General features: G+C 39.2%; 5 protein-coding genes, 2 long non-coding RNA genes and 2 pseudogenes across 12 annotated transcripts; 4 read left to right on the forward strand and 5 right to left on the reverse strand.

The window, feature by feature from the left end:
- Window positions 1–16,285: 16,285 nt before the first annotated feature.
- On the reverse strand, window positions 16,286–17,797 carry LOC145801611 (homeobox-leucine zipper protein ATHB-15-like). Its single transcript, XM_082893361.1, has 3 exons — window positions 17,651–17,797; window positions 17,050–17,199; window positions 16,286–16,585 (listed from the first exon to the last, which is right to left on the reverse strand). Exons 1-3 carry the CDS (start codon window positions 17,780–17,782, stop codon window positions 16,394–16,396), a joined length of 474 nt encoding a protein of 157 aa, XP_082749487.1. The 5' UTR covers window positions 17,783–17,797; the 3' UTR covers window positions 16,286–16,393.
- A 203-nt stretch (window positions 17,798–18,000) lies between these two features.
- LOC145800329 (homeobox-leucine zipper protein ATHB-15-like) lies at window positions 18,001–23,667 on the reverse strand. Its single transcript, XM_082889988.1, has 8 exons — window positions 23,539–23,667; window positions 22,708–22,815; window positions 19,572–19,667; window positions 19,398–19,482; window positions 18,940–19,125; window positions 18,758–18,838; window positions 18,293–18,427; window positions 18,001–18,174 (listed from the first exon to the last, which is right to left on the reverse strand). Exons 4-8 carry the CDS (start codon window positions 19,416–19,418, stop codon window positions 18,001–18,003), a joined length of 597 nt encoding a protein of 198 aa, XP_082746114.1. The 5' UTR covers window positions 19,419–19,482; window positions 19,572–19,667; window positions 22,708–22,815; window positions 23,539–23,667.
- A 22,877-nt stretch (window positions 23,668–46,544) lies between these two features.
- Window positions 46,545–51,094, forward strand: LOC145800330 (mitochondrial arginine transporter BAC1-like; annotated as a pseudogene).
- Window positions 51,095–80,575: 29,481 nt separating this feature from the next.
- LOC145800331 (uncharacterized) lies at window positions 80,576–81,782 on the forward strand. The gene is made up of 2 exons (XM_082889990.1): window positions 80,576–80,786; window positions 80,998–81,782. The coding sequence occupies exons 1-2, from the start codon at window positions 80,576–80,578 to the stop codon at window positions 81,780–81,782; spliced, it is 996 nt and encodes a 331-aa protein (XP_082746116.1).
- A 7,290-nt stretch (window positions 81,783–89,072) lies between these two features.
- LOC145800332 (galactinol synthase 1-like) lies at window positions 89,073–191,073 on the reverse strand (annotated as a pseudogene).
- On the reverse strand, window positions 113,116–126,190 carry LOC114281869 (uncharacterized). 6 transcript variants are annotated; one of them, XR_014341969.1, is made up of 8 exons: window positions 125,763–126,190; window positions 117,524–117,615; window positions 116,019–116,101; window positions 115,582–115,603; window positions 114,889–115,015; window positions 114,180–114,269; window positions 113,490–113,616; window positions 113,116–113,381 (listed from the first exon to the last, which is right to left on the reverse strand). It is a non-coding gene; the product is annotated as an uncharacterized LOC114281869 (long non-coding RNA). The 6 variants fall into 6 exon arrangements; XR_014341968.1 differs by having other exon boundaries at window positions 115,175–115,603; XR_014341971.1 differs by having other exon boundaries at window positions 113,116–113,616.
- A 12,284-nt stretch (window positions 191,074–203,357) lies between the features above and the next one.
- On the forward strand, window positions 203,358–208,167 carry LOC145801079 (uncharacterized). Its single transcript, XR_014341972.1, has 4 exons — window positions 203,358–203,807; window positions 205,428–207,198; window positions 207,576–207,807; window positions 207,902–208,167. It is a non-coding gene; the product is annotated as an uncharacterized LOC145801079 (long non-coding RNA).
- Window positions 208,168–248,424: 40,257 nt separating this feature from the next.
- Window positions 248,425–249,210, reverse strand: LOC145800333 (uncharacterized). Its single transcript, XM_082889991.1, has one exon. The coding sequence runs from the start codon at window positions 249,208–249,210 to the stop codon at window positions 248,425–248,427; it is 786 nt and encodes a 261-aa protein (XP_082746117.1).
- An 8,885-nt stretch (window positions 249,211–258,095) lies between these two features.
- On the forward strand, window positions 258,096–273,478 carry LOC145801612 (UPF0481 protein At3g47200-like). The gene is made up of 2 exons (XM_082893362.1): window positions 258,096–258,330; window positions 271,884–273,478. The coding sequence occupies exon 2, from the start codon at window positions 271,898–271,900 to the stop codon at window positions 273,356–273,358; it is 1,461 nt and encodes a 486-aa protein (XP_082749488.1). The 5' UTR covers window positions 258,096–258,330; window positions 271,884–271,897; the 3' UTR covers window positions 273,359–273,478.
- The last annotated feature ends 14,880 nt before the right edge of the window (window positions 273,479–288,358 follow it).

Genomic DNA, 288,358 nt, shown 5'->3' on the forward strand with positions numbered 1-288,358 from the left:
CACAGAAAGAACTGAACATGAGACAGCAGAGATGGCTAGAACTGATTAAAGACTATGACCTACAGATTTTGTACCATCCGAGAAAAGCCAACACCGTTGCCGATGCACTGAGCCGAAAATCGATTGGAAATTTAGCCTGTTTGCTTACCGGGCAGAAAGAATTACTTTGTGACCTTGAAAAATCGAAAACTGAAATTGTTTTACGAGAACAAGGTGGAACAATAGTTGCTATTTCTGCTCAACCAGCACTGATTGAAGAGATTAAAGAGAAACAGCAACTGGATGACTTCTTGAAGAAGATTATCGAAGAAAGGGAAACTAAACCAAGACCGGGTTTCAAATTTGAAAGTAATGTACTGAAATTCCAAGAAAGACTGTGTGTACCAAATGATACTGAATTAAAAAGAAGAGTTCTGCAAGAGGGCCACAATTCAAAATTTTCTATCCATCCAGGGAATACGAAAATGTACCAAGACCTGAAACTAAATTTCTGGTGGCCGGGAATGAAGAAAGAAATTACTTATTTTGTATCGAAATGTCTTCATTGCCAACAAGTCAAAGCCGAACATCAACGACCCGCAGGCTTATTGCAGCCCTTACCCATACCGGAGTGGAAATGGAAACATATTACCATGGATTTTATTGTAGGATTGCCTCGCTCCAGTAAAGGTATGGACTCAATTTGGGTTATTGTTGATAGACTGACTAAATCTGCTCACTTCTTACCTGTTAAGACAATTTATAATGCGGACAAATTGGCTATACTCTATATTGATGAAATTGTTAGACTGCATGGAGTGCCTGTGTCCATTGTTTCTAACAGGGATTCGAAGTTTACATCGAGATTTTGGCAAAGTTTACAGACTGCATTGGATACCGAATTGAGACTGAGTAGTGCTTATCATCCTCAGACCGATGGCCAGTCAGAAAGGACCATCCAAACTCTGGAGGATTTACTGAGAATGTGTGTCCTTGATTTTCAGGGAAACTGGGAAAGTCATTTGCCCTTAGCTGAATTCGCCTACAACAACAGCTATCATTTAAGTATTGGTATGGCGCCTTTCGAGACATTGTATGGCAGAAAATGTAGATCTCCGATTTGCTGGGCAGAAGTTGGAGATGGGCCTTTGCTTGGGCCCGAGATTGTATACGAAACGACTGAGAAAGTGAAACTGATACAACAGAGACTGAAAACTGCACAGAGCAGACAGAAAAGTTATGCTGATGTCAGAAGACGAGATAGAGAATATGAAGTAGGTGATCACGTTTTTGTGAAAGTGACACCGATGAAAGGCCAGACTCGTTTCGGAGTCAAAGGCAAGTTAGCACCGAGGTACGTCGGACCATATGAGATTATTGAGAAAATCAATCTGGTGGCGTATCAAGTTGCGCTTCCTCCTGAAATGAAGCATATGCACAATGTCTTCCACATTTCTATGTTAAGGGACTACCTCCGGGATCCTTTCCATGTGATAGAGCCTACTCGTGTAGTGCTGAGTGATGACTACACTTATGAGGAACGGCCTATTCAGATTGTAAACAGACAGATCAAGAAGTTGAGAAACAAAGAGATCCCGTTAGTGAAAGTTGATTGGCAAAACCATGGTGGCGTGTATGCCACTTGGGAGAGGGAAGATGACATGGCTAAAAGATATCCTGAACTGTTTCCACTAAGTCCTGTTTTCTTCCAAAACGAAGGTAACTCGAGTTTAGAGGACTAAACTCTTTTTAAGGAAGAGAGACTGTAACAACCCTCGTCACTATTTACCGATTAACCACTAATTACTGCTAAATTGAGACTGATTATGATTGGTAACTGAATTCATTGAAGTACTGAACTGATTGACTGAAATCTGGAACTGAATTGATTAAGTATATCTGTTTAATTGTATGTCTATCTGTTGACTGTTTGATTATCTGTTTATGCCCTTGTGGTTAAATTACAAATTGAAGGCTTCTCGGCGGCCGAATCTGAAACTGATTAATGTTCTGTGTTCGTTAGAATTTATAGGATTTTATGGCATATTTAGTTAAAATGTGATTTGGTATGATTAAATTAGGTTAATTATTGATAAATTGCATTGTTGACTTAATTACTATTTTGCCATTGTGAGTGGCCACTATCTAAGACCACCTTTGAGCCTCATTACACCTAGATCAAACATTTGCTCAGCTCATTTCCCTTGTTATTGCCGACTAGAGAGTGAGAATAGGGAGATTGGGTGATTTCATCTAGAATTGCTTGGAAATTGGAGGGATTGAAAGGAGTTCTTGCTAGATTGAACCTCAAGACTAGTAATTAAGGAACCTAGGTATGAATTTCATCCTCTTGATTGTGTCTTTAAGTTGATTCATGCATGGTTCATGTCTAATTGAGGAGCTAAGTCATAATTTAGTTCTAACATGTTGAACTATAGCTTAATTCATGCATGCATGTTTGGATTGTTGAGTTTGAGTTGTTTTCATGGCAAAATGTTACATGCATGCTCATAATATGTTAAGTCCATGATTTCATCTTGTTTTGAAAAGAATTGGCTCATTGGAATATGTTTTGGAAGCTTAGAAGCTAGCTAAACTCATGCATGTCATGCTTGGATTATGTTCTTGAAAGATGGTTTGAAATTGTGTTTAATTGATCTTCCCTTGGGCTTTGATTTTACAAATTGAGCTTTGAATCATGTTAAACAATGAGTTTTGAGGAGTTTTTTGGAAAATTAGCCCAAGAGGATTGGTTTTGATGCGTTTGAACTTGGTTTTGAGCTTGAAGTTCAAATCTAGAATTTCCAGAATTTGGACTCACGCTCGAGCGGGGTGACTGGCGTTCGAGCGTGTAATTCGTGCTCCGAACATTTTGTTTTGTTTTGAAGTCCGCTCGAGCAGAATAATTGACGCTCGAGCGGGACATTGTGTCTCATGCTCGAGCGGGTGTCGAGCGCCCAATCGAGCGTGATTTTCACCTATCCAGCACTTTTGACTGTTTTTCAGAACGTTCGAGCGGGTAATTCTACGCTCGAGCGGAGACCTTTGTCTGCATGCCTGCTCGAGCGGAGTAAACTAAGCTCGAGCGTGACCCCTGTTTTTTGAAAATTCTGAAAATACTTTTAAAGTGCATCTTTTCATCCTCATCCCATCCTAGGCATTCTTAGGCCTAGTTTAAGACATCTTAATGAGGATATAGATGTAGAACCACACCGAGGCAAATTAGGGATTAAGTTATTATCTTTCCCAACTGTGTAGCCTAGTGTGTGTTCAATCTGTAACTATGTAGGGTTGGCGATTGGGGACGCGCTCTAGCTTTACTGTAGCCCAGAACTCTATGAGTAACAACTGTGTAAAGATATGTTCAAAATGATTATCTTCTGAGCAATTGAACTGTACTGCTTTCTGAACTGATACTGTTAATTGAATGAATGTATGTCCTATATTCTGAACTGTATTGTGGCATCCTTAGCAACTACTGTTTACTGTTACTGTTACAGAGATCTCTGTCGGTTCCCTTGTTGGAACCACTACTGTTTACTGATTGATGGCCATCATTTACTGTTCGGTCTTTTAAGACCTACTGTTTACTGTACTGTTATGCTAATGGATGTACCACATATGACTGTTATGACTGAATGACTGATATACTGAATCAACTAACTGTTTTCAATACTGAAAGGACATTTATTCTTAACCTCTTTACGCATTACGTTATTCACTGGGCTGTAGCTCACTGCTCATATATATATATATGTAGGTGTACAGGCACTAGACCGCAGCTAGAAGCGTCGGGGTAAACTCCAGTTTTGTCAAGCCAACCTATGTGCCTCACTGCGAGGTTCCGAGCCCGTCAAGTTATGGCTAAGGAGTGTTTTAGTTTTCCCCCTCCTGTTCTGTCTTGTGAACTGTAAACTGTTACCGTACTGTTTAATAGGGATTAGGTCCCTGAACTGAATGATTGTATATATGTACATACTGTTTTGTCTGACTGTATATATTTCAATGAAAAGTCTTTTTGCATATAGACTGTCACAGCTCATTGGACATTGTTTAATTACTGTATTGGCTTCCGCCAGCCCCTGTACTCTGTATTACTGTATTACTGTTAAGCATGCCTTCGGTAATCTCAGATTATTGGCCGGTTACGGTGCTAAACCCATAGGGGCGGGTTTGGGTCATGACAGACGGTGTGAACATTCACATTAGAGGTATTTTGGTAATTATGTCATCCATAGGACTTATTGAAACATAAGAAAATAATGTGGACTATATAGAATATTAGCAGATGAAAAGGGTATTTTGGTCTTCTTACCTCAAATAAGACCTAATGGAATAGTCAAAAAGAATGTGGACTTCCCGAAGCTTGCCCGCGGCCCAAGGCAGGCTAGTTTGGGCCTGGGCATGAGCCCAGTCCAAGACCCTAGGCTAGGGCTTGGGCCATCACTTTGAAGCCCGGCCTGGTCCATCGGTCTGCTTAAGGCCTATTCAAGGCTCGGTCCGAGGCCCGGCCCACCCGAGGCCTAGTGTCTTTTTTGGTGAAAAATAATAAAATTTTGCTAGAAAAAATTAAAAAGAATTAAAAAAAAATGGCCAAGCCCGCCCAAGCCCGAGGTTAGGCCCAGGCCCACCGGTCCGACCCAAGGCTCGACCCACCGGCCCACCCAAAGTCCGAATAACCCTGTGCCAGGGCTAGGGCCTGGGCCTAAGTTTTTGGCTCGTGGGCCAGCCCGGCCTGACTCGAATTTTTCTAGGCACCCACGAGGATCGACATGGGTCGGGCCCCTACACATTGACGAAATGAACATTCACATTGACGATGTGAACATTCACATTATGAGTATTTTGGTAATTATGTCACCCATAGAACTTATTGAAACATGAGAAAATAATGTGAACTAAATGGAACATAAGTAGATGAAAATGGTATTTTGGTCTTCTTATTTCAAATAGGACCTAATGGAATAGTAAAAAAGAATATGGGTTGGATGGAATAAAACTCTTAGAAAATAAATTTATCAAAAAAACTCCCTTTTTAAACCTAGAATGAGTGAATTTATATAATTTGAAAATAGTTAATAATTAATACTATTATATAATGGCTGTTTTTGTTTTTGTTTTTGTTGTGTGTGTGTGTACGCGCGCGTCTGTGTTTTTAAAAGGAAATGAGGGGTGACCTCTTGTCCCTTTCGAAGTCAACTCTTGATCAAAATCTGCACTGTCCCTAACCTCTGTTTTGTAGAACGGCTAGCCATAGTTGTCTACATGAATTGGACTCATAGAAGAGCATCACAAGTTGTGTTTAAAATTAGGAAATAATGTCTCGAGTTGAAATCAACTGGATTTAATAGTTGGCTCTTACCGGTAAGAGTTAATCACTTTTATCAGTAAAAGATTTTGTTCATTAACTTTTACCGGTAAGAAATTTCAATTGTCTAATCCAATTGAATTTTCAACTGAAGACAAATCAAACTGTTTGAATAATTAATTACTACATTAATGTTACTTTATCTACTCGTGTTTGATCAGTAGATAATGTAAGATTAGAGATATATGAAAATCTATATAGATTAGATAATGTGTAATGCTAGAGATTCATATTTGAGAATCTCGCATACACCTCTAATGATGTAGTAAGAAAGTAGAATCCTACATAATGAAATATGTGACAAATGAAAAGTTGAAATCTATCCTTCCACATTATTATGGGTGAAATTATAAGAAGATGTCAAATATTTTCCTTACATTATAGATATCCGAACACACATGGACATCCGTAGATGAAGTTAATAATAAATAATAAAATAAAATAAAATAAAGGAGAAGAGATTAATTTACATATATAGAATCAAGATTCTTTCCTTCATCTCTCTCCTTAACTCCCTCCTTATTAAGTCATTGGGCCCGTTTTTGGGTTCAATTTCAATGATCCGAATAATTCACATTTTAAAATTTGTTGAGTATATCATACCTATAAAAAATCAAGTTGATCGGATATCAGAAACTACGTGTTCGGATCATCAAACTATAAACCATTTTTTTTTAAAATTTAATAAATAGTTTTCTGAACACATGCTTTCTGATATCCGATCAACTTGATTTTTTACAGGTATGATATACTCGATAAATCTTAAAATGTGAATGGTTCGGATCACTGAAATTGGATTCAAAAGTGGGCCCAATGGCCTAGCAAGGAAGGAGTTAAGATCCTCTCCTTTGAATCAAGATCCTCTCCTTCATCTCTTTCCTTAACTCCCTCCTTGCTAGGCCATTGGGCCCACTTTTGGATCCATTTGTGATGATCTGAACCGTTCACATTTTAAGATTTGTTAAGTATATCATACTTGTAAAAAATCAAGTTGATCGGATATTAGAAAGTATGTGTTCGGAAAATTGTTTATTAATTTTTTTAAAAAAATGGTTTGTAGTTCGATGATCCGAACATGTAGTTTCTAATATCCGATCAACTTGATTTTTTACAAGTATGATATACTCAACAAATCTTAAATTGTGAACAATTCGGATCATCGAAATTGGACCCAAAAGTAGGCCTAATGGCTTAACAAGGAGGGAGTTAAGAAAAGAGATGAAGGAGCCATTGGGCCCAATTTGGGTCTAATTTCGATGATCCGAATCGTTTACATTTTAAGATTTGTTGAGTATGTCATATTTGTAAAAAATCAAGCTGATCGGATATCAGAAATTACGTATTCAGATCAACCTGTCACAATGAATGCTGTCATACATAATGACAAGTTATTCAAGTTGTGTTTACTTATGAATTTGAAAAGAAATTTAAAAAAGAAAAGTGAAAAAGTGTATAAAATATATGTAAAATGTAATTATATTTCATATATATTTCACTTATATTTTGTTATTTTATTTTTCAAATCTCTTTCTAAATTCATGAATTAAATATAGCGTTAGTGGTAAATTGATATGAAGGAAATTTCTTAAGGAGTAGGTTATTTTGAGTTCACACCGTATTGATTGTTCAATATGGGTTTTATTTTGATGACTTGTGATGGCAAGTAATTTAACATTAAAATGGATGATCTATTTTTAAATTATACTTATTATCGATGTTTTTCAAAACAATTTAATAAAATTATATGGCTACGATTATTAGATTAATTTGATTTTGTGCATTTGTAGATAATCTATAAAAAGAAAGTTACAAAATAAACGAAATGGATTACTAAAATGGAATCTATACTTAGTCCTATTGGCCTAAATAATACAGTCTAGTCCAGAACCTATTGTCATTTCTTATAATATCTCTAAGAAAGAGGTTCTTAGAAGATTCGGATGTGTTTTGAATTTTGAAACACAAACATAGTTTTCAACCAAATGCCAAAATGGAATCTATAGTTAGTCCCATTGGCCTAAATCGTATGGTTCAATTTAGAGCTTACTGTCATTTTTTATAATGGTTCCAAAAAAAAAAATTTGTTACACGATTCAAACAAGCTTTGAATTCAAATAAGATTACAAAATAAAAGAAATGGATCACTAAAATGGAATTTATAGTTAGTCTCACTGATGTAAATAGTATCATCCAGTCTAGAATCAATTGTCATTTCTTATAATAATTTCAAGAAAGAGATTGTTAGATGATTCGGACTTGTGTTGAACTTTGAAAGACAAACGTAGTTTTCAACTAAATGCTAAAATGAAATTTATAGTTAGTACCATTCGTCTGAATAGTATGATCCAATCTATGAGACTAGTGATCACGTGCTAATCACTCAATTCGTGGGGAATTGGGAGAACGTGGCTATGGACTGACCAAAAAAATTTAAAAAAAATCTTTTTCATTTTAAATATTTAGTTTGTATTTTTAGTGGTTTAAACAATTTTTTTTAAATACACCTAATTTAAATAAATTTGTGAAACATCTCTCTCAAATTTTTGATAGTAGAAGAGATTCAATATATTTTTCTTATTAGTTAAGATCACTCAATAATATTATTAGAGAAATTCAGTTCGTCACAGAATTTCTCTTTGAAGAGCTAAAATTTCTCTGTGAAGGCAAATTTCGCTGTGTTGAAATTTCTCTATGTTGAAATCTCTCTGTAAAAATATCGAGGGATCTCAATTACTATGAAAATGTTGCATTTTTTTTTTAATCTTATAAATCTTAATAGCAGGGATTATAAACTAAAAATCCCATTTAAATATTACATTAAAAAAAATCATTTTGAAGCCTTTCAATTTTAAAAAAAAATAATAATAATTTAACATGTCCCAAACCAGTCATGTGGATACCAACCAAAAAAAAAAACAAAAAAAAACAAAACACCAAAAACACCGACACTACAAGAATAATACCACAGTTAGAGGTGTTTGGGCAACTTTAATTTTAGTCAAAAAGTTTTTTTTTTTAAAAAAAATCATTCATCTTGCCTGTTTTGAGTTTTTAGAAAACACTTTTTAAAAAATTCTACATTCTTATTTTCCGTATTTTTTTGTTTTTACTGAATTTTTTTAATATTTTAAATAATTTTTTTATTTTTTAGACACACCTAACATAAATATACCTAAAAAGTAAAAAAATTGTAAAAAAAATCTTTTAAAAATTCACTAAATACCAAAAATACAAAAAAAAATACAAGAATTCAGTACACTTTTTATATTTTTATGTATTTATTAATTTTTTAAAATATTTTTTTACAAAATTTTTACTTTCTAGATACATCTAACTAAGATGCATCTAAAAAATTAAAAAAAAATGTTTAAAATTTAAAAAATATTCACTAAAAACAAAAGAATACGAAAACCAAAAAATTCAGTTTTCAAAAAACTTAATCCAGAAAACTCAAACCAAACACGCTGATTAGAATTTAGGGAAATAACATCAATGTCACTGGGGTAAAAAAAAAAAAAAAAAAAAATATAGAATCATGAAAAAGTATAATATTTTAATTATTAAAATGTATAAATTTTAACACAAAATCGCATAACTTAAACACACAAATTCACATAAGTTAACCCCTAAAAATTTGAGAATTGACAATTTGACATAAGTTCTCACAAATATACATAAATTGCCTTATAAAATTGCATAACTTAAACACAAATTCACGTAAATTAACTTATAAAAATTTGAGAAATCACAACTTGATATAAGTTCTCACAAACATATGCAACTCACCTGACAAAATTGTATAACTTAAACACAAATTTACGTAAGTTAACCCATAAAAATTTAAAAAATTACAACTTTACATAAATTCTTACAAATACGTAAGTCACCTCACAAAATCGCATAACTTAAATACAAATTCATGTAAGTTAACTCAAAAAACTTATCGTAAGTTCTCACAAAAGTGTGTAACTTAAGTCACAAAAATACATAAATAAATGGTATACCGTATGACTTGCACACTCAAGATTTTCCAATATTATTATTAGAATTTTTCTTAAGGTCACTGATATTACAATTTTATAAGATAAAGAACATAGAATATTTTCATAATAGTTGGGATCTTTCAACATTTTCACAGAGAAAATTTGACATAGTGATTTCGCCCTGACACAAAAAAATTTCAATTTTCATAGAGAAATTTTCTTTGGTATAATTATAGAAAAATTTCATCGAGAGACCTTAACTAATAAAAAAATATATTGGATCTCTCCTACTATCGAAAGTTGGAGAGGGATATTGATAAAATGATCAAACACCAATAGTTGCATTTTTTTTTAATTCAAAAATAAAATAAAATGTAACAATGCAATGAGACTTCGAACTCTAAAGACTTACCAACATTTTTACACCTTACACCTTATACCTTACACTTACACCTTACACTTACACCTACACCTTTTGTAAAAAATTAAACCTTACACTTACACCTTTTTTGAGGTTGCACACCATGTACAACTCACTTACACCTTACACCTTACACTTACACCTTATACTTATACTTACACCTTACACTTACACTTTTTGTGTAAGTGGCACATGGTGTGCACTTGCACACTTAAGAAAACTCCTTTTTTATATTATAATGCAAATTTCCGTCAACGAGGGGGTGACTCTACATGGCAGTTGGTGACTGAATAGTTTCCTTTGTGGTTCACTTATTTTTGGTGAAATTTTCAATTTATAACCATTAAATGTGAATATAAATAAATTTTATTAACTTTAAAACTCATAATGATGTGATAGTCTTGGACTGTTAATTTTGTAATATAACTGTGAAATAAAAAAAAATAAGTCTCCATTCTACTTATGAAGTGGAAATGATCTTATTGTTTTCCAATGTACCCAAAAAAATGAAACATATTCTTGTACATTGAGCAATTATTCAGTATTATAAAAATACCATGTTTCCAATGTATCTGTGCAATAGATGTGTGCCCAAGCTTGGCCTCCAGGTCATCTAAGCCTATAAATAGTGCATCAAATGTAATGTTATACACCTCGCACTACAAAATAATATACTACAAGAAAGAATCTTGAGAGCACTAAGAAGCAAACCAAGCCATACTCTCTCCATCATTTCACCATCCAACCAGCCTTCGACAACCTTATTCAACTGCACTCCATAAAATTTCCAAACTTCTTGAAGTTTTGTGATCAAACGAGATACTTGGATGCTAAACTGAAAGAAAGAAGGCCACTTCATACCGAGGATTGAAGGTATGTTTATGTTTTTGTTTACTTCATTTCCTTGTTTTAAGGATTTCTTGCAACAATATTCCTTGATTCATAGCATGCCTTTTGAGTTCATGAACTGAATTTTTATATTTCATTTTTGCCAACTTGATATTATCAGTTATCATTAACTTCTTGATATAAATCTAGTATTGCGTTGTTGGAAGTACTCAAAAGATTTGAATTCTGTCCATTACTTGAATGGAATGTGTTGGCTACACATTTTGTACTAAGCCAGTGACAATTCGACGCGTGGCAAAGTGAGGGTAATATGGGGAGACCAGGTAAGTCTTCTATCCTGATCATACACGTGGCAATTAATATTGGTTGTTATAAGATCTGAGTAGTAGCGGATCAACAAAGAGACGTATAGTGACGTGGCTTCAACGGTTGCTCACATTCAAATTCGAATATAAGGGGGAAGCCTAACTGCAAGTGAAGGCGTAGTGGAGCTACTTATAAGGTAGCATGATCAGCGATTACGGAGGAGCAGTTCGACGGTTTGAAGTACAATTCGATGGTTATCTTCGGAAAGTATAAATAGCAGGAAGGACTTCAGAGAAAAAGGGGGAAAAAGAGCTAAAGAATTACTTTACATATTCCAGTGTTATTTCCTGTCCTTTATATTTCTCTACTTTAAGTTCCTGCGCTGCACTTCATTTGTAGGAGTAGTTTTCGAGTATATTGTCGCTGTAATTCTCTACGGAACTAAGATCATTGTAAGTTTTTTTATACTAATGAAATACTTCAGTTTATTTAACTGTTCTTATGCTCAAGTTTTCTGAAGTCCAATTACCAGTAAGCCACCAGTAAAAGTCCTCTTTATTGAGGCCGAAAGAACCATAACACAATCGTCTGAATAATTGTTTGGCAATTACAATTCTGTAAGGACTGATTGATCCTTGCTGGCACGCTCATAATTACGAAAGTAACCTTCGAAAGCCAAAAAGCCCAACAGAATGGAAATATTCCTTTCAAGATTAGTAGTTGTGAAATAACAATAACAACATATTTTTAAGGGAGACACTATGGTAGGCACATTTAACAACATATTTTTAAGAAAATAACATAACTTTATATTTTTTTGAGTTATAACTATAAAATATATATATATATATATATATATCATAACCAAACACAACATGGGATATAACTAAAGAATTCAAAAGTCATGATTAAAATAATGTCATAACTAAATAAGAAAATAACATAAGTAGGGATGCATATGATGCACCCCTTTGAAGGGTGTGTATGATAGAATTTCCCTATTTTTAATTCAAATTCTAAATCACTTAAGAAAAAAGGAAAATAGTATTTCAGCGTTGACTTTAGCAAAATAATCTCAATTTATTATAAAAAAAAAAAATTATAAATTTGGCGGACCTCCAGTCCAAAATCTGGACTAGAAGGGGTTGTCTGGGCCCGTGGGGTTCACCACGGGCCTCATTTCGATAATTCGAATTGTTCATTTTGTTGGACATTTAGTGTATTTCATCTACAAAAAAAATTATGTCGATCCAATAACCGTAACTTGTTCAATTTACCGTATTTTTTACTAAAAAAATAAACGACAACTGTGTTTTTAAACAATGAACCATACATATTTTTTATGACAAAACTAATAAATTGAACATGTTATAGTTATCAAATCAACCTAATTTTTTTATGAATGAAATACACGATGCACCCGACAAAAAAACGATTTAAATTATCAAAACAAGACTCATAGTAGGCCCCATGGGCCCAAACAGTCCCTTCCATTCTAGATTTTGAACCGGAGGAAATCCTCCTATAAATTTATCCTTTAATATTGAAAAATTTTCTACTAATATGCAAATACTTTTTTCAAATTTCATTGAAATGATATTTTCCTTAGAAAAATGATAAGATTTAAATTTACTTATTAATTGAAGAAGGTTAAAATGAACTGAAAATACTTCACATCTGGATGCCAAGCTCCATTAGGGAACATGAAACTAAATAAAAAGGAGACAAAATCATTTCCACGAGCAACTTTTTCCACATCATAAAAAGGTAAGAAAAAAAACTAAAACGCCTCTTTCCAAACGACACCACAGTGAGATTCAGTTCCCACAATTGACGCACAAAAGGGACAAACAGTCATCCTTGGTAGGTCAATAAATCCAGTCTTCTGTTAAGCCATCCATGACACTAATTTAGAACTATTATTACATACATCACAAAACAATTCATAATTATATTACCTTTATTACTTATAAAATTAAACCATATTCTTAAATCCAATCTCATAGAAACAAATAGAAAGGTGTTTCACTGTATAACTTAATCTCCATTCTTTGGTTTCCGATATGGCAACTATTTCTTATAGCCAATCCCCTGTACATGTCTCAAAAGACACATAGCACTTGTACTTGTCACTAATTGACAACAACTGAAAGCACATAACAGCCACTCAGGATATTAGATGTACTCAATATTTTGTTAAGTAATACTAGAGATTTCAAAAGTTTTATCAAATTTTCTACCAAATATCTCACATGAGTATGAGACTCACACCATGTGGGTCTCATGTGAGGCCCACACCTATGTGAGACATTTGATAGAAAATTTAATAAAACTTTTGGAGTCTACATTTTTCTATTTTGTTTGGCAACTCTATAACATTATTTAAAAACTACCTCAAAGAAATAAAAGCACGTAAAAATTATTTGAACTACCTGGGCAGATTTCAGAACCTCTCCAAACGGCCTCATCATGCAGTTTGTGCTGGGCATGTTTAGGGAGTGCTTCGAACTCTGCCTCAATCTGATGAGGTTTCGGAATTCCTTTACCATTTCTTTCAATCCTACAAAAAAACACCAACAAAACAAAACAAAACACATATTATATAATAAGCTTTTTTAGTAGTCTCTGTTTCGATCACATTATCTAAACAGATCAAATCAAACGTACTTTGAGAGAAGCAACGAGAGTTCATTGCGATGAGTAGAGAGTGTTCCATCAATATGATCACAAAGGCTGTGAACTCTAGTCAGAACATGAGATGCCATGTCTTCATCTCTACGAAACTCAGGGGATTCTAATCGTACCCTATTCAACGTTAAAATAAAAATAAAAATAAAAATAAAAGATATATATTGCCAACAGTCCCATGAAAATAGGGAAAAACAGAGTACTCTAGTCAGAACATGAGATGCCATGTCTTCATCTCTACGAAACTCAGGGGACTGTAATCGTGCCCTATTCAACGTTAAAAAAAAGAAAAAAAAAAAGAAAAAAAGAAGAAGATATATATTGCCAACAGTCCCATGAAAATAGGGAAAAACAGAGTTTTTAAAAACTATTGCCAACAGCCCCATCAAGGTTGATAGTGTCTATGTATGTTGTTTTTAACCCCAAGTTGTAAAACCAATCATAATAGGGGGGAAATGCAATAGGAAAATGTGGTCCATGTATTTTTCGGTTAAGTAATGATAGCATATAAGTTAAAACCAAAGAAAAAATTTAGCAGTAGGAAAAAATTGTCATTATTTTAAGCTTAAGAGTTGTTACTTAAAATTTTGCAATTTCAAAACAGATCGTCAATCACTCAAAAATTGATTGTTCCTTGCCAATTCAGATAATGCTCACAGAAATTAATACCACTCAATCAAAGGGAGACTTACGTGTAAATCCTAATAAGCGGATTTATGATCCAATAGGTCCCGTAAGAATTTTTTTTTTTGATCAACAACAAAAGCTTTATTGATAAAACAAAAAAAGGAAGAGAGGATGAGGCATCCTCTAACAACAAGATAATGAAAATACAAACACACAAAAAAAAAAAAAAAAAAAAACCCCTAACCAACTAAAAACATGCAAAAGCTTACATAGCACACACCACCAACCAATCTCTAGCTAACAAAAAAAGTGGAACTCCCTTAAATAAAGAGTTCCCCGACGTCCAAAAAGAAGATAAGTGACAAACATGATCTCACAAACAACCCACCTTCCGGAACTTATCTTCAAACAACCTTTGATTTCGTTCCATCCATAGAACCCAAAAAGTTGCAAAGACGGCACAAGTCCATAGAATTTTGGCTCTCTTCGATCATCCAAATGTGTGAAAATCAACTAAGAACATATGCACACTCCTTTTTGGGGTCACCCACATAATATTACCAAAACAAAACAATTTATGCCATAAATTCAAAGCTATTGGACAATGCAAGAATAAATGATCCACGGATTCCCCGCTCTTACAACACAGAATGCACCACTGAGGATTTAGAAAACGATTGGGTCTCCTTTTTTGCAATGTATCATTTGTCAAAATTCCTCCATGAACCAAGACCCACATGAACACCTTTACCTTTAAGGGAGCACAAGCCTTCAAACTTTTTTGCAAAAAGGAAACTGAGGAACTTGAGGATTATCGATTATGTAATCAAAAAAAGACTTACAAGAAAATATTCCGGACGAATGAAGTGTCCAAACCCTCTTGTCCTCCAAAAGAGGAAATAAAAAATAGGTCCTGTAAGAATTAATGACGCTTTTCATCAAACACTATTAAAAAATGTCACTAATTGTTCATTTTCAACAACAGTTTGAAAATTTTATCACAAAAAATGTCACTAATTATTAGTTTTAGCGATAGTTTAAAAAAAATCGTCACAAAAAAAAATGTCATTAATTTTCAACCTTTAGCGGCAGTTTGAAAAATTCGTCATAGAAAAACGTCACTAATTGTAAGTTTTAATGACAATTTATAAAAATTATGACAAAAAGAAAGTCACTAAATGTCAATTTTTTAGCGACATGCAAAAAATCGTTATAAAAAATTATTTTTAGTAACGATTTTACTAAGACTTATTTTTAATAGGACTTGATGGAAATTAAGTCTAACTATTGGGACCTATTGGTAGTTTATCCCAATCAAATCTGTAATAACATTGCATCAATACACGACTACAAAATCATAGATAGAACGGATTTTAAGTGTGATGTATGTTATTTAATCAAGGATTTTTATTTTGTCAAAGCGTGATATTTGAGAGTATGGTTGTTAATGGTTATTTTCTATCACACTTTTTGACCATCATTAAAAGAAAATTCCATCACTTGTTTCGACCATGATAATAAACATTTAAATAACGGATTTTAAGTATGATCAATAACCAATAAAACTTAAGATTGAATTTAAATAGCCATGATTAATAATGAGATAAGATCACAATTATCACTGCTGGAAAATTCACTTTTAGCGGCGTTTAAAAAACGCCGCTAAAAGTACTAAAAACGTCGCCAATTCTTTTTATGACGTTTAGTACCAAACGCCGATGACGCGGCCGTCGCTATAACTTTATGACGTTTGAAAAACGTCGTTATATTAGTATAAGCGGCGTTTTTAAAACGCCGCCAAATGTCTTACCTAGCTGTACTATGACGTCACTATGACATTTAGCGACGTTTTTGAAAACGCCGTCATAGACATTTATACATTTTTAAAATCTAGCCATTGAGGTGGGATATAGTGACGTTTTTTAAACGCCGCCATAGTCTTTTTTTTAATTTTTTAATTTTTTTAATTTTGTTAATTTTACATGGTTGAACAAAAAAAAATACCTGTCAAACTAATAATTGATGTTTATTAAAATAATAAATAAACTAAGCTTGAAAACAAGATTAAAAATAAAAAACAATACATTGCATACCTAAGAATAGCAACAATTTAGACTTTAAATACATCAATTAAAATCAAAATGGTCAAGAAGTGTAATTTGCCCAAAAAAATTAAAAAGGAATAAAAAGCACACTAATATGGCTTATAATATTAAAAACATCGGAAATTAGATAATCATTTAGCTCTTCACTTGCATCATTCAGCAAAACATCAGCTATATCTTTTGCAACTTCTGATCTGCCTCTGTTCTTCCTTTTCGCTTTGATGATTTTATGTACTAATTCAACCATTTTCTTCTTTGCCTGAAACAACCCATCAAAATATTTTCCATCAAAACAAATGGGGCAAAGTTTACTCGAGACAGAACAAATGGGAAACTCTAAATGTATATGGCATACAATTATTATTATTTTTTTAATATTTAGGACATACTAAAGTGAACTGGGATTAAAATTTACACCTACCACTCTCTTGGCAGAGGCAAAGTTAATAGGTGATTGTGTTTGACATGTGGTGAATGCCTCATTAAGTTTCTATGAAAAGTAGCATGGTTCATCCTTTTAGTATCAACAACAATTTGTCGCAATGAATCATTCTTTATGGATGCAGAAACAAATAGAGATGTTGGTTGTTTGGTTGCTTTCAAATACTACTGAAGTCTGAAATCAATGTTATCTCAATAGCAGATCCTAGTTCAGTTAGCCATCATCTGCTTGATCTCAGTTATTATTTATCCAATTTATTAATTCAAGAGAAAATTGCAAACCTGTTGCATAATTTGTGGAAACTCAGAGCAGAGAGTTTTTCTTCCATGATCATCAAATATCTTCTCCAAAGTAATGTCTTGAAGGGCGACCAAGGTTGTCTCAAGCATGTCAAGACCAGCCTGGTTAGCAAAGGTGAAAACTGGCAATGCCTGCATGTACAGTTAATTGTAAAGATAATGAGCTTGTAGAAGCAGCGTAATTAAAAGCTATCTAATTTTTGTATTTTAGGGGTCTAAACTAACTGGGATTTTTAACTGTGACATATCACCCTCTATTCTGTATTAACTGAGTGTTTTTTTGACAATCAACACAAGGGGAATAGGGGAAGCAAAGCTGCACTCGTGGCAGTAAGACTTAAACCCAAACATTACACCTACTAAGGGAGTGCCTCATCCATTAGGCCAACCCCTTCGTCCTTAGCTTAACTGGTTATTTACACTCTGGCAAAATACAAATCTTTCAGCTTTTTGGAAGTCCAATTACCTTTTAAATTTGAAGCTGTGAATAATAAACAATTAAAAATAATAGCATAGGAAGACAATTCAAGACCCATGTCACAGAGAGAGAGAGAGACAGAGCTGAAAATTTTAAGGCACATACCTTTAAAGAGCAGCACATAATAGCATTTGGGTGATGCCAAAGGGTTTTGAGGGTGGTTTCACTTCCTTCACTGCCAGACTTGAGAAGCTCTACTCCCAAATAACACCTGTCAAGAAAGAAAGAACACACCATGGACCAGTGAGAGCAAAAAAATTTATTTTAAGCCCCCAAAAAGACCAATTGCTACACTTCGGGACAACGGAATTCAAAAACTAGATTTTTAAAACTCCTCTTGATTTGACCTATTAAATAGAGTATGCAAAGTTCAGAAATTTTGTGTTCATTAGCATCCATCTACGAACACACTATTACAATCTAATCCAATAATGCCACAAGGAAGATATAAAACTTCAAACATCAAAGTCATGCTCCACTGTACCTTCAAATGCAAATTCAAATGCTATTGTCATCACAGATCTTGTACCGCCACCTTTAGAAGTATAATCATTAGATGCTTTATTTCCAGCCGGTCCAATCTCGAGAGCAGAAGCAAGGTCAAGGGTAAGATTTGGACTGGAAGCTTCCTACAAAATGTCCCAGTTCATCAAATAAATGGAAGTCCAAAGAAGAGTTTAAAGTAGAGAAAAAAGAGAAAGAATGATAGCCGAATACAGCAACTATAACGTAATTCTAGATGCTGACCTTGCCAGAATCGAGAGGAATGATGCGAAAACCAGAAGGCAAAAGAGGTGCATCATCAGCAAAAGAGGCATCAATAGGAGCAAATATAAATTCAGCACAGGTGCCAACAGCATTCTCATCCATTCCGCTCCATAGCTGTTAGGAAAGTATAAACAACGACATTAAGCAAGAAGGTTGGGGCCATAAAAAGTAATGGATAAAAAAAAGAACGAGGACTTTGTAAAAATGAACTAGTAGTAACATTTAAAAATATCCCCATTACAAAAAAAAATTCTGTGAAGATATGAACCAAAACTTTAGGCTTGTTGGGGGGAACATGCCCACAGACCGTGATAATTCATGCATTAAATATATGACAAAAGATACGAAGAACCAAAACTTTAGGCTTGTTAGGGCAACATGCCTACAGACCGTGATAATTCAAGCATTAAATATATGACAAAGATATGAAGAACCAAAACTTACTTGCAAGAGAAACATGTCTCTAGGCATTATTGCATCTTCAGGACAATGTCCAACACCTTCCAGCTTAATGACCTCCAATAACTAATATCCATGAAATGAAATGTACAATCTATGTCAAAATTCCAAGTAAATATTCAAAATTTTGGAATAGATAATGAAGAAATCAAGATGAAATTACTTGCCTCTTCATGCTCAATAGTATGAGCCAGTGGCAGAATAACTTGACCTGAAAAGCTTCCAACTCTAGACCCTGGTAAGCTACAGGGACCAACTTTAACAGCTGCAGCTGAGTAAGCATTGATACTATTGTCTGCCCATTCTGACCTGTGCTCCCGCAGGAATCTAAGTAGTATTGCAGGGGGCACATTCTGAAATATAGGAAAAGTGTACAGCAAGATCAGATAAAGAAATGTTAAGCTCGAAATGAGAACATGAATACAGAGAACTAGTAGAAAAGGATTGGGCAAGACTTGCGTTAATAGACCTATATACAACAATTATCTTAATTTACTTCACTTGCTAATATGTGAAATTTCATAACAATTGCTCTCCAGAACAAAGTGGAAAGCATTTGTTATCTTGGGATGCTTAATTTAACAATCTATTAATGGGCAAATTAATTATAGAACGAGCACTCTACATTTTTTTTAGAACAGCACATTTAGAACATCCACAGCTCGGCAATCGCAATACCACGAAGGCCGATCCTTAAGGATTTCTGCAACCTGGAAGTAGTGAAGCATAACCCATAAATGCTTCACATAAACTCCACAACTACTACAAAAAAGAAGAAAGAAAGGGGAGACTATCGTACCCTTGTAGGCTCTAAACCCACCAGGCCGCAAGCACGTGCTGCCACACCAGTGCAACCATGAGAAATAGCAACGATTCCAATGGAATCCAGACCAGGCTAAGCATAAAAGAAAGCAGTTAGTTCAGAAAGAGACCGATCATCAACTCGGTTTTTAACATAACAAATGAAACAAATACTATAATTAATCGGATCATGTCCCGCATGTATCATAACATTCAGTAAACTTTTATAATTCATTAGTTTAACAGCCGCATAAATTATGTCACCATAAGCACAGCACAACACAGTTTGATAAGAAGCAATACATCGACACTGACACTACATAGCCACTCATACGTAATAGCATAGCTTGCTACAAAAAGCTTAACAAGCCATCTGTCATCGCATGAACAAAAGAAAAAACTAGCAAAATAAATTTCAAGCCCACTAAAAGAAAAGATCACACATTTCTGAAGTGTACCAGCAGGTTCTACAGACATCTACTGCAATTAAATAGACAACACCTTTTGAACACTAGTTACCTCACTTAAGGTCTTAACAGATATATTTATTTACATACATCAAAGATCAAAGATTGGCTTTTGAACACTAGTTACCTCAATTAAATAGACAACACCTTTTGAACACTAGTTACCTCACTTAAGGTCTTAACAGATATATTTATTTACATGACAATGCAGGGATGATTGGCTTGAAACATCAAAGATCCCCCAATCCTTTGTTTCACAAATGACTTGTAATGAGCTTCAATGGAAATAATGTGCAGCAATGCCCATCTAAATGTGCATTAACTTACATGCATTAAATTACCTGCGTTTATATTGTTTATTTGATTTTCACCGGCAATTATTTAACTGCTAATCAGACACCGCTGTCAGTTGTACTTCTGAAAATTTCAGTCTTTCTCCTGAATTCTCATCTGATAAAAAATGGTGACAATTTCAGTCATAGATACTATCATATAGTGTTACCAACTCTTCTATAACATAAAGCATAATATTAACAACAAAGCCAAGAATATTAAATGTGTAGAAGCATAATCTATTATAATTAACTTCAAATGGAAAGAATATTATTTCGCATCTATAATTTGCGATGTAGAAGTGAGTACTGTAAAATCCATATATTTTTTCTATCACACATGGCCTCTATGCTGGAGGCAGAGTTGTCAAACCTGACAGTTGGCATTACAATAGATAAATAGAAAGAAATTTGCTTATAGAAATTTTTATTGAAGGATTCATAGTAGAAGACCTTGAGAAATTTTTATTGAAGGATTCTGTTGAAAAATGTTTTGTACTTGGAAAAACAATTTAAACAAATCAGTCATTTCTAAGGCTTTGAAACAGCAGAAAAAGGCAGAAAAATAACTTATATCTAGTCATTAACTAGAAATAAGCCATCAACCAATTCATTGTATTCCTGAGCATATACTTCTGAAGCCATGAACTCTGGTGTCCCTAATTAACCTCAAAAAATAGATAAAAACTAACTCAATGATTTCCCTTAATTATGTCAATCAACCAATCACTCACACAGAAAGTTACATATCATCACAAAGTCATGTTACAACAGATACGTACTGTTTCATGGTACGTACACTATGAGTTTGTGGTAGTGAATACGAGATTATGTCGAATTAACAATAAAGTTCGAATTAGAAGTAATGAAAGCACTTTTAAAACAAAATAAAAAATTTTCAATCATATAGCCACTATTGTATTGGGTCCATTCAACATTGGAAATGCAACAAATTTTCAATTCATAAACCAATAACAATCTGTAGCAATTTTCCAGTATTGATCACAGGGTTCAGAATTTCACCAATATAACGATAAACAACAATTCCATTTCTACCCATCAAATCCTAGACCGTAAAAGGAAAATAGAAACTAAGCTCTAGCTTTGCCAATGGCTGACTGATTGCAAGCATGAACAATCTCTTGTGGTATATATATACAGAGTAATGTTACAGTGACCTACTAAATTTTGAATACCATATATGGTATGTCCATCAAATTACTACCTTGTTGACCCATCATGGGTACCCAAATTTACCCCAAAAACTATCCAAAAAATGAAATGTGTGGACCAGATTTATTCTTAGCCTGACCCATACCACACTAAGTTTGAATTGACACCATACACTTCATTTCTAAGTAGTAAGTACTGACCCAAATTTGGTCCTCATAGCATAATTGATGATTTTTTGAGAGGTTATCTCTATCAGCAAGTAATATATATATACACATATTAGCTAAAAAAAGAAAGGTGCCAAACTACTTTATCAAGGGTGATCATTAATTTTGTACTTTACACCCAAAAAGTGATTATTTTCCTCATAGCAAGGATGAATTATCACTTAGAATTTCACACAAGGTTATAACTTATAATAGACCATAATGCTGGAACAATAGTCACATTTTGGATTTATTCCAATTCAGATTAATAGTCCTTTCCATCAACATAATATACCTTATAGTGATACATATTATCACCTAAGAATAGCATATAGCATTATACATATAAAAATTTCACTGGAAGTACCAGTCAAAATGCACAGGTTTGGAGTTCATGTGCATGTGCCTATGAATTGTACAACATTCGTGCGCCGAATTTTCCTGCAAGAACCAAAATAAGTTGTAAAAAAAGAAGAACAGGCAGAATTTTCTTAATGTCAGCTTCTTCCAACCAGAACAATCTCCATGAAAGTACGAACAATCCAATTTTAGCTGTACAAACCCAAAACTTCAAATCTATCTCAGGTTGTCTAGAAAATCACCACATTTCAATCCAGATTGAAGGCATGCCAAAAAACAGTAAGCAGCCTCTTCAGCTGGACCCAGATGAACTTTATACATAATTGATTACATAATTGAATACCCCTGCAACAAAGAAGCCAAAAAAATTTGAAAAAATTGACCTGGACAATGAAGAATCCAGCGAAGTGACTGCCTCTATGCAATCCTCAGGAAGATATACTGGAAAAATTTTACTACATTCTGGCACAACCTCTAGAAGCATAAAAGAGCACTCCTTTCACTATCAATTTTAGAAAAGGATGAACTAACTCATGCTAGATAAAAATAAAAATAAATAGTGCCTGCCACACCTACAAGGGTTTAATCTAACAGACCTCATAATGAACACTTCCTGGGCAAACTCTCTCAGCATATCTTTATTCACAAGATCAGGCTTGAGGACTTTGATAGCCACCTCCTGACTGCAGTATGTGCCTTTATACCTGAAAAAGACAAATGATACGATATACTGACAGCTCAAACACAATCAGAAATAGGTTGAGAGTGACAAAACTCACAGATCACCAAACTCACAAGATCAGGCTTGAGGACTTATTTTTTTTAAATGCAAATTTAATTAAATATAAAAAATAAATCATATTAAAATAATTTAAATTCAAACTCTGATTACTATGTTCATTTTCTTTTGATTAGTTTTAATTCAAATAATTTTATATTAGACAATTGGCATGTTCAACAAATTCTAAAATTACTATGTCCCTTTCACTCCTCCATAATTATGTGAATCATAATCACCATAATTCTCCAGATTTCAGAAATTCAAGTAAAATGTAGAGGGGGAAAAAAAAATCACAACCACCAAAAAGAAAATCAAGTGATTGCTTTGATCAAAACGAAATCACACACATATTTTATACATCATATAATTCATAAATAGACAAATTAAATTGTATGTATATATGCAGATCTAAAAAGCAAAGAAAGAAAAAATCAAATAGAGACAAACTGAAGTGAATCATCGATCATCACCTAATAGTGATTTGAACAGAACAATAAGTAAAACTAGAAACGAAGAAGAAAATGATTTAAGCAAAAAGTGAAAACAGAGCACAGAAGAAGAGATTCACGGAGCTGAAGAAACATCTAAGAAAGAAACATCTAAGAAGACGAAGATTTCCGAACAGAGCACAGAAGAAACATCTAACCTCTGATCGAAGAAGACGAAGATCACGGATCTGAAGAAGAGTTCCAAATCACGGTGCTCAAAATCGAACTTCGAAATCGCAATCGCTCTGTGCTCAAGAAGAAGAATCACCGAGTTGAAGAAGAATCACCGAATTGAGAGAGAGAACTTCATATTGATTCGATCCTCTGAGAGAAAGAGAGAGATGAGGAAGAGATTCGAATATGTAGACGGCGGTGCTCAAAATAGGGTTTGAAGATAAAGGTTTGGAGAGACAGGATAGGGCTTGAGGAGAGACGGATTTGGAGGCGCTTTTCAAACGTCTTCTGATCACAAAACGGCACCGTTTTAATTAATAACAATTGTGACGTTTAAAAAACGTCGTTAATTTTAAAAAAAAAGTGACGTTTAATAAAACGCCATTAATTAAACGCCGTTAAATCTCCAAATTCCTGTAGTGTATATGTATTTCTCATCGCGGTTAGTTCGTGTCAAGAAAAAATGGTTCGACCACAAAATGTGAGTATCAATCACAGCATATAAATCATGATTAAAATTTGAATAGAACTAATATCTAGTGGCTATTGGATATTAATGTGTTTTGTTTTGGTTCCATTGAATTTAGAACTAGAAAACAGAAACTGATAGAAATTGAAACCAAAGTTTAAAATAGGGGACTGAATCCTTAGTGCCCCTCATTATGGGTAGTTGAACTGCTTTTCTATTGCTACATGCTAGATGTTATCGTAATTGAGAAATCTTGAATCTCTGAAATTCTCTCTTTGAAATAGAGCAACAAAGTTTTTAGGCCAAGCCACATCTCACTATAGAGTGGTGAAACAACAAAAGCAAAATCACAGCAAAATAGGAAACACATATCAAGCTAGATTAATATTTGCTCATCCTTTTTAGAGTCAAATTGTTTCCAAACACTATTCTTGGATAAATTTCTGTTTAGGTTGCTCTGTTTCAAAAAAATTAATTTGTCAAACCTATAAAATTAATTGGTATTTTGATGGATCAACTGCACGCATGCCAATGAATCAAAATGTTTGGGTTTACGGATCAACCTAAAATTTGCCTACATTAATAAAAGAAAAATAAACAGGATTGTAATTTATCCAACTAATAGGAATAATCAAAACTTACATCCAACTTCAAATAGAAACCAAGAAATTTATAGGCACATTCAAACTAAAGTAACAAATTCAGCAAAATAAACACAAAAAGAACTTGCAAACTCATTGAATGCAGGGGAAACATCAATGATGTCCCATAAAATGCAGAGGAAACATCAATGATGTCCTCATAAAAATTGTCGGGAGAAAGAACACCATCTCCATCATGTTGCTAAAATGGGAGAGAAGAGCAACAATAATGTTCTTCTGCAATGTTCTGAATTCCCATGTTTCGTATTATCACTAGATTTCCTTAATCTGAATCCTTTTTATTCTAAACTTCAACTAGACATAACAAATAGCATTTTCACACACTCCAAGAAACTAAACCTTAGCAATGAAAATATTTTTGTGAGAGCTTTAAGCAATGAAAATATTTTTACAAAATATTTTTTAATCAAAACAATAATTTTTATATTTTTACAAGACTTGTGATTTTCATACACAAAATGCAACGACAATCAATAGTTCTTGGTTAGAATAGCAAAAAAGTTTCTAACTTACCCAATCTATCTGGGAGCTCACATTATAACCTCCACTATTAATAAAAGCCACACTAGCATCCTCCCACCATGGCACTAGGCAATGTAGAAGACCCAGAGATGCACTAAGTAATTGAGAGGGTAATTTATATGAAAATTGGGCCGAGCTGGCTAATGGGCCGTTATGGGTCACAGTACTAAGAGCTGAGTAAAAGGGCCGTAAAGTTACTCCGATCCGAGAGAGGTATAAAAGTTACTCCGGCCCGAGAAAGATGTAAAGTTACTCCGGTCCGGAAGCGGCTTGGAGTTAGGCCGGTTTGAAGACGCTTTGAAGTTAGACCGGTCTCAGAGTTAGCCCGGTCATGACGTATTGTGGTTAGACTGGTCAGAACCTTGCTACTCGGTAGCTCGGTCTAACCACACCATTCTTTGTACATGAGGAACTGAGATAAGGAGTAGTGAAAATGAGAACCGAACTAAAGATGGTTCGGCCTACTCTACGGCTCAGCATAGCCATGATTACCTTGGTCCTGTTAGAACTCGACCATGGTAAAACCATCTCACTTGGTTTAAGCAGTGAGGGGGGTGTTGAAGGATAAACATTATCCTTCAGGAGTAAGAATCCTAGGAGGACTCTACATGGAGGAGTAAGAGTCCTACTTGGATTGTGCTTCACGAAACCTATAAAAGCTCACAAACATCACCTATGGAGAGGTAACACACAACTTTGGTTCTTTGACATACAGAGCTTTTTGCCTACTTGTCTATTTTGCTGACTTAAGCATCGGAGGGGCTTCCGACACACACCCGCCGGCTAGCTCATGTTTGTGTTTTCAGGGAGTAAAGCGACGTCGTACGGAGGAGCACAGACTTAATCAACAGGATTATATGAGAAGGTTTATTTCTTTCCCGTACAATTGGCGCCGTCTGTGGGAAAAACAGACAGGACAAAACCTCTTGATCAAGCTTTACCTCTTTAGGAAAAATGGCGCACAATGAAGATTTACCACAGTCCGCCATCGACAGGCAAACACCAGATGGGGGTGCAAGGCGCGAAGGACTACCTTCTATCCCTCTTATGGCGGACTTGGAACCCCAACGACATAACTCCAGGAGAGATACTAGGGGGAGGCGAACTAACAACCCTCGTCACTCTCATTCACAAAGTCCTGACAGGCAAAGGCGGAGGATTGATCCTCAAGTTCTGGAGGATCGCGTGAAGGAGCAAGACGAATTAATAAGGAAGATGGCGGCGGACATGGTGGCCTTGAAGCGCCAGATGAAGGGAAAAGGAGTGGTGACAGGAGAGGGGCGCAAAAACAAGACGCCCCCTCGCCACTCAGAAGACCATGGAAGGCATTCCACACCATCACAAGCAGAGAGTAGAAGCCTCAGGACAGGCGATACTCAATCTAGAACCTCCAGAACTCGTTACTCCAGGTCTGAGAGAACGAGATCATTGAGGTCTTACACAAAGAGAAGTACCTACCGACCCTCACACTCGCGCCAAACATTATCCAAACAGACGGAGTTGCCCAGATCATCCGATTTACGGATCATGCTGGAAGAAAAGGCACGATGGAATGAGGACACCAGGGCGCGCGACCCTCGCAGAGTTTCTGCCCTTCAACGATTGGTTCCTCATGGAAGCGTCGAGGTTGGAATGCCATTACCACGCCCTGCCTACGAACCGACGGACAAAGCATTAGCTAGGCTACAGACCTCGCCGTTCGTTCCGGCAATTGAAAACGCTCCCCTACCTACAGGCTTCCTTCAGCCCAAATTCACTACGTACGAGGGGAAAACGGACCCCTACATTCACCTAAGCCACTTCCGCCAGGTTATGGCGGTATATCGACGAAACGAGGCTCTAATGTGCATCATCTTCCCGTCAAGCCTTGGCGATCTAGGGTTGACTTGGTTTGAAAAACTTCCAGAAGGCAGCATAGCCTCCTAGGCGCAATTGGCGGAGGCGTTTGTCACAAGGTTCAGAACAAACACCAAAACCCCGGTGGAGATTGACTAATTACTCACCATCGACATGGGTGAAAAAGAGACGCTAAGATCCTACAATAGTTGATACTGGGAGACATTCAACCAGATTGGGGACTGCCCCACCAATCTCGCCATTGCACAATACAAAAGAGGCCTACCAGTTGGGAATAGACTAAGGGACTCAATCACCATGACGCCGCCCCTCACCATGGAAGCCCTGATGGAAAGAGTGCATCAGCATATCAAGGGTGGAGGAAGATGGCGCACGTGCCAAAGCAAAATCTGGCGCGACCACAGCACCAGAAAAGAAGACCTCAGCAAAGGTCAACGCGGTAGATCGTCCGAACAGAAATGGACGTGGCAGACGAGACAACGGAGAGGACCAGGATAAAAGATGGTTGAGGGTCTGCACGGCCATAACCACGGTATTCAAGAAACCGATCTACCGAATTCTAAGTGAAATAAGAGATGAGCCTTTCGTCAGATGGCCAGCCAAACTAGGGGAAGCGTAGAAGGACTATGACGAAAGATCACGGTGCACCTTCCACAAAGAAAAGGGGCACCGCACTGAAAATTGCACGCCATTGAGACAGCACCTGGAGGAGTTGGTGGCAGTAGGACACTTGGATAAATACATTGAAGGAGGGACGCAACCAGCCCCCCAGGACCATAATAACCCCAACGGGATGCCAGTCGATGCCCCACCTCAAGGCATTATCAATGTGATACATGGAGTCTTTGAACCTGAGCGTGTATGCGAGCTCAGGGGATCAATCAAAAAGGCTGAACACTTAAGAGAGGTGCTAAGTGCCCAACCTGCCATCAAGAAGGGGAAGACAGAGGCCACAAACGTCATGTCTTTTTCGGATAAAGACTTGGAACGGATATATTGCCCTCACAATGATGCCCTGGTCGTCACTCTCCGAGTCAAGGATTTTGACGTCAAGCGGATTCTGATTGACCAGGGTAGTTCATGTGAAATCATGTACTACGAAACATTTAAACAATTGAAGCTGCAAGACAAAGACTTGGCGCCTGCCGTATCTCCCCTAATTGGATTCAACTCCATGCCAGAATGGCCCATCGGCAAAATAATTCTTCCAGTCAGAGCAGGAAGCGTGACGAAACAAGTGGAGTTCTGAGTATTGAAGGTCCCCTCCACTTACAACATCATCTTGGGCAGAACATAGCTGCATGCCATGCGATCGGTGGCGTCATCCTACCACCAAGTAATGCGGTTCCCCAACGATTCCGGGGTAATTGAAGAAGTCTATGGAGATCAGATCATGTCGAAGCAATGCTTCGTGACGGTGAATGGCAGCCGCGCTGCCAAAGGATACGTTCATTCGGTGGAAGAACCTGAGAGCAATGAGCTATTCGCAGATGTCGGCAAAGCGGCTGATCAGAAAGCGGTGGAGGACTTGGTAGAGGTAAGAATAGATGAAAAGAACTCGGATAAGTTCTTTTTGCTCGGTTCTTTTTGCGCGGCTGATCAGAAAGCGGTGGAGGTGTTGAAATTTTTGACCTCTAACATTGAAGTGTTCGCCTGGACACCATACGACATGTCAGGTATTGATCCCAACTTCATCTGTCACCAACTCAATGTCCACCTATCCGCCAGACCAATCATCCAACGCACACGTAGATCGGCACTCCACCATGCCGAGATAGTGGCAGAAGAAGTAGGTAACCTGCTGGAGGCAGGAGCAATTAGGAAAGTGCACTACCCAAGATGGATCTCCAACACAGTTGTAGTGCCAAAGAAGAATGGCAAGTGGCGTGTCTGCGTCGACTATAAAACAGTCAACAAGGCGTGCCCAAAAGACAGCTTTCCTCTACCACGGATAGATCAACTGGTAGACCTAACGGCGGGGCACAACCGAACTAATGGTCTATAGCGACTCACAGCTGGTGGAAACCAAATTTCTGGCGACTATGAAGCAAAGGATGATAGAATGGCCAAGTACCAAGAATTGGTCAGAATAGAGATCAAGAAATTTGAAGTAGTGAGGATAGAACAGATTGGCAGGGAGGAAAACAGCAGAGCAGACGAACTAGCAGGCTTCGCTTCAATGGTAGATACTTCCATCCCTCATCCGTTGCTCATCGACTACTTACCAAGACCAAGCATTGAAGACCCCGAAGCAGAAGAGGTATGTTGCGCCGAGCTAGGCCCCTCATGGATGGATCCCATCATACTGTTCCTAAAAGATGGCGTCTTACCGGAAGAAAAGAAAGAAGCCAACAAAATTAGAGCAAAGTCGCAGCGATTTTGGCTCTCCCCATCTATGGCATTGTACAAAAAGTCATTCTCAGGACCTTATCTAAAGTGTGTCCACCCCAGCAAAGTAGAAGCATTCTTGTTCGAAATACACGAAGGGGTGTGCGAAAGCCACCAAGGAGGAAGATCGTTAGCCTACAGAGCCATTTCGCAAGAATACTGGTGGCCATACATGCAAGCAGACTCAGAGAAGTATGTGAAAAAGTGTGAGAAATGTCAGAAGTTCGCACATCAAATACATTAGCCGGCCAGAGAACTCCTACCATTGACCAGCCTATGGCCCTTTGCAATGTGGGGCTTGGACATAGTAGGACCACTTCCAACAGCGCCCGGAAACAGGAAATTCTTTCTCGCAGCAACAGACTACTTCACAAAGTGGGTGGAGGCAGAAGCATTGGCATCAATCAAGGAAAAAGATGTGAAGAAGTTCGTCTGGCAAAATATCATTACTCGATTTGGCATACCTAAAGCCCTCATATCAGACAACGGCACCCAGTTTGATGGCAAAATCTTTAGAAGCTTTTGTGAAAAATACAAGATAGAGTTCTACAATTCTACACCAGCATATCCTCAAGCAAATGGCCAAGCAGAAGCATCAAACAAGGTTGTCTTGGATGGACTGAAGAAAAGGTTAGAGAAGGCAAAAGGCAAGTGGGCGGAAGAACTTCCTCATGTTTTATGGGCTTACCGCACCACACCTCGACGATCAACAGGAGAAACACCATTCTCCTTAGCCTACGGAATGGAAGCAGTAATCCCACTGGAAGTTGGCCTCCCCACAATTCGAAGCAAAAATTTTGATCCCGACTTGAATGGAGAAGCTATAGCATTGGAGCTCGACCTCGCCGAAGAGAGAAGAGAAAGAGCACTAGTCCACATTGCCTCATATCAACAAGAGTTATCCAGGAAATACAACAAAACAGTATATCCAAGACAATTCAAGATCAGAGATTGGGTGCTGCGCAAAGTGATGGGAAACACCCTCATGCTAGGAGATGGCAAGCTAGGGCCTAATTGGGAAGGTCCTTACAAAGTGGTTGGGTTAGCAGGCAAAGGGGCATACCACCTAGAAGACAAGGACGGCAAAGCAATCCCTAGGCCATGGAACACCGCCAATCTCAAGTTATTTTATTTTTAGCTTTCCTCTTTCAAACATGTGTAATTTTTTCTTTCCTCAATAAAAAAAATCGATTCTTTTCAGCATAGTTGTTCTCTGTAAAAGTTAGTTTTAGTGAAGTTAGGAACATTGCAAACATTTTATTCTAAGCTGGCTGGAAAAACCAACTTAGAGGTTGGTTGGATTAAACCAACACCCTTCCTAAGCACAGGATAAGGATCCAGGCTGCAGGACGTTTGGTCAGAATAACCAAACACTTTACTTTAGGTTGGCTGGAAAAACCAACACCCTTCCTAAGCCCAGGATAAGGATCCAGGTTGCAGGACGTTTGGTCGGAATAACCAAACACTTTACTTTAGGTTGGCTGGAAAAACCAATCTAAAGGTTGGCTGGATGAAACCAACACTTGGTACTCTTTAGCCGAAGTAAGAACATCGGCTAAAAGAGTGATTGGCTGGATTAAACCAACACTTGGTACTCTTTAGCCGAAGTAATGACATCGGCTAAAGAGTGGTTGGCTGGATGAAACCAACACTTGGTACTCTTCAGCCAAAGTAAGGGTATGGCTGAAGAGTGGTTGGCAGGATTAAACCAACTCTTGTTACTCCTCAGCCGAAGTAAGGGTATGGCTGAAGAGTGGTTGGTTGGATTAAACCAACTCTTATTACTCTTCAGCCAAAGTAAGGGTATGGCTGAAGAGTGGTTGGCTGGATTAAACCAACTCTTAGTACTCTTTAGCCGATGTAAGGACATCGGCTAAAAGAGTGGTTGGCTGGATTAAACCAACTCTTAGTACTCTTTAGTCGACGTAAGGACATCGGCTAAAAGAATGGTTGACTGGATTAAACCACTCTTGGTACTCTTCAGCCGAAGTATGCATATCGGCTAAAGAGTGGTTGGCTAGTAAGGTCAGTCAGTTGGCACAGGTAAGACCGAAATAAAGTATCTCGGCCGAAAAATAGTATGCTTCAAGTTACAGTTAGAAAGCATGCTCAAACAGGAAAGTAAACCAAGATTACAGTTGGAGCAATAGAAGTCATTAAAAAGTCATTACAGACACAAGCATACAGATCAAACCGGAATAACAGTTAGCACAAAAGAAGATCATTCTCATTAATCAAGTTCAAAGCGATTACAAAGGGGGGGCCATAGCCCGGTTACAAGTCGAAGCAAAAAGGAGAAAGAAAAAATACAAAATCAACTAAAAAGGTCATCTATTTCGGCATCCAGCTCGGCATCAACCCGAATTCCGGTTTCAGACGGAATTACAGTCTGAGTTGGGAGCTCGGTCTCGGCCTGGAGCTCGATTTCAGCTGGTTGCTCAATGGTCAGATCTTCTACCGCAGGCTCCGCCCGAACTGATTGGTTAGCTGGAATAATGTCAACCGGAGTGTCAGTTGGCTCATTCTCTTCATCATCATCAGACGCTTCAAGAAATTGCTTTTGAAGGTCGGCAGCGTACTCCGCCAGTGAGGCCGGAATGAAATACTGAGGAGCATTGTAGACCTCGGTTTCGGGCCCACAGCTGAGCTGCTCCACAGCACTTCTCCAGCCGCACTTGAAGAACAAATCCTTGGCTGCTTCACATTGCTGGACGTAAGCAGCTTCGCCTTCCTTAAAACCTTTAAGCTCGGCGTCATCAGCCTTCCTTTTCAATTTCTCTATTTCGGCGTTCTTTGTACCCTCAAGTTTCGCCAATTCCCGCAAATACTTGTCTTTCATCTCGGTTAGGGCTCTCTGTCTGTCAGCATCGGCCGAAGCAACTAGGCTGGTCAGACGAGTCACCTCGGCCTCCAGCTCGGCCGTCCTCACTTGTTCTTGTTTGAGCTCGGCGGTTTTGGCTTCGGCCTCTGCCATGGCCTCCCTTGATGTTCTCCTGAGCTCCAACACCCACTTGTGTGCAATGTGGTTCTTCTGAATGGCCTGCAATAGAATAGAAACTTTCCTTTTTAGCCGAACTGAAAGTAAGGAAGAATTAGAAAGGTACAAAAGCAAAAGAGAGTGCTACCTACCAGGATCATGGATTTTGTTGAAGATCGGATGGCCTTCAGCTCGGTGTTTAGCTGATTGTGGTGCTCTATGTCCTTTGGAAGGCACACACTTTTGGCAAGATTGAAGGCCAGTATGTGATCCTTCTTAGCAACCACCGAATCAGTTTCCTCAATATCTCGGTTCTGATAAGTGAGCTTCGATGCCCACTTGGAGGTAGCTCGGTCAGATGGCTCTGGTTGCGGACTTGGTGGGTGGCTCGGTGGGAGGGTGGTTTCGTCTTCATCAACTAACCGTTGTTCGGTCTGGGTAGTCCGGGCGCGTTTAGTTCGGCGTGATGAAGAAGGCTGTTGAGAAGGAAGGGCCACCATGGTCTCTTGAGTTTGGTTTGGTAGTGGTACATCGGCCCTGTTTGTCTCGGTCAAGAGGGCCCTGACTCTGTTTCTCTTGGCCATTTCTTCTTCAGCGGTCAGTGGGATTACTCTAATTTGTGGCAAGGTTGGGTCTGGTTCGGGGGCCTCCTCTAGCAGAAAGTTGGTCACTCTCGCTTTTCGGCGGCCGCTATATCTGTATGTCGGTTCAAAACTTAACAGCTTGGCCCAACTCCGTTCTGGATACCGTAGTGCGGCGCGGAGAGTGCCTAGATTGGGGTAGCTGTAAAGTGATTGAAGATGGGCTGAATCTGCAAAAAAAGACACTGTTAGCTCGGCTGCAGAATAGGAAACCGAAATAAAACGAAGTAGACAAGGAAACCGAAGTAATTATACCAGGTGTTCCTTTTTTCCAATTAATACTTCGGCCAGGAATCTGGGCTTGGTGATCCTCAAAGTTCCCAGACACCCAAAAAAAATCGTCATCATTCAAGTCTTTATCCGGTGTGTTTTTGATTATTTTCTCACGTCGACGGCGTATTCTAAGATAGTACACCCATCCGTCTTCCTTCGAACCTATGGAATACTAGTGGAAGATTTCGGCTAGACCGAGGTTAATGCCTGTTTGGCGGTTTAGTTCGGCTATACCCATTATTATACGGTAGGAGTTGGTGGAAAGCTGGGTTGGGCATAGTCTGGTTTGCTTAAGGAATTCACAAATTAGGGGTTAGACTGGAAATCTTAGCCCGATTTCTATTATTGAAAAAAGGGTAAAGGGTAAAAAGCCCTGGTTTCCCCAAGGTATAACGTCTTTTTCGGCTAATGTTAGGTGGACGTCGTCGGGTATATTGTAATCTTTTCGGAATTCGGCTAGACCGCCCGGAGTATTTACTAAAAATCTATACTTCCCCATTTATTTTATAAGTTATGAATAAATTAGATCGGTGGCAAAATTGTGCTCAGTAGCTCGGCTGAGCGCTCAGAGTGCTTGGGTAACCTAAGTCTGCAAAGTGGAAAACAGAGGTGTTAAGCACAAATTGTTGGACCGTGCTACAAAGAAAAAAAAAGAAGCAGAGAAAATAAAAGACCTACTTCGGCTATATAGGATGTTACAGGATCTATCTCGGTTCCAACAAGGTGATTGATATCTCGGTTGAGGGGAGGTTCTGTTAGACCGGTTGAGCTCCTAGGGGCAGCTTTTGGAGTTCGGTCTAAAAACTTAGAAAGCTGGTTTAGCCCCAAAGCCGTAGTTCAGTCGAAATTGAGGTTTTGCCAGTACACTGATTGCAGAATTAGTTCGATTTCTTATCTCGGCTATGGTAAAACAAAAGGTTTGACTTATTGAAACTACTGGTACGAGTGTTAGTTCGGTTGTATAGTCTGGTCTCACTGGCATCAAACTACAAACAGTTTACTAGTTCGGTTATGTGTAATTTTGGATCAAAAGCAGTGTTCTACAGGTTATTTCATGAATACCTAAGGATTATACTAACATAGTGTTTTCAGAAGAAGCAAAGCAAATGGAAAAAAATGTGTTTTGCAAAAACACACAAAACAAAGTACGAAAAACAAGGAAAGCAAGATAGAGGTACAATGCTTACCAGACGAAGAGGCAAGAACTGGAGATGAGAGCAGCAGCAATGGAGAACACGAGCTCAGAAGTTGAAGAGCAATGGAGGTTCAGAGAGAGAAGTTGAATAGTATGGTGAGTGATTTTGAAATACAAAAGAGTTTTTGTTGGTGAAAGAGCTGGAGGCGGGAACTGTTCGAATATTGTGAAGTACGAGGGCGGCGTTACAGCTGTGGATGGCCAATAGGCACCTGCCACGTGTCGTTAGAATGGGAATCGATTCCGATGTTGTGATTGAAGAGACATTTTGACCGGACAAGCGGAGCCCGGTGTGTAATTAGCTCGGCTGGATAGGCTGGAAGATTTTAGCTCGGCTGGAAAAACTAAAGGGCTTGAGCTCGGTTGGAAAAGCTAAAGGGTTTTAAGCTCGGCTGAAAAGGCTTAAAAACCTTAGCTCGGCTGGGAAAACAGGTAATCCCAATCATGTTACGCAAATGGAATTAAGGGGCAATTGAGAGGGTAATTTATATGAAAATTGGGCCGAGCTGGCTAATGGGCCGTTATGGGCCACAGTACTAAGAGCTGAGTAAAAGGGCCGTAAAGTTACTCCGGCCTGAGAGAGGTATAAAAGTTATTCCGGCCTAAGAGAGATGTGAAGTTACTCCAGTCCGGAAGCGACTTGGAGTTAGGTCGGTTTGAAGACGCTTTGAAGTTAGACCGGTCTCAGAGTTAGCCCGGTCATGACGTATTGTGGTTAGACTAGTCAGAACCTTGCTACTCGGTAGCTCGGTCTAACCACACCATTCTTTGTACATGAGGAACCGAGATAAGGAGTAGTGAAAAGGAGAACCGAACTAAAGATGGTTTGGCCTACTCTACGGCTCAGCATAGCCATGGTTACCTCGGTCCTGTTAGAACTCGACCATGGTAAAACCATCTCACTTGGTTTAAGCAGTGAGGGGGGTGTTGAAGGATAAGCATTATCCTTTAGGAGTAAGAATCCTAGGAGGACTCTACATGGAGGAGTAAGAGTCCTACTTGGATTGTGCCTCACGAAACCTATAAAAGCTCACAAACATCACCTATGGAGAGGTAACACACAACTTTGGTTCTTTGACATACAGAGCTTTTTGCCTACTTGTCTATTTTGCTGACTTAAGCATCGGAGGGGCTTCCGACACACACCCGCCGGCTAGCTCATGTTTGTGTTTTCAGGGAGTAAAGCGACGTCGTACGGAGGAGCGCAGACTTGATCAACAGGATTATACGAGAAGGTTTATTTCTTTCCCGTACAGTAATAATAAAGGCAGCATTCTCTTTTATGCTCAAATAGACCAGAAATGCAAAATGTAAAAGTTCCCGTTGGTTGTTGTATGGTGTGACATATTTACAGTTGAAGGCGAGAAATCTAACGATATAGGATCTATTTTGTATCACCTGGTCTCACCATAAAACCAAGGAGTACAAAAATTCGAAAATTCTATTTTTAAGGATGAAACCTAAAGTAAATGGCTCAAAACGATTGCTCTGGTGAATCACTAGGGGGTCTGGGAGTAGGAGGAAGTCATTCGGATGTTGAGAGGGAGTTTTATGTGCATTAGAGCCGAGCTACGCCCAGGTATAGTAAGGGGCTGCTTTATGGGTCGGGGTAAAATGGGCTTAGTGAAGTGGACCATAGTGTTAGCTCGACCCAAGAGGTTACAGTCACCACGGTCGAAATGGGGTAATTATCTCGGTCAAAGTATTTGGAGCCGAGATATTTGGGCTTCTTGTAGTGAACCTTGCTCTTCTTAGCTCGGTCAAGACTTGCTATGGTTAGCTCGGTCTCAATAGCCAAAACCGAAGTACAAGTGAACAATAGCCGAGCTATGCAATACATGGGAAGGCACTTTATTGAGTATGACAAAGGGCTAGTATTAGTTCGGTCATACTGTTATCCAACCGGGGTAAAACCATCTCATTTGGTTTAAGCAATGAGGGGGGTGTTGAAGGATAAGCATTATCTTTCAGGAGTGATTCCTAGGAGGACTCTACATGGAGGAATAAGAGTCCTACTAGGATTGTGTTAGGCGGAAGTTATAAAAGCTCACAACAGAACCTATGTAGAGATAACACAACTTTGATTCCCGAATACGCAAAGCTTTTATCTATTTGTCTATTTTGCTGACTTAGGCATCGGAGAGGTATCCGGCACACACCCGCCGGCTAACTCACGTTTGTGTTTTTAGGGAGTAAAGTGACGACGTTTGGAGGAGTGCAAACTTGATCAACAAGATTATACGAGAAGATTGAGAGTTCCATAAAGAACAAAACCTATTAATCGAGGTTTTCCTCTCTAATTGGAAGCAATGGCGCACAATGAAGATTTGCCGCAATTCGTTATCGACGGACAAGCTCCAGAGGAGAGTAGGAGGCGCGAAGGTTTGCCTTCTATCCCTCCCATGGCGGATTTAGAACCCCAGCGACAGAACCCCCAGAGGGATGCAAGGGAGAGGAGGGCTGACAGCCCCCGTCGCTCTCAAAGTTCTGAAAGACAGAGGCGGAGGATGGACCCTCAAGTTCTGGAGGATCGCGTGAAGGAACAGGACAAGTTAATAAGGAAGATGGCGGCAGACATGGAGTGAATGAAGCGCTAGATAAAAGGAAAAGGGGTGGCGATATGAGAGGGACGCAAAGGCAACACGCCTCCTCGCCATTCGGAGGATCGTGATAGGCATACCACACCATCACAGGCAGAGAGTAGGAGCCTCAGAACAGGCGACACTCAATCAAGGACTTCCAGGACTTGCTACTCCAGGTCTGAGAGAACAAGAAATGAAAGGTTATATACTGAGGGAAGCACTTATCGACCCTCGCACATGCACCAGACGTCATCTAGGCACATGGAGTTACCTAGATCATTTCACTTACGAACTGTGCAGGAAGAAAAGGCATGGTGAAAGGAGGATACCAGGGCATGCGACCCGCGCAGAGTTTCATCCCTTCAGCGGTTGGCACCTCAGACGCATTGGAGTGTCGGGTATGAATGCCAACGCCGCGCCTTGCTTACGAACCAACAGACAAAGCATTAGCAAGGTTACAGAGCTCACTGTTCGTTTTGGCAATTGAGAATGCGCCACTACCTTCAGGCTTCCACCAGCCCAAATTCACCACTTATGAGGAGAAAACAGACCCCTACATGCACTTAAGCCGCTTTCGCCAGGTTATGTATCATGTTCCCATCCAACCTTGGCGACCTAGGTCTAACCTGGTTCGAAAGGCTACCAGAAGGCAGCATCGCCTCCTGGACACAATTGGCAGAGGCGTTCGTGACTAGATTCAGGACGAACACCAAAACACCAGTGGAGATCGACCAGCTACTCTTCATTGACATGGGCGAAAAAGAGACGTTGAGGCCCTACAACAGTTGTTACTGGAAAATCTTCAACCAGATTGGGGATTGCCCTACGAACCTCGCTATTGCACAATACAAACGGGGCCTACCAGTCAGCAACAAATTGAGGGATTCAATTACTATGATGCCACCCTTCACGATGGAGGCCTTAATAGAGAGAGTGCATCAACACATTCGTGTGGAGGAGGATAGCGCCCGTGCTAAAGCGAAATCTGGCACAATAACAATGCCAGATAAAAGAACTACAGCAAAAGTCAACACGGTAGAGCAACCTAACAGGAATGGGCGAGGCAGGCGGGCTAATAGAGAGGACCCAGAAAAAGGAAGTTAAGAGTTCGCACTGCCATAACCACAGTGTTCAAAAAACCAATCTACCGAATTCTCAATGAGATACGCAACGAACCTTTCGTCCGATGGCCAGCTAAGTTGGGAGAAGCACAAAAAGACTATGACGAGAGGTCCCGGTGCACCTTTCATGATGAAAAGGGACACCGCACTGAAAATTGCACGCCGTTGAGGCAGCATTTGAAGGAGTTAGTGGCAGCTAGGCACCTGGACCAGTACATAGAAGGAGGGACATAGCCAGCCCCCAGAACCACAACAACCCAAACGGGATGCCGGTGGACGCTCCACCGCAAGGCGTAATTAACGTAATATATGGGATATTCGAACCTGGGCGGGTATGTGAACTCAGGGGGATGATTAAAAAGGCTGAGCACTTAAGGGAGGTACTAAGCGCACAACCCACCATAAAAAAGGGGAGAACAGAGGCCATAAATGTCATATCTTTTTCGGACAAAGATTTAGCAAGGATATACTGCCCTCACAATGATGCACTGGTTGTCACTCTACGCGTCAAGAATTTCGACATCAAGCGGATTTTGATTGACCAAGGAAGCTCATGTGAGATAATGTATTACAAAACCTTCAAACAACTGAAACTGGAGGACAAAGACCTGGCACCCGCAACATCTCCCCTAATTGGATTCAACTCAATGCTGGAGTGGCCAGTGGGCAAGATAATCCTCCCAGTCAAGGCAGGAACCATGACGAAACAAGTGGAATTTTGGGTATTGAAAGTCCCTTCCACTTACAACATAATCTTGGGGAGGACATGGTTGCATGCCATGCGATCAATAGTGTCAACCTACCATCAAGTATTGCGGTTCCCCAACGAAGCCGGAGTAATTGAAGAGGTCTTTGGAGACCAAATTATGTCAAAACAATGCTTCGTCACAGTAAATGACAACCGCACTGCAAAAGGGTATGTACAGATGGTGGAGGAGCCTGAGAGCAATGAATTATTTGCGGATGTGGGCAAGGCAGCTAAACAGAATGTAGTGGAAGACTTGGTACAGGCAAGGATAGATGAAAAAGACCCAAAAAAGTTTTTTTTGCTCGGCTCGTCTTTGTCCAGCACTGAGAGAATAAAGGTCGTGGAATTCTTAACCTCTAACATCGAAGTGTTTACCTAGACACCGTATGACATGCCTGGTATTGACCCAAACTTCATCTGTCACCAACTGAACGTCTACCCAACTGCCAGACCAATTATACAGCACACTCGTAGATCAGCACTCCACCATGACGAGATAGTGGTAGAAGAAGTAGGAAACTTGCTGGAGGCAAGAGCTATCAGAGAAGTGCACTATCCCAAATGGATCTCCAATACCGTAGTAGTGCCAAAGAAGAATGGAAAATGGCGTGTTTGCATGCAATACAAAACAGTCAACAAGACATGACCAAAGGATAGCTTTCCCTTACCCAGAATAGATCAACTGGTAGATCTGACGGCAGGACACAATCGACTTAGCTTCCTTGATGTTTACAGCGGTTACCATCAGATCGCTATGTATGAACCAGATCAGGAGGTCACATCCTTTACAACGCCTAAAGGATTGTATTGTTATAAGGTCATGCCTTTTGAACTAAAAAACGCAGGGGCAACATTCCAACGGATGGTCACCAAGATGTTTGAATCGTTGTTAGGCAGAACAATGGAGGCTTACATAGACGACATGGTGGTCAAAAGCAAGGATAAGAAGGACCATCTCAGGGACCTAGGTGAAATGTTCCAGATTCTGAAGAAGAACAAGTTGCACCTAAATGCATCCAAGTGTGCATTCGGTGTAGGGTCAGGCAAACTCCTAGGCTTTCTGGTGACCAACCGAGGTATAGAAGCAGACCCTTCTCAGATCAAAGCAATCCAGGACCTGGAGAGGGCCAACACAGTAAAAGAGGTGCAGCATCTCATTGGCCTAGCTGCCGCACTCAATCGGTTTATAAGTCGGTCATCAGACAGATGTTGACTATTTTTCCAAGCTTTAAAGGCCAAATTTGAGTGGGGTGAAGAATGCGATCGCGCCCTAGAAAGCCTGAAAGAGTACATGTCTTCTCCCCCATTGCTAGTAACCCCGGTACCTGGAGAAGAGCTCTTTTTGTACTTAGCAGTATCACAGCACGCAGTCAGTGCAGTGTTGGTCAGAGCAGAAGGAATCCAACACCTGCCCATCTTTTATGTTAGCAAGGTTGCTAGGCGTAGAAACCAGGTACCTACCATTGGAAAAACTGGCCTTAGCCTTGATGATGGCCTCAAGGAAGCTGTCGCATTACTTCCACACCCACACCATAATGGTCCTAACTACTTTTCCCTTAAAAGCCTTGTTTGAGAGGGCGAACTTTTCTAGGTGAATCTTGAAATGGGCGGTGGAACTGGGACAGTTCGACATCAAGTTTCAACCTAGAACCGCAATAAAAGCCCAAACTTTGGCAGACTTTGTGGCAGAGTTCACACCAGGAAGTCATCATATCTGCCCAGTTGACTTGACTGGTACGACAGGAATGGGGACGGAAAGTGCCGCAGGAAATGCGCAACCCCTAATTTAGGATACCCAGCCACATTGCAAACCACATAGGCTTGAAGATCAATAGGGAGGAATAAACCTTGCCATTCCCAGTAAGGACTCATCGACAAGTGAAGACTTGGGGCAGTCAGATAATAAAAAGCAAACCCCAACAGCAGCTAGGGACTTGGAAGAAAACAACACTCACGACCCCAAGACATCATCCGACCCCTCCACTTGCTAGAAGCTATTCGTTGAAGAGATGTGGAAGCTCTTCGTGGATGGAGCATCCAATAGGCATGGTGCAGGACTAGGCATAGTCCTCATCTCACCAGATGGCCTAATAGTGGAACAAGTAGTCAACCTTGCTTCCCAGCATCAAACAATGAGACGGAGTATGAAGCACTCTTAGCAGACCTAAAATCAGCACTCTTCATGCAGGCCATCGAGCTAATGGTTTACAGTGACTCCCAGTTGGTAGTAAATTAGATTTCAGGCGACTACGAAGCAAAAGATGAGAGGATGGCAAAGTATCAAGAGTTAGTCAGAAGGGAATTCATGAAATTCGAAGTTGTGCGAATAGAGCAAATCGGCCAGGAAGAAAATAGTAGAGCAGACGGACTAGCAGGCTTTGTTTCGATGGCAGATACATCCATCCCGCATCCACTACTGATCGACTTCCTACCAAAACCAAGCATTGAAGAACCCGAAGTAACTGAGGTATGTTGCGTCGAACTAGGCCCTTCATGGATGGATCCCATTATAGTATTCTTAAAAGACGACATCTTACCCAAAGAGAAGAAAGAAGCCAACAAGATCAGAGCAAAGTCACAGCGATTTTGGCTCTCCCCATCAATGGCCTTGTATAAAAAATCCTTGACAGGACCTTACTTGAAATGTGTCCATCCCAGCAAGGTCGAGGCATTCTTGTTCGAGACACACGAAGGCGTATGCGGAAGCCAGCAAGGGGGAATATCATTGGTCTACAGAGCAATTTCACAAGGATATTGGTGGCCTTACATGCAAACAGATTCAGAGAAGTATGTCAAGAAGTGCGAGAAATGTCAGAAGTTCGCATACCAAATACATTAACCAGCTAGAGAGCTTCTACCATTAACTAGCCCATGGCCCTTCGCAATGTGGGGCTTGGACATAGTAGGACCACTTCCAATGGCGCCCGGCGACAGAAAGTTCTTTCTAGCAACAACAGACTACTTAACAAAATGGGTGGAAGTAGAAGCACTCGCCTCAATAAAAGAGAAAGATGTGAAGAAGTTCGTCTGGCAGAATATCATCACTCGGTTCGGCATACCTAAGGCTCTAATATCAGACAACGGCACTCAGTTCGATGGCAAAATTTTTAGAGGCTTTTGTGAGGAGTACATGATAGAATTCTACAACTCTACACCAGTATACCCCCAAGCAAATGGCCAGGCGGAAGCATCAAACAAAGTCGTCTTAGATGGATTGAAGAAAAGGCTGGAGAAAGCAAAAGGCAAGTGGGCTGAGAAGCTCCCTAATGTTTTATGGGCTTACCGTACCACACCTCAGCTGTCAACTGGAGAAACACCTTTTTCCTTAGCCTTCCCACTATTAGAAGTGAAAATTTTGACCCAGATTTAAATGGAGAAGCAATAGCCTTGGAACTCGACCTTGCAGAAAAGAGAAGAGAAAGAGCACTGGTTCACATTGCCTCATCTCAGCAAGAGTTATCCAGAAAATATAACAAGACAATACATTCGAGGCAATTCAAGATTAGAGATTGGGTGCTGCACAAAGTAATGGGAAACACTCTGGTACCCGGAGATGGCAAGTTAGGGCCTAATTGGGAAGGACCTTACAAAGTGGTTGGATTAGTAGGAAAATGAGCATACCACTTGGAAGATAGAGACAGCAAGGCCATTCCCAGGCCATGGAACACTGCCAACCTCAAACTATTTTATTTTTAGCTTTTCTTTAATGTACTTGTAGTTTTTCTTTTTTCAATAAAACAAGTAGTTTCCTTTTCAGTATAATTGTTTTCTTCTGTAGAAGTAGTTTTAGTGAGCTAGGGGCAATGAAATTAGAGTTAGCCGAAATAACCAATATTGAGCTCTCTTCAGCCGAGATCAGGATCTAGGCTCTAGGTTGAAGAGGTTGGCTGAAAAAACCAACACTTACTTCTCTTCAGCCGAGATCAGGATCTAGGCTGAAGAGGTTTGGCAGGAATAACCAAACACTTGGCTCTAGGTTGGTAGGAATAACCAACATTGAGCTCTCTTTAGCCAAGATCAGGATCTAGGCTGAAGAGGTTGGCTGGAAAAACTAACACTTCTCTTCAGCTGAGATCAGGATCTAGGCTGACGAGGTTTGACAGGAATAACCAAACACTTGGCTCTAGGTTGACAGGAATAACCAACACTGAGCTCTCTTCAGCCAAGATTAGGATCTAGGCTGAAGAGGTTGGCTGGAAAAACCAACACTTACTTCTCTTCAGCCGAGATCAGGATCTAGGCTGAAGAGGTTGGCTAGAATAACCAACTTTAAGTACTATTCAGCCGAGATCAGGATCTAGGCTGTAGAGTGGTTGGCTGGAATAACCAACTTTAAGTACTCTTCAGTCGAGATAAGGATCTAGGCTGAAGAGTGGTTGGATGAAATAACCAACTTTAAGTACTCTTAGCCGAGATAAGGATTTAGGCTGAAGAGTGGTTGGCTGGAATAACCAACTTTAAGTACTCTTCAGTCGAGATAAGGATCTAAGCTGAAGAGTGGTTGGCTGGAAAAACCAACTTTAAGTACTCTTCAGTCGAGATAAGGATTTAGGCTGAAGAGTGGTTGGCTGGAATAACTAACTTTGGGTACCTTTCAGCCAAAATAAGGATCTTGGCTGAAGAAACACGGCAGGTCTGAACAAACAGATTATAATGTTCCAAGACCGAGATAATAATCTCGGCGAGAACAGAAAAAGGTAAAATTGAATACAAATTACAGTTGAAAAATAAGTACATGTATGGAACAGACCGAACAAAAAGAATAAGATTTTCATTCGAAATTCAAGTCAAAGTTACAAGAAGTGGGACTTTAGCTCGGTTACACATTCTTTCCAAGAGTAAAAAGAAGAAAATACAGGATCAAGCAAAAAGGTCGTCGAGATCCACATCCAGATCAACTCGAAGCCCGGTTTCAGCAGGTTGCTCGGTCACATTTTCAACCAAGTCTTCCACCGGTGGCTCCACTCGAGCTGACTGAACAACGGGATCATTGGCGACGACCGGGGCATTATTGGGTTCTAGGGACTCCTCTTCTTCTTCCTTAACTTGAAGAAATTTTTTCTGAATAGCGTTGGCATACTCCGCCATATAGCTCGGGATGAAGTGAGAAGGGGGATTCTAGAATACCTCAGTTTCTTCCCCTTGATCGAGCTTAAGGACGGCTGCCTTCCACCTACACTTGAAGAAAATGTCTTTGGCAGCTTCACACTGCAAGACGTATGTGGCTTCACCTTCCTTGTAACCGCGGTCTTCCACGTCCTCTATCTTCTTCTCAAGCTCGATTATCTCGGCGTTCTTCTTCCTCTCGACCTTAGCCAGCTCACGCAAATAGCGGTCCTTCAGCTCTGCCAATGCCTTTTGTTTATCCGCCTCTGCCGTATTTACTAGCCCGGTAAGTCAGGCGACTTCAGACTCAAGCCCGATCATTTTTTCCTTTGCCTCTTGTAGCTCGGCTGTCCTGGCGTTGGCATCTGCCATGGCCAACCGAGCTGTCTTACGAAGCTCCAAAACTCACTTGTGAGGGAGGTGGTTCTTTTTAAGGTCTACAAAGCAGGGAGAACAGTTATTAGTAAAACCGCGCTAATAGATGTACAAATTAGAAAGACAAGCAAAAAGAGAACTTACCAGCACCATTGGTTTTGTTGCCAAGAGAATGGCCTTCAGCTCAGTGAGATGGTCATGATGCTCCATATCAGCTGGAGGCATACGCTCTTGGCGAGGTTAAAAGCCAGCGAATGGTCTTTTTCTACGACAACTGAATCTGTGTTCGTTATGGCTCGGTTCTTATAGGTCACCTTTGGCACCCACTCTGAAGAGCCAGCCCGGTCAGAATGCTCTGGTTCTGGGCTCGGTCGGGTGGATTAGGGGAGCTTGGTATCGTCTTCATCAACAAGACGTTGCTCGATCACGGAGGTGCGAGCGTGCTTATTGGGCCGAGATGATGACAGTCGGGCTGTTGGAAGCGCTACCACGGCCTCTTGTGTTTGGCCAGTTTGTTGTACCACGGTTTGGTCCCCAACGGCTGATGCAGTTGTTTCGGTAATAAGGGCCCTAACTACTCTCTTCTTGGCCATTTCTTATTCCGCTGTTAATGGGATCAGATTGATTTGAGATAGTGTTGGATTTGGTTCTGGAGAGGGTTCTAGAAGGAAATCTATCACCCTGGTCTTCCTTCTACTACTGTATCTATATGTCGGTTCAAAGTTGAGTAGCTCGGCCCAACCTCGATCGCGGTACCGTAGTGCGGCGCGGAGTGCGTCTAGATTGTGGTAACTGTACTGCGACTTTAGATGGTCCAAGTCTGCATAAGGAAAAAAGCAACGGTTAGCACGGTGCGAAACTAATAAACAGAGTAAAAAACGCACGAAGCTAAAACCGCGGTATTCATACCAGCTACTCCCTTATTCCAGTTAATTCGGTCGCCTGGGATCTGGGCCTCCTGGTCTTCAAAGTTGCCTGAGACGCAGAAAAAATCATCATCATTTACATCTTTGTCTAGTGTATTTTAATTATTTTCTCTCGGCGGCGTCTTATTCTTAAGTAATACACCCAGCCGTCTTCATTCTGGCCGAGGGAGTATTGGTGAAATAGCTCGGCTAAACCGAGGTTGAGGCCAAGCCGGCGGTTTAGCTCGACGATGCCATTTATTATTCTGTACAAATTTGTAGAAAGCTGGGTAGGGCAAAGTCTTGTTTGTCTAAGGAATTCACAAAGAAGAGGCTGAACGGGAAAACGGAGACTAGCCTCTACAATGGATATGACGGAGAAAGGGACGAAGCCCGGTTTTCCCCAGGGAGTGGTGTCTAGTTCGGCTAAACTAAGATGAACATCATCAGGGATGTTGTAGTCCCTTCGGAACTCGGCTATAGCCCCTGGAGAGTTTACTAAAAATCTATATTTGCCCATGTGGACTTAAATTATGTATAATTTAGCCTGAAGTGCTAGCTCAGTGCTGAGATAACGTTGAGTATCTCGGTTGAACATACAAGGGAGTGCCTAGCCAACCTAGTCAGAGTCTGCAAAGTGGAGATGAGAAGTGTTAAGCCCAAATCGTTGGGTCGCGCTAAGTATAAAGGCAAAAATGATTGTAAAGCCTAGCTCGGTTATGTGGGATACTATCCATTCTTAGTTCGGTTGGAGCGAAGAATGTTAGCTCAGCAAAATGAAATGGAAGGTTCTTAGACTAATTGAAACCAAGGAGTGGCGTGAAGTTTTAGTTCAGTTATTGGGGAAGTTATCTAGTTTGGCTGGGTGCACACCTAAAAAGTTCCCTAGTTTGGTTGTACCTAAGCCTTGAGTTGCCCAAACAAGTTTTTAGCTTGGTCACACCACGATTCTAGATTCAAACTTCCTGTGTTTTTGAATCCAAAGGGTGTGTTCTTAAGCACGAACCTATGGTTTGGGGGTCTGGTTTTTGGTACTATCTGTTCTTACCCATTTCATCAAAACTACAGAGTGTGTTTGGTAGAATATATGAGTATATGCATCTATATTATATATATTCGAAAAGTGAACGAAGGAAAGAGAAGAGATTTGATCCACGTACCAGTTCTAGATGGAGGGCCTGAAGATTGAAACAGTACCAATAGAAAACACGAGCTTTGCAGATGCAGTGTTGAGAAAAAATGGAGGCTCAGAGGGTAGAGAGAGAAGATTGTGAATAGTGGTATGTTTGGTTCGAAGAGTAGGGTTTTTTGTGAAGAGCGTGAATTTGGATGGGACTATTCAAATTTTGCGAAGTATGTAGGCGGCGTGGCAGCTGTATTTGACCAATAAAAGCTAGCCACGTGTCCAAGAGAATCGTAAGTGATTCAGTTATGTAGTGACTGCAAAGACGTTTGGACCGGACAAATTAGTAGCCCGGTATCAATTTAGCTCAGTTGAAGGCCAATTTTAGCTCATCTGCTAAAAAGGTAATCCCAAATCATGCATGGCAGATGGAATTAAGGGGCAATTGAGAGGGAGTTTTTATGTGCATTAGAGCCGAGCTAGGCCCAGGTGTAGTGAGGGGCTGCTTTATGGGCCGGGGTAAAAAGGGCTTAGTGAAGTGGACCATAGTTTTAGCTCGGTCCAAGAGGTTACAGTCACCACGGTCGGAATGGGATAATTATCTCGGCCAAAGTATTTGGAGCCGAGATATTTGGGCGTCTTGTGGTAAACCTCGCCTTGTTAGCTCGGTCAAGACTTGCTATGGTTAGCTCTGTCTCAATAGCCAAAATCGAAGTACAAGTGAACAATAGCCGAGCTATGCAATACATGGGAAGGCACTTTATTGAGTATGACAAAGGGCTAATATTAGCTCGGTCATACTGTTATCCAACCGGGGTAAAACCATCTCACTTGGTTTAAGCCGTGAGGGGGGTGTCGAAGGATAAGTATTATCTTTCAGGAGTGTGATTCCTAAGAAGACTCTACATAGAGGAATAAGAGTCTTACTAGGATTGTGCCAGACGGAAGTTATAAAAGCTCACAACAGAACCTATGTAGAGGTAGCACAACTTTGATTCCCGAATACGCAGAGCTTTTATCTATTTGTCTATTTTGCTGACTTAAGTATCGGAGAGGTATCCGGCACACACCCGCCGGCTAGCTCACGTTTGTGTTTTCAGGGAGTAAAGCGACGATGTTTGGAGGAGTGCAAATTTGATCAACAAGATTATACGAGAAGATTATTTCGTGCTCGTACAGATGTAGTTCAAACCACCTAAATGAAGCCTTGATGTCTGAATGCATTGATTTGATCCCTCCACAGGATTTTGTTAGTAGTGAACCCAAAAAATCAGCCAGTGAATAGTTGTGAGTTCACCACGGGGTGTGTTTAATTGGATAGACTGAATAAAGGTGGATTAAAATTCATCAGATTTGAATACTGAGATTGTGAATCTCCCAGACTATTTGATTAGAATGGATGTGTATCCTGTATTTATTTTCTCATGGGATTAAATATCTAGAAATGACTATTTTTAGCGAATCTAATATTTGATTGGACTAGATAAGGATAAATTTTCAAAAGACTATTTTAACCTTGTAATTTATAATTTATATTTTTTATTTAATATATAATTTTAAATTTGTAATGTATAATTTATAATTTGACAACACAAAAATTTTAATTTATAAGGCCATAATTTATAATTTATTATTTTTAATTAAATTTAATTTATAATTTATATTTTTTATTTAATATATGATTTTAAATTAACAACACTAAAATAATTTTATTTACTATATAAATTTAATTTTTTAACAACACTAAAAAAATTTAATTGATAAGGACATAATTTTTAATTTATTATTTTTAATTAAATTAAATTTATAATTTATAATTTATATTTTGTACTTAATATATAATTTTAAATTAACAACACTAAAAAAGTAATTTTATTTAATATATAAATTTAATTTTTAACAACACTAAAAAAATAATTTATAAATGTTCAAAAGACTATTTTACCATTTTTTCAATTGTTTACTAAGTAATAGCATGAGGGTAAAATGGACATTTTACACATTAGTCCCATGAGATACCAATACCATGAAAATAATCCCTCTTCCCCACTCCCCACAGGATTGTTTATGGAGTCCAGCCAAACTCTATGTCTGGCAAACTAAAATTGCATCAAACGACAAACATCCCCTCCATTGAATAAGCAATCCGAACAGTAAATACTCACACCCCCCTCCCCCCTCAATCCCTTGAATCAAACACACCCTAAGTGCTAAACTGGAAAGTTGTGAAAGAGCTAATTTAGTTTAGTTTTTTTTTTTTTTTAGGTTAATTTAACTTAACTAAATTAGTTACGTTTGAAAAGAATTTTTGGTGTTTTTTTGTTTGAATGTGATGGTTGTGAAAGAAATAATTAAATAATTATAGTTTGAATGCGATATTTTGTCTGGTTGACTTATTTAGCCTATTTTGTTTTGTTTTGTTTTGTTTTTTTTTTTTTTTGTGTGCTTATTTAAGCCAAAAAAAAAAGTTGTTGCTAAACTACAAATTTGTCTTTTTATCAAAGGTTGGTTAAAAACAAATAATTTATAATTTATAATAAATTTTTAACTTTTTAATTAAAATATTTGGTTCCTAAACCTACCCTTAATAACGTTACAAATTCTTAATAAAAAATGATTGATTATTTAAACTGCAAAACATTTCAAGGGATGATTTAAGAAGGTTAAAAGTTAATTTTTTTTTTATTTTTTTATATATGAAAAATGTGAAAAATAATATGACTCAAAATGAATTAAAAATTAAATGGTAACCTTTTTTTTTCTTTCCCAAATGACCCCAAACACTATGGCGTGTTTTGAAAAATTGATAAAAATTTAATTTTTAAATTTTTTAATCTTTTTAGTGATTTTTTGACTTTACACCCTGTAGTACTCCCCACCTCACAGATTTTTAAAATTTGACACGCATCTCGTGTATTATAATGTAGACGAGTGCAATTCTTAAAGCCAACGAATCATCAATTTTATTCAAGATAACTAATATAGTTCCAATAATACTATACAAAGAAAAAAAAAACGTTATGTATAGAATGATGGATGTGTCTTGTTGTGGACCATTTATTTAAAAATAAATAAACTTTTGAGATTCATAATTTTAAGGGTAAATTATAATTTAACTTCCTGTAGTTTGGATAAAAAACACGGAGCTCTCTACAGTTTCATTTGTAACACTTAAACTCTCTATACTTCATACCAAAGTGTAATTTTCGATGGGACTGTTTGTTTAAACAGAACGTGTGTTGCATGACCATGAATAGTGAGTGGAGTAGTTTTTCCGCCCAAAAAGATATGACAAATGACCAAAACACCTTTATTGCCATATATACACACACAAAATGGTGTAGTGCAATGGGTGGGGATTAAAATTGGAGATGCATTTCTCGTTTTAGCTTTTGTATTGAAAATTCTGGATGGGGATTAAAGTTCTCCATGTTTTCTTTTCCCAACAAGATCTTAGAGATGTGTGCTGGCAAATGATTGGGCATTCTTTGCGGTGCCAACCTAGTTGGGATCGTGCGGTTATGCTTTGATGCTTTTTGCACTTCCTCTTCCTTTATTTGATATAATTCATTTGTATGTATGGCAATTATCATCAATAAATGACTATTTTTTGCTATTCAAAAAAAGAAAAAGAAAAAAAAGAGGAAGATCTTAGAGATAATAGTTTTGACAAGTCAAAAGACTATATCGAGGTGCAACATCTTCTTTCTTGGGGGTGGCCTTTGAAAGTTCACTTCTCTTTGGCATTTATTCCCAAATAAAACAGCCACTAGAGGTTTGTTTGAAAGCAAATTTATTTCCTGATGAAATTTCATATCAATTGCAATTGGAAACCCAGACTTAGCTTCTGCAGATTAATTTTTTGCTTCATTAATATTTATGATCAATTCTCTTTGCCTCTTTGTCTCTCTTTCTCTGGTCAGATGCAGGGAGGACTTCAAAGTAGTAAACCACAGCCCTCAGTAATAATTCCATCTGCAGCTATTAGTGGAGGGATTATCAGCTTTGTACTATGCCCATCAGAGCCGGTGAAGGTAAGTGAATCAGAGCATTCATGCACTGCAATTTTGTTTCCCATGTCATGCTTGTGACACTACTTTTCCAGTGTAGGATGCAAGTTCTAGGAACTGAGTCTTTGGTTCCCAAGTCCAGTAGATACAATGGTCCTCTTGATTGTGCCCTTAAAACTGTTAAAACTGAAGGGGTAAGAAAATCTATACTTGCTATCAAATTAGGAACCTAATGTGATTTGGAGCTAACAAACTACCTTTCCAGGTTATAGGAATTTTTCGAGGTGGTTTTACAACCTTATTAAGGAATCTATAGGAAATGCAGTCTTCTTTAGCACTTATGAGTCTGTCCATTATTACATGCATTTACAATTGAAAGATGCTTCTTCTAACCAGAACAACTTGACTGATGTAGGAGTTGGGATTATGAGTGGTGGTCTCAGTGGAATAACAGTGAGTTTTTTTTTTTTTTTAATTATTTTTAATGGAAAATGAGAAATAGCACTAAGTACTTCAATATCCTATCATATCTTTGAATTAAGGACTGTTATTTACCTGTTTTAAAGTGCTTCCGTTCCCCTTTCTTCGTACAATTTCTTTGGTTTGTTTGCATGTGTCAATTTGTTTGGATCTAAATTTTAGAGAAAGATATGTATTTGATGATGGTATGAGAGGTGTGTGGTTTACCATGGAATGAGAAAGAAGAAGAAGAAGAGTAAAAAAAATTTAAAGAAAAATCAGAGAATATTCTGGTTTGTAATAGCATTAAGAAGAAAATTAGGAAAATAAAGAAGGGTAATTTAGACTTTTTACAATTTTTGTTACGTCCATCCAAAATTGCACTTTGGTATGAAGTATAGAGGATTTAAGTGTTACGAATGAAACTATGGGGAGACTCCGTATTTTTTAGGCAAGCCACAGGGGGTTAAATTATAATTTACCCTAATTTTAAAATGTGATAAATGTTGCTGTTATATCATTTTAAATAAAATTATTTTATAAAAATTATGTTTATATATTATTTGTACATTATTATATATTGTTGGGAAAATTTTAGTTCAAGCCTAATCGACAATGATTTGATCGACAGACTCAAATAAATTTTAAGTAAACACAAATAAAAATTAAGCTTTGTGGTTGAGTTCTATGCCTTAAACAGATTAAGGACTTCCCTAGAGGTAATTAAGCAAAGAAGAGATAGAACATAAAAGAATGTGTATTAATTCGAATGAATTGTCACTTGTCACTTGAACTTAAACAAGAACAAAAGATTGAAAAAACATAGCAATTGACAAAAAAAAAAAAAAATAATAATAATAAATAAATAAATAAAATAAAAGAGAAGTAGGGGGATTTGAAGAAAGCTATCACTGTTCTACTCCTAGAAGTGCTAAGTTTACCTACCATTAGATAAATATCACGTCTTGTGAATGAGATTTGAGATGTCCTTATTTCTCTGCCTTTAGCCTTTTTTGATACTTGCTTCTTGACCTACCTCTTGATCTCGATTTTCCTAGATTCTCTGATTTTCTACATGTTTATCCCTTCATCTTAGGAATTACTTTTGAATTTCGAATTCTTCCTTGATCAGTCTCTTCCTTATCTTTTATCCCATCACTTGTTCATGTCATATCAATCAACCCTTTATACCTTTTACACGTCATCTCTATAACAACCCCGACCCAAGATTAATGATAATCCATGATTTAATATGCCTAACAAGATAATAAGATCAGATTTTGAATTAATTGCATATGTGGTGCATTATTTGTGTTTCTATCTATTTATTATAGGAATATCTGTTTGAGATTCTACTATATCTTGCGAATTGAAGGCCTTATCGGCATCCGATTCAGAAATGGACTTAATTTATGTATTATTTAGAATTTTTAGAATTTTATGGTAGATTTAATTGAAATTCGATTTGGAACGATTAAATTAGTTTGACTTAATGTCCATTTAGTTGACCTTAATTGAGCCACTTTAATTAAGCTTATATAAGACTACTTTGACTCCTTTATTTTACTTTACATCATCATTCCCTACTCCTTGAGCTCAAAAATGTGTGAGAGAAGGAAAGACCGAGAGAGAGAGAGAGAGAGTTGAGATCAACAAGAATTGTTGGAATTGGGAAGAATTAGCTTGGAATCTTGGTGTGCTCATCATCTAGATCTTACTTGAGAGGTTGAGGTCACTTGCCGTCGACTGTTTGATTAGCCTACTCTGTCTGTCTACACTCGAAGCCAACTGTGAGTAATAACTTAGTAAAGCTATATTCAAATTTATTTATTTTCTGTATGATGAATTAAGATCTATTTTCTAAAATGATATGTTCTGTATAATGAATGATTGTCCAATTTCTGACAAAGTATTCGGGCATCCTTAGCATCATATGATATCTGTTAGCTGTTACCCGGTATCGGAGGTTCCATTATGGAACTTATTATGTCTGTCATCTATTACCCGTACCGGAGGCTCCATCATGGAGCTCAGCATGTATATTGTCTGTTACCCGGTATCAGAGGTTCCATTATGGAACTTATTATGTTTGTCATCTGTTACCCGTATCGGAGGCTCTATCATGGTGCTCAGCATGTATATTCTCTGTTACTCGGTATCGGAGGTTTCATTATGGAACTTATTATGTCTGTCATCTGTTACCCGTACCGGAAGCTCTGTCATGGGGCTCAACATGTTTATTCTCTATTACCCGGATTCGGAGGTTCCTTTATGGAACTGGTTATTCATAACCACCATATGTTCTGCATCTGTTCTGTATATGTTTTGTTAACGCTAAGGGATGTACCACGTATGATTAAGCATGGACTATGATTTCTGTATATGATTTGAACAACAATACGAATATGAATATAAATATGAATATATTATGAATCTGAATTATGATTTCTGAATATGTATGGGCATCATTCATTAAAACCCTTTACCCCGTTATTATTCACTGGGCTCCAGCTCACTATTTATATGATGTATGTAGGTGAGCAGGCACGGGACCAGGCCCAAAGTTGACGGCCTATGTTTTAGTTTTTGTCAGCCAACCTTTGTGCCTCCCGAGGAGGTTCCAGATGGAAACAAGTTTAGTGGCTATTTTTGTGGTGTACCAGACTTTGCTCCTTTTAAGTGCGGGCAAGATTTCTGTTTATATGTTCATGGAGTGATGTGTAAATACTATACCTTTTGACTTCGTTCGCAAGTTTTTAAAAGTCTTAAATTATTTGTCTATCTGTCCCATGTATGTCATCACAGCTCATTGAACCTCGTATATTTTGTATATTTGCTTTCGCAGCCCCTATCTATATGTTAATCTGTCAAGAGGCCTTTGGTAATCCAAGGATTACTGGCCGGTTACGATGCTAAACCCATAGGGGTAGGTTTGGGTCGTGATAATCTATGCCATGTCAACCTTAAAGATATGTAAAAGGTATAAACGACGTGTAAAAGGTATAAAGGGTTAACCGATGTGGCATGCGCAATTGATGGGATAAGAGATAAGGAAGAGACTGATCAAGGGAGAATTCAAAATTCAAATGTGATTCCTAAGATGAATGGATAAGCATGCAAAAAATCAGAGAATCTAGGAAAATCGAGATTAAGAACCAGGCCAAGAAGCAAGTATAAAAGAAGGCTAAAGGCAGAGAAATAGGGACATCTCCAACCTCATTCACAAAGATGTGATATTTATCTAGAAGTAGGTTAACTTAGGACTTTTAAGAGGAGAACAATGATAGCTTTCTCCAAACCCTCCCCCTAACTTCTCTTCTTTTCTTCTGTTGATTGCTATATTTCTTCAATCTTTTATTCTTATTTATATTCTTGTAACTAGTGACAAGTGACAGTTCATTTGAATTAATACATATTCTTTTCTGTTCTATCTCTTTTTTGCTTAATTACTTCTAGGGAAGTCCTTAATTTGTTTAAGGCATAGAACTCAACTATAAAGTTTGATTTTTATTTGTATTTACTTAAACTTTATTTGAGTCTGTTGATCAAACCATTGTCGATTAGGCTTGAAATAAATTTTTACCAACGAAAAACTATTTTTTAAAAATGTCTAGATTTGAAATTTATTAATTAAATTCATTCTTATTGTGGCCCACACTCTAAATCTACATCAATATATTCAATTTTTGAAAAAATTCTGAATTTTTTTTTTTTTTTTTTTTTTTTTGAGTACATAGCATTTGTGATATTATTTTCCTCAAAATTCTTTAGAATCAACAAAGGCATTCATTTCAAAATAAATAAATAAATGATGGTAAGATAGGCAAGTTTTCAAAGTTCTCAATGTAGGAAAATCTTATATTGCATACTCTTTAAAATGTGTGTATCATACGCTTTAATTGTGAAAAATTGCGATTTTGATTGCCAATTATGATAATTTGTGATGATTAGGATTGGAGTAGCCTTTATAGTGCTTTTAGAACTTGGAAGGATGAATATTGAGAAAATTACACAATATGGTAACTTTTCAAAAAAAATATCTAGTAAATGAAAAATTTTATACATATTAATAATAAAATTTATAATTTTTTTCATAAATTTATATATATTGTACTAATGTCACTGACATGTAATAATCCCATGAATATTTTTACTGAAAACTTTTACCTCTTATGCAATTTTTCACGTGACACGTGAAGCTTCACTTAATTACGATTTTTCATGTGACACATTTCATTTCTTTGTCTTTTCTTGTTCTTGGTTTTGAATATGCAGTACTACTCTACATGATGTTGAATGATAACCAAGCCGAAAGGAAACGCAATGATTGGATAATTTCGATTCATAATACGCTAGCTACAGTGAAAAAGCCGTCCGCATTGAGTATTGTAAATTAAAGTATTATAACGCAACGGATAAAATATCAGAATCATACCTTTTAGCGAAGAATTTCGTGAGTAAATCACGTGCTTCTAAAATGTGAACAACAAACCCAGCAGTGGAGTGATACTACAATATAAGTATCACCCACACAAGTCACAGTGCATAGACTGTATTATTCTCATATGGGAGAGAGTTATAGAGAGAGTCTGGGAAAAAAGGTTATGGGTAAAAACCACATAACATATCTGATATCGATATTCTTCCCATCATATCAAATGTATATAATCAAATATATAACAATCAATATCTATCTATCCATCTATCCATATCTATTGATATGATAGATATAGATATCCTGAGTAGTTATCCAAATAAGTTTTGAATTCAAATTCAAAAATTACATGGATAAGGTTCAAAAGGTTCAAAGGGTCATGCCACATGGGCGCCCAATTTCTAACATCTCCCACTCGCACATGAGTTGGCATGACACTGCCATATCTCTATCTCAATCTCCCCAAAAAATGAACAATCTCATACTAGCTAATACACCGTGCGACAGCTGAGAACACTTGCATGTGGGAGCTCTATACTAGAAACTCAAAATGAGCCAGCATAGAGACATCAACCCAAAAAGAACAAAAATAGTGTCTCATATACCCCAAACCCATCTAATTACACTGGTCCAAAAAACATCTCTAATCCCTCAAAAAAGCATGTTTGACCCTCTCAATTCTTGCAATATATTCACACTCAATCCGCCTCTCATACAGAGCGATGTGAGTTGTCGGAAATGAATATACAACAGTGGTATAATATTAGATGATCTTCCCTTTGCCCTCATGCCATTTAGTTTAGGATTGACTGCTTTCCCAGTGATGTCCCTTAAGGCCGAATCATACATGACCGCAGGCAACATACCAAAGTAGCAGAACATCAATCCCTTACCTTATGACATAGTCAAAAGTCATAAAAGGGTACATAAATGAAAGTCATATCAATAATGACACGTAAGTCTCACATGGTGAGGAAACAAGGATCCATTCTCTCACCTCATTACTCGGTCGCTAAGCACATATAGTATGAATACATGCTATGGTGGAGTAACTCTTCAAAAAGAGTGACGTCATATTCGATACACCGTACATATATTAGTCTAGTCGCTTTCTAGCGCCTAACCCGAATTCTCTATTTGCTGACATCATCATCTGCTAATCATTATTCGATACACCGTACATATTCGATACACGGTACATACAATCTTGCCTGCTGACATCATCATCTGCTAATCATTATGACACAAACCATAATAGTGTTAGCATTCCATCATCTCACAACAAATAAGTGATCGATCTAAAAAAAACATGACCACAGCTTGCGCAATTTTAGATTCCAAACATAAACCTTATCAGCACCTCTTGCGATAAGCATATACAATGGAATCCTCCATGTGCGCCTCACATGAAGTGATTCAAGATCATTACTTCTTGCACAATTACCTCGCTAAAGATATTTTGGTGACCAATTTGCGTTCACTCTTGATGCGCCCAACTAGCGCAGATGCGCCCAACTAGCGCATTGAATCTTACAAGTAGCAAATTAATGTACTACTAGTAAAGCATTCTATCCACAGTCTGATGAGCAAGGTCAATGTCTAAACAACTCAGTTGACCATTTACCAAAGATAGCACTTATCATGCTGAATACGCCCACATAGCGTACTTTAAGCTCCCACAACAAAGAAAAAAAAATCAACGAATATAGGTCATCTGTTTCTCCCAAAGATAATCCGAGGATTCATTCAATAGCTACGGCTTTGGCTTTTACCGATAGGTAAGTCAATGGGTTTGCAATTTTGCATCTAGAATCGTTCTAGGATATTTCTTATGTAAGTCATCGAAGACAAAACAGGAATTCTCCCAAAACAATTCCTAAGGATCGTACATCCGAGCATATAAATTACATCACCCATGTCCATCATATCTAAAACAGAGGACTGCCCACCCTAGGTGGCGACAACCTTATAAATTCCTGGCTCATAATGACTAAGTAAGGAAAAAATTCTTTTGGACCATTGATCTTGCCTCAGTGATCTTCATCGATCATCGTTGGCCTATCATGGCTTGAGGAAATCTAAGAACCACTATTTGGATAATTGTTTTAGGCTGTAAAAGATTTATTGGAACTAGCAACCTTTTTGCGCTCCTAACTTTTCACCATAAAAGCAGAAGGTAAATCCCTATCGATCTACTTATCCAATTCTCCAACGAGAAAGTTGGGTCACAATGTCCACAAATCAATGTTCCAAACTTATGTCAATCATAGCCTAAGTCAAAATAACCTCACTTCCCAAGAGGAAGTCTTCTCATGGTCTACACTTTCCTCAATGGTGCGACTTTTTGGTATCTAGCGAGCCTTATGCCTCAACAATGACTATCCAAATTCCGTATAACTTTATAATTGTTTCGCATCATAATGGAAAGTCAACTAAATTATAGAAATGGTTAATCCTCAAAGACTTTGTCTTAAACTGCGCAACATTGATCCACTTTCTAAAAACAGGGGACTAAAGCCTTTGGCATTATCCTAGGCTCTTTATCATCTTGCAGAGCAATCATGAATGTTTCTTTCTCAATCACCTAGTGATGACGTGGAAAATTTTCACATTCGCTACCACGCAACTAAGAATGTAGAATGTAGAGTATTCTTTTCTAATGGAGTGATCCGCTAGTAGGCACATCGCTCCCACTATCCTTAGGATATTGGAAATTTCTTTCCATTCTCAACTAGGCTACACAAAAGTTCCAAAACTCTATTCACGTCACCTTTACTAAGAAAACTTTATGTGACTTAGTTACACTACCACAAAGCTGCTTACCTATATGCACATGACCCGGAGGGTTTACATGACCGCATACAATAATGCGCCACATGACCCTATGTGCTTACAAGACAGCATACAATCATGCGCTATAGAACCCTAGGTCTTAACTTTGCAACCTTATGAAAAGTAAAATAAAGATAAGTTACTTAACGGTTACAGATCGCCCATAGATGGCTCTCCGCTAACCCATTACTCAAATGGAGTGTAAAATCTGATATGGAGGGCACTTAGTTAGGGATATAGGCAACAAACTAGTGCAATTCCCAATTGGGAAACATTTTGCGCTATTATCCACCTAACATTAACAATATTTAATTCCTTATCTCTACTACACCATTGTGTTGTTGAGTACTAGGAATAATCAATTTTCTAAGCATCCATTTCTCTTCACAGAGCTTTCTAAAAAATAACTCAAATAAATACTCGCCACCTTGGTCAAAACTAAAAGCACAAAAGCTCTTATCTAACTGATCTCGACCTCATATGTACAATGTCAAAAATCATCTCAAAACTTTTGACTTATGGAAGATCAAATAGTCTTGACTCAGATGCGTATCGTAATCTATAATTGTGTCAAGATTGAGGCTTAGCTATCATACCCTTACACATAGCTAGTCACAAATATCATAGTGGACTAAATGCGCCAATACAAATGACCTTCTCCGGCTTTCCTATTTACTTGTGCGCAACCATTGCGAACAAAGTATACATTCACATGAGAGCATGATGTCACAAGCGAGTGGGCCCGAGAGGGCCTACTCAAACCATCCAGTCATTGTCTCATTAATGTGATTAAGTATAATAAGCCACCGGTTTATGACCAATGTCATAAACTAATTCCAATCATCTTAATGTGTGAGCTCTCGAAGACAAGTTTATAAGGTTTAGGCCCAACTAGGTAATGACTCATGACTAATTCATATTCACTAGATCATAAAAAGGATGTCATGGAGATATCAAGTGCGCCTAAGTCGCAAATTTAACTAGTAAGTGCTAATCCCCTGCACCTTCAAGTCAATTTTATTCTCCATACACTTTACTGCATCTAGTTGAAAGATGACGACACTCCTCTTGCCATCTCTGTTTCTCGCTTCATAGTTACTTGTAATTAATTCTACTATCCACAAGAAGGAGAGAATAAGCTATCAATCTATGACAGCTCATGAAGTAACTTAAGCGCGAATTAGGCTAAAGAGTCTAATTCAACACAATGCTCTTACAAACGATGCGTCAAATTCTTAGAGTCATAACAACCTTGTCGGCTTGACCTTTTTTGATTACTATGCTGCAACGTTTGCGCTTAGTGGTAAACGTTATTCAAAAAATATTGGCCTAGCTAAGGAATCATACAAAATAGCACCTCAACATGTCTCACACTTAACTGTGGAAACAGTAAGTGTCCAGACTTAGACAAGTTGGCAATGCTAATAGATTTTGCAGCCACTTGACGCTAATCTTTTCACTTAGTGTTAATAGATTTTGCTGCTACTAAGCGCTGATCTTTTAACTTTAAGTGATACTTCAATGCACACTATTATAGTGCGTGAAATTTTTGCTCCATCCACTCCCAATAGTTGGATAGAGAGGAAAACACTGCTCATATTGGCTACTCATCTTACACTTAATGACTAATTCATTTAGGCTCGCATTTCTTGAATGACGTGACTCTAGAATGTTATTTCATCCAATGATACAACATCATTACAAGCCAAATTACAAAGTCAATCCGCATAGCTCAACAGTCAAGATCATATACAGATCTATTGAGGGCTTACTAATTTCATAACTCCAAAATTTGCCAACCAAAACTACGTAGCGTGCCGCTAACCATAGCACACACATTAGTTTTTATTGTGCCAAACAAGGCAACAAAAAACATGGCGACTTTGAGTCATGTTTCCTTACTTTGGCTCAATTAAGGTCTGACCTAAAGTCTCCAAGACTTTTGCTCACCTAAAGAATAGGATTACATTGTTCACATTTGAACATCTCTACTAAGTCTAGGTCAACCAAATTAACTTCCATAAGCTAAATCAATTTAGAGAGAAATTCGCATTGGGATTAATTTGATTAGCATAATATAATTTTGTCACAAAAATCTAAATTAAATAGTGACAATATTACACAAGTCGCAAGATCGAAAATTCGCTATGCTCGTAATCATCTCTTGCGCCACAAGTGACAATTATCCAAAATTTAATTTAATTCATGCGCAAAATATTAGTTTTCGGGAGTAAATCTACAAAGATTTCTCTCAGCTGAACAACCTCCCACTGATTATGGCATGTCTAAAAAACATGATAAAATATTCTAATTCCATACAATAGCATCATAATGTAGACTCACAATCAATACATGCTATGCTACATTTAATAACAGAATTAAAATAAAAAACAATTAATCATGCTATTCTAATTACAACATATTAGAAATTCTAGGCAAAAAAATAATAATAATAATATGCTGTATTTAATATTCAGATTATGCCATAACAGAAAGTATATTACTTTTGAAATTTTTTGAATTTTTTTGGTATTTTCTGGAATTTTAAATAATTAACAAATACACATGAAATCATAAATAAATATTCCAGAATCTTGGAAAATGCAACAACCATACCAGTAAATACTTGACCATAACAATAGTCTACAATAAAAATTCAGCCCTAGAAACTGAATCATGCAACACTAGATGCCTTTTAAAGCAGAAATAATGAATTATTATTTCAGGAAAAATATTTTTTATTTTCATAAAATTTTGAAAATTTTCCAGAAGATAGAAAATTTAATTCTGAGTCTAACAGTACCAACCACGTTTAAAACAAAGCTATAACGAAGTACTTATGACCATTTAACGCAATTCTGGATTTTTAAAAAAACAAACAGACCCTTAACATCAGCAGCCAAGCTGGCGGAGAAAAAACAGCGCGGCTCAGTAGGCAGCTCAGCGAGCGGCTCAGCACGTGGCTCAACGCACGGCGCGCGTGCGTGGAGCAGACGGTGCACGCGCGGACGGTACACGTGCGGACAGCGCTGCTGAGGCGCGCGCGAAGGCGAGTCAGAAGCGCGTCTGGCGCGTGTCAGCGGGTGTGTAGACGCGCCCCGAACGTCCCGGACTCCGCACGCAAAAATGGCATGGGATTTCGTTATGTCCATTGGGCTTACTACAGTTCAGACTCAAATGTCACGGTTCTGAATCTGATCTCACAATGTGCGATGTGAGACCGATAAATCACCAAAGAGTCCAAATCTGGCAAATCGTTTTGGAAAACTAATTTTTATAAAAAAGTGTCAAACATGGATTGCTTTGCCGGATACAGAGTCGCCACCTAAATATCTTATTTTGGGGGAATTTAGGAAACCTTGACTCGTGCCTAAGGCCACGTATTCATCATCACCAAAGTTGTCTCGACTCGGGAACATAGGTACGATTGGGGAAGGTCATGTAATGAGCACCCCCGCTCGCCCAATCAAAGATCGGCCTGTACTAAGCATGTTATCTTGTTTTTGAAAACACATGTGTTCTTATTCCGATTCATTAGCTAATCTTAGTATGTGATGCGCACAACATACAAGTATAGTCTAGATCGCCTAATTTGGAACAAAACATTGCATGTTCATTTTATTGAAAACCGTTTGAAGTTTGCTACTCGTAAGTAGGCTAAAATGAGGATTTTGTTGAATTGTTCCAATTCAAGTAATCCAACCTTCACCCACATGCATTCAGGCAGTTATAACAAATAAGCAATTAGCTTCATGGCAAGCATGCTTTTATGGCAACATTAACACATATGTAGTATGCTAAAGCATAAACACTTACAGTGTACTCCGAGCCAAAACAAAGAACTAGTTAGAAATCATGCATGATCCTAGTTCATGTTAATGCAACACATGCAAAAATGCATTTAAAATAGGCTCGGCTATTCTAGAATGTCATGTGAAATGCAACTTGATAACACGTATTCAAATAGGTATTGAAATACAACGCAGTTAGTATGATGCGCCGAGCCCTGTGTATGCAATACAAATGAATGGATGCACGCATGCGAAGCATAAGGTATGCTAAACAAAATATGCCCTAAAACTAACCATCGTAAGCGGTTAAGTAAAAGGGAGAAAGAAAAAGGGGTTGGAAGACATGCATCACACACACGCATGCTTATTACAACAGTGTGCCCTCTCAAGGGAGGGACCGAATAAGAAGCTAACTAGCTAATCTAAGTTAATTAAACTAATTATTACAACACAATTAATTAACTAATCCTAGTTAACTAATTATTACAAAACAAATTGAATAGCTAACGCATTAACTAATTAAAGTACAAACCAAAGCGTAAACTAGCTATCTAAGCATGGCAGCTAAGGAAAGCAGTAAAAGCAGGAGGTTCTTAGAGGGAGAAGACTGGATGCATGCAAGCTCGGTCGCCTCGTTCGGAAATCCAATGCGATGCCCCGATTTGTCTCTGTTTTCATTTGTTCTCAGAAACTTGCACCAAGCTCCAGAAAGTTCAAACTTCACCTTGGGAGTCCTGTGGGAGGGTCTCTCCAGACACCTGCCGACCACTTTTGGTTATTGAAAAACTAGAAAAGTGGTCGGCCAGCTAGTTTTTCTAGCTGGCCGGCCAGTTGTTGCTGCTGAATTCCAGTTTGATACAACAAAGAGCAAGAAAAGGCATGGCAATGTATTTGCAAGATATGTGTGCACAACCACCCTCGCTATCATGTCATTAACTCAAGGGAGTGTAGTTCTCGACCCTCGGGCCACCAATCGCGCATTTCAATGCATGATGGCCGAGAGGTGAAGTTGCACAATTCAATATGAAATGAATGCACAAGTAAACACATAAAGCCTAAAACTCTATCATGTATGATCAAGAGCGTTGGCGACCAGGAATCGAGGCACGTTTCATCACTTTAAGTATGAAATGTCTCTCTTTTCCCGTGTTTGGACTAACACCTATTCCAAACACAATGCAACACATAATATGGCATGCACAATGCAATGTAACATGGAGTATGCAAAAATGTAATGCAATGAAACAAGCATGCAAACAACATGCAAGGGACAAGCATGCAAGGCAACATGATCAAACTACCAATGTTAAGGGCATGCATACTCAATGCAAGGCAACATAAGCATGCACAATGCAAACAACATGGTATACACAATGCAAAGTGACATGATCAACTTAACAAAGCTAATGACATGCAAACAATGCCAATGCATGCATACACAATGCAATGCAATAAGGGCAACTTATCAATGTTAGGGACATGCATACTCAATGCAAGGCAAAATAAGCATACAAATGACATGATACAATGCGAATGGACATGGCATACACAAATTCAATGAACCAATATGGCATATTCAATGCAATGACTATCATGGCATAATCAATGCAATATGATCATGGCATACACAATGCAAATCAAGAGCATGGCATGCACAATGCAAACAACAACATAACATGCACGGTGCGATGTGACATGGCATACACAATGCTCAATGGGCTTAAACCGAATGTGGGCAGACCTCAGCCATGCCAAAACAGAGGCCATAATGTTAAAATGAAGGCACCAAAAACACATACAAGCATGCATGCCAATTGGCTCACCAATTAAGGCACTAAGTTGCAACTCTTAAGAACACTTAAAGAGTGAAAAAGCATGGAAGTGTAAGAACACTAAGTGCACTGAAATGAGGTAAGAAATGATGCTAAATCATTTAAACAACACAAGTATGGCATGCTAGGGTCCTTAAAGCATGAAACTAGTAAAGATGACTACAAAGGAGGCATGCAATACATGGCACAAATGTATGAACTAAGAATGGACAGAGCTCAAGTAGGTCAAATTAAGGACCTAAAGATGCTGGGACGAGGACTCAAAGGCCTAGGCATGCAAGCATACGAGCTAAGGCATAAACTAGGCAACAATGCATAACACTCAAAGGCACTTAAAGCATGATTGAGGTAGGAACATGGCAATGCTAAATGCTCTGAAATGTCATGTTAGATGATGCCAAATCATATACACAACACAAATGAAGCATGCAATGGTGCTCAAAGCTTGAGGCAAGCAAGAACATTTGTACTACAAGTATACAAAACATGAAGCATGTGACCAAGGCAACCCAAAATAGTTCTACAACATGTCAAAATGAGTCTGAAACATGTATGGAAGGATGCCAAAAGAAGCTAGCATGGAGAGTATGAGGCATGGTGCATACAAGGCAAATAAGGTGGATTACACTACACCTATTAAGACCAAGCATGGGATGACTCGACCAATAAAAATCAGAGTTATATCATGGCAAAATAACCCCAAATAAACACTGAAATGATGGCTCGCAAGCTATGACATGAAGGCATGCGCAATGATTCAAGTTAAGGCATAAAGGGGCAAACCCTCCAACGCATTGAATAGGTGACAAATGTGAATGCATAGCCATGAAACATGGACTGAAATCACATAATAAATGATGCCAAATCATTAAAACAGTCCAAGTAAAGCATGCTAGAGGATTCAATACACAAGGCTAACAAACTAGATTGAACCAAGGCTATACAAAGCAAGTCATGCATGGCCAAAACAACTAAAATCAGAGCTAAAGCATGTTAAAACATGGACAAAAACTTCATGAAGTTAAGCCAAAAGCATGCTAGAATGACATGTTACAACATGATGCATGTTAGGCTATTTCATGGAATTGCATTACAAGTGCATGGAGCACGCAAGGGCCAACCAAACCAAACCAAAATAGAGTCATGACATGGCAAAACATCGCCAAAAACATGCTGAAATGGAAAGAAAACAAGCTGGAATGACATGCTACTTCATGAAGCATACAAAGCTAGTTTGTGTGATTTACACTACAAGTGTATTAACCATGCATGAAGTGACCAAAGCAAGTAAAAATAGTGGTATGCCTCAGCAAAATAACCACAAATAAATGCTAAGAACAAGCCAACACAAGCTTAACAAAGGTGCTCAAACATGAAGAATATGAAACTAGTAAACACAATACAAGGTCATGCAAAGGTCATGCAAAGGGTTCAACAAGAGCCTAAAGGGATGGCTCAAAACAAGGCCTAACAAGGCCTAAGAGGGGGTAAATCACCCCAAACGAAAAAGAGACCTTAAACAACTATTTTAAACATGCAAAAACAGAACTTTTTCTAGTTAAGAGTTAAGCTTAAAAACATATGCAAGAAGGGCTAAAAGCTTAAGCAAGAATGGGGGATTTAAGGGCTAAAGACTCACCCTTGAAGACCTCCTTTACAACTGCAACTCCAGCAAGTTTTTCAAGCTCAAACCAACCCAAGAACACCAAAAACAACTTCAAGAAGCCTCAGCAACACAAGCAAGGTGTTTGAGTGCGTGTTTGTGTACAAAAGTGAGACAAATCTACACTTTAAGGCACAAAACAAGAGAGAAATGAAGATGTATAGATATAGATTATATGTATGGCTCAAGGAAGTTTTTCTGAACCTAGAAGAGGGAGGAGGAGCCTCCCTCTTATAGAAACTAAAAGGCAAAGCTTCTTGGAGAAGCTAAGCCCCAAACAAATCCCTCCATACACGTGTATAGAGGATAGCCCAAATGCCCTCCAGCTGCAGCTGGAGGAAAATATCTCCAAAAAGGTGCCAAAAGTGGTCGGCCGGCCACTTCAAGTGGTCTTCCAAGACACAAACTGGTCGGCCATGGTGGGAGAGAGTCCAGGGCATGAAAGAAAGCTAGTGGTGTGGTGGTCGACCAGAAAATGTGGCCCAAAGACCAAGCAAGCCAGTTATCCGACTAGAAAACTGGCTGGCAGAAGGAAAAGTGGTCTCCAAGGAGAAAAAGTGGTCTCCCACCCTTGTACCACCTTCCAAATAAGGAAAAAAAGGTTTATACAAAAACCAAACCAAAACGGGTGCAAGACGAGAGATCAGGAGGCAAAGCGCGCGACCGAAAGCCCCGAAAATTAGCTGACGAGCACCAAAAGTGGCATGCAACCACAAAAGTGGTCTCCCGGACCACAGTGTTCCTCTAAGCAGAGACAACAAGGTGTGGTTCAAAAACCACACCAAACAGAGAACGTTAAGCAATCCCGAGACAAGGCGCGCGACCAAAGGCTCCAAAAATCGGAAACTAATCTCCAAAAGAGAAAAGTGGCCTACGACCACAAAAAGTGGTCTACGACCACAAAGAGATGGTCTACAAGACCTCTCCCTCCCTCCAGGAAGAGAAAACAAGATTCGGTTCACAAACCGAGCCGAAACACAAAAGAGTTCAGAGGCCCGGAGGCAAGGCTCTCAGCCAAAACTTCGGAGACTCGAAACGAGCGCAACATGCACCAGCACCGAGCACTCAATCGATGACGTCTGAGTCTTATGGTCGGTCAAAAATGGTGTCTCTACAGTTGCCCCTCTTTGACAGAACTCAAAAGTCATAAGTGACAGGAGTGAATGTCAAAGCCTAGAGATGACCCATTTTTGACAAGGTTGAAGACTTAGACAAACAGGCAAGATAATAAAGAGATGCGCCCGCAGGCAGGGGCAAGATGCAAAAGACAATACAAGAAGCCGAACATAACTTATGATCATGCAAAGAAAGCTGTAACAAAGCAAATATGCAAAATAAATGCAATAGTTTAAGTGAGCGAAAACGAACCAAACTACATTACATGCAGAAAGGATGTAAAAGAATTATACAATTCTCACTACGTTTTACGCGGAGAAGATACAATACCGTCTGGTTCGTTTGGTCACGCCAACTTCAAATGAACCGTACATACAATATCGTGCCTGCAAAAGAAAGAAACTCAACAAGTACAATATCGTTAGAAACATGCATAGCAATGCAAGTGAAAAATGCGTAACAACGCAAGCAAGTGGTGTGCATAACAATGCAATGCACTAACAAGTGCAGGTAAGGTGCGCAAGATAGCGCAAACAATGCAATGCACTAACAAGTGCAGGTGAGATGCGCAAGATAGCGTGAACAATGCAATGCACTAACAAGTGCAGGTAAGGTGCGCAAGATAGCGCGAACAATGCTAGTTTAATGCAACAGAGACAAGCATTTTCAATGCAAGAAGAAAGCATGTAATGAAATGCACAAGATAGTGTGATGCGCAAGAAAGCACGAGCGTAAACTACACAAAATAGTGTGATGTACTAAACAGCGCGATGAAATGCATGCTCAATGCAGGTTAGGTGCACAAAATAGTGCGATGTGCAAAATAGCGCGATAAATGCAAGTAAGGTGCACAAAATAGTGCGATACGCAAAATAGCATGATAAAATGCATGCACAATGCAAGTAAAGTGCACAAAATAGTGCAATGCGCAAAATAGCGCGATAAAATGCATGCTCAATGCAAGTAAGGTGCACAAAATAGTGCGATACGCAAAATAGCGCGATAAAATGCATGCACAATCAAATAAAGTGCACAAAATAGTGCGATGCGCAAAATAGCGCGATAAAATGCATGCTCAATGCAAGTAAGGTGCACAAAATAGTGCGATGCGTAAAATAGCGCGATAAAATGCATGCACAATGCAAGTAAAGTGCACAAAATAGCGCAATGTGTAAAATAGCGCAATAAAATGCATGCTCAATGCAAGTAAGGTGCAAAAAATAGTGTGACGCGCAAAATAGCGCGATAAAATGCATGCACAATGCAAGTAAAGTGCACAAAACAATGCGAGTGATAAATTGTATAGTAGATACAAAGGGGGACATATTCCAACCATGCTGGAATCAAGAGAGAGGGAAAAACAAATCCCAAAACAACCAATCAGGAGTGTGCTCAACGCAGCCTGAGACAAAGTCCAAACGCACTGAAATCGTGTGAGGAAGGGGACACTCAAACCACGCTGAAATCGTGAGAGGAGGACCGAAAACAAACTGCCCAGGCGCGCGCACAACGCAACCTGAGAAAACCCCGGAGGGCAACGATCCTAAACGCTGCTTAGCGAAAAGGATAAACGATACAAAATAACACAAGATGCAAATAATTGCAACAAGTGCGATGATACGATACATGTTACAACATGCTATAAGCAATGTAGAGCATGATGTTTAGGAATGCAATAAACAAACAAAGCGGTGCTTTAAAAAGCACCTTAAGGGGTAAATGGCGGTGAACTGCTCTACTCTAACGGGGATCCCCCCTTGTGTTCCTCGAATACTTACCGTCAACTCACAGTACAAAGGTTCTGAAATGATGACAAGGAGAAACATCTTCTGGGGAAGCCATGGATGCCATTTTCCTTCCTGATCACATTCACAACTTTCCCTATTCTTCAACGGGGTGACATACTATGTTGGTTCAGTGTCCAGAATTGAGATGCATACCTGCTACCTCAACCTATGGGGCTTCCATATAGATTTCAAGCCGGGGATACACCCTTGGGTATTTAAACCAGACTTTAGTCTCGAAAATTCCAAACCTTTGTGTTCTAGGCAACAACCATTTGAACTCTAGTTTCCACCAACACAATTGATCTCCTAGGAACTCATTGCAAACACAGCCAAGATGCCTCTGGCAGGAATTAGTACTCTGGGAGAGCACTTCTGATTGCCATTCTGGCATGGAAACAGTCAACACAGTATTCTGTTTACTTTGAACAAACAGCTCGTACAACATACCGCTCATTTTGAACACACGGCTCAAAACACTGTACTCTAGTTTATTTGGCACACAGCTTATTCTGAACACACAGCTCAAAACACAATATTCTTATTACTTCGAACTCACACCTCATATAGGACACTGCTCATTCCGAGCACACAACTTCATAACACAGTATCCGGTTTGTTTGGCACACGGCTTATACAACGCACTGCTCACTCTGCACACACAGCTCATAACACAATACTCGATTTATTTTGCACACGGCTTATTCTGAATACAGTTCCTTCTGAACACACATCTCAAAACACTGTACTTGATTTATTCGACACACAGCTCATTCTAAATACAGTTCCTTCTAAACGCACAGCTCAAAACACTGTACTTGATTTATTCGAACTGGATGTAGTGACGGAACTTGCAGAAGTTGAGACATACTCCGATGCTCCAAGCTTCCCCTCTTTTCTTTTGCTTCGCAATCTGGAACCCATATAGCTTCAGATAGGTCCTAGTTTCACTATTCTCACATGACCTGGGTTGAACCCTGCGGTTTTTAAGAAAGAATAAACCTAGTTTTGCACTGATGTAGAGAATGACACAGCACTCCTGAGCACAAAACGATTCATTTTGAAACTAAGAAAATAGTTTTTAACCGGGTATTGAGCTTACGACTGAACACAGCGCACTACGACTCAACAACAGAAAACAAAAGGTAAACAACCGAAATACATCGAAAAACACTCGAAATGACTTAAAGCAAGAATCGAGACAAAGAAAAGACAGGACACTCAGACGTATTCCAATGGCAAGAGACCTCCCAGTTCGCAAGGAGCCAGTTTCTTCAGGTATTGTTTCCCACCCTTTTCTTATTTGTGATTCTCGCATCATTCTGACACTCAATCTCTTGTTTTCTGAAAAAGCCCTTTTCTTACTTTTTCTCTCATCGCACATCTTTCTATTCTTCAATCTCTCATTTTTTTATCCCTTCCCTGGGTGGTTGATGGATAAACAGGAGGTTGTGGGCTCGTGCCCCTAGCATTCTGGTAGATTCTCATTCTTCTGTGCACAACTAGTGAATTTTCTCTCACAGAGGAGTTATGCCGCAACTGGGTGTGTAGCAAATCCACAGCTAACATCGGTTGACGATGCTCTGCTGGGGAGTTTGGACGTGATCAGATGTGTCCAGATGAGGGAGTGAAATATTTTAATCCATTCCAATTCGTGCTTCGCACTTGGCTTGATACCTCGTTGCTTGGAGAATGTTGAGAGCTTTCAGCCCTTTTCTGTTAGCTTGAGTAGTATCCTTTTCTGGCAGGTAGAGTGCCCTTCTAGCAAGTATGTTGACAATGGGGGAAAAGACAGAACACCTGATTCAACTGTGCCCTTAGTTCATCATTTTGACCCTTTTTTTTTGTTTCAATTTTCTACTAAAACAGTTTTGACGAACATGAGAGTTAAATTAACATACTTGTTCAACTTTTTGATTTGAAATCATGCAAGTCAGGTTATGAGCACTGAAAATTTTCCTTTTTTGGGTCCAAGAAATGGTCCAGTTTTGGAAAATGGAATAATTTTCTAGAAAATTAGTCAACTTCATTAAAAATTCTCAAAAACTGTTTTTGCAAACGGCCACTGCTCAACGAGCACGGAACTTACTCTTGAGATGCACAACCTCAAATCCGAAGGAAAATTGCCCCATGTCTAAATGGCACTGTATGGCAATGGAAAATTACCCTTTATTTGAATAGCACCGCAGCACACTGAACGGCAACGGAAAGTTGCCCCTTGTTTGAATAGTACCGCAGCACACTATAACCAGTTCTCATAGTGAAAATCACAACCGAACTCTTGGATACAGAAATGACAAAGATGACCCGTTCAATCTCATAGACAGGACAGGTGAATTGGAAGTATTTACGGCTGGACTTCAGAATGAAGTTGCCTACGTATCCCAAACATGGAAATCAAGCCTTACGTAGTTCGGATTAAGGTACACTCGGGTATTAACCTCTTCTTTTGCACTCTAACTTTTGCCAAGGCTTCCCTTTCGGGTTTTCAACCTTGCGAGCTTTGTTTTTCTTTTCTTTTCAATTCTTTTCATTTCTTTTTTTCATCTTTTCTATTTTTATTTCTTTTTATTCACTTTTTGCATTTTTCTTTTCTTTTCTTTTCTTTTCTTTTCATTTGCTCTAACTTTTGCCTGAGTCGCCATTCTGGGTTTTCGGCCCAATGAGCCTCTCAAGGGTAAAAGTGTAGCTTTGTCCATGTCAAATGGTTTTGAGATCTGGAAGCCATCTGAATCCAGGAGAGTGGCTGTTGTTTGTTGATGATGTAGGAGTCCATCCAATGGGGGGCTGAATTTGCCCCTAGTGTTGTGGATAGGAACTCAGTTGTCCTTCGGCGATAAACTTTCTTCTTTCCTCCCTTCTGGGATTTGGCGTTCTTGCCGATCTTCATTAGTTTGAGAAATGTCCCAATTTTTCGCTCTTCGAGCACATCTGAAATTCTTTTGCCCTTTGTTCGAGGGGTGCTTCTGATCTAGCTTTGCAAGCTTCTTTGATGACACCTGATCCTTTTTATCTGACTTTCTTGCCCCTAGTCCAAGGGTTACTTCTGATCCGGCCACACAGGCCTCACATTGTGGTTGACCGTTGAACATTCTGAAACCAAGTTCAAGGTTCGAAAGCAAGGGGTCGATTCTCGAGGCTGAGAGCGATCCTAAGCTGCACAATCTCAAGAGCGATTCCACACCGATTTTCGCAGGACCACGCAAAACAATTTTTTTTTTTTTTTGAAATCTTTTAAGAAAGCGACTAATCGCTCGCGTGGAAGACAATGCGGAACCAATCTGGATCAAGTCGGGATCCTTCTCAGTACTCATATTAACAAACATGATTTCATTCATTAAGGGCTTAGCATGCCTTTCTTTCTCTCAGTTGATCAAATTTTGCAAATCCCGAGGAATTCCTCCCTCTTCATTTTCATCATAGTGTTCAAAAAGTTTTGAAAAACTTAGGTTAATGCAATAATTTCAAGGCACAGAAGAGCAGGTGGAATGCACTGCCGTTTCATTCTAAACTTACTGATACAACAGGCTCAAAGCAGAAATAAGCACAAAAAACATGAAAACCACTGCTGTTTCATTCAGATCTTCTGACGTAACTGGCTCCACGGCAGAAACAGACTCAAAAGAAAGTGAAAAGACAAATGCAAAACAAAATAGTGATATCCAGGGTAACGCCCCCGGAATCACTTGACTCATATACAACAGGACTGACTCGATTTAACAAGACAGACGCAAACAAAAAAGACTGACTCAAAACAAAGAGACAGACTATATACAACACAACAAGGCTGACTGAACACCCAAGTCAGAAAGCACAAAAACTAGCATTCACAAATGCTCAAAACAGTGCGTTCCATATGCCACATCTGGAGTAAACTGAGCACCGCCCGCAGGTGGTTCATTCCCCTATCACATACTCGCACTATCCTCCAAGTTCACTGACCCCGTGACGATAGACTTTGCTGAGCTTGGTGGGACGATGACCTCTTTATCAATCAAATCTTGTATTTCATGACGAAGACGAAAACACATGTCAGTGCCATGGCCAGCTTGTTGATGAAAGGCATAGTACTTGGCCGGATCAGGGGAGAGAGGGAGATTATTTGGTAATGGCCGCGGCTTCAAGGGCTTCAGATGCCCCTATCTGATCAGGACATTCAAAGCCGCTGACAGAGACATGTTGAGTGGGGTGAACACCCTATGGCCCCGAGGTAGGTACTTCGAGGTTCGTGGAGTTTTGCTGGATGCACCAACAAAGGGATTGGTAGGCGCTGACTGGGTTTGTTGATCTCTTCCAAGTACAGGATTAGAGCTGAGAGGAACATTTCTGGTACGACATCCCTTCTCCTAGCTTGCCCCTTGATTCAAACTGCTCTTATTCTGAGTGGCAAAAGTGCCATCCATAATCTTTGCGACAATTGCAATCACTTGCTGTTTGTCCAATCCTTCAACTTTCAAAGCCTCAACAGCCCACAGAAGGTATTTATGGGGATCAATGCCTACCCCTACCTTGTTCTTTCCACTCGCCTCCACTTTACCAAGGGATTGGCCTTCTTCAAATGCAGCTCATCCTGAGTTTGGGGAGCCTTTTGACATGAAATTCCCGGTATGCGGTGTGGTCGATGACGGAGCCAATATCCCAAAGGCTAGATCTGCCATAGTTCCCTGAAGATCTTCAATCATTCTCATCAGCTCAGAAGTAGTGGGTTCAAGGGTTTGAGATGATTGCGGTTCGAGTGCATTCATCATGCATAAGTCCATGCTGACTGGAATGAACACCTCCGGCTTGGGTAGATGGGCCGGGGTGATGTATATGCTGGGGTCGAAGGTAAGTGGTAGTGTATGGATAAGATTGAGGTAGGCAGGAGATATTTGGTCATTGAGACCTTGAGGTGGAGCTATCGTCCAGTTGTCAATGAGATTTTGGACCTTATGATGAAGGCGGTAACAACAATCGGTGTCATGACCGCGCTGTTGATGATACACGCAGTATTTGGAGGGGTTATGTCTGGCAGGGAGTGGGTCAGGCAGAGGTTGAGGATCGAGGGATTTGAGATACCCTCTTTCCATTAGGACTTTTAGTGCGCTAGTTAGGCTCATATAGAGGGGAGTGAAATTTCTACCCTGAGCTCAGGTTAAGCTAGCTGTTTGTAGGCTTGGTTTGGCAAAAGGGTCGACTGTGGCGACTGTGTTACTTTCAGTGGGTTTGGGAGTAGTGCTACTACCAGCATTGGTACTCCCAGCAATCACCCTCCTTCCTTATTGGTTCACTTGTTCTGGGAATGATCCCACTGTTGAACGCATTCTTGATCTGAACCCCCAGTTCATGCAAACTTTTGAAAGTGAATAGTGGAGCAACTATCAACTTTTGCAACATATCATACTCGAGGTTTCGCACCACTATCCGCACTTGATCCCTCTCAGAAGGGCGATTTGTCATCTGTGCTGCCTTTGCTCTCCACCTTGCGACAAACTCCACAAATGGCTCTGTAGGATTCTAGCGGGTTGCTTCAAGCTCTTGGGTGGTCATTTCAACTTGGGTATTGTAAGAAAACTGATCAACAAAGGCCTCAGCCAATTCTTCCCCGTTCTGCTTCACCATATTCTCCAACTTGGTATACCAAGTGGCTGCTACACCCGACAGGGTTCTTTTATACTGAGAAAGTTTTTGTGGCTTAGTCAGACCCATCGGCTTTAGGACATCCAAGAAAAGCTGGATATGTGTTGTAAGATCTCCAGACCTGTCGAAATGGTCAATATATGGCATTTTGAATCTGTCTGGGAGCCGTACGGCAACCTCGGTGTACGCATCCTCAATATCGAGAATAGAGTTAAGGCCCTGTGCCTTTTTGAATTACTTCTCAAGGTTCGCAATTTTCACTGCAGTCGGATTGAACTCATTCACATCAAAGGGATAAAGCCTCTCAATAGGCTGCACCAGGGGTGTGGAAACTCGAGCTTGAGCCAACCTTTCTTGGGAATCCGGACCATGCAAGTCTTCAGCTGGCAGAAGTGGGTCAAAGTTCGGCTGGGGTCCCGAGACCGGATGTGTAGCAGGTGCCCCAGATGGGCATTACATTTCGGCATCGGTCTCACCTTGCATAGCGATTCCCTGGTTTAACATTGCTACCGTGGCCACAACTTCTTCCGAACTCTGTGCCATCACGGTCTGCTGAGTTTGAGCAAAGGTGATGTGACTGGTGACTGACGGATCAGATGAACCAGTGAGCCCTGACTGGCCTTTCTTTACCTTGCCTTAGCAGGGGAACACTGGTTGCCCTTGAACTGAAGCTCTGACCTGACAAAGTCTATCAGCACAAGTCCAATGCACCCGGGGGATATTGGAGCCTTCTGAAGCTATGGTTCCAAGACTACCTAGCAAAAGAGAAAATAGGCAGCATCTCAACCCATTTTTACCAGAATAGATTTGAGCATAGCTGAATGACTGTACTCTTTACTGAATTCTGCCCCAAATTTTGCCTATAAACTGATACCCTCAGATAAAATTGATTCTTCCAATACTGATGCCCTCAGGCCTGATACTTAGATTTGCAAACTGATACATGCATTCCCTGTAGAGGCACACTCTAAAAGCACATAGCAAGCAAATAAGAGCCAAAACACCCCTATGTTGGGGTAGGGTTTCCCTGTCCTATTTTGTCAGGAGCTAGGGTTTCACTACGCACACAGCGGTTTCAAACAACCTAAAATTGGCTAAGCAACATGTCCTAGTTTAGAATGGTCACTACGGATTCCGAATATGCACTAGGTCGAATGGTCAAAAGGGGTGCTCCGGTAAAAACCGAGGTTTGTGTTCCCGTCGTGGCAGAGCCCGCAACCGGTCAGCCTTATGGCATGCTTCTCAAAGCGAGCCTCCGACTAACCGTTCAGGAATAGCATACGACAAACACGGTGTCCCAGGCACACCAATGCAAATGCAATGCAAAGAGACACATAAGTGTAAGCAAAACAAAATATCATGAGTTCGAGTCAAGTTCTCTAAACTCTCCAGCAGAGTCGCCAGAAACTGTATACGCGCCCCGAACGTCCTGGGCTCCGCGCGCGAAAATGGCGCGGGATTCCGTTTTGTCCATTGGGCTTACTACAGTTCGGACTCAAATGTCATGGTTTTGAATCTGATCTCACAATGTGCGATGTGAGATCGATAAATCACCAAAGAGTCGAAATCCGGCAAATCGTTTTGGAAAACTGATTTTTATAAAGAAGTACCAAACATGGACTGTTTTGCTAGATACAGAGTCGCTACCTAAATATTTTATTTTGGGGGAATTTAGGAAACCCTGGCTCGTGCCTAAGGCCACGTATCCATCATCACCAAAGTTGCCTCGGCTCGGGAACTTAGGTACGATTGGGGAAGGTCATGTAATGAGCACCCCCGCTCGCCCGATCAAAGATCGGCCTGTATTAAGCATGATATCTTGTTTTTGAAAATGCACGTGTTCTTATTCCGGTTAATTAGCTAATCTTACTAGGTGATGCGCACAACATACAAGTATAGACTAGATCGCCTAATTTGGAACAAAACATTGCATATTCATTTTGTTGAAAATGGTTTGAAGTTTGCTACTCGTAAGTAGGCTAAAATGAGAATTTTGATGAATTGTTCCAATTCAAGTAATCCAACTTTCACCCACAGGCATTCAGACAGTTATAACAAATAAGCAATTAGCTTCATAGCAAGCATGCTTTTATGGCAACATTAACACATATGTAGTATGCTAAAGCGTAAACACTCACAGTGTACTCCGAGCCAAAACAAAGAACTAGTTAGAAATCATGCATGATCCTAGTTCATGTTAATGCAACACATGCAAAAATGCATTTAAAATAGGCTCGGCTATTCTAGAATGTCATGTGAAATGCAACTTGATAACATGTATTCAAACAGGTATTAAAATACAATGCAGTTAGTATGATGCGCCGAGCTCGGTGTATGCAATACAAATGAATGGATGCACGCATGCGAAGCATAAGGTATGCTAAACAAAATATGCCCTAAAACTAACCATCGTAAGCGGTTAAGTAAAAGGGAGAAAGAAATGGGGGTTGGAAGACATGCATCACACACACGCATGCTTATTACAACAGTGTGCCCTCTCGAGGGAGGGACCGAATAAGAAGCTAACTAGCTAATCTAAGCTAATTAAACTAATTATTACAACACAATTAATTAACTAATCGTAGTTAACTGCTAACGCATTAACTAATTAAAGTACAAACCAAAGCATAAACTAGCTATCTAAGCATGGCAGCTAAGGAAAGCAGTAAAAGCAGGAGGTTCTTAGAGGGAGAAGACTGGATGCATGCAAGCCCGGTCGCCTCGTTCGGAAATCCAATGCGATGCCCCGATTTGCCTCTGTTTTCATTTGTTCTCAGAAACTTGCACCATGCTCCAGAAAGTTCAAACTTCACCTTGGGAGTCCTGTGGGAGGGTGGCCGATCACTTTTGGTCTCTGCAGACACCTGCCGACCACTTTTGGTTATTGAAAAACTAGAAAAGTGGTCGGCCAGCTAGTTTTTCTGGCTGGCCGGCCAGTTGTTGCTGCTGAATTCCAGTTTGCTACAACAGAGAGCAAGAAAAGGCATGACAATGTATTTGCAAGATATGTGTGCAAAACCACCCTCGCTATCATGTCATTAACTCAAGGGAGTGTAGTTCTCGTCCCTCGGGCCACCAATTGCGCATTTCAATGCATGATGGCCGAGAGGTGAAGTTGCACAATTCAATGTGAAATGAATGCACAAATAAACACATAAAGCCTAAAACTCTATCATGTATGATCAAGAGCGTCGGCGACCAGGAATCGAGGCACGCTTCATCACTTTAAGTATGAAATGTCTCTCTTTTCCCATGTTTGGACTAACACCTATTCCAAACACAATGCAACACATAACATGGCATGCACAATGCAATGTAACATGGAGTATGCAAAAATGTAATGCAATGAAACAAGCATGCAAACAACATGCAAAGGACAAGCATACAAACAACATGCAAGGCAACATGATCAAACTACCAATGCTAAGGGCATGCATACTCAATGCAAGGCAACATAAGCATGCACAATGCAAACAACATGGCATACACAATGCAAAGTGACATGATCAACTTAACAAAGCTAATGACATGCAAACAATGCCAATGCATGCATACATAATGCAATGCAACAAGGGCAACTTATCAATGTTAGGGACATGCATACTCAATGCAAGGCAAAATAAGCATGCAAACAACATGATATAATGCAACTAGCACACACAATGCGAATGGACATGGCATACACAAATGTAATGAGCCAATGTGGCATACTCAATGCAATGACTATCATGGCATACTCAAATGTAATATGATCATGGCATAAACAATGCAAATCAAGAGCGTGGCATGCGCAATGCAAACAACAACATAACATGCATGGTGCGATGTGACATGGCATACACAAAGCTCAATGGGCTTAAACCGAATGTGGGAAGACCTCAGCCATGCCAAAACAAAGGCCATAATGTTAAAATGAAGGCACCAAAAACACATACAAGCATGCATGCCAATTGGCTCACCAATTAAGGCACTAAGGTGCAACTCTCAAGAACACTTAAAAAGTGAAAAAGCATGGAAGTGTAGGAACACTAAGTGCACTGAAATGAGGTAAGAAATGATGCTAAATCATTTAAACAACACAATTATAGCATGCTAGGGTCCTTAAAGCATGAAGCTAGTAAAGAGGACTACAAAGGAGGCCTGCAATACATGGCACAAATGCATGAACTAAGCATGGATAGAGCTCAAGTAGGTCAAAATAAGGACCCAAACATGCTGAGACGAGGACTCAAAGGCCTAGGCATGCAAGCATACGAGCTAAGGCATAAACTAGGCAACAATGCATAACACTCAAAGGCACTTAAAGCATGATTGAGGCAGGAACATGGAAATGCTAAATGCTCTGAAATGTCATGTTAGATGATGCCAAATCATGTACACAACACAAATGAAGCATGCAATGGTGCTCAAAGCTTGAGGCAAGCAAGAGCATTTGTACTACAAGTATACAAAACATGAAGCATGTGACCAAGGCAACCCAAAACAGTTCTACAACATGTCAAAATGAGTCTAAAACATGTATGGAAGGATGCCAAAAGAAGCTAGCATGGTGAGCATGGTGCATACAAGGCAAATAAGGTGGATTACACTACACCTATTAAGACCAAGCATGGGATGACTCGACCAATAAAAATCAGAGTTATATCATGGTAAAATAACCCAAATAAACACTGCAATGATGGCTCGCAAGCTATGACATGAAGGCATACGCAATGATTCATGGAGGATAGCTCAAATGCCCTCCTGCTCAGCTGTGCCAGCTGGAGGAAAATATCTCCAAAAAGGTACCAAAAAGCAGCTGAGCACTTGAAGTGGTTGACCTGCTACTTAAAGTGGTCGGCCGACGACTTCAAGTGGTCTTCCAAGACACAAACTGGTCGACCATGGTGGGAGAGAGTCCAGGGCATGAAAGAAAGCTAGTGGTGTGGTGGCTGACCAGAAAATGTGGCCCAAAGACGAAGCAAGCCAGTTATCCGACCAGAAAACTGGCTGGCAAAAGGAAAAGTGGTCTCCAAGGAGAAAAAGTGGTCTCCCACCCTTGTACCACCTTCCAAACAAGGAAAACAAGGTTTGTACCAAAAACAAACCAAAACGGGTGCAAGACGAGAGATTGGGAGGCAAAGCACGCGGCCGAAAGCCTTGAAAATTAGCTGACGAGCACCAAAAGTGGTATGCAACCACAAAAGTGGTGTCCCGGACCACAGTGTTCCTCCGGGCCACAGTGTTCCTCTAAGTAGAGGCAACAAGGTGTGGTTCAAAAACCACGCGCAAACAGAGAATGTTAAGCGGCCCCGAAACAAGGCGCGCGGCCAAAGGCTCCAAGAACCGGAAACTAGTCTCCAAACGGGAAAAGTGGCCTACAAGCACAAAAAGTGGTCTACGACCACAAAGAAATGGTCTACCAGACCTCTCCCTCCATCCGGGAAGAGAAAACAAGATTCGGTTCACAAACTAAATCGAAGCACAAAGGAGTTCAGAGGCCCGGAGGCAAGGCTCTCAGCCAAAACTCCGAAGACTCGAAACAAGCACAACATGCACCATCACCGAGTGCTCAATCGATGACATCTGAGTCTTAAGGTCGGTCAAAAATAGGGTGTCTACAGTATGGAAGCGTGTAGAAGCCGCTCACGGCGTCAAGTGGCGCGTGAGGCCCACGCGCTGCCTTCCAGGGTGTTTTTTGGTCCAATTTTGGTGCTGTTGAACTCTATTTTCCAAAATAAATACATCTATGGCAATAAAAATGACATTTAATGAACATAAAAATGAGGTATTTTATGTTCTTAATCTAATGATAGTGGACATCTTCCTCCTTTATTAATATTCATGCATATATCATGTATATATATTTATATAAAAATATACACATATTTTAATGCAAAAAAATAAGCACGAAGATACCAAATCTGGCTCTGATACCAATGTAAATTAAAGTATTATAACGCAGCGGATAAAATATCAGAATCATACCTTTTAGTGAAGAATCTCGTGGGTAAATCACGTGTTTCTAAAATGCGAACAACAAACCCAGCAGTGGAGTGATACTACAATATGAGTATCACCCACATAAGTCACAGTGCAGAGGCTGGATTGTTCTCATATGAGAGAGAGTTAGAGAGAGAGTCTGGGAAAAAAGGTTATGGGTAAAAACCACATAATGTATCTAATATCGATATTTTTCTCATCATATCAGATGTATGTAATCAAATATATAACAACCAATATCTATCTATCCATCTATCCATATCTATTGATATGATAGATATAGATATCCTGAGTGGTTATCCAAATAAGTTTTGAATTCAAATTCAAAACTTACATGGATAAGGTTCAAAAGGTTCAGGTTCAAAAGGTTCAAAGTGTCATGCCACATGGACGACCAATTTCTAACAAGTATGTATAAAGTTCCGAATAAACTTTTAAAACTCAAGGAAGATGCCTATACACCTAGTATTGCGTCCATCAGACCTTTTCATTATAACAACAAAGCCACACAAGCTTTTGAATTTCAAAAACGGCGATACACGCTACATCTTTTTATGAGAATATCTCAACCTAAAAAATCTAGATCTGCCCTCAAGGAGTGTGCCACTGCCATACTAGAATTGGAAAAAGAAGCTCGAAGATGCTATTCAGAAACAATAGGCTTGGACAAGTACGAGTTAGCTGAAATATTGCTAGCTGATGGTTGCTTCTTACTCGAACTGTTTTTGAGATATTCAGATATTGAGAACCACGATGAGAACAACGGTGATGACCCCCATTATCAATAATGCTCGGACTATTGCAACTCTTCAACGTGATTTGGGATTACTTGAGAACCAGATTTCATTTTTTGATCTAGAGACTCTATTTAATATTTTAAAAGACCATATGCCACAACCATTGCAATACTCATTTACTGAGCATAATGTGGCCACTTTAGTATTACTCTTTTTCTAATCGGCTTTGGGTTTGAGAGACGAAGCAATTCGAATTAAATCCTTGAAACTCTCTGGTAGGCATTTACTTGATATCTTGCATAAGTTTTACCAACCCAAATGTGAAACGTTGGACATTTTTGAGCTCCGCATATCTGACAAAATCCCTCAATCTCGAGACTTGAAAAGAAGTGGATTAAAAGATTGTGCCACAAGACTTTTGAAGGCAGGAATTCATTTTGTAGCCAACACAGATGATGCAAACGAAAAGTTATTAGACATAAAATTTGATGCTACTGATGGAGTTATTACAATGAGACCATTTCACATACAAGAAGCTATAACAAAAACAATCTTCCAAAATTTGATTGCTTTTGAGCAATGCCACAGAATTGACAGCACCTCACAGCACATTGCATCATATGTCTTTCTCATGAGAAGTCTCCTCCATCCCTCTCATGATGTTGGAATTCTTCATAAAGAAGGGATCATAAAAAATGATTTTAGTGGTGGTGAAGATGTTGCAAGTTTTTTCGAATCTATATGCAATGGAGTTGTTTTATACGACTCCTATTTTTCCAAGTTGTGTGAGGATGTTAATAGCTACTACTACAACCGCATGTCTCAGTGGCACTGGCGTAGAATTTGTTTCATTTTAGATGACAGCTGGCGCAAAATTTCTTTAATTTTATATTACAAGTGGCAGAATTTGTTTAGTGTTTATTTGAAAAATCCATGGGCTACACTGAAAGTCGTTGTTGCAGTCCTGCTTCTCATCTTCACCGCCTTACAGACCTATTACGCTATACGTTCTTACTATAAGTAAGTCAGCTACTTTATTCATTATATTTAACAAGTGCAAGTGATTCACAATAATAAGATGGCAATAAAATGTGATTTATAAATAAAAAAACATATGATCATCTTCGTATTATTGTTTTTTTGATTGTCAATAGATTTGGCAAACTGCAATTTAATTTCTTTAAATATGCTTTCAATTGTTCTAAGAAATAAAGTGGTTTGTAATCCTTTTCACTTTGTATTTTTATTTTATTTTTATTTTTTAAGATTTGTACTTTAAGCTACTTGGTGTATATAAGATGTGCTGAAAGTCATCAATAATTTGATACGAATCTTGAATATTTATAGCAATCCCGGTTTTCCTCCATTGTATATTGTGTTCCGAACTTAGGTTCCGTAGCTGTTGGTTGTTGTCTATATCTTGTTTCCATCATTTAATTCCTTGTATTTGAGTTTTGGGATGTATTGGGCAGGTTTGTAACAGGTTGGGTGTGTTTTGAAACAAATGGTTGTTGTCCAGATTTTGGTTTCTTTGCTCGACCGAGCACTCTTGCGCTCGAGCGTGCTTCTGTGTTGCAGGCCTGAAGCTTCGCATTTGTAATAACCCTCACACTGTCCTAACCATACTCATATGCATTCATATGATTGTGTCTTGTTAAGCTTGCATTTCTAGTCTTGTCCTTGTTCGTTGAGTGTTATAGCATGCTTTGTACCTTGCTCGGTGTGGGTTTAGCCGAGGTCACCTTGAGCCTAGGTCGGTTTTGAACCTCTTACATCTAAGACCATTTTGGAATTTACTTTGGTCGACTCCACCTTCGCTCTGACATGTTGGCCAAGATGTCACTATCTAGGCCGAGGTGTTCATCGCCGAGGCCGAGATGTGTATTATCTAGGTCGAGATGTTACCCTTGAACCCAAGTAACCTTACTCCTGGATTGGTACGACCTAGACCGAGGTGTGGCACATCTAGGTCAAGTGTTGTCCTTTCTAGCCGATGTCCTTGTCCCTTGCTTGCCAAAGTCTTGATATTAGCCGATGTCGTTACTTGTCGGAATGTTCTTGCCGCCTAGCTTGTTGAGTACACTTTGTCATAGTCTTGTCTTTTCACTTAGTCACTTTTTGAGTAGAACCAACCAGCCGCTGCCACGTACCCCTGCAGAGGGTTAAGTCAGCCGACAGACCCAGAAAATATACATTTTCGTGTTATATCTTTGCCTTGTGGAGAGAGAGAAGCTCTAGGAAGAAGAAGAAGTTTTAGAGTGAGAGAGTAGGCTTTCGAGCTTGATTCCTAGAGATCAAACCGTTAGATTCGTGTATTGAGGTTAGATTCTTGATTCACTCTTGTTGTTCTTATTGATCATCTAGCTGCATTGTACGATCGAACCTGTTCTGCACGTCATGCATTGATTTAAAGTTGGTTTTAGAAAGAGAAAATAGTGCTCATGTGTTTTTGGAGAAAAAGTCTTGTTTGATCCGAAAGTTCGCATTAAGATTCATGTTTTTGTGTTTGTTCTCACAAGATCCTTGAATATGGGTACCCAGGTCCATGTTTTTGAATTCATAGCATGAAATCTCAGATTTTTGTAATAGCAAATCATGATCTTTGCATTCATCTTCCTCATGTCCATGTTCTTCAAGAGAGGAAAACCCAGATTTTTTCCGACTTCATTTCCTGGAATGTAGCCATCGAGGCCACACCTCGGCAAGGAGGTGTGGGACCTCGGCCTAGACCTGGTAGTTGCCCAGCATGTTTTCCCCGAAATAAGAAACTGTATTTTGTTTTGATTTGACTTAGTTTTGAGGAATTCTGAGATCATCTGCATGCATGCGAAACTTGTTTGAAAGTGCATTCAACAGACTTTGCCATGTGTTTGTAGGACTTGGACTTGCCTTGACCCCGACATTTGAAGAACTAAGTGAGTGGTATTTTTAATAAAGCTATGTTATAATGCTTTGATAAAAGTCTTGTTTTGCTTCGTTTTGAAAAGTATTTGTAAGCATGAATGGTTATTCCTAGTTGGAAAATATATAGTATCATGTTTTGATGACATTCTTGGAAAGTCCGTACGTGCTAGGGGACTATAAGCATTTGTAGCACAACCTTTGAAAGTCCTTACGTGCTGGAGGACTCTAAGCATTTGCAGCACAATCTTGAAAGTCCTTACGTGCTGGAGGACTCTAAGCATTCGCAGCACAATCTTGAAGGTCCTTACGTGCTGGAGGACCCTAAGCATTTGTAGCACAAAGTTTGGAAGTCCGTACGTGCTAGGGGACTCTAAGCATTGGTAGCACGAGTCCTTAGTGCCAGGGGACTATAATGCAACTGCACCATTGAATTGAGATATCTCCGTTGTCTTGCCTTGTCTTGTCTTGTTTGCCACTGACGGTTTACCACGTGGGTTTGTTTGCCGAGATGTCATCACTTGTATTATAATGATGTTAATAAGCATCCTTTGAAACTTGACAGATTTGCTAGATGGACTTGGTTCATCCTTTAACTTGCACTAAATATGTTATGTATCGTTTGATAAAGATCTTGAATACCAGTCATGCAAACCCCTTTATTATTTATACCATTCACTAAGTATCCAAGCTCACCCTCTCTATATATATGTAGGTGATGAACAGGAAGGCGGTGACGCCTAGGTGTGATTCGCGAGCTTGTTTTGGGTTTTTGTTATGTCAGCTTAACTTGCATTCATGTCGGCAGTCTTGAAAATTATGCTTCTCGGCTTACAATACTTGTAATTTGCACATGTCGGCTTGAGAAGCCTTTTGATCAAGATGTAATATGTATTTTGTACTTCGTTTTATTTGTATTCAAGTTGTAAAATTATGTAAAGTTGTATGCCATCCCATTTAACTTATGCACTGCTCTTATGGACTAACTAGATTTGTAATTTATTGCTTCCGCACATGTTAGCCCTATATATATATATACTCTGATTGTGTGTGAATTTTTAAGGTTGGCCTTCGGTAATCTCGGGTTACTGGCCATCACGGCACCAAACTAGTAGGGGCGGTTTGGGGTGGTAACAACATTGTTCGTTCAAGTGACGCTTCTTGTGCTCAAACGAGGTTCTTTTGTGTTTGGTCGCTCAAGTGAGCCTTGACTATACCAATTCGCAACAGCGGCTTTCTTCTTCACTTTTTGATCTTTTTTTACCTCCAAACCCTAGATCTGACTCTTTCTCTCTATACACTTCTTCTCTCTACACATACACTTGATCTAGGGGGTTTCTACCCTACACCCTTTGTTAAAAAGCTAGAGTATTGCGTGGGCTATCTTTTGATCCGAAAAAGGTTGGATTTGGAGCACTTTGAGTTTCTTCCTTCTTCTCCTTTGAGCTCCGAAATTTGAGATAGGGATAACCTACTCCTTTCTATGAGTTTTGACATAAATGTTGGGTATTTCGTATAGATGGTGTTGTTTGGGTGTTTTGGGAAAGTTAGGGTTTGTTTTGAAATTATAAAAGGAGGTTTTCAATTGTTAAGCTCCATGTATATGTGAGACCTTGGAAAATGGGATTATTGGTGTAAAATTGAGGAAATTGAGCCTTAGGGCTAAAGTTGAGAAAATTGAGAAAATGGCCTAATTAAATGTGATTAATTAATTTGGAGAAAAATGGAAATGTGAAATTGAGTTGAAAATCATGAAATTGGAAAATTATAAGATTGAATGTTGTAGTTGGATTGATTAATCACTCACCTATAAAAATGTTGATAATTTATCTGTTTGATTAATTTATTATCTGTTTAGAAATAATTATTTTGGGCTATCGGTGGAGGATTGTCTTGATTGTTGTAGACACTATATGATGATTAGGTAAACTGAAACTAATCACCTGGAATATGTCATTGAATATGACGGTTGGAATACCACATTGAATATGTGCATTAAATGATCATTGTATATGATAACCTATTTAAATACATTGCATATGTATTTTTGTTTGGGAGGAGATAGGGGATGGACTCCATTGATAATTAAGTTAGCCAGAGTGTCCAGGGTGAAAGTCCCGAAACCTTATATACATCTGAATGATGTTGATGAATTGAAGTTTTATCTTTATGAGTCGTAGTCTCATTTGAAATTGTTGATGATAGAAGTGTTGATAATATGAGTCGTAGTCTCATTTTGAATCGTTGATAATTGAAGTGTTAATAAGATGAGTTGTAGTCTCATTTAAATTGTTTGGTTAGATAATGGACCATGTCTGTGCATTGAATTGGATGAATAAAGAGAAGTGGAATGAAACATGATGTAATTGTCGTTGAGCTGGGAAATGTTGTGAGTTCGTCTACAAGTGTTGACCATATGTCGAATGCTAATGTTTTAGTTATTTCTCATAATTGGTTTAGCGTATCTCTACTGAGCTTTGGCTCACCCTATATGGGACATCATTTTCAGGTACAGGTGATATGCTACCTCCAATGATGTAGCTTAGGAGGTTTAGAAGCTGAAGGCCTATTTTTGTTGTTACCTTTTTGTATTACATGTAATTCAAGCCAAGGGCTTAATATGTTAAGAGTTAGAACTCTCTTTTGTTGTAACCAAGTGTTGACTTGGAAAGTTTGTAAGCCCGTAGGGCCTTTACTTTTGTCATCAACATGTAATACTTTTTGTAAAGAATACTCTGATGAATGGAAATATAATATATCTTTTAAAATTTTGCGATCTTATAAATGATTGATTTATGTATTATTTTGAGGGCATTGCAATATTCTTCTTTATACATAATGCATGTTTATAGTGTGTGTGTGCGAAGGAATAAATTTGAGACAAGGCTTTTGGTTGAAAACAAATAATAACAAACAAATAAAAAGTAATAATAATATTTCTTTTCTTATTTTTTGAGTGGGTGTCAAAGTCAATTGCCATTACCTAGTGGGAGTTGAATCCGAGGCTTAGAAGAAGCACACCCCCACGTCCCAAGCTGCATCTACTAGGCCAATCCTTTGGGATTAAAATTAACAACAACAACAACAATAATAGTAGCAACAAAAACAACAACAACAATAATAATAACAATAAGTTTTGATTTTATAATTTTAAATTAAAAGCCAATCCCTTAGGGTTAAAAGTAATAATTTTTTTTTCATCAGCCAAATAAAATATTATTGATGATGAGAATAGAAGATACATCAATAAAAAAGTTGTATGCACAAGCATCATTGCAAAGTAAAATAATCCCAATTAGGTTCGCACCATTAAGTATGCCCAGAAATAATGCATAATGATAAGTTTTGATTTTATAATTTTAAAATTAAAAGACACAGGATGACTTCTGTTTTTAAAAATATTACCACTATATCAAGCTTGTCATAAATTCTAGATAAAATTTTTGTAATATATTACTTTTCAAAAAAAAATTCAATTTTATTTGTTTATTAATTTCAATTTCAATTTTATTATCAATTCATGTGAGGTTTTAATAGGTTTTCATATTTATTTTTCTCAATTTTCTATCAATATTTTTATATCAACATATATATGGATATTCGTGAATAATTTTATTATTATTATTATTTTGATTAGCAAAGAAAGAGAAACTTTATTGATGAACAATCAAAGTACAAAATATTGAGCGAAATATCAATAAAGAAGGTAAGTGTAAGAGTATTACAGCAAAACAAATCCATCCTAAGTAGATTGACACATAAATGCATACCCAATCATATGCTAGAACTATACAAAGAGTTGATATGGAACCAACTCAAGCAAAATAGAAAAAATAAAATAAAGCACAACCCAAACAATAATCCAAAATCCAAAACCATGTCCAAAAATAAATGACTTCCTAAAAGAACACCAGCAATAGATCAATCCATACAAGCACAAACAAGATGTCTAGTAACATAGGAAACAGAGCAAAAGCCCCAGGCCCATGCCTATACTGTTGCAGATGGAAGATCAGGTCATTGATTGAGATTGCCTTCTTTCACCCATAGTGTTATCCTAACTTTGATGAGCTCACATAAACCATTCATCTTTAGTTGGACCCCATTGAAAACACAATCTTTTCCATGTTTCCATAATGACACAACACAGTAAAGGGGAAGACTTTCCAAATCATTTTCTCTAATTTTTTAAATTTGAAACCCATCCACCATTGAAGTAAGCCATCAACAGATCCTGGTATAACCCACTGAGACCTCCACTATTTTAGTATATGAGACCAAACCCTCCAGCTCAAAGTAAAAAAAAAGTAACACATGATTAGCAGATTCAATTTCATCCTTACAGAAGTAGCAAGATATGCTGGCAATGGCATTAAGAACTCCAATTCTTTGTAAAAACAATGATGTTTTGATCCTATCCCTCCAAGGTGTTGGTGCAAATTTGGTAAATGTGATGGAAGAAGATAAAAAAGAAAATAATTAGGATTGTTTAAAGGTACATTACAACGTTACTTTCCTTAAGATGGTATTCACTCTCACTAATTCTGTCAAATATGGTGTGCATCGGGTTATTCATGAATCAACCTCTAGGATACAAAGAAACATAGTCTAAAGATTGATGTCTGACTGTATTATGCGTGAATGAGATCACATCTAGAATACTTTTGAATGTTCTAATCCACCAAGCAGAAGAGGAAAATAACAATATGAATTCTTAGAGAGAAAATCCATGAAATTCATATCCCCAATTTCCAACCCATTCTGCCTTTATATAGGCATAGGTTCGTGTCACTTGGATTAAGGGTTGTGTGCTTTAGATTCAAAAGTGACATCTTTTTATTTAAACTCAATGGTCACACCTTTCAGTTCAAACTCAAAGGTCATAGAATGCTTATTAGGATACTTATTTTTGAAGGTTTTACTTTCTATTCACTTTTACTAACCATGAAATATATTTTAAGATCTCTGGCAATAACTTATATGGCCAAGCTACATTTATATTGTCAGAGATAATATGTAAAGATATTAATAGAAGGGGATTCTGATAATTTATTTACCTTCTCATACATCACCATTGTATTAATTTGATGGGTCTCATCAGTGATTTTGTTTTTCAATGTAATGTTATAACTCATATAATAAATAAAATACAGTAAGAAAAAAACGCGATTATTATTATTCTTTTGTTTTAAAATAAAATAAAAAAATCAATCTTTTATTTATTTGTAAACAACCATGATGCAGCCATTTGGTGAACCTCGTATGGTATGGGGTTTACTACAAATGCTGCAAAAACCTCATACAAACAAACAATTACAACAATATGTCCACCATCTTTATTTTTTATTCAATCGTTGAAAAAGATCCTTGTTGAAGTGAAAAAGAAAATCTCCATAATTGTCTATTCAATAATTCAATAGCCAATTGATTCTTGGGCAGGAAATGGAGGCATCAAAGCCATTTTTATGGGCCTTAATATGTTTTTCTGCCTCACTGGGATTGAATCTTTGGCATTACAATCAAGCAATTTATCATTACAAATATCCCACTATTTTGCAACCAACATTTTGACATCCTCTCTATTCATGTTAGCTTCTTTCTCGGTGTACATGGCTTTGACCCCTTAAATTTTTGGAAATTAAAGTGAAAAAAAGTTAACAAAATGGACTTGTGTACCAAACTATGGTTTTGATTCAAATTAGCAAGACAAAAAACAACTTTGTGGTAAAAGTTCAAGAAGATTAACGGATTTGCTAGATTAGTTGGAAATACTTACAACTGCACAATAATGCACTACTTCAACTTTTTTGAGCTCAACAATCTCCAGATGGTACCATAAAATTGGAAGAACGAGGTTGTATACCACATGAATAGGTTTGAACATGTGTTTAAAGAAGATGTCCAAGAAATCCTGTAATTTACACCCAAAAAACAAAAAATTATACAAAAGATGGATGTAATATTAGGAAACATGTAAACTATTTGATAGGATGTGATGAGAAAAATTGTAACTTTGGGTATGCACTTTGATCTTTATTGTCTTTCTACAATTGTATATATAGTGACAGAGATGATTTCAATAAACCTCAACACCACAGGGGACTTGGCAATCCCCCATATATCAAAATAGGAATCAACTACTCTTGCATCCAACTGAAAAGGTGCTATTGGGTTTTAATTAAAAATCGTATATTTTGTACAACTCATTAAAAGATCATTAATGCATAAAATCAAGTTGATTGAAGATCAGTAACCACATGGTCAGGTGAGAGATTCCTATATATGTCTATAATTCATAATTTTAATTATCAGTTAATACGTATTAAAATTTTAAACATTCAATACTAATATTCACTGATATGTATTTTTTGTATAGTACATACCGATACAAATCTCAATACAATAATTTAAATCATGATATAACACACCTGATCTGGAAAGATTTCTGGTGGAGTTTTTTTATAGTCTTGAGCATGTTTTGGTAAGTCTTACGGCTAGGTTCGAACACAAAAAACCCAGAATTGAAGTACAAAGGAGGGGGTGAACCCATCTCAGTTGGCCATCTGACCTTATTCAAGCATAGTTGGTAGTATCCAATGGGGTACTAAGGTGAGTGGCTTCATGTATTCTCACAGAAACAGTCACGGACGGCATAGAAGTAGCCGTCGGGCAAGTCAAAGAGGTGGTCGATGTTGTCAACATCTAAATCGTTTTGGAAAAATTTGAAACTTATATGGACATGATAGTCATAAATCGTTAGTTTTTCAATATAATAAAGTGTCATAATCCTAAGAAATAAACTAAAAGTGTCCATTCCATTTGTGAAATGAAAGGAGTCAAAATCTAAGTAGAATGAGAGATTATCCAATCCTTCAAGAAATTACATTGTGTCGGCCCAATATGTCTTATCTTGACATCCAAGTCAACTTCTTTTTCTTTTTTTCTTTTTAAATTCATCTAAGTCGATATATAGTGCATCAAAGGTAATGTTATACATCTCATATTACAATATACTACAAGGAAGACTTTTTTTTTTTTTTTTTTTTATCAGCAAAGATAAAGATTTATTGATGATAAAAGCAAAAAACATGCAAAATTATATCAACAAATCGGAAAGTGCACAAAGATTGGTGAGAAGCCAATCAAGAGCAACCAAAAGATGAAAAACAGAACAATAACACAACAAAAACAACTTCAAACAGTAGACCAGACAAAACAACTTCAAAGCAAAACAGAAACAACTTCAGCAAAATAGAATAACCAAACAGTCCATCAGCAAAACAGAACAACTTCAAAGCAAAACATCAGCAGACCAAATAGCAGCCTCAAAGCAACAACATACAGCAGCAGCATACACCAACAATTTTAGCAAAATAGAACAACCAAACAGTCCATCAACAAAACATAACAACTTCAAAGCAGAACATCAGCAGACCAAATAGCAGTCTCAGAACAGCAACATACAGTAGCAGCATACACCATTAAATAACCTTTGATGGGGTTCTAATTTGTTGGATATGGGAAACAACATCCTGCACTGAGTAGAAAAACCCTGCATTGTTGCTTTTAATCCACAAAGCCACTCTGACTTTAATCAGTTCCTGCAACTCACCAAAATTTGGCTGAGCATTAGTGAACTTACACTCATTCCTGTGCTTCCAAACAGACCACACTACTGCCAGCAACAAAGCTTTCCATAATCTTGGTTCTAACTTTTATACTTAAAGCCAATCCACCATTCCAACAATCCTATCAAAGACCCTGGTATAGCCCAGTAAATTCCCCACCAATTCATCACTTGGGACCAAACCCTCCAAATTAATGAACAAACCATCAGCACATGCTCTAAAGTTTCCAAATCAGTGTTGCAGAAGATACATAAGTTACTCATATTAGCTCCAAGCACACCAAGCCGTTGGAGAAAAGAAGAAGTTTTGATCCTACCTTTCCACACTAACCAGCCCAAGAATTGAACTTTAGGAGGAGAGATGTTCTTCCAAATCAAATCAAGAAGATGAGCATCCATACCAGTTGTTAAGTCACTTCTCCTGTAAAGTGTAGAGACTAAAAATTGGCCAGATGATGATGCCTTCCATTTGAGCCAGTCATCTTGGGTACTCAACACAGGGATGGTTGCATTCAACAAAGTATACAAGCTTTGAAGTCCCTCTTCTTCCCAAGCAAATAATGGTCTTCTGAATTTCAGATTCCATCCATCAGAATTTCCTTTCCATTCAATACAATCCTTCAAAGAAATCAGTTTATCAATTGACAAATTGCATAATCTGGGATAAACTTCTGAAAATGCTCTGGTCCCCACCCATACATCATCCCAAAATTGGACTATATTCCTATTACCTACAATTACCTCTGAATTAGCTGCATAAAAATCCTTGAGGCTGTGATTACAGTCAGTAACATGCAATATGTCCAGCCAAGTCCTAGAGTACTTAGTGTCAAATTTCTGGTTGGGAAACCATCCACCACCAGAGATTTCATATTTACAACAGATGGTTCTTCTCCATAAGGCTGTGGTTTCAGTTGCAAATCTCCACCACCACTTTGCGAAAAGATAATCATTAAAATCTCTGACCTTCCTAACCACCAAACCCCTTTTCTTTTTACTCTTGGTTACCTCTTCCCATTTCACCGAATGGATCTTCCTTTTCAAATCAGAACCTCCCCAGAGGAAAGAAGCTTGGATTCTGTCAAGAGCTCTTGCAACACCTTCAGGTAGTTTGTAAAGAGACATATAATATACTGGCAAACTGGATAAAACTGATTTGATGAGTGTAAGTCTACCCCCAAAAGAAAGAAACCTCCTTTTCCAAGATGCAAGCCTCCTATGACACTTCTCAATTATAGGTGCCCATGTGCTCTTCCTTCTAGGATTGGCACCCAAAGGAAGACCTAAGTAAGTGAATGGTAATGATATCTTCATACAATTCAATTTAGATGCAAAGTCAATCACCATCCCATCCGGAACACTTATTCCATAAATAATTATGATAGTTTATCTTGAGACCTGACATTATCTCAAAGCATCTAAGGATCCTTTTCACATTCATAACCTCCTCCTATTCAGCTTTGCAGAAAACTATTGTATCATCTGCAAATTGCAGGTGTGATATGGTTTCTTCACAATTCCCCATTGATACACCCTTTAAATGCCCCAACTCTTTTGCTCTGGCAAGCAAAATGTTTAAACCCTCAACCAAAATGATGAATAAGAAAGGTGATAGAGGGTCCCCCTGTCTAAGCCCTCTTTCAGGGTTGAATTAAAAAGTTGGCGAACCATTTACTAAGATTGAGATTCGTGTCGTAGTCACACAAGCTTTCATCCAGGTAATCCACCTATTGCCAAACCCAAAATTAACCAACATAGAGAATAAAAAATCCCAATTCATAGAGTCATAAGCTTTTTCAAAATCAAGCTTTAGAATGAGCCCTTTTTTCTTCCTCTTCTTCCAATCATCCACCACTTCGTTTGCAACAAGCACCCCATCTTGTATATTCTGTCCCCTAACAAAAGTTGATTGCACATGTCCTATGATCTTAGGCAACACCAACTTTAGCCTCGCAGCAAGCACTTTAGCTAAGATTTTGTATACTGAACCAATTAAACTAATTGGTTGAAAGTCAACCAAACTGGTAGGATTGTCTTTCTTTGGGATAAGGGCCACAAATGAGTTGTTCAGCCCTTTAAGTAGCATCCCATGCTCATGGAATTCGTTAAAGAAGTGCATAAAGTCATTCTTGAAGACATGCCAGCACTTTTGAAAGAAAACCAGATTAAACCCATCCAGGCCAGGAGCTTTATTGCCATCACAACCTTTAATTGTAGCCCAGACCTCTATTGCAGAAAATTCAACTTCCAAAACTCTAGATGATTGTTCACTATCAATATGTTGTAAAGGTCCACCCAACTTAGGCCTTATTTTCCACTCTTCAGAGAACAACCTTTTAAAGTGAGTAAACACTTTAAATTTCAGCCTTTGAGGATCTTCATGCACAATACCATCCAATGAGATAGAGCTAAGGAGGTTTCTAGTTTGTCTACTTGAGGCCATAAGATGAAAAAGCTTGGTGTTATGGTCCCCCTTCAATGCCCATGTAAGTCTAGATTTTTGCAACCATAACCACTCATTTCTTCTACTTAACTTCCACAGCTTATCTCTTACATCCTTCTTTTGTTTACTTCAGAATCATCCAAAATTCAGATTTCAACAGCAAGATCTAACATATGCAATTCTTTTTCAGCCTTCTTGATGTTTAGAGTTAAGTTTGCATAAACTTCAACATTCCATTTCCTTATGACCACCTTTAAGATTTTCAATTTTTTCTACAAAACAAAACCAGCCCACCAGTGAGCCTCTGCTTCTACCCATGTTTTCTTGACAAGTGGAAGGAAAAGGGGATGCAAAATCCATGCATTAATAAACTTAAAAGGACGTGGTCCCAATCAACTTACTCATCCAATAAGAGCAATGAACAGTGGTCCGAGATGACTCTTGGTAGCCCCCAAAGTTTGAACTTAAACTTGACTAGCCACTCTAGATTAAACATGAATCTGTCTAACCTACTCCATCTTGCTCCATCCTAGGAATTGCTCCATGTGAATTGCCTACCTAACATGGGTAGATCAGACACTTCCAATTTATTCATAAAATTATTAAAGTCCCGCATTCCTCTATCCCTTCTAGAGCACCCTTTTCACTCCTCAGCGTGCTTGATCTCATTGAAATCCCCTCCCAAACACCAAAGTTTAGGGAATTCAAATTTTAAATTACAAATAGAGTCCCAAAAAGTAGCCCTACAAGAGACATCATTAAGAGAAGAAATGTTATGAATAACACACTCAAAATTATGAGAGAGTGTACCAGATAATAGTATAAAACTTCTATTACTGCAGCAAGCAGATAGAGAGAAGACAACAGGGTCCTATATACACAATATGCCCCCAACTGAACCAGACGCGTCCACTACCATGAATTCAACATGATCTCTATACCATAATGATCTCACCATATCTAATGAGAGTGCAGCTAGTTTTGTTTCTTGGAAAAGAACCATATCCACTTCCTTTTCTTTGATGAGATTCTTTACTTTTCTCCTCACTCAAATCTGAGCATCCCTTCTTTTGTGGCCAACTGTCTCTGCATCATTTATCTCCATGCTCTTGATTTTGTCTACAATTTCCTTATCCTTTCCATCATAAAGTATTCCTAGCGCCTAGCCAACCTGCAAAGTTGCATATGCCTCCTCTGTGACCGCTTTTTCCCAACTAGAATTATGTTTGCTCGCCATTGTTAATGGAAATGCAGCAACAACAGCTCTAAACACTGCACCCCTACCAAATGCTAATGATCCATCCATTCCTGACCATAATGATCCCTTTCCTTTTCTTCAAGGTTGTTTTACTCTTGGTCCAATTGCACCACCTATGGTATCTCTTATTTGATTCTTTAAGTTAAGCGTTCTAACCTGCCCTTCTTTTTCCGTAAGAGATAATGGGTTGATTGTTCTTCCTCCTTGGGCTTGAGTTACTTTGAGACTTAATGAGATAACCTCCGAAGTTGGGCATGCAACCATATCCCTACCTGACCCAACCACTTGTTCAACTTCTTGGGCCTGTTTTAATAACACTGCCAAACTAATACCAGGCCCTACTAGCCCAGATCCACTAAGGCTTTTAATGAAACCAGGTGTGCATATTTCCTCCTCTACCTCTACTCTATTAGCTTCGTTTGGTTCAAAACATAATGATGAATCCACCACAAAGTCTTTGCATGCCATGCCATTATTTAACTTCCCAATATTAGTCATCATTGTTTTCGCCACCAAAGAAGTAGACACACCGTGTGCACCAGCCCATCTATCATCCCTGTTTATGTACTAATAGTCCTTAGCTTCCTTTTCCACCCTGCTCACCAGCTCCACTGTCTCATCATGCTTACCTTCCTCACACCCTGTTTTCACATCCCCAGCCATTGGAATAGCAGGTTCATTAGAGCAACAATTTTTTTCCCTTTTTGAATGTAGTGAACATTGACATGATTCCACAACCTCTTTGGTAATGATAACCTGCTCTTCACACACTTTTACTGAGTAAAACCTACCCTTACAATTTAATTTGACTACTGAATTGATCAAATCCATACATGGTGTTGCTACTTTGATCCTACCACACTTAAAGGAAGAAATATGAGAAGTCTCTTCTTCAATTTTAAGCACTTCCCCCCATAGACGAGCTATTCTCCTGAATGTATTACAGTTCCATAAATTCAATGGAACACCATAACAACTGAGCCAAACAGGTCTTTCCTACTCTATGTATGCTCCTTTTGACCATTCTATCACAGCATCACACCAGTTCCTAAGCAACTCTTGGAGGGTTGCATCTTCTCCTTCATAATAGCTATAGACTGAAACGTGATTATTGTCGTATTGCCTCCTTCCTTTTGAACCAACACATTCGTCCCTACTCTATTCTGAACTGCTCACTTGGACCCAGAGAAAGAGAAATAGCTTTTGAGTTTCACTATCACACTCTCATAAAGCCACCCATTTCCATTTTCATATGTGTAGACCGCTCGAACTCTGCTCCGCGCGCGAGGGCGTGAATCGTTGTTCTTAGCTACTATAGTTCGAACTCATGTCACGGATATGAATCTAATCTCACAATGTGCAATGTAAAACTGATAAATCACCAAAGAGTCCAAATCCGATAAATCGTTTTGAAAAATCGATTTTAATCAAAAAGCGCCAAACATGGACTGCTTTGCTAGATTTCAGAGTCGCCACCTAAATATTTTATTTTGGGGAAATTTAGGAAACCATGACTCGTGCCTTGGGCCACGTGTCCGTCATCACCAAAGTTGTCTTGGCTCGGAAACTTGGGTACGAGAGGGGAAGGTCATGCAATGAGCACCCCCGCTTGCCCGATCAAAGGATCGGCCTTTACTAACATGATATGTTGTTTTTGAAAACACATGTGTTCTTATTCCGAATAATTAGCTAATCTTACTACGTGATGCGCATAGCATACAAGTATAGACTAGATCGCCTAATTTGGAACAAAACATCCCATGTTTGTTTGTTTGAAAATGGTTTGGAGTTGCTACTCGCAAGTAGGCTAAGACGTGGATTTGTCACACTCAAGTAGGCTTTAGAAAACATGATTTTGCCACTCCGCAAAGTGGGCTTAAAACTCGCATTTCGATGAATTGTTCCAATTCAAGTAATGAAGCCTGCATCCACAGTCATTCATGCAGTTATAACAGTTAAGCACATAGCCTTATGGAAAGCATGCTGACATGGCAACATACACATCTCATGCAGTGATGCTAAAGCATAAACACTCACAGTGTACTCCGAGCCAAAAAAGAAGCTAGTTAGTAATCAATGCATGATCCTTGCTATGTTAACAATGCCTAATGCAACACATGCAAAATGCAACTAAGTAGGCTCGGCTATTCCAAGATGTCATGTGAATGTAACTTGATAACATGCTTTGAAACAAGTATTCAAGAAAGTGTATTAAAGTACAATGCAGTTTGTATAATGCGCCGAGCCCGGTGCATGCAAAACAGATGAATGAATGCAAACATGCGAAGCATAAGGATGCTAATTGAAATATGCCCTAAAACTAACCATCAAAAGCAGTTAAGTAAAAAGGAGAAAGAAATGGGGATTAGAAGACATACATCACACACACGCACGCTTATTACAACAGTTGTGCCCTCTCGACGGAGGGTCCGAATAATAAGCTAACTAGCTAATCTAAGCTAATTATTACAAAATGAAGCTAATTAACTAACAAGTTAACTAACTAGTTATTACAAACACAAATGAATAGTTAAGCACATTAACTAATTAAGTACAAAACCAAAGTATTAGCTAGCTAAGTAAAGCAGCTAATTAAAGCAGTAAAGATAGGCCCTCAAGGCAAGAAGTGCATGCATGCCCGGTCGCCTCGTTCGGAAATCCATCGCGATGCCCCAACTTGTCTCTGTTTGCAATTGTTCTTAAAACACTACACAAGTTTCCAGATAGCTTTTGCTCCACCATGGGAACCTCCAGGAGCATTGCCGACCACTTATTGGTGTTGCCAACCACCTGCCGACCACTTACCTTTGCTGCAGACCAGAAAAAGTGGTCGGCCAGCCACTTTTACTGGTCTGCCGACCAGAAAATTCTGCACAACCCTGGTTCGCTGTAATAGAGAACAAGAAGGGGCATGGCAGTGTATTTGCAAGATATATGTGCATAACTACTCTCCCTATCATTTCATGATCTCAAGGGACTATAGTTCTCGACTCTCGGGCCACCAACCGACCATCGCAATGCATGATGGCCGAGATGCCAAGATTGCACAATTCAATGTGAATGAATGCACAAATAACACACAAGGGCCTTAAACTCTATCATGCATGATCAAGAGCATCAGCGACTGAGAAATGAGGCACATTTCATCACTTCAAGTATGAAATGTCCCTCGTTTCTCGTGTTTGGATTAACACCCTATCCAAACACATGCAATGCAACATGATCACCTTAGCAAAGCTAATGGTATGCAAACAATGCTAATACAACATGATCAACTTATCTATGCTAATGGCATGCAAACAATGCTAATGCAACATAATTAACCTAGCAATGCTAATGACATGCAAACACAATGTTATGCAACATAAGCATGCAAACAACAATGCAATGTAACAACATGCAAACAACATGCTATATGGACTTAAACCGAATATGAATAGACCTTAATCATGCCCAAAACAATGGCCAAAATGCTGAAATGATGGCATGAAATGCAAGACAATGCATGCACATGCATTGGCCCATTAACTAAGCATAAGAGCACAACTCTCAAAAGTGCTCAAGGAGTGACAAATGTGGAAGTGTGACAACACTACATACACTGAAATATCATGTGAAATGATGTCATAGCAAGCAAACATCTCAAGTATGGCATGCAAGAATCCTTAAGCATGAAAGCTAGTGAATGGGACTATACAAGAGGCATGCAAAGCATGGTACAAATGATTGAACCAGCCACAAACAGAGCTTAAATAGGTCAAAACAAAGACCAAGACATGTTGAAATGGGAGCTCGAAGGCCTAGGCAAGATGGCATACATGCTAGGCCACAAACAAGGCAATAAACCCTTAGAGGCACTCAAAGAGTGAAAGAAGTGGGAGCATGGTAATGCTATATGCTCTAAAATAACATGTAAAATGATGCCAAATCATGTGCATGTCACAAATGAAGCATGCTATGGTGCTCAAAACTTGAGACTAGCAAGCCCAATTGCACTACAGGTATGTAACACAAGAACCATATGGCCAAGGCAACCCAAAACAGTCCTAGAGCATGTCAAAATGATGCTAAAACATGCATAGAGCAAAGCTAAAACAAGCTAGCATGAAGGCATGAAGCATGGAGTATGCAAGGCCAATATGGAGGATTACACTACACCTACCAAAACCAAGCATGAGGTGACTCCACCAACAAAAATCAGAGTTGTATTATGGCAAAATAAGACCAAAAATACATTGATATGGCAACCCAAAAGCCTAAGCAAGATGGCATACACATGGGCTCATATTTAAGGCATAAGGCACAAACCTTCCAAAGCATTGAAAGAGTGAAAGATGTGAGTGTGTGGCCACACTACATGTACTGAAATCACATATAAAATGAGGCCAAATCATGTAAATAGCCTAAGCAATGCATGCTAGTGGCTTGGAAACTCGAAGCTAGTGAGCTAGAATGCACTATGGCTATACAAAGCAAGGCATGCATGAACAAAACAACATAAATCAGACCTTAAGCATGCTAAAACATGAACAAAAGCTTCTTGGAGTTGAGCCAAAACATGCTAGAATGATGGTCCAAAAGCATGATGCATGTCAGGCTAGTGAATGGAAATGCACTACAACTGCATGGAGCATGTAAGAGGCTATCAAACCAAACCAAAACAGAGCTAAGGCATGGCAAAACAACACTAAAAACATGCTAATATATGCCCAAAACAAGCTAGAAGGACATGCTCAAACATGAGGCATAGAAGGCTAGTTTGCAAGGATTACACTACAAGTGTGTGAGGCATGCAAGAGTGGCCTAAACTAAGCCAAAATAGAGGTATTCCATACTTAAATAAGGCCAAAAATAGGCTGAGATGGAGCCAAAATATGCTTAACAAACATGCTCAAACATGAGGCATACAAAGCAAGCAAGCAAGATATAAGGAGAGGGGATGACCCCCTCCTATTTGGGACCTCAAAACTACCTATCCACCACTGAAATTCCTCTGAGTTTTAGTGGTGAGAAGGCCAAAAAGAGGTGGTCCCAATAGCTTAAAAGGATAGCACAAAAACAACGTCAAACAAGGCACAAGAGGGGGTAGACCACCCCCAACACCAACAAGGCCTTAAATAAACATTTAGAACACTTGAAATCAGAACTTTTTGTAGTTAAAAATTAGGCCTAAATCAACACGCAAATAGGGCCAAAAGCTTAAACAAGAACCAAGGTTTAAGGGGTTAGTTCCTTACCCTTGTAGAACAACTTCAAGGCTACAACTCAAACAACCTTTTTGAGCTCAAACCAATCCAAAAACACCAAAACCACCTTCAAGAAGCCTCAACAACAAGAGTATGGTGTTTCACTATGTGTTTGTGTGCAAAAGTAAGAAGAAAAGGGACTTTTAAGCACAAGACAAGAGAGAAAGAGCAAATATAGAGATAGGTGTGTATCCATAGCTCAATGCCAAAATTTTGAACCTAAAGCAAGAGGGAGAAGGTTCCCTCTTATAGGAAATCAAGCAACAAGCTTGTTGAACAAGTTTGGAGCTCCAAGCAATCCCTCCATACACGTGTATGGAGGATGCTTTCTATGCCCAACAGCTGGCACAGCTGGCAAGAAATTATCTTTAGAAAGATGCTGGAAAGCTGTCGACCAGTTGAAGTGGTCGGCCAGCTACTTGCACTGGTCGGCCGACCACTTTTTCTAGTCTGCAAGAAGAAAAAGTGGTCGGCAAGGGGGGAAAAAGGGTCAGCACAGAGAGGGGAAGGCAGTGGCATGGCTGCAGACCACTTTTTCCAGCTGCAGGCCACATGTAGACCACCTAAGTGGTCGGTTGGATACTTTTCTGGTCGGCAGGCCATTTTTCTGGTCGACAGGCAAAATTCTGCTTTCCAGGTCCAATTTCAAGTAGGCATATCTCCTTCATCTGAGCTCCTTTTCAGGTCCTTCTTGTGTCCAAATTGAAGCCCCAGAAGTAAGCTTTCCAATAGTGGTAGCTTTGCATCAAAATTCTAACTGCGCAAAAATTTATGCCTGTTTTGGTGAAGCCGCTTAGTTTCGATCCTACCCGGATTCATGCCGAACTTCTCCTCAACTAGTTTTCTTCTCTCCTCTCATCTTTTCTTCAACTCCAAACCCCTAAACAAGGTGTTTTAAAAGATTTTTCAAAGAGTTCATCTCTCCTTCATTCATTTCCACTTTGTCCCTGCTCGGTTTACCGAAAAGCGCAACATTTACTGAAATACGAGCGTCGAAACATCGTAGGAACTTTATTTCCAAAACATTTTGAAAGAGAGGGTTTCAAGGTCTAAAACCTTTTGATTAAGATTGTTTTGGTCCAAAAGGGATATGAAGTTGGGATTTGACTCTCTCCTTGCCGAAGAAATTGAACCTTTTGCACACCTTTCACCACCAAGTAAACCATCAGTAGTGCCCAAGTCTTAAGGGCGGTCAAAAATGGGATGTCTACAGTTGCCCCTCTTTGACAGATCTCAGAGTCATGAAATGACGTGTGTGAATGTCAAAGCCCAGAGACGACCCATTTTTGACAAGGCCGAAGACTTAGACAAACAAACAAGATAACAAAGAGATGTGCCCTCAGGCATAGGCAAAATGCAAATGACATGCACAATGCCGAACATAACTTATGATCATGCAAAGGGAGCCGTGATGAAGCAATTATGCAAAATAAATGCAACATTTTAAGCGAATGCAATGCAAACAAGTAAACACAAACCAAACTACATCTCATATAGAAAGGATGTAAGAAAAATATGCAATTTTGACCACGCACCACGTTGGAAAGACTAGGAGCGACCGTTGGGGACACCCAAGGTCTCAAACAAGATTCTGACGCATTGCACGTGAAAGGAAAAAGAGTAGTACCAGCATTGGAACACGTTGCAAATGCTCTTAACCAAAGAGGGAGTAACATAGGGACACGTCCCGACATTTCCAAGCAAAGGATTGGTATAAGCATTGGAACACGTTCCAAATGCTTTTAACCAAAGGAGTGGATTTTGAATCTTTAGTATCCGATATCCAATTGGCATCACAATAACCTTTTAGTACTGCAGGATATTGAGTAAAGTTCAAACCATGATCACGGGTAAATCTTAGATATCTAAGAACCCGAATGATCGTTTTCCAATGGTCTTCTCCAAGGTTACTAGTGTACCTATTCAATTTACTAATGGCATAAACTATATCAGGACGAGTGCAATTCATTAGGTACATTAGGCTTCCAATGATTTGGGAGTATTTTAGCTGAGACACCGCATCACCTTTATTTTTTGATAAATAAAGATTGATGTCTATAGGTGTTCTTGCTACATTCATATCATCCTTGATATATTTACTAAGAATTTTCTCAATATAATGAGATTGAGATAATGTATATCCATTAGATGTTTTAGTAATTTTCATTCATAATATTACATTTGCGACCCCATATCTTTCATATCAAATCTTTTATTCAACATTTGCTTAGTTGATTTAATCATATTTCGACAGCTTCCAATGATAAGCATGTCATCCACATAAAGACAAACGATGACATAAGCTTTGTTAGTGTTTTTAACATAGATGCACTTGTCACATTCGTTTATCTTAAATCCATTAGTAAGCATAGCATGATCAAATTTTTCATGCCATTGCTTAGAAGCTTGTTTTAATCTATAAAGAGATTTTACAAGCCGACAAACTTTCTTTTCTTGTCCTGGCACTATAACCCCTTCGGATTCCTCCATATAGATCTCTTCATTTAGATCACCATTTAGGAAAGCTATCTTAACATCTATTTGATGTATTTCTAAATTATACAATGGTGTTATAGCAATAAGCATGTGGATGAACATTATTTTTGTCACAGGGGAATATGTGTCAAAATAGTCCAGACCTTCCTTTTGTCTGCAACCTTTTACCACAAGTCTTGCTTTATACTAACCATCTGTTTTTATTTTTCACTTGAATATCCATTTATATCCAAAGTGGTTTAGAACCGGGTGGAAGATCCAACAATTCCCAAGTATGATTTTGTATAATAGATTCAATTTCATTACTAACAGCATCTTTCCACAAAGGTGCTTCAGGACCTGCCATTACTTCCTTAAAGTTTTGAGGTTTATTTTCTAACAGGTATGTCAGAAAATCTGGACCAAAGGATTTTGATATTCTTGCTCTCTCACTACGTCCTGGTTCATCATCAGTTAAATCTTGTTGGTCGAGACCATTACGAATCTCTTGTGTTTGATTGTCATTAGTCTTTTGACTTTGTGTACAATTATAAGTTCTTTTATGCGAATTTAACTCCTGTCCTTTCTTGTAAGGAAACTCATGTTCAAAAAACACATGAACCGATATGCACATGTATATCAGGTATTTCTAATTTATAAGTCAAAAATCAATATGCACTACTATTATGAGCATAACCAATAAACACACAATCCATTGTTTTTTGTCATGTCTTAGTCTTTTCAGCAACAAGAACTTCTACCTTTACCAAACACCCCCACACTTTTAAGTATTTGTAAAAAGGTGGTCGACCTTTCCACAATTCATAAGGAGTGCTATTAGTTGTCTTATGGGGTATTCTATTAAGAACATGATTAGCAGACAATATTGCTTCCCCCCACAAGTTCTGCGGTAAGCCTGAACTTAGTAACATGGCATTCATCATTTCTTTAAGGGTTTTATTCTTCCTTTCAGCAATTCCATTTTGCTATGGAGAATAGGGTGCTGTAGTTTGGTGAATAGTGCCATGTTGTGCACAAAATTCATTTAAAGGTGCATCGTATTCACCACTCCTATCACTTCTAACCATTTTAATGGTTTTACCAAGTTGATTTTCAACTTCAGTTTTGAAGACTTTAAACATTTTCAAGGCTTCATCTTTACTTCTAAGTAAATATACATAACAATTATCTTGTGCAATCATCGATAAATGTTATGAAATACTTTTTGCCTCCTCTAGTTTGAACAAATTTGAGATCACATACATCGGTATGAATTAATTTTAGAGGTTCGGTTTTTCTTTCAACCGATTTAAATGGAGTCTTAGTTAGTTTCGCTTTTACACAAATCTCACATTTGTTAGAATCAATTTCAAACTTTGGTATATAATCCAAACCAATTAATCTATGCAAAGCATCAAAATTTACATGTTCTAATCTACCATACCATAAATTTGACTCAAGAATATAAGCAAAATATGTGTTATTCTTATTAATAGAAAATTTTGGTACAACGGTCATTATATTCAATTTGAAGAAACCATCACTTATGTATCCCTTACCAACATTGGTCTCTTTGTTAATACAAATTTATCAAACACAAATACAAGCCTAAAACCATTTTTACTTAACAAAAAACTAGAAACTAAATTCTTCCAGATGTTTGGTACATACAGCATGTTATTGAGGGTTAGTTCCTTCCCCGATGTCATCTTCAAGACAACTCTCCCTTGTCCAACCACGGCAGAAGTAGACGAATTTCCCATAAATAATTGTTCACCATTTGTAGCCTCATTATAAGTAGTGAACATCTTCTTGTCTATGCAAATTTGTCGAGTTGCCCCAGTGTTAACTCATCATTCCTTGGAATTTCCAACCAAATTGACCTCTAATACCACAGCAGAGAGATTGATGTCATTTACCCCCTCAGAGATGTAATCAACTTCTGTTACATTGGCTTGATTGGTAGTCTTCTTACTTATACTTCCGCGATCCTTTTTAGGGCGTCGGCAATCAGGGGCACGATGTTGTAGACACCCCATTTTTTACCGACCTTAAGACTCAGACGTCATCGTCTGTGCACTCGGTGATTGTGTATGTTTGTGCTCATTTTGAGTTTCTGGAGCCTTTGGTTATGCGCCTTGTCTCGGGACCTCTTAACCTTTTCCTCTGGGCCTGGCTTTTGGACCATGCCTTGTTGCCTTTGCCTAGAGGGACACAGAGGCCTATAGGCCACTTTTTGTAGCCGTAGACTACCTTTCCCTCTCGTAGGCCACTTTTTGTACCCGTAGACTAGTTTTCAGGGCTTCCAACTGAGTGCCTCACCTTGCGGACTCTTGTCTTGCTTCCTTTTTGGTTTGTTTTTGAACCAAACCTTGGTATCCTTTGCCTTGAGGGTGGAACAGGGGTGTAGACCAGTTTCTCTCCCCGTAGACCACTTTTCTTCCCTACCAGCCTTTTTTTCTGATCGGCCAACTAGGGTTGGTGGTCTGTGGACCACCTAAGGTGGTCGGCAGCCTGCCACCACCTTCTACTCCCCCTGCAGACGCTCCTCCTCCCTTGCCAACCAGTTTTTGTTCCTGTAGACCACTTTTTGTGGTCGGTCGCCTAGAGGGAGTGGTCGGTCGACCACTATAACTGATCGGCGGCCTTCCTGCATTTTCTGCAGATATTTTTCTTACCAGCTGTGCTAGCTGTTGGGCATAGAAAGCATCCTCCATACACGTGTATAGAGGGATTGCTTCAAGCCTCTAGCTTGTCTAACAAGCTTGAGACTTGAAATTCTATGTAAGGGAGCCTCCTCCCTCTTGCTTTAGGTTCAGAAATTTTGCTTAGGGCTATGCATATCTATCTCTATCTTGATTTCTCCCTCTCTCTCTCTGTATATATATATATTTGTGTTGTTTTGTGCCTAAAAGTGAGTTTTGTTCATACTTTTGCACTAAACACCTAGTGAAACACCTTTGCTCTTTAGCTGAGGTTCTTGGAGGTTTGTTTGAAGCTCAAAAGCTTGGTTTTTGCCTCTGAAGTTACTGCTTTGAAGTTGTTCTTCAAGGGTGAGTCTATACCCTCTTTTAGGCTTTATTTTCATTGCTTATTTGGCCCTATTTGCATGATGTTTTAGGCCTAACTTGCAACTACAAAAACTTTTGTTTTTAAATGCTTGAAATGGTTGTTTGAGACCTCTTTGGTGTTGGAGGTGTTTTACCCTCTTGTGTGCCTTGTTTGGCTTTGTTTTGTGCCATCTCTTTAGGCCTTTGAGATCAACTTCTCTTGGCCTTTTAATTACTGAATTCCAAAAGAATTTTAGTGGTGGAAAGTGTGTTTTGAGGCCTCAAATGGGTGGGGGTTGTCCCCCCTCCTTTTCTCTTGTTTGCTTGTGTTGATGGCTCATCAAAGTAGCATGTCTTTCTAGCATGTTTTTGCTTGTTCTTAGCTTATTTTTGGCATTATTTCAGCATGGCATAACTCTGTTTTAGCTTAGTTTAGGCCACCTTTGCATGCTTTTTACACTTGTAGTATAATCTTGCCATTTAGCCTTGTGTGCTCAATGCTTTGATCCATCATGCTAGCCTATTTTGATTCTATCTCAGCATATTTTTGGTGTCATTTTAGCATGCTATAGCTCTGTTTTGGGTCAGTTTGATTGCCTCTTGCATGCTTCATACCCTTGTAGTGCAATCCTCCCTATAGCCTTAACATGCATCATGCTTTGGACCACCATTTTAGCATGTTTTTTACTCCACTCCAGCAAGTTTTTACTCATGTTTTGCCATGGTTAAGCTCTATTTTAAGTGTTTTGGGTCATGCATGCCTTGCTTTGTATAGCCATAGTGCAATCTTGCTCACTAGATTCATGTTTTGAGTCCACTAGCATGCATTGCTTGGGCTATTTGCATGATTTAGCATAATTTGATATATGATTTCAGAGCATGTTCCACTGACATACTCTCCCATGCTTCACTCTTTCAATGCTTTCGGAGGGTTATGCTTTATGCCTTAATCATGAGCCAATTAGCATGCATGCTTGCCTAAGCTTTTTGGGCTACCATCTCAGTGTGTTTTTGGTGTTATTTTGCCATGATACAACTCTGTTTTTGGTTGGTTAGAGCATCCCTCATTTGCTTCTTACACTTGTAGTGTAATCATGCTCATTGGCCTTGCATGCGTCATGCTTTATGCCTCCCATTCTAGCATATGTTGGCTATGTTCAAGCATGTTTTTGGCCTTTTTTTGGCATGTTTTAGGACTGTTTTGAATCATCTTGACCCTTTGGGGCTTGCTTGATATGGCTATGGTACAAGTGCCTTTCCTAGCCTTAAGCTTTGAGCCTCCTAGCATGCCTCATTTGTGATATGTACATGATATGGCATCATTTGGAATGTAATTTCAGAGATTATGTCTTTTCTATACTCCCATGTTTATCACTTTTTCATTGCTCTTGAGGGTTATGCATTTTGCCTTGTTTGCGAGCGAATAAATGAGCACACTTTGCTTGCCTTTTGAGCCTATGTTTCAGCATGTTTTGGCCTTTGTTTTGCCATGGTGGAGCTCTATCGATAGTTGGTTTAGCCATTTAAACTTGGTATTGCATGCCTCTTGCAAGATGCTCTTTACTAGCTTTGATGCCTTAAGCTTCTAAACTTGCCATGCATGTATTGTTCACATGATGGAACCTTGTGCATGCCACATTAACATTGATAGATACGCATGATGTTTGCATGCTGTTGCATCACATGTTGTTTGCATGTTGTTGCATTGCATGTTGTTTGCATGTTGTTACATTGTATTGTGTTTGCATGTTGTTGCATTGCATTGTGTTTGGAATGTTGTTGCATTGCATTGCGTTTGGATTGGATGTTAATCCAAACACGAGAAACGAGGGGCATTTCATACTTGAAGTGATGAAACGCGCCTCATTTCTTTGTCGCTGACCCTCTTGATCAAGCATGATAGAGGTATAGGCTCATCGAGTCTATTTGTGCATTCATTGACATTGACTTGTGCAAACTCGGCTTCTTGGCCATTGTGCATTGCGATGCTCGGTTGGTGGCACGAGAGTCGAGTACCGCACTCCCTTGAGCTTGAGAAATGATAGGGAGGGTGGTTGTGCACACATATCTTGCAAATGCACTGTTATGCCCCTTCTTGTTCTCTGTTGTAACAAAATTGGAGTTTGGCAGAATTTCTGGTCTACAGAAAGTTTTTCTGGTCTACAGCTGGTCTACACCTCCCTTTTCTGGTCGGCAGCCCACCAAGAGGTCCCCATGTTGGAGTAGAAGCTATCTGGAGGTTTGTGCACCTTTCAAAGATCAAATCAAATGCAAACAGAGGCAATTCTGGGCATAGTAATGGATTTTTGAGCGAGGCGATCGAGCATGCATCCTTCATTGTTCAAGGCAGAGCTGTGGCAGCCTAGTTCACATACCTCGCATGCTTAGTTAGTTACCATGATTAGTTAATTTGTTAATTAATTAAAGTATTGTAATAATTAGTTGTAGCTAGCTATTCAATTTGTGTTGTGTAATAATTAGTCTAATTAGATTATTAGATTAGTTAAGTAGCTTAGCTTAGTGTAGCTAGCTCAGTATATTCTTTCGGACCCTCCGTCGAGAGGGAACAAATGTTGTAATAAGTGTGTGTGTGTGTGTGTGTGTGTGTGAATATCTTCCAACCCCACGTCTTTCTCCCTTTTACTTAACTGCTTTCGATGGTTAGTTTTAGGGCATGTTTCAATTAGCATACTTATGTTTGCATGCGTGCATCATTCATTTTGTCTTGCACGCATCGGGCTCGGCGCATCATACAAACTGCATTGTACTTTAATACACTTTCTTGAATACGTGTTTCAAAGCATGTTATCAAGTATTGCATTCATATGACATTCTAGATAGCCGAGCCTATTTTAGTTGCATTTTTGCATGTATTGCATTAGGCATTGTTGACATAGCTAGGATCATGCATTGATTACTAACTAGCTTCTTTTTTTGGCTTGGAGTACTCGGTGAGTGTTTATGCTTTAGCATCCTTGCATGTGTGTAAGTGATTTCCATGATAGCATGCTTACCATGAGGCTATGTGCTTATGTGTTTAAATGCATGAATGCCTGTGGATGAAGGCTTCATTCCTTGAATTTGAACAATTCATCAAAATGTGCGTTTTAAGCCTATTTGAGAGTGGCAAATCATGTTTTCTAAGCTCACTTGAGGGTGGTAAATCCGTGTTTTAGCCTACTTGCGAGTAGCCACTTCAAACCATTTTTAAAAATAAACATGAGATGTTTTGTTCCAAATCGAGTGATTTAGTCTATACTTGTGTGTTGTGCGCATCACATAGTAAGTTAGCTAATAATCAGAACAAGAACACGTGTTTTCAAAAACAACATATCATGTTAGTAGAGGCCGATCCTTTGATCAGGCGAGCGGGGGTGCTCATTTTAGGACCTTCCCCTCTCGTACCCAAGTTCCCGAGCCGAGGCAACTTTGGTGATGACGGACACGTGGCCTTTGGCATGAATCAAGGTTTTCTAAATTTTCCCAAAACAAAATATTTAGGTGGCGACTCTGAAATCTGCCAAAACAGTCTATGTTTGGCACTTTTTGATTAAAATCGATTTTCCAAAACGATTTGCCGGATTTGGACTCATTGGTGATTTATCAGTCTTACATTGCACTTTGTGAGATTAGATTTAGAACCATGACAGGAGTCCGAACTGTAGTAGCTAAGAACTACAATTCGCGCCCTCGTGCGCGGAGCAGAGTTCGGGCTGTCTATAGATGTCTAGTCGTGCCACAGTTAGAGCATTTACCTTTAAAATTTTTATTGTTATTGTTGTCGCTTGGTTTAGGATAATCTCCAGCAAACTTCCACTTTTTGTTATGTGGTTTGGGCACATATTCGACCATATTAGCCTTGGACTCAATGGGATTTTTACCATTCCTCTTTTCAGCCTTAGGTTTATCTTTCTCAATTCTCAATCTTACAATAAGTTTATCCATGGTCATCTCTTTGCGATTATGTTTTAAATAATTTTTTAAATCTTTCCAAGCCGGTGATAATTTTCCACTAAGTCAGTGACTTGAAAAAACTTGCTAAGAGACATACCTTTAGCATGAATATCATGCAAAATAAATTGAAAACTTTGAACTTGAGAAATTACCGTTTGGAAGTCTACCATAACAAAGTCCAGAAATTTACCAATAACAAATTTCTTTATGCCGGCATCCTTTGTCTTGTATTTTTTTCCTAAAGAATCCCACAATTCTTTTGTTGTTTTCAGAGGACTGTAAACATTATACAGCATGCTGTCAAAGCTATTGAGGATGTAGTTTCTGCATAGAAAATTAGAATGCTTCCAGGCATCTACAGCGGCAACTACTTGCCGATCACCTTCATCTTCCTTAAGTACTGGAGTCTCTTCAAGAACAAACCGGGCAAGATTAAGAGTTGTAAAATAGAAAAGTATTTTTTGCTGCCATCTCTTAAACTTTGTACCGTTAAATTTTTTCTGTTTTTCTCCATGATTTATTAGAACTTGATCATGGTTCTAGATATGAACCGAAGTTGTTGTAACAATTGGAGTACCACTTTCAATTGCAGTTTCAATTACAATAGCCATAATATTTGATTACGAAAATCAGAAAAAACCAAAACACAAATTAATTTTCTAGTTACTAAAACCAGAAAATAAATTTATAACACAAAATAATTTTACTTCTCTAATTAAAATTTACTAAAACCAGAAAAATAAAATACTACACAATAATTTTCTGTAACACTACATAAGTTAATATTCTAAAATTGCTAATGGTAAATAATATATTACTACTATTTATAAAACAGTATATGACTACTATTTGTATTTTCTAATCCAGAATATCACTTTGTAAAAGTACGGAAAATAAATATAAGGAAGACAAAAAATAGTCTGTCTTAAGATTGTTTGACAATCTTCACAATATTTGAAAAATTAAAGAAAGAAGAGAAACTGCTTGATTACACAAATCAAAACAGTATATAAAAAATTAAAATAAAATAACAGATTCTTACTTTGTTACAAAAACAAAATTAGAATCTGATAAAAAAAAATAAAACAGAAAGTAAATTAATTACTTACATTAATTGTTTGTCTGACAAATTTTTTATCAACTTCAGTGTTTAACACAATGTCCTTAAGATAGATTCGTCCTCTCCACGGTACTTTCAAATTGCAGATGTCTTTCTCCCAGGATAAAATGATCAACAGTGAATAGTAGCAGCACTACAAACTATTTATATAGCAAACACACTTTGTGTTTACACTCTTTCTCACAGGAAAAATAATGCAGCAAAATGTAAAAAGTAATGACAGAGACAGGGACAAATTTTTTGAATGAAAAATCCAAATGAGGCTCTATCTATTTATAGGAGAAATTCTGGTTGTTCAGATTTAAATCCCACATGTATGGTACCTGTTCGGACAGTGTTGAAAAGATAGAAAATCTGTTCGGTTTTGAACTCAACAGGTATGAACCTGTTTAATTTGAAATTAAAGAAAAGATCTAGGTTTGAACTTGAACCTGTTCGGACAGGTATGAATATGTACAGAAGGTTTGAAGAGCTGCAAGCAATATTTGAATTTTTCCAACTAAAATTTGAAATTACAGGAATGAATCTATACAGAAGGTTTGAAAAGGTGCAAGCAATATTTGAATTTTTCCAACTAAAATTTGAAATTAAAACTGGACATTTTATTTTACCAAAAAATAAAAAAAAAATTCAAATATTTTTGGCCCAAAAAGATAAGTATTAGGCTGGACAATCCCAACCCAACCTCACACAACGAACCCGCATCCAAGCCCAGCCTAACCCGCCCGCCCAACCGGACGAATGGACGGCGACAACGCGCGTGTGTTTATTTTGGGTCCAATAGGTGTAGCCCACTTTGCCCATAACCTCTCCCTCTACAAAACTTGAGTGCCCCTAGGGGCCTACCCCAATTTCCAAATCCAAGCCTTATAAACCCACAAAAATTTGCCCACCAAATCAATGTGGGACAAGCTTTAACTCAAACCTTAATGGAAATTTCACCAAAATGACATTTCCATTGAGATTACTTTGGCTTCAATTTCCCATCACAACATAGCATAAAACGCGTTACCACTTAGACTCGCCAACTTTGGCGCATGGGTCTCACCAAAAAATTAGACCAAAGTTTAGAAAAAATTTGTTTTTTTTCCAAAACCATTTCTAACACATTTTGACATCCTCTCTATCCATGTTACTTCTTTCCCGATGTACTTCCATGGCTTTGACCCCTTAAATTTTTGGAAATTAAAGTGAAAGAAAGTTAACAAGGTTCTAATTCTAATTAGAAAGACAAAAAAACAGCTTTGTGGATGAAGTTCAAGAAGATTAACGAATTTGCTAGATTAGTTGGAAATACTTACAACTACACAATAGTGCACTACTTTAACTTTTTGAAACTCAACAATCTCCGAATGATACCATAAAATTGGAAGAACTAGGTTGTCTACCACAAGAATGGGTTTGAACATGTGTTTAAAGAAGATGTTTAAGAAATCCTGTAATTTACACCCAAAAACAAAAAATTATACAAAAGATGGATGTAATATTAGTACATTTTGTTAAAAAATGTACGGTCACTACTACAAATACAAATAAAGATCACACTTTTTTTGTTTGATGTATGTATTTTAATCACACCTTTTATTAAAGTGTGATCTTTGGGAGTGTGATTAAAAATGGTCATTTTTAATCACACTTTTTAAGTGCCATTAAAAAATAATTTCATCATACCTTTTAAGTGTGATTAATAATATTTAGATCACATCTTTTAAGTGTGAATAAAAACATTTAGATCACATCTTTTAAGTGTGATTAATAACATTTAGATCACATTTTTTAAGTGTGATAAAAAATATTTAGATCACATCTTTTAAGTGTGATTAATAACTAATAAAACCTGTGATTAAAAAAAAAAGAATTTGACATATTTGAAGAATAATCAATATTATTTTTGTACGCGCATTTGAAGAATGTAATACACACTATATACTATATTTTGAATCACAATCATATATTGAATGGAATAATGTCATATATTTCATAAATGAAAGTTAAATGTTCAAAAGTATATACAAAAGAATTAATAAAAAGTTTTTAACAGTGATTACATATATTAAAAAATGAAAAAAAAAACTTGAAAAAACTAAGTTCTTGAATTCTTTGACCATATTTTGCATCTCTCCAAAAAATTTCTGACTTGAAAAATAAAAACACAAATTAATTCAAAAACCACTAGAAACATATGAATAAACTTACTATTTTTTGTAGAGACTGTTCTTGTCTTAAAAAAGATAAAATCAGACATTTTCTCATCACACTGACTCTTCATCCCCTACATCAATAGAAAAGGAATAACGACTTTGATTGTTACTAGTATAAAATGTTGGTATTACCATATATAAATATGACATATACATAGAATCAATAAATCCAAAATGAAAATCTTCAATGTATGACTAGATATTTTAAAGTCATAAAACTAAATATATATATAGAATCAATAAATCCAAAATTATAAACCAAACGTAACAAATCCATGGCCAAGTGGTTCATTCCATATATCCTTAGAATTTGCAAATGCCCTATCAGCCTTTGATTGCCAAACATACCTGAAAGACAACAAATTAGATGCATCCACAGTTACATTTGTTAAATTTTCGACTGTAAGAACAACTACCCATGTTCACTAGAAAAAGGATATGAATTCAGAGGCATACTGTTTATCTTCATTATGTTTGCTGATGACTATAACATAGTCAGCAACAAGATAAACAGAGTAGAACCCAACACCAAACTGCCCAATGAGATTAAGGTCTCCACTTGTCTGCATTTTCTCCTCAAACGCTGTATAATAGAATAAATTCAATTACAGACCATTAATTATTAACTCCCCCCAAGGAAGAAGTTCACATTGTACCAGTAAAACACTTACCCTTATTGATAAAATAAAATACCTAAAGTTCCAAATTTAGCTATTGTTTCCAAGTTCTTGATCAAATCCTCCTTTGTCTTACCTATACCTCTATCACGAATGGATAGGATCTTCTTTCCTCTGTTTAATTTAATATCCATTTATCATATTATAAGCTTAAAGAATAAGTCACTTTATAAATCTTCTTTCTTTGTTTAATTTAATCTGCATCTATCACATTATAAGCTTAAAAAATTCTTCAACCCCCCCCCCCCCCGCGGGGCCGCCCGAGGGAGTCTTTGAAGATACAAGAATTTATGGTCTCATAAAATGCCTAACAAAAACCCTACAAGTACAGAATGCACCGATGTCTCACAAAAACCTCGGTTCCCAATATTGAAATCGGGCACTTAACCTTTGTAAGAACAAGCTATCAGTCACACACACACACACACACACACATACATGTTATGAGCTTGAGAAGTGTGAAATTTACCTTTGATTTCATCTTTTGTGATACGACCGGGATGCAAAACCACTGCAGTCTGAATTTCATCGGTCCTTGCTAGTTTTACAACTACCACCCCTGAGTCAAACGTAAAAAATAACCCATAATCTTAGCAGCCAAGTCCATGACTCGTAGGTGAAGAGCAGCCCAATTCAAATATGTCAAGTTTCATAGCTTATTTCATGTAAAAAGCAATATAAATATCTGACCACCCCAGCAAAAACTTGTAGCCCCTATTGAAGTGACTCCTTTGCTTCGTAAAGCAGAAATTACTGGCTTGGCATCTTCAAACCCTTTGTCTTGGAATGCAGAAAGTTCACATTAGCATAGCTAATTGAATTGTTGAAGAAAAAATTCTTTCTTTCCAAACCACTTGTGTTCTAATAGGATCAATATGCTTCTCATAGCATTTTAGTGATGAATCTATCCGCCTAAAGTTGATCCTTACTGTTTTATTTTTTTTCTTTACTTTACTTTTTTTTAATTTTATTTTAATCATGTCAAAAAATTTTGGTTTTAGTCTTATCTCAACAGGACAACCCTGAAAATTTTAAAAATTATACATGATGACAATTTGGAACCTTTTGATGTTGAAATAGAGAAAAACTGTTTGCTATCACTTCTTTAATCTTTGAAACTAGCATGCCAATTTTGATGACCGACTTTTAGATAAAGGGTAGTGAAACTAGAAACTAACCATGCCATGAGCCTTTCTCTATGATTCCCAGTCCATATTAGGGTTATTAAGATCGAAAGGTTCACCATAGAAGAAATCAGGAACCACTACTAGAAATCCCTCGGCTGCCACTTTGTCTGCAAGTTTCCTTTAAAATGATAAAATGCAAAATGTTACTTCAACTAAATTACAAGAGATAATGATGCAATTAGTGAAGCTCTTTGCAAATATATTTCTTTGTGTTGGTCGAAGTTAATGACACTAAAATAGGGCAGTTACAAGATACAACAGAACAAAGTAGGCCAACCTTGTACAATTGCTGCACCTGGGTTATCAGCATTTCTTGAGTGATATTGTTTGGCATATAAATGAACAGTCTTAGCTGTGAGTAAATTATGAATTAGTAATATCAGTTATAGAGAGTAGGATTTTTGTTGTATTTGATCTTTTGGGGCAAGGTTGAAACATGTTATTACTCTTCAATTTAATTAAAATTGTTTCACACAAGATAACATACAAGATTGGAGTTTCCAGAGACCAAGAAAAAACAAATAACTAGGCAACCAATCTATGCGAGAACTCTGATAGATGCACTACTATTAATTGAAGATTGATCATGGTCCCTCATTTCTAAAATTCAAATTTGTTTTTTCAATTGAATGATAGAGAGAGAACACTCATTTAACAACAGATAATAGTAACAATTTAGCATACCTCATATTTGAAGCTTCATACCCTGCAAAACATTTTAAGAAAGCAAAACAACTGAAGCTTAGTTTGTGAAAGAATATTGAGAACTCAAAACATATATCATAATGTAAACTTTTAAATTTTCATCAGAATCATCTTCTGCATTTGCATGTAACTTCCTACCTGGAGATGCAAAGACCAGAATAAGGTTGATTCACAGAACAATATGCATATTGTTTGGAACCATTACCATTATGTGTCCTAATACCACGATTTAAAACCTTAGTGATTAATGATTTTAAAAACATGAAAACCTTAAGTTCATCATGCTCTTGTACTTCTAAGTTCTCACTAGACTAGAAAATAGTGAGTTAAATGCTTCTAATTTAACATAATACAATAAGAAGGAAAATTCATATTCCAACTCTAGTTTTTCACATAGAACCAATAACAAGTTATACCTGGCATTTTATCTCTATTAGAACCTTCAAGGACTTCCATGTAGTGAACAAATTAGGGAACAACTATATCGAGCTTTCCGTCACTAAGATATAAAATATGAATAGAACATAAAACATGTTATCCACCACAAACATTAAAATCATTAGGCAAAAAATAAAGCATGTTCCCTACAAATCCTTGATATCAAAGAATAATAGTTACTAGATATTTTATTTCGTTTTTGAAGTTTCTATACATTGAAGGTTTCTCTGCTGAATGCACTCATTTCGAAGGGTATTTAATTGTGAAGCTTGGGAAAACTTTGTGTTGTCAATTAAAAAGGGCAGCCCAGTGCAAGAGGCTGCCACCTTTGCAGGATTTGGGAAAGGGGTCAAATGCACCATGTGCAGAGAGGCTCTTTCTACGTTTCAAACCCACAATTTTGTTTTGTCATTAAGCTACAGAAAAAAATAAGGGATATTTACCAATAAATCCTATCACACAAACAGTTTTACCGATTGGTCCTAAAGTTATTTCTATTGTTCTGATTAGTCCTATTAGTGGGGAAATATCTTACCAGTTGATCCTATTTCCTTTGTTTGGTAACACTGAGTGGTCAATTATACCCTTCCGTGTGTGTGTCACGTGACATACATCATTCCAAGGAAAAAAGCATAAAGAGCCTTAGTGTACTTTGTTGATGTGTGGCACCCATTGTGTGTGTCACGTGACATACATCATTCCAAAGCAAAAAGCATAAAGAGCCTTAGTTTGTTGATATGTGACACCCAATGTGTGTGTCACGTGACACTCCAAGGCAAAAAGCATAAAGAGCCTTAGTGTACTTTGTTGATGTGTGACACCCACTATGTGTGTCACGTGACATATTGTGTGTGTCGCATGACACACCCTCATAAAAAGTCTTGGTGTACTTTGTTGATGTGTGGCACCCATTGTGTGTGTCACGTGACATATTGTGTGTGTCACGTGACACACCATCATAAAGAGCATGCATCTAATAACATCTAAATGAGGGCATTAAGGTCCTTCAAAGTATCCAAGGACTAAACGGTTTATTAGAAAAAACTCGGGACCAATTGGTTCATAAGTTTAACATTTGGCATTTATTGGTAAATCTCCCCAAAAAATAATCTGTTTATTTTTTTCTTGGGTTAAAGTTTAATTTTAAAAAATTGCTCTATATTAATTCCAGTGGGTAACATCAAAATTTGGCTTCCTTTCCTAGAGTGTTTTCAAGAAAATTTTGAGCAATACTCTTAAAACAAAGCGAAGAGAAAAACGATTAGTTAAAATGCAATATGTCACAAGAATTAAAAACCAAAATTGGTGGCATAAAATACTTGAAAGGGTAAACACTAAACAAGTATATTCACAAAACAATGCCTTAAAAGATGCGAGCTAAAAAAATAAAATAAAATAGGCACTAACTCATGCTAATTCAACATAATGTGGTAATTATACGTATCATACTGACTGCACCAGAAACATGATTCTGCATTTTCACCTGAGTATCACCCAGATGATCTGGTAAAAAGCATCCTGACCATTGCCATCCAGGTTCGTTGAAATGAATTGCAACTAGTAATTCCCTATGACCTGTTAAACCACAAGAAACCAAGTAAGAAAAATAATAGAAAAGAAAACATTATTATAAGAAAAGGCTTCCATATCTCTGTAAATTTTAAAGAAAAAAGAACTTTGCTAAAGATAAACATTTTTCATCCACCTAGTTGAGAGCTGAAAGAAGTGACAATATGAACATTTATGATATAGTCAGCCAAGCAGACCAAGTTGAATTTGACCATGAAATTTCATCTTCAGACCTTCCTTACTGACTCTGTTTTACAACCAATCAAAGATCACAAAACTTGCAGCGGAATAAAATGTTTAGATCATACCTGATTCGATCTAAAACCTCATGGATAAATCACGTGCTTCCAGAATATAATCAATCAATCCCAGCAGTGGGGTGATATTACAATGGTGAATATCACCCACACAAACCACAGTGCAAAATGACTTGATCGTTGTTTCTTGGGAGAGAGTCAGTTTATGGGTTTAAAACAAAAACTACGTTATTTCTTTTTTAAGTTACCCATAACCATATATCAGATATATATTATATTATATTATTTATCCATATCAGTTAAAACTGATAATATCTATATCCTGAGTGGTTATCCTAAATAGGTTTGAATTTAATTCAAAACCTATTTGGATAAGATCCAAATTATGTTCAAATGGTCATGCCACATGGGCGCCCATTACTAACATCTCCCACTCGCACATGAGTTGGCATGACACTGCCACATCTCTGTCTCAATCTCCCAAAAATAAACAATCTCATACTAGCCACTGCACCGTGCGACTGCTGAGAACACCTGCATGTGGGAGCTCTATACTAGAAACTCAAAATGAGCCAGCATAGAGACATCAACCCAAAAAGAACAGAAATAGTGTCTCATATACCCCAGACCCATCTAATTACACCGGTCCAAAAAACATCTCTAATCCCTCAAAAAAGAGCATGTTTGACCCTCTCAATTCTTGCAATATATTCACACTCAATTCGTCTCTCATACAGAGCGATGTGAGTTGCCGGCAGTGAATATACAACAGTGGTGTAATACTAGATGATCTTCCCTTTGCACTCATGCCATTTAGTTTAGGATTGACCGCTTTCCCAGTGATGTCCCTTAAGGCCGAATCATGCATGACCGCAGGCAACATACCAAAGTAGCAGAACATCAACCCCTTACCTTATGACATAGTCAAAAGTCACAAAAGGGTACATAAATGAAAGTCATATCAATAATGACACGTAAGACTCACACAGTGAGGAAGCAGGGATCCATTCTCTCACCTCATTACTCGGTCGCCAAGCACATATAGTATGAATACATGCTACGGTGGAGTAACTCTTCCATAAAGAGTGATGTCATACTCGATACACCGTACAGATATTAGTCTAGTCGTTTTCTAGCGCCTAACCCGAATTCTCTATTTGCTCGCCTTCTAGGCGCCAAATGAGATCTCGCATCTGGCTAATCATAACAGGCATAACATGGAAAGTGGGTACTAACATCCATGTTTGGTCCTTAACACGACCTCATCTTGGTTATAACCAAGGCGACATACATAGTGGATGATTTAAGCCTCTCTTGGCTCCGAATAAAATAAACCACCAGTCTCATCCTTGCTCGCTCCCAAGCGCCAAGGGCGATTGCTCGTGTGAGTGAGCCAATCTTGCCTGCTGACATCATCATCTGCTAATCATTATGACACAAACCATAATAGTGTCAACATCCCATCATCTCAAAATAAGTGATCGATTTAAAAAAAATGACCACAGCTTGCGCAATTATGGATTCCAAACATAAGCCATATCAGCACCTCTTGCGATAAGTATATACAACGGAATCCACCATGTGCGCCTCACATGAAATGATTTAAGATCACTACCTCTTGCGCAATAACCTCTCTAAAGATATTTTTGGTGACCAATTTGCGTTCATTCTTAATGCGCCCAACTAGCGCAGATGCGCCCAACCAGCGCATTGAATTTTACAATGAGCAAATTAATATGCTTCTAATAAAGCATTTTATCCACAGTCTAATGAGCAAGGTCAAAGTCTGAACAACTCAGTTAACCATTTATCAAAGATAACACTTATCATGCCGAATACGCCCACATAGCGTACTTTAGGCTCCCACAACAAAGAAAAGATCAAGGAATATAGGTCATCTGTTTCTCCCAAAGATAATCTGAGGATTCACTCAATAGCTAAGGCTCTGGCTTTTACCGATAGGTAAGTCAATGGATTTGCAATTTTGCATCTAGAATCATTCTAAGATATTCTCTATGTAAGTCATCGAAGACAGACCGAGAATTTTCTTAAAACAATCCCTAAGGATCGTACATCCGAGCATATGAATTACATCACCCATGTCCATCATATCTAAAATGGAGGACTGCCCACCCTAGGTGGCGACAACCTTATAAATTCCTGGCTCATAATGACTAAGTAAGGAAAAACTTCTTTTGGACCATTGATCATGCCTCAGTGGTCTTCATCGATCATCGTTGCCCTATCATGGCTTGACGAAATCTAAGAACCACTGTTTGGATAACTGCTTTAGGCTGTAAAAGATTTATTGGAACTAGCAACCTTTTTGCGCTCCTAACTTTTTACCATAAAAGCAGAAGGTAAATCCCTACGGATCTACTTATCCAATTCTCTAATGAGAAATCGGGTCACAATGTCCACAAATCAATGTTCCGAACTTATGTCAATTATAGCCTAAGTCAAAATAACCTCACTCCCCAGGAGGAAGTCTTCTCATGGTCTACACTTTCCTCAATGGTGCGACCATTCGGTATCTAGCGAGCCTTATGCCTCAACAATGACTATCCAAATTACGCATAACTTTATAACAGTTTTGCGTCATAATGGAAAGTCAACCAATTATAAAAAATGGTTAATCCTCAAAGACTTTGTCTTAAACTGCGCAACATGGATCCACTTTTTAAAAACAGGGGACTAGAGCCTTTGGCATTATCCTAGGCTCTTTATCATCTTGCGGAGTAATCATGAATGTTTCCCTCTCAATCACCCAGTGATGACGTGGAAAATTTTCACATTTGCTACCACGCAACTAAGAATGTAGAGTATTCTGCTCTAATGGAGTAATCCATTAGTAGACACATCGCTCCCACTGTCCCTAGGATATTAGAAATTTCTTTCCATTCTCAACTAGGCTACATAGAGCGCTATGCTTGGAATTCTCCATCTTATAGAGTTCCAAAAACTCTATTCACGTCACCTTTACTAATAAAACTTTATGTGACTTAGTTACACTACCACAAAGCTGCTTACCTATATGCACATGACCCGGAGGGTTTGCATGACCGCATACAATAATGCGCCACACGACCCTTTGTGTTTACAAGACAGCATACAATAATGCGCTATAGAACCCTAGGTCTTAACTTCACAATCTTATGAGAAGTAGAATAAAGATAAGCTGCTTAATGGTTACAGATCGCCCATAGATGGCTCTCTGCTAACCCATTACTCAAAATGGAGTGTAAAATCTGATATGGAGGGCACTTAGTTAGGGATATAGGCAACAAACTAGTGCAATTCCCAATTGGGAAACATTTTGCGCCATTATCTACCTAACATTAACAATATTTAATTCCTTATCTCTACTACACCAGTGTGTTGTTGAGTACTAGGAATAATCAATTTTCTAAGCATCCAACTCTCTTCACAGAGTTTTTCTGAAAAAATAACTCAAATAGATACTCGCCACCTTGGTCAAAACTAAAAGCACAAAAAACTCTTATCTAATTGATCTCGACCTCATATGTGCAATGTCAAAAATCATCTCAAAACTTTTGACTTATGGGAGATCAAATAGTCTTGACTCAGATGCGTATCGTAATCTATAAATGTGTCGAGATTGAGGCTTAGCTATCATACCCTCACACATATCTAGTCACAAAATATCATAGTGGACTAAATGCGCCAAAACAAATGACCTTCTGCGGCTTTCCTACTTACTTGTGCGCACCCATTGCGAACAAAGTTACACATTCACATGAGAGCAGGATGTCATAAGCGAGTGGGCCCGAGAAGGCCTACTCAAACCATCATGTCATCATCTCATTAATGTGATTAAGTATAATAAGCCACTGGTTCATGACCAATGTCATAAACTAATTCCAATCATCTTAATGTGTGAGTTCTCGAAGACAAGTTTTAAAGGTTTAGGCCCAACTAGGTAATGACTCACGACTAAGTCATATTCACTAGATCATAAAAAGGATGTCATGGAGATATCAACTACGCCTAAGTCGCAAATTTAACTAGTAAGTGCTAATCCCCTGCACCTTCAAGTCAATTTTATTCTCCATACACTTTAATACATCTAGTTGAAAGATGACGATACTCCTGTTGCCATCTCTATTTCTCGCTTCATAGTTACTTGCAATTAATTCTACTATCCACAAGAAGGAGAGAATAAGCTATCAACTATGATAGCTCCTGAAGTAACTTAAGCGCGAATTAGGCTAAAGAGTCTAATTCAACACAATGCTCTTACAAGCGATGCGTTAAATTCTTAGAGTCATAACAACCTTGTCAGCCTTAACCTTTTCATTACTATGCTGCAACGTTTGCGCTTAGTGGTAAATGTTATTCAAAACGTTAGCCTAGTAAAGGAATCACACAAAGAAGCACCTCATCCATGTTTCACACTCAAGTGTGGAAACAGTAAGTGTCCACACTTAGACAAGTTGGCAATGCTAATAGATTTTGCAGCCACTAAGCGCTAATCTTTTCACTCAGTGTTAATAGATTTTGCAGCTTCTAAGCGCTAATCTTTTAACTTCACGTGATATTTCAACGCACACTATTATAGTGCATGAAATTTCGCTCAATCCACTCCCAATAATTGGGTAGAGAGCAAAACACTGCTCGTACTGGCTACTCGTCTTACACTTAATGACTAATTTATTTAAGCTCGCATTTCTCGGATGACGTGACTCTTGAATGTTACTTCATCCAATGATGTAACATTATTTACAAGTCAAATTACAAAGTCAATCCGCGCAGCTCATTAGTCAAGATCATATACAGATCTATTGAGGGCTTACTAATTTCATAACTCCAAAACTCGCCAACCAAAACTATGTAGCGTGCCGCTAACTATAGCGCACACATTAGTTTTTATTGTGCCAAACAAGGCAACAAAAACACGGCGACTTTGAGTCATGTTTCCTTACTTTGGCTCAATTAAGGTTTGACCTAAAGTCTCCAAGACTTTCGCTCATCTAAAGAATGGGATTAGTTTGTTCACATTTGAACATCTCTACTAAGTTTAGGTCAACCAAATTAACTTCCATAAGCTAAATCAATTTAGAGAGAAATTCGCATTGGGATTAATTTGATTAGCATAATATAATTTTGCCGCAAAAATCTAAATTAAATAGTGACAATATTACACAAGTCGCAAGATCGAAAATCCGCTATGCTCGTAATCATCTCTTGCGCCACAAGTGACAATTATCCAAAATTTAGTTTAATTTATGCGCAAAAATATTGGTTTTCGGGAGTTAATCTACAAAGATTTCTCTCAACCGAATAACCTCCCACTGACTATGGCATATACAAAGCATGATAAATTTCATACAATAGCATCTTAATGTAAATCTACAAATAACTCATGCTATATTTATTTAATAATGGAATTCTAATAAATAAATAAATAATCATGCTTTTGTAATTACAACATATTACAAATCCAAAAAAAAATATGTTGTATTCAATATTCAGATTATGCCATAATTAAAGTACATCATCCTGAAATTTTCTGGAATTTTTCTGAAATATTCTGGAATTTTAAATAACTAATAAACACACATAAAATTAGAAATAAAAAATCCAGAAACTGATAAACTGAAACAATATTACCAGTAGATAGTAAAACATTTCAGAAGCCCACAATAAAAATTTCAACCCCAGAAAATTAATTATGCAATACCAGAATCATTTTAAAGCAAAAAAAATGCATTATTAACACAGGAAAAATATTACATATTTTTGTAAAATTTTCAAAATTTTACAGAATATAGAAAAATTAATTCTGAGTCTAAGGGTACCAACCATGCTTAAAACAAAACTATAACGAATAAATTATGGCCAATTAACGCAATTCAGAATTAAAAAACAAACAAACAGAGCCTTAGAGCCAAGCCAGGGGGAAAAAACGGCTCGGCTCGGCTCGGCGCCGCTCAGCGCAACTCGGTGCGAGTCGGCTTAAGGGGCGGCTCGGCGCTCGGCTCCAGCACGCGGCGCGCGTGCGTGGACAGCGCCGCCGACGCGCGCGTGATGGCGCGTGCAGGCGCGTCAGCAGGGCATCCGGTGCGTGGTGGCGCGTGGCTGCGCGTGGTGGCACGTGGCACCGCTGGGAGGCGTCATACAGCGCGTGTGATACACGCGCCGCCTTCCCGGGTTTTTTCTGGTCCGATTTTTATACTGCCGGACTCCTTTTTTCAAAATAAAACCGTTTATGGTCTTAAAAAAGACATTAATGATCATAAAAATGAAATATTTTGGATCTCCACATCTTTTATAAATATACCCATGATAAAAGAAAGCACGAAAATACTCATCAATGGCTCTGATACCAATGTAAATCAAAGATCACAAAACTTGCAGCGGAATAAAATGTTTAGATCATACCTGATTCGATCTAAAACCTCATGGATAAATCACGTGCTTCCAGAATATAATCAATCAATCCCAGCAGTGGGGTGATATTACAATGGTGAATATCACCCACACAAACCACAGTGCAAAATGACTTGATCGTTGTTTCTTGGGAGAGAGTCAGTTTATGGGTTTAAAACAAAAACTACGTTATTTCTTTTTTAAGTTACCCATAACCATATATCAGATATATATTATATTATATTATTTATCCATATCAGTTAAAACTGATAATATCTATATCCTGAGTGGTTATCCTAAATAGGTTTGAATTTAATTCAAAACCTATTTGGATAAGATCCAAATTATGTTCAAATGGTCATGCCACATGGGCGCCCATTACTAACACACCACATGCTTACGAAGTGGTTTTTAGGTTTGGAGCTTAAGCATTTTCCCAACAATCCCCACCCATTTATTAATGCAAAGCTTTAAAAAAAGAAAGAAGAGAGAACTTGAAAAAAGAGAATGTATCAAGTGGTTACAAATACACAGGCTAACTTCATGGAGAATAACATAAGATAATGAGGAGAAAGGACACTATTAGCTGAGTCCAAGCAAATGGATTTGAGTTTCATTGCTAAACTTTTTAATGGATCAGAGATGTAGGGCAAGTAAATATTGTTAAATGTACATATCTTCCCTTTCAAGAATACTTGTGATCTAGGTTTTAATTTTATCCAAAACAACTGTCCCATTAAGGTATAACCAAAGTGTGTCTGTACCAATTTATTTTTTAAAATGGAGCTACAGCAATCAATCAATGGCAATAATCTAAATCCCTAATTGTCCAAGTCCAAATTACAACAAGAAACATAATAATTTCACAATAGAAATAATAATTTGAGAGACAGATTTGTGAAGAAAATTAGTAACAAATAAATTATGTACTCATAAGCAGGAACTATTGAAGCATAATTTTCAACTAACATGCATTAACCACTTAAGCTAATTTTTCAACTCGCTGCAAATTAAAATGAACTTAAAAAAAAAATTAATTCAAGAAACTAATTTTTATACAGTCACATGCTTTCAAAATTAGTTCAAGAACCTGGAATTCCCTTAGGGTTCTCTAATTTTAGATTCAAGATTTTTTTTTTTTTTTAAGATTTTTTTTATACAATCACAACTAAGTTAAAGGATCCTAATTTTTGTAACAGAGCATCAATTGTTTTAGAATAACGAATTTAAAAAAAAAAAATTGTCTTCTACCCATTAGAGAACCCAATTTCACAATAAGCAATTGACATTGGAGATATTTTTCCCAACTCAGATTCAAGAAGTTTATAAAAAAAAAAGAGAAAAATTCACAATCTAAAACAATATAATCACATGCTTTCAGAATTAATTCAAGAACCTAGAGTTCCTTAAGGTTCACTAATTTTACATAATTTTGAATTGCTCAATCAAAACCTTGATTTTTTAGTGAAAATCCCCAAATCAAAACCCTAGTTTGAATCTACAAACCTGGTTGAAGGGTGGAAGTGTTCTTTGCGTGCGTTCGTCTCTTTTGTCTCCTGTCGACCGTTTTCTCTCTCCGTCATGACTTCTCTTTCTTTGTTCTTTTCTTCCAGATCAGAGCTTTACCTGTATGTATTTTCTTTGTCCATCTTCTCCTCCTCACTCATTGTTATGCCAGTTGGGGTTTGGCTTTGGGATTTGGGGTCTGATGGAGAGAGGGAGTGAGGGTGTTGAAGAGTTTTTGCAAAAGAGAGAGGAGGGTTTGGGATTTGGGGTCTGATGGAGAGCGAGAGCTAGGGGTTTGAAGAGTTTTTGCAGAGACATGAGAGAGAGAGAGAGAGAGAGAGAGAGAGAGAGAGAGAGAGAAGAGATAGTGCGATAGAGAGAAAGTGAAAGCGTTTTGTCCGGAGTTATGGCCCAAAACAACATCATTTTGGGACTTCAACACCCAGCATTCATGCTTTATATATAGGATCGACTTTTTAATTTTTAAAAATTACTCATATCCTTTATAAAGTTATATAAAATTAATAAATATTTTTAATTTTTTTAATTTCTTCACGAAACTAATTTTAGTCTTTTAAAAAAAAATTTAAACAAGTTTCAGAAAATTAAACCTGTAACGCCCTCAAAATGATAACATTAAACCCATCAAATAAGACATTCATTGACATATGAGATAACCACAATCTTTATTACAACAGAGTTTCATTACAAAAGTATTACATGTTAACAACAAAAGCAAAATGCCCTACGGGCTTACAGCTTTCCAAGTTAACACTTGGTTACAACAAAAGAGTACTAACTCATACACGTTAAGCCCTTGGCTTGAATTTACATGTAATACATCAAAAGTAAATCAACAAAAGTGTGCCCGCCTCTAGCCTCCCAAGCTATGTCCTTGGAGGTGGCATGCTACCTGTACCTGAAAATGATATTCCCATATAGGGTGAGCCATAGCCCAGTAGAAATACACTAAACCAACCATGAACAATGACTAAAATATTAGCAATTGATAGATGGCCAACACTGATACATTCACATAAATCACATATTTATGTCATACGACTTATGAGTCCAAGTTACTTTTCATTTTCCCTTTTTCAACGGATAGGCATATAAGCACTAACCACATTCTCAACAGATATGTACAACAACAATATCCACATTCTCAGATAAGCATATAAGCTATGTCCACATTCTACAACAGATATGTATAACCACAATATCCACAGATAAGCATATAAGCTATATCCACACTTCACAAAGATAAGCATATAAGCTCTATCTTCACTTCTTTAGACAAGCATATGAGCTGTATCTACGGAGTTCATCCCCTATCTTCTCCCAACACTATCCGGTTTAGAGGTACATCCCCTATCTTCCCCTAAACCGTGGAGTACATCCCCCATCTCCTCCTTTACACATAACGTATACAAACACATTGGTTCTATATACAATCACTCAATACATACAGTTAATGTATTCTATCAACCGTCAAATTCCATGACACATTCCATTGATTAGTTTCCGTTTGCCTAATCATCATGCATTGTCTACAACAATCACGACTATCCTCCACCGATAGCCCAAAGCAGTTATTTCTAAACAGAAAATAAATGCACAATGGATATTCAATCAACATTTCATTTCCTCATTTCTCACAATTAATTATCCCAATTAATTAAACAATGTAATTAGGTTGTTATCCATAATTACCATTTCAACCCTTAGTCCCATTTTCATCAATGATTCAACATTTATTCCATTTCTCTACTCCAATCATGCATCTAGGTTTATTATGAATAAAACCCCAACTTTTGTAAAATTGCACAAAAGCCCCAAACTTTTACCAAATTACCAAACCAACCCCAACATCTCAAAATACTAAAATTTAAAGACAAAGTCCATAGAGAGGAGTAGGATATCCCTACCTCGAAGTTTGAGCCAAAAAGGAGATAAAGACTCGAAGATCAACGTGCTCCAAATCCAAACTTTTTTAGATTAAATCAAAGCTCTCAACGCCCTCTATCTTTTTAACAAAGGCCCTAGGCTAGATTCACACTCTAGGGAGATTAATTCTTAGAGAGAGTGTAAGTTTAGAGAGAGAGGGTCTCGAATCTAGGGTTTGATCAAAAAAGAAAGTGAAAAAGTGAAGTTCAAAATCGCTACTGTCCGCTGATATAAAACACGCACGCTCGAGCGAAGCCTTTGTCGCTCGAGCGACCAGACACAGAAAACTCTCGCTCGAGCCAATAAGTTCTCGCTCGAGCCAAAAACTCAAAAGTGCGCTCGAGCTAAGGAATGCTCGCTCGAGCCAACAACTCAAACCCTCAGGTCTGTAACCAGAAGCACGCTCGAGCGACAGACCTCTCGCTCGAGCGAAGAACAAACCAGACCGCTCGAGCCAAGAAAAGCTCGCTCGAGCCAAGAAACACAACTCTCAGGTCCAGAACCAGACGCCATCACTCGCTCGAGCGAAGCCACTCTGGCTCGACCCACCAGACACAAACTCCACTCTCGCTCGAGCGACCAGCTCCTTGCTCGAGCGAAGGTCCAAAAATCTGGGCAGCAACACTAGGCTCCCAAACACAACCAACCTGAAACAAACCTTCCCAACACATCCTATAACTCAATATACAAAGTAAAGAGGATGCAAACTAGATAATAAACAACTACCCTCAACCACGGACACATGTCCGGATCACTGTACAACAAGGGTAAACCCGGGATCGCTATAAAACCAAATATGACCACCAATAAGATTGAAAGTTTTTTTTTTTTAATCCGAAGAGAAGTCTGAAAGTTTAGGGATGAGCGAGAAAAATGAAGGGGATGGAGGAGGGCGCGAAGGTAATTAGGGATTAAGTTTTTGCGACGAGTTTAAGGACCATCATTAATGAGCAAAATAAAATCTTTTGCGACGGATTAACAAAAGGCGCTGCAAAAAAAAAAAAAAAACAAAAAGGCATGTAATGTACCGTCGCGTATAATATTAGTTCTTGTCACGGCCTTGGATTTTCTGTCTGTAATAATGGTATTTAGTCGATGCCTTTTTTGCGACAGTTAAATGTTGTCGCCAAAAAATTAATTTCGCGACGATTTTTTTTGCCGTCACAAAATCTTGCTTTTTGCGACGATTTTCAAATCGTTGCAAAAAGTTCCGTGTCTAAAGCCTCATTTTCTAGTAGTGAGTCATCCTCTATCATTCATGGGTAGAATAGTGGCGCAGATTTGGGAATTTTATGTTTTATATAAAAATCAAATTGAAATATTTTATACAATTACACTTATTTAAAAAGTGTGATTAAAAAGTAGTAATGTATATATAATCACACTTTAATTAGAATGTGTAATTAAAAAATATATATATATATATAATCACACTTATTTAAAAAGTGTGATTAAAAAGTAGTAAGATATATATAATCACACTTTAATTAGAAGTTGTGATTAAAAAATGTATAAATAATCACACTTTAATTAGAATGTGTGATTAAAAACTATATATATAATCACACTTGCTTAAAAAGTGTGATTAAAAAGTAGTAGTGCATATATAATCACACTTTAATTTGAAGGAAAATTTAGCTATAAACCCCCTTTACCTTCCTTTCATTGTTAAAAGGACTAAGAAAAAAATTATATTTTCTAAACCCCCTCATAATTAGAAAATTTTGCATAAAAGACAAAATTTATTATTTAAATATTTTATTAGACTATTATACCCTCAACTAAATTTCCTCACCTTCTCCACCCACTCTCTCATCACCTTCTCTGCTCTTTTACGAGCTCTTTGTTATGATTCTCAACATTCTTCGATCTCCTCCTACGCCGATTCAATTTTCCGATCACACTCCGGCTGTTCATACGCCGCCGCCGGTGTCTTCCTTAAGGCGGTGGAACATGATCGAAGCCTCAACCAAGCAAACGCACAAACAAATTCTCTCTTTTCCTTCTCTCTTCCATTCCTAGGGTTTTGATTGGATTCATTCGAAGCTCTCGTGATTTCAACCAAAACTGTGAATATACCTAAATCACTCTCAGTTGCAGAGAATTTTCTTTGAATGGCGCATAGGTTTCGCAGTGGAAGAGATCGTCGGAGATGATCGGAGAAAGCTTCGACGACGTCGACGTATCGCCTTCCAATTCTCATGAAGTTCATGTTCTTGCCGTTGATGATAGCCTCGTCGATCAAAAATTCGAATTATGAAAGAGTATAGAGACGAATCGCGCGACTGTTCAAAATTTTCATATTTGAACACAGTTCTTCAGATTTTTCATCTATATATGTGTGTGTTTGTGTGTGTTTGTGTGAGGGAGAGAGAGATTTTTCATTTGGATAGTGTTGTTAAGTTCTTAAATTGATCTATTGATGAGTTGTTACTATGTTCTCTCAACTTTTTGTTGTAAAATTGTTTTTGATTTTGACAAATTTTTGTGTCGTGAGTGAGCAATATGGATTGTGTATATGTAATAGATAACAGAGAAGACAAAGAGGTGATACGAAAGAGGCAAGTAACTGTGAAGAAACAGAAGAACAATGGTTGTGAATGATCTAATTTCATTTGATAGAACCAGAGTAAAATTTTACTCTGGTTCTATTGCTATGTTTTTTTATTTGACAGAACTAGAGTAAAATTTTACTTTTATACAGAGTAAAATTTTACTTTTAGCTTCAAAGTATCACAGTTTACTTGTTTTTCAGAGTAAAATTTTACTTTTATACAGAGTAAAATTTTACTTTTAGCTTCAGAGTCTCACAATTTACTTGTTTTTCAGAGTAAAATTTTACTTTTATACAGAGTAAAATTTTACTTTTAGTTTCAGAATGTAAAATTTTACTCTTATTCAGAGTAAAATTTTACTTTAGTTTCAGAATGTAAAATTTTACTCTTATTCAGAGTAAAATTTTACTTTTATACAGAGTAAAATTTTACTCTGAAATACATAGTGAATATGGCTTAATAGGAGAGCTGATAGATATGAGAGTAATATAGTAAAAGAAACAAGTTTTAAAATATCAGGGGGTTTTGAAAGTACTTATATAATTCTTGTCCTTTTGAAAGACAAATTAGATAGTGAGGGGGCTATCACCAAATCCCCGTAATTTGAAGATGTGATTAAAAAATATATATATAATCACACTTAATTGAAAAGTGGCATAAAAAATAAATATTATCACACTCAATTAGATTAAGTGTGATTAAAAGATCAATCTAATTTTTTTTATCACACTTCCAATAAAAGTGAGTTCTTTTTTTCTTTTTCTTTTTTTTTTTTTTTGTCAAAGTATGATCTTTAACTATTTTTGTAATAGTGGGTACATAGAAAATCAGTGGCTAATATTGAGCCACATCATTAAAAATGACCTGCTAAACAGGTCACTTTTTATAATTCATATTTCTTCATAACTATAATCAAATTGATCATAACTTAGTCAGAACCACATCTCATAACCAACACCATTTTGTTTATAACTAATATTACATATTTCATAAACATAATCACATATCTCATAAACACATCTCATAACCAATCCCTTTGAGTCATAACCAACATCACATATCTCATAATCACTAGTTACATATCTTATAACCAACACCTTTTTTTCATTACCAACATCACATATCTCATAGCCACTAGTCACATATCTCATAACTAACACCCTTTTGCTCATAACCACACCACTTTGATCATAACCAATATCACATATCTCATAACTATTGATCACATATCTCATAACTATTACCCACATAAATCATAATCACATCTCATAACCAACCCCTTTGAGTCATAACCAATATCACATATCTCATAACCACTAGTCATATATCTCATAACTAATAACCCTTTTGCTCATAATTACACCACTTTGATCATAACTAATATCTCATATCTCATAACCACTAACACATATAGCATAACCAAACACCCTTTGACACCACTTTGCTCATAACCAAAATCACATATCTTATAATCACTAATCAAATATCTCATAACCAACATCACATTTATTATAACTACTAATCACATATCTCACAACCACACCACTTTGATCATAACCAACATTACATATCTCATAACCACCAATCACATATCTCATAACCAAACACCCTTTGACTTATAACTACACCACTCTGCGCTCATAACCAAAATCACATATCTAATAATCATTAATCATATATCTCATAACTTTTACCCACTCATGTCATAACCACATCTCATAACCAATACCATTTGCTTCATAACCAACATCACATATATCATAATCACTAATCACATATCTCATAAACCACTACCCACATATAGGGGTGTAAATTTGGCCCACGAGCTTGCGGCACACCCCAAGTCCAGTCGAGCCCTGGGTGGGTCCAACCAAGCCTGAGCCTAAACCCAACCTAAGACCCTGAGCTATGTGTTCTAGAGCCCGGCCTGACTCTGGTGTGTTATGGAGTGTGACCCATCTCGTGAGCTCGACCCAAAATTTTTTTCCCCATCCCGACCCAACCCCAATGGCTCCCTACCTCCTGTTAGTGCAATAGTCAAAAATTAAAAAAAAAAAAAATTTGAAACAGTCATATAACCTTTAATTCCACTAACAACCAATTTTATTTTTTATACTTTTATACATAAAAATTAACCCCTCCCTCTCAAGTCCTATAAATATCACCCCTCTCTCATTTTATTTCTCACAAACAAATCTGTCTCTCAAACTCTCATTATCTCTGAACTCTCAACTCTCTCAATTAATTTTGAAGTGTCATCCCTAAGTGACAGTTGCAATTGATCACCTATCTCTATTTAGATTTATTTTTAGACATAGTATCTTCATTAAATATAATATAAATAGTAATATACAAACGATATACTTTTTAAAATATCTATATACACTTATAGGCATACATATATAATTTAACTATATTTTAATAAAAAATATGTTGAAAAAAAATTATCTATAGCGTGATTTTATTTTGTTCTACTAAATAAATTTTCTCCTAAATTTTTTTCCCCAATTCTTCTTAATTTTTTTCGCTACTCTATTTTCTTTCCCTTGATTTGTCCTAGTTGTGCCTGAGCTCTCTCCATTTCTTACTCAGACTTCTCTATTTCACTCTGATTATCGAACGACCATTGTTGATAGTTCTTCCTCACTGGATTCTTCGTCTCTCTACTCCTGTGTCTCTTTAATAGATCCTTGAACTCGTCACTACTCTATTTGTCTATTTCAATACTATTCATTCTGGTGATATTTCTTTATCTAGTAAATGCATCTATCTCGAAACACTAGCTCTTTCACATTAATATGTTATACATACACAAACTTTTGGCCGTAGTTATGATTTGAAATGTTTTGTTATCATCAATTTGTACATGTGTCATAGAACTGCTGAAAAATGAATATTATGTATTTTGTTGTATTGTTCTGCTATCTCAGTTCTCTTCATTCCTCAAGCATCTCTCTTATTCTTTACTGTCATTGTAGATATCTCCAATGTTCCTCATCGGAAACGATAGCACCTTTGACGTCATTTTCACAAGCAATAGGACGATTCAGTCTCTCTTTCTCATATTCCTTTTCCTCTCGCTCTACTAACTAATCTTCTCTAACTCTTATTTTCTGTTCCATGGCTTCAAGTCGTTGATGGAATTATTTAATGATTGTCATTGCATTTTGTAACGCCCTCAAATTAATACATGAAACCCATCCTTTTAAGCATGCAATGTTATTAGAGAAACCAACACATTTCCATTCATCAGAGTAGTTTTTACAACGGTATTACATGTTAACAACAAAAGCAAATGCCCTACGGGCTCACAGCTTTCCAAGTCAACACTTGGTTACAAAAAAGAAGAGTACTAACTCTGTACAAATAAGCCCTTGGCTTGATATACATGTAATACAAACAAAATCATCAAAAAGAGTCTTCAACTCCCATAACCATCCAAGCTATGCCCTTGGAGATGGCATGCTACCTGTACCTGAAAATGATGTCCTATAAAGGGTGAGCCAACACCCAGTAGAGATATGCTAAACACAGTATGAGCAGTAACTAAGACATTAGAAATTGATAAATGTTTAATCCCCATAAATCAATTCATAACCCATTTCCATTACATGACCACTATGTCCATGCGTCATTTCATTTTCCATTTCTTATCAAGTCCACAATTCACAACAACGGCTCAGAACCTTGCCAACAATTTACATGAGATAGTGACTCATATTAAACATTTCCCATTTCACAATAGATAAGCATACTAGATATATCAACACTTCGATAGATGGGCATATAAGCTATATCAACATCTCAACAGATAAGCATACAAGCTGTATCCACACTTTAACAGATAAACATACGAGCTATGTCAACACTTCCATAGATAAACATATGAGCTATATCAACACATTAACTGACAAGCATATGAATTGTATCATCGGAGTCCATCCACTATCTCCTCCTAAACAACATCCGGTTTAGAGGTCCATCACCTATCTTCCCCTAAACCGTAGAGTACATCACCTATCTCCTCCCACACACACAACGTACATATACATAGGTCATATAGACAATCAATCGATACATAACGTTAATGTATTCTATCAACCGTTATACTCTATGACACATCCAATTGATTAGTTTTAGTTTGCCTAATCATCATGCATTGTCTACAACAATCAAAACTACCCTCCACCGGTAACCCAAAGCAATTATTTCTAAACAGATAATAAAAACTCCAACAGATAAAATATCAATGTTTCCAAAAGTGAGCGATTAATAAATCCAACTCTACCATTTTACAATATAATGAGCCAATTTCATTATTTCCAACTCAATTCCAAATAACAACAATTTTCCCAAATTAATTATACTAATTAATTTATACAACAAATTAGGATTTTCTACCCCATTTCCCAATATTGACCCAAGAGTCCAAATATTCTCAACAAACACCAACAACCTCATTTTGAAACCCAATATACATATTTATGGGCCAAAGATTAAAAACCCCTTTTTACATTTTCAAACCCTAACTTCCCAAACTTCAACCATTTATACAACATGCTCCAAAATCTAGGTTAAAACCCATAAGAGTGAGTAGGAATCCCTACCTCAAAAGACGAAACCCAACGAAGGAGATGAAGAAAACGAAAATGCTCCAAATCCTGAATTTCTCAGATCAAAATGTAGCCCTCGACGATCAACACACTTTTTGTAAAGGCCCAAGGGTGAGAGATCACTCCTACTAGATCAATACCTAGAGAGAAGATAGGTTTTTAGAGAGAGAAGCTCTCAAATGGCTGTTTTCGAAAAGTATGAGAGAGAATGTAAAGTAAAAAGTGATTTAAAATAGCCAAGTTGGCAACTGATATACGACTCTCCCGCTCGAGCGGAGAATAGAGCACTCGAGCATCAAGCACAAAAATCTGGACACGCTCGAACGCAAGAAGGCCCACTCGAGTGCCAAGACACAAGAATAAAGTACATCTGCTTGAGCGCGAAAACCAGTCTGCTCGAGCGTAGATTTCTCCCTCCTAGAACTTTCACAGATAAAGCACTACCCGCTCGAGTGCCAACATACCCGCTCGAGCGCGACCTGCTCGAGCGTAAAGAAACCCGCTCGAGCGTGAAAAACACATCTGCAGAAGTTTTGCAGAGGCATAAAATACTGGGAATGTGTAAACCCCGCTCGAGCGCAATAAGGCCCGCTCGAGCATCCAACCAAAAATGAACTCCGCTCGAGCGCAGAATGACCTGCTCGAGCGTAACACCAAAAACCTGGGCAACAACACTAGAGACCAAAACTCAATCTACCTGTTCGAAACATGCCCAACACATCCTAAAACTCAAACATAAGAAATTAAAGGATGACAACAAGGTATACAACCACTAACTCCACGGAACCAAAGTCCGGAGTACAACAAATACCAAAAGGGAAAATCGGGATCGCTATAACCTTCTCCCCTTAAAGAATTTCGTCCCCGAAATTAAATACAAGTTTTCGAAAACAAGTTTTCTCCATTTCCAACAATATTACAACATAATGCTAAACAACCCGACCCATTACCGGTCAATCTCATCTCTTTTCAAGAGGCAAATCACAATATATAAAACAACCTGCATTATCAACATGCATTCCTTTGAAATTTGACAATTTCAACACATTATCGGCTATTTCATAACTTATGCAACATTTATATCATGCTTGCATTTCTACATTATATTTAACATACACAATGTTAAAATAAACTTTCATTAACCACAACATATACAATGTTCCACAACTTAAGACATATTCAATGCTCTTAAAGTTTAACAATATTACAAAATCACAATATCTGATTACACATCAATAAACATGTCCGGGTATTTCACACGGACTTCCAACTCACGTTCCCAAGTGGCTTCCTTCACTCCATGATGCTTCCACAAAACTTTAACCAAGGGAATGGTCTTGCCTCGCAAGACTTGATCCCTGCTATCCAAGACCCGAACGGGTCTCTCTTCATATGAGGCATCCTCATCTACTTCTAAGTCGGTCCAATCTAACACATGGGACGGATCCGGCTCATACTTCCGAAGCATACTCACATGAAACACGTCATACACTCCGGACAACTGCGATGGCAAAGCCAAATGATGAGCAACCTCCCCAATCCTCTCAAGGATCTCAAAGGGACCGATAAACCGAGAGGATAACTTCCCATTCCTCCCAAACCTCATCAAACCTCGCCTCAGTGATATTTTCAAGAAAACATGATCACCCACCTCGAATGCCAAAGGCCTCCTCCTACGATCGGCATAACTCTTTTGGCGACTCCGAGCTGTAACAAGCCTCCTACGGATAAGCTCAACTTTCTCCGTCGTCTCCCTAACTGTAGACGTCCCCCGAACGCCCCGGGAGGAACGAGTCCCCGTTCCGTTCGATATTGGGCTCACTACAGTTCAAGACTCTCAAATTGTCACGGTTCTTAATCTGAACCAAAGAGTCCAAATCCGGCAAATCGTTTTGAGAAAATAGATTTTGAAAGAAATGCCAAACATGGACTGCTTTGCCAGATACAGAGTCACCACCTAAATGTTTTATTTTGGAGAAATTTAGGAAACCCTGACTCGTTTGCCTAAGGCCACGTGTCCGTCATCACCAAAGTTGCCTCGGCTCGGGAACTTGGGTACGATTGGGGAAGGTCACTTCGTGAGCACCCCCGCTTGTCCAATCAAAGATCGGCCTCTACTAACCATTATATCTATTTTTGAAAACATTATGCGTTCTTATTCCGGTTATTAGCCTAGGTTTACTATGTGACGCGCACAGCATACAAGTATAGACCGGGTCGCCTGAATTGGAACAAAACATTTCGTGTTTGTTTTTTTGAAAGATGGTTTGATGGTGCTAGTCATAAGTAGGCTAAGACGTGGATTTGCCACCCTCGGGTGGGCTTAGAAAACATGATTTTGCCACTATCTAGTGGGCTTAAAACATACAATTTAACGAATTGCTCCAACTCAAATAACCCAACCTTCACCCACAAGCATTCAGGCAGTTATATCACATAAGCATATAGCCTCATGGTAAGCATGCTATCATGGCAGTCACTCACACACATGCAAGGATGCTAAAGCGTAAAACTTACCGAGTACTCCAAGCTAAAACAGAAGCTGATTAGAAATCCATGCATGATCCTAATTATACGGAAATGCCTAATGCAACACATGTAAAAATGCAACTATAGCAGGCTCGGCTATTCTAAACATGGCATATGAAATGCTACAGCTAACATGTATTCAACTTGGAATTGAAAATACAATGCAGTTAGTATGATACGCCGAGCCCGGTGCATACAAAACAGATGAATGAATGCAAACATGCTATCATACTGTATGCTAATTGAAACATGCCCTAATCTAACCATCATAAGCGGGTAAATAAAAGAGAGAAAGACGTGGGGTTGGAAGACATACATCACACACACGCACACTTATTACAACATTGCCCTCGCGCAGAGGGTCCGAATAAATAGTACAGTCCAAATAATACAGCCCAAATATGTACAAATCCCAAATTAATTTACAAATTAACTAAGAAAAAAAATAAACTGGCATGCAAGCCAGGGACTATCTTGACTCTTCTCCAGATGATGGATGATGCATGTCCGGGTCGCCTTTGCACGGAAATCCACTGTGATGCCCCAATTAGCCTCTGTTTTGCAATATTTTTTGGAAAGCGCGCCAAGCCCCGGAAGACTGCTGATTTTTGATTTGCTGCAACAGAGAGCAGGAAAGGGGCATGGCAATGTATTTTCACACATGTACGCGTGACTACTCTTCAGGGAGTGTAGTCCTCGATCCTCGTGCCACCAATCACGCATATCGATGCATGATGGCCGAGGAGTCGATTTGCATGACTCAATATGGCATGAATGCACACATAAACACAACAAAACCTAAACTCCATCATGGATAATCCGGAGTGTTGGTGACTGGGAATTGAGACACGTTTTGTCACTCGAAGTACGAAACGTCCCTCGTTTCCCGTGCTTGGGCTAACTCCTATCCCAAGCACAATGCAATATGCATGACATGTATGAAATGCAACTAAGATACAACCTAACATACACAATGCTATGAAATGGCATACACGATGCACGAGATAACATGGCATACACAATGCGCTAACATACAACCTAGCATACGCAATGCTATGAAATGAAATGGCATACATAATGCATGATGGACTTACACCAACATGAGTGGACCTCAGCCACACTCACATAAGAGGCCACAAGATGAAAATGAGACACTCGAGATGCGTGCACACGTGCACGCAAATCGAGGACCGACCCTAAGGCACGAAATGCCACTCTAACAAGACATGGCAAAACATGGAATATGGAATACTTGCATGCAAATTTCAGCAGCAAAAAGTGATGTAAAACAGCCCCGAAACATGAAAGCATGGCACCCGAAGCATGGAATGAGAACCGAAATGCAAAACTAGGCATACGCAATGACCTATAGCTATACAAAGCATGCATTATTCGAACATGAAATGTAAATACAGACTCAATACAGTCCCAAAAAAAGCATATTTACAGTTTTAAGGATGGCCAAACAGCGAACACAAATGGGGCTAAGCTAGCATGCAAAAATGGGCCAAAAGAGAGACAAAGAAGGAAGTGATGGCTTCCGGCTCCAAACAGATGAGGGCCCTTCAACAATATTGAATAGGGGCCCAAAATATGACCTTTTACAGTTTATGATCAAACCCAAAACAGTGCACAAGCATGCTCAAAATACTATGCAAAACAAGGCCAAAAAGAGAGCTATAACACAAAGTACAAAAAGGATGCCTCAAACAGTAAAAGACCCTTAATGAAACATGAATAGGGGGTCAAAATAAGGCCATTTATAGTTCGGACCAGAGCCCAAAAACAGAAGCACAAGAGGCTAACAAATCATGCAAAAATGGAGCCAAAAGAGAGATACAAAGGAAAGTGGCAAATGGAAGCCTCAAACAGTGATGAGCCCTTCAAAAATGTTGAAGAAGGGCTCAAAATGAGCCACTTTACAGTTTATGATAGAGCTCAAAACAGTTTACACGTAGACCAAAAATACTACACAAGAAATAGGCACACAAGAGGGGTAATGAAGCAAGTGATAGCTAGGGACCTTAAACATGGAAGGACCCTAAAACAAACATGAAAAATACATCAAAACAAGACTATTTTCAGTTAGGGTCGGAGCCCAAATATGCAAGCATGTATGGCTTAGAAAGGATACAAAAATAAGCTTAAAAGAGAGGAAATGTTGCTCACCCTTGAAGACCAAACTTTAGCAACCTTTTGGCTTGAGAAAAGGTGCCTCCAAAGCTCTGAGAAGGCCCTCCAAGCTGCTGGAATGGAGTGGTGGTGTGATGTTAGGTGGTGGTGTAAAAATGAGTGTAGGACTTGAGAGGTTTGAAGCTTGGAAATGTAGAGGGAGAGAGATACAATATGGGAGCTCAAAGGCAATTTTTCTAACCCCTAAACCAGAGCTGGGAGGCTGGTTTTATAGGCAAAAGAGGGGGAGAAAATGGGGGGAAAATGGGGGGGGGGGAAACAATTCAAGTTTCCCCCCAAAAAGTTGGCCCCCCGGATACAAAATCTGGGGGGAAAAGAGATGCATATTTGAAATGTACCTGCAGCAAGGAGCAAGGCCAGCTAGTTATTGAGGTTGCAGGTGGCCGGCCGGCTACTTCCCATGGCCGGTCGGCTAGGGGTCAAAAGGTCCAAGAACAATTGCTGGCCGGCCACCACATATTGGTGGCCTCCCATGTGTGCTCAACACAATCATGTGGCCAAAAACTGGAGATAATGAACCAAGAGAGAGAACAACCCACTTTTCAAAGGGGTTCAAAAGGTTCAAAAGCAATTACTGGCCGGCCATCAAATATTGGTGGCTTCCCAGATGTGTACATCACAAATATGGGGTTTAAGGTGCAAGAAAATGGCCCATGGGTGGTCAACATTGGCTTTGAAGTGAGAAAAAACGGGCGACGAAGGGCGATGAAGGGATAAAGTTGGCTGACAGAACAATTACTGGCCTCCCATCCTTCTATGACCTTCCTAGCAATGAAACAGAGGTCCCTGCCAAAAACGAACCCAAACCGATGCAAAATGAAGGTTCGGGGGCCGAAACGCGCAGCCCGGGGTCTCGAAAACTGACTGTTAGGCACCGGGAGTGATGTTCGACCACGAAGTCGGTTTCTCGGACCACAGTGTCCCTCAAAAGGGAGGATATAAGACGTACGCCAAGAACCGGGGCAAACGGAGATGGTTAAGCGGTCCCGAACCGAGGCACACGGCCAACGGCTCCGAAAAATCGGAAACCGGACTCCAAACGGGCAAAATGGCCTACGACCACGAAACGTAGCCTACGGCCACTGAGAGATGATCTATGAGACCTCTCCCTCCCATCGGGAAGAGAAAACAGAGAAAACAGAGCCTAGTTCATAAACCGAGGCAAAGCACAAAAGAGTCCGGAAGTCTGGAGGCAAGGCTCGCAGCCGAGACTCTGAAACCTCTGAACGAGCACGATATGCAACATCACCAAGCACTCAATCGGTGACGTCTGAGTCTTAAGGTCGGTCAAAAATGGAGTATCTACAGTTGCCCCTCTTTGACAGAACTCGAAAGTCATAAGTGATGGGAGTGAATGTCAAAACCCAGAGACGACCCATTTTTGACAAGGCCGAAGACTTAGACAAACAGGCAAGATAAACAGAGACGCGCCCGCAAGGCAGGAGACAAGATGCAAAATGATATGCACAAAGCCGGACGTAGCTCATGATCATGCATATGCAGCAAGCTGTAATGAGGCAAGTATTCGCAAATAGATGTAACAGTTTTAAGCAAGGATGCAAAGCAACAACTATATTTCATGCAGTTAGGAATGCGGAGAATTATTCAATTCTCGTCGCGTCTCACACGGAGAAGATACGATACCTGCGCGATTCGTCTGGTCGCACCAGCTTCAAATGAACCGTACATACAATATCGTGCCTGCAAAAGAAATTCAACAAGTACAACATATCTAACAATATATGTTCAATGTGATATCGAATGCAGACAATCACGGTGCCGATGGAAAAGCGCATCGCAATGCGGGAAGGAACGCGCGTGATAACGCGAGCTTAAGCACGGAGGCTCGGTGATATCAAAGAGACGTGCGTGACAATGCAAGCATGTGCATGAGAATGCAAGTTATGTGCATGATAATGCAGAACAAGCGTAAACCAGGATGTATGTTTGTCACAAAACAACGAGCAAGGAAATGCGCGTTTCGGCGAGGGTGACTTGATTGCGGTCTCCGGTTCACCTCTCGGAGAGGTTACAACATGTTTAAAAGGATATACCTCACTTTCGATGAGTAAACGATGAGACATGCATCGGAAGTTGAAGCTGAAGTTCCGACGGAGCGATTTCGCGACAGAAAGTGCACTTCTCTTGTACTTTTTCAGGTCCCGGGGACTCCAATCCTCCCCAAAATTTGCAGGGACCTTGGGGGGCATGTGGGGAACACCACCGGCCAACTTTATTGGGAGAGGGAGGCCATCGGCCAGTTTTTGAAAAGTGATTGGCCGGCCTGCCAGAAAAAGTGGCCGGCTGGCCACTTTGCCAAATCCGGGGGCAGTTTTGTCTTTTCAGCCTCTTTTCTTTAAATACACTTATCCAAACACTTTGTGCTCACAAGTGCAGCTCCGAAATCCTCTTCTCTAGCTTCCCAAACCATTTTCTCCCTCAGATCTGTGCTCTATACGCGTTTTCCACCGTCCCACGCAAGTTGTTTTCGCGAAATCTCTCAGTTCTAAGCACTTTGAACCGATTAAATTTTGGTTTCGGGGCTTCTTTTCTCATTTTCGCCACTTGAGGTGAGTTTGTCTCAATATTTGGAATATTTTCTCGGGAGTTGACTTTTGTTGACTTTTTCATTTCCCGAGAGTTGACTTTTGTTGACTTTTTCCAATTTTGGCTCATTTTTGTTCATTTTTGCCCCTTTTGCATATTTCTTGAAATGGCGGGTCAATTTCCCCACGACGGAGGTTCTCCAGGCGCCGGAGGCGAGCCTGACTGTAGACACCCCATTTTTGACCGACCTTGAGACTCAGACGTCACCAGTTGAGCACTTGGTGATATTGCATAATGTGCTCATTCAGAAGTTTCAGAGTCTTGGCTGCGAGCCCCGCCTCCGGATTTCCGAACCCTTTTCTGTGCCTTGTCTCGGTTTGCGAACCAGACTCGGTTTTCTCTGTTTCTTTTCCTGAGGGGAGGGAGAGGTCCCGTAGACCATCTCTCAATGGCCGTGGGCTACATTTTGTGGCCGCACGCCATTTTGCCCATTTCGGAGTCCGGTTTCCGGTTTTTCGAGACCGTTGGCCGTGTGCCTCGGTTCGGGACCGCTTAACCATCTCCATTTGCTCTGATTTTTGGCATACATCTTATGTTCTCCCTTTTGAGGGACACTGGGGTCTGAGAAACCCACTTCGTGGCCGAACGCCACTTTCGGTGTTTAACGGGCAGTTTCCGGGACCCCGAACTGCGTGTTTTGGCCCCCGAACATTCGTTTTGCATCGGTTTTTGTTCATTTTTGGCGGGTACCTCTGTTTCATCACTAGGAAGGTCATGGAAGGGTGGGAGGCCAGCAATTGTTTCAACGACCAGTTCTTTACTCCTCCGGCGCCCTCCGACACCCGTTTTTCGCACTTCCGGGCCAATGTTGAACACCGTGGAGCCATTTTCTTCAAACTCAAACCACATATTTGTGATGTACACACTTGGGAGGATCCTAAAAAGTGGTGGCCGGCCATTAATTCAATTTGACCCTTTTGAACCCCTCCTTCCGGGCTAATGTTGAACACCTTGGGGCCATTTTCTTGAACTTTGAACCACATATTTGTGTTGTACACACATGGGAGGATCCTAATATCATATGGCCGGCTATTAATTCCTTTTGACCCTTTTGAACCCCTCCTCAAAATAGCTTGTTCTCTCTCCTGTTTTAGAATTTCCAAATTCGAACCACGGGGTTGTGAAGAGGAGACCTGGGAGGCCACCAATATGTGGTGGCCGGCCACTAATTATACTTGACCCTTTTGACCCCTAGCTGGCCGGCTAGGGGGGGTGGCTGGCCGGCCACCTGCAGCAAAAGTAAAGGGCCGGCCTGCTTCCTCTCAACTTGCACTTTACAGCTGTGCAGCTGTTTCCCCCAAAAAATATCCCAATCCGGGGGATATTTTGTGGGGGAAAGCTTACCTCCTTTTTGCCCCACCTTTACACCCTCTTTTTGTCCATATAACCAGCTGGTGGCATCACATTTGGGGGTTGAAAAAATTGTTCTTCAAGCCTCAAGATCCATATCTCCCTCCATCCTTCTCATTTTCCTAAAAAACCTTAAGTCCTACACCTTGTTTTCTTCATCACCTCCAAGCTCTACCATCACCACTTCATTTCCAGAAACAAGGAGGGCTTCTCAAAGGCTAAAGGAGCTGCAAATTGGTCCAAGAAGCAAGAAAAGACTTGTCTCCAAAGGTGAGTTGCCATTTTCTCTTTTTTGAGCTTTTCTTTGCAATATTTCTTAGCCTCTCCTTCTTATACATTTGAGCTCCGACCAAAACTGAAAGTACCCTTTTTTTGAGCTCATTTTCATGTCTCATTAAGGGCTCAACCCTGTTTGAGCCCTCCATATGCCACTTGCTTCAATACCCTTCGTAAATACCGTTTTCTTGCATGATTTTTTTAGCTCGTGTGTAATCTGTTTTGGAGCATGACATAAACTGTAAATAGGCTTATTTTGAGCCCCTCTTCAACATTGAATAAGGGATCAACACTTTTTGGGACCTCCATGTTATACTTGCCTTTATACTCCCCTTTTGGTCCCATTTTTGCATGCAATGGAAGTCTACCATGCTTTTGTTTTTGGCCATTTTACAGTTCTGGAAATAGTCTTATTTTGGCCCATTCTACATGTCTCATTAAGGGTCTTTGGCCGTTTGTGGAATATTTTGCATACCTCATGTTATAGCCTCTTTTGAGCCTTATTTTGCATTGCATTTATAGCATGTTTTTATACTGTTTCTGGGTTTTTACAGTTCTGTAAACATGCTTATTTTTGGTCCCTCTTCAATGTTGTAGAAGAGAATTTTTCAATTTGGGCTGTGCATATACCACTTGCCTCTTTGGCCACCTTTTGGTCCGTTTTCTTGCATAAAAATTTAGCCTTATCTATGTTTGTTTTTGAGGTTTTTACAGTTCTATGAAAGTGCTTATTTCTGGTCCCTCTTCAATGTTGTTGAAGGGTCCTAACCTGTTTGAGGACAGCAGCTATGAGTTGCTTCTTAATCCCATGTTTAGGGCCATTTTCGCATGCTAATTTTGCCCTATCTTTGCTTGCTGTTTGGCCTTGTTTTGTACTAGTAAAATGGTTATTTTGGGGCTGCCTTGCTTCTGTCTTTTCATTCCATGTGCCAATTATGCATGTTTGGTATAGCTATAGGCCATTTCGGGTGCCTAATTTTGCATTTCGGGAGAGATTCCATGCATCGAGTGTGATTTCGCCTCATTTTGGGGCTGTTCTCCCCACATTTCAGTGCTTAAACCCCATTAGCATGCTTGTATATCATTTCCCATGCCATTGTTCGCATTTCTGCCATTGCCTCGGTTTGCGTGCCCGTGTGCACGCATTTCGAGGCACTTCATTTTCATCTACCGGCATCCTATGTGAGCGTGGCTGAGGCTCTCTCATGTTGGTATAAGCCCATATCATTTCCCATGCCATTGTTCGCATTTCTGCCATTGCCCCGATTTGCGTGCCCGTGTGCACGCATTTCGAGGCACCCCATTTTTATCCGCCGGCATCCTATGTGAGTGTGGCTGAGGCTCATTCATGTTGGTATAAGCCCATATCATGTTTTCATGACATTACATCGCATTTTGCCACCGCCTCGGTTTGCGTGCCCGTGTGCACGCATTTCGAGGCACCCCATTTCTATCCGCCGGCATCCTATGTGAGTGTGGCTGAGGCTCATTCATGTTGGTATAAGCCCATATCATGTTTTCTTGTCATTTCATTGCATTCCGCCATCGCTTCGGTTTGCGTACCCGTGTGCACGCATTTCGAGGCATCTCATTTTCATTCCATTCCGCCGTCGCCTCGATTTGCGTGCTCGTGTGCACGCATTTCGAGGCATCTCATTTTCATTGCATTCCGTCATCGCCTCGGTTTGCGTGCCCATGTGCACGCATTTTGAGGCATCTCATTTTCATTGCATTCCGCCATCGCCTCGGTTTGCGTGCCCGTGTGCACGCATTTCGAGGCATCTCATTTTCATTACATTCTGCCATCGCCTCGGTTTGCGTGCCCGTGCGCACGCATTTCAAGGCGTCTCATTTTCATTGCATTTCGCCATCGCCTCGGTTTGCGTGCCCGTGCGCACGCATTTCAAGGCGTCTCATTTTCATTGCATTCCGCCATCGCCTCGGTTTGCCTGCCTGTGCGCACGCATTTCAAGGCGTCTCATTTTCAGTGCATTCTGTCATTTTCTCAGTTTGCGTGCCCGTGTGCACGCATTTCGAGGCATCTCATTTTCACATCATAGTGCATACTAGGTTGTATTTTAGATCGCGTTCTGTATTTTCTCGGTTTGCGTGCCCGTGTGCACGCATTTCGAGGCATTTCATTTCCATAGCATTGTATATGTTAGGATTGTATCTTAGTTGCATTTCATGCATATCATGCATATTGCATCGTGCCCGGAATAAGAGTTAGCCTGGGCACGGGAAACGAGGTACATTTCGTACTCCGAGTGACGGAATGTGTCTCAATTCCCTAGTCACCGACACTCCGGATTATCCATGATGGAGTTAGGTTTTAGCTGTAGTTTCATGTGCATTCATCCTATATTGAGTTGTGCATTTCGACTCCTCGGCCATCATGCCTCGGTATGCGTGATTGGTGGCACGAGGTTCGAGACAGGCATATATCTGTGCAAATACATTGCTATGCCCCTTTCCTGCTCTCTGTTGCAGCAAAATCAGGAATCAACAACTTTTTGGGGTTTGGCACGCATTTCAAGAACAGGTGTAAACAGAGGTTAATTGGGGCATTCCGGTGGATTTCCGCGCAAGACAACCCGGGCATGCATCATCCATCAGAAGCAAGGCGGTCCCTGGCTTGCACGCCAGTTTCATTTACTTTCTTAGTTAATTCATTAATTAATTAGAATTTTGTAATATTTTGGACTGTAATATTCTTTTATTCGGGACTGTAATATTTGGACTGTATTATTTATTCGGACCCTCTGCGCGAGGGCACAACTGTAATAAGTGTGCGTGAGTGTGATGTATGTCTTCCAACCCCACGTCTTTCTCCTTTTTATTTATCCGCTTATGATGGTTAGATTAGGGTATATTTCAATTAGCATACAGTATGACGGCATGTTTGCATCATTCATCTGTTTTGCATGCACCGGGCTCGGCGCATCATACTAATTGCATTGTACTTTCAATTCCAAATTGAATACATGTTAGTTGTAACATTCCATATGCCATCTTAGAATAGCCGAGCCTGCTATAGTTGCATTTTGCATGTGTTGCATTAGGCATTTTTGTATACTTAGGATTCATGCATGATTTCTAATGTAGTTTCTGTTTTTGGCTTGGAGTACTCGGTAAGTTTTATGCTTTAGCATCCTGGCATGCGTGTGAGTGAATGCCATGATAGCATGCTTACCATGAGGCTATATGCTTATCTGATATATCTGCCTGAATGCCTGTGGGTGAAGGTTGGGTTATCTGAATTGGAATAAATCATCAAATGTTTCAAGCCTACCTGCGGGTAGCAAACCATTTTCAAAAACAAACATGAAATGTTTCGTTCCAATTCAGGCGACCCGGTCTATATTTGTATGCTGTGCGCATCACACAGTAACCTAGGCTAATAAACCAGAATAAGAACTCACAATGTTTTCAAAAATTGATATCATGGTTAGTAGAGGCCGGTCTATGACCGGGCGAGCGGGGGTGCTCACGAAGTAACCTTCCCCAATCGTACCCAAGTTCCCGAGCCGAGGCAACTTTGGTGATGATGGACACGTGGCCTTTTGGCACCGAGTCAGGGTTTCCTAAATTTCCCAAAATAAAATATTTAGGTGGCGACTCTGTATCTGGCAAAGCAGTCCATGTTTGGCACTTCTTTCAAAAAAATCTGTTTTCTCAAAAACGATTTGTCGGATTTGGACTCTTTGGTTCAGACTTAGAACCGTGACTAACGAAAGTCGAGTCCGAGCTGTGGCGAGGTCCCCCGCGAGCTTGTTACAGTTTCTGGTGACTCTGCTGGGGATTTAGAGAACTTGACTCGAACTCATGATATCTGTTTTTTACTACACTTGTGTGTTTCTTTGCATTACATTTGCATTGGTGCGCCTAGGACACTGTGTTTGCCATCTGCTATTCCTGAACGGTTTGCCGGAGGCTTGTCTTGTCAAGGCATGACCATAAGGCTGACCGGTTGTGGGCTCTGCCAGTATGGGAACACAAACCCCGGTTTTACCGGGGCACCCTCTTTGACCATTCGACCTAGTGCATATTCGGATCCATAGTGACCATTCCAAACTAGGACAGGTTGCTTACCCGTTTATAGGTTGTTTGAAGCCGCTGTGTGCGTAATGAAACCCTAGCTCCTGACAAAATAGGACAGGGAAACCTTACCCTAACATAGGGGTGTTTTGGCTCTCACTTATCTGTTATGTGCTTTAGAGTGCGTCTCTACAGGAATGCATGTATCAGTGTATGAGTTTGGGCGTCAGGCCTGCGGGCACCAGTTTGCGAATTTTGGCATCAGGCCTACGGGCATTACTATCAGTATTTGGGAGTCAGCTTTACCCGTGGGTATCAGACTCAGATTTTGAGGCCGAATTTTGGGGCAGAATTCAGTAGAGAGCACACTCATTCAAATAGGCTCATATCTATTCAGGTGGAATCAGGCTGAGATGCTGTCTGTTTTCTCTTTTGCAAGGTAGTCTGGGAACCATAGCTTCAGAAGGCTTCGATATCCCCTGAGGTTCATCGAACTTGTGCTGATTAGACTTTGTTAGGGCAGAAATTCAATTCAAGGGCAACCAGTGTTCTTTCGCTGCGGCAAGGTAAAGAAAAGCCGGTCAGGGCTCATCTGTTCATCTAATCCGTCAGTCGCCAGTCACATCACTTTTGTTTAGACTCAGCAGACCGTGATGGCACAAGGTTCGGAAGAATTCGCAACCGTGACAGCAGCGCTAAATCGGGGAACTGCCATGCAAGCTGAGACTAGTATTGAAACGCAGCGCCCATCTGGGGCATCTGCCTCACATCCAACTTTGGGACCCCAGCTGAACTTTGACCCAATTCCGCCAGTTGAAGACTTGCAGTGTCTGAATCCTCGAGAAGGGTCGACTCAAGCTCAGGTGCTCAGACCCCTGGTGCAGCCTAATGAGAAAACTCAACCCTTTCATGTTGATGAGTTCAATCCGACTGCAGTGAAAATTGCAAACCTTGAGAAGCAATTCAAAAGGGCACAGGGCCTTAACTCCATTCCTGGCATTGAGGATGGGCACACCGAGGCTTCCATCCGACTCCCAGACAGATTCAAAATGCCATATATCGACCGTTTCGACGGGTCTGGAGATCCAATGGTACATATCCGAGTTTTCTTAGATGTCCTGAAGCCGATGGGTCTGACTAAGCCACAGAAACTCTCTTTGTATGGAAGAACCCTGTCGGGTGTGGCAGCCACTTGGTATACCAAATTGGAGGATACAGTGAAGCAAAACTGGGAAGAACTGGCTGAGGCCTTTGTCGATCAGTATTCCTACAATACCCAAGTTGAAATGACCATCCAAGAGCTTGAAGCAACTCGCCAAAACCCAACAGAGCCTTTTGTGGAATTCATTGCAAGGTGGAGAGCAAAGGCAGCACAAATGACAGATCGTCGCCCTTCTGAGAAGGATCAAGCGCAGATGATGGTCCGAAACCTCGAGCATGATATGTTGCAAAAGTTGATAGTCGCTCCACTATTCACTTTCAAAAGTTTGCATGAACTGGGGGTTCAAGTCGAGAATGCGTTCAACAGTGGGATCATTCCCAGGACAAGGGAACTGACAAGCAGGGTGATTTCAGGGAGTACCAATGCTGGTAGTAGCGCTATTCCCAAACCCACCGAAATCATCACAATCGCCACAGCCGACCCTTTTGCCAAACCAAGCCTATAAACAGCTGGCCCAGCCCGAGCTCAGGGCAGAACTTTCGCCCCCCTCTATAGGAGCCTGACTAGCACACTAAAAGCCTTGATAGAAAAAGGGCATCTCAAACCCCTCGATCCTCAACCTCTTCCCGACCCACTCCCAGCCAGACATAACCCCGCCAAGTATTGTATGTACCATCAGCAGCGCGGTCATGGCACCGACCGTTGCTACCGCCTTCGTCATGAGGTCCAAAATCTCATCGACAACCGGACGATAGCTCCACCTTCAGACCCTAACGACCAAACATCTCCTGCCTACCTCAATCACATCCACATACTGCCATCCACCTTTGACCCCAGTATATACATCACCCCGGCCCATCTACCCAAGCCTGAGGTGTTTGTCCCAGAAAGCATGGACTTATGCATGATGGGTGCACCCGAACTTCAACCATCTCAAACCCGTGAACCCACTACTTCTGAGTTGATGGAAATGATTAAAGATCTTCAAAAAACCGTGACGGATCTGGCCTCCAGGACATTGGCTCCATCATCGACCACACCGCATACCAGGAACTTCATGCCAAGAGACTCCCCGATGTTGGGACGGGCTGCATTTGAGGAAAGCCAATCCCTTGGCAGAATGGAGGTGAGTGGGAGGAACAAGATAGGGGCGGACATGGATCCCAATGAACATCTTCTGTTGGCTGTTGAGGCTTTGAAAGCCGAGGGACTGAACAAAGAGCAAGTCCTCGCAGTTGTTGCAAAAGCTGTGGATGACACTTTCGCTACTCAGGTTGGAGGCAGTCCGAATCAGAAGGAACATCGGGGGAAGGGCTATCATACCAGAGACGATCCTGTTATCTCTAATCCTCCACTCGGAAGAGATCACCAAACTAGGCCAGCACCTGCTAATCCCCCTGCTGGTGCGTCCAGCAAAAATCCACAAACCTTGAAATACCAACCCCGAGGTCGGAGGGTCTTCCATGCCCTCTATATGCCTTTGTCCAAAGCTCTCCAAATCCTTGTTGGACAAGGCCATCTCAAACCCCTTGAGCCTCGGCCTCTCCCGAACCCTCTTCCGGCTACACATGATACTACCCAGTACTGCGCGTACCATCAACAAACTGGCCATACTACCAACGCCTGCTTCCGTCTTCGCCATGAAGTACAGGATCTATTTGACAATGGGGTCATCCCCGCACCAGGTCCTGCAAAGTCTATCGGCACTTGATCAGTGAATTTGTAGGGGATAATGTGATGTGATTGGAGGGATGAACCACCTGCGGGCAGCGCTCAGTTTACTCCAGATATGGTGGATGGCATGCACTATTTTGAGCATTGGCGAATGCCGGTTTCCGACTCGGGTATTGGGTCAGTCTTGTTGTTTTGTTTTGAGTCTGTCTTTTTGTTTTGAGTCAGTCTCTTTTTATTTTGGATCTGTCTTGTTGTATCGAGTCAGTCCTGTTGTACAGGAGTCGGGTGATTCCGGGGGGTGTTACCTCGGGCGTCACCATTTTGTTTTGTGTTTGTCTTTTCGTTTTGTTTTGAGTCTGTTTTTGCTAGGGAGCCAGTTGTACCAACAGATTTGAATGAAACAGCAGTAATTTTTGCACTTCTATGTTCGCTTCTGCCGTGTGCTAGTTGTGACGGAATCTGAATGAAATGGCAGTACATTCCACCTGCTCTCTTCTGCACCCCAAAATCATTGCATTTAACCTAAGTTTTTCAAAACTTTTTGAACACTGCGGTGAAAACGAAGAGGAAGGAATTCCTCGGGATTTGCAAAACTTTGATCATTTGAGAGAAAGAGAGGCATGCTAAGCCCTTAATGAATGAAATCATGCTTATTAGCGTGAGTACTGAGAAGGACCCTGGCTTGATCCAGACTGGTTTCACACTACCTTCAGCGCGAGCGATTTGTCGCTTTCTTAAAAACTTTCAAAAACAAAATGTTTTGCGCGGTCTTGCGAAGACCTGTGTGGAATCGCTTTTGAGATTGTGCAGCCTAGGATCGCTCTCAGCCTCGAGACTCAACCCCTTCGCTTCCAAACCTTGAACTTGAAATCAGAAGGTTCGACGGTCAACTACGATGTGAGGCCTGTGTGGCTAGATTTGAAGCAGCCCTCGAACAAGAGGCACCAAAGTCAGGTCAAGAAGATCAGATCTCATCAGAAGAAGCTTACAAGGCAAAGCAGCAGCCATTCTCCTGGATTCAGATGACTCCAGGATCTCAAAACCATTTGGCATGGACTTGTTATACTTTTACCCTTGAGAGGCTCGCTGGGCCGAAAACCCGGAAGGGCGACCCAGGCAAAAGTTAGAGCAAGAGAAAAATACAAAAAAAAGAAGAAGCAAAAAATGCAAAAAGAAAAAAAGAGAACAAAAAAGAAAGATGTAAAGAAAAGAACGAAAAAATCAAAAAAGGAAAAAGAAATGAAAAGAATTGAAAAGAAAAGAAGAACAAAGCTCGCAAGGTCGAAAACCCGCAACGGGCGCCTTGGCAAAAGTTAGAGCCTAAAAAGGAGAGGTTAATACCCGAGTGTACCTTAACCCCGAACTACGTGAGGCTTGATTCCCATCTTTGGGATACGTAGGCAACTTCATTCTGAAGACCAGCCGTAAAACACTTCAAACTCAATCATGTCCATGTAATGGTTCTGATAATCTTTGCCTTCTCTATATCTGAGAGTCTGGTTGCGTTCGTCGCTCTGAGGACTGACTACAATACACTACGGTGCCATTCAGACAAGGGGCAACTTTCCGTTGCCATTCAATGTACCGCGGTGTCATTCAAACAAGGGGCAACTTTCCGTTGCCATTCAATGCGCTGCGGTGCTATCCAAACAAGGGGCAACTTTCCGTTGCCATTCAGAACGCCGCAGTGTCATTTCAAACAAGGGGCAACATTCCGTTGCCATGCAGTGTCCTTCAGACAAGGGGCAATTTTCCATTGCCATGGATCCGAGGTTGCGCATCTCAAGAGTAAGTCCCATGCTCGTTGAGCAGTGGTCGTTTGCGAAAATAGTTTTTGAGAATTTTTACTGAGGTTGACTAATCTTCTCGAAAAGTATTCCATTTTCAAAACTGGACCATTTCTTGGACCCAAAAAAGGAAAACTCTCAGTGCTCACTGCCTAACTTGCATGATTTTAAATCAGAAAATTGAACAAGTATGTTAATCTAACTCTCATTTTGGTCAAAATTTTTTTTTAGGAGAAAACTAAAACTAAAAAATGGTCAAAATGATGAACTACGGGCACAGTTGAGTCAGGCTTCCTGTCTTTTCCCCATTGCCAACATACTTGCCAGAAAGGCCACTCTACCCGCCAAAAAAAAAAAAGGGGATGACCGAAGTTAACAACAAAGGGCTGAAAGCTCTCTCATCCTCCAAGCAGCGAGGTATCAAGCCGAGTGCGAAGCACGAATTGGAATGGATCAAGATGCTCCATTCCCTCATCCGGCGCATCGACAGATGTCACCGAAGGAAATAGCCGCGAGCTGATTATGTTGGGCGTGAGCCCGCAACTTCCTGTTCATCCATCAACCACCCAGCGGAGGGATGAAAAACGAGAGATTGAAGAATAGAGAGATGTACGATGAGAGAAAAAGTGAGAAAGGGGCTTTTTCAGAAAAAACAGAGCTTGAGGGCCGAGCGATGTGAGAACCACAAATAAGAAAGGGTGGGAAACACTACCCGGTGAAACAGGCTCCCTGTGCACATTTGAGTGTCGTGTCTTTTTGTTTTATCTCGATTCTTGTTTTGAGTCGTTTCGAGTGTTACCCGATGTGTCTAGGTTGTGTGCCTTTTATTTCCATGTTGAGTTGTCTTGCTGTGTTCAGTCGTAGGCTCGATACCCGGTCAAGAGCTCATTTATCAATTTCAAAATAAAATCGTTTTGCGCTCCGAGTGCCGTGCCGTTCTCCACATCTGTGCAAAACAAGATTCATTCTTTCATAAAACCGCAGGGTTCAGCCCAAGTCATGTCAGAACAGCAAAACAAGGACCTATCTGAAGCTATATAAGTTCCGGACTACGAAGCAAAAGAAAATAGGGAAAATTTTGAGCATCTGAGTGTGTTTCACCTTCAGAAAATTCTAAGATTGCATTCCATATGTACCTCTTCAGGCCTTGCCAGTGCCCTGAAGAATGAGCGTGCCTCTACTCCAAGCTTAAGCATGCTTCAAGCCAGAACGGCAATTAAAGCAGCAGCAGCAGATGTTATCTCCCGCCAATATGAACAGGGTGTGCCCCTTTTGAGCTGAGTGTGTTGCAAAGTCCTCTAAGAGGTAAATCAGAGGCACCAGAGTACATATTTGATGCTCCTCTACTACATGGAATGTGAACTTTCATATACACTGTTGTTGCATACGTGCCGTGCATCGTAATGATTCATGCATAGAATATGCTTGCTTTTGATTCCGCATAGAATATGCTTTGCTTGTTTTATGCATAGAAAATGCTCGTATCTTTTGCATAGAAAATGCTCGTATCTTTTGCATAGAAAATGCACTCTTCCATACTTGCATAGAAAATGCACCTCATTTGCATAAAACATGCATTCACTCGCACTATCTTGTGCACTTACACTTTGTATCTCACATCGCACTGTCTAGTGCATTTCAATCGCGCTGTTTAGCGCATCGCACTGTCTAGTGCATTTCAAATCAATCGCGCTGTTTAGCGCATCGCACTGTCTAGTGCATTTCGAATCAATCGCACTGTTTAGTGCATTTCAATCACGCTGTTTAGCGTATCGCACTGTCCTATGCATTTCAAATCACTCGCGCTTTCTTACGCATTGCACTGTTTTGTGCACCTTACTTGCATTTTGCATGCATTCCATCGCGCTATCTTGCGCATCTCACCTGTACTTGTTAGTGCATTGTATCGCGCTATCTTGCGCACCTTATTGGTATCGCATTGTTTTGTGCATTCACCTTGCTCGTACTATTTTGTACACCTTTAGCATCGCACTGTTTTGTGCATTCACTCTGCATCGCACTGTCTTGTGCACTCCCCGGTCTAGGAGACCTTAAATCCTCCGGTCTGCGGATACCTTAAATCCTGCATCTTTATTCGCACTATCTTGTGCACTCCTGGTCTGGGAGACCTTAAATCCTCTAAAGGTGTAATTCCTTTGGTGTTTGTCGTGCCCGAACGACTTCCGGTGATCCGGTATAGCCACCTGCCTGTGTTTGCAGTGAGTTCCTAGGAGACCAACTGCGACGGTGGAAACTAGAGTTCGAATGGCTGATGCCTAGAACATAAAGGTTCGGGATTTCCGTGACTAAAGTCTGGTTTAAATACCCAGAGACGTGTCCTCGGCTTGAAATCTGTATGGAAGCCCCATAGGTTGAGATAGCGTGTATGCACCTCAATTCTGGATACTGAACCAACCTAGTCTGTCACCCCGTTGGAGAATAGGGAAAGCTGCGACCATGGTCAGGGAGAAAAGTTGTACCTGCAGTTCAACCAAAAAGAAGCGGAAGATCCCCAGTAGCATGAGGTAAGTCATTGCCAATTGCCCCTGTAAGGTACTTTTACCTCTTAGCTATTACATTGCATTTTAGCCACTACGTTACAGTGCATCGCATGAATCCCCAACTTTCAAATCGGCTTCACGTAGCGTATAAGTCCAACTTTCAAATCGGCTTCGCGTAGCGTATAAGTCCAACTTTCAAAAACCGGCTTCGCGTAGCGTATAAGTCCAATCTTCAAAATCTTCTCGCATATCATTTTGCATCTTGCCCCCCCTGCCTGCGGGCATGCCTGCGAGCACATCCCTTTTTATCTTGTATGTTTGTCTAAGTCTTCGGCCTTGTCAAAAATGGGTCGTCTCTGGGCTTTGACATTCACTCCCATCACTTGTGACTTCCGAGTTCTGTCAAAGAGGGGCAACTGTAGACACCCCATTTTTGACCGACCTTGAGACTCAGACGTCACCAGTTGAGCACTTGGTGATATTGCATAATGTGCTCATTCAGAAGTTTCAGAGTCTTGGCTGCGAGCCCCGCCTCCGGATTTCCGAACCCTCTTCTGTGCCTTGTCTCGGTTTGCGAACCAGACTCGGTTTTCTCTGTTTCTTTTCCCGAGGGGAGGGAGAGGTCCCGTAGACCATCTCTCAGTGGCCGTGGGCTACATTTTGTGGCCGCACGCCATTTTGCCCATTTCGGAGTCCGGTTTCCGGTTTTTCGGGACCGTTGGCCGTGTGCCTCGGTTCGGGACCGCTTAACCATCTCCATTTGCTCTGATTTTTGGCATACATCTTATTTTCTCCCTTTTGAGGGACACTGGAGTCTGAGAAACCCACTTTGTGGCCGAACGCCACTTTCGGTGTTTAACGGGCAGTTTCCGGGACCCCGAACTGCGTGTTTTGGCCCCCGAACATTCGTTTTGCATCGGTTTTTGTTCATTTTTGGCAGGTACCTCTGTTTCATCACTAGGAAGGTCATGGAAGGGTGGGAGGCCAGCAATTGTTTCAACAACCAGTTCTTTACTCCTCTGGCGCCCTCCGACACCCGTTTTTTGCACTTCCGGGCCAATGTTGAACACCTTGGAGCCATTTTCTTCAAACCCAAACCACATATTTGTGATGTACACACTTGGGAGGATCCTAAAAAGTGGTGGCCGGCCATTAATTCAATTTGACCCTTTTGAACCCCTCCTTCCGGGCTAATGTTGAACACCTTGGGGCCATTTTCTTGAACTTTGAACCACATATTTGTGTTGTACACACATGGGAGGATCCTAATATCATATGGCCGGCCATTAATTCCTTTTGACCCTTTTGAACCCCTCCTCAAAATAGCTTGTTCTCTCTCCTGTTTTAGAATTTCCAAATTCGAACCACGGGGTTGTGAAGAGGAGACCTGGGAGGCCACCAATATGTGGTGGCCGGCCACTAATTATACTTGACCCTTTTGACCCCTAGCTGGCCGGCTAGGGGGGATGGTTGGCCGGCCACCTGCAGCAAAAGTAAAGGGCCGGCCTGCTTCCTCTCAACTTGCACTTTACAGCTGTGCAGCTGTTTCCCCCAAAAAATATCCCAATCCGGGGGATATTTTGTGGGGGAAAGCTTACCTCCTTTTTGCCCCACCTTTACACCCTCTTTTTGTCCATATAACCAGCTGGTGGCATCACATTTGGGGGTTGAAAAAATTGTTCTTCAAGCCTCAAGATCCATATCTCCCTCCATCCTTCTCATTTTCCTAAAAAACCTTAAGTCCTACACCTTGTTTTCTTCATCACCTCCAAGCTCTACCATCACCACTTCATTTCCAGAAACAAGGAGGGCTTCTCAAAGGCTAAAGGAGCTGCAAATTGGTCCAAGAAGCAAGAAAAGACTTGTCTCCAACGGTGAGTTGCCATTTTCTCTTTTTTGAGCTTTTCTTTGCAATATTTCTTAGCCTCTCCTTCTTATACATTTGAGCTCCGACCAAAACTGAAAGTACCCTTTGTTTGAGCTCATTTTCATGTCTCATTAAGGGCTCAACCCTGTTTGAGCCCTCCATATGCCACTTGCTTCAATACCGTTCGTAAATACCGTTTTCTTGCATGATTTTTTTAGCTCGTGTGTATTCTGTTTTGGAGCATGACATAAACTGTAAATAGGCTTATTTTGAGCCCCTCTTCAACATTGAAGAAGGGATCAATACTTTTTGGGACCTCCATGTTATACTTGCCTTTATACTCCCCTTTTGGTCCCATTTTTGCATGCAATGGAAGCCTACCATGCTTTTGTTTTTGGCCATTTTACAGTTCTGGAAATAGTCTTATTTTGGCCCATTCTACATGTCTCATTAAGGATATTTGGCCGTTTGTGGAATATTTTGCATACCTCATGTTATAGCCTCTTTTGAGCCTTATTTTGCATTGCATTTCTGGCATGTTTGTATACTGTTTCTGGGTTTTTACAGTTCTCTAAACATGCTTATTTTTGGTCTATCTTCAATGTTGTAGAAGAGAATTTTTCAATTTGGGCTGTGCATATACCACTTGCCTCTTTGGCCACCTTTTGGTCCGTTTTCTTGCATAAAAATTTAGCCTTATCTATGTTTGTTTTTGAGGTTTTTACAGTTCTGTGAAAGTGCTTATTTCTGGTCCCTCTTCAATGTTGTTGAAGGGTCCTAACCTGTTTGAGGACATCAGCTATGAGTTGCTTCTTAGTCCCATGTTTAGGGCCATTTTCGCATGCTAATTTTGCCCTATCTTTGCTTGCTGTTTGGCCTTGTTTTGTACTAGTAAAATGGTTATTTTGGGGCTGCCTTGCTTCTTTCTTTTCATTCCATGTGCCAATTATGCATGTTTGGTATAGCTATAGGCCATATCGGGTGCCTAATTTTGCATTTCGGGAGAGATTCCATGCATCGGGTGTGATTTCGCCTCATTTTGGGGCTGTTTTCCCCACATTTCAGTGCTTAAACCCCATTAGCATGCTTGTATATCATTTCCCATGCCATTGTTCGCATTTCTGCCATTGCCTCGGTTTGCGTGCCCGTGTGCACGCATTTCGAGGCACTTCATTTTCATCTACCGGCATCCTATGTGAGCGTGGCTGAGGCTCTCTCATGTTGGTATAAGCCCATATCATTTCCCATGCCATTGTTCGCATTTCTGCCATTGCCTCGGTTTGCGTGCCCGTGTGCACGCATTTCGAGGCACCCCATTTTTATCCGCCGGCATCCTATGTGAGTGTGGCTGAGGCTCATTCATGTTGGTATAAGCCCATATCATGTTTTCATGACATTACATCGCATTTTGCCACCGCCTCGGTTTGCGTGCCCGTGTGCACGCATTTCGAGGCACCCCATTTTTATCCGCCGGCATCCTATGTGAGTGTGGCTGAGGCTCATTCATGTTGGTATAAGCCCATATCATGTTTTCATGTCATTTCATTGCATTCCGCCATCGCCTCGGTTTGCGTGCCCGTGTGCACGCATTTCGAGGCATCTCATTTTCATTGCATTCCGCCATCGCCTCGGTTTGCGTGCCTGTGTGCACGCATTTCGAGGCATCTCATTTTCATTGCATTCCGCCATCGCCTCGGTTTGCGTGCCCGTGTGCACGCATTTCGAGGCATCTCATTTTCATTGCATTCCGTCATCGCCTCGGTTTGCGTGCCCGTGCGCACGCATTTTAAGGCGTCTCATTTTCATTGCATTCTATCATCGCCTCAGTTTGCGTGCCCGTGCGCACGCATTTCAAGGCGTCTCATTTTCATTGCATTTCGCCATCGCCTCGGTTTGCGTGCCCGTGCGCACGCATTTCAAGGCGTCTCATTTTCATTGCATTCCGCCATCGCCTCGGTTTGCGTGCCCATGCACACGCATTTCAAGGCGTCTCATTTTCAGTGCATTCTGTCATTTTCTCAGTTTGCGTGCCCGTGTGCACGCATTTCGAGGCATCTCATTTTCACATCATAGTGCATACTAGGTTGTATTTTAGATCGCGTTCTGTATTTTCTCGGTTTGCGTGCCCGTGTGCACGCATTTCGAGGCATTTCATTTCCATAGCATTGTATATGTTAGGATTGTATCTTAGTTGCATTTCATGCATATCATGCATATTGCATCGTGTCCGGAATAAGAGTTAGCCTGGGCACGGGAAACGAGGTACATTTCGTACTCCGAGTGACGGAATGTGTCTCAATTCCCTAGTCACCGACACTCCGGATTATCCATGATGGAGTTAGGTTTTAGCTGTAGTTTCATGTGCATTCATCCTATATTGAGTTGTGCATTTCGACTCCTTGGCCATCATGCCTCGGTATGCGTGATTGGTGGCACGAGGTTCGAGACAGGCATATATCTGTGCAAATACATTGCTATGCCCCTTTCCTGCTCTCTGTTGTAGCAAAATCAGGAATCAGCAACTTTTTAGGGTTTGGCACGCATTTCAAGAACAGGTGTAAACAGAGGCTAATTGGGGCATTCCGGTGGATTTCCGCGCAAGACAACCCGGACATGCATCATCCATCAGAAGCAAGGCGGTCCCTGGCTTGCACGCCAGTTTCATTTACTTTCTTAGTTAATTCATTAATTAATTAGAATTTTGTAATATTTTGGACTGTAATATTCTTTTATTCGGGACTGTAATATTTAGACTGTATTATTTATTCGGACCCTCTGCGCGAGGGCACAACTGTAATAAGTGTGCGTCTGTTTTGCATGCACTGGGCTCGGCGCATCATACTAATTGCATTGTACTTTCAATTCCAAATTGAATACATGTTAGTTGTAACATTCCATATGCCATCTTAGAATAGCCGAGCCTGCTATAGTTGCAGTTTGCATGTGTTGCATTAGGCATTTTTGTATACTTAGGATTCATGCATGATTTCTAATGTAGTTTTTGTTTTTGGCTTGGAGTACTCGGTAAGTTTTATGCTTTAACATCCTGGCATGCGTGTGAGTGAATGCCATGATAGCATGCTTACCATGAGGCTATATGCTTATCTGATATATCTGCCTGAATGCCTGTGGGTGAAGGTTGGGTTATCTGAATTGGAATAAATCATCAAATGTTTCAAGCCTACCTGCGGGTAGCAAACCATTTTCAAAAACAAACATGAAATGTTTCGTTCCAATTCAGGCGACCCGGTCTATATTTGTATGCTTTGCGCATCACACAGTAACCTAGGCTAATAAACCAGAATAAGAACTCACAATGTTTTCAAAAATTGATATCATGGTTAGTAGAGGCCGGTCTATGACCGGGCGAGCGGGGGTGCTCACGAAGTGACCTTCCCCAATCGTACCCAAGTTCCCGAGCCGAGGCAACTTTGGTGATGACGGACACGTGGCCTTTTGGCACCGAGTCAGGGTTTCCTAAATTTCCGAAAATAAAATATTTAGGTGGCGACTCTGTATCTGGCAAAGCAGTCCATGTTTGGCACTTCTTTCAAAAAAATCTGTTTTCTCAAAAACGATTTGCCGGATTTGGACTCTTTGGTTCAGACTTAGAACCGTGACTAACGAAAGTCGAGTCCGAGCTGTGGCGAGGTCCCCCGCGGGCTTGTTACACTGACATGATGTCTTTGCCTCCGAGGGTTCACCCCTTCATCCCCGAGAGGTATGATCCACCAGTAGATGTTCTCCCGCGGGCTGTTTTCCATCATTTCACCGATTTTGACGTGCGAGCACCCGGGGATCTCCTTCTGCGGGAGCCAGAGTATCATCTCTCCGATGAGGCACGAGAGGTATTTACTTCGTTCTTACCTTTTCTGTAACGTATTATGAATTTTCTTGCATTCTGTTTGCACTCTGAACACACGGTCCAATCACTTGAATTCCTGAACACTCAGCCCATAAATTGATTGTGAACACACGACACACATCGGTTGAGGGTTGAACACGCAGCCCAACACACTGATTTTCTGAGCACACAGCACACACTGATTGAGGGTTGAACACGCAGCCCAAAACACCGATTTTCTGAACACACAGCCCAAATTGAAGGTGAACACGCAACACACACTGATTGAGAGTTGAACACACAGCCCAAAACACTGATTTTCTGAACACACAGCCCAAAGCACTAATATTCTGAACACACAGCCCAAATTGAAGGTGAACACACAGCACACACTGATTTAGAGTTGAACACGCAGCCCAACACATTGATTTTCTAAACACACAGTCCAAATTGGAGGTGAACACGCAGCACACACTGATTGAGAGGTGAACACGCAGCCCAAAACATTGATTTTCTGAACGCACAGCCCATAACACTGATATTCTGAACACACAGCCCAAATTGAAGGTGAACACACAGCACACACTAATTTAGAGTTGAACACGCAGCCCAACACATTCATTTTCTGAACACACAGTCCAAATTGGAGGTGAACACGCAGCACACACTGATTGAGAGTTGAACATGCAGCCCAAAACATTGATTTTCTGAATGCACAGCCCATAACACTGATATTCTGAACACACAGCCCAAAACACTGATTTTCTGAACACACAGCCCATAACACTGATATTCTGAACACACAGCCCAAAACACTGATTTTCTGAACACACAGCCCAAATTGAAGGTGAACACGCAGCACACACTGATTGAGAGTTGAACACACAGCCCAAAACATTGATTATCTGAACACACAGCCCAAATTGAAGGTGAACACGCAGCACACACTGATTGAGAGTTGAACACACAACCCAACTTACTTTACTTTGCACGCAGCCTATTCACTTTATGCTGAAACATGTATTCATCCAGAATGCAAGTGACTTCTCGCACTGTGCGGGGGTATGGCTCTACCGCGGTAAGAGACTGGTACGCAGAGCTCCCGGAGGCTGTTCGGGATTTGGTTGACTTAGCGGGGTTTGGGCCCTTCTGTACTGGGCTATCTCGTTGTCCTGCCAGGAGGACGCTGATGGCCGCCTTGGTGAAAAGATGGTGGGACACCACCAACTCCTTCCATTTTTTCGCCACGGGGGACTTGACTATGACCCCGTTTGACTTTGCTGTGCTGACTGGCCTTGACGTGGGAGGTTGGCCTATCCCTTACGACGAGGACATGGGCCAGTGGGAGGCCGCTTGGATATATCTGCTGGGGGTTCGCCCGCCTGTTGACAGAGCTTCGAGGAGAGTCCGATACACCTGGTTCTCTTCCTATTTCCGGCGGGTGGAGATGGAGCCCGGGACTCCTGAGGAGGCACCACAGTATGCTCGTGACTTTCTAATGTTCCTCTTCGGGACCACTTTGTTTGCCGACAAGGGGAACACTGTTGGGCTTTTTCTGTTGAGTGCCTTGGTGGACCTGTCACAGGTCAGGCGACATGACTGGGGTGGCGCTGGCTTGGCTACCCTTTATTGCTACATGAGCGCGACCTCCCGCGGATGGGGGGACTTACTTGGCGGCTATTGGAGAGCCTGGGAGGTACTTTCTGCCCTTTTTGATTTACATTTCTGCTCCTCATTACCTGCACATCGCACACACGGCGCACTTTATACTCTGTATCATGCATTTTGCCCTCAGTACTTCGTATTCTGCTTTGTTTTCTACAGTTGTGGGTCTATGTATATTTCCCGATATTGGCCCCGGAGTTGGTGGTAGCGGGACCTCTCGTGACCCCGTACTCACTTGTATTTGAAGGCCAACACCGGCCAAGACCTCGGGAGTCTCTCCTTTATCTGCGACAGTATTTCGACACGGTGCGCTCGTCGGAGGTACTTCAGAACTCTCAGTTCTTTCTGTTTTCATCTTTGATTTGTCCTGTACATCTTCGATTTCTGCTTGGTTTATGCGCCTGTTATCCGCAGATTACATGGCAGCCCTGGGCGCCTTTAGGTGAAGGTCTCCGATTCCAGTTTGCCGGAGGGTGGGTTGCCTCCTGGTACTGGCTCCTGTTCGAAGGGCCGGTTGGTAGGGCCTGGTTTTTGGGGGACCGCTTCTTGCGTCAGGTCTGGGGGTACACTTCTCAGGACCCTCCCTCAGCAACCCCAGTCGATATGCGGATTGCTGATATGCTCTTTTCCCAGGATGTTGTTAATGCTATGCTGGGTACTGATGCTTTGCTACATCTTGAGGAGGGGGATTACGCTACTTACCGTCACACATACCTGATGCCTCCGTTGACGGGAGTTCGTACTCCGACGATGAGGTCTGCTGGCATGCCATCTTCGAGCCAGGCCCGGGCTCGGGCTGCAAACGCCCCTTCCACCAGCAGGGCTGGTACATCTAGAGGTGGGGGTGGATCGGTTCCCCCGATTCCTCCGACTTATCCTCATCTTGGGTGGCCGGATATGCCGACTGAGCTGATAGGGTGGCAGTATGGGACTACCTCTCCGATTCTGATCCCGATAGAGCCTCCGATGCCCCGTCATCGATATGTCAGAGACCCCGACTCACCACCGGTATGTTTTACGACTTTGATTCATTATTCAGATACTTAGACTTTCATTCCTTTACTGATGCCCTTGCCTTTGCATCTACAGCCCCCTGTTGAGTATATGGATCAGGTGCTCGAGATGGTAGCCTCACTTGAGGGGATGGGCTTCCAGGTACCTTTTAGTTTTCTGGTATTTATCATACTTCTGATGATATGCTGATTTCTACTGCATTGATAGGCTACTTGTGTAGAGCACATCTGACACACACCTCACTTATACACTGTGTTTACATGTACCCACTTCATGTAGTTTTTCTTGTATCTACATCTGCTGTACACATTTGGACTGATGTATTTAAATTGAACTCTTTATTCTCAGATGCCCCCGGTATATGCTCAGCCGCAGGGCGGGCCACCTGGGCCTTCTTGGGGAGGTGGGCCATCTGGGCCTTTTCGAGGAGCTGGGCCATCCAGGCCTTTCCAAGGGGAGGGGTCGTCTCGCAGACGCAGAGCACACATTGTAGAGGAGGAGCCTGGTGAGGATGAGGAGGAGGAGGAGGCTGCAGATCGTCAGTCGGAGACATCTGCTGACAGAGAGGGCGGCTCCGGTCTTGGTTCCGGGAGTAGAGGCGAGGCTGAGGGGGATCCCGAGGATGACGACTCCGATTCAGATGATGGTGATGGTGATGGTGGCGGAGAGTCTATCCCGCAGAAGAGGACGAAAAGGGCCTCTTATTACTGCTCTTGAGAGCACAGATGCGGCTGTTTCCTGTTTTATTTATCTTTTTGCTAGTAGTTGTAGCACATTGTATATTATCGGGCAGTTTTATTCTCTGTAAAACTTGTGCCTTAGTCTGTAAAATGTTGTAACAAGCGAGGCATGATGGGATGAAACGGCTTTTGAAAAAAGTATTGTATTTTAAACTTTTAGCATCATATCGCATCATTTTGCATCATAATGAGATTGAATGGAAATGTGCATTGTGCATTTTGCCCAGTCAGGTAGTGAACCGACGCAACAACTTAACTTTCTAAGATATAACAAAACCTTAGCAAGTTTACAACTCGATAAGCAAAACACAATAGTGTTGACAACTCAATAAACAAGACTCAAACAAAAATTGCTTAGACAAAGAGTAACAACTCAAAAACACGAAACACGACAGCTCGACAAACAACTCGATAAGCAAAACGATAACTCGATAAACAAAGCAACAACTCGATAAACAAAACTTAACAAAACGAAGTGTACTTCGGACGATCTGGGCAACGGAACGCATCCGAAACAGAGGGAAATAGAGGCCTTCGACACATCCGTTGCAAGGGGATGCTTGAAACTTTCTCTCGGAGGGTAAAACAGGGCCAAAGACACACATTGGAGCATGGCCAGCCACTTTTGGGAGCTGACCGGCCAGATTTATTGCAAAGGGGAGGCCACCGGCCAGTTTTGAAAAAAGAAATGGCCGACCTGCCAGAAAAGGTGGCCGGCCGACCACTCAACTCAGCAACCGCCCAATTTTTGACACTTGTCCCCCGAATAGTGTCTTTTCCTCTTTAAAAGCCTTAGCTCCGTGTTTTGACTCAATTCATCTTAGTCTTGCACAAAAATGGAGGCGTTTCTCGTTGAAAATCTCACAGCTTGGATCGCTTCTCTAGATGGTTCGGAAAAGTTGAACTTCCGAGGTTTTGGCTTGAATGCACTATTCACGCTGAGCCGTACTCCGCTACATTTCCCTTTCCTCCATGCCGCGGCGAGGTTTTGGAACCCGGTGACGCACGTCTTTAGCTTCGGCGGGCAAGAGGTATGTCCAACTTTTGAAGATTTTCAAGTTTTGATGGAATCTGAATGTCATGAAGAGATCTTGCCCCAGTTCCGCTTTGGCCATGCCCAAGCTTTAGGGCGGATGTGTGGACTCACCGCGCATGACGCTCGGTCTCTGATCTGTAATGGGGAACTGGATATCCTCGGTTTGATTCATCGCTTTTCTGACGCTGGTGACCGCAGCAACCGTTATTGGCAAGGTTTCCGGCAACACGCCATTTGCTTGTGCTTGCTGTCTCACTTTCTGCTTTCCCCGGGCTTTGGCGAATTTAACATTCGTCTGATTGAAGTTGCTCAAGGCTTGAAAGAAGGAAAGAGCTGCATTTCCATGACCCTGGCCAAGACACTGATGGGCTTAGATTCTATCTATCGCCGGGAGATGACTAGATTTGCTGGGAGTCCACTGCTGCTGCAGGTAATGTTTCCCACCCAAACTTACATATGTATTTGCTCACATCACTCGGCCCTCAGGCTCGGTTTTTCTCACAAAAGAACCCTTTTCTCACTTTTCTCTCATCGTACATCTCTCTATTCTTTATTCTCTCATTTTTCATCCCTCCCCCAGGTATGGTTGATGGACAAATTGCAGGTTGTGGACTCTTGCCCAGCCTACTCAGCTCGAGGCTATTTCTTTCAACAGCGCCTAGTCGATGCCCCTGATGAAAGATGGTGGTTTGACTGGATGTGTAATTTGTCTGCAGATCGCATTGTTTGGCGTTGTCCTTGGCTCAATCTCCCGGCAATGAGCTATGGCATGTCCCGGCTGATCAGGATCCAGTTGATTGGTCTGACCCACTGTGTGTTCTACTTTCCGTTCCGATTTCTGCGCCCATTCGGTCATGATCAGATTTACCCGCCAGAGGGGATTGAGTACCCGGCTGCTTTCCTGGTCCGAGGGGCACAGCTTGCCCGATATGCCACAGCATGGAGGACTAGAGAGCTCCTAGCTCCTGCTCCCACTTTCAGTTGCACTTTGTCTGACGAGTGCTTGGATTGGCTCAACGAGGAGGCACAGGTTGGGCCTAGCTTGACGTCAGAGGCTTCGACCAGCTCTGGAAGGGGGCGCAGGGATACTTGACTTGACTATACCCTGGATTTATTGCTTTATTAGTACTTTCAAGTTTTCTTTATGAATGTAATAAAAAGCAACTTCGATTGTATGCAAGAGCAGGAGAACTCTGTTTTGAAATAAATGAAATTGAAGGTTGCGGTACTGAAAATTTTCCGCTTTGGTCCAAAAATGGTCTTAGTTGTAAAGAGATTAATTTGAACAAAGTCAACTTTTATTAAAACTTTTCAAAACCATTTTCGATATGGATCAGAACTGGACACGCCTAAAATCTGTCACTGAGATGCACAACCCCAGATCCCTGCAACTGGAAAGTTGCCCCTAGTCTGAAGAGTACCGCGACACTGCATGGTAACGGAAAGTTGCCCCTAGTCTGAATAGCACTGCACCGGAGATTCCAATGGATACTGATGTACAAAGATGACTGAGATGATCGAATGGACAGAGTTGATCGGGGAAAAGTTTATGGCTGAACTTCAGGATGAAGTTGCCTACGTATCTCGAAGATGGGAATCAAGCCTTACGTAGTTCAGGCTTAGGTTCACTCGGGTATTTTCACTCTCCTTTTACGCTCTAACTTTTGCCAAGGTCGCCCTTTGCGGGTTTTCAACCTTGCGAACTCAGTTTTTATATTTTCTAATTTTTGTGCTCTAACTTTTGCCTAGGTCGCCCTTTCGGGTTTTCGGCCTAGCGAGCCTCTCAGGGGTAATATTTCTTCAACTTGTCCATGTTGATCGGTTGGGAGAACTCTAGGCCATCTAGATCCATCAGAACCACAGCTCCACCTGACCAGATAGCTTTGATGATGTAGGGACCAGTCCAATTGGGCTTGAACTTGCCCCTCGGGTCGTGGATGGGAGCTCGGTTGTCCTTGAGAACCAAATCTCCTTCCTTTAGATTCCTGGACTTAACTTTCTTGTTGAAAGCCCGGGCAATTCTGCGCTGATAGCCTTGAACATGGTACAGTGCTTTCAGTCTTCTCTCGTCAAAAAGCATGAGTTCCTCAAATCTGCTCTGCTGCCAATCTGCTTCGACTATTTGACACTCAGCCAATACTCGTAACGACGGAACCTCAATCTCGATAGGTAGAACGGCCTCCATCCCATAAACCACTGAATACGGAGTCGCTCCGGTAGAAGTTCTGATTGAAGTCCTGTAGCCCCACAGAGCAAATGGCAGTTTATCTGGCCAATCCCGGTAAGTTTCCACCATCTTCTACAGTATGTGTTTGATATTCTTGTTGGCGGCCTCGACCGCTCCGTTGGTTTGCGGCCGGTATGTAGATGACTTATGAAAAGCCACGTTATATTTCTCCAACAAGTCAATCACTTCCTTCTTAAAGTGGGAACCATTATCTGAAACGACCTCGTTCGGGACCCCATAGCGACAAATGATGTTGTTTCTGATGAACTTTGCAACGTGTGACGCCTTCAACACCGCATACGATTGGGCCTCGACCTACTTCGTGAAATAATCTATCGCAACCAGGATGAACTCATGCACATTCGACCCCTTCGGAGTGACAGCCCCGATCACATCAATTCCCTAAACTGAAAACGGCCATGGCGAAGTCATGTTGTACAGCTTCGACTGTAGGATGTTCATGCGGTTTGTATGAATCTAACACTTGTGGCATCGCCGAACAAAACTAATACAATCCTCCTCCATGGTGGACCAGTAGTAACCCTGTCTGAGGATCTTCCGTGCTAGCATTACTCCGTTCACATGCGCATCGCATTCTCCTCCATGGATGGCCTCCATCAGGCGCTTCGATTCCTCGGCTTCAACACACAGCTTGTGCATTCCCAGATGACCTCTCTTATACAGCTTACCCCCACAGATGATGAACTGAACGGCCATTCTTCTGATTGCCCTTTTATCCTTGGCATTTACCCCTGGCGGGTACGCTTCCTTTTCCAAGAAATTTCAAATGTCATAATACCAGGGGTTTTCGTCCTGAACCTCATCTATAGTAGCGATCGACTCATAGGCTGGCGCAAATTTCTGGTCAATGACGACTGGACGCATCCGGATTCCAAACGGGATGTCTATCATGGAAGATAGAGTTGCTAAAGAATCTGCGAACCTGTTGTTCTCTCTTGGAAGATGAGCAAAGTTTAGCTTTTCAAACCGAGGAATTAACAAGTCCAAGGTCTGGTGGTACATCATCATCTTTTCTTCTTTGACTTTCCAGTCTCCTTTTGCTTGAGACACAACAAGGTTCGTGTCACCGATGACATCCAACCGTCTTGCCCCTAATTCCGGGGTCGCTTCTAAACCGGCAATGCACGCCTCATATTCTGCTTCGTTGTTCGAGACTTTGAACCGGAGTTTGAAGGCTAGAGGGATACGAGAATTATCGGGTGCTATCAGCAACACTCCTATCCCATACCCGTATTGATTTGACGCTCCGTCAAAGTACATCGTCCAATATTCGTCGTCGATGTGCAAAATGGCTTCATCTGGGAATAACTACTCAACTGCTTCACCTCCTTCGACTGGATGATCGGCCAAGAACTCTGCTACTGCTCTTCCTTTGACTGACTTGCGTGTCACATATTTCAGATCAAATTCGGAGAGCAACAGCAGCCAACGAGCTAGCCTACCCGTAAGTGCCGGTTTCTCGAAAAGGTATTTGATGGGATCCAGTCATGAAACCAACATTACGGAGTGAGCTAACAAGTAGTGCCGCAGCTTCCTGGTAGCCCATACCAAAGCTAAACAAGCCTTCTCGAGCGGAGTGTAGCGGGTCTCGTAATCCAACATCTTCTTGCTCAGATAGTAGATGGCCCTCTCCACCTTATCCTCTGATTCTTGTGCGAGCATGCAGCCCATTGTAGTCTCAGTCACTGAAAGGTACAATATCAACGGCTTTCCTGGCTCTGGTGGCGACAACACGGGCGGGTTTTGTAAATATTTCTTGATCTGTTCAAAAGCAGCTTGGCATCGGCCGTCCCATTGGAATTTCTTGCCTTTCTTCAGGAGACCAAAAAGTGGTTCACAAGTCAAGGTTAATTTTGAGATAAACCGTCTTATGAATTGCACTTTACCCAGAAAGCCCCGCACCTCCTTTTCAGTCCTTGGTGGTGGCATTTCGAAGATGGCCTTGATTTTTGAAGGGTCGACCTCGATGCCCCTTTGTGTAATCAGAAATCCCAGCATTTTTTTCGCTGTAACACTGAACGTACACTTCTGAGGATTTAGCCGCAACCGAAATTCTCTGATCCTTTGCAAGAACTTTTGCAAGGCGGTGTAATGGCCCTCTCTTTCTTTGGACTTGACAATCATGTCGTCCACGTACACCTCAACCTCTTTGTGGATCATGTCGTGCAATATTGTGGTCGCGGCCCGTTGATAAGTAGCTCCGGCATTCTTCAACCCAAACGGCATTACTCTGTAGCAGTATGTTTCCCACGGGGTGGTGAATGCAGTCTTTTCTCTGTCTTCTAGTGCCATTACTATCTTATTGTACCCTGAGAAGCCATCCATGAATGAGAGCAAAGCATGCCCTGCTGTGAAATCCACCAACTCATCAATATGTGGCAAGGAGAAGTCGTCCTTCGGACTAGCTCTGTTCAAATCCCTGAAATTCACGCACACCCGGATCCTGCCATCTTTCTTCGACACTGGAACGATGTTGGCCAACCAAGTCGAGTATTCGGATACCAGCAGGAAGCCTGCATCGATTTGCTTGGTGACCTCTTCCTTAATCTTGAGAGCCCAATCCGGGCGGATCCTTTTGAGTTTTTGCTTGACAGGTCGGGCCTCGGGGTCAAGGGGGATCCGGTGCTGTACAATCTCAGGATCGATCCCAGGCATGTCTTCGTAGGACCACGCGAAAACATCTTTGAAATCTTTTAGTAAAGCGACTAAGCGCTCGCGCTCCTCCGAAGACAACGTAGACCCGATCTGGACCAGCTGCGGGTCCTCCTCAGTACCAATATTCACGGTAATGATTTCATCCGTTAAGGGTTTGACAAATCTCTCCTGCTCCTGCTCAATTAAACGTTGCAAAACCGGAGGAATTTCCTCCTCGTCGTTTTCATCAAAATTTTGAAAGTCTAAGCTTATGCAATAAATTAAGGGCACAGAAAAGTACTCAGAAACCACAGTTACTTGATTCTCATTAAGCACATCCAAATCGTCCGAATTCTCGGTTACAACAGACTCAAATGAGAAAGAAAAAGACGACATGGACATAACTGTGGCATCCGGGTTATCATCACCAGGATTACCAGACTCAGACTCAGACTCAGTCGAGATGGAACCTGATTCCAACTCACAAGACTCGGTGGAATCAGATTCCGGCTCACTACCTGACCCGGTGCTGCTGGACAAAAATCCCTCCTCGTACTGCCAAGTGAGAGAGGGTGCGATAGATGCATCCAAAATAGTTGCTGGTAGGCCCGCAGTCGTTTCATCCCCAATCATGGAAACCGAGAAGTTATCCCCCAAGCACCTTTGGTCGATCAAAGGATCTGAAAGTAGACATGCCAGCGCTACCCCATCTCAAGTTCGGTGCCCTCGGAATCCACTGCCTTACACTGCCCAACCTCAGCTGATGAGTCTGTCTGCTCTTCGGCAACGTCATCCCCAGATAGTTGCAGGTCAAAGAAAATCTCAAACCCCGGCACGCGCTTCCTCTCCGTGTTCAGCCACGACTCTGGGAAGCCACAAAATGGGAAGTCCTCCCCCTCCCGGACGAAGCGTCCGTTTAGGGTACCCTGAATGGGCCGATGCATTAACTCAAAAGGCTTCCCTGCCTTCTTTGCTCTGGCTCTCCCAGCTATCTCTTTACCCTTCCTCACCCAGTCCTCTTTGGTGGGTAGATAACCCAAGCCAAAGGTGTGAGGGTTGTGTGGCACTTCGGCCAATGCTGCGACGCCCTTCCGGCTGCTCCTTCCCAATCCCATTCTGGGGATGTGTTATAACTTGTTCATGAGGTAGACGGATTGAGCACTGACGTACACCCCCTCATTTACAGCCATAATATTCTGCACCACTCAAGCCTCAGCCAAAGTGAACCCTGATAAGAACATGTCCTCAGTGCCATGCTCGATTTGCAAGACTGGTGTGAACACTTCCGGCGGCGGATGGATTGATGAATTCCCGAAGACAATAGCCACCCCTTTCCCGTGAGGGTACTTCAACATCTGATGTAAAGTGGAAGAGACTGCCTTGACCTGGTGCAACCACGGTCGCCCCAAAAGTAGATTGAAGGTTGCGGGAACGTCCAAGACATGGAATTCAATGTTGTGTTGTCCGGGACCAACCTGGGTCTGAACTTTGACAGTCCCCATCACTTCCCTGCTAGTATTATCATATGCTCTGATCACCTGAGTAGTTGGCACGAAGTCCGCGGGTTTCAACCCGATTGCATATGTTGTTCTGGTTGGGCAGATATTGATGGCGGACCCAGTATCAACAAGTACCACCGGTATCCACTTATCTCTATATTCCACGGAAATGTAGAGGGGTTTGTTGTGATTTGTGCCCTCAGGCGGTAGTTCTTTGTCTGAAAAGGTTAATGCCGGGGAACCTCCTCCCGGAAAAACCAGCCCAACCAGCTGTTCTGGTGTAGTATCTATAGAGAGTTTGGACTTGTCCATGGCAGATAAGACAGCCTGTCTATGTACTCATGACGCCATAAGCAGTCCCTAGATGGAGATATCTGCTTGTATCTTCTTTAGCTGTTTCAGTACAGCTTCCTCTTCGATCTGCTTCTCTTTCTGTCTTTCGGCTTCTTTGTCCTTCCCAGATGCCTCGGGTTGGTCTAGGTGCGGGGGCTTGAAGTACAGCCCGCTTCTTGTCATGTGATCAACCTCATCGAGATACCAGGTGTCATCTGGTTGATTGCTTCCCCAGTCTTTGTCTGTGTGGGCAAGACATAAGTCATCGTCTTCCCACCACATTCCGTTGGCATTCAAAAGGCACCTGTCTGGCTCGGACATGTTTGTACTCGCAGCACTTTCAGTCTGCATGCTCACAGCATCCTCTGTTCTTGTGCGCGCGGCATTTTCGATCCCCTCATGGATTTTGGCTTTCCCGGTTCTCTCAGAACCCTGTTGTTCTACCTGCGTCAGTGCAGTTTGTTGTTCAACTTTCCCTGCATTCACAATGCTTCTGTCCTGAGCGAAATTCTTTGTACCGGCGCTCTCCGGCAATGTAACCTGACTTCCGGCCCTTCCGGCCACAGTTGATACTCTCGCCCCTGCCGGGCCCTGTTCTGGTTAGGATTCTTCCACCACATCTGGTTGATCATCCAGCCATCCAGTGGCCTATGCCGATTCCTCATAATCGAACCAGTTGACTGTCGCGCCCCCTGATTCTTGGTCATCGAAAAATTGCAGGTTGGCAAAGTCCTCCTCCACAGCTGTCAGATCATTTGCCCCTTGCTCAAATCCATCCCCCTGGATCACACACAGCTCTTCCTTCTCTGGCAATTCTATACCTAGTCCAATCTGGCTTGTTGACAGAATGTACTCACTTGGATCATAGACTTCCCCAGCAAAACTCTGTTCAATCCCAAACTCAACAATCCCATTCTTTCCTGAAGTCTGCCCTGCCCCATCTTCGATGGTCACCACCGTCGGCTCTGGTTGGGTTGTGGAGATGTCCAACATGCACAAGAAGTCAGTGCAGTCGGGAAGGAGCACCTCTGGCTTAGGTAGATGGGTGGGGGTAATATAGATGCTAGGATCGTAAGACACGACCGCAGTCTGGATAAGATTGACTCTTTTGGGAGGTGGAGTTTGGTTGTGTGTAGGGAGGGGGTTGGTTGTGACCTTGGGTTTTTCTGGCGGCAAAATCACATTTTTGTCAGCGAGATCTTGAATCTCGTGACGCAGCCTGAAACATTGGTCAATATCATGACCGTGTTGTTGGTGATATGCACAGTACTTGGCTGGGTTGTGAGAGGGAGGGAGTGGATTTGGCAATGGCCTCGGCTCTAGGGGTTTTAGATGCCTCTTTCTGATTAAGACCCCCAGAGCCTTAAACAAAGGCATGTATAGTGGGGTGAAGGTTCTTTGGCCTCTGGGCTGGTATTTAGTGGTCTGGGTATTACTTCCGGATGCACCGGAGAAGGGTGTGGCTGCCATGGGCCTTGGAAGGGGAGGGGGAATGGTGGCGACCATGCTGACCTCTGAAGCTCTTGCGATTGCAGCGCCACTCGGGTCTGCGTTATTGTTGCGGTTAAATGTTCTCCGGGGTTGCTCCCTGTCCTGGTCAATCAGACCTTGCTTCATCGCATCCTCGATTTGTACCCCCATCTCATGTAGATCCGAAAAAGTGGGGAAGGGGAGTACAATCATTTTCTGCATCAATTTTGGTTGGAGATTGTGCACAATCATCCTGATTTGGTCCTCGTCAGTGGGTCTCAAAGTCATCATCGATGCCTTCGCCCTCCACCGAGTTACGAAATCTGAGAAAGTCTCTTTGGGCTCCTGCCTTGTCGTTTCGAGATCACGAGTTGTAATCTCGATCTGGGTATTGTACGAGTACTGTGCGACAAAGGCCTCGGCCATTTCATCCCAACTTCTTTTTACCTCATCTTCCAACTTTGCGTACCAGATAGCGGCCACACCCGACAGGGTTCGGCCGAACAGCGAAAGCTTTTGTGGTCGGGTTAGGCCCATTGGCCGCAGTATATCTGAGAATAACCGGAGGTGGACCATGGGATCCCCGGATTTGTCGAAACGATCAATCTACGGCATCTTGAATCTATCTGGCAATGTTACGGCCACATCGGTATATCCGTCCTCGATATCCGAAATAGCCTTTACCCCTAGTGATTTCTTGAAAAGCTTCTCGAGCTTGCTCAGTTTCAGAGCTGTATGGTCTATTTCGAACTCGAAAGGAGAGTCCGGGTGGTTGGGTGTATGGGTTTTGGACAGTTGAGGCGGAAGCGGGGGCGGAGCTGGCTCCGTTGGAAGGTTCGTGTCCTCTTGGATGTTCTGGATATTGGGTAAGGTGTTTTGGGTGTTCGGCAAAGCATTCTGGACAGTAGGTGCTTGCTCGGGTAATGGGACCCCTGGTGGAGGAGGAACTTGATGTGAGGCCGATGCTGCATTTTGCTGTTGCAGTCTAGTGATTAGCTCGGCCTACTGAGCCATGACTGTGGCTTGTTGTCTAGAGAGCTCTGCTTGGCGGGCAGCGTCCTCTTGCATTTGTTTCATGCTCTCTTGGAGCTGGCGCATCATATCCTCCATTTCGGCTACGCTCTGTTGATCCTGCTGACTGACGGGTATGTGTATTTCTATGGCAGAAACTAAAACCTCAGCCCGACTGTTCATTGCTAGGGTAGACCACTGTTTTGGTAACCTCTGCTCAAACACACTGCGTCTTCTCGGCCTTCTTCTGACAATTGGGGGTAGAGAATGAAACACTGGCTGTCCGTCAACTAGATCCTCGGATTGATTGAGTCGGCGACCTCTTGTCCAAAGTGCTTGGGGAATATCTACTGGGTCGGAAGCAATTGTGCTAAAACTGCCCTAGTAAAAAGATAAATAAAGCAATAAGGAAATAAATAAACGGATAAACGGACAGCATAACAGCTTAAAGTAAATGCATGACACACAGCCGGGCATAACAACACACGGTCGATAAGCTGATTACACACTGTCCTCCAACACTGATTATTATCCCTGAATCACTGCCCCCAAAACTGAATCTCTGATACCCGTAGATAACTGATTCTTAAATACTGACTGATGCCTGCAGGCCTGATGCCCCAAACTCATAAACTGATATATGTAACCCCTGTAGAGACACACTCTAACAGCATATAACAGATAATTGAGAGCCAAAACACCCCTATGTTGGGGTAGGGTTTTCCCTGTCCTATTTTGTCAGGAGCTAGGGTTTCACTACGCACGCAGCGGTTTCAAACAACCTATGAACGAGTAAGCAACCTGTCCTAGTTGGAATGGTCACTATGGATCCGAATATGCACTAGGTAGAATGGTCAAAAAGGGTGCCCCGGTAAAACCGGGGTTTGTGTTCCCATATTGGCAGAGCCCACAACCGGTCAGCCTTATGGTCATGTCTTGACAAGACAAGCCTCCGGCAAACCGTTCAGGAATAGCAGATGGCAAACACGGTGTCCTAGGCGCACCAATGCAAATGCAATGCAAAGAAACACATAAATGTAGTCAAAAACAGATATCACGAGTTCGAGTCAAGTTCTCTAAATCCCCAGTGGAGTCGCCAGAAACTGTAGACGTCCCCCGAACGCCCCGGGAGGAACGAGTCCCCATTCCGTTCGATATTGGGCTCACTACAGTTCAGGACTCTCAAATTGTCACGGTTCTTAATCTGAACCAAAGAGTCCAAATCCGGCAAATCGTTTTGAGAAAACATATTTTGAAAGAAGTGCCAAACATGGACTGCTTTGCCAGATACAGAGTCGCCACCTAAATGTTTTATTTTGGGGAAATTTAGGAAACCCTGACTCGTTTGCCTAAGGCCACGTGTCCGTCATCACCAAAGTTGCCTCGGCTCGGGAACTTGGGTACGATTGGGGAAGGTCACTTCGTGAGCACCCCCGCTCGCCCGATCAAAGATCGGCCTCTACTAACCATGATATCTATTTTTGAAAACATTATGCGTTCTTATTCCGGTTATTAGCCTAGGTTTACTATGTGACGCGCACAGCATACAAGTATAGACCGGGTTGCCTGAATTGGAACAAAACATTTCGTGTTTGTTTTTTTGAAAGATGGTTTGATGGTGCTACTCGCAAGTAGGCTAAGACGTGGATTTGCCACCCATGAGTGGGCTTAGAAAACATGATTTTGCCACTATCTAGTGGGCTTAAAACATACATTTTAACGAATTGCTCCAACTCAAGTAACCCAACCTTCACTCACAGGCATTCAGGCAGTTATATCACATAAGCATATAGCCTCATGGTAAGCATGCTATCATGGCAGTCACTCACACACATGCAAGGATGCTAAAGCGTAAAACTTACCGAGTACTCCAAGCCAAAACAGAAGCTGATTAGAAATCCATGCATGATCCTAATTATACGGAAATGCCTAATGCAACACATGTAAAAATGCAACTATAGCAGGCTCGGCTATTCTAAACATGGCATATGAAATGCTACAGCTAACATGTATTCAACTTGGAATTGAAAATACAATGCAGTTAGTATGATGCGCCGAGCCCGGTGGATGCAAAACAGATGAATGAATGCAAACATGCTATCATACTGTATGCTAATTGAAACATGCCCTAATCTAACCATCATAAGCGGGTAAATAAAAGGGAGAAAGACGTGGGGTTGGAAGACATACATCACACACACGCACACTTATTACAACATTGCCCTCGCGCAGAGGGTCCGAATAAATAGTACAGTCCAAATAATACAGTCCAAATAATACAGCCCAAATATGTACAAATCCCTAATTAATTTACAAATTAACTAAGAAAAAAATAAACTGGCATGCAAGCCAGGGACTGTCTTGACTCTTCTCCAGATGATGGATGATGCATGTCCGGGTCGCCTTTGCATGAAAATCCACTGTGATGCCCCAATTAGCCTCTGTTTCGCAATATTTTTTGGAAAGCGCGCCAAGCCCCGGAAGACTGCTGATTCTTGATTTGCTGCAACAGAGAGCAGGAAAGGGGCATGGCAATGTATTTTCACACATGTACGCGTGACTACTCTTCAGGGAGTGTAGTCCTCGATCCTCGTGCCACCAATCACGCATATCGATGCATGATGGCCGAGGAGTCGATTTGCATGACTCAATATGGAATGAATGCACACATAAACACAACAAAACCTAAACTCCATCATGGATAATCCGGAGTGTCGGTGACTGGGAATTAAGACACGTTCCGTCACTCGAAGTACGAAATGTCCCTCGTTTCCCGTGCTCAGGCTAACTCCTATCCCAAGCACAATGCAATATGCATGACATGTATGAAATGCAACTAAGATACAACCTAACATACACAATGCTATGAAATGGCATACACGATGCACGAGATAACATGGCATACACAATGCGCTAACATACAACCTAGCATACGCAATGCTATGAAATGAAATGGCATACATAATGCATGATGGACTTACACCAACATGAGTGGACCTCAGCCACACTCACATAAGAGGCCACAAGATGAAAATGAGACACTCGAGATGCGTGCACACGTGCACGCAAACCGAGGACCGACCCTAAGGCACGAAATGCCACTCTAACAAGACATGGCAAAACATGGAATATGGAATACTAGCATGCAAATTTCAGCAGCAAAACGTGATGTAAAACAGCCCCGAAACATGAAAGCATGGCACCCGAAGCATGGAATGAGAACCGAAATGCAAAACTAGGCATACGCAATGACCTATATCTATACAAAGCATGCATTATTCGAACATGAAATGTAAAGACAGACTCAAGACAGTCCCAAAAAAAGCATATTTACAGTTTTAAGGATGGCCAAACAGCGAACACAAATGGGGCTAAGCTAGCATGCAAAAATGGGCCAAAAGAGAGACAAAGAAGGAAGTGATGGCTTCTGGCTCCAAACAGATGAGGGCCCTTCAACAATGTTGAATAGGGGCCCAAAATATGACCTTTTACAGTTTATGATCAAACCCAAAACAGTGCACAAGCATGCTAAAAATACTATGCAAAACAAGGCCAAAAAGAGAGCTATAACACAAAGTACAAAAAGGATGCCTCAAACAGTAAAAGACCCTTAATGAAACATGAATAGGGGGTCAAAATAAGGCCATTTATAGTTTGGACCAGAGCCCAAAAACAGAAACACAAGAGGCTAACAAATCATGCAAAAATGGAGCCAAAAGAGAGATACAAAGGAAAGTGGAAAATGGAAGCCTCAAACAGTGATGAGCCCTTCAAAAATGTTGAAGAAGGGCTCAAAATGAGCCACTTTATAGTTTATGACAGAGCTCAAAACAGTTTACACGTAGGCCAAAAATACTACACAAGAAATAGGCACACAAGAGGGGTAATGAAGCAAGTGGTAGCTAGGGACCTTAAACATGGAAGGACCCTAAAAAAACATGAAAAATACATCAAAACAAGACTATTTTCAGTTAGGGTCGGAGCCCAAATATGCAAGCATGTATGGCTTAGAAAGGATACAAAAATAAGCTTAAAAGAGAGGAAATGTTGCTCACCCTTGAAGACCAAACTTTAGCAACCTTTTGGCTTGAGAAAAGGTGCCTCCAAAGCTCTGAGAAGGCCCTCCAAGCTTCTGGAATTGAGTGGTGGTGTGGTGTTAGGTGGTGGTGTAGAAATGAGTGTAGGACTTGAGAGGTTTGAAGCTTGGAAATGTAGAGGGAGAGAGATACAATATGGGAGCTCAATGGCAATTTTTCTAACCCCTAAACCAGAGCTGGGAGGCTGGTTTTATAGGCAAAATAGGGGGAGAAAAGGGGGGAAAAATGGGGGGGAAAACAATTCAAGTTTCCCTCCAAAACGTTGGCCCCCCAGATACAAAATCTGGGGGGAAAAGAGATGCATATTTGAAATGTACCTGCACAAGGAGCAAGGCCGGCTGGTTATTGAGGTTGCAGGTGGCCGGCCGGCTACTTCCCATGGCCGGTCGGCTAGGGGTCAAAAGGTCCAAGAACAATTGCTGGCCGGCCACCACATATTGGTGGCCTCCCATGTGTGCTCAACACAATTATGTGGTCAAAAACTGGAGATAATGAACCAGGAGAGAGAACAACCCACTTTTCAAAGGGGTTCAAAAGGTTCAAAAGCAATTACTGGCCGGCCATCAAATATTGGTGGCCTCCCAGATGTGTACATCACAAATATGGGGTTTAGGGTGCAAGAAAAAGGCCCAAGGGTGGTCAACATTGGCTTTGAAGTGAGAAAAAACGGGCGACGGAGGGCGATGAAGGGATAAAGTTGGCTGACAGAACAATTACTGGCCTCCCATCCTTCTATGACCTTCCTAGCAATGAAACAGAGGTCCCTGCCAAAAACGAACCAAAACCGATGCAAAATGAAGGTTCGGGGGCCGAAACGCGCAGTCTGGGATCCCGAAAACTGACTGTTAGGCATCGGGAGTGATGTTCGACCACGAAGTCGGTTTCTCGGACCACAATGTCCCTCAAAAGGGAGGATATAAGACGTACGCCAAGAACCGGGGCAAACGGAGATGGTTAAGCGGTCCCGAACCGAGGCACACGGCCAACGGCTCCGAAAAACCGGAAACCAGACTCTAAACGGGCAAAATGGCCTACGACCACGAAACGTAGCCTATGGCCACTGAGAGATGATCTACGAGACCTCTCCCTCCCTTCGGGAAGAGAAAATAGAGAAAACAGAGCCTGGTTCGCAAACCGAGGCAAAACACAAAAGAGTCCGGAAGTCTGGAGGCAAGGCTCGCAGCCGAGACTCTGAAACCTCTGAACGAGCACGATATGCAACATCACCAAGCGCTCAATCGGTGACGTCTGAGTCTTAAGTTCGGTCAAAAATGGGGTGTCTACACTAACCAACTCCGGACCCAACAAAGGTGCATCACCCACCTCGGCCCAACAAACCGGATCTACACGGTCGGCCATACAAGGCCTCAAACGGTGCCATACCGATGCTAGACTAGAAACTGCTGTTGTAGGCAAACTCCACCAAGGGCAAGTGCCTCTCCCACGTCCCACTAAAGTCAAGGGTACAACCTCAAAGCATATCCTCAAGGATTTGAATAGTACACTCAGATTGCCCATCAGTCTGAGGATGGTAAGCCGCACTAAAGGTCAACTTAGTACCCAAGGCACTTTGCAAACTTTGCCACAACCTAGCAGTAAAACGAGGATCTCTATCTGAGATGATCGTCACTAGGACCCCGTGCAACATCACTATGTCCCGAATATACAGGTCGGCAAAATGATCTACCGAATCTCTCACGCGCATAAGAATGAAGTGCGCTGACTTAGTCAACCGGTCTACAACCACCTAAATAGCATCACTACCCCGCTGAGTCCTTGGAAGACCTACAACGAAGTCTATAGTGACATGCTCCCACTTCCACTCCGCAATAGGCAAGGGTTGCAACAAACCCGCTGGCCTATGATGCTCGGCCTTCACTTGCTGACAAGTAAGGCACTTCGACACGCAAACCGCCATATCTCTTTTCATACCCCGCCACCAAAACTGGCGACCCAAATCCCGATACATCTTAGTGCCTCCCGGATGCACCGCAAGGCGTGAATGGTGAAACTCTCGGAGTACTTCCTCTTGGAAAGACTCCGGCACAAACAAACGGTCTCGGTATCTCACACTCTGGTCGGGATACACCGTCAAACCCTTCTCAACCTTCCCACTAGAGATCTTCTCTCGGAGGGATTCTACCTCAAGGTCACCTCTCTGTGCCTCTAACACTCGAGTCACAAGTGTAGGCTGTGCAACAACAGAAAACAAGGCCGCAGCCTCAGTGGATTCGCCCAGAAGCAAATCAAACTCACCAAGCGCACCCAACATCTCCCACTCCCAGATGGCTATGCAAGCTACATCACTACTGGATTTTCTGCTAAGGGCATCGGCCACTACATTGGCCTTTCCTGGGTGATAGTGCAACTCAAAATCATAGTCCTCAATGAACTCCATCCACCTTCTCTGCCTCAAGTTTAAGTCTCTCTGTGTAAACAGGTACTTCAAACTCTTATGGTCCGAGAACACCTCGAACCTCTCACCATAAAGGTAGTGCCTCCAAATCTTTAAGGCAAAAATCATTGCTGCTAGTTCTAGGTCATGCGTAGGGTACTTCTTCTTGTGTATTTTCAACTGACGTGAGCCATAGGCTACCACTTTCCCCTCTTGCATCAACACACAACCCAAACCCTCTCGTGAGGCATCACAATAGACTGCATAACCCAACCGTCTCTCCGGAATAATCAAGATCGGAGCGGTGGTCAATCTAACTTTCAACTCCTGGAACGACTTTTCACAAGTCTCACTCCATACAAACTTGACCCCTTTTCGCGTCAATCTAGTCAACGGCGAAGCTAGCCTGGAGAAATCTTTCACAAACCGGGGGTAATACCCAGCTAATCCCAGAAAACTGCATATCTCAAAAACACTCTTAGGTTGTGCCCAATCTTGCACTGCCTCAATCTTGGATGTATCAACAGACACCCTTTCCCCAGATACCACGTGGCCTAAGAACTTGACTTCTCCTAGCCAAAACTCACATTTCCCAAACTTGGCATACAACCTATGGGCTCTAAGCAACTCAAGCACCACTCTCAAGTGTTCTTCGTGCTCCTCCTCAGAAGGCGAATAAATCAAAATGTCGTCCACGAAAACGACTACAAAACGATCTAAGAATTCCCAGAAGATCCGGTTCATCAAGTCCATAAAGACTGCCGGTGCATTGGTAAGCCCAAATGGCATCACCAGAAACTCATAATGGCCATACCGTGTATGGAATGCCGTCTTCGAAATATCCTCATCCCTGACCCTCAACTGGTGGTAACCCGATCTCAAGTCTATCTTAGAGAAACAACGGGAACCCTTCAACTGGTCAAACAGATCATCTATACGGGGTATAGGGTATTTATTCTTAGCCGTAGCCCGATTCAACTTCCGGTAGTCGATACAAAGTCTCAAGGCACCATCTTTTTTTTTTAGCAAAAAGGGTCTCCATGGTGAAACACTAGGGCGGATGAAGCCCTTATCTAGCAATTCCTGGAGGTGAATCTTCAACTCACTCAACTCGGCTGGGGCAAAACGATAAGGTGCCATAGAAATCGGCGCCGTGCCGGGCACCAAATCAATAGAGAACTCGATCTCTCGATGAGGTGGCAAACTAACAAGATCCTCGGGAAAAACATCCAAATACTCACAAACCACTCTCGGCAATGCAATCTGGGTCTCATCACACTCACCACTCATAAAGCTAGCAAGTAGACCACTAAGTTCACTCCGCCCTCGCAGATCATACATCGGTGGCAACACATTACCAACCCGATCCCCCAAGAAATGGAAACACTCCCCGCTCGGGGTGCATACTGTGACCCTCTGGCGGTAGCAATCAATAACTGCCCGGTATGACGATAGCTAGTCCATATCCAAAATAACATCAAAACCCTTCATGGGCATAACAACAAAAGGAAAAGGAAGCCTACGGTCGGCGACCTCTATATCACAACCTCTACATCCGTGTTTCAAAATCAATTCACCCCCAACGGGTGACACTATACATATAGGAGATGCTAACTGTGTCAACTCCAACTCCAAGACAGATACAAATGCAGCAGATACAAAAGAATGAGATGCACCCGTATCAATCAACACACTAGCAACCGAGTTGCAAAACAGAAAGGTACCTCTCACCACAGATGGAGCCGGTACTAGGTCCTGTGCGGTAACAGCATACACGCGCCCTGTAGGCCCTTGATCCACCTGCTCACCTCTAGGAGCAAAAGACTACTGCACGGACTGGGATGACGAAGCTCCCGGATTGGCCCTCGAGGCCTGCACAGACTGAGCTGGCTGATAACTCTGCGTCTGCCTAGAACCATATGCCCCCGAAGTGGCACTCAACTGTGGGCAATACCCCTTCAGGTGCCCAGGCTGACCACACTGATAGCACGACAGTGGCTGACCCCTGCCCTGACTCTGGCCCTGAGGTCGAGCCGAAGAAGAAGCAGCTCGCTGACCCCCTCCCTTCTGCGGGCAAATCGAAGACTTGTGACCCAGTTGGCCACATGTGAAACAAGTCAAGCCTCCCTAATTACCTCTCTCAGAGCCTGCACTCGGCACTGGAAAGGTCGATCTAGCCAAACCACCCTGAGACTGCTGAGGGTTAAAACCTCTCTGTCTCCTGCCATCACCCTGGCCATCTTGGCCCCTCTTGGAGCCTCTATGCTTCTCCTTGTCCTCTTCCTGCATCATAATCTCCATATGAGTTGCAACATCCACCAGACGTCTATACTCTCGAATAAAAGACCCTCCAACCCTCAACTTGAGTCCACGCCTCAACTTCCGCTCAAATTCAAGGCAACGGCGTTCCTCGGACGCCACAAGTTCAGGTGCAAACCTGGACAAACTAGTAAATGTGGCCTCAAACTCGGCCATTGACAAACCCTGCTGTTTAAGCTGGCAAAACTATTCCCTCAGCTTCTCCCTAGTAGATGAAGATAAGAACTTCTCCTGAAAAGCATCCACAAAAGCCCCCCATGCACCACCAATACGGCCTTTCTCGTACTTCCACCACTAACCCGCATCCCCCTTCAGTTGGAAGGATGCCAAGGTCACCTTTATAGCCCCGTCCTTGATGCCAAGCATCTCGAACGTCTTCTCCATCTGTTCCAACCACTCGTCAGCCTTAAGTAGCTCCTTCGGATCCCCAACAAACTTGTTCGACTTAGACCGGAAGAATTCCCTCTTCAGGAAAGAAGGCCCTGCCTCAGCAACGTGAGCCTGATCCTGATTTCTAGCTCTGAGAATACCCAAAGCTCCTGCTATCTCTCGGGCCAAGGCACTCATAGCCTGCTGACCCGCTGGCTCGGCCACATTGGCCTGACCAACTCCCTCCTACTGTGTCGGAATATCATCTGGAAAAGGCATCTCCTGCCTACCACGCCTGCCACGTCTACCACGTCTACTACATCCTCGTCCTGACATCCTAATAAAGGTAACGAAGACTATTAGCACATTCACGAATGTGCCGAAGCTATAACACTCACGTCCTAATGCATGGACAACTGTAATTCACTCCACGTAAGCACATAATCACGTAAGCAATTACGAATTTCATTTCCGGATAATGACAGTCCCGAGGCGTTACTAGAGTTCCGGTTAGAAACAGCATTGATCAAGTGCTTTTCCAACAAGACTCCCAAAAACCCATGGATCCAATCAACATCCTAGAAACTACATTCCATACCCACATAGTCACATAAGTATGTCATCAATTAAACACATAGCATATGACACTACATCTAAGTCTCTAATCAAGCGAGACAAACCCATTGTGATACTAATCACTTCCCACGTACCCAAAGTATTCGAACCCGGTACGCTCTGATACCAAGTTGTAACGCCCTCAAATTAATACATGAAACCCATCCTTTTAAGCATGCAATGTTATAAGAGAAACCAACACATTTCCATTCATCAGAGTAGTTTTTACAACGGTATTACATGTTAACAACAAAAGCAAATGCCCTACGAGCTCACAGCTTTCCAAGTCAACACTTGGTTACAAAAAAGAAGAGTACTAACTCTGTACAAATAAGCCCTTGGCTTGATATACGTGTAATACAAAAAAAATCATCAAAAAGAGTCTTCAACTCCCATAACCATCCAAGCTATGCCCTTGGAGATGGCATGCTACCTGTACCTGAAAATGATGTCCCATAAAGGGTGAGCCAACGCCCAGTAGAGATATGCTAAACACAATATGAGCAGTAACTAAGACATTAGAAATTGATAAATGTTTAATTCCCATAAATCAATTCATAACCCATTTTCATTACATGACCACTATGTCCATGTGTCATTCAATTTTCCATTTCTTATCAAGTCCACAATTCACAACAACGGCTCAGAACCTGGCCAACAATTTACATGAGATAGTGACTCATATTAAACATTTCCCATTTCACAATAGATAAGCATACTAGCTATATCAACACTTCGATAGATGGGCATATAAGCTATATCAACATCTCAACAAATAAGCATACAAGCTGTATCCACACTTCAACAGATAAACATACGAGCTATATCAACACTTCCTGAGATAAGCATATGAGCTATATCAACACATTAACTGACAAGCATATGTCCTATATCAGCGGAGTCCATCCCCTATCTCCTCCCAAACAACATCCAGTTTAGAGGTCCATCCCCTATCTTCCCCTAAACCGTAGAGTACATCCCCTATCTCCTCCCACACACATAACATATATACACATAGGTCATATACACAATCAATCGATACATAACGTTAATATATTCTGTCAACCGTCATACTCTATGACACATCCAATTGATTAGTTTTAGTTTGCCTAATCATCATGCATTGTTTACAACAATCAAAACTACCCTCCACCGGTAACCCAAAGCAATTATTTCTAAACAGATAATAAAAGCTCCAACAGATAAAATATCAATGTTTCCAAAAGTGAGCGATTAATAAATCCAACTCTACCATTTTACAATATAATGAGCCAAGTTCATTATTTCCAACTCAATTCCAAATAACAACAATTTTCCTAAATTAATTATACCAATTAATTTATACAACAAATTAGGGTTTTCTACCCCATTTCCCAATATTGACCCAAGAGTCCAAATATTCTCAACAAACACCAACAACCTCATTTTGAAACGCAATATACATATTGATGGGCCAAAGATTAAAAACCATTTTTTACATTTTCAAACCCTAACTTCCCAAACTTCAACCATTTATACAACATGCTCCAAAATCTAGGTTAAAACCTATAAGAGTGAGTAGGAATCCCTACCTCAAAAGACGAAACCCAACGAAGGAGATGAAGAAAACAAAAATGCTCCAAATCCTGAATTTCTCGGATCAAAATGTAGCCCTCGACGATCAACACACTTTTTGTAAAGGCCCAAGGGTGAGAGATCACTCCTACTAGATCAATACCTGGAGAGAAGATAGGTTTTTAGAGAGAGAAGCTCTCAAATGGCTATTTTTGAAAAGTAGGAAAGAGAATGTAAAGTAAAAAGTGATTTAAAATAGCCTAGCTGCCAACTAATATACGACTCTCCCGCTCGAGCGGAGAATAGAGCGCTCGAGCGTCAAGCACAAAAATCTGGACACGCTCGAGTGCAAGAAGGCCTGCTCAAGCGCCAAGAAACAAGAATAAAGTACATCCGCTCGAGCGCGAAAACCAGTCCGCTCGAGCGTAGATTTCCCCCTTCCAGAACTTTCACAGATAAAGCACTACCCGCTCGAGCGCCAACATACCCGCTCGAGCGCGACTTGCTCGAGCGTAAAGAAACCCGCTCAAGCGTGAAAAACACATCTGCAGAAGTTTTGCAGAGGCACAAAATACTAGGAGTGTGTAAACCCTGCTCGAGCGCAATAAGACCCGCTCGAGCGTCCAACCAAAAACGAACTCCGCTCGAGCGCAGAATGACCCGCTCGAGCGTAACATCAAAAACCTGGGCAACAACACTAGAGACCAAAACTCAATCTACCTGTTCGAAACATGCCCAACACATCCTAAAACTCAAACATAAGGAATTAAAGGATGACAACAAGGTATACAACCGCTAACTCCACGGAACCAAAGTCCGGAGTACAACAAATACCAAAAGGGAAAACCGGGATCGCTATACATTTTGTTTTCTTTGTATTATGAGAGATCCCGATTGGTGATTCTAAGATTTTTTGTGATTTGTCTAGTCATTTCATGATAATTGTTATGAAACTTTGTTGCTTGATTACAATATTTGTGGTTTATAAAAAAAAATTGGATATTTTTGCTACATCAATTAGTTGTGTTGTTACGCATTTTGGAATTGATGTTATGCAATTTTTTGGATTGGTTATGACATGTGTGATTTGTAAAAATTTTGATTATTTTTATTATGGTAATTAGTGGTGCAGTTACGCATTTTGTAGTTGATATTATTAAATTTTGGGAGTTGGTTATGACATTTGTGAATTTTAAAATTTTTAGATGTTTTTGTTACACCAATTAGTGGATAGTTACATAATATTTGGTTAATGTTACGAAATTTTTGAAATTAGTTACGACATTTATGATTTTCTATAATTTTAAACAATTTTGCTACGCCAATTAGTGATGGCGTTATGTATTTTGTGTTTTATATTATAAAATTTTGTGACTTGATTATGATATTTGTAGTTTCTAAAAATTTAAGTATTTTTTATTATGCCAATTGATGGTGTGATTATATATTTTGTAGTTGATGAGCAAAATAGTCTTTTTCTTATTAATTTTACTTAATAAAAATAGATGAAGGATTTATATTAAAAATAAATAAATAAATAAAATTTATGTATAAATTGACAAAATTATAAATTAATAATTTATTTTATTATAAGTCTATTCATAAATGTTTTAATTTTGTTTTTAAAAATGGTTATTACATAATTTTAGTCCCATTTTCTCCAAAAATTTGGAACAAACATCCAAATTTTGTCAAAATCAAAATTACCTCATTAATTATTTTTGACAAATCCCTTGACCCTTTCTTTAGCCCAAACGAGAGAGAGAAAGAGAGAGAGAAAGAGACAGAGAAATTTCTGGACTTGGAGTGTGCCGTGAGCTCGTGGGCCAAATTTACACCCCTATATGTGAGTAATGGTTATGAGATATGTGATTAGTGGTTATGATATATGTGATGCTGGTTATGAGGCAAATGGTGTTGGTTATGAGATGTGGTTATGACATAAGTGGGTAAAGGTCAAGAGATATATGATTAGTGATTATTAGATATGTGATTTTCGTTATAAGCAGAGTGATGTAATTATAAGTCAAATAGTGCTTGGTTATGAGATATGCGATTAGTGGTTATGAGATATGTAAAGTTGGTTATGATCAAAATGGTGTGGTTATGAGATATGTGATTAGTAGTTATGATATATGTGATGTTAGTTATGAGATATATGGGTAATGGTTATGAGATAATTGATTAGTGATTATAAGATATGTAATTTTGGTTATGAGCAAAGTAGTGTCAAATGGTGTTTGGTTATGCTATATGTGTTAGTGGTTATGAGATATGAGATATTGGTTATAATCAAAGTAGTGTAGTTATAAGCAAAATGGTTGCTAGTTGTGAGATATATGACTAGTCGTTATGAGATATGTGATGTTGGTTATGACTCAAAGGGGTTGGTTATGAGATGTGGTTATGATTTATGTGGGTAATAGTTATGAGATATGTGATCAATGGTTATGAGATATGTGATATTGGTTATGAAAAAAGTGGTGTAATTATGAGCAAAATGGTGTTAGTTATGAGATATGTGACTAGTGGTTACGAGATATGTTATGTTGGTTATGAAAAAAATGTGTTGGTTATGAGATATGTGACTAGTTGTTATGAGATATGTGATGTTGGTTATAAAATATGTGACTAGTGGTTATGAGATATGTGATGTTGGGACCCCTAGATTCCTCTAATTTCCTTTGCCCTCTTTTTAGTAACTGGTTACACCGGTTACCAATTCAAAATTAAATTATTAAAATAATTTAGTTATGTGGTAGTTATGAGATAATATGGTATGTATGAATAACTATATATAACTAAGTGATGAGTTAATATGATAACGGTTATGATCTATATGATATCAGTTATAATGTGATATAATCACGTGTCTACTGAAAGTTAAACAATTAAGGTGGACCAAAAATGGGCCCACCAAATCCAATAGTTCCTCTTGTTGAATGCCCAGTTGGAAAGACTCCTATGTGTGTGTATAATTCTGAATTTTAATTATCAGTTAATACGTATTAAAATTTTAAACTTTCAATATTAATATTCACTGATATGTATTGTTTGTATAGTACATACCGATACAAATCTCGATACAATTATTTAAATCATGATATAACTCACCTGATCTGGAAAGATTCCTGGTGGAGTGATCTGTAGAGTCTTGAGCATTTTTTGGTAGGTCTCATGGCTAGGTTCGAACACAAAAACCCAGAATTGAAGTACAAAGGAGGGGGTGAACCCATCTCAGTTGGCCATCTGGCCTTATTCGGGCATAGTTGGCACTGGCAGTACCCAATGGAGTTCTGAGGTGAGTGACTCCATGTATTCTCACAGAAACAGTCAGGAACGACATAGGAGTAGCCGTCGGGCAAGTCAAAGAGGTGGTCGATGTTGTCAAAAACTAAGATGTCTGCATCCAAATAGATCATCTTGTTGTACTTCTCCAACTGGACATTTAAGAATACCTATTAATTACTATGTTTCAAACAAAACTCCATCTCTATTTGTTTACATAAGCAATAAGGCATATATTTTTGTGCTATGTAATTGGCTCTCTAACGACCATTATGAGAAACGTGGATTGGAGCATGTTAGATTTGATATTATTACGTAGATTAATTTTATTGGAGAGAACTAATTTATTGTGGGCTTTTTTAGTTACGAAAATAGCATGGCAGACCACCATTCCGCTTCTTGTTCTCCTCTTCCTCCCCTTTCTCCCTTCTTTGATTAAATGAAATCACATTTAGAATTTAGGACAAAATTATATGGAATCAACTCAATGACAACTTACTATTGGATAAAAGCAATATTGGTAAATTTACTATTTTACCCTAGAAAAATGGCATGTGCTGATGAGGGTTGATTTGGAAAGTGATTTTTCTTAGCACGTTTTTGATTTTTTGTTTTTTAAAAAAAAAGTAAAACAAAACCAAAAAAACTAGTGATTGGGAAAGTTGGATTTTTACAAAAAAAAAACATGCAAAAAAATAGAGAAAATAAAAAGGAAATCCTTGATTTTTTTTTTGGTTTATTTTTGGGAGCTGCTATTCTCACTCTACTTTGTTCCAACTACACTCAGTGGCGTAGGCAGGAATTTCCTTTAGTGGGGTCATTTAACAAAGCATCATCAATGTCATATATCATATTCTTAGTTCTTTACAATTTTTCAACATTAACATTCACATAATACTCTGTAAATTTCATATATTCCCAAATCACATTGAGTTCCAGTCTCCAAGAGGAATATACAGATGTTTGGTTTGTTTCTAGAAATCTAAATTTCTAAATAAAGTTTGATTTTATTTTTACCTACTGGAGTCAATTTGTAAAAGTTTAAAAATTATTTTATTTTATTTAAGCCTACTAGGTTCAATTTGTAAATACTCATAATTTTTTACATATGCTCTATCAAAAATTTGAAGTTTAGTGGTGTCAATTTGTAAATACTCATAATTTTTATTTTATTTAGGCCCACTAGGTTCAATATCTGAATATTGTTCAAAGCATAGCTCTGCCCTTGAATACACTCCCTTATTTGTCTTTATTATACATAATTAAATTAATACCTTTAGAATTTTAATTTTTTCAGAAATTGTATTTTGTGTGAAAGGGAATTAATGTAACTATGTATAATAAAGACAAAGAAGAGAATATATTTAGAATAAAGTGGAATGGGAATATAGTGGCTCTCTTTCTTTTTATTTTTTTATTATTTTTTTGGCTATATTAGCCAATTGTCAAACATACCCTCACAAGTGATAGTTTTGTCAAAAATCCTAATTGTGGTTTTTAAGTAACCAAATTAAGATATAATTCAAACTTTAAGATCAAAACTGAGAAAATTAAAATTGTAATGGCCACAATAACATAATGAACTAAGTGTATGAACGACTGGTATAATTTTTCCAATATGAGAGAGAGAGAGAGAGTATAACAAATGAAAAACTCAAAACTGAGCCCAAGCACAAGCAATAAGAAGATTGTGAAAGGCACAAGCATGAATGGCCAAAGCTAGCTAGGAGTACAAGGCTTGGTGGAGTATAGTACTTACAGTCCAAGGCTTCACTATGGATCCTTTCAATCGGAATCTGACTCTCTGGTGGGCAGATCAGCTCGATGATCTCATGAACGACACAACCTTGACACCTCAAGGCCTTACGGTGGTCCTCTGGCACGTCCGGCATGACTGCAACCATCAGTGGGTATGCACTCTTCAACTTTCTCAAACACATAGCCAATGCAACCACACCTTTCACATAATCACCATTACCTACTAAAAATGTCACGTATGCCCTTTTTGAGTACCCTCCATTTAGTGTTGGAACAACATTACTAGTCCCCTTCACAACATTTACAAACGAGTATAGTTCCATTGCAGACTATGGAAAAGAGGCTAAGAATGAGGATTGATTTTTTTTCATAATTGGCACCAGCCCGCTTCATAAATAGGCACCAAAAGGAGGTGAAATTATAATGTGTCAAAAAAATAAATCTTTTGACACTAAATTATTAGTTTCTAAAAGTACAATTCTTAACGGCATTTTAACAAATTTTATCATTAAAAGTTTTTTATTTTTTGTTTTTTTTATTTATTTCTTTTTTTTTTTTTTTTTTGAAATTTTGGGATTGACCCTTTTGTGATGCCTCCATAACAATTGAAATTGATTTTCTAATTTTTTTTATACAACAAAAGTTTCACTTGTATAAACAAAAAGGGCAATACTGTATAAATAAAACATATAATATTGTCATGAACAAAAAATTCATACATAATGTTATAATGATATGACTCATTATAAATCTTTCATTTTAAAATAAAATACCATTGAACATGCCATTATTTACAATAATAGCATTGTCACATCATTTTTGTAAAATTTTTTATATAAATTTTATATATATTTAGAATTTTCCAAACAAAAAAGTTCTCTTTAAAATTATTATATGTTGTAATGCATTAATACAATCCCAACGCCCAATGAAAATGTCACTGGCACCCTTCTGAAGGAATTTGTAATTTTGTGTTAAAAAATGGATGCAAGGAAAGGGTAAGGGAGCTGGATTCCAGTGATCCGTCAGAGGAAGGGTGGTGGAGCGCCCAATTTTGGGAGGACTAGTAATGGGTTGGTTAATGTCTTCGTGGATAATGTTCTGTTTTCAATGGATGCAAAAGGTCTGTACAAACTTTTATGAAGTTTGGAGTTGTAAAGGATGTGTTCATTCCATCCAAAAGGAGAGGAGGGCAACAAATTCAAGGTTTGGATTTGTTAGGTATGATTGTGAAGTTGCAGCAAACATAGCAGTCCAAAAAGCCAACGGTTTGTGGGTTGATGATAGGAGTTTACAAGTGAAGATTTCTGCTTATGATAGAGGCACTAAGGAGGAACTGATGAGGAGGCGACCTCAGTTTGATGCATTGGTACCTGAGGTTTAGAGAATTAATGACCGAGGGGTAGAGCTCGGGTAGAGATCGTTTGCAGAGGTGCTGAAAAGTGATACAAACATGGCAGTGGGGAAGACAAAATTGTCAGTAAATGCGAATGCAGATGGACATGGGTGGTTATTTGGAAGTGTGATTCTGAGATTGAAGACTGAGTGCTTAGTCCATAGCATTCAAAAGGTGTTGAATGATAAAGGATTGGATCAGACTATGGTAAGGTGTGGAGGTGGTAGGGATGTTGTGTTAACTTTCCAGTCTCAAGAGATCATGAAGAAAAATTTTGGGCTCATTAAGGAGTGGTTTAATGAATGGTGTGAGTCGATTGTTGTCTAGAAACCAGGATTGTTTATTGAGCAAGAGAGATGTGTTTGGCTTAGGTGCTTTGGTGTTCCTTTTCACTATTTCATCGTGTTGGGGAAATATAGGGAAATGTTCTTGGATTGGAGGAAGATATTTGTCAACCTTCTTCATTTTGTTATGGGAAGGTCCGTGTTGCTACAAGATGTATGGAGAAAATTAATACTACAATTAATCTTCAATGCAAAGGTAGTTGTTATCCAATTTTGGTGTGTGAGGAACAAGTAGACGATAAAGCACTTAATAGCTCCATGAGTCGATCTGGGTACATGGATGACTTATGCCCTAAGGAGGTTGTTAGCATGGAGTCAAATGATGGATGCATAAGTAACGAGGATGATGTATCAGAGAAGGTAGGGAATAGTGTGGAGGATGATGATGGAGGCAGGAGTAAGGTGAAAGCTGAGCCAGTAAGGGACAATAGCGGAGTGGAAGAAGATGATGAGCTGGCAGTAGTGCAAAACAGGTGTGATGGTAAGTCAACAGAGTCAGAGGAGGTGGCTAGTATCCTATTGGCAAATGGTCATAATAAGCTTAATGAGGTTGACACAGTTGTTGAGGAGACAAACCATGGCATGGGAACTAGTAATGATAAGGCAACTGGAGTGTAGGAATCAATTATGAAGGGGGCGGCTGATTTAGTTTCTCCATATTTCAATAATAATGAACTGAAGCTGGTTATAGATATGTTATAATCACACCGAGTTTGTTGAATAGTCTTAGTAGATCAGAAGTGAATAGGCCAAGTGTTAATCTAGTGGTGCAGGTTAGAGAGGCCCATGTGGGTGGGCCATCAAACAGACCCATTATTTCGAACTTTAGAGAAAGGATTGGTTCAGGCCCTATAGGTGTTGCAGCCCAAAGTCTTATTGGGAATGGATCAGGTCCACTATCTGGTTTAGTGGGCAATGTCGATGTTGGGGGGGAATGATCTGCATCAGAGCAAGAGGAGAAGAGTTTGTGGAGGAAGAAGAAAGTCAGTGGCAGATTCAAGATGGGTGCGAAGGATGGCAAGAGGTGCTAGTCTGGTAAGAAAGAAGAGACCACTTCCTATGGGAAGTTGGACAGAGGAGCGGTTTTCAGAGCTGCAATTGTAGCATTGTCATCATCTATGTCGAGTGGTCGTTCACAAAATAGGACATGTACAATGCATACAGAGGCAAAAACGACAATTCAGGTTGGCCAAGCACTGGGTATGCAGTGCGAGGAACGAGAAGAGGATTTGTTACTTAAATGTGTGGAACTAGAGAAAAGTGATGCAGAAAGAGCTGTGCAGGGGGTGGGGCTCGCTTGGCCTTAGCCAGCTCAATGTGGAGATTTCGGTGGTCAGATTGGTTGTAATGATTTTGATCACTTGGAATATTCGAGGGCTTGGGAGGGCTGGAAAACGGAGGCAAATAAAGGAGGTGCTCAAGGAAAGGAAAGTGGATGTGGTGTTTATTCAAGAGACGAAGAAAGCAGAAGTTTCGGAGGCTCTAGTGCGTTCATTATGGCCAGGGGTGGAAATGGAATTCATGGCAGTGGATTCGGAGGGGTCAGCGGGTGGTCTTTTTTGTAGATGGAATCCTTCTATGCTTGTATTGTCTAGCTGTTGCTGTAACCAGAACTTCATCTTGTTGACAGGTACTATTGCTCTTTCTTTTATATGTGTACTGATGAATGTATATGCACCTAATGAGGTTTTTAGGAGGGGATTAGTATGGGAGTCCATCATTCGGTTAAAGTCCTTTTTTTCAACATCCTTGGTGTTTAGGGGGGGATTTTAACGAAATTAGAAATATTGGGGGAAGAAAGGCTGTTCTAGGAGGGAGAGGGGTATGAAGAACTTCAATGATTTCATTGATCTAATGGAGGTTACAGAGTTAGATATGCTTGGGAGAAAGTACACTTGGTGTAATGCGGCAGAGGAAGAGAAGTGGAGTAAAATTGATAGGTTTCTGCTATCACCTGAGTGGCTGTTAATGTTTAAGTTCAAAGTCTGGGGGCTGCCTCGAGTAGTTTCTGATCATTGCCCAATGATTTTAATGGAGGATACAAGAGATTGGGGTCCTAGACCATTTCGATTCATTAATGCTTGGGTATTGCATACTCAGTTCCTATCTGTTGTAAAGAAAGCTTGGGAGGAAGCAGTGGTGTCAGGTTGGACTAGCTATAGAATTTTTGCCAAACTGAAAGCAGTTAAGGTATCATTGAAGCAATGGAATCTGGAAGTATTTGGTGATATTAATCATAAGCTTAAATTATTTGAGGAGGAACTACATGAGCTGGATTTGGTTGTTGAAGTTCGAGATCTAGATGATGGTGAGGTGGGAAGAAGAAGAGAGCTTCGAGGGGAGGTGCTTAAGTGGAGTAAGAGAAAGGAATGGTTGTGGCTTCAAAAATCAAGATTGTCATGGGCATTGAAAGGGGATAAGAACACCAAATTTTTTCATTCCATTGCATCTTGTCGATGTAATAGGAACTTGTTAAATTCGTTGACTGTAAATGGAGTTGTGATTGAGAATCTGGCGAAAATTAAGGAAGGAGTTTTTAGGCATTTCAGTTGTTTATTTGTAGAATCTTGGAAGGTCAGGCCTAAGCTTGGTGGAGTCTTTAAAACAATTAGGAGCAATGGTACTGAGGTTGAGTTAGAATCTACTTTTTCTGAAGGTGAAATCTGGGCACCTGTTAAGGAGTGTGATGGCAATAAAGCTCCTGGGCCTAATGGGTTTAACTTGCCATGTTTTCAGAAATGTTGGAAGGTCTTTAAGGAGGAGATGGTTTATTTTTTCAATGAATTCCATTGCACTGGCAGATTGGCTAAGTGTCTTACTTGTTCCTTTGTAACTTTAGTTCCTAAGAAAGATTGTCCAGCTGGTCTTACTGATTTTAGGCCAATAAGTCTAATTGGGACAGTTTACAAGATTTTATCTAAAGTCCTTGCTAATAGATTGAAGCGTGTAATTTCTATGGTGGTGAGTAAGGTACACTCTGCTTTTGTGCAAGGTAGGAATATTTTTGATGGGGTATTGATTGCGAATGAAATTGTGGATTGATGGAAGTGTTCTCATAAGAAAGGGGTGATTCTAAAATTAGATTTTGAAAAAGTGTATGATTCGGTAAATTGGAATTTCTTATTCTCTATGCTTGGGAATTTTGGTTTTGGCAAGAAATGGATTGGCTGGATGAAAGAGTGTGTAACTGTAGCACAAGTTTCAATCCTTGTTAATGGGTCTCCATCTTCAGAATTTTGTCCAGAGAAGGGGCTAAGACAAGGTGATCCCCTTTCACCTTTTTTGTTTAATATTGTTGTAGAAGGACTTAATGTCTTGCTAACTAGAGCTAAAGAGTTGGGATTGATTAGAGGGGTGAAGGTGGGGGCCAATGATGAGTGTATATCTCATTTGCAATTTGCCGACGACACCATCATTTTCTGTAAGGCAGATTGGGTGGAAATTCTTACCATAAAGAGAATTCTAAGATGCTTTGAGTTGATGTCTGGTCTAAAAATAAATTTCCATGAAAGTTATGTTTATGGGGTAGGTGTGGAAGAGGGGCTCATTGGTGATTTTGCAGCTCGACTACACTGTCAGTCTAGCAAATTACCTTTCAAGTACTTAGGTTTGCCATTGGGGTCTAGTCCTAAGAGATTGAAGACTTGGAAACCTGTTGTTGAAAAGTTCAAATCCAGATTAGCAGGGTGGAAAAGGCGGCTGCTATCATTTGGTGGTAGACTGGCTCTCATTAAATCAGTGCTATCAAGTTTTCCTGTGTATTACTTGTCTTTGTTTAAAATGCCGGCAGGCGTGGCAAAGGCTATTGATAAGGTTTAGGTTGCTTTCCTTTGGGGAGTTTCAGATTTAAAAAGGAAATTAAATTTGGTAAAATGGGAGGAAGTTACTAAAAGTAAGAGTCAAGGCGGGCTGGGCATAAGGAGGATTAGGGATGTTGATGACTGTTTGCTATCTAAATGGTGGTGGAGGTTTGCAAATGAAGATAAGGCCTTATAGAAAAAGGTAATATGTTCCAAATACCCGATGTCTGGTGGTAGATGGTTCCCGTTTCTGGATAACTCAGTTAGAGTATCAAGGGTTTAGGGGGACATTCTTTGTGTAGCAGATTCTAATCCCCTGCTCAGGCAATTATATTTTTCGAATGTGGAATTTGCTATTGGTGATGGGACTAGAATTGGGTTTTGGGTTGATAAGTGGTTGGGTAATCAATGTTTCAAAGAATCTTACCCAAGGTTGTTTCATTTGGTTTCGAACAAAGATGTTTCATTGCGAGGGATGTTGGCTCAATAGGGAAACTCTGTGCAGTGGAGTTTTCAATTTAGAAGGCCTTTAAGGGAATGGGAGATGGCTGAAGTGGGTGAACTTATTGCACATTTAAACACAACTCAAATTGTTGTGTTGAATGTCGATGATTGCCTTAAATGGAAAGCACTGCCTTTAGGTCAGTTTAGCATGGCTTCAGTGTATAATCAGCAAGAGATTGGAGCTGTCACTCAGGCTTTGTGTATTATTTGGAAAAAAATTTCTCATCCGAAAGCATAATTTTTTGGATGGCTAGCATGGAAGGGTAGAATTAAGTCTTCAGATTTTTTACAAAGAATTGGTGTGATTCGTGAGGATACTAGTACTCCCTGTGTGTTTTGTAAATCTGAAGGTGAGTCTTTGAATCACGTGATGCTATGGTGCCCAGCAGTGTGGAGATTATGGTCAAATATGGTAATTTGGTGGGGCTTCCAGTGGGTAATACTTGGTTCAGTGGAGGGGTTGCTGTGTTAGTGGGCTGGGTTTCGGTTTAAGAAATTTTATTGGATGATGTGGAAATCTTCCCTATGCCATTATGTGGTCCCTATGGAAAGCAAGAAATGAATGTATATTTAATGGGGTTCAACCCCATCTGGTTGAGCTATGTTTAGGTTGGTCTTATCGTTGAAATCTCATTACTTTAAGTGTGAGTACTCAGTTCATGACCTTGTTAACAATCTACAGCAGATCAGGGGCCCTGTGTTCTGCTGAGATGCTGTTGATGCAGTTGCTTTGTTGGTAAGATGTTGCTGCTATGTTGCTGTTTTGATGGTTGCAGGTGTTGTTACTTTTGTCCATACTGTAACAGATCAGATATTAATGAGTTTTGTCACTGAGTGCAAATTTTGGTAGCTGCTGGGGTTTTGGCTGGAAGGGTATGGAAGGAGTATTCTATTATGTTGCTCATCTGATAGAGTACATAGGGCAGTAGGGGACTGTGTATCTGATAGAGTGCATAGCTGCTGGTTTGTTGTTGTTATTCTGTTTACAAGTTGCTAGTGGAGTTTGTTGATCTGCATTGTGTTGCACTATGATTCATTGATGCATTTCTGCATTGCTGCACTGTGATGCCGTCCTAGTCTTGATATCCTATATTGATGCACTGATGTTATCTGGTATCTACTCCTGTTATCTATTATGCTATATGTTCTGGGTGGCTGAGTCTACTATTCTGGTTGTGGTGTTCTACATTGATGCACTAGTGATGAGTCTGTTTTGGTAGTTGTGTTTGTTATTCTGGTGCACTTATGCTCTGCTGTTGAGGCTGGCTATCTTCAATATGCTGTTTGTGGCTTAGAACCTGATCTAATATGTCAGTGATCTGCAATCTGTTGGAGATGTTGTCTGTTGGAGGTGTTGTCTTTAATATTAGCCCAATCTGGTAGTGATTTGTTGGTGCTATCTGTTGGTAGTGTTATCTGTTGTTGTTTTGCTCCTGGAGGATGTTGTTCTGCTATTTTTGTTCTGGTGGCTCATGTCGGTAATGGGGCAAATACTAGTATATTGGCTGTTTTGGCTGCATTATTCTGTGCTGCTACTGAACTGGTTTTAGAAGTATTGCATAGCTAAAAGTTGCATGATGCCTGGAGTAGTCAACAATTTGCTGAAAGGTGAAGCTTGGCTAGGCTGCTTGGAGTTAGGAGCTTCTATATATGGATGTGCTGCTGTGGAGATTATGCTAGCATAATGAGCACAAGGACTTCAATTTGAGGTTGATTCTGGGCTGTGTTTCAGTTCTGCATTTTGTTCTGATTTGGTGCTCTCTGGTTTGTCAGCATCAGATGTTGTAGTCTGTTTTATGGCCCTATGTTTAGGTGCTAGCATCGGTTGGCTGGTTGTTTTATCTCAGATGTTTGGCTAATTATCTGAATTGGGTGGTTGTTCTGATGTTGCTCTAGTCTGTCTATACTTGTTTCGTTGGTCTCTCACCAACTTTGGGGTGCTAGCAAATGATAGGATGAGCTTTGTGGTGCCAACCTAGTTAGGATCATTTAGCTCATTGTGATGCTTTTGCACTTCCCTTTTCTTTATTGATGATATTTGTCTTGTACTTTGTACTTGTTCATTCCATCAATAAAGTTTATTTTTTTCCGATCAAAAGAAGAAAAAAAAAATCACATGCCATTCTGTTACAATTGAATATAATTTTAGTGTGACATTATTAATTCAATTTCCACTTATAAGGGGCTAATCAAACATAATAGGGAAGAGCCGAAAAGATTGTTGAATTGTTGACGTCACAAGATATGGGGCGTTATAATAAAAATGTCATACTTTCAAATAAAAATTAAATACAACAATGATATGACATTATTGGGGAGATGTCAAAGCCATGAGATGGTTCTAATTTCATGTAAACAATGCTGAGATGTCTAGGATTGCTATGCTCTAGTTGTTATGCTTAGGTGCTAGTAATGGTAGGATGGTTGTATGGCAAAGTTGGGATGTTGTGTAGGTTGGTCTGTCTTTTCATTGGTCTCTCATTAATTCTGGAGGTGCTAGCAAATGATAGGATGAGCTTTTTAGTGCCAACCTAATTAGGATGATTTAACTCATTGTGATACTTTTACATTTTCCTTTTCTGTATTAATGTTATTTGCCTTGTGCCTTGTATCTTGTACCTTGTACTTGTTTATTCCATCAATAAAATCTCTTTTTTGTCAATAAAAAAAAACGTTATTGGGGACATATAATATTATAAACCCAATAATAATATGGGAATCAAGGATTACTATTGTGCGGCTTGCACAGTAATAATTGTTGTGTGATTCATAAAAATTATTTTGATAGTCTGAACTGTTCAATTTTCAAAAAATATCAATGGATATCTGTAAAAAATTAAGTTTATTGATATTGACAGACCTTTCATTAACTCGCATTTGTATATATAAAAAAACAAATACGTAAATATTAACCTAAACACAAATGCAAGTTGGTAAAGGGTTTATCGATATTCAATCAATTTATTTTTTTACAAGTATATTTTACTTAATATTCTTTAAAATTTAAACAATTCAAATTATTTAAAAAATTCTAAAATAATTCCTATGAGCCGTTCAACTGTCACTCTCACTGTTGGCCAACTCCAATAAACGGAGGGATAATCTCATTAACCGCATTGTCATATATACATATAAAAAAAAATACAATAGTGCAACATGTAATAATTGTTATATTAATTAGTGTATCAATATATATTGTATTATTATCACAACTACAGACTCACATATACAAACTATAAATATTTAAAATTTCTAAAATTGTGCTATATCATTTATTAGTACACCAATTGGTATATATAGTTTTATTTAAATAAAAAAAAGTAATAATAATAATTATTAAATGGTTATACTGACAAAAAAATAAATAAACAAATAAATCTACACTCTCATCTCAATTTGAGTAGGGCCAAGACCAGCCAATGTGTTGGAATTATATGTAGATATGTAGGTTTGGATTTTGTCAGTTTAATTGGTAAGAAAACGTTATATGTTTCAAATTTTTTATCAAATAAATGATAAAAATGTTTCATATGAGATATCTGGTCATTCATTTAGTAAAAAATTTGTTATCCTTGACATTACCCTACTATGTATTGGAAAGGTTGTTGCTGAAGTAAACATTTTCGACAGTTGTCTAAACTTCGTTTGGGATGTGGATTGACTTTTTAATTTTTTTAACTTTTTAACTATTTTAGCTTAGGATTAAAATAGTTTCATTTGGAATTAATTTTTTTAATTTTTTATCTTTGTGAAAAAAAATAAAATAATTATAATTTAAATGTGACAATTTTTAATCTAAAATCAAAAAAATTATTTTATAATTTTATAACTATTTTAACCCCAACACACTTGTAACCCACATGCCAAACCATGGAAGGTCACACAATTTCCTTGAGAAATGACAAGGCATTTTTATCGCTGGGATCTGGTGGAGTCTTGGGACTTGACTTATTTCAACAATCAACACAGCATACAAATTAAAAATGGTATTAGTGTTATTTAGGATTCGTTTGAGAAGTGAGTTGACTTTTTAGCTTTGTGGATTTTTTAACATGGGACTAAAGGCTCGTTTGGCAAGAGGTTTTTGACTTTTTAAATTTTTTGTGAGAGAAATAATATAATGATTATAGGTTATATGTGATATTTTGTCTTATTGAACTAGAAAGCCTATTTTGCCTTTTTGTGGTTAAAATAGCCACCAAACCCAACCCAACCCAACCCTTCTTCCCAAACGAAGCCTTAGTGTATCTTAAAACTGCTTCTCATTTAATTTTGTAAGTTAAAAATTAATAATATAAAATCAAAAATTAAAAGTACTTCTCATTTAATTTTGAAAAATTAATTTATTTAAATTACTTATGTCTAAAAAGTTGAGCAAAAACTCTACCTAACAATATAGCATAAACTTTCGTAATGATTTAATTAAGTTTTTTTAATAATGATTTGAATTGTTTATTTTTTAAATTTCATAATATATATTATTCATAAAAATAAATTAAATTGATATGATAATTATAATATCTTTATTTTATCTCTTTTTTGTTTTGAAAAAAAATAAACCACTACAACAAAAACAAATTTCAGTGGCACTACATTAGTGGCATGTTTTGAAAAAAATGTCACAAAAAGAATATTTGGTGGCATGTTTTAGAAAAATGTCACAAAGTCACAAACATACAAAGCTGCAGTGGCATTTCGATAAAGAAATGTCGCATCACTACAATAAAAATGTGATTTAATAGCATCAATTTTACAGCATTTTATAAAAAAAAAATGACACAAGAAATTGTTTTAATGACATTTATCTAAAGATGCCACTAAACTTTAATAGTAATGGCATTTTTTTAAAATGTCACTAAACTAGATAGATGTAAGTTACTTTTTATGGCATTTTGAGAAAGGTCACTAAATCAAAAAAATTTCCAAGCTATCTAATGTCATTTTTTGAAAAAAACAAAAAAAAATATCAATATACTTCCAATTTTTTTTAAAATGCACAAAATAAATATAAAAAAATAAATTGAACTCAATATAACATGTTATCAATTGGACCAATTTGAGACAAAATCAAAAATTCAAGGTTAAAATCAATTCAATTGAAATCACAAAACTGAAATGACACAATAGCCAAAATAGAGGGACTAATAGTGTAATTTGCCCTAATTGTTAGCATTTTTTAATGATAAATATGCATATAAGTGACATATGTCATTCTTTTAGAGGCAAAATAATAAACTTGCTCAACTTGGTGAGTTAATCTTAACAAATTAAGTGATCATTTTTCGTCAAAAACACTAATAGTGTTATTAATTGGACCAAATTGACACAAAATTAAAAATTAAAAATTAAAATTGATCTAATTAAAAATATAATGATCAAAATTACTATTTATTTATTTATTCAAAATGTGAACAAATTTATTTATAAATAAATAAATAAATTTTTGATACAATACTATCACTACAGGAAATGACACCTTTGGCGACTAAAAATGCTGACTAAAAAAAATTTGGTCACCAAAGATACATGCTTTAAAAAAAAAAACTTAGTCAGCAAAAGTACACATTTTAGCTACTAAAAAAAATTTAATCGTGAAAGGTACAATCTTTGCCTACAAAAAAATAAAGTAGTCGGTATTTGCTTTATGTTTGGCGACTAATTGGATTTTAGTTAGTGAAAATAGGGTTTTCGGCGACCAAAAAAAAGTTTGGTCCCTAAATGTTCAATCTATAGCTACTAAAATTAATTTAGTCGGTATTTATTTTACTTTTGACGACTAATTGAGTTTTTGTCGTTGAAACCAAGGTTTTGGGCGACTAAACAAAATTTAGTTAGCAAAAAGTAGGGGTGGGCGCGGGTCGGTTGCGGCCATGAAACCTCCAATCCGTCATCCGTCCGCCAGATTGGCAGATTGAAGAAAATCAATCCGCATCTGTCCGCCAATCCGGCGGATGTGGATTGAGCGGTTTGGCGGTTTGGCGGATGGATGCGAATCGGTTTGGCGGTTTAATATTTTCTATTTATTATTTTTAGAGTTACATTTAAAAACTAAAAAATATATATGAATAATACGTTTATTTTTTTCAATTCAAAAAATATATTTAAGTTGAAAACTTTTTTTCAATAGAATATTTAAACTCTTTTTCAATTGAATCAATTGAAAAACACAAACATAATATTTAAACAAATTGAAAATACAAAGTCTTATAAATTACTAGGGGTGCTCGCGATTTGGCGGTTTGGAGGTTCGGTTGCGGCAAAAAAATCTCAAATCCGCAATCCGTCCGCCAAATTGGCGGATTTGAGAAAATCAATCCGCAACCGTCCGCTCGTCATCACGCATCTGTCCAAAATGGGGCGGATCGGTTCGGTTCGGTCGGTTTTGGCGGATCGGTATATCCGCTGCTCACCGCTAGCAAAAAGTATAATATTTAGCTACTAAAAAAAATTAGTAGCCCTTTTGCTGACTTTTAGCGACTAAAAGTAATTAAAATTTTGGAAGGAGTACTTTGGATTTTTGCAAGAATTCCTAAATTAATTGGCGACAAACATATGTTTTGGTCGGGGAAAATTTACAACTCTTTTATTTTATGGGACAAAAACAGTTAGTCCCGAAGAAAAAGAAAAAAGCTAGGTTTTCAAAACTCACGTTTTAGGCTAAATTACCTAGGCTTGGAAAGCTGGTGTGTGTCTCACTGTGACTCTCTGTCTCTCTCTCTCACTCTCCCTCCCTCCCTCACGCCTTTGCCCTTCTCCTTCCACGATCTCTTTCGCATCGTCATCACACCGTCACACGATCTCTCTCGCTCTTCTCTTCTGTTGAAGATCGAATATGGAGGCTTCTCAATCTCTGCTCCAACGTTATCACAGCGATCGTCGTCAGATCTTGAGTTTCATACTCTCATCATGTTTGATAAGGGACCTCTGGTCCCCTACTGGTGCCACCTCCTCTGTCTCCGACTCTGATCTCGAACTTCTCAGTGCCAATTACATCCTCCAATGCGCACAATCGGGTTAGTTTCACCTCTGTTTGGTTGCCGAGAAACTGTAGGAAAAAAAAAGTGAACTAAAAACAATTAACACAGTACTCTGTTTGGGTGCGAAGAAATCAAAGAATTAATAGCTAAATTAAACTAATACAACTATTTGGCTGAGTGTGTTTGTGTCTTTTAAACTATTTGGTTCTCTTTTTTTCCTTTTTCCTCTGTTTTCTCAACAACCAAAGGGGGAGATTTTAGGGTTGGGGCTATATTAGGACCGTAAGAGAAAGCTTCTAGTCTTTTTAAATGGAAAAGGGTGAAAATTGGCTTGGTTTGATGGATAATAGCTAATTTGCCGCTTTAAAGTTTAAAATCAGGCACTCAAAGTTATTAGGGTTAATTGGCACTCAATAGGCTATGGTCTTGGAGTTAAGAGGTGCTGTTTTGGGGCTGCAAATAAAGTAACCTGTTGGTTTTGTGACAGGAAGAAGAACCATTTGTACATTCGGTCTAGAATTCCTCGGAAATTACTCAAGTCTGTGTAATTCATCGCACAGTTTCAAACACAAATTCTCTTAATCCAAATAATTTGTTGACAAGAATTATTACATAGATACTTATAGGTTGCTGGACTTTTTCTAATTTTTCTAGGATTAATACATGAAAACTATAAAATTCTGACCATTCAAACAATTTGGACCTAAATAAAATCACATGCAATGATTCATTAACATTCTTGACACATGAGATCCATAGGCTTCATCTAGAGTCGTTATCCAAATTCTTTTTCAAAACATAATTGCCTTAGATTACTTTACTAAAACCTGATAAAAAAAGGAAGCTATCTAGCAGCATACGAACCTATAAATTTCATAAAATGAAGACTCAACTTAACCCTAAACTCCACTAGAAGGTTCCCTACATATGCTCCATGTAATTCTTTATTTTGTTGGAATCCATGTGAAATTTCAGATTTACCCTTTTCTTCCTTCTATGGTGTTCTGTTCTTAGAAGAAAAAAAAATGTTAAGAAAATTCACACCCTTACCTCTATATTGTTTACTCCAAAGTGCATAATTTAGTTGTTCAGAGGAAAGCAAACTCATAAATCTCTTGATTGGAATGAGATAAGGTTGTGACTGATGGTGGTGCTCTTAATTGTTGAAATCTCTTGATTCATCTTCTTTGTTCTGTAGGATCCGAGTCTTGTCTTTGTTCCCCTTGTAACCTTGAGAACAAATTCAAGACAAGGGACTCTGAGAAGAAGTGACTCCATGTGGCACACAAATTATTGTGTTGAATGTGAACATATATATGTATATATATATATATATTTTGTGTTGTAATTTTTTATTTTGAAAACAACTTTGCTCTTGGTTAACCGTTTTAATTTTTAAAATCTTGCTATGAATATTTTTTATTTGTCTCTGTTTCGTGCAATAGTTTACCTGTTGTTGCCAAATTGTTGCTTTGAGATGTTCTGCCTCTTGTTTACATAAAACTGTAGCAGCTCAAGGTAAAACTAAAATACTATTATGATCCAAAAGGGAAGCAGAAGAAAACACTGATGGAAATTCCAAGAAAACATTAATTCAAATTTTATAGTGTTGAAGCTTGTTTAGTGTTTTATTTGCATCTCATTTTCTAATTGCAGGTTTTTGTATTTTTAGCTGCTGAGTATGAAACTCCAAGGAACTCCCTGAATCAGGTCAACTTTTTAGCATTCGGTGGCATGCATTATTTCATCATGAGTTCATTTCAATTTGGCATTGGATATTATTCTTAACCTCAAGCTTCACTTCAAATTTCATGAGGTTATTATGGAGCTAGTCAGTTTTTGTCCGATGTCCCTTGCTGGATAGGTGCAGTCGGATCATTGTCCATATCATTCTTAGACTCCATTGCATTGGGAATTTCTAATTTGAATGTGGATTACTTAATAAGTACTATAATGTTTCTCGATTCCTGAAATTTTCCCCCTCTACTCTATGTTTCAGATGTTGGCATACATGATGTTGAATTTAACCTTTTGGCTTAAGAAATTTTGCTTCTTAGCTTCTACATATTTGCAGTGAACATGATAGACAATGTTTAAAAAATTTGAATGTCCTTATTATTATGACTAATATATGTAACATAGTGATAAAAAGCCAAGTGTGGTTGATGCCTCTTGAGGTTACTTTAGACTTAAGTCTTTGTATTATAATTTTTTAAGCTTGTATTGCCAGGGAAAAAAGAGAAACCTAAATCGGCCACCAGTAATGCTTCCTGAACTGTTTCTTTAGGTTAGACCTAGAGATGTTATAAAAAGTATGGACAAAGCCTTTCACACAAATATTGTATTGAACTTCTATAGAGAGAGAAAAGTAGTCTTTCATGAACTTGCTAGGTATAAGAAGCTATAGGTAGAACACACATTATATGAATGCTAAAAATGTCACAAACCTGAATAGATATTATTTGAAAACAGTATGACGCAAAAAACTAAGTGCAAAGGCATCAAGGTGGCATTTTAAAATTTTGACTGAAGTTCAATATCCTCAAACGGAGCCAATATATCACAAATTCCCAAAAAGAAAATCACAAATTGTGAAAAAGATAGGCTGTGTTTGGTTGTGCTTTTGAAACGTGATTCTACACCTGTGTTTCAGTATGATGTTTGTTTAGGATTTTGTAATCACGTTTCAAAAGCTCTGCTGAGAGCTTTGTACCAAATCTGTCTCAGCCGCTCTTTTGCTCTGTTTTTTTTTTCAAAATTTTTGCTAAGGGGACGTCCGGCCGGTCGTCCGGCCGGTTGACCGGCCGGCTGTCCGGAACAGTAATTTTTTTTTTTTTTTTTTTTTTTTTTTTTTTGCAATTGATTTATATAATCGGAAAAAATATTTTCTGAATTTTTTTTAATTTTTTATGTGCTTTAAAATAATTTTGAATTGTATGTTTAGTTATGAGTTGTAAATTTTTGTATTACATATCAAATGTCACATCAATAATTCCCCACTCAAATCAAACCTCTTTTCCAAAACTATTTTCAAAACTCTTTACCAAACAAATTTTCTACACTCAAATCATAACTCCACAACACACAAACTCAAAATATAACTCATACTCTCAAATCACATTTACAAAACTCTACCAAACGCTACCATAATCTTTTATAACTGCATGACCATGAAAACTTAAGGAGTACAAACACTTCTAAGAAATTGGTGGCTCGATGGACACTTCTCGATATGTGGTATCATGTCGTAGCCTGTTATATCTGTTTTTATTAATGTCATACATACTTTATTGTTAAAATATGTCATATATACTTAGTTTTTGGAGACTTGGTTGGAGTATCAGTGGTAGGAACCATGGAAACTACGATACAGGTTCACTGTCGAATTTGATTTCATCAAGCTTTGTAAAACCATTGCCACTCACTGGTGAGTAATTCATTCACAAACTATTCTTACAATCCTTTACTCTTTTTTGATTTGTTTTTCCTAATTCCATTATAGTAGTTACTTTGTTTCTCTTTTGATTTTGGTCCTTTTGTATTAATATAGAAAAATTAAGGATTTTTTCCCCCTTAATTAATGTGATTATTGTGCTTTTAAATTACGCAATAAGATGGAAGATGATTTTCTAGTTTTTGTTCTAAACCCGCAACAATACTAAAATCTCTGAGGTCTGGTTTAGGCTTGGATTTCCTTCCATTCATCCATTTTTGTACTTGTTGCTTTTTCTATAATTTAATTAATTTTGACCTCATTCTATTTGATTAATTTTGACCTTATTCTGTTTAAATCTTGATTTACAGATGGGAGACATAGTTGTTCTAAAAAGTATCATTAGGCCAACAGAAACAATTGCAATCGGAGTACTTAAAAGCATGGACCCATCTATAAAGGGAAGAACTAGGACTTGACTATTGGGAGGTACATGTTCAAGTACTAGTTAAACCTAATGAGAGCTTGATCCGATCATATGGACTTGTCAAAACAATTGGACAAGTTATTGGAGCTCATGTTGCTTGGCCTACTCCATTTGTGGTATATTTCTTTCATAAATACTAATTTCATTAACAAATTTATATTAACATAATATAGTTTCAATTACCTTTATATGTTTATCTTTTGGATACAGATTTTACAAGTTATGGATGCTAGCCGAGAATATTTATACAAGTGAGGTTGAGAATTTGGGAACTGATTTTATTTTGATAATTTGTCTCTCCGAAAAATAGATATCACTATTGCTTTTCAGAACTTATGGTTGGAATAATTTTCTTTTAATTTTTTTTTCTTTAACTTTGTTAGTCTGGTAGAATATTTTATAATTTTGGCAAGGGATTTTTATTGCAATATAAATAAATTTATATTTCAATAATAAATAATTGATTGTGGTCTAAATTTTTTTTTTTTTTTTTTTTGCTTTTGATGTGATGATCCTATAGTGGTAATATTTGTTCATTATTATGAAAATATTACAGGATAAATGGATGTCAAATTAATATAGGATGTGGCAATTAATATTCAGTTGTTTATAAAATCGATTCAATTTTTACAGGCATTCACACATGCTTAGTTGTAACTTTTAAAGGTGTCAATGAAAATAACATATGAGTGACATTTTGTAGTAGTGATAGTAGCTTTGCAAAGTGTCATTAAAGTAAGTTCCAATTAGCTTGCTCGGTTCTATTTTTCCAAAAACACTTTTCAGAAAATTATACTTTCTTATTTTTCGCGTTTTTTTGTTTTTACTGAATTTTTTTAATATTTTAAGCAATTTTTTTATTTTTTTTGACACACTTAACATAAATACACCTAAAAAGTAAAAAAAAATTGTAAAAAAAATCTTTTAAAACCAAAAGTACAAAAAAATACAAGAATTCAGTACATTTTTTGTATTTTTATGTATTTATTAATTTTTTAAAATATTTGTTCACAAATTTTTTACTTTTTAGATACATCTAAGTAAAGTGTATTTAAGAAAGTAAAAAAAAAAATGTTTAAAATTTTAAAAATATTCACTAAAAATAAAAAAAATACGAAAATCAGAAATTCAATTTTTAAAAAACTTAATTCAGAAAATTCAAACCAAACACACTGAATGGCACTTATATCCATTTAATAGCACAGATGAATTGGATTTAGTGGCATTTTTTGAAGTTGTTATAAATATCAATTGTGACATGACGTCATTAAAAATTCATATCATGGCATTTTTTAGATTGCAAGTCTTGTTTAATGGCACTTGATAGTGTCACGAATAGTGTCTACCATGACATTAAAGTGTCACTAAAAATTTTTAACCTTGATGGTGTAATGGCACTTACAAGTTTCGCAGAAGTGTCACTAACTGTTTTTTTAATGACGCTTGATAGTGTTATAAATAGTATCTATCATAACATCAAAATGTCATTGAAAGTTTTTAGCCATGATGGTGTAGTGGCACTTGCAAGTATCTACCGTGGCACGGATATAAATGTCACTTGTTCAAAATGCCACAGACTAAAAAATGTCATTAGAAGAATAATTTTGTGACACTTTCAAATGTCACTAAACTAAGAAAATGTTGTAGTGAACTATAAAATGTTATGATTATTTGTCCTGATATGATAGGTGTTGGATCTTTATTGGTTGATCATTACAAATCAATAACTGACCTAACATACAAGTTATTAAAATTAAATTTAAAATTATAATTTTTTAATTTTAGTCATATAAGATATTATAATAAAATTCAATGAATTATAATAATAATAATAATAATAATAATAATAATAATAAAAGATTAAATACAGACTTTACAAAAAAACTCTGAAAATGAAAGAAAAAACTTCAATAATATACAGGAATAAAACTCACACACATGAAAAGATTTGAACTACCGATTATTAGTGAGGTATTTAAAGATGTTAAATATTTTTCTTTTAAAGATGTTAAATATCATTAGTGAGGACTAATATATAACCCTAATTATTTTTGCGTGAGCATGATGATGTGAAGTGCCACATTTTAGTATGGGACTTTCACTGCCTCGCTTCTGAAACTCTCTCTCTGGGAAATTGTGACTTTAATATAAGAAAAATGTTTAGGAATTCTAATAAAGGAGTTTTAATGAATTTTAATAGAAATAGATTTCATTATAATGTGATATTTTAGTCTAAATTTTTTTTTTTATTCTCTGTTACATTATTAAATAGGGATGGCAATGGATAACCTACCCTATGGCTATCCATGGAGACCCAACCCAAATACATGGATTTTCCCCTCTTTTTTTTATCCATTGGGTAGGGTAGGTGATATTCTTTAAATATCCACAGGGGATGGGTTGGGGATGGGTACCCACTAATTTTCCCAGTTTTTTTTTATAAGATTAACAACTAAAACTAAATATACATTCAATCTTTTTTCTTTTATTTATTTATTTATTTTTTCAGGTTCACAACCATTTTTTTTATTTTTTTTATTTTTTTAAGATCCACAACCAAAGCTAAATATACCTCCAATCTTTTTTTATTTTATTTTTAAGGTTCACAACCATTTTTTTTTAATTTTTAAGATTCACAACAAAACCTAAATATACATTTAATTTTTTTCCTTTTTTTAATTTTTTTTAAGGTTCACAACCAATTTTTTTTTTTTTTTTTTTTTTTTAAGATTCACAACCAAAGCTAAATATATATTTAATTTTTTTTCTTTTTTTTTAATTTTTTTTTTAAGGTTCACAACCATTTTTTTTTTTTTTTTAAGATTCACGACCAAAGCTATACATTCAATCTTATTTTATTTTATTTGGCTCAACAATAAAATCAAATACACATTAATTAACATTGTCACATTATTCTTGTCAAATTTTATGCATATCTAGAATTTTTTAAATTTATTTAAAAAAAATTAAGGACATTGTGTAGTGTAGGTTTCGGTTTGCTTTTCTATGTTATTTTATTTTGTTGTGTATTGTAATTTTCAGAATGGTTTGCTTGTTCTGAAATTTTAATTAACGAGTATGAATCTATTTGTTTTATGTTATCACACAATTTATACAACATATATATATATATATATATATGAATGTATTTGAAAATAAGAAAATTGTAGAGAATCAAAACAAGCATGAGTTGTGATTGGTTAGAAATGATGGGTACATGATTTATTTGCTAGAAAAACAGAAAGGGGATACAAAGTCATACTAAATAATTTTTTTTAAATTAAAAGAATTTTTCTTAGTTATGAACAGATTTAACTGAAATCAGATTGTTTCCCAATGTTATGCTTCATTTATTTAGATAGAAAATATTTTTTAATGAAAAATATTTTTTATAAAAAAAATTCAAAATATATTTTTTTATATTTGGTGGTGGTGGTGATGGAACGAATGTGAAAGTAGAAATTGTTACATAGTGGTGGGGTGATGGCGGCAGTGATGATGGTAGTGGCTATGGTGATGGTAGTGTGACAGTGAAAGTGAGAATAGTGGTGATGGTGTTGTGAAATTAGTAAAAATTTAATTGAAAAAATATTTTTTGTTTTTTAAAAGTAACAAACAACAAAATTCGTGGGGGACTAAAGGAAGAAGATGGAGGATGGATTGGGTGTGGTAATGCATAGATATCTTAAAATGAGTGGTTCAGATTTGTTAAGGTATAATTAGATTTTGGATAAATTAAAATGAATTGTTCAAATTTGCTAAGAGAAAGATGGTTTAATGTCTAAATTGTCCGTGGCTAACAATTCCTTGTTTATGCCCTGATGCAATTTAATATGAGTCTTATAACACTTTCTTCAAACAAACTTTTTGATTTTCTCAAAATTATATATTTGATTATTATAAAACAAACTTTTTAATTAATTAATTAATGTGTATTTGATTTTGTTGTTGAACCAAATAAAATAAAATAAGATTGAATATATATTTAGCTTTTGTTGTGAACCTTAAAAAAATAAAAAATAAAATAAAAAAATAAGTTGTTAACATTAAATATATTAAAAAGAAAGAAAAAAGATTGAAGGTATATTTAGCTAAAACCTTTATAAAAAAAAGACAAAAGAAAAACAAGAAGGTTGTTAACATTAAATATATTAAAAAAGAAAGAAAAAAGATTGAAGGTATATTTAACTTTTGTTGTGAACCTTAAATAAAAAATAAAAAAAAAAAAAAAAAAATTGTTAACATTAAATATATTAAAAAAGAAAGAAAAAAGATTGAAGGTATATTTAACTTTTGTTGTGAACCTTAAAAAAATAAAAAAAATAAATAAATAAATAAATAAATAAAAATTGTTAACATTAAATATATTAAAAAAGAAAGAAAAAAGATTGAAGGTATATTTAACTTTTGTTGTGAACCTTAAAAAAAAATAAAAAATAAAAAAAAATTGTTAACATTAAATATATTTAAAAAGAAGGAAAAAAGATTGAAGGTATATTTAGTTTTTGTTATGAACCTTAAAAAAAAAAAAAAAAAAATGGTTGTTAACATTAAATATAAAAAATAAAAATGAGGATTAAAGTAGGTTGGGGAAAATCCATACCCATTAAAAAATGAGGAGGGTGGTACCCATGAGGAATGGGGAATGGAGAATGAGAAAAATTTATTATAGGGGAATGGGGATAGGGAATTAATATCCACCCCATTGCCCCCATTGCCATTCCTATTATTAAAATTCTAAAATTTGAAGAATGTATCATTATCCTTAATATAAATCTTTAACTATTCCAGGCTTGGACTTAGGAGGATGTAAAATAATATATAATAGGCTTTGCTCTGATTTTTATAATATATAATGTAGCTGTCATATGATAAGCGTTAAGATTTGCCTTCATATCAATTATTTCATATCAAGATTGTCGACAACTCGTGAAACAAAGAGATTATTTCATTTATTTATTAATTTATAAGTTTATTTATTGCCAAAGTGCAATACTTTAATTTAATCATTTAATGTGAGTTATTTATTAATGTTTGATTAGAGTACCTCTAACCACATGAAAAAATTAAAATAAAATAAAATTTCTTGTCATCAAAGTCCTATCGAGGGAAAATACCATATTTTTAAGTATCCAAATAAGAGTTTTGCATGGGATCCCAAATATTTTATTAAACTTCTCATATGGTGGGAACCACACGCATGTGGATTTGTGTAAGTCTCACCAATGTGAGAGGTTTGATAAAATATTTGAGGTACATCGTATTTCTCATCCAAATAGTGACGGCAGACAAGTAAAAATCAGCCATGCGTCTCCTCTTGACTTTTGAAAAATTACATTTTTATCTTTAATGAAAAAAAAGTTTTAATTTAATTTATTTAAATTTAAATACGATATTAAATTTTCAAATCACTATTTTCTTTTTTAAAAAAAAACTTGTTTAATATAATACTATAGGATTGTTTAGGAAGTGTTAAATTAGTATATTTTTTAACTTTTTACAAAAAAGTGAAATATGAGTTAAACTTGAAGTGATGTAGTAGAGATGTGATATAACCCAAATAAGATAATTGTGACTCACGTAGGATAATGTACTAAACTAGCATTTGTTATTTTAACACATGCCAAACAAAGCTATACCAATTTTTTATATTAGAAAAATATTATATGTGACTGAATTTTTTGTTATATCACCTATTATATGGATACTCATAATTAGTTCGTTTGTTTAGAGATACTTATTATACAATTAACAATAACTATTAATATATTATTATGTAATTCAATGATTCAAAACTGTAAAAAAAAAAAAAATAATAATAATAATAATAAATAAATAAGTGATATATAACAATGTCTTTGTATTATTTATTTACCTTATCTCACATTTTTATTATTATTTATTATTCCTATCAATATCTCTTTCGTGTGTTTACGTTAATATAATTTCGTTTCCATATTTTATAAGGCTTGTGATTACTTTTCAATTTGGTAAGAAATGCAATTGTGGGAAATCAAACCCCTTCTTTTATTTTTTATTTTTTTATTTTATGGATTTAAACCACGTTTAATGGATTGAATTATGTTATTCAATTTTTGTATGGGCCAAAAATATGGCCCAGAAATAAAAGGCTTGATTACTTCATCCATTTTGTTAATTCTCGCTCAAAGGGCAGTCCAGTGGACCCAAAAGACATGCATCTGTTTGGGATGATTCTATTTGTACTCAAAAAAAATCATTTAGTATGTTTAATTTCTTAGTACACCTTATTAAATTATTTAAAATTATAATTTACTCTTAATATATCTTATTAAATTATTAGAATTATAATTTACTCTTAATATATCTTATATTTTTTCATAAATTATCCTTCAAGATAAAATTATAATTTGTGATACACCCAAATAACAAACAATGATGGATCCCAGCATCCGAACCATAAAATCCAGAATCTGCATCACCACAATCCATGACAATCAGTGCATAAGCAGGTTAAATGGAAAAGTAGGAAGAGAGCGAGAATGGGGGAAGCACTGGGGAGGGAAATAGTAATATTATGTACATCTTTTGTGACCATAACATTAAGAGAATACTAGAGAAACGCTTATAATAAAGCCTTGTTTAGCCAAAAAATTAAAAATTTACTTAAAAAATTAAAAAGTCAACAATTCATACCAAAAAGTTAAAAATTTCATTTTCTCTCTATTTTTTGCACATCTTTTCATAAAAGTCAAAAAATCGTCCCAAATATACTAGTTTTTTTTTACATCATCTTTTAGCTAAAAAATAAAAAAATTACTAAAAAGTCAGTTCCCAAATGAGGCGTAAGATGGATTGATTCACCCTCAAATTAGAGAGGTGCTATCAATTCCTAGTATTATAGAAATTGATTGAACTAATGTTGTCCTGTAAACAAAATGCAGCTAGTCCGGCCCCTCCCAAAATCCTGAATTATAAAGGCCAACACAAGGTAATGGCCCCTTTTTTTTGTGGCCAATATTTATTTATAAAAACACAATAATGTTGATAATAATGGTGAATTTTGGTTAGATGGATTGAAATTTTACAGTAACTAAGAAGAAGAAGAGAAAATAATTGACATATAGGGGAAAAGATGAAGATATTTGAATATGAAGAATACTTAATTAGGGTGTACCATGAAAATAAAATTAATATTTTATTTTAAAATTTAATATGTATTGTCCTTATTAGTAAATTTATATTATGGTATAATAAAAATTAAAATTTCATAATTTTAATTGAGCATACTGAGTTACTAATTGAGTGTAAATAAAATCACCAACCTGTATTTTTCAATCTATAAAATTTCTGTTGCTAAATCACTTTACTAAACAAGACACTCATTGTAATGTTTTTATTTATAAAAATTACATATTCACATATTCTTGTGACATTTTTTTATATAAATTTTTGAAATGAACAGAATTTTTCAAATGATATGTTGATTAAAGCACAAAACAATGGGGGAGGTTCATGCATGTGAGTTATGTTTTTGGGGTTAGGGCAAGCAAAGAGAATAATGCATTATGAGGGGAGAGAAACAGAGAGAAGATGAGCATTTCGCAGCAAAGAAGTTGCAACGGAAGGGCTTAGAGTAGGAGGAGGAGGGGATGGGGTTTCGCAGCGAAGAAATTGTAGTGGAGTTGATAGCAATGGTGGCGGCGGGAATAACGGTGGACAGTGGCTAGGGTTAGAGTTACGAAACTAGGGTTTTGGTGGAGAAAATAAAGACACTTCAATAATTTTATTTTGAAATAAAATTATAATAAAAAAATGAATCGTTAAGCGTGTGCACAGAGGTAAATATGTGTGTAAAAATAGAATTTATCTACGATTGATGATGGTCTATTCTATACAAAGATTGAAGATTTCAGACTTATTACCTATTCAAATAGCGATTGAGGAAGAGATTTGGATGAAAGAAAGAGCACAACCGGATTTACATTTTTTCATGGAAGATACAGTTTTTACATGGTCACCAAGAAGCAAGCTATTGTGACCTTGTCGTCTTGTGAAGCGGAGTATGTTGTGTTAGGGAAAATATGTGATTCCCACAAGTAAATCAATCAATGGGAATAAAAACTAATGAGGAAAAATTAAATCAAAAGCAACACAAGAATTTTTACGTGGTTCCCTCAATGTAAGGTACATCCACGGGATCGAAATCCGATTCCACTATCAACCAAATAAGTTCCAAACGATTACAAACGAGACACGAATGGTCTCACAAAACCACCCGTAGGTGAATTCCAAATGATCACAAATAAACAAGAGGAAAGACCTCACCAAATAGATGAACCAAAATCTTCAGAACCAAAGTTGAAGAAGACCCAAAATAATACCCAAATCAAATGCACAACGGCTGCCGAATCAAATCCACAGAGATTGAATTCAAGCACTGCCACTCAATAACCAAAAACCCATCAAAGATGAGTTAATGAGCACGGACCCCGAAAAATGCACTAACCGATGTACCTCTTTTTTTCTTTAGGAACAAGAATACCAAATATATATGTATACATATAGAGTTGGGTATTGGATTTTGTAATCAAATCCTAATTGTTATCAAATTGAATTAGGTCTCCATAAATTAGATATAATATAAAAATATATTATACCTAAACCAAACCAAATTAAAATTCTTTAACCAAAACTAATTGCGTCTCAAACTCCAATAAGGAGGTATATCCCAACAATTCTCCCCCTACCGACTTAGGTGGAGACATCAACCATACCCGCCAAAGTTTGACACTTTAAATGTTTGTCCCTCGACAAAGTCTTTGTCAACATATCTGAAATATTATCATCTGCGTGAACCTTTTCGAGTTGCAACAATTTCGAATCTAACACATCACGAATCCAATGGTATTTCACATCAATGTGTTTCGATCTCGAATGAAAAGTAGAATTTTTACTCAAGTGAATAGCACTTTGACTATCACAACAAAGCACATACTTTTCTTGCTTCAAACCCAACTCTTGCAAAAATTTCTTCAACCATAACTCTTTTTTGCAAGCTTCTGTAATAGCAATAAATTCAGTTTCGGTAGTTAAGAGAGCAACACATTTTTGTAATTTAAATTGCCATGCCACATCTCCCCCTGCAAAAGTCATCAAATGCCCTGAAGTAGGTTTCCTAGAATCAATATCACCGGCCATGTCAGAATCTATGAATCCATCAAGCATCGGCTTACCATCCCTAAAACACAAAGACACCTTCGAAGTCCCTCGAAGATACCTTAGAATCCATTTTACCACTGCCCAATGTTCTTTACCTGGATTAGAGAGAAAACGACTCACCACACCAACGGCGTCAGCAATATCCGGCCTTGTACAAACCATGGCATACGTCAAAGAACCAACTGCTGATGCATAAGGAATTTTCAACATCTCTTCCTTGTCTTTCTCACTTGTTGGACATTGATTCGAACTAAGCTTGAAGTGACCTGCAAGTGGACAACCAACCAGCTTTGCTTTATTCATGTTGAACCTCTCAAAAACTTTCTCAATGTAGCTTTCTTGAGACAACCAAATCAGCCCCTCTTTGCGATCACTAATAATTTTCATACCAAGTATTTGCTTTGCCGGACCCAAATCTTTCATAGCAAAAGACTTGCTCAACTCCAATTTCAACCTGTTTATCATGGTAGAATCTTGACCCACAATTAACATGTCATCAACATAAAGCAAAAAAATAATAAATTTACCATCTGGAAAATTTTTCACAAACACACAATGGTTCGAAGTGGTTTTAGAAAAATCATTATTCATCATGAAAGAGTCAAATTTTTTGTACCATTGCCGCGGGGCTTTCTTGAGGCCATACAAACTTTTCTTCAATTTGCAAACAAATTTCTCTTCCCTTTCTCTACAAAACCTTCCAGTTGCTCAATGTAAATTTCTTCTTCAAGATCACCGTAAAGAAATGCGGTCTTCACATCAAGTTGTTCAACTTCAAGGTTCATACCTGCAGTCATGCCAAGTACAACCCGAATAGAAGACATCTTCACAACTGGCGAGAAAATTTCATCAAAATCAATACCTTTCTTTTGCCCAAAGCCTTTCACAGCAAGACGTGCTTCGTACCTCAGATTCTTGCTATCATTCTTCAATTTGAACACCCACTTATTTTTCAAAATTTTTCTCTCCTTAGGCAACTTCACTAAATCATAGGTGTGATTTTCAAGTAAAGAATTCATCTCCTCTTCCATGGCCTTTTTCCAATCACCTTTCTTTGCATGCTCAATTGCTTCTTGGTAGCTCTCGGGCTCCCTTTGATCAGAAATCAATACAAATTCATTGGGAGGATACTTTCTTGAAGGTTGTCGGTCCCTTGTAGATTTTTTTAACTCAAGTTGTGGTGGCGGTTCTTGAGTTGGATGCTCTTCCTCAATTTCGGGCTCAACTTCATTTTGAATAGCATCATCATCTACATCTTCAAGAGGTGGCTGCACTTCTCCCCCATTTTCATCATCAACTGAATATGAAGGAGATGGATCAATGTTAATGAGATCACTAGTTTTTGGCTCCGGTTGATCACTTTTGCCAAAGTCTTTAATTGTTTGGTCTTCAAGAAACACAACATCATGGCTTCGAATGATTTTCTTGTCGACCGGATCCCACAATCTATACCTAAATTCATCACGCCCATAGCCAAGAAAAATACATTGTCTTGACTTACTATCAAGCTTGGACCTCTCATCTTTTGGAATGTGAACAAAAGTTCGGCAACCAAACACTCTCAAGTGCTCATAAGACATATCTTTACCGGTCCAAACTCTTTCAGGAACATCACCATTCAAAGGATAGGAAGGAGACAAATTAATCACGTTAACTGTTGTCTTCATTGCCTCACCCCAAAAAGATCTTGGCAATTTAGCTTGTGAAAGCAAACACCTTGTTCTTTCCATAATGGTGCAACTCATCCTCTCGGCAACGCCATTTTATTGAGGAGTCTTCTTAACTGTCTTTTGGTACCGAATACCTTGGCTGCGACAATACTCATCAAATGGCCCAATGTATTCACCACCATTGTCTGATCCGATGCACTTCAATTTCTACCCTGTTTCTCTTTCAACCATGGCCTGAAAATGCTTAAATACTTCTAAAACTTGATCTTTAGTTTTTAGTAGGACAGCCCAAACTTTCCTTGAATAATCATCAATGAAAGTAACAAAATAAAGTGCACCACTATGTATTCTAATTTTCAAACGACCACAAACATCCGAATGAATCAACTCCAACACATTTTCTTTTCTAGAATCAACATTTTTATGAAAAGAAACTTTATGTTGTTTACCTGCCAAACAATGAACACAAGTTTTGAGATGTGTACCTTTCAAACCGGGTAGAAGCTCTTTTTTGAACAAAACTTGCAGCCCCTTTTCACTCATGTGGCCAAGCCGCTTGTGCCACAATTCGGTAGAAGTATCATCTTCAAGTGCATTGACAACACTTTTACAAATTTTTTCTTGCATCGAATAAAGTGTATGAGTCTTCTTGCACTTAGCTACCACAAAAGAACCCTTTGTGAGCTTCCATATTCCATCACCAAATTTGTTGTTGAAGCCTTCATCATCTAGCTTCCCAGTAGAGATCAAATTGAGGCGAATGTCAGGAACATGCCTTACATCTTTAAGCAACAACTTGCAACCCAAATTTGTTTCCAAGCAAACATCACCCATGCCAATAATCTTGGACAAACCTTCATTACCCATTCGAACAAAACAATAATCTCTTTCGGTGTAGGTAGTGAAGAAATCAACTCGAGAAATCACATGAAAAGAAGCACCGGAATCAATCACCCAATTGCTCTCTTGGTCCACAAAATTGATACAATCATCTTCACAAACAACCATGAGATCATCAGTAGTAACTGCCATTGTGTCTTCTTGCTTCTTATCCACACTTTTGTCACGCCTTTTCTCCTTGTTCTTGAGCTTTCGGCATTCTCGCTTCATGTACCCTTTCTCATGGCAATAATAGCACTCAATGTCTTTCTTTGAAAAAAAACCATCTTTTGATTTGTCACGGCTTTAATCACGACCATAAGGAGTCTTACTCCTCCCTCTTGTTTTGCTTCGGCCTCTCACAACGAATGCTTCCGAATGAGAGGAACCCGCTGATTTTCTTCTAGTTTCTTCATTCAACAGGCTACTAGTGACTTGGCCCATTGTGACAACTCTATCGAGCGCCAAATTACTAACGGTCACAACCAAAGTCTCCCAACTTTCGGGTAAAGAACTAAGTAGCATCAAAGCCTGCAACTCATCATCAAAATTTTTTTTCATAGAAGCAAGTTGGTTAACAATACTCTTTATTTCATTCAGATGTTCCGGAATAGGGCTGCTCTCTTCATATTTTAAATTAACCAACTTACAAAATCGCAAAGCTTTATTTGTGGCTGATTTTCTATCATAAAGACTCTCTAATTTTTTCCATAAATCACGTGCCAAAGTTTCAGTAGCAACATGATGAAACACACTGTCATCTATCCATTGACGGATAACACCAACGGCTTTTCGATTAAGCCTCTTCCATTCATCATCTTTCATACCTTCGGGTTTGCCACTATCACCCTCAATAGGCCCATACAAATCTTTACAAAATAATAGGCCCTCAATTTTAGTTTTCCAAGTTACCCAATTGCTTCCATTGAAGCTAGACATACGACCCACATTCTCCTCCATTGATTTACACAAATAAATAAACCCAAATAAACCGTATGCTTTGATACCAGTTGTTAGGGAAAATATGTGATTCCCACAAGTAAATCAATCAATGGGAATAAAAACTAATGCGAAAAAATGAAATCAAAAGCAACACAAGAATTTTTACGTGGTTCCCTCAATGTAAGGTACGTCTACGGGATCGAAATCTGATTCCACTATCAACCAAATAAGTTCCAAACGATTACAAACGAGACACGAATGGTCTCACAAAACCACACTTAGGTGAATTCCAAATGATCACAAATAAACAAGAAGAAAGACCTCACCAAATAGATGAACCAAAATCTTCAGAATCAAAATTGAAGAAGACCCAAAATAATACCCAAATCAAATGCACAACGGCTACCGAATCAAATCCACAGAGGTTGAATTCAAGCACTGCCACTCAATAACCAAAAACCCATCTACGTAGCATTGTCATTTCCACAAAGAAAAATTTCTCGTAGCTCAAATTTTGTGGCTCAAAAGTGGCTCAAATGGCCAAAACGACGTCGTTTTGGCCATTTTTATGTTGTTCTGTACTCAAAACGATGTCGTTTTGGCCATTTGAGTCACTTTTGAGCCACAAAATTTGAGCTACGTAGCATTGTCGTTCCACAAATTTATTCCACAAAAGTCTACGTTGACAATCAGTCAACAATTGCTCTAGCAAAGAATCCAGTATATCATGAAAGAAGTAAGCATATCGATACTCGATATCATTTTATCAGAAAACATGTGAAGAACAGAGAAATGAAACTTATTTCTTGCAGAACGTATGACCAGATTGCAGACATCTTTACCAAACCCCTCAAACAAGATTTGCTTGCTAGATTGAAAGCAATACTTGGAATGAAGCAACATGGAGAATCAAGCTTAAAGGGAGATGTTGAAAATAGTAAGCTCGATTCACCACCGATCATCTCTCACCATCTAGAGAGATCAGAAGAATTCACGAACCTTCATTACTATTCGAATGGAGGCTGCAAAAAAAATAAAGTTGAAAAGGAGACTTTGGAATGAAGGTTGAAGAAGCTATTGGACTGAGGAGTTCAATTTGAATTTGATTAGTTGCTGGCTTTTTTTTTTTTTTCCGTTTGTTTAGATTGTTTGTTTACATTGTTAGTTTAATCTATAAATAGATTGTGTCGTTTGTAGTTTGATAAGAGTGTGGAAGGAAGAAAATAAGAGTAAGAGAGAGATAAAGAGAGATTTGTAATATATACTCTATTTGTTTTTCTAAAATATTTGAGTGAATTTAAATTGAGTTTGGTTCAGTGTTAATCCTCTCTTTATAAATCATGACAAGTGATTTACACTCCACTCCCACCAACAGTTTACATAATGTTTTGCTTAGGGCATTTAGAGTATTCGGTACGTACAATCTTTCATAGCTAATGGTGACTGTTGGATTTGCATATATGATGATCATTGGACAAGCAAGATAAACTTTCACAAAGGCAGGGCTGGCCATGGCCTCTCTTCGTCCAACTGTGCTTTTGTCCATGTAGCGGAAAATTATCAATGGTTTTTTTAAAAAAATATTTACACTTTTATAGAGAAATTTAGGACTTATTGTTTTAATATTTATAAAATTTATCATTAATATATAATTTGAACTAAATTGATATTTCCCTTAAAACTAATAACTCTTTCTTTCTTTCTTTTTTTTTTCCTCTCTCTTTTTTGAAAAGTAAACCATTGCAATTTTTTTTTTCTTTCAACAACTATAGTTTTGTCATTAACCTAACTTTAGTACAAACCTAGGCAGTTGACTTATGATCAAGTGGGGGGTAGTTGCAACAAAAAAATATATATGTTTGTTTAAAGAAACAAAATGATGCTTTCCCATTAAAAATAAAAATAAAAATAAAAGGACTTTCACATTAGTTCAAAAATTAATGTGCCTCAATGAAGGAATGTGCAGTTTCACATTGTCACTTAAAACGCTTACATTTAGAACAAAATTAATAAATTTTGGCTACTTTAGTACCGTGACATTATCCAGATTTTACTTTAGCATGTGTAGACGCGCCCGCGTGGGGGCCTCACGCTACAGTTCGGACTCGATTTTTGTCACGGTTCTTAATCTGAACCAAAGAGTCCAAATCTGGCAAATCGTTTTGAGAAACAGATTTTTGAAAAACTAGTGCCAAACATGGACTGCTTTGCCAGATATAGAGTCGCCACCTAAATATTTTTTTAAAAAATGGGAAAATTTAGGAAACCCTGACTCGGTGCCGAAGGCCACATGTCCGTCATCACCGGAGTTGTCTCGGCTCGGGAGCTTGGGTACGATCGGGGAAGGTCAGCTATGAGCACCCCCTTTCGCCCGGTCCGAAGACCGGCCTCTACTAACCGTGATATCCGTTTTTGAAAACTTTATGTGTTCTTAAACCAATTATTAGCCTAGAATTACTATGTTATGCGCGCAGCAAACAAGTATAGACTAGATTGCCTAATTTGGAAAGAAACATTGCATATCCGTTTGTTTTAAAAATGTTTTGAAATTTGCTACTCGCAAGTAGGCTAAAAATACGGATTTCAACGAGTTTTTCCAACTCAAACAATCCAACCTTCACCCACAGGCATCCAAGCAGTTTACAACACATAAGCATCTAGCCACATGTTAAGCATGCTGACATGGCAACATTCACACTCATGCGATATGCTAAAGCGGAAATACTTACATCGTACTCCGTGCCAAAACAAAGAACTCGTTAGCAAACATGCATGATCCAAGTCCATGTTAAGTGCCTAATGCATCGCATACAAAGTGTTGCTAGAATAGGCTCGGCTATCCTAAACATGGCATGTGAGAATGCACAACTATCACATATTCAGTTTAGAATTTGAAGTACAAATGCAGTTAGCGTGATGTACCGAGCCTAATACATGTAGCACAAATGCATGGATGCACGCATGCATAGCATAAGGTATGCTAATTTAAACGTGCCCTAATCTACCATCGTAAGCAGGTAAATAAAAGGGAAGAAAGAAGTGAGGTTGAAAGACATACACACCACCCACACACACTTATTACAGATTTGCCCTTGCTCGGAGGGACCAAATAAATATTACAGATTAATTAACTACGCAAGCTAATTAATAATTACAAATTAATTAATTAATTAACAAATTAACTAAACTAAAGAAAAACAGTAAACCGCCTCGGGGCGAGGGCCAGATGCAACACATGCTCGGGACTGGCTCGAAATCGCACTGCCATGCATAGTTTGCCTCTGTTTTCCCTGCTTTGCTCCTCTGAAAACTGCCAAAGTCTCAGGGATGCCTCTCAGGACACTGGGGGATATCATCGACTGAGCAGAATTTCCACCGGCAGTAGCATTTAGTCACAGGCACAAAATAGATCCACCGGCCATCGATTGACTGCCGGTCGGCACTAAATACTGCCGGCCGGCAATAAATTCCTGCAGAACCTGCAACTCACAGCAGCAGAGGGCAAAATCTTGCATGGCAATGCAATTCAAGCAATTTATGCACCCATCACATTCCTTATCATGTTAATGACTCAAAGGAGGATGTGCCCCAATTCTCGGACCACCAATCACGCATTTCCATGCATGATGGCCCAAAGAATCAAGTGTGCAACTTCAATTTCAAAATGCATGCAAACCAAATAAACACACAAGGAGGCCTAACCTCTATCATACTCATCTCAAGAGGCAAGGTGATGCATGCAAGATGCAATGCAACTTAGGCATACGAGCTAAGCATGCAACATGCCGATACAAGCAAACATGCAAGGTGAGCATGCAAATAAGCAAAAGATGGTCTTAAACATGAATTAGGCAGCTCTAGTTAGGCCCAAAACAGTAGCCAATAATGCCCAAAATGGATGCTAAACACACATGCACACATACACATGTTATGGTCCAAACCTTAGGCACAAATTGAACAACCCTCAAACACATTTGAAAGGGGGAATCATGGACTAATTAGCATGCAACATGAGCATTGAAAGTCATGTTAGGATGGTGCCAAACCAAGCAACAAGATAAGCTAACATTCACATGCAAAATGATCCAAATGTTCAAAGCAAGCCAATGAGGCATTGAACTACATTGAGTAAGACCAAACATGGCATGAAATCATTGACCCAAAACAGAGTTTTAGGGCATTAATACAAGGCCTAAGGACCACTTAGATGGCATCTAAATGACCCAAAAACAAAAGCATGCACAAACACCAAAACATGGAGCATTGCTACACAAGCTTCCAAAGCATTAAAGAGGCATGCAAGGCAATCAAACAAGCATGGAAATGGGACTGAAATAACATGTGGGGGGACCCCAAATCACCAAATCGATGCAAAGATGTCATGCTACACATGCACATACTCAAGGCCAACAAGCCCAAATACAAAGGAGCTATATCAAGCATGCCAAAATCAACCCAAACAACCTAGGACAGACCTAGAACATGGCAAAACATGCGCAAAATCTTCACAAGACTAAGCCTAAAACATGCTCCAACAAAGGCTAACAACCTAAGACATGTTAAGGCATAACAAGGCATTACAAGGCAACTATACTAAGCATGCATGGAGTACCAACACCAATTTAAAATCATGTTATATTATGGATATATAAGCATGAAAAACAGCCCAAACATGCTCAACACACACTCAAGCATAATGCTCTCTCAAGAGGCCAAAATATGCCCTTTTCAAGGACAACAAGGAGAGGGGGTGGCCCTCCCCTTCTTGGGACTTCAAGGCATCATCTTCACCACTGAAATCCCTCAAGATTTCAGTGGTGAAGAGACCCCAACACCAAAATCCCGGAGCTAGCACAAAATGTCCCAAAATGAGGCCTTTCAAGGCCTAAGGGGGATCAACCACCCTCAAACAACAAAACACTCTTAATAAACAATAAAGAGGGCCTAAAAACAGAACTTTTTTGTATTATACAATAAGCACAAAAATAGCTCTAAGATAGGTAGAAAATCAATGCAAAAATGGGAAAAAAGGAGACTAGGTTCTCACCTTTGAAGACCCCTTCGCAAATGGTGCTCCAATGGCCTCCTTTAGCTTGAATCCAATGCCAAAACTTCAAAATCAGTCCCTTAGAACCTCAGTTCCAAGAGGAAGGTGAAACACTAGGTGTTTGTGTGCAGTAGTAAGACACAAAACACCTAGTGCACAAAATGAGAGGGAAAGAGAGATAGAAAATGTATCTAACTCAAACCCTAGAACCAGAGCTCAACAATGGCTATTTTTGCTCTCAAAATATCTAAACTCCCTAACCTAAGTCCTCTCTTTTCGCTTCAAGAGAGAGCCTCTCTCTATATGTCTTGTAAAGCTTACAAGACAAGCTTTACAAGAGGGAGATCCCTCCATACACGTGTATGGAGGGATGCAAAAGCAAGACAGCTGTCTAAAAATATCTGCAAAAGCAGATGAACAGCAATCGGCCGGCCAAAAATGCCATCTTGGCCAAAAAGAGTGCCGGCCGGCACTAAATAGTGCTGACCGGCAACAAATAGTGCCGGCCGGCAATAAACATTGCCGGTGGCAGCAAACACCAGCCGGTGGCCTCTAGCCACTGCCGGTGGTGGGTGGGGATGGTCTACAAGCCCTACCCTGCCTCTCAAAGGCAAGACACAAGTGTTTGGTGCAAAACCAGACACTAAACGGTCGAGTTCGGAGATCCTGAGGCAAGGCGCGCGAGCCGAGACCTCCGGGAACTCCGAACAAACACAAACATGGATAATCACCGAGTGTTCAAACGGTGACGTCCAAGTCTTGAGGACGGTCAAAAATGGGGTGTCTACACTTGCCCCTCTTTGACAGAACTCGAAAGTCATAACAATGACGGGAGTGAATGTCAAAGCCCAGAGACGACCCATTTTTGACAAGGCCGAAGACTTAGACAAACATGCAAGATAATCAAGATATGCGCCCGAAGGCAGGGGCAAAATGCAAGACAATGCACAGAGCTGAGCATAACCTATGATCATGCAAAGAAAGCTGTAATGAAGCAAACATGCGACAGTTTTAAGCTATCATACACCAAGCTACACTACAATGCAGAAAGGATGTAAGAGAATTATGCAATTCTCAATACGTCTCACTCGGGAGATACAATACCTGTGCGGCTCGTCTGGTTGCACCAACCTCAAATGAACCATACATACAATATCGTTCCTGAAACGAAAACAAACTTAACAGGTACAATATTGTTAGCAACTTGCATGACAATGCAAAACGGATGCAAAACGGATGCAATATATACAAAACAATGTATAAACAATGCAAATGAAGATGCAATGTAATTGAAACAATGCAAGCTACATGCAAAGCATTTGAATCATGATCCAATCATGAGCGGTTCGAAACTAAACCTATGTCAAATAGATTGATGGTGATAACAAGTCTGTCTACCATAGAACGGTCAACTGAACTATGAGCATTGTAGACAGACGCAAGAACAAGTATTGGGTGGAATTGACATAAGTGGGGAAACGACCCGCTGGAGAAAGGATTACGATCCTAATGCCGGATGCAGAAATTACACTACAATGTAATATGTATGGATATGCTAGGAAGATGGCAATGGATATGGCACGCAGGCCAAACCAAATCTTGCCTAGGAAAGGTATGTACGCATACAGGCCATGTGTAACACAGAAAAGGTGCCGCAACCCTCAACCAACATACCAGCGTGGAATCGGCGCGATACACATGCAGAACTGTGTTTTAACATGAAAAGTAAGGGCACATACCAGACCAAGCTCAACATGGAAAGGCGCAAGCCATAGGCGGAAGGCGATGCGATGAATGCATGCAATCTACAATGCAATATCTACAAATATGCAATGGAGTGGATATGGATACAATGGATATGGCACGCAAGCCAAACCAAATCTTGCCTAGGAAAGGCATGTACACATATGCGTCATGTGTAACACAGAAAAGGTGCCGCAACCCTCAACCAACATATCAGCGTGGAATCGGCGCGATACACATGCAGAATTGTGTTTTAACATGAAAAGTAAGGGCGCATACCAGACCAAGCTCAACCTGGAAAGGCGCAAGCCATAGACGGAAGGTGATGTAATGAATGCACGCAATCTACAATGCAATATCTACAAATATGCAATGGAGTGGATATTTACAAATATGCATGACAATGCAGTACGATGCGACCTACTGGGGAAAATGCAATGGATGCATGCAAGCTACAATGGAAATGCATGACAATGCACTATGATTGTTTTTTGTTGTTTTTTTTTTTTTTGAGATGCACATGATGCAAGTGCGGCACGCGTGCCATACGGAATGTAAGGTGATACAAATGAGACACGCACGCCTCATAAGATGCGAAAAATATTTTGACAATTGGACTTATACGCTACGCGAAGCCGGTTTGTGTTCAAAACAATGCAATGTACTAACAAGTACAAGCAAGATGCGCAAGATAGCGCGAATGGATGCATGCAAGATGCAATTGAGGTGCACAAAACAGTGCGATGCGCAAAACAGCGCGGTTGAAATACAATGCACAAAACAGTGCGACGATTTGAAATGCACAAAACAGTGCGACGGTTTGAAATGCACAAAACAGTGCGATGATTTGAAATGCACAAAACAGTGCGATGCACAAAACAGCGCGAGCAATAAACTGCACAAAACAGTGCGATTGATATGCGATATACATGGGGCAACTTTTGGACCTTTGTAAAAGTCAAAAGGATAGGAAAAGGATACACCTTGCATGGGTTGGAGTGCTACGCACCGCAGATGCAGTCCGAAGTCAGAACGGAGGCCGGTTGACCGTCAGGAATGCACTTTCTTGCACTTTCTTGAGCTATGAAGACCAAAAACTCCTCACATGGCCTTAACAAGGCTGTGGGAACATCACCGGCCGGGAGGGGAGGCCACCGGCTGTCCACCGGCTGAAAAACAATTACATCGGCACAAAAAAGTGCCGGCCGGCACAAAACATTGCCGACCGGCAAACAGTTGCTGAATCGGGGCAGTTTCGACTTTTCACTCTGGGCATTATAAAATAGGGTTTCAAAACCCTATTCCTCACTTCTCCACCGCCGAAAACTCTTGCCCTCTCTCTCTAGAGTGTTTTTCTTTCATTTTCCGCCCGTTTCTTCGCGTTCTACGCCCATTTCGTCCTCGGATTCGCGATTTCCTTCGCGTTTCGGACATGTTCAACCGATCACATTTTTGTTTCGGTGCCTCGTTTGGCGTTCCCGCCTTTTCGGGGTTTGTTCCCCTTGTTTTCCTCTTCATTTTCGTACCTTTTTATATTCCGGCCTTTCCGGCCATTCCCGACCCTCTCGGGAGTCGACTTTTCGGTTGACTCTTCGTATTTCGGCCCGGTTTTCCTTCCTCCGGCCATTTTCTCATCATTTTCGATATGGCGGACGACATTCCACGTGGCGGGACTCCCTCGGACCACGAGATGGTCCCGGGGTCGAGCTCCTACCACTGAGCGAGCGCCCGTTCGACCCGGCGACCTACCGGCCGGCGATCCATGTTCTGCCCCCCGACGGCCTGCGTCAGTTCCGGAGCTTCGAGAGGCATGTGGCTCCTGAGCTACTACTGCATGAGCCTACCTCCCACCTTTCATTCGGCACTTCCGAGGTAACTCTTTGTCTTCTGCTTTACTTTTTGCAATGTAGGATACAAAAAAAAAACTGTCATAGTTAGTTGTATTCTTTAACTGCTTGAATCTGATATACCGTAGACTGTAGTTGACTGTAAACATACATACAACTGATATCTGCTTGAGACTGACACATGCACACACACTGCACTGACCCTGAATCATTCAAGCACACTGCACTCACTGTATTTCGCTGCATACGCACTGGCAACCAGTATTTGTCTGAATCTGTCAAACTTGCACATATGCTATATCTGCTCTGAAACACCCAAACACGCTGACACATCACACGTATTTCACTGTAAGCACACCGGCACTCGGTATTTGCCTGAATCTGACAAACTTGCATACATGCTATATCTGTTCTTTCAAAACTGCATTTTGAATGTTGTCTTGCAATTGTTATTTTCTGTTTACAGGAGGGTTCCCATACCATTCGCAGGTATGGGAATACTGGTGCTCGGGAGTGGTATGATGAGCTCCCTAGCGCGGTCTGACGTATCGTGGATCGAGCGGGTTTCGGCGCCTTCTGCCGAGGACTCTCTAGGCTCTCCACATGCAGACCTCTCCTTGCTGCTCTGGCGGAGAGATGGTGGGACACCACCGATTCTTTTCATTTCTCTGCTGCAGGGGATATGACGATGACCCCTCATGATTTCTCGATGCTCACAGGCATCGGGGTGGGGGGTGATCCGATCCCATTTGACATCGCGATGGATGAGTGGACCGCAGCTCAGGTCCATCTACTGGGGGAGGCGCCACCCCTAGCTCGCCCAGGTTTCGTTCGATATTCCTGGTTTGAGGTCCAGTTTCGGGTCCAGCCCGCGTTGGAGGAGGAGGCGGAGATGACCCCGGAGGACGTGGAGAGGTATGCTCGCGGCTTCCTCATGTTCCTGTTTGGGACTACCATCTTCGCCGATCGGGCGAACACCGTGCCTCTCTGTCTTCTCAGCGCACTGGTGGACGTCCGGGACATTCTGCACTATGACTGGGGCGGCGCTGCTCTGGCCACCTTTTATGGATATATGAGCTCGGCTTCGCGCGGCAGCGGCCAGCTACTCGAAGGTTACTGGCGGGCTTGGGAGGTACATTTCTTCTCCGCTTTTCATTTCTGTCCGATATTTTCTGTACTCTGTACACTGCACACCCTGTGGTCTGCTTTACACTTGCTGTATACTGTACACACGGCACACACATACATTCTGCTTTACACTGACTGTACACTGCTCACACTGTACACTACACACAATACACTGCACAACACACGGCTCTGCCATTTCTGCTTTATTCTGCATTCTGCTTCAACTGATAAATGCACTGGTATTTATCTTGCAGTTGTGGGTTTACGCCTACTTCCCTAGGCTCGCTCCTGTGCCAGTTGCGAAGACTCCTCTGGCCGTCCCCTTTTCGAGTCGCTTCGACGGGAGGTGCACCCGGCGACCACGGGAGACTTTCGGCTTCTTCCGCCGATACTTCGACACCATTACCCCTGCCGAGGTATGTTTTACTTACAGTTCATTTAAGCTTCGCTTTTCCACTGTATATTTTCAAAACAGTAGATAACAAACTGTCTGTCACTTTCAGATCACATGGCGGCCGTGGGCTCCCTTGCCGGCGGCGATGCGGGATCGGTTCGCTGGTGCGGAGGAGACCTCGCGTTTTCGGATTTTGCTTGAGGGCCCGGTCTGTCGGGCTTGGTACCTGGGGGAGCGTTTCCTACGCCAGACCCTGGGGTTACCTGAGCAGATAGTCCCGGTTCCCCCTCCTGCGGATATGAGGGAGACCGAGAGGCTCACGACTGAGCAGATGGATGACAACACCATCGGCTGGGAGGAGGCCGGCTTCAGAGGTACCGGAGACTATCGGGAGTACGTGCGGACGTACCTGATGCGACCTTTGAGCAGCCGTCGAGCAGAGGGGGCCAGGCCTGTGGCATCGGCGGCTGGGGCCGGAGCGGGGGTTGGAGTAGGGGCTGCGAGGAGGGCCCGGGTCCGTGGCAGGGGCGGAGTGCAGGGAGGACGGGGAGTTGGCTGGCCTGCCCTGCCCGCTGTACTGACTTTCCAGGGGCAGGGTGGGTCGACCTATCAGATCCCCTTCGCCCCTCCACCGGCTGGTCACGAGTTCATCGATGTCCCCGATCTACCTCCGGTATGTATTACTGCATTTTTGTACAGTTATTCATTTCAGTTTACTTGATATTCCACAGAATATTGATGCATCTGATACTTTTGTAGGCTTCTTCTGAGTACACCCGTCAGTCGTTGGCGATGAATGCCTCGATGATGGGGATGCTTCAGCGGACATTTGATCTCCTAGCCCTCTACAGCATACCGGTATGTCCTTCTGACACTGGCCTCAAACCATTCATATACTGCTTCACATAATCTGATGCACGGCATGACACCTGATCCACTGATCTCACAGTATCTGACACACTGCATACACTGCATTCTGCACCATACTCTGTACTGATAAACTGCTCACGGCATTCTCACACTGTACTCATATACTGCATTCTGCACTGTTAAACTGCTCACGGCATTCATACACTATACTCGGCATTGCATTCTGCACCTTTAAACTGTTCACAGTATACTGATGCATTTCCCTTTTTATGTACTTTTTCAGCCTCCTTTCCAGATTCCCATGGTAGGAGGTGCTCCGGCTGGACCTTCTGTCCCCGTTCGAGGGAGAGATGAGGAGGGCAGGATATTTCCCCGTACCAGGGGAGGGCGTACTCACGTCGGGAGCAGCTCGCGAGCTCCAGTCCCGGATGATGACGACGACGAGGAGTCAGAGGCGGAGGCAGAGGCGGAGTCCGAGTCATCGGAGGAGGAGACCGGAGACGGTTCTAGCTCGGGCTCTGACGACGACGCTGATGATGCTCCTGGACCCTCGTCCAGGAAGAGGACCAGGACGGACTGACAGCCCTTGGAGTGCTCGACAGAGATGCGGATTTTTGTTATCTTTCTTCTTTCTTGTACTTTTCTTTTTGTTGGTAGATAGATTACCTTGTACTGCCGCAGGCAGATTTCATTTTCTTCGAAACTTTGTACTTGAAAAAGACTATGAAATGAACAGATTTTTGCTTAAAAAGTGTTACATTTACATATCTCATGTATTGCATTGCATCTCATCATGTTACACCTCAATGTAAATGAAATTGATTAGCTGTCTGAAAATTGAACACTTGCAATGCAATAATCAGATAACTTAAACAGCCAACAGCAAAATAACCCAAGCAACCCGCTGCCTGATTCTTGGACACATAGCCCTTACTCTGTTGGGGATTAGTTTGCATACAGCCCATAACACAGCATTCGGTTCATTCTGCACACGGCAAATTCTAAACAAAACAGCCCAATCTGACAAGACGGCCTACAGCGGTGAAACCAGCTAGGGTTGAAACATGCTCAAATGTAGAGAATGGCACAGCATTCCGAGTGTAAGTGATTTTTGAAATCGAATGAGGGTTTTTCAAACCGGGGTATCGAGCCTACAACTGAACACAGCGGGGAGGACTCAAATATAGGTGCACGACCTAAGCACAACGAGACACGCTCGGGAAAGACTAAAAACAAAAGACGAGACCGTCAAATCAAAGAGACACGACACACAGACGCGTAAACGAAGATGGGGGACCTCGGACCACGAGGAGCCAGTTCAAACTGGGTATTGTTTCCCACTCTGTCTGATTTGTGATTCTCACATCACTCGACTCTCAAGCTCAGATTTTCTCTCAAAAACCTTTTCTTCACTTTTCTCTCAACTTACGCCTCTCTATTCTTCATTCTCTCATTTTTCATCCCTCCCCGGGGTGATTGATGAATGAACAGGAAGTTGTAGGTTCATGCCCAATGCCGTTAGCTCACGGCTATTTCTTCTGACGGGTAGAGCGCCCTTCTGGCAAGTACGTCGATGACGGGGGAAAGACAGAACGCCTGGCTCAACTGTGCCCCTAGTTCATCATTTTAACCATTCTTTTCGTTTTGGTTTTCTTCTAAAACAAGTTTGATCAAAATGAGAGTCGGATTAACGTACTTGTTCGATTTTTTGATTTGAAAAGCATGCAAGTCAGGCTGCAAGCACTGAAAATTTTCCTTTTTGGGTCCAAGACAATGGTCCAGTTTTGGAAAATGGGATAGTTTTCGAGAAAATAGTCAACCTCAGTAAAAATTTTCAAAAACTATTTTTCAAACAGTTGATGCTCAACAAGCATGGAACTTACTCTTCGAGATGCGCAACCTCGGATCGGAGGCAATGGAAAATTGCCCCTGGTTTGAAGGGAGTGGGAGGCAACGGAAAGTTGCCCCTGGTTTGAATGGCGTCTCACGCCGGCTCGCGGCAACGGAAAGTTGCCCCTTGTTTGGGTGGTGCCGCAGCAGTCTGCAAACAGTCTTCATTGGCGGTGGTCGAACTCTTGGACATAGCGATGACGAAGACGGTCACAACACATATATGGACACAATCACCTTGAAGGGTGTTGGCCACTGGACTTTGAGATGAAATCAAAACCATTGCATGGACTGAGACGCTATGAAAGCGTTGGGGGCTGGACTTCATGATGAAGTTGCCTACGTATCCCAAACATGGGAATCAAGCCTTACGTAGTTCCGGTTAAGGTACACTCGGGTATTTTAACCTTCACTTTGTTTGGCTCTCACTTTTGCCAAGGTGCCCGATGCGGGTTTTCGACCTTGCGAGCTTCTTTTCATTTTCTATTTCTTCTTTTTCGTTCCTTTTTCTTTTTTTCTGCTTTTTTTTTCTTTTTTTTATTTTTTTTTATTTTTTTTTTCTTGCTCTAACTTTTGCCTGGGCCGCCCTTCCGGGTTTTCGGCCCAGCGAGCCTCTCAAAGGGTAAAAGTGTAACAAGTCCATGCCAAATGGTTTTTGAAATTGAAGCCTCTCTGTGTCTAGGAGAACGGCTGTTGCACTGATTTGCAGAAGAATCCATCACGGTTGCTCCACGAGCTTCTTTCGGCGAGATCCACTCCTTCTGATTTGGCTTTTGGTGCCTCTTGCTCGAGGGCTACTTCAAAACTGGCTACACGGGCCTTTCATGGCGTTTGTCCGTTGAACTTTCTGGACGTTCTGAACGGGTTCAAAGTCGGAAAACAAATAGGTTGAATCTTGAGGCTGAGAGCGATCCTAGGCTGCGCGACCTCAAGAGGGATTCCACACAAGTCTTCACAGGGCCGCATAAAACATTTGCTTTTGAAAGTTTTTAAGAAAGCGACAAATCGCTCGCGCCGAAGATAGTGTGGAACCAATCTGGATCAGGCCAGGATCCTTCTCAGTACTCACGCCGACAAGCATGATCTCACTCATTAAAAGGCTTAGCACGCCTCTCTTTCTCTCAAAATGATCAAAATTTTGCAAAACCCGAGGAATTCCTTCCTCTTCGTTTTTATCACCGCAGTGTTCAAAAAAGTTTATTTTTTGGAAAACTTAGGTTAATGCAATGAGTTTGGCACACAGGGGAGCAGGCAAGATGTACTGTCAGCCCGATCAAATTCTCTGGCATTTATGCTGAAAGCAAGCATGAAGTTTGAGATAGCAACAGCTGTTTCAATCGGCTTTGTTGGTGCAACTGGCTCCTTGGTAGAAACAGACTCAAAACAAAAACAGATAATAACAAAATGGCGTTCGGGACAACGACCCCAGAATCACCTGGTATTATATACAACGGGGACTGACTCGATACAACCAGACAGACCCTTAAGCAAAAAAGACTGACTCAAGACAAAGAGACAGACTCAAAACAAAAGACTGACTCGATATCCAAGCCAGGATTTACAAAACTCGGTTTCACCGATGCTCAAAAATGCGTGCCAGACGCTACATCCAAAACACACCAAATGTCGCCCGCAGGCGGTCCACTTCACATACTCGCGGTATCTGAGCCCTCGAAATCCAACAAATGGGTGGTGACGGACTTGGCCGGGGTGGGTGGAAGGATAACCTTATTGTCGATCAAATCCTGCACTTCATGACGAAGGCGGGAACATCCATCGGTACTGTGACCGGACTGTTGGTGGTACGCGCAGTACAAGGTAGCATCATGAGTGGCGGGGAAATTCTTCGGGAGTGGCCGGGGCTCCAAAGGTTTAAGATGCCCATTCTTCGCCAATATTAGCAATGCCCTAGACAAAGGCATGTGGAGGTCGTGAAAGACCCTGCGCCCTCGGGGCAGGTACTTTGAGGTTTGAGGATTCTTGCCAGATGCGCTAGCGAAGGGGTCGGCCGGCGCTGCCTTGGCTTTTTGAACCTTTCCCGGTGCAGGGTTGGGAACTACAAGCATTGTCTGGGCATGACGGGGCCCATCCCGATTTTCTACTTGGCTTGAACTGCCTTTGATTGGAGTGGGGAAAGCATCATCCACAGCTTTGATCACGATTGCGGATGTTTGTTGCTTGTTCATCCCTCTGACTTTCAGAGCCTCGACTGCCCACAGCAGTTGTTCAATAGGATCGGCATCCACCTTTGCCTTGTCTTTTCCTCTGGCCTCAGCCTGATCAAGGGTCTGGGTCGGTGCTGGCATGTCGCGGCTGTAGCTGGAAGCCACCTCTGGCTGGCTAAGCTCTATCACAATCCGCCCCAGTAGCGGAGGCTCCTGTGGTATGAAATTCCCGGCATACGGCGCCGCTGGCGGTGAAGCCGACATTCCATAGGCTAGATCGGCCACGGACCTCTGGAGGTCCCCTATCATTCCCATCAATTCAAAGGTGGTGGGCTCACGAGCCTGATATAACTGGGGAGCCCAAACCGGGTGCACAACGGGCGACCTGGGTGGGTGTGACATACTGATGCTGGCCTCACTCTGCGGAGCGGTCCCTTGCTCCAACGCAGCCGTCATAACCACAACTTCTTCTGAATTTTGTGCTGCCATAAATCCTGCCTCAGCAAGGGGAGACACTGGCTATTCTGTATCAACTCTGCCACTCTCTGAACTGAAAGGAAAAACAGGCAGCATTTCAGTCCAAACTGATCGAATACGGGCGTAGCCAAACAACTGTACCCTATTGCTGATCACTGTTCCCAAATTTCTGTTCCCAAAATACTGAATCTGATACCCGCGGATAACAGATTCCTGATAACTGATTCTCAACAATACTGATTCTGGTGCCCTCGGCCCCGATACTCAAATTCGCAAACTGGTATATGCGTCCCTGTAGAGATACACTCTAAAAGCACATAGCAAGTAAGAGAGAGCCAAAACACCCCTATGTTGGGGTAGGGTTTCCCTGTCCTATTTCATCAGGAGCTAGGGTTTCACTACGCACACAGCGGTTTTCAAACAACCTAACATCGGGTAAGCAACCTGTCCTATTCTTGGAATGGTCACTATGGATCCGAACATGTACTAGGTCGAATGGTCAGAAAGGGTGCCCCGGTAAACCGGGGTTTGTGTTCCCATGCTGTTAGAGCCCATAGCCGATCAGCCTTATGGACATGTCTTGACAAGACAAGCCTCCGGCAAACCGTTCAGGAATGGCAGATGGCAAACACTGTGTTCCTAGGCGCACCAATGCACATGTAATGCAAAGAAACACATAAGCGAAATCAAAACAGGATATCATGAGTTCGAGTCAAGCTCTCTAAAAATCCCCAGCAGAGTCGCCAGAAACTGTAGACGCGCCCGCGTGGGGGCCTCACGCTACAGTTCGGACTCGATTTTTGTCACGGTTCTTAATCTGAACCAAAGAGTCCAAATCTGGCAAATCGTTTTGAGAAACAGATTTTTGAAAAAGTAGTGCCAAACATGGACTGCTTTGCCAGATATAGAGTCGCCACCTAAATATTTTTTTAAAAAATGGGGAAATTTAGGAAACCCTGACTCGGTGCCGAAGGCCACATGTCCGTCATCACCGGAGTTGTCTCGGCTCGGGAGCTTGGGTACGATCGGGGAAGGTCAGCTATGAGCACCCCCTTTCGCCCGGTCCGAAGACCGGCCTCTACTAACCGTGATATCCGTTTTTGAAAACTTTATGTGTTCTTAAACCAATTATTAGCCTAGAATTACTATGTTATGTGCGCAGCAAACAAGTATAGACTAGATTGCCTAATTTGGAAAGAAACATTGCATATCCGTTTGTTTTAAAAATGTTTTGAAATTTGCTACTCGCAAGTAGGCTAAAAATACGGATTTCAACGAGTTTTTCCAACTCAAACAATCCAACCTTCACCCACAGGCATCCAAGCAGTTTACAACACATAAGCATCTAGCCACATGTTAAGCATGCTGACATGGCAACATTCACACTCATGCGATATGCTAAAGCGGAAATACTTACATCGTACTCCGTGCCAAAACAAAGAACTCGTTAGCAAACATGCATGATCCAAGTCCATGTTAAGTGCCTAATGCATCGCATACAAAGTGTTGCTAGAATAGGCTCGGCTATCCTAAACATGGCATGTGAGAATGCACAACTATCACATATTCAGTTTAGAATTTGAAGTACAAATGCAGTTAGCGTGATGTACCGAGCCTAATACATGTAGCACAAATGCATGGATGCACGCATGCATAGCATAAGGTATGCTAATTTAAACGTGCCCTAATCTACCATCGTAAGCAGGTAAATAAAAGGGAAGAAAGAAGTGAGGTTGGAAGACATACACACCACCCACACACACTTATTACAGATTTGCCCTCGCTCGGAGGGACCAAATAAATATTACAGATTAATTAACTACGCAAGCTAATTAATAATTACAAATTAATTAATTAATTAACAAATTAACTAAACTAAAGAAATACAGTAAACCGCCTCGGGGCGAGGGCTAGATGCAACACATGCTCGGGACTGGCTCGGAATCGCACTGTCATGCATAGTTTGCCTCTGTTTTCCCTGCTTTGCTCCTCTGAAAACTGCCAAAGTCTCAGGGATGCCTCTCAGGACACTGGGGGATATCATCGACTGAGCAGAATTTCCACCGGCAGTAGCATTTAGTCACCGGCACAAAATAGATCCACCGGCCATCGATTGACTGCCGGTCGACACTAAATACTGCCGGCCGGCAATAAATTCCTGCAGAACCTGCAACTCACAGCAGCAGAGGGCAAAATCTTGCATGGCAATGCAATTCAAGCAATTTATGCACCCATCACATTCCTTATCATGTTAATGACTCAAAGGAGGATGTGCCCCAATTCTCGGACCACCAATCACGCATTTCCATGCATGATGGCCCAAAGAATCAAGTGTGCAACTTCAATTTCAAAATGCATGCAAACCAAATAAACACACAAGGAGGCCTAACCTCTATCATACTCATCTCAAGAGGCAAGGTGATGCATGCAAGATGCAATGCAACTTAGGCATACGAGCTAAACATGCAACATGCCGATACAAGCAAACATGCAAGGTGAGCATGCAAATAAGCAAAAGATGGTCTTAAACATGAATTAGGCAGCTCTAGTTAGGCCCAAAACAGTAGCCAATAATGCCCAAAATGGATGCTAAACACACATGCACACATACACATGTTATGGTCCAAACCTTAGGCACAAATTGAACAACCCTCAAACACATTTGAAAGGGGGAATCATGGACTAATTAGCATGCAACATGAGCATTGAAAGTCATGTTAGGATGGTGCCAAACCAAGCAACAAGATAAGCTAACATTCACATGCAAAATGATCCAAATGTTCAAAGCAAGCCAATGAGGCATTGAACTACACTGAGTAAGACCAAACATGGCATGAAATCATTGACCCAAAACAGAGTTTTAGGGCATTAATACAAGGCCTAAGGACCACTTAGATGACATCTAAATGACCCAAAAACAAAAGCATGCACAAACACCAAAACATGGAGCATTGCTACACAAGCTTCCAAAGCATTAAAGAGGCATGCAAGGCAATCAAACAAGCATGGAAATGGGACTGAAATAACATGTGGGGGGACCCCAAATCACCAAATCGATGCAAAGATGTCATGCTACACATGCACATACTCAAGGCCAACAAGCCCAAATACAAAGGAGCTATATCAAGCATGCCAAAATCAACCCAAACAACCTAGGACAGACCTAGAACATGGCAAAACATGCGCAAAATCTTCACAAGACTAAGCCTAAAACATGCTCCAACAAAGGCTAACAACCTAAGACATGTTAAGGCATAACAAGGCATTACAAGGCAACTATGCTAAGCATGCATGGAGTACCAACACCAATTTAAAATCATGTTATATTATGGATATATAAGCATGAAAAACAGCCCAAACATGCTCAACACACACTCAAGCATAATGCTCTCTCAAGAGGCCAAAATATGCCCTTTTCAAGGACAACAAGGAGAGGGGGTGGCCCTCCCCTTCTTGGGACTTCAAGGCATCATCTTCACCACTGAAATCCCTCAAGATTTCAGTGGTGAAGAGACCCCAACACCAAAATCCCGGAGCTAGCACAAAATGTCCCAAAATGAGGCCTTTCAAGGCCTAAGGGGGATCAACCACCCTCAAACAACAAAACACTCTTAATAAACAATAAAGAGGGCCTAAAAACAGAACTTTTTTGTATTATACAATAAGCACAAAAATAGCTCTAAGATAGGTAGAAAATCAATGCAAAAATGGGGAAAAAGGAGACTAGGTTCTCACCCTTGAAGACCCCTTCGCAAATGGTGCTCCAATGGCCTCCTTTAGCTTGAATCCAATGCCAAAACTTCAAAATCAGTCCCTTAGAACCTCAGTTCCAAGAGGAAGGTGAAACACTAGGTGTTTGTGTGCAATAGTAAGACACAAAACACCTAGTGCACAAAATGAGAGGGAAAGAGAGATAGAAAATGTATCTAACTCAAACCCTAGAACCAGAGCTCAACAATGGCTATTTTTGCTCTCAAAATATCTAAACTCCCTAACCTAAGTCCTCTCTTTTCGCTTCAAGAGAGAGCCTCTCTCTATATGTCTTGTAAAGCTTACAAGACAAGCTTTACAAGAGGGAGATCCCTCCATACACGTGTATGGAGGGATGCAAAAGCAAGACAGCTGTCTAAAAATATCTGCAAAAGCAGATGAACAGCAATCGGCCGGCCAAAAATGCCATCTTGGCCAAAAAGAGTGCCGGCCGGCACTAAATAGTGCTGACAGGCAACAAATAGTGCCGGCCGACAATAAACATTGCCGGTGGCAGCAAACACCAGCCGGTGGCCTCTAGCCACTACCGGTGGTGGGTGGGGATGGTCTACAAGCCCTACCCTGCCTCTCAAAGGCAAGACACAAGTGTTTGGTGCAAAACCAGACACTAAACGGTCGAGTTCGGAGATCCTGAGGCAAGGCGCGCGAGCCGAGACCTCCGGGAACTCCGAACAAACACAAACATGGATAATCACCGAGTGTTCAAACGGTGACGTCCAAGTCTTGAGGATGGTTATACTTTTTATGAGATAAGTTACACATTTTGTAATCTGAAAGTTTTGATTTTTGTGGTTAAAGTTATGAATTTTGAAATTATGATATACACATAAAAATCATGTACAACTAAAGTTATATTTTTTATGAGAAAAGTTATATATTTTGTGAGAAGCAAAATGTTATAATTTTTATAAAGAAAAAAGTTATATTTTTGTGATAAAAGTTATACATTTTGTGTGAGAAGTTATACTTTTCGCATAATGCGCATATGATGTACACTTACACATCACAGCATTCTCCTATTTTAATAATCACTCTTGAAAAATCTAAAATCACCGAGATATTGATTTATGATTATATTTCAATTTTAAACGATGAATAGCAATCACAATCAAACAATCAAAAACAAATTAACAACAATTTGATGTAAAAAAACAAAATTCAGGCGCCTCCAATTGTGATAAAAAAAAATATGGGCCAAAGGCATAAAACAATCCACTAAGAAGACAAAAACGAATTACGCAAGTATATTATCAATTACCTAGCGAATTCACGTCCGAATTGAACCGAATCCTATGTGTCTCTTTCATTACTATCTTCACATCCGAATTGTCTTACCCAACGTTGAATCTACAACGCCGATATCGAATACATGACAATAAGCCACTCTGGAATCCACCAAAACTTTAGGCCCAAGTTTCTTGGAATTCACCGAAGAACCACTCTCTCTTTTGTGAACAAAACAATAAGAACAACCCTTGATGTTTGATAATCTGTAGTTCGTTGATTAATCAATCACCTTTTATACACCTGTGGGGAAGTGGTTTTAGGAAATACTCTTTTGATCCCAGGGGACGCTCGTGATCCATCGATAGGCACCTGAAAGGAAGCAAACACTCCGGTCGGGGGTGCCGGAATTAGCACTCCGACGGACAAGTCAGTCTCTCGTTCTAGATTACTTGTATTCTAAGTTAAACACCACAATTATCACATACCTTTCTCAGTCTGCTATTCCTTTATTTATACTCGTTCTCTAGGCCTCGGGGTCAGGTCCACTTTTCGCTCATTATGTTCATATTTACTCGGCTCCATAGCTCAGTACCTATTCGGCCCATCTACCCTTTATATTAGGCATCCTGATGGTTCTGGACAGAGCTGGGCAATACCTATCTGTTAAAGTATGCCTCATTTAAAATTCGGCTCCCACAATTGCCCCCCAAACACCCTTCTAGCATCAGTTAGTCGGCGTGTTTGGTTCCTGATTTGGGAAACAGAAATTCGGCAGTTAATCCTCTTCCTGATGCATGTCAGGACGCGTATATGTTTTTCGGTCACTGTAACACCTTCCCGCCTCATTCGTGCTTCTCTCGCATTGATTATGATTTGAAGTTTAAGTCCCTTCGAACACATACTTTTTCGAATATTTGAACCTTCTGGACCGCCTATCGGTATTTCTTCTTCGACGTATTTTCTGCAACTCCTCTCCGTCTTCTTCTCGTTCCCTTTGCCTCTCGTAAGTCTTCTTCTCTTTTCTTTGCAATCCTACTTTCCATATTTATTTTTTGCTTTAGAATATCCTTGAGTTCTCTCTAGAATTGCTAAGCATTTGAAAGACCTCCTCTCTGAGGGTCGAATTTCTAGGTTCTGAAAATATTTCTCTATTCCTGATGATGTTCATCTATCTCTAGTAACGGAGAGTTCCCTGGATATGGAGAGGGATGACCCAAATACAATCGTGTTCCCTCTCCTGTCAATTGCGGAGGGTGGCGTTCGCTTGCCCCTACATCCATTTCTTAGGGTCGTTCTCTGTCACTGGGATCTGATTCCCTCGCAACTCAATGTGAATTTCTTTCGAATCGTAATGGGAATTGTTGAATTGAACCGGTGCCTCAGGATCAACCTGGGCATTCCTGCGATTCGGCATTGCTACGCTTTAGCCAAATCCTCCGATCGGCTCGGGCGTTACTTTCTCAGGGCCAGGGACACCGAACATCACTTGGTAACCATGCTTGCCAACTCTGGCAAACAAGTTGATGATGTAATGGTCAATGTTCGAGGCAACTAGGAATTCGACGAAGGCGAAGATCACCTGGACCCTATTCCCAGACAGAGAGGTAAACCAGGTTGCCGTGTGATTCCTTGTTTGTTGAACTTTCTTTTATTCGGCTTCTTCTCCAAATAAAATCCTCCATTTTTGCAGGCAATAAGTTGAAGAGGGTTCTGACCTCGGCTAACGACGCAGTACTTTCGGACATTAAGACTGCGCTAAAGTATTTTGGCCGTCCAAACGTACAGAAACAAGGCAGAGCTGCCCATATTCTTCTGAGGTACGACCCTACCTATACTACGTTCTCGGCCGCAGACAACATTCCGATCCCAACCGGCGAACAACACCATGCGGCTCTTATCTTTCCCAGCTTCAAGTCCCTGAGACAGATTAGTCTCAAGACTTCCGATTTGGAGCAAGACTTAGAGCCGGAAGTCGAGGTGGTCGCCGAATCAACCAGGGTGTTCATTACTGAGGCCAAAGAGGTCGACGAAGCTCTGAAATCAGCATTTGAAACTGTCGGTCTTAACCAGCCTAACTCACCGTCCATTTCAGGTCGGGTAGAGTTTTCTTTCGGAGACATTTTTACGGATTTGAGGGACCTGCCCAGCGATTTTTCTGAAGGCATGGCTGGGGAAAATCTCACGCAGATGGCGAGAAAGAGAAATGCCGAGCGAATGGCCGCTCGAAAGAAAGCAGAGGCCGCTCGTTCTGAGCCTGCCCCGGTTGAATCTTTACAACCCGTTACTGCAGAACAAAAGGCTTAAATCGTTTTGGATGAGACAGAGAGGGAGGCCGAACAGCAGGTCACAGAAGAACGACTGGTTCATAAAGAACGGGGCGAAAAACGTAATGCCGAGGGAGACGCAGGCTCGGAGGATAGTCTTGTTGGCAAAAGGCCTCGTTTAGAGGAATCTGACGTGGTTGTTCCTTTTGTTGTTCAACCAAAGATAAAAAATATGCCAATCTCTAATGACACATCCGTCATAAAGGATCCGGCCGTAGTGTTGAGCTTGGCCACCTCAGTTTCACTGCCGGCTGATAAGGCCACCTTTCAAGAAGAGCCAGATTTGGAGCTTATAGCGTTCACTGCCCAGTCTGCCCTTCTGGTATGTATACGATATTCTCTTTTCTGATCATTTGATTTGGTTTGCACACTATATTGCTTGATGTGATGATCCCGATTTGTTTTGCAGACGGCTGGAAGGATAGCCGAACTAGGCCGCCGGTAGCATGATGCCGCCGAAAGAATTGGCCACTTAAAGTCTGAAGTTGAAGGTGAAAGGAGCAGGGCCGAGTACGAGGCGATGAGGGCCGCTATGGAAAATACGCGAGCCGAAGCAGAAATGGAAAGGGCTCAAACTGCTGACCAGCTCAGATCCGAAGCCGAGGACAGGGCGAACACGAGCGAGGAATCGCTCGAGTTAGCCAAGGAGGCACTTGCCAAGGCAGAGGCTGAGTTAAAGGACTTGAAGGCGGCCAAGGAAAAAGTCAAATCCGAAGTTTCTACAGCGCTTGAGGCTGGGAAGAGCGCCGCCTTCAAGGAATACGTAGACGAAGTTCCCAAATTCGAAAATCGGGGATTCAAACATGGGTGGCTCAAAGTCCTTGCTGCCGTTGGAGCTACATCGGCCGTGCCAATTCCATACGAGCAAGTGGACATTGGGCCACTTGAATCTGATCCCGAGGATTGATCTGAGAGACATTCTAGTTTTATTAAGTATATTCAATGTACATTTTTTGGATTTTCATATGTAAAATGTCCGCTGCCAGCGCCCAGTTTATGAATGAAAATTTTATATGCTCTCAAGTTATTTTTTGTATTGTCTGTTATATGAGCGCATAGTTAGTTATATGAGCATATAGTTAGGAGAGTCAGCAGTTAGAACAAAATGTCAAGCATGCGTGAGACGACAGACGTAACAGCCTATTAAAATTAGGGATCTGATTTAGTCAGAAACAAAATGAATTCAAGACTAGTGCTCAGATAAATCGATTCATGGAATGGTTGTGGCACTCGAGCCTTATAGATTGATGAATCTGCCCTCGCCCCAGCTGGTTCACGAATGTAGAACGCCGAATAAAACGTAATAAATTTTGCACGCAAGAATTAATTCGTGGAACGGCTGTGGCACTCAAGCCGTATAGATTGATGAATTTGCCCTTACCCCAGCTGGTTCACGAACGTAGAACATCGAATAAAACGTAATAAATTTTGCACGTAAGAATGAATTTGTGGAACGGCTGGGGCACTCGAGCCGTATATATTGATTTGATTTAGTCAGAAACAAAATGAATTCAAGACTAGTGCTCAGATAAATCGATTCGTGGAACGGCTGGGGCACTCAAGCCATATAGATTGATGAATCTGCCCTTGCCCCAGCTGGTTCATGAACGTAGAACGCCGAATAAAACGTAATAAATTTTGCACGTAAGAATCGATTCGTGGAACGGCTGGGGCACTCGAGCCGTATATATTGATCTGATTTAGTCAGAAACAAAATGAATTCAAGACTAGTGCTCAGATAAATCGATTTGTGGAACGGCTGAGGCACTCGAGCCGTATAGATTGATGAATCTGCCCTTGCCCCAGCTGGTTCACGAACGTAGAATACCGAATAAAACGTAATAAATTTTGCACATAAGAATCGATTCGTGGAACGGCTGGGGCACTCGAGCCGTATAGATTGATGAATCTGCCCTTGCCCCAGATGGTTCATGAACCGAGAACGCCATATATCAATGGTTGATGGGGGCGATTGGGGCTTGGTTCAGTCGGCGATTGGGGCAATTGAGGCTGGTACAGGACAGTACAGGATAGGCTATTGACGCTTCATTATTAATGAGGTAGCCTCGGAGATGCTGCCCTTGTAGGGAATAAATGGGCGTGTGCTTCGTGAACGAGGGTCCTATTTACGTGCTAAATGAGCATCTCAGTCCCGCTCTTTGAGGAAGGCAAAACAAGTGCAAATGTCAAATAAGCTTTTCTTCAACAGCAGAGGTCAAGTGAAGACCCTAGCTGAGCTTGGAAGTGCCATGAATCGAAGCGGTGAACTGTCACACACGGGCGGTAGGACGTCGAGGGGTCGGGAGAGACACCAATCTCCTCAATGTCGAAGTAGATCGCCTAGGAGGGGTAGTCAGCCATAGCATAAGTCTCTTTAATCTCATCCTGGAAGGGAATCCGACGCAACTCCTCGCCCATTGAGTTTTGCAATCTTCGTGGGTAACAGACCGATGACGGAGGCGGATTCCATCATTCGAGACCCAAATGTGGCAGTTGAGTTTGCTCGACAGATTTTTTCGCCCGAAGTTTAGCAGTCGATGATAGGCCATCCGGACTTCGAAGTGTTTCGTGAAGGCGTTCATGGGGCGGTGAGGGGACTTTACACGACTTATGAGATCGGTATACGTCTCCGCACCGCTCGTCGGGACATAGAACAGAGAGACGAACGCATTCGAAAGTTAGAAGCTCGCGCCGAAAAGGCCGAGCGCGAGCTGAGGAAAAACAAGCCTGCGTAGCCCCAATCAGTCGTCCCCTCCAACTCGGTTGTCGCAAAGAGGGTTACCCCAAGGCTGATTAGTGATGCGATCGCCGATCGTAATACGGCGAGCATGTTTGCGATCGAAACTGCGAGAAACGTGGCCTATGAAAAGGGCTTTCATGACGGTCAACTGGTCGGAATTCAGAAGACCAAAGAGAAGCTCACCGAAGAAGTTTGCCGATGTGAGAACCGTGGCTTTAAGCACGGTTGGATCAGGGCATCTCAAGCCACAGAAGCTCTCCGGGCGTCGGGAATTGATTCAGCGCTGCCACTCTACCAACGTAATCATTTTCCATTTTTTGCTTTTGAAGTCAAGAAGAGTGAGAATGAGGACGACACCGTATAAAAATACTATGTAAATGTGTAATTGTTGCCTGATTGAATAAAACGCCCTATTTTAAATGTTTCATTGTAATCTACATTCGGCACACACATGTTTGCATATGTTTTCATTGTATAAACATTGTCTGGCTCAAGTAGTCATTTAATTCCGAACGGTTATGTGCCGGCTTGTCATGATCGCTTCACCGATTAGGCTCCGAATTCGGAGACTTGTATCGGTCGGCGTGATGGGTCATGAGGCTTCGAATTTGGAGGCTTAATTGGCCCAAACGTGCCATGCTCCAGGGGCTTCGAATCCGGAAACTATCATCCCATCCTTAATTGCCATAATTAGTCCATTTTAACTCAAAAAAACCAAAAATTAGTACATGGAATGGCTATGGCCAATATCTATCGGCATCCATCTTTTGGAGTTCAGTATTAATGACGTTGCTTCGGGGTCACCGCAAGGATTAAAAATAGATTGCCTCGGAATTTTTGCCCTAGTAATTTCACTTACTGTGTTCAGACTTGCTTTAAAACAACTTTATTACATGGGGCAGACAAATGTGAATGTCAAATGGAATTTTCTTCAACAGCAGAAGAGGGGCTCGAACCTTGGCTGAGCTTGACACTGCAATGAATCGCAGCAAGGAACCCACCCGTGCGAGGGGTGGGGTGTTCAAAGAACGGGAAGAACATCGACCTCCAAGTCGTCGAAGCAGATCACCTCGAAGGAAGGAAGAGGCCAACGTAGTGCTATAACCGTTGAATTTTACTGTTTTCGTGGGGAATTCCTTTCTTGTCCTGGATCTTGGCCTTGACATTGTCTATGGTGTCAAGGCTCTCGACCTTGAGGATGATTGTCGCGCCGGTGTGAACATTGTGGGTTCAAGCGCGGTCAGATCGAAAAATTTCGAGCTACGGACGCTCTCTGAGCAGCGGGCGTCGATCCGACGCTGCCGCTGTACCTTCACGACCACTTCTCCTCTTTCGACTTCGAAATTTGAGAAGGGTGAGGTTGAAGGTGACGCCGTATGAAAGTAGACTTTGTAATGCTCGAACGCGAATTGCGTTTTTGTAATTATTGTTTAATCGAATAAAATGTTTTATTTTAAAAGTTTGTATTTCATTGTGAATTTTTGTTAAGCATCTTATTTTGAGTGTTGGCACGTTTTGTTTCATTTATGCCGTTGTGCTGGCTCGAGTTACATTTCCCTACTCTGATGTACACTGAGGGCGCTTCGAATTCGGAATGTTATTCGGCTTTTGGAAGCTTTATTGACCCAACGGCGTTATGCGCCGAGGGCGCTCCGAATCCGGAGACTTTATTGGCCCAACGGCGTGACGCGCCGAGGGGGCTCCGAATCCGGAGGCTTTATGGGCCCAACGGCGTCATACGCCGAGGGGGCTCCGAATCCGAAGGCTTTATGGGCTCAACGGCGTCATGCGCCGAGGGGGCTCCGAATCCGGAGGCTTTACATGGCCAATCGTGATATCCACGAAGGGTGCTCCGAATCTGGAGGCTTTATCGGCCCAACGGCGTCATGCGCCGAGGGGGCTCCGAATCCGAAGGCTTTACTTGGCCAATCGTGATATCCATGAAGGGTGCTTCGAATCCGGAGGCTTTATCGGCCCAACGGCGTCATGCGCCGAGGGGGCTCCGAATCCGGAGGCTTTACTTGGCCAATCGTGATATCCACGAAGGGCGCTCCGAATCCGACGGTTTTATCGACCTAACGGCGTCATGCGCAGAGGGGGCTCCGAATTCGGAGGCTTTATTTGGCCAATCATGATATCCACGAAGGGCGCTCTGAATCTAGAGGCTTTATCGGCCCAACGGTGTCATGCGCCGAGGGGGCTTTTTGGTTGGAATGCCCTTTTTAATTAGATTTTGCAGAGGATGGGATTATATCTACCCAACAAGAATCCTTGCATTTACAAAGGAGGAATATGTACATGGAGAATCATTTTAGAACTGAGATCATTCCCCACAAGTCGGGTTTAATGATAATTCTCGACTTCCAGGGCCGTAACATGTTTCTGAGCCGATATGGAATCCTTCCGATGATGACCGTGTTAGTCGAGGATGTTTCGATTTGGTATTTCGGGAGGGGGACAGAATGCTGGTGCGGAGTGCCGGGAACCACGGATTTGCTCAATACCGTGTTGGGTAGGAAAGCGCAGCAGTTGATGGTAGGTGCTAGGTACGGCTTGGATAGCATGTAACCAAGTTCGCCCCATGATGATATTATACGGCGATGGGAGCTTGATGACCAAGAATTCTACATCCATCGTTCGGGAGCCGGCTCGAACGGGTAGTGTGTTCTTCCCTAACGGATACTCTGGATTCGCGTTGAAGCCAAACAATGGATGGGGAGCCGGAGACAGGTCTGATTGATTGAAACCGAGTTTGACGAAGGTTTCATAATACATAAACTCCGAAGTGCTTCCTTGCTCTATAAAGACGCATTCAATGACGAATCGATTTACGTGTAGCTCAATGACTAATGGATCACTATGGGGGAGTGTTACGCCGATAAGATCGGAATCGTTGAAGATAATACTAGGAGCTTCGTGGGGCTGCTTCGATGGTGTGCGTTGCTTCTGGGGGGCTTGAATTGCGTGTGCGACAAGTGGCGTTGGAAGGTTGTATATCATATGAATGATACCGAGCGGAGGCAAATCTTGCCGAAGGGCAACAGTTTTGATTGCGTTCTTTCGTACGTGTTGTTGAAGCCAACCATCTTGCACCAATTCCTCAAGGTGGTCTTTCAGAGCATAGCAGCTGTCCGTATCATGACCGTGATCTTTGTGATATTCACATCGTCTATCCTGTCTTCTCGAGTCGGGAGGCCCCACCATTTTGGATGGCCATTTAAAAAACGGAAGATGTTGGATTTGGAACATAATTGAGCTGATTGAATTTGACAGCTCCGTATATTTCTTGTCTGCGCGCTTTGTGCGCCTATTATCAACTTGTAGTTACTCATTTGTTCGGTGCGGGCACTGATCACTTGGTCGGCGAGAATCTCATCTCTTATCTCGTTTAGTCCGCTGGCGTGGTTCATGGCTCTGAGGAGGTACGGAACTTATTGGCTGGGCAATCTCAAGGGGGGGGGGCCGTTTTGGTGGTACTGTGTCCAGCTTTAACCCGTAAAGCGTCATCTTCTACTTTGCAGTATTCTTCTACTTTCTTCATCAACCCCCAGATTGTTTTGGGGGGTCTTCTGGTCAAGGAACTGCGGAGGGCACTATCTGGGTGTAGTCCCATTTTGAAGGCAGTGATGGCCATGGAGTCATTGCAAGCATCATCTACAAGATTAAAGCATTCCCAATATCGTGCCGAATATGCTCTTAGCATCTCTCATGGCAGGATTTGCATTGCCCAGAGAAAGTCAGCTTGTTTCGGCTGGACCTCATTTGTGATGAATCTGGCTCTAAAAGACTTCTGTAATTGGTGGAAGGTTTTGATCGAAGCCGGCTCCAGTTTGTAATACCACATGACAGCCAGTGGTCCCAAACTGCTGGGGAATATTCGGCACATGAGGGCTTCGTCATCTGCATGTAATGTCATGGCTTGCTTGTAGTGGCGGATATGATCAGTGGGGTTCGACTTGCCATCATAGAGAGTAAATGACGGAGCTTTAAACTTTTTGGGCAAGATTGCCCTTGCGATCCGTTGCACAAAAGGATCACGTTGGTCCTCGTCATCTGAGCCGTTTTTTCTGCGCTTATGCCTTACGCGTGGGCCCTCTTTAGAGGAGCTGGAAGTTGTAGGTCGTTCTTTCTTTTTGGGCTCCGGAGATAGTGAGTTGGAGTCGCTATCAGTGTCTTGTTACCGGGCTTGAGGTCGTCGACCACCTGCTTTTAGAGGTCGCTTCGGGTCTTAGGGCACGGCTTGTTTGGACTTTGCCACCTCCAGTGCCAAATCCTGACGGAGACGCTCGTTCTCAGCGATCATGTTCTCCAACTGCTGCTCGTTTTTCTTTGCCTGCTCCATGATCGCTTGCATTGCCTCATGTTCTGGAGTCGAAGGTGAACCGAAGTTCAAAGCGCGTCTTACTGGGTTAGGCTCCGATCCGTGCGTGTTTGTTGGAGTGAAGTCGTCTATCTGTGTGGTGTCATCAACGACTATTGGAGGGTCCTCCGTCGCGTCCGCCATGGATGTTCTTGAGTATTTCCATAGACGACACCAATTGTGGGGAAGTGGTTTTAGGAAATACTCTTCTGATCATGGGGGACGCTCGTGATCCACCGATAGGCACCCAAAAGGAAGTAAACACTCCGGTCGGGGGTGCCGGAATTAGCACTCCGACGGACAAGTCAGTCTCTCGTTCTAGATTACTTGTATTCTAAGTTAAACACCACAATTATCACATACCTTTCTCAGTCTGCTATTCCTTTATTTATACTCGTTCTCTAGGCCTCGGGGCCAGATCCACTTTTCGCTCATTATGTTCATATTTACTCGGCTCCATAGCTCAGTACCTATTCGGCCCATCTACCCTTTATATTAGACATCCTGATGGTTCTGGACAGAGCCGGGCAATACCTGTTTGTTAAAGTATGCCTCCTTTAAAATTCGGCTCCCACAATACCAAGGAAACTCATATAAAACAGCCTCCAATAGAAACACTCTGTCTTTTGTTTCTGTCTAAAATTATGGACGGTTTAAACTATAGAAACAACAAACTGTGCACTATAGAGTAAACTGAATCGCAAAGACCGCTCAAGCGCACACTTAACTGCTCGAGTGGTGTAAGTAAAGGCGGTGCAAAACATATAGGCTGACCGCTTGAGCGCAACTTTCACCTTTTAAGCGGTAAAACTTACTTCCTAGAAGTTCAGGCGCTCTGTAAAAATATTGGATAATCATTTTCTTTGCTTGAGCGCACAAATGACCGTTCGAGCGGTCAAATAACTTCAATTGCATTTTTGTTTTTTTACTTCGAGGGCGCTGCCTCTCGACCCCCTCATGGCACTGCCCCCTAGACACGCACGAGCTGACCAAGCAACTCGATCCCTGTACATAGTTAGCGAAGTGACAAATATGAAAGGATTAAGAACACAAACTCCTCTACATAAGTACAATTTGGGTTGGATTCGTACCTAAACACTCATAACTTTACTGAAACAAAAGAGCGAATAAAATTACAACTAAAAAAAATTTTGTTAAATGGGATTGCCAATTAAAAACCTAACAACTCTTTCAGATGCGTTCGTTTATGTTATAGACTTCTGAAATGTTTATCTTTAAATTTATTGGTTAAGTTTTAATTGATTGATTCATAAATAAACTAACAACTAACAATTCATGACATTGGTTGGGTGGTTGGGAGGGAGGGAGGGAGGGAGGAAGGAAGGAGCATGCGATCTTTGGTCACGTTTGTTTGGTTTCATAGGATGGAGGGGATTAGGAGTATGGTGGGATTGAGTAGGGAGATTATTAGTATGATGGTATTATGTTGGAAATGTAGAATAAAGAGTGTTTGCTTGTACGCAACCGGATTAATAATACTATAAATAATATTAATATATTAAATTAATATTTTTTAATGTTATAATTATTTTTTTAATCTTTTTTAAGTACACTTAATTTAGAGACACTTAGGGTTGGTTTGGGGTGTCCTAAAAAAATGCACTTTTTGTCTTTTTACGAAAAGATGTGCAGAAAAGTAGAGAGGTGATGTGATAGAAAAAAGATAAAAAGATGGATTATGTAGTCTATGCCAAACCAGCCTTTAAAAAATATAAATTTTGCTTAAAAATCATTTAAAAATTCATTAAATATAATAAAAAAATCGTATTTGTTTAGTAAAAAAAAAAATCATATACTTAATCTTCGGTAATAATTTTTTTAAAAAATATTTATTTCACAAATAAATTTTTAAAAAATAAATTAAATTAAAATATTTTAATCCAAGGTGATTGGATTACCAGTCCCATCCCAACTCTCCAATGGGTATGCTAATACCATCCTTCGGAGAGATTGGTAATTCAATTGAACTAATAGTCTTTATAACATTTTAGCTCAATCAAACATACTTTTGATGGACTTCACAAATTGTTAATCCAATCCCCCCAACTGTATAGCAAAATTCCAATCCAACGTCCGGAAAAACAAATACATATTTCGTAGTTGTGAATGTAATCCCCACTCTCAATTACAATGGTTCCAATGGGTAGAGTAATTTTTTTCTTTTTAAAACTTAAAAACTAATAATAAAAATGTCAAAAGTTAAAATCTCTCATCTTTGAGTTTTTAAATTATTAGTTTTTTAAACTTATTTAAGCTATTTGTATTTAATAAAGTAAAAATTCTATCAAACACTTTGTCACAAATTTCAAAATTAAAATAAACTATAATAACATCATTTTGAAGAGAGAGATTCACAATGAGCTACATCATTATTTATGAAAATTATGTATAATTTTTTTTTTATTTTTTTTTTATTTGTATAGCATTGTTGCATCTTGTGAAAAATTTATGTACAATTTTTTGGATAAGTAACATGATCAGGTTTTGATGATATTTTATTTTGATTTATATAGGTTCCATTTCAATTTTATTTTAGTTTTAATGTGATTATTCATTAGTAGGCATAAAACAATACGTGTCAAACTAAATAGATCAAAATGGAAATTTTCTTTTTCTAAAAATGTTAGGGAACTTAAAATTATAAAATATCAAATATTTTAGATAATATTTACATGAATGTAAGACTCACATCACATGGGACACACATAAGTCCCACACCATGTAGCGTCGAATATTTAATAATTCATTTGAGATTTCTAATATTATTATTGCTTTTCTTTTTAATATGTATATATATAATTTTTTTTTTCTCAATAAATAAAGTTATCTCTTGACAATAAAGATATGGATACAATGCTTAAATACATTTACACACCCTTGAAGTTAGACTCCCCTCCTAATCTGAATTGACCCCAAGTGGAAATTGACTGAAATTATAGACACTTTGGGAAAAATATTGAGATACTTACCAATCAGTCCTATTAACTAGACTTATTTACTTACAAGACCTGACTAATAAATTCATTACTGTAAATTTATTTATAAAAAAAAATTAATAAATTTATCAATAGGATATAATGGGTAATAAATCTCAAAAATAGGACATATTGATAATTTATCATAAAAGGGATTATTCACGTGAGTTGAACATTATTTTCATTTTCATTTTCATTTGAAATGCTAACCATTTTGAAGCAAAAATAAAAATGGTGTTAAAATTATTAAAATTATAAATTTTTTTTGCCTTCTAAATTTACAAAGATACTATTGATGTGTAACTATTTTGAAACAAAAATAAAAATGGTGTTAAAATTGATAAAAATAAAATTTTGAGGCCCAAAATATATATATATATATATATATATATATTGTAAATTTACAAAGATAAATGATGTAATTACCAAAAATCAGAAGTGCGAATTGTGAAGATTCTCTACACAATTTTCACACGGTGTATGTTTTTATTTTCTTCTAACAATCAGGATAATTATATTTCCACACACATATTATTTTCAGTTCACACACTTATAAATTTTTTCTTAATATAATTTTGTCATTGAATAAAAATGCCGTAACACCTTTATTGTTTTCCATCCAAACCCTAATTTTAAAACACCACAACCATCATCCATTGCTAGCGTCACCACTTTCCTCCAACATCCCCTCCAGTCGCCTCTTCTCCCCTCTGCTTGTGACCACCTTCCCGATGAACTATATACTCCCACAAGCCCCTACTGCAAACCACTCACTTCGAAATTCACCGTGGAGGTCTATGATAAAGCTACGAGTTGCAATAGTAGTTGCAATAGAATGCTGAGAGTGGCCGCTATGGCGGCGAAGTAGAGGTCGGTAGATGGATTAAAAAAATTAAAATTTTGAAAATGAGAATGAGGCCTCGTTTGGGAACCAGCCCATTTAGCCAAAAAGTAAAAAAAGTTACTAAAAAAGTCAAAAAGCCAACAACCCATATCAAAAAATCAAAGATTCTCTTTTTTCTCTACTTTTTGCACATCTTTTCGTAAAAAGCCAACAAGTCATCCCAAACATACTAGTTTTTTTTAGCTCATATTTTAGCCAAATAACCAAAAAATTACTAAATTAGTCTGTTCCCAAATGAGGCATGAGGGTATTATTAATATAAAAGATGTCTTCTGAAATTTTTTATTTTTTAATATATATTGAGAAAATATTAATTAAGTATGTGTATTAATGAGAAATGTGTGAAATTATAATTATCTTCACAATCATGGTTTTGTCATTACCTTAAAGTTGACTAATGCTATTCTCCCTAAGAGTTGACTGAAGACAGAAGACAGAGTGTATGCAAGGATCATTTTTTTTTCCCTGATAAAAAACATGGCATGTGCTATGGTAACTACGCAGTTAAGATTAGAAAGTCCAGTTTACAAGTAGTTGATTTATTTATTTATTTATTTTTCTTGATACAAAAAATGGCATGTGCTAAGGAGAGTACACAATTAAGATTAAAAAGTCAAGTTTACAAGTAATTGATTGATAACAAAGTCGGAAGGTTGAGGTAGAATAATATAATGATTTCACGTGTTTAATATTATAGATTTTTAAAATGTTTATCTTTAAATTTATTGGTTAAGAATAGGATATATTGATAATTTATCCTAAAATGAGTTACTCCCGAGAGTTGAACATTTTTTTCATTTGAAATGCTAACTATTTTGAAGCAAAAATAAAAATGGTGTTAAAATTATAAAAATTATAATTATTTTTTTGCCTTCTAAATTTACAAAGATACTAATGATGTGTAACTATTTTGAAACAAAAATAAAAATGGTGTTAAAATTGATAAAAATAAAAAGATGAATGATGTAATTTACCAAAAATCAAAAGTGGGAATTGTGAAGATCCTCTACACAATTTTCACAGTGTGTGTGTTTTTATTTTCTTCTAAAAATCAAGATAATTTTATTTCCACACACATTATTTCAGTTCACACTCTTAATAAATTTTTTCTTAATATAATTTTGTCATTGAATAAAAATATCATAACACTTTTTATCTTTTTCTACCCAAACCCTAGTTCTAAAACACCATAACTATCATCCATCGCTAGCATCACCTCTTTCCTTCAACATACCCTCCTGTCGCCTCTTCTCCCCTCTGCTTGCACCTTCCCCCATGAACCATATACTCTCGTAAGTCCTCATTGCCAACCACCCACTTTCAAGATTCATTGTGGACGTCTATGATAAAGCTGGGAGTGGCAACAGTAGTTTCAATAGAATATTGAGAGTGACGGTAAGGGTTGCGAAGTAGAGGTGGGTGGATAGAATAAAAATTAAGATTTTGAAATTAAAAATGAGGATATTATTAAAATAAAGAGATGTGTTTTAATTTTTTTTTACTATATATATTGAGAAAATATTCATTAAATGTGTATTAGAGAGAAGTGTGTGAAATTATAATTACCTTCACAATCATAGTTTTGTCATTACCTTAAAGTTGACTAATGCTACTCTCCAAAAGAATTGATTGAAGACAGGGTTACACAAGGATCATTTTTTTCTTTATTTTTTTCCCCCTTGATACAAAACTTGGCATGTGCTAAGGTGAGTACACAATTAAGATTTAAAACTCAAGTTTACAAGTAGTTGATTGATATTTTTTTCTTTATACGAAAAATGGCATGTGCTAAGGTGAATACACAATTAAGATTAAAAAGTCAACTTTACAAGTAGTTGATTGATAACAAAGTCCGACGTCAAAACCAAAAAAAAAAAGGATCGGAAGGTTGAGATAGAATAGTACAATGATTTCACGTGTTTAATAGATATAGTAGTAAAATTTGTATGGGATTTAATGTGATTTTATTATGATAACGTGGAGATGACAATTAAAAATTGTAAGCCGTACAAGCTTAGGACGAAAAATTAGTCTTTGCTCAACACCAAAATGATGTCCTTTCCTATCTTTTAACAACTACAGTTTTGTACTTGTTCTCATTTAAGTACATGTAAGGATTGGTTTGGCAACGGTTTATTGGGCTTTTTTGGCTCAATGAGCCATAAAAGACAGAATAGGCTCATGAGCCACAACAGATAAAACATTCCATCCAACCCCATAATCATTACACTCTTTTCTTACAAAAAAATCAAAAAGCCAAAAAGTCAAAAGCCCTTCCCAAATAAGCTTTTGAGCTCAGGCTCATATAGTCAAAAAAGCTAAAAAGCCAACCCACTTTCCAAACGGAGGCTAAGTAAACCTAAATAATTGAGTGACATAAAATAAGTACATTGACTCAGAATTTTAATAAAATAATATAGTAAAAAAAAAATTATGGTACGTAATCCCTTTTGATTATGATCTTTGTTTATAATTGAGTGACATCAAAATATGCACATGTTTTTTATTATGACATATTGTTATATCGGTTATGATTTATAAACTGTTTAGTCATACCTCATGTGATATTTAATTATAACTTATATTTTTTTAGTTTTGATTCTCATATTAAGTTATATCATTTGTGATAATCAAACTCACAAATAGCACAACTTACATATGTATCATATTATTATCTTATCAAATACTTACAAAAATATTAAAATAACCCAAAAAGCATTTTTTTTTAAATTGAAACCAAACAAAACCTTAAAAAGAGATGTCAAATGCTTTTTGGGATATACTTTTCTTTGTGTTTATTGAATTTTTTTTTTTGTTTACTTTAAATAATCAAAATTAGATGCATCTAAAATGTAAAAAAATAAATAAATAAATAAATAAAAATAAAATAAAATATAAACAAATTATAAAAAAAAACAACCGAAAATTTGAATAAAAATACATACAGATTTTTGTTTGAATTTTCATTTATTTTTAACGATTTTTTTAAAAATATTTTTTGTCAATTTTTATTTTAGATACATCTCAATTAAGGACAATTTTTGTATGCAAATAATATATATGCCTTATCTTCTACTATTGTGATTAGCTTTGACAGTAAATTTCACTACATTTATGTTAGGGGTTTAGAAAATAATAGGAGGTATATATATTTGTAATTGGTAGAAGATAGTGTCACGTGGTACTCTATTGGTATACAAAAAATTTTCCTCGTGGACCCACGTTAAAATATGGAGGAATTGCTAGCCAGTTGTAACAAATAAATATTTATAAATTAATAATAAAGTTTATAGACCTTAATAATTAAATTGTTATATTTTTTCATGACTTTATAATTTTTTTTAATGTATCATTGGACAGTTCTTTTTTCTTAAAATATTAGGGAAATAACATCAAAGTATCAGTGGGGTTAGAAAATAAATTATAGAATCATGAAAATTCCTTTGTGGTTTACATTCGAATTTTTCACTTCTTTTTGGTGAAATTTTCAATTTATAACCTTTCAATGTGAATATAAATAAATTTTTATTTTCAATTCAAAATGGTTACGGGAAACTTTAAAACTCATATGTAATAGTCTTTGACTGTTAATTTTGTAATATAACTGTGAAATAAAAAAAAATAAGTCTCCATTATACTTATGAAGTGGAAATGATCTATTGTTTTCCAATGTAACTAAAAAAATGATCAAAATTCTTATACAATGAGTAATTATTCAGTATTCCAAAAATACTATATTTCCAAACGTATCTGTCCAACAGATGTGTGCCCTAGCTTGGCCTCCAAGTCATCTAAGCCTATAAATAGTGCATCAAATGTAATGTTATACACCTCGCATTACAAAATAATATACTACAACAAAGAATCTTGAGAGCATTAAGAAGCAAACCAAGCCATACTCTCCATCATTTCATTTCACCATCCAACCACCCTTTGACAACCTTATTCAACTGCACTCCATAAAACTTCCAACCTTCTTGAAGTTTTGTGATCAAACGAGATACTTGGATGCTAAACTGAAAGAAACAAGGCCACTTCATACCGAGGATTGAAACACTTTTGAGGTGGGTTTATGTTCTTGTTTACTTCATTTCCTTGTTTTAAGGATTTCTTGCAACAATATTCCTTGATTCATAGCATGCCTTCTTGAGTTCATTAGTTGGATTTTTATATTTCATTTTTGCCAACTTGATATTATCAGTTGTCATCGACTTCTTGATGTAAATCTAGGCTTATGTTGTTGGAAGTACTCAAAAGATTTGAGTTCTCTCCATTACTTGAATGGAATGGAAATATTCCTTTCAAGAGTAGTTGTGGAATAACTATAACAACATATTTTTAAGGAAAACACTATGGCATGCACATTTAACAACATATTTTTAAGAAAATAACATAATTTTATACTTTCTGAGTTAAAAAAAAAAAAATAAAAAAAAAAATAAAAGTGCCATAACCAAACACAACATGAGACATGACCAAAGAATTCAAGAATCATAACTAAAATAATGTTATAATTAAAGAAGAAAATAATATTACTAAGGGTACATACGATGCACCCCTTTGAAGCATACGTATGATAGTTCTAAATCACTTAAGAAAAAAAGAAAATAGTATTTCATTGTTAACTTCAACAAATAATCTCAGTTTGATAAAAAAAAAATTGTAAATTTGGAGGACCTCCGGTCCAAAACCTAAACTAGAAGGGGCTATTTGGGTGCATGGAATTCACTACGGGTCTCATTTCGATAATTAGAATCGTTCATTTTGTTAGGTACTTTATGTATGAATTCATAAAAAAATTAAGTCGATCTAATAATCGTAACTTGTTCAATTTACCGTGTTTTTTACTAAAAAAATAGTCGACAATTGTGTTTTTAAAAAATGAACCACACATATTTTTATGACAAAAATAATAAATTAAACAAGTTGTAGTTACCAGATCAACTTAATTTTTTTTATGAATGAAATATATGATATGCTCGACAAAATAAAAGATTTAAGATTATTAAAAAGAGACCCATAGTAAGTCCCAGAGGCCCAAACAGTCCCCTTCATTCTAAATTTTAGACCGGAGAAAACCTCCTATAAATTTATCTTTTAATATTGTAAAATTTTCCACTAGTTTGCAAATACTTCTTTCAAATTTCGTTGAAATGACATTTTCATTGGAAAAATGTAAAGCTTTAAATTTACTTATTACTTATAGAAGGTTAAAATGATCCAAAATGTTAGAGATCCCAAAAATTATACTAAAAGTTTTATCAAATATTTCAATGGTGTGGGACCCACATTACCATGTGAAATATTAATAAAGCTTTTGATAGAATATTTGAGGTCTCTAACATTCCCTAAAATGACATCAAAGTACTTCACGTCTGGATGTCAAGCTCCATTAAGGGAACACGAAACCAAATAAAAAGGAGACAAATCATTTCCAAGAGCAACTTTTTCACATCATAAAAGGGTAAAAAATAAAAAAGCTACTAAAAAGCCTCTTTCCAAACGACACGGCAGTGAGATTCAGTTCCTACAATTGACGCCCCCATTGAACAAACAGTTATCCTTAATAAGTCAATAAATCCAGTCTTCTGTTAAGCCATCCATGACACTAATTTAGAACTATTATTACATACATCATAAAACAATTCATAATTATATCACCTTTATTACTTATAAAAGTAAACCATATTCTTAAATCCAATCTCATAGAAACAAATAGATAGGTGTTTCACTGTATAACTTAGTCTCCATTCTTTGGTTTCCGATATGACAACTATTTCTTATAGCCAATCCCCTGCACATGTCTCAATAGACACATAGCACTTGTACTTGTCACTAATTGACAACTGAAAGCACACACAAATCATTGAATTTTCCAATTGATTACCTAAAGAGTAATTGAAAATTCATTGAAAAGAACAGTAAAAATTTAAAGAGTATGAATTTAATCAACGATTAGTATGTAATTTAATCAAAAGTATGAATTTTTGTACAATAAGGTGTTAAAATTACAATTCTTTTCTATGAAATAGAAATGTTCGATGCGAAAAAAATATTTACAAAGAATAATACAAGCCCCAAATAGCAAACAAAAACTTTGGAGAAAAATTAAGGAGATGGGCAAAGAATGAGAAACAAAGACCGAGAGAGAGAGAGAGAGAGAGAGAGAGAAGAACTTACTAGAAGGTTGCGGTTGCTGGCTGTAGTCGCGAACACTGGTAGTAGTCACAGTTGTTGCTGGTAATCGCGAATGGAAGAGGTGAGTGTGACAAGCCAATGGAGCGAGACGTGAGAGGGTTTGCAGAAACGAGAGAGAGCGAGAGATGAGTGAGTGACAGAGAGAACAGTGACGGCAAGGTTTGATTTGGGGAAAAATGTTTTGGCTACAAAAACAATTTTCTCACCAACACATAAAACTACGCCGTTTTGCGTAAAAAATAATTAGAGAGGAAAATATTTCCTCGCATAAAATTCCTAGAATTGGAGACGAAGGGCGAGATAGGGGGTTTGTGAGTGTAAGATGGAGGGTTAAGAGGAAAAGTACTGGTTGGGATTAAAAAAATATATGGACAAATTATCAACACTCCTCGAGATTTGATTAAAACATAAATTTCTTTTTAAAATTTAAAAAATTACAAATTATCTCATGAGATTTATATTTGCATGACAAATGAGAGGATAATTTGTTATGCAAATATAAATCTCGAAGGGTAATTTGTTATGTAAATATAAACTTTAGAAGACAAAATGTAATTTTTCAAACCTCATGGAAAATTCGTATTTTAGTCAAACCTCGAGAGGTGTTGATAATTTGCCCAAAATATATATATACAATCACACTTATTTAGAAATTGTAGTTAACAATAAAAGATATAATTACATATTATTTAAAATGTGAGATTAAAAATAAATACTATCTCATTTAATTAAATTAAATTAACTTTGGCCAAAATATTATTTTAATTTTTTTAATCATATTTTTAATTTTTCTTATCAGATGTTTAAATAATATTGTGGTAGTGAAAGTTCACCACTACATGGAGCTTGCATTTTTCCTAACAAAAGAGAGAGATGAAAGAGTCTACCCCGCGTTCAAATCGAACTCGTGCAGAACTGAAATCAAGACATCGAAATATTATGAGATTTGAATAGTTGTATCTTCAAATATGCATTATAAATTTCAAATCAAAAATTTAGTTTCACGTATTATACCAGTTCTTATAGTATGTTTGGTTGGGGATTTGAAAAATAATTTAGAAAGGAAAAATAAAAAGATAGATAAAATGTGAATAAAATATATCTACGTTTCACTTAATTTCACACATATTTTCTCTTTCCATTTGCAATTCTCTTTTTAAATCTCCTAACTAAATACAATGTTAGTGGATTCAAAGGTTTAGATTCCAACAAATCTTTGGAAATGAATTGAGAACAATGAAAATATAGAACTAAACTCAGAAATACAAAGTACTTTTCAAACATAGCAAATAATTGTCCAATTCATACCAAATCAAGTTCTAAGAAGAGTTTACAAAAATAATATTAAAAGAAGTAAACTTCTTAATCAAAGCTTTTTGGTTCTAGAGAAATTACCTCCGGCCAAAGCTTTTTTTATTCTAGGGGAAGAAATCATTTTTTCACTGCTAATATTATTTAGGATAAATTATAAATACATCCTCTAAGATTTGATTAAGGTACATATTGTTACCTGTAATTTGAAAATTACATATACTCCTTTGTCAAAAATTTTTTATTTAACAGAATTAACTAAAAATATGAAATTCACAATTGCTCTCGTATACAATAATAAAATTACTTAAATTATTAATTGAAATATATTTCTAACATCATTAAAACTGTTAATTGATTTCATGATTTATTAATAAAAGAGTCGATTTGTTATGAAATTAGAAACTTCAAGGGGTGGAATGTAATTTTCAGAGCCACATGGGTGATTCGTATTTTAATTAAATCTCAGGAGGGTGTATTTGTGATTTACCCTATTATTTAGAGTACTGCTATTAGCATCTCATAAATTATTTTAGACATCCAATTTTTAGCTTTTAATTTTTTATTACAATAATAATCTCAAATAAAATTACTACAAAGGACATTATTAATTTTGCGACACCTTATCTTACAATTAAACTTACATACCCACTACATCATGAATTAGGGTTTATGAGAGCACCCACCTCCATCATTACCCATCCATCTTTCCTAAATTCCACCTTCAAAACCTACCCACCCTCAAAACCTTAAAAATCCTATGTCGGCAATATTCTGGCGGTAACGGTGGCAACCATTTGATTACTTACACTTTTTCGACAAGGACAATGAGTAAAAATTTTTCTAACAACCACAACTCCATAAGACGAGACGAGCACAATAATAAAAGCTTAGAAGAGATTCATAGCTTTGATGTTCTGCTTAGATCAGAGGAGATTAGGATTGTAAGGGTAAGTTTCTTGAAAAAAAAAATGGCAAAAATAATAAAATCAGTTCGTCATTTTTTAGGGACTTAACTCCCAAACATATAACTGAAACTCAGGAACACAAGCCCGAATATTGTTTATTTGTTTGGTAACCGGTAACCGAACATTGATTTTAAACTTTTTGTGATATGGGATGAGTCCAGAATGAAGAAAATTCAAAGAGCTGAACCGTTTTAAGAACTGGGAATCGGAGATTTTAATCTCCGAGAAGTGATTGTATTATAGGTTAAGATAAGTAGGGTTGATGACAACCATAGACAAGTTTTGTATTGGAACATCGCCAATACAAAATTGTGGCTCAAATCAAGAGCTTGGATTTGAGAACAATGAAAAATATCAGATGGGAAGTTGATCAAATTGGTAGAGACAGTATTCTTCTTCTTCTTCTTCTTCTTCTTCTTCTTCTTCTTCTGCTTCGTGGGTTTTGAAAATGATGACTCTTTTTTTTCTTAGTGGGTTTTATTAGGATTTTTTGAAAGGGAAGTTTTTTTTGGAAGTGTGGGAGTGTGCATTTAATTGGTGGAATGTTTAAGGATAATTTTGATATTATTTGGAGGGGGACAAAAATTTTAAAAGTTTCAAAATTTATAAATGGGAATCCAAAGAAATAGGGGTTCTAAAATAATTTATGAGGTGCTAATAGCACCCCTCATTATTTATCATAGTTCATTAGCCCTGAAAAATGCAAGGGAAACATAAATAATGTCCTCGTAAAAATTGTTGGGAAAAAGAACACCATCTCCATCATGTTGCTAAAATGGGAGAGAACAGCAACATAATGTTCTTCTGCAATGTTCTGAATTCCCATGTTTCGTATTATCACTAGATTTCCTTAATCTGAATCCTTTTTATTCTAAACTTCAATTAGACATAACAAATAGCATTTTCACACACTACAAGAAACTAAACCTAAATTAGCAATGAAAATATTTTTGTGAGAGCTTTTAGCAATGAAAATATTTTTACAAAATATTATTTAATCAACACAATAATTTTTATATTTTTACAAGACTTGTGATTTTCATACACAAAATGCAAGGACAATAATAGTTCTTGGTTAAATAGCAAAACAGTTTCTAACCTAACCATTCTATCTGGGAGCTCACATTATAACCTCCACTATTCATAAAAGCCACACTATCATCCTCCCACCAAGGCAACAGGCAATGTAGAAGACCCAGAGATGCACCAAGTAACTACAAGAAAAAGCATTTTTGGCAATTAAAAAAGCACATTTAGTCGCTGAAAGTGTAGGTTTTGGCAACTAAAAAAGCATTAGTAGCCAAAAGTGAAGATTTTTGGCGACTAAAAAAATTTAGTAGCCAAAAGTATAGGTTTTGGCGACTAAAAATTTGTTTGGTCGCCGATATATAGCTTTTACCGACTAAAAAAATTTTAATAGCCAAAAGTAAGGCTTTTTGGCGACTAAAAAAAATTTAGTAGCCAAAAGTGAGGCATTGGGCGACTAAAAAGATGTTTGGTCGCCAAAAGTGAGGCTTTTACCCACTAAAAAAATTTTAGTAGCCAAAAGTGAGGCTTTTTGGGGACTAAAAATAATTTAGTAGCCAAAAGTGAGGCATTGGGCGACTAAAAAGATGTTTAGTAGCCAAAACTAAGGCTTTTTGGCGACTAAAAAGAAGTTTCGTCGCCAAAAGTGGTAATTTTAGGGCTGGAATTAAATTTTTTAACGACCAAAAAATAATTAGTAGTCAAAAGTATAGAATTTTTTGATCGGCAAAAAAAGGAACCTTTATAGATGGAAAATCATACAAGATATGAGATTACATCAAACAAAGGGGAGGAATTTGGTGAGGAACCAAACCCGAAAGGAAAAAACAGAAGAACATAATCACAGACAAAGAACCAAAAACAGAACAAAACTAAACAAGGCAAGCACACAAGCAGACATAGCAGACCAACAGAACCAACCAATGATACAAGCAGACCACCAGCCCACAAATTCCAGAGCACCATCTACCCAAATTAACAACCCACCAGCACTCCACCTTATATCACATTACAGACTACCAGCAGTTGTGCACTCCACATGACAGCAATTCAGCCTATACTTCAGTTTAGCTACTGACACTGATGATCCTTCTCACATTACAAACACCAACACAAAAACACCAAGAGATCAGCAAGCTATTAACAACCCACCAGCACTCCACCTTATATACAATATTTCACCAGCAGATAGACCACAGCAGACAGACCATACCAAAAATAGAACCTTTCATGCCCGTAATGGACCATTCCTCACAGCAGTAACGCAACAACTAGGAGGCCACGGAGCAAGGCAGGCCAGCAGATGCGCAGAAATGAGACAAAACACAGAATAACAGAGCAGCTAAGACAGAGCAACCGGCCTGACCAGACCAGCAGTACACATCGCAGGTCAGCTACCATTCCTGAGGCAGAATAAAACCTGTTGTAGATTTGAAACAATGTCGCTGACAGAGAATGCCAAAGAGGGTGATGAGGCCTTGACCCATAGTGCTATTCTCACCTTAATAAGATCACAAAGCACCTCTTGGTTAGGTTGAGCCCCATTAAAGACACATTCATTTCGGAGTTTCCAAATGAACCAGAGAACAGCAAAAGGAATAGCCAACCAAATTTTGTTTTCCATTTTTTTCAGCCTGCAGCCAGACCACCAGTGCATAAGATCTGGCACAGAACCAGGTAGCACCCACTTGAGACCCCACCATCGTACAATGTTGGACCAGATCAGCCAAACAAAAGGGCAGAACAGGAGGATATGGTTCACAGATTCAGCTTCATTCTTGCAGAAAGGACAAGCTTGGTTGACATTTGAACCCAATACCCCAATTCTGCAGAGAAAGTTGCAGTCTTTACCTTGCCATGCCAAGCTAACTAACCAAAGAATTGGGCTTTGGGAGGGACGCAGTTATTCCATAGTATATTAGGGCAGCTCAGATCATGACCAAGAGAAGATTCCCACCAATTATACGCTGAGGACACAGAGAAAGAGTTTGAAGGGCCAGCATTCCAGGATAAGGTGTCAGGCTGGGAATTGCATGTATCAGGTGCAATTGTAAGAAAGTCATACAACCTAGACACCTCTTCTTCCTCCCAAGCCAGTAAGGCTCTTCTAAAACCAAGATTCCAATCTATAGGACTAACTCTTCTCTGATAATAGGCTTCAACCACACCCATCTTATCAATGGATAAGGTAAATAGCCTAGGAAATGCCTCATTGAGGCTGACATTTCCTGCCCATTTATCCCACCAGAATAGAGCCCTCCTACCATCCCCCAACACAATGATGGAGTTATTGATATAAAAGTTATGAAGCACTGCGTTTGGTAGGGCAGGAGATAAGATATCAGTCCAGATTTTGGAATCGTTGCCACCCGAACTAGGAGTCCAGCTGCCATCTCTCAAGTTATACTTGTTACATATTACAGCTTTCCAAAGAGAGAGATTCTCAGTCCCAAATCGCCACCACCATTTCAGAAGAAGACAATCGTTCATAATATTGATTCTTCCAATCTGAAGACCTTTCATTCTCCGAAATTTCCTCCCTGGTGCTCTCTGCTGAAATCTAGAGCTATTTGGGGGTGAGCTAGTGGCATTCAACCTCCATGTGTGCTTAGGTTGAGGATGATTCGGAGCCCCCACACCATGGGTTATTGGGGCTGAGAGTAGTGATTGTGTTCCTATATCAAAAGGAATGAGCCCAGCAGTTGGAGGGGCTAGGCTATTTGGGCCGGCAGCCAGATGGTCTGAAACTGGAGCCTCAGCCAATCCATAACATTCATGGGCCGGGGGTTTTTGCAAGTCCACAATTAAATTAATCCCACGAATCAAATTGTCAGGCCCAGACAAAGTTCTAATCAATCCAGAACTTTGAAATTCAAGTTCAGACCTCCCATCATCAACGGCTCTTAGCAGTCTTGCAGGGCTCTTCTGACGTACGTAGCCGATTTCTTCTGACATGCCTTTCTGTAAATCTGATTCGGCCACCATCGAAGTGTCTCTGAGCTGATCGTCTTCTACCATGGTGTTGCTGCTATCATGTGCTTGCACTATTTCATGCTCAACCCCTTCTTCATGCTTGCTCCCCATATCTGCGATCTGATTGCCAACTGTTGCAAGAGTATTATTTCTGATGCCACCAAAGTGCTCTTCGGAGGAATGGCTGAGACCGGCCATCTTCATATCTTGAATGATAATGATTTGTTCCTCGCACACCCTAACTGGGTATGTGACGCCCTTGCATTCTAAACTGAGGGATTAATTAATGGGATCCATGAAGTTTGTCGCAATCTGCACTTTTCCACATTGGAAGTGATTTAAATTTCGAGTATCCTCATCCAGAGCAGTCACCAAACCCCACATCTTACCAATGTTGTTGAAGGTATTGCAACTCCAAAGGTGTAGTGGAATTCCATAACAAATGAGCCAAACCTTCCGTTCTTGGGTAATTGACATCCCCTGTTTCCATTCCAGAACGGAATCGCACCAGTCATTTAGCCAGCTCTTCATTAACACAAGTTTTTCCTTCATGATTTCCTGAGAATGAAATGTTAGAACCAAGTCTCTTCCTCCGCCTGCCCTTACTTGAACTTCCCCCAAATCTCTTCTTACTATTTCTGCCTTGAATTCTTCCGCAGCGTAGATTGGTTTCAACCTAGCTATGACACTCTCGTATAACCAACCATTGCCTTCCTCATAGGCTTTGATAATGCAGGAGGAGTTAGTTGCTAATGCCTTGCCACTCACCACCTCCGCAAAAGATCTCTCACCTTGGTATCCCACATGCGAGCTGTTGCGTTTCTCTGCAAACTTTCCAGGCTGCATTGATGGACTAGCTTGCTGTTTCGTACCATAATCCTTACTGTAATCTGCCTTTTTTACCTTTATAGCTTTATCATCGCACCAAAGCCCATTGGCTTTTTGAATAGCCATATCTGCTGCAACAGGACATCTGTATCTGACAAAGCCAAATCGGGAATTCGTCGTTTTCCTCCTCTTGTTTGGAATAAAGGTATCCACCACAACCCCATAGTTGCAGAATAATGAGAACAACCCTTTAGCTCTCATGGTTTCGGGTAGATTATCCACGAAAATAGAATGGATAGACCCATTCATCCATCTATTCCGAACTCCCCTACCGCCGTGTCTTCGAACCACCGGCTGCCATCCTCCATCGCTTGGCTTGACCATTGAGAGAGAGGACAAATTATGCGAAGATTCTTCAAATCATCTCAAAAGTATAGAATTGGCGACCAAAATTATGTTTGGTCGCCAAAAGTGGTCTCTTTTTTTTCTCGTAAATAATTTATTTTTACATAAATTATGTTCAATAAAAAATAATTATCTTTATATATATACTTTTATATTAATACGGGTCTATGTACTATATAAATAATATATCACTACTAAAAAGCAGGGCTTTTGAGTCGGCAGCTTGCCGTCGCAAATAACGGATTTGCCGACGCAAAAACTTTTTGCGACGGCGTTTCGACGGCAACTCAAGGGACGAAAATGGTGGGGTCGCAAAAAGTTTTTGAGTCGGCAATCTGCCGACGCAAAAAGTTTTAATTTTTTGAGACGGTAGATTGCCGACTCAAAAAGTGATTAAATGTTTTAAATCATAATTTTCTCACTGAGGCTCCCAAGGTTCGAACACACACCCATTTGGACAAGTTGACCCAAGGTCAACGCACTACACCCACTTCACCACCACACCTCTTTCAGATATTAAACGAGATATATATTACTTATAGTATATACACTCAATATTAATATAAAAGTATATGTATAAATAAATATATTTATTAAATATAATCAAGTAAATAAATATATATCTTGGTTATAAATATTTTTTTTTGCTACGGCATCAGTTGCCGACTCAAAAGGTCTAATTTTTTGCGTCGGCACAAATTTACCGACGCAAAAGGTCTATGCCGACTCAAAAGGTCTATCTTTTGCGTCGGTAAATTCAACCGACTCAAATAATACTATCAAATATTAATTTTTTGTGTCGGCCAACGGTGCCGACACTAAAGGTTTGGTATTTGAGTCGGTAACTCTGTGCCGTCTCAAAAAAGCTACCTTTTGCGACGGTAAAATTTGCCGACTCAAAAAACCGACTCAAAAGACCCTTTCTTTAGTAGTGTATGTTGCATATATAATCATATAGTGTTATAAAGGCATAGTGGAAGGAGTGCCTTGTATAAGATTTATGGTGTGAGAGGTTGATGGTTCGAATCTCCATAAGAGCAGATGAGAAGCTAATGAGTGGAATTTTTTTTTTTCCACGAATGGCCTTTTGGCAACTAAAGGTTTGGTCGCCGATTCCTTGAGTATTGGTGACTAAAACATTGGTCGGTAAATGTATAATTTAAAAAATATAATTGACTTTTGGCGATCAAAGTTTTGGTCGCTAGAGACTTGCTTTTTGGCGACTAACAGTTTTTTAGTCGCCAATACCTTTCCCGACCGCCTCCTAACGACCAAACCGGCGACTAAAAAATTTAGTCCGGGAAACTTAAAAACTGATTTTTGGCGAAAAAAATTGACTTTTGGCGAAATGTGTTTTTTCTTGTAGTATAATAATAAAGGCAGCAACCTCTTTTATGCTCAAATAGACCAGAAACGCAAAATGTAAAATTTCTTGTTGATTGTTGTATGGTGTGACATATTTACAATTGAAGATGAGAAATCTAACGATATAGGATCTATTTTGTATCGCCTGGCCTTACCATAAAACCAAGGAGTACAAAAATTCGAAAATTCAATTTTTAGGGATGAAACCTAAAAATTGCTCTGGTCAATCACTAGGGGGTCTGGGAGTGGGAGGAAGTCAATCGGATGTAGTTCAAACCACCTAAATGCAGCCTTGAAGAAGTTTGAATGCATTGATTTGTTCCCTCTATGATCCTAGATGATTTTGTTTGTAGTGAACCCAAAAAATCAACAAGTGAGTAGTTGTGAGTTCACCACTTTCTTAAACAAGTGGTGAACTCACAACTATAAAATATCCCCCCTAAGTGCTAAACTGGAAAATTCTGAAGAGCTAATTTAGTTTAGCTTTTTTTTATTATTTAATTTAACCTAATTCATTAGTTTCATTTGAAAAGAATTTTTGGTATTTTTTCATTTGAATGTGAAAATTGTAAAAGAAATAATGAAATAATTATAATTTAGATATGACATTTTGTTTTATTGATATATTTAGCTTATTTTATATTTTTGTGCTTATTTAAGCAAAAACAAATTATTGCCAAATGACAATTTTGTCATTTTATCAAAGATTTTGTAAAAAAAAAATTAATAATTTATAATAATTTTTTGAGTTTTTAATTGAGATATTTAGTTCCTAAACATACCCTTAATAACGTTACAAATTCTTAATAAAAATAATGGATATTTACACACAAGTTCTAATTTATGAACTTATATTTCATTAAGTCCTAACGAAAAATTTTTGGATCTTCAAATCCCATTAAATTTTTAATAGTCAGAATTATCCTTTAAACAATGATTGTTCATTATTTATGATTATCTATAAATGAACCTAATAATTTGACATTTGTTTTGATTTTCGAAATTTTCAAACATCAACTTTCAAATTGAAAAAATTAAAATATATATATATGTATATTTGCAAAAAAAATCAAACTACTATTCTTTAAATTTTTTTTTTAAAAGAACTGAATTATTTTTTGTACAAAACTGAAAATTTTGTGTCTATAAAGGAATATGATGGTGGAACATTGATGTGCAAAAATAAAAAAAAAAACTTTTAAAAATGAAAAAACTAATAACTTTTTCAGTTTTAAAATTAGAAAAAACTGATAATGTTATCGGTTTTATTAGATAGTTGAATCAAACAAATAACTAGAAAGACAAAAGCGTTTAATCTCATACTCTTTTTTTTTTCATCAGTTAGTAAAATAATTATCTAGAATATTATTATACAAAATTGATAATATTCTTAATTTTAAAAATTAAGAAAACCTGATAATATTCTCAATTTTACATATGACATATTGGCTCAAAAAAATTTAAATAGAATCTGAACTATTGTAACATTTATAAATAAAACTTCTAAGTAATTAACTCTCACAAATATTGATTATTTAAACCACAAAACATTTCAAATAATATATTAACACCCTAGTGGTACTCCCCACCTCACACTTTTTTAAAATTTGACACGCATCTCGTTTATTATAAGGTAGATAAGTGCAATTCTTAAAGTCAACGAATCACCAAATTTATTCAAGATAATTAATATTGTTCCTAATAATACTATACAAATAAAAAAATGTTGTACATAGAATGATGGATGTGTCTTGTTGTGGACCACTTATTTAAAAATAAATAAACTTTTGGGATTCATAATTTTAAAATCTGATGAATCTTGCTGTTATATCATTTTAAATAAAATTATTTTATAAAAATTATGTTTGTATATTATTTGTACATTATTACATGCCAAAAAAATATTTTAAAAAAAATCTAGAATTTGAAATTTATGAATTAAATTCATTCATACTATGGCCCACACTCTAAATCTACATCGATATATTCAATTTTTGAAAAAAATTCTGAACATTTATTATTATTATTATTATTTTTTTTGAGTACATAGCATTTGTTATATTATTTTCCTCATAAACCAATGACGATAAGATATGTAAGCTTTCAAAGTTCTCAATGAAAAAAAATCTTATATGGCATACTCTTTAAAATGTGTGTCATATGCTCTGATTGTGAAAATTTGCGGTTTTGGTTGTCAATTATGAGAATTTGTGATGGTTAGGATTGGAGTAGCCTTTATAGTGCTTTTAGAACTTGGAAGGATGAATATTGAGAAAATCACACAACATGGTAACTTTTCAAAAAAAATGTCAAGTCAATGAAAAACTTTATACATATTAATAATAAAATTTATAAATTTTTTCATAAATTTATATATTTTTTTGTACTGATGCCACTGACATGTAATAATCCCATGAATATTCTTACTGAAAATTTTTACCTCTTATGGGATTTTTCATGTGACACGCCAAGCTTCATTATGATTTTCCCTACGACACATTTCATTTACTTGTCTTTTCTTGTTCTTGGTTTTGAATATGCAGTACTACTCTGCACGATGTCGAATGATAACCAACCCCAGAAGTCCGAAAGGAAATGCGATGATTGGATAATTTCGATTGAAAATATGCTAGTTAAAGTGAAAAAGCCGTCACAGTTGAGTATATATAAAGTTCCGAAAAAACTCTTAAAACTCAGGGAAGATGCCTATACACCTAGTATTGTGTCCATCGGACCTTTTCATCATAACAAGAAAGCGATGCAAGCTTTTGAAGAGCACAAACGGCGATACATGCTACATCTTTTTATGAGAATATCTGAAGCTGAAAAATCTAGATCTACCCTCAGGGAGTGTGCCGCTGCCATACTAGAATTGGAAGAAGAAACTCGAAGATGCTATTCAGAAAAAATAGGCTTGGACGAGTACGAGTTAGCTGAAATATTGCTAGTTGATGGCTGCTTCTTACTCGAACTGTTTTTGAGATATTCAGATATTGAGAACCACAAGGAGGGCAAAGTTGAGGACCCCTTTATCAATAATGCTCGGACTATGGCAACTCTTCAACATGATTTGGCATTACTTGAGAACCAGATTCCATTTTCTGTTCTGGAGACTTTGCTCGGCATTATAAAAGACAATGTGCCACAACCATTACGATCCTCATTTATTGAGCATAATGTGGCCACTTTAGCACTACTCTTTTTCAAATCGGCTTTGGATTTGAGCGACAAAGCAATTCAAAGTAAATCCTCGAAACTCTCTGGTACGCATTTACTTGATATTTTGCATAAGTTTTACCTCCCCAAATGTGAAACGTTGGACATTTTTGAGCTCCGCATATCTGACAAAATCAATCAATCTCGAAACTTGCAAAGAAGTGCATTAACATATCGTGCCACAAAACTTTGGAAGGCAGGAATTTATTTTGCAGCCAACACAGCTGATGCAAACGAAAATTTATTAGACATAAAATTTTCTGCTACTGATGGAGTTGTTACAATGCCACCATTACACATACAAGAAGCTATAACAGAAACAATCTTCCGAAATTTGATTGCTTTTGAGCAATGCAGCGGAACTGGCAGCACCTCACATCACATTGCATCATATGTCTTTCTTATGAGAAGTCTCCTCCATTCCTCCCATGATGTTGGAATTCTTCATAAAGAAGGGATCATAAAATATGATTTTAGTGATGGTGGTGGTCGTAAAGATGTTGCAAGTTTGTTTGAATCTATATGCAACGGAGTTGTTTTAAACGACTTCTATTTTTCCGAGTTGTGTGAGGATGTTAATCGCTACTGCTACAACGGCATGTCTCGGTGGCGCATACTTTATTTAATTTTAGATGACAGCTGGCGCACATCGAAGCACAAGTGGCACGAATATGCGTCAGTCTTCCGTCATGATTATTTGTCCAATACATGGACTTTTATCTCAGTCAACACTGCAGTGATCGCTCTCATCTTAACCGCCATGCAAACCTATTACGCCTGCTTCTCTTATTATCATCACTGAGTCCTAGTGGCAATGCCACTGCAACCCAGAGCTATCTTTTTTTTTTTTTTTTTTTTTTTTTTTTTTAAACGTGTAATGGGATGATCTCATAATTTTATAAAAATTGTTTATTAAGTTTTATTTTATCCGGATTTTATAATATATAATAAGATGAATTCATCAATAAAGTTTCTTTTAGTTATTAAAAAAAAATGACCTCTACGAATCTGTTTGGTAACTATTTCGTTTTCAGTTTTTAATTTTCAGTTTATATTTACAAAAATTTAAAAAAACTCTCATAAAAACTTATTTGATAATTTTTTTGATTTATAAATAGTTGTCTCAGTTTATAAATTTAAGGAAAAAAACATAAACTCAAAAAATGAGTTTACATTTTCAGTTTTCAATTTTCAATTTTCTTTTCAATTAATTTTTTTTCCCAATTAACTTTTTTTTTCAATTATTTTCAATTAATTTTTTTTCCAATTAATTTTTTTTTCAATTATTTTTTTTAATTAATTTTTTTTCAATTATAATCTGTGTGATCCCATTATCATAAATAATAAAAATAAATATAAATATTTTAGGGCTGAACAAACATATTTTTTAGTTTATGTTTTTAAAAATTTTTAAACATTTTGTTCAAACCAAACGTTTTTATAATTTATGTTTTTCTAAAAATAAACAAAAACCAGTTTATAAAATTTTTGTAAACATTAACCAAAAACATAAACGTTACCAAACGCTGCCCAATTGTTTTGTAATCTAGTTTTTTTTTTTTTTTTTTTTTGATCGGCAAAGAAAACTTTATTGATGAAGCACGTACAAAGTACAATGGAAGACATCAATAAAAAAACAACAATGCTAGGTATCATGAAAAACCTTTCATGAAAATAATCATGAAAGCTTTGTGACCCTTAGATTACACTTAGAATAAAACACTACATATTAATCAAGGTAATCCAAGGATCATAAATCTTTCATGATCATTTTCATGAAAAATTTTTCATGATCCCTAACTTATCTGATAAAAAAAAGCTTGGAGCTAGAACAAGTTTCAACCTCCTAGTTGGTGAGAAACCAACAAACAAAAAAAAGCAAGAAAAACAAGACTAAACCAACAAAAAGAGCAGAAGAAAATCTACAGAACAAATCCAAAAACCCAAGACTATGCAGCCCCGTAGACATCTTTGCACAGAAACCAAAAGCTCCCAGCAACACCTCTATGAAGATAGCAGCATATTGTCCTCTGATGATGAATACACCCAGCAAAAAGCAACCATACATTCTCCTGTTACTGCATGGGACTTGAATAGGAGCACTTAATAGAATCAATTTTATCGAGTCAATTTTATTTGTACAAGATATACATGTTACCCTACAAATTTGACTTAATTACATTAAACTCCCCTAAGCTTATACTTTTCTAATTGAGTTTCATATACTAACCATGAAATATATTTTAAGATCACTCGGGGTTTGGGGAGTCCGATAAATAAGTCAATTTTTTTAGTGCTTTCCTTTTAAAATTGTGTCAAAATTTATTATTTTTCATGTTCATATTAGGGGTGCAACTCGGGCGGGCTCAACCCGAGCAACCCGAGCCCAGCCCGAGTTTTTTTAGGGCTTGGGCAACTATATCTTGTAATCTGGACGGGCTTGGACAGATTTTTGATGCCCGAATTGCAATTCGGGCCGGGCTTGGGCAGAACCAATGGCCAACCCGAGCAACCCGAACCCGAATTCAATTTAATATATTATATAAATTATATAATATATAATATATAATATATATATATAATTTAATAAATTATGTAATATATATAAATTAAGTAAAAGAGTTAGTCTTAATTTTTATTTTTATTTTTATTTTTGGTTAGTCTTCTATTAAGTAAAAGAGTTAGTCTTAATTTTTATTTTTTATTTTTTTTTTGTTAGTTTTCTACCATTAGATTAGCATCTTTTATGTCTACCCTTAGATCTACCTACAGGTTTCTGAACTCGGGCAATTCGGGTAATTCGGGCAATTCGGGCAACCCGAGTTCAAAATACAAAGCTTGGGCCGGGCTTGGGCAACAATGTTCGGGTTCATGGTCGGGCTTGGGCGGGCTTGGACAGTGCCAAATACAATTCGGGTCGGGCTTGGGCAGACCCCCAACCCGACCGAACCCGCCCGAGTTGCACCCCTAGTTCATATTATGTAGACGAAACTATAAAAAAAATAAAAAAATAAAATTAAAATTAAAAAAAAAAAAGATTGCAAAAGTTCCAAAAATTTTTAAATTAAAATTTCCACCTTTTTTTTGTTTATTTTTGTTTTGTTTGATTTTTTTTTAGAATTTTTTAATTTGTTTCATAAAGTATAATCTAGAAGAATAAACTTGTTTTTGAATTTTTTTTTTAAAAAAATTAGTAAATACAAAAATAAGCCAACAAAAAAATTGCTAAAAAAACAAATTTCAAACACCCACAACCAAGCTACATTTATATTATTAGAGATAATATTTTGTAAAGAGATTAATCGAAGAGGATTCTATCATTTGTTTACCTTGTCATTCATCACCATTGTATTAAAATATAGTAAAAATAAAATGGGATTATTATTATTATTCTTTTGTTTAAAAAAAAAAAATCAATCTTTTGTTTACTCATACACTACCACAGTGCAGCCACCCGGTGAACGTCTCATGGTTATGGGATCTACTACAAAAGCAGCAAAAAACTCATACGAAGTCATACATACAATACAATTACAACAGTCTGTCCAAGATCTTTATTTTTCATTCAATTGTTGGAAAAGCTCCTCATTGAGGTGAAGACAAAGATCTCCATTTTTTTTTTGATCGGCAAAAAAAAGTTTTATTGATGGAAAAGCAAAATACATGCAAGAATACATCAACAAAGCAGGGAAGTACACTGAGCATCATAGCTACCCTCTACAATCCCAACTAGGTTGGCACTGCAAAGGAAGCAAAATCATATGCTAGCACTTGACCCAAGATTAGTGAGAAACCAATCAAGCAAACCAAAAAAAAAAAAAAAAAACCCCTCTTCAAACAATAGCCATTATAGACTGGGGCATTAGATGGCATGAGTAGCAGGATGGCATTTCAATAGCAGAAACCAACACCAGCCATCAATCAAACAGACCATCAAAGCATCACAGAATCACTCTTTGATCATCCTAACCACTTCATGCCCTTACTTCCAATTGTTGGCTGCTCAGGTGGACCAGAGCCAGGCTGATAGCAACATCACAACATCTGCAGCCACACAGATCAGCCTCAGCACTGCAACCTGCAACTGCACACCAACTGAATACCACCATACACCAACAGAATTCGCCAACCTGCAACTGCAGACCAAGGCACTATCAGCCAGCAAACAACACACATGCAACCAAGAGCAACACTGCAGCAGATCACAGAATTGAGGAAGGTGCCTCAGAAGCCAAATGCCCCAGAAGCACACCAGCAACAATGCAGAAGCAGAGCACACACAACAGAAGCAGAATACACACAGAAATTACTCGTGGTATCACAGCAGACTACCCCAACCAGAATACACACAAAGATCTCCATAATCACCTATTTAATAATTGGACAGCCAATTGATTCTTGGGCAAGAAATGCAGGCATCAAAGCCATGATTAAGGGCATTAACAGGTTCTTCTGCCTCACGGGGATTGAATCTTCGGCCTTGAAATAAAGCAATTTATCATTATAAATATTCCACCATTTTGCGACCAACATTTTGACATCCTCTCTATCCATGTTTGCTTCTTTTCCAGTGTACTTCCATGGTTTTGATCCCTTAAAAGTTTTTGAAAATTAAAGTGAAAAAAATCTAACAAAATGGAACCAAACTATGGTTCTGATTCAAATTATCAAGACAAAAAACAACTTTGTGGAAGAAGTTCAAGAAGATTAACGGATTTGCTAGATTAGTAGGAAATACTTAACTGCACAGTAGTGCACTACTTTAACTCTTTCGAGCTCAACATTCTCCGGATACTACCATAAAATTGGGAGAACCAGGTTGTAGACCACAGGAATGGGTTTGAACATGTCTTTGAAGAAGATGTTCAAGAATTAATCCTGTAATTTACACCAAAAAAAATTATACAAAACGTAGATTTAATATTAGGAAACATGTAAATCTATTTGATAGGATGTGATGAGCAAATTTGTAACTTCAGGTTTGCACTTTGATCTTTATTGTCCTTCTATAGTTGTATATATGATGATGGAGATTCTTTCAATAGACCACAGTACCCCAGGGGGCCTAGCAATCCCCCTTATATCAAAATATGAAACGACTTCTCACTAGTTGCCCATCCAATTGAAAACGTGCTATTGGTTTTAATCCAAAATTGTTTATCTCCTAGGATTCATTAAAAGATTATTAATGGATAAAATCAAGTTGATTATAGAATAGTAATCACAGGATAAAATTACATTTTTATTAAAAAGTAAAAAAAGTTTAAAAAGTAAAAAAAGTAAGTATAATTTTGATAGTAAACCAATTAGTTTTTTTACTATAAATGTAATATAATCATTTGACTAATGAAAGTTGAACAATTAAGGTGGACTACAAAATGTGCCCACCTAATCCAATACTGCCTCTAGTTGAATGCCTAACTGGACAGACTTTTATGTGTATGTATGAGAGGGTTCAAGAACGTCATTGGAAAATTTGAAGATCTTCAAAGATTCTTGAAGAAAAATTCGAATTCTCTAGAAGTTGATGAGAGACTTAGATTCTTCAGTAGTCTCAACTAAGAACACAAAAACAAAGAGATAATGGAGATAAGAGATTAGGTGAAGAAGAAGGCAAAATAGTTAGAGAGAGAATAATGGCAAGACTCTCCCATGGATCTTCCACTTTCACTCTCAAGGTTGATAATGGAGAAGGGAAATTAGTTCTTTCCCAAGAGTTATCTCTCCAAAATTCATCCCTTGTAAAGCCATGGGTGGGTGCTATTTATAGGCACCTCATGATGTAGGATAGAGCCCATGTCCAAGGCACATGGAGAATATTCTCTCTAACCATCTTGTCCGAGGAGGTGACCTCTCCGAGCAGGAGGAAAACCCCGAAGAGGAGATCAACCTCTCGGCGAACCCTTCTTCTTAGCCACACCTAACCAATGATCTCCAATCATCCCAAAGGGTCAAGGGTAGTCCCAGAGGATGTTCTGCCGCAGAAGGGTCAGGGGTAATCCAAGAGAACACCCTGCCACAAATGTTGCCGAGTCTCAAGGACCCCCTAGATCATGCCACCTCGACCCGGGTATAGGCTAGTTTAACCGAAGAGTGAATTTATCTCCACTCATCGTCTTCGGGATTGAGTCCTTTGTTCAGACTCTATTACACCCATGGTTCTGGTACGTAGATCCCGGAAAGCTCCGAGTCTGCAAGTGTTCTGGGACTCATTAATGGAGTGACTTCTAGATTGCGTCTGAATCCGTTCAAAGCCAAGTGCTTCGAACCTCTAGGTTCGTGGATTCGAACCCTTTTGAGTCCAAGCTCAAGTAAGTCTCTAAGTTCGTGGATCCGAACCCTTTTGAGGCTTAGAGCGATTCGGCCCGTTTGATGGCGATAAATCCGAATCTACCAATCTTGAACTATTGGACCTAATTAATTTAGTGGGCTCAAATTAACTTCTCTTACATTTTCCCCTTGCATGTATGAGAAATTGTAGTTTTCTCGGACATGCATAGTTTCGTCTTGTTAGCCATGCTTCACATTACGTCTTCGGGAATATTTGATCTTGACAGAGTCTATGGATAAAGCTGAGGACTCACCGTAAATTATGAGTAAAGTTGACAACTAATAAAGATAAGATTTTTTTTTCTCTCTCTCTTTTAATATGAATTCAAATCATTTTTTTTTTTGAACATCATTTTCTTCAACAATTTATAAAAAATTCATATCCAAAGATGCTCTAGAATATTCGGAGGCTTATTTTATATATATATAGCCTTAGAGCATCTCCAACCCTGAACCAAAATTTTCACCAAATCTAAGTAAGAAAATGACTTTTTCCACAATCTGATACCGAGTGCTCCAACGGTGCATCAAATCCCGTGGGTCAACCGGTGGGTCGACCGGTAAAGGTAAATTTTTTTTTTAAAAAAAAACCCTTTTGAACTGTTTGAACCCACCGTTGTGAACCCACGGTTATGGACTGGGGAAAGGGCGATCGGTTGGTCGACCGGCGGGTCGACCGGTCAGCCAAATTTTTTTTTTTTCCCTTCATTTCTGTTCCCAATTCTTTTTTCTATTTCTTTTTCCCTCAATTTTTCCTTCCATTACATATATATGTCTGGCGTATGAATTATGCTCTCACATAAATCCATTATCCATATGCCAGACAACTCCACAAAACTGATACGATCATAACTTGAACAAAATAGAGCATCATGAATACCTTCAAATCCATTATATTGACATCATTTTCATCCTCCTCTTCTTCTTCCTCTTCCTCTGATGATGAATCTGATGATGAATATATCGTCACACTTGTAGGAGCTTATGAGCAGAACAATACTAATATGTTTCAGATTCTGAAGAGTGATTGCTCAAAGAAGGTAGGTGGTTCTGTTGTAGGTCATAGGTATATACACAGAAATAGAAGGTAGGGTCACGACAGATTGTTTGGAGATTATTTTGCTGCAAATCCTATGTATTCGCCTACAGTATTTCGGAGACGTTTTCGAATGTGTCGTCCTTTATATCTACGAATTTTGAATGCAATCCAAGCACACAATTCATATTTTCTTCAAAAACAAGATGCTTGCCATGTACTTGGATTATCTCCCGTACAAAAAATGACTTCAGTGATGAGAATATTGTCATATGGTGTTGCAACAGATGCAGTTGATGATTGCATACGTGTCAGAGAAAGTACTGCAATTCAAAGTTTGCAACAATTTTGTAATTCAGTGATTGAAATATTTGGTGAAGAATATCTGAGATCTCCAACACGAACTGACATTGCTAGATTACTTGCTATTGGAGAGGTTCGGGGTTTCCTGGCATGTTGGGAAGTTTAGATTGCATGCATTGGGAACGGAAAAATTGTCCAAAGACATGGCAAGGTCAATATGTAGGCCATCAAAAGAAGCCAACCATTATTCTTGAAGCAGTAGCATCTTATGACTTATGGATTTGGCATACATTTTTTGGAATGCCTAACTCACACAATGACTTGAATGTGTTGGACCGATCGCCTTTGTTTTCTAATCTTGCGCAAGGTAAAGCTCCCCCTGTCCATTACACGATTAACGGACATAATTACGATATGGGTTATTACCTTGCTGATGGTATATACCCTCAATGGGCAACACTGGTTCAAACAATTTCTTCTCCCCAAGAAACAAAGAGACAACATTTTGCAATGATGCAAGAGTCTGCCAGGAAAGATGTAGAGCGGGCATTCGGAGTCCTTTAATCTCGATTCACAATTATAGGCGGTGCTGTACGTTTTTGGGATTCGAAAATGCTTGCCAACATAATGAAGACTTGTATTATTTTACATAATATGATTGTCGAAGATGAGAGGGATGAGCACCTTGACTTCAATTATGAAATTTCATCAACCAACACACCAGTGCAACTTTCCTCTACTCCTACGAATGACTTCCAAACATTTTTGTCTCGTCATTTAGGTATTAGAGATAAGGATGCATATCATGCCCTCCGTAATGATTTAGTAGAACATATGTGGCATCTTCATGGTGAACACTAAATTCATCACAGCAATACATGTAATTTTGTTTCAAGTTTTGGAAATCTTCATGTTTGTAAGCACTATATGAACTAATTAATTCAGAAGTTGTGTGATGAGCTGCTGTTGGTCTGATTCAATCTTTAATATTCAGAATTGTGCAATGTTCAATTCTACCCTGAATACGTCTCGAAATATCACATAAATTTAATAATCATGTCTTCAAATTTTTGTTGATGTGCCAGAAATCATAATACCACATCCATTTATGCACATTTCATAATTATGTCTTAAATGATAATTACTGATGTTGATATGCATAATCATAATTTCATAATTATGTCTTAATTGATAATTAGTCTTCTTAATTTAATAATAAAACCTCAAAGTACTGCATAATCATTATTTGTGCATAATCATAATTTCATAATAATGTCTTAATAATAATAAAACCTCAAAGTACTGCATAATCATTATTTGTGCATAATCATAATTTCATAATAATGTCTTAATCATTATTGATGTGCCATTGATTTATTGATGTTGATCTTCCCATTCATTTATTACCTCACTTGACATGCATTCGACAGACAGAGTAAAAAAACACTTAACAAGCCTTCAACTATTTGTCTTCAATTATTTGAACATGAATGTGGATAAATGCATTCCACCTACAAATCATAATGTGTTCAATTATTTGTGCACACACTACACTACATACGTTTGAGCCACCTACCTTTCATTAAACACATACCACCTACCAGTCAGTGACTTCATTCCATCTACCATGCCTCATTTTGCACATACCTTGACTTGTTGAGTATTAATTTCCTCACCACCTACCTCAATAATAGAGCCTCTATATCAACTGACAGACCACTTCATTCCACCTCTATACCAAGGGAAACATTTGAATACCTCTCAGCACTGAATACCTTCATTCCACCTTCATTCCACTTTCAGTTTTACTTTCATACCTCTGCTACCTTCATTCTACTTTCACCGAATACCTCTCCCACAGATTGCATACCTCTGCCACCAAGGGAAACATCTGCATCAACAAAGGCAGGAACAAGCACAAGCAGGCAGCATCCAAAACAGCATCGAAACAGAGTAAATTTTGGCACGGGGCAACCGGTTGGTCAACCGGTTGGGCAGCCGGTTGGTCAAGCGGCCCTCTGTTTTTTTTTTTTCTTTTCAGTGTATGCTGTCATTTTTCGATTTTAAAGCTGTATTTATTCAACTTGATTTTTATTTGTTCAACTTTAACCTTCTTAGGAGCATAAACTTCATGTTTGAATCAAATTATATGTTCAATATTTGAAAAATTAACATGATGCCTATTTTTCTAGGACTAACTTCTATGTACTGGCATATGCCTCATTTTATAGTTTCAGTATGCACTTCAGGAAATTGAACATAATATGACAAATGATTTAATAATTAGTATGCACTTTAGTATACAAACTACATGTCATTACTATGCCTCAAAAACAAATATAATTTTTATTCTAGAATGGACATCCAAACATATATAACAGAAGATTGCTTTTTTCTTGATAATTCAAACATTATTTTTATTTCTACTTTTATTTGCTAGTGCATGTGTGTTATATCAGTATGCATTCACAAAATACTTCTCCAGATCACATTTGACTTCTCATGTCAGTATGCATTCGAGAAACTCTCCTGAAGTTCACATTTGGCTTCTCACTACCTATCACACACACTCACACACAGAACAAGATGATGATTTAAATTACACCACCAAATAAATTTGAAACACTAAGGATTATTATTGTCATGTTAATTTGAGTACAAATTGCCAAGGGATTTACAAAAACAGAAGTTGAATTTTAGTACAAATTGGCAAGGGATTATTACTGTCGTGTTAATTTGAGTACAATTTCAGACCTGATTTAATCTCATGATATGTAATTATGCACTTCAGTATGCAGTTCAGTTTATTGAACATGTAATATGAAAATGTACATGTTAGTAGGCATACTACAAGTTGGTCATGTTTTTCGATTTTAATATGTATTGTAATATTAGAACTATATTCATTTCAACTCTAAGTTAATGTTTTCATAAAGAACACCAAGCCACCTGTAATTCACCTTTCATATGTAACACATATTCACTAAAATTTAACAGATATTGACATCATGCCTAGAACTAGAAGAGCGAGACCACAAGTTGGTGAAAGTACCAACCCTCCACGACGCGAAGAACAGCAGCGTCAAAATCAGGCATATCCTACTGATGATTTTCTCAGTGAAAGTCATGCACTAGCCTTTCCAAACTTCTCCAGCCGACCAATTGTAACAGGGAGGAGGGTAAATCTGCCATCTCAATATGATGCACTATTAGTTACTAAACTTGAAGCAATGGGGTGGCAAAATTTAATTAATTTACCCCAAAAGGTATATCCGCGGTTGGTATCTCTATTTTATGTTCACCTAAGAGGTACTCAAGAAGAAGATGGAAATTTCACTCTGTTGTCATATGTGAAAGGAAAGGGTATACAGTTTGATATTCCTACTTTGGCAAGCATTATTGGAGTTGAGTTAGGTGATGAAAATATCCATTTTCATACTAAGGCTGACTTAGCTAAAATCGTTAGTAATGCTATTGACGTATATACTAGTATTTGTCGGAACAGATTTACTAGGACAGTTTACAAGCAAGACATTTGAAACCTTATCTTCAGATTGTCCACCGGTGGATTGTAGAAAATGTCACTCCAAAAAAAGGACATCATGATGCGGTTCCATATTTTAATGCCTATTTGTTATACTGTTTTGAAGTTGGTCATAAGTTAGATTTGTGTTACATAATTATGAAAGAAATGATAATCCCAAATCAAGGTCAATTCACGGGCCGGTCATTACTGTTTGGGGCACTGTTAACCAAAATTTTCAAACATTTCAGGGTTCGGCTTGTAGATGAAACGAAGATGAAAATCAGGTCACCCATTAATCAGTATACAGTGACTCGTGCTGGTGCAGCCTCCAATTTAATGGGAAGTGAGAATGCTACAGACGATTCAGAAGATGAAGTCCCACCAGATGATGCTCCACAAGCTCCTCCTGCCAATGTGATGCCATTAACTGAACAACCTCAATATTGGACTGAGTTTTTGGCCATGGAAGAACAACGTTATAATGAACGCGTTCAATGGGAACAGCAAATGGCTAATCAGGTCAATTCGTTGGGTACTCAGTTTGATACATTTGCCACTGCCCAGAATTCATTAATTCAACAATTTGGTGAATTCCGTGTGGATATTGAGCATCGCGTAGATACGATTGAGCATTAGGTAAATGACATATACCATCACTACTATCCTCCTCCTCCACCACCACCACTACATAATGACTGTTGATGTATTTCACATTATGTATTTGTTTTAGTTTCAGTATTTTGTTCTTTTAACAACCTTTTGTTGGGTTAGTTTGTTAACGAGGACGGCAGTAATTAAAACCAATTCACTTATGACATTGGCCTATTGATATATATACTTCATATTGTGGTTTTTCATTTTAATGCCTATTTGACAAAGGACATTATTATGTACATTCTAAAAATGCTACAAAAAAGGTCATTAACCATTTCTAATTTTGTGGTATAAATCTGGTTATAGTACTGATTGGCATATTCATTGACATATCATTTTAAAGAAGACGAGGTTAATTAAAAAAACGCGACATTGAAGTACAAGCCAAAGATCTCCCTATTCAAAAAAAAACATGGCAATAATTAGACATTGACCTTGAAAGATGGCAAAAATACATGGCAAAAATTCATAAAACCAATAAAACTAACCAATACAAGTTAGATGTAATAATTTTAAATAACAAAACTAATGGATGAAACCCACTAATACAGAACCTTTCAAGGCAATCTACTAGTTGATCGAAATAAAATCTGTCGTTGAAGATCTTCGAAGTACGCCCTTTGCATAGGATTTAAAATTGTCATGTCCATTGACATTATTTTATGATCTTCATTTCGTTGTTCTCTTTCATTCATCATGGATAGGAGTTTTAGTTGTTCCTCCCTATCTTCGGCCCTTCTTCGACGCTCTGCAGCCTTCTGCTCACGGTCTATCGCCTTTTGTTCATCTCGCTCAATAGTTGTAGTGGAGATACTTGATAACACTTCAATAATTTTAGATTGGTTGGCAGCCATTTCATCAAATCTACTATCATGCGTTGTTTGATTCTTCAGCTTCTCTTTCGCTGCCTTAGTACCAATTGGTCGTGTTGATGTGTTAGATGGTTGTTCGTGCACCGCATTATTCTGGTTGGATTGAGAAGCGTCAAATTCAGTTGGCAGATTGAAACATTGATCAGCATGTTGCGCGGTTCTTTTTGATCGAAATTCATCCCAGTTACAACTTCGGCGCAAAATATCCCAGCATGTATTAAATATGAAGTGTTTTTTCTGTATTACATGATATATCCGCTTCGCTTCAGTGACCTAAATAAAAAATTATAAAGATTTCAATAACAAGTATATATTTAGAAAAGAAAATTGATATTTAATAACACAAATAAATTTTACCATATCTGCCTCAGTTGTTCCACTTTGTTGCCTCAGTTGAATTTGTTCAAGAAAACCACAGAATTTATTAATGGCCTTTTGCATGATAGACCAACGGTGAGATAAAGAAATACAATTTCGATTTGATTCACTGCTCAATTGTGAATTAAAATAAACCAGTACTCGTTCCCAAAATATAGCCATAGTATGACTATTACCAGTAATGGGATCTTGAGAGACTGCTAACCAAGATCCACATAAAGTTTCATCTTCTATAATTGTGAACGCTTTACCACGAGAAACAAGAGAAGTTTCTGAAATAAAAGAATTATCACTGTTCTGCGTGTTCTGCTCTCTTGAAGATTCCGACATAAAATTAATATCAGTGTTTTGCTCCAACATTTGTGATTCTCCAAACATTTCGAAATCTTCCATACTTTGAAAAAAATACAGTATACTTACTAAAAAATATTCTAATGATATAAGCTCAAACTCAAAATCAGATAATTTATTGAGATACTAATAATTAAAATTTCAAGAGAAAAAAATATGTATTGACACAAAAGAAACAAAACTCACAACATATAAACTTAACGGTATTTTGAAAATGAAATACTCTGTCTTGATATTCTGAAAATGAAATACTGTCTTGATATAGAAATCAGATCTATTTTATACAGCCTACTTTCAACGGTAAATTTTTAAAATAGTCTGTCCATCCAACGGTAATTTATTATTATAATGGCTAGTTCTGTAATATATATGTAAAAGGTAACAATTTTATTTATATTTTGAAGAAAATTAAAATTTATATCACCCTCTAAATTATTCATAATCCACAAAGTAAACTATGTCAAAATAACCCAGCTCAAACAACATGAAATGAAGCCAACCAGTTCATATGCTACCCTCAAAACTGTAGCAGATGCTAGCCAAAGGAGTTACCAAGCAGTTACCAAGCAGTTCAAAGAGGTCAAACCAAGCAGTTACCAAGCAGTTCAAAGAGGTCAAACCAACCTTGACGCAGAGGGCGACCGGTTGGTCAACCGGCCGAGCAACCGGCTGGTTGACCGGTTCCTCCCTCCAACGGTCGCACACAGTGTTTTGGTTAAATCTGTATACTGTTCTCACTTTGATGATTTGTTTGCTGAACTCTGAATTTGATACCAGTTTGGTAAAAGCGTTGGAGCATGAAAAAGTGATTTTTTCACCAAATTTTAAATTTGATGACAGGTTTGGTTCAGGGTTGGAGATGGTCTTAGCCTTAGCACTTTTGAGGGTCATCAGAATCGAACTTTTCCCTTTTCTTTTTTTATATTTTTTTCTTTTGGAGATAAGGACAAAAACCCTAATATTTCTCTTTTAGGCAACACCTATTCAGCAGGCACACTTTCTCTCCCTAAAAAGAGAGACCCAGCTTCTTCTTCTTCTTCAAGAAAGCTCTATTCCTATAATTCTAGAGGCTGCTGCCATTTAGTACGCTGACCTCTATCGCAACTCCAAGCAACGTCACTCACTTAACCCAGCTTCAACTGTCGCAGACGTCGCGGTCTAGCCACTGCCTTGTCCTAGCTCCGACGGCCAACACCGACGCCGACCTCTTTGCAAAGTCACAGCTCTGCGACGTCCCCAGCAACATCACTGCGACTTTCTGCCTCAATTGCCCATCGCCGACCACTGTTGGCTCATCTCTGCCCCGACTTTGCCTCCTGCTCTGACTGTTCAGCGCCACCCACACACGCCGCCCACTCAATGCGTCGTGTGTGGTTTTGCCTAGCGCAATCTCGGCGATATTTTCAGGGTTTGGACCACACAGATATTGGTTTTGCTTGCACACTCATTGGCTCCAGTCGTGGTTAATCAATGTCAACCACGTCGCCGACTCAACGCGGCGATGGTCTGCCCAGTTCATTTCTCACCCATTGTTCGTGCGAGCGATACGTGCTGCCACCGACCTGTTCTGACTGTCTTGGGCCATTTTTGTGCTTGCTTCGGTCTATTTCTTGCTTCCATAGTGCTTGCTTCTGCCCATTTTTTTTTAGTTTCTTCTACACTGATTCAGATCTGTAAATTGTTTTCTGCCGAAACCCTCTTCTCCTTCTTCTTATATTTTTGGATCTGTGGGTACTCCTTTTTATATTTTCGGATCTGTAGGAAAGTATATATATATTTTTAAAATTTTAGAGGAAGCTTTTTTTTGTGAAAACCCACTTCAGAATCTTGTGAAAACCCATTGATGCTGAATTTGATATGTGTTGTGGGCTTTGCTTAAATATATATGAGTTTTTTTTTTTTTTTTTGAGTTAAAATTTGATCTCCTGATCTTGAAATAACCACCACCCTTGCTGAATTTTGTTTTTGTAAGAAATTTTGGACTATGAATCTTAACTTGGAAGAGATATTCTTGCAATTTGTATGATAATATCTTGAATCTCACTCATAAATAGGAAATATGTGAATCTTGACTTGGAAGAGATATTCTTGCAATTTGTATGATAATCTGTTGAATCTCGCTCACAAATGGGAAATATAATCTTCAAATAAAAATATTTTGGATCTCGAGCCCTGAAATTTGTTACCGAACTTACTCTATCCGGAATCAGAGCCTTGTATAAACTGAGTCTTTAATAGTGAATATTGTAATCTGAGAGAAAATGACCCACTTGAATCTTGTATACTTGGAAAATGAATTCTTGTACGAAATCCGCGACCTTGGAGCTCTCAAAGCCTGCACTAATAAGAGTA

Source organism: Camellia sinensis, chromosome 10, assembly GCF_055761805.1.
Source record: "Camellia sinensis isolate YWXY chromosome 10, ASM5576180v1, whole genome shotgun sequence".
Classification (NCBI taxonomy): Eukaryota; Viridiplantae; Streptophyta; class Magnoliopsida; order Ericales; family Theaceae; genus Camellia; species Camellia sinensis.

What these genes read in the sequence shown, in the direction of transcription:
- LOC145801611 (XM_082893361.1), bottom strand. Translation starts at nt 17,782, where the DNA reads ATGGTGTGTTCTTTCTTTCTTGACAGGTGTTATTTGGGAGTAGAGCTT. An exon ending in TTATGTGCTGCTCTTTAAAG is followed by an intron (nt 17,200 to 17,650) that starts GTATGTGCCTTA and finishes CTGTACATGCAG; the next exon opens with GCATTGCCAGTTTTCACCTT. An exon ending in TTCCACAAATTATGCAACAG is followed by an intron (nt 16,586 to 17,049) that starts GTTTGCAATTTT and finishes GGGTTGTTTCAG; the next exon opens with GCAAAGAAGAAAATGGTTGA.
- LOC145800329 (XM_082889988.1), bottom strand. Translation starts at nt 19,418, where the DNA reads ATGTGCTGTTCTAAAAAAAAT. An exon ending in TGTGCTGTTCTAAAAAAAAT is followed by an intron (nt 19,126 to 19,397) that starts GTAGAGTGCTCG and finishes CCTATATTTCAG; the next exon opens with AATGTGCCCCCTGCAATACT. An exon ending in ATACTATTGAGCATGAAGAG is followed by an intron (nt 18,839 to 18,939) that starts GCAAGTAATTTC and finishes CATGGATATTAG; the next exon opens with TTATTGGAGGTCATTAAGCT.
- LOC145800331 (XM_082889990.1), top strand. Translation starts at nt 80,576, where the DNA reads ATGAGAATATCTCAACCTAAAAAATCTAGATCTGCCCTCAAGGAGTGT. An exon ending in GAACCACGATGAGAACAACG is followed by an intron (nt 80,787 to 80,997) that starts GTGATGACCCCC and finishes TGGGTTTGAGAG; the next exon opens with ACGAAGCAATTCGAATTAAA.
- LOC145800333 (XM_082889991.1), bottom strand. Translation starts at nt 249,210, where the DNA reads ATGGTGGGGCCTCCCGACTCGAGAAGACAGGATAGACGATGTGAATAT.
- LOC145801612 (XM_082893362.1), top strand. Translation starts at nt 271,898, where the DNA reads ATGTCGAATGATAACCAACCCCAGAAGTCCGAAAGGAAATGCGATGAT.